This window comes from Coturnix japonica, chromosome 6, assembly GCF_054131305.1.
Source record: "Coturnix japonica strain WE chromosome 6, WE-NBRP24, whole genome shotgun sequence".
Taxonomy (NCBI): Eukaryota; Metazoa; Chordata; class Aves; order Galliformes; family Phasianidae; genus Coturnix; species Coturnix japonica.
In genome coordinates, this window is record NC_140668.1 from 15,553,746 (window position 1) to 15,778,476 (window position 224,731).

General features: G+C 42.7%; 1 protein-coding gene across 1 annotated transcript; it reads left to right on the forward strand.

The window, feature by feature from the left end:
- Positions 1–211: 211 nt before the first annotated feature.
- LOC146760357 (cytosolic carboxypeptidase 4-like) lies at positions 212–165,181 on the forward strand. Its single transcript, XM_085551580.1, has 7 exons — positions 212–346; positions 66,954–67,134; positions 100,540–100,669; positions 105,034–105,165; positions 108,308–108,484; positions 137,965–138,131; positions 164,998–165,181. Exons 2-7 carry the CDS (start codon positions 66,977–66,979, stop codon positions 164,999–165,001), a joined length of 768 nt encoding a protein of 255 aa, XP_085407706.1. The 5' UTR covers positions 212–346; positions 66,954–66,976; the 3' UTR covers positions 165,002–165,181.
- Positions 165,182–224,731: the final 59,550 nt, after the last annotated feature.

Below are 224,731 nucleotides of genomic sequence, written 5' to 3' on the forward strand. Positions count from 1 at the left end.
CCCGCGCCCGCGCCGTCCCCCCGCCTCCCGCCCGCCCGGCGCGGTGTGTGCGTGTGTGCATGTGCGCTGCCGCTGCCCGCGCCGGAGCCGGAGCCGGAGCCGGAGCCGGAGCCGGAGCCGAGCCGCCGCGCTCCATGGGGCCGTCCGTGCGGGCTGCCCTTCCCTCCGCGGCCGCCGGCAGCCGCCACCGCGGAGCCGGTCTAGGATGCGGCTGCTGAGCCATGGCACAGGGCAGAGAGGCGGCCAGCCTGCCTGCTGCGAGAGTCTGAAGCCCCGCCGGAGCCCGGCCGCGGCCGCCGCTGCAGGGGAAGCGCTCCGGACGCCGTCTTTCCCCGAGAGGCACCAGGTAATCGCGGAGCTGGCGGCCGTCGCCCGGCTCCCGCCGCATTGCAGCCGCCGTTACTTATTCATGGGGGAAGGGGCGCGGGAGGGCGCCAGCGGCGGGGTCCCGCCCGGCTCCGTGCAGGGCTCGCCCCGCATCGCACCGGGACGGGACGGGACGGGACGGGGTGTCCGCCGGCGCCTGGGACTCCCCTCCCGGGGGGGCGGCGGCCGCGGGGCCGCGCGGGGCGAGGGTGGGGTGGGCGCCACGAGCCGGGCCGGGCCGGGCCGCGCTCCCATCGCTGCCCGCGGGACGGCGCCGGCGGCCGCCCGCGGCTGGGGGTGCTGCAGGGCCGCGGATACCGCGGCGGCCGCCGCCCCCTCCGCTCCTTGGCGCGGTGCTGCCGCCGTCTGGGGAGCGCCGGCACCGCCGGGCCGGGCCGGGGCTGCGCGGTGCCGCCCGAGCCCTGCGCTGCCGGGGTCGCGGCCGTGCCCGCGGTCCTGCCGGGCGCTCGCTCGGGGGCACGGCTCGGCTCCTCCGGCTGCGGGGGGTTCCTGAGCTCCTCCGCAGGGAACGCACCGGGTGTGCGGAGATGCGGCTCCCGGCTCCCTCCTGCCGCCTGCCCTCACCGCGGGAGGCTCCCGTCAGCCGCGCCGTCCCGCTGCCCTCGCCCGGCACACGCCTCTCATTGCACCTCTGTCCTGGGAGGCTGTCGCTTGTCCCCGGGATCCCAGGATTTGTGTTAAGTGCCGTCCCTTCCCCTCCCCTCCTTTTTGTGTGTAGTGAGCGCTCCTCGTCTGCGGGAAAGCAAATGTAGGACACAATCAACCTTTTTTTTTTTTTTTTCTGATGGAAGGTTCCCGTTAGGGGAGACAGCACGGCAGTTGTTGAGGAGCCAGCCGAAACCTTGCAGCCATGTTGATGTCAGGAACAAACAAACCTCCCTGCAGGGATCGGCTGCAGCTGAGGAGGGGGCCACGGAGGGCGGCTACACGGAGGGGCAGTTCAGTGCTGCCACACCTGGGGAGCACGGGCAGAGGTGGGCGAGGAGCTGTCACAGCCCTTCGTGCTGTTGCTGCTTGCCAGGCGCTGGCTTGGCATCAGCATGGCATCTGCAGATCACGGCCACTGCCCTCTGTCATTTTCTTCTGTGATACAGGGCAGCAGTATTTCCTCTCCTGTGCTGTTGTCTTCTCTCTCTAGCCTGGTCTGTCATGTCTCCAGGGCAGGCAATTTTCATTGCATTGAGCAACTGGAACAGGAGGGTGTGTTGGCCTTAGCTGCTGGTGTGAACATCATCTGACCAGCCCCCAAACCAAGGAGGGGAAAGCTGGGAGCCTTTAGCTGGGGCTGTCCCTGCACGGTCTCTGGCTGTCTCCTACAGAGCTTGACAGCCCAGGATACCTATGCCTTTCTCGTCATGTTGCTGGTTACTGATCTTTCCCATTCACGTTTACATGTCCCCAGAGTAAGGTGGTGTCTGCTCATTCCTTCTGAGAATCCTTGTCTGAATGCTGCATGTCCAGCCCTTTTCAAGTGAAGGTCGACAGACAACAAAGCAGTGGGATGGATGGATCCTCCCTGGGTTGTTGGAGCCTTTTGGTGATAACTGTGTGTCAAAGGGTTTCTACTTCCTTGGGAGGGCTGGGCTGGTTCTGGCAGCACCCATCCTACCTGCAGCCATCGGCAGGAGCACAGTGCCCAGGGCTGTTGGGGCAGTGTGTGCCTCGTGGTGTGGTGGGGCCTCTGCCTGGTTCCATTAGCTTGGAGTCATCCCCTGGAGCCGTGGGCTGTGTGTGGGTCTCCCCTTGGTGTCAGCCCACTGCTGTGTTTTACTGCTGGAATCTGTCCTGGTGGGGTGGAGCCGCTGTGCTCCAAAACGTGGAGCAGCGATTCCTCTCTGTTGGTCTGAGAGTCAGGTTCAATTCTGCAGGAAGAACCATACCAGAAACTGAATGCTCTCAGTGCCCAAACACCTTTCTGATCTACATTTCTAAATATAAGCTGTTCTCAAGGGATTATGCATTTGTTTAAATGCATAATAAATGCATTTTAATGCATTAAGGCTGTATCAAAATGCACACCCAAGCTTGCCAGCTAGGCCTCCAGTCACAAAGCTTACTAAGAAGCTTCCCATGGTATATTAGCTTGCATTTCTTCTTTCAGAAAAAGCAGTTACCAGTTTTCTCATGGCAGTGCAGTCAGTGGAAATAAATCCTGGCTATTTGAAGAGTCTCGCATGAGTTAGAAGCTGAGCTGGTCTACCAGTTTTGTGGCTTACTAAAACCTACACAAGTCCAGGAATGGACTCCTTGCACTCATCAATCTCATCTTTGGTTTATGCTCAAGGAGGTGCAGTGTTATTCAGATGGTTTCTTGGGTGCTGTCTTTGAATTTGTTGTACAAATCTTTTGCCTGAAGAGATTTGTATTTGGCTGCATCATTATGAACATTGGTAGATGTTGACCATGAGGTAGAGGAAGAAGGTAAGGTGTTGTCCAACCTAAGAATGGGACTGATGAGGTATGTGGGGCAAAACAGGTGGGAACCCAAAAACAAATGTGTCAGAACAGCACAGAAAGAGGGAAACGGAGCTTCCCCAGGCCAATCTGTAACTGAGCTCCCCACGCAGCTGCCTTGGTGTACATTTTTTTCCAAAAATTTCAGAAGATGGGGATGGTGTTCCCGCTGGTGTGGTCTGGGCAAGCAAAGGTGCCTGCAAGCAGTGGGGAGATGGAGCGTCCGAAGGTACCTGGAGAGCTTGTCGGTCTGTTGGGGCGCATGGGGATATGTTAAATGCTGAAAGGATAATGGCTTTCCATTGTTGATCAATATTTCCTATGCTTTCAGATGTGGTAACGGGTTTAGTTTATTAGAACAATCTTTGAATATTCTCTAAGCAAGCAACCCATCCAGAAAATCATGCTAATAGCTTTGTTACTAACAGGCCTGGCAGAATTTGAGCCAAGTAGAAAAGGCTTGTCTAAGTGCTGTTGCAGTGTTTGGGGCCAGGCAAATTCCATGCATTAGGAAAGATTTGTACTCCTTTGACCAGACATCACCGACTGTTGTCTATTTATATGCATCTAAATATATCCTCTGCAGACTTCAGACTCTTAGATAGTAGTAAAATTACTTTTCGATATTATGCTATTAAAATGTGCTTGCTGACACTACTTGATGAGTTTTATGCTAAGAGATGTGTGTGTATGTTTAAAATAAAAATTGTTCTTCAAGTTGTTACCTGAAATGCTTTGGAAGTGAAAGCGTGTTATGGTGCAGATGGAGAGCAAAAAGAAATACGGTTGAATTGAAGCAGTACTGGAGACATACTCAAGCCTCTAAGGCCAAATCCAAACAACTACAGGCTTTTGTTGCTTAAAAGTGAGCCATTCCCTCCATAAATATATATAAAATAATTGTTTACTTTGTGATACAATGGGAAGATTTGCTTCTGATTAGTCAGATATACCTTCTGACTACATGGTTCCTGCATGCTGAATACTGTGAAGTTTGAGACATCATTTTGGAAACAAATCCTGGAAGAAGCACCTTCTTGTCTGTTGTAGGTGTGCATGAGGCCCAGGCAGCCAGCCAATGTTCTTCAGTGGTGCTCCTGCTGGGGCCACCCCTCATCCACAACAGCGCTAATGTGGGTACCCACCTGTGCTTGGCAGCAGGGGAGCTGACAGAGAGGAGCATGAGGTTCTCCTGACCAGGTTAACTGATCTGTCAGCTCCTGAGCTCTGGGTGAGTGGGAGCTGTGCTGTATGCTGCCCCAAAGGGACACACCAGGAAGTAATTGCAGGTGGAGGGGCTGATCTCACTGCATGCTGTGGTGCAATAGTAATTGCTGTCCAGGTAGTGTTTTGGAACTGGCAGTACAGATCCAGGGGTAAAAGATGATACTCTAGTTCCAAGCTTTCATAAATGTTCCCAGTTAACCCTGCTGCAAAAGTGGTTGCGTTGGTGATTCTGTGTCTGACTGGCCTTCAGACTATGATGGAATGGTAATAATAGTAATTTTCTGTGGCATCTCTTGCTTATGGTTCTTGAAGTAAGAAAACCTGTAGAGGAATTGAGAGCAATTGGTATCTGTAGGATGTTGAGACGGGCCACAGAGAAGTTAAATGTATGGTTCTCAGAAAAGGTCTCAAGTCTGGTATTTGGTCCCCTGATGCTCAGGGACAGGTACTGTGCCATCTTCAGCTCCTTGAATCATAGGATGGTATGGGTTGGAAAAGCTCTTAGTCATCATCTAGTTCTAATGCTTACATCTTTCTCTAGATCAGGTTACCCAAAGCCCCATCCAGCCTGGCCTTGAACAACTCCAGGGATGGGGCATCCATAGCTTCTCTGAACACCCTGTGCAGTGCCCTTACTACAATCATAGGTGGACAATCTGAGATCCAGACTGTTAGTCAGAGGAGTCCATTGCCCTGCCATGAACTGGGGTCATGGATTTCAGTGACAGCTGTCCTAGCTGCCAAATAGTCCTGTCATTTAGAAGGGTGTAGTGAAGTCTGTGATGCCTAAAGGGAGTAAGACCTAGGGGAAGGTCTGTGTCTGAGTGCACATTGACGTAGTGCCTGGTGCAGAGGAGGGTGGCAGCGCTGGCCACAGGGCTCCATTCCCCCGTGCCTGCCTTGCTGGCTGCCTGCTGCCTGTGGCTTGGGGCTGGAGCTGTTCTGCTGGCCTAAGCCAGTGTAGCAGTTCTCATGTTCTTGTGGGTTAAATCACTCTACAGATAATGTTTGTCCTGAGCAGGCTGAATAATGCAAAAGGTGATTTGTCAAATGGCTAATTCAGTGGCTAATGGGAAACCTCAGTAAAGGCCTCTTTAATTGCATAGCATGGGACTGGCAAACTGAGTGCTTGTATCTGGTTCCCAGTGCTGCAAAACCATGTCTCATGCTTTATTTTTGAGGTTGCTCTTCCTGCTGAGTTTCTCAACAAGAACTCCTATAAGATCATTTCCATGAGAACACACGATTAGCTGACTTGAAAGTTGAATGCCTGTTTTTTCCCTTGAAGTTTTTTGTTGTTGTTGTTCAAGTTTCTCTGTCAATGTCATGTTGGATTGTTGTTTTTGTTTTGGTTTGGTTTGGTTTATTACAGAGATGAATAAAGCTGTTTTCATTGCCAAAGCATTGTTACGTTGCCAGGTATCTGGTATTCCAGTTTATAATTCCTCATTGTCACAGAGTTCTCTCTAGAGCTCACTCCGGGACAGTGGGCACAACCCGGGGCAGCAGGAACAAAAGCCCCCCCCCCTTTTCTCTAGCGGCAATGCAGCGCGGCCCAGCCACGTGCGTTTAGGGAGACGGGGAAGGGAAGGGAGATTGCGATTAGGTCTAACAAAAAGTAAGGGAGAAAAAAAAGGTGATCTGAGAACGAATGGCAGTTTAATAACCCAATAATGCTAAACAGCAACAAGAGAGTTTCAACAAAGAGAATACCAAGTCCCAAATCTCACCGATGGAGCTGTGGAAGGCAGGAAGGTCTGACCACGTTGTCTCCTCGCAGGGAGCCGGTCCAGCAACGCCGTCCCCTTCCTCACTTCCCTTCCGGTGCCCCACCCCACATGCTCATTAAGGCAGTTCACAGAAAAAAAAACTTGTCCCCTTTACTCCCATTATTAGCATGGTGTTCTGATGTGGAATACCAACACCAACCAAATTGCAAAACCATAACATTCCACCCCTTATTACACATCATCACATCATGCCTAACTTTTATCAACATATAAACAGAAGAGTAGTTAACATGCATTACATATGTACATACAGATATATATATATATATATATATATACACACATGGAATCACAGGCTGCACTCCCCCAGCATCAGATTTCCCTGTGGCACACACTGAACATCCCCATCCTTCTGCATCACCCACCAGGTGCACCCAGGTCCCTGTGCAAAGACAGTTCCACGGAGGGGCCTCCCCTTTTCCAGAGGCTGGAAGGACCCAAACCGCTTTTACCAGCATATTCTTTACATGCACCACAGGAACCTTGTCTCCCTCCACGGTACGCAGGGAGTTGGACTGTGTAGGGCTGTCTCAGTTGGCTGATCCTCGGGTGTTTACCAGCCAGGTGGCTTCTGCTAGATGTTTCTCCCAGTTCTTAAATGTTCCACCACCCATCGCTTTCAGCGTGGTTTTCAGCAAACCGTTGTGGCGCTCGATCTTACCAGCGGCTGGTGCGTGATAGGGGATGTGATAGATCCACTCGATGCCATGTTCTTTGGCCCAAGTGCTCACCAGTGAATTTTTGAAATGAGTCCCATTGTCTGATTCGATCCTCTCTGGGGTGCCATGTCGCCACAAGATTTGTGTCTCTAGGCCTAATATGGTGTTTCTGGCAGTGGCATGGGGTACCGCATATGTCTCAAGCCACCCAGTGGTTACCTCCACCATGGTGAGTACATAATGCTTACCATTACGAGTCTTTGGCAGGGTGATATAATCAATCTGCCATGCCTCCCCATATTTATACTTTTCCCATCGCCCTTCCCCCCAGAGAGGTCTCATCCTCTTGGCCTGTTTGATCATGGCACAGGTGTCACAATCATGGATGATCTGCGCAATAGCATCCATAGTTATGTCCACCCCTCGGTCTCTAGCCCACTTATGTGTTCCATCTCTGCCTTGATGGCCTGAGGTCTCATGGGCCCACCGAGCTAGGAATAACTCTCCCTTATTCTGCCAATCCAGGTCTATCTCAGCCACCTCAATTCTGGCAGCTCGATCTACCTGGTGGTTATTTTGTTGCTCCTCTGTTGCTCGACTCTTGGGCACGTGGGCATCTACGTGACGCACCTTTAGGACCATGTTCTTTATTCGGGCAGCAATGTTCTTCCATAGTTCAGCGGCCCAAATAGGTTTACCTTTCCGCTGCCAGTTGTTTTGTTCCCATTGCTGCAACCACCCCCATAAGGCATTGGCCACCATCCATGAGTCAGTATAGAGGTAAAGCACTGGCCATTTCTCCCACTCAGCAATGTCTAGGGCCAGCTGGACAGCCTTTACCTCCGCAAATTGACTCGATTCTCCTCTTCCTTCCGTGGCCTCTGCAACTCGTCGTGTGGGGCTCCACACTGCAGCCTTCCATCTGCGATGTTTCCCAACAATGCGGCACGATCCATCAGTGAACAGGGCGAACTTCTTTTCATTTTCCAGAAGTTCATTGTATGGGGGAGCCTCTTTGGCACGTGACACCTCTTCTGCTGGTGGTGCTTCAAACTTTTTACCTTCGGGCCAGTCCATGATCACTTCTAGGATCCCTGGACGGCTGAGGTTCCCCATCCGGGCCCGCTGTGTGATTAGTGCAACCCACTTACTCCATGTGGCATCTGTGGCATGGTGAGTGGAGGGAACCTGCCCTTTAAACATCCAATTCAGCACTGGAAGTCGAGGTGCCAGGAGAAGCTGCGTTTCGGTGCCAATTACCTCAGAGGCAGCCCGGACCCCTTCATATGCGGCTAGGATCTCCTTCTCAGTTGGAGTATAGCCCTCTTCCGACCCCCTATATGCTCTACTCCAGAATCCTAGGGGTCGGCCTCGGGTCTCATCTGAGGTTCTCTGCCACAAGCTCCAAGTGGGACCTTTCTCCCCAGCAGCCGTGTAAAGGATGTTCTTCACATCCTGTCCCATCCGTACTGGCCCCAGGGCCACAGCACGGGCTATCTCTTGCTTGATTTGCTCAAAGGCCTGCTGCTGTTCAGGGCCCCACGCGAAGCTATTCTTCTTTCGGGTCACCTGATAGAGGGGGCTCACAATGAGGCTATAATTTGGGATGTGCATCCTCCAGAAGCCTACCACACCCAGGAAGGACTGTGTCTCTTTTTTGTCAGTGGGCGCAGACATTGCAGTAATTTTGTTGATCACGTCTATTGGGATGTGGCGACGCCCATCTTGCCATTTCACCCCAAGAAACTGGATTTCTTGGGCAGGGCCCTTCACTTTGTCTTGCTTAATAGCGAAACCAGCAGACAGGAGGATCTGGATTATCCGTTCTCCTTTTTTAAAAACCTCCGTCGCTGTATCACCCCACACAACGATATCATCTATATACTGCAGGTGCTCTGGAGCACCGCCCTGTTCCAATGTGGCTTGGATCAGCCCATGGCAGATGGTCGGGCTGTGTTTCCACCCCTGGGGCAAACGATTCCAAGTGTACTGAACACCCCTCCAAGTAAAAGCAAACTGTGGCCTACACTCTGTGGCCAAAGGGACAGAGAAGAATGCATTGGCAATATCAATGGTGGCATACCATTTTGCCTCTTTTGATTCCAGTTCATACTGGAGTTCCAACATGTCTGGCACTGCAGCACTCAATGGGGGTGTGACCTCATTAAGGCCACGATAGTCTACTGTCAGCCTCCATTCTCCACTGGCTTTGCGCACTGGCCATATGGGGCTATTGAAGGGTGAATGGGTCTTACTAATTACTCCCTGACTTTCTAGTTGTTGAATGAGCTTATGGATAGGGAGCAAGGAATCCCTATTAGTACGGTACTGTCGTCTGTGTACTGTTCTCGTGGCAATTGGTACCCGTTGTTCTTCCACCCGTAGTAACCCCACAGCAGACGGGTCCCCTGATAGGCCAGGCAAATCAGACAGCTGCTTAATATTGTCTGTTTCTATAGCAGCTATTCCAAAAGCCCATCTGTATCCTTTGGGGTCCTTGAAATGTCCCCTTCTTAGGTAATCTATTCCAAGTATGCAAGGAGCCCCCTGGCCAGTCACTATGCGATGTTTCTGCCAGTCTCTACCAGTGAGGCTTATCTCGGCCTCCAATACAGACAGTTCCTGCGAACCCCCAGTCACCCCATGTATATGTATCCATTCTGTCCCTTCGAAACCTGAGGGTATCAGAGTGCACTGTGCACCAGTATCCACCAGTGCTTTATATTTTTGTGGTTCTGATGTGCCAGGCCACCGAATCCACACAGTCCAATACACTCTATTATCCCTTTCCCCCCCCTGGCTGAGGGCAGGGCCCCTCTATTGGTTGTCTGCAGCGGTAGAGGCAACCTCAGTAGTGGCTGACCTCTTTTGTAATTTTCTTACCCGTGCTCGCAGTACAAAATTGGGTTCGTCATGCCACTTCTTCATATCCTCTCCATGGTCACGCAGGTAGTTCCACATGGCACCACGTGACATAGGCTCACTGCGGTCCTTCACTCGGACAGGTGTGCATTTGCGTCTGACAGCTGAGACTGCCACAGGTTCACTGTGGTTCCTTGCCGCAGACCAGCTCTTCTGCATGTTGTCCTGTCTTTTCTCCATTCGGTCCATTCTATCCACCATTTTACAGATGGCTGCGATGGTGGTACGGTGTGGCAGTAGTGAGTATTCGATATTTTGCAGTGAAAGGATGAGCTCAAAAATTTCAGGTCTCCTATCCAGCTCATCATACCTGTTAGAGTTCGTTAATAGTATACTGGAATACTTCACTGGTGCTGACCGTATGAGTTTCTTGCATATTTCCGGAGTACCGCTCACCTTTTCTGGGTCATGGTAATCCTCTGGGTCCCCAGGGACAAACGTGGGATCGAACAGCATTTCTGCCACAGCCATTTCTCTCAGGTACTGGATACCTTCCTCAGCTGTACTCCATTTTTCCAGTACAGGCTCCAAATCACTTTTGAGAAGACAGGTTGCCTTTACAGCTGATAGAATCCTCTCCCAGAGATTGGCGACTCCATCGAGACATCTGCTGATCCCTCTGTCAATAGATGAGTCTCGAGCAATGTTTCCTAATTGACGAGCCTCATCGCAGCTTAGAGACATGCAGGAGGCCCCATTGTCCCAACACCGGAGCAGCCAAGTGACAAGGCGTTCACCTGGGAGTCGGGCAAACTCCTTTCTCGCACTTTGGATTTCAGTAATTTTCAGAGGTTTACGAGTAGAGGAAGCAGTGACTTTTCCCTCATCATCACTATCTTCTCCGCGTCTGTTAGTCTTCTGGGTTGCCTTTCTCAGTGGTTTTGGGGAGGGTCCCTCACCAGGATCTTCCTCTACTTCCTCCATCCGTTCCAGACGTGAGGGCACACGCTCCCATCTCTGGCCTTCATCGTCACTATCTTCTCCATGTCTGTTAGTCTTCTGAGTTGCCTTCCTTGGTGGTTTTGGGGAGGGTCCCTCGCCCGGATCTTCCTCTACTTCCTCCATCCGTTCCAGACGTGAGGACACACGTCCCAACTCTGGCCTTCCACTGGGGCGACTGACACTGATGCTGGTGCTTCCTGTGGTCGGCTGGGATTAACTTGTTGCCTTCCCCTTAGTATTTGGATCTCATTCTCGAGACTCTCTATCTTTTTCATAAGCCATTCGTTCTGAGATCCCCCTGATCTCCCACACTCACTCAGGGGTTCTATTAATTTCCCAAGGTCCCTCTGGTGTTCAGGGGTGAGATTACCTGATACTGGGGGTCCTGATGCTTCTGGCCCTTTTCCTGAGTCTCTCTGCACTATTCTTTGCAAGTCTCTCTGCAATTTATAGTAAACTACTACAATTAGAGAGACTAACAACACAGTATTCCAATTGACACCCCAGTCATACTTAAGGAATTCAGAGCATTCGTGAGCCAGTTCAAGCACGGTGCCTGTGATGTTCGTTAGTCTGGAAGGGAGCCAGGCAGATATCTCTATCCCTGCCAGCCATCGGCTTAATAAATCTACCCCTACCCCCAACATCAGGAAGTCCTTAAGCCAAGACCACAGGAACCTAGGGACTATCAGTCCTACATACAGGGCTGCTGAAAAAGACCACCTAATTACTGCCCAAAACATTACCCTGAGCTGTGCCCGCATTCTCCACCAAAAATGTCACGGAGTTCTCTCTAGAGCTCACTCCGGGACAGTGGGCACAAACCCGGGGCAGCAGGAACAAAAGCCCCCCCCCTTTTCTCTAGCGGCAATGCGGGGCGGCCCGGCGCGGCCTGGCCACGTGCGTTTAGGGAGACGGGGAAGGGAAGGGAGATTGCGATTAGGTCTAACAAAAAATGAGGGAGGAAAAAGGTGATCTGAGAACGAATGGCAGTTTAATAACCTAATAATGCTAAACAACAACAAGAGAGTCTCAACAAAGAGAATACCAAGTCCCAAATCTCACCGATGGAGCTGTGGAAGGCAGGAAGGTCTGACCACGTTGTCTCCTCGCAGGGAGCCGGTCCAGCAACCCCGTCCCCTTCCTCACTTCCCTTCCGGTGCCCCACCCCACATGCTCATTAAGGCAGTTCACAGGAAAAAAACTTGTCCCCTTTACTCCCATTATTAGCATGGTGTTCTGATGTGGAATACCAACACCAACCAAATTGCAAAACCATAACAAGTGCCTTTGCAGTGCTGCCCATCCCAAGCACAGCCCGAGTGCCCCAGCAGCAGCACCACCATGCAGGAGCAGGTCAGCATCAGTGAGGTGAAGCTGAGCATCTTAGATGGGGACTTAGAGTCAGGCTGCCAGTCCCAGGCACCAGGCAGCAGCACCAGCTCTGAGCCACTCTCATCTTGACAAGAGGGGTCCCATCTTCACCCCTGACCTCTCAAGCCCTCCTGTCTTTTATTGAATAAAGTCACTCATGCTCAATTATCGCCTTGACTGCATTCTGAGTATTCATTCACAGTGATTGTGATGAATGCAACAAACAGCAAGGCAGCTCAGCTTGCAATGCTATGGCTGTGGGGTTCGTGCAGGCAGAGCTCTGGGTTCCCATTTTGCCTGGCTTTGGGATGTCTGCAGCAAGATCTCTACCATTTTGTATGGGAGCAAATAATCTCTAGCATCCAGGTTGCTGCTCATGATAATCCCAGTCTTCCTGGCTGTCACTTTGTGATACCTTTCAAAGCCTTCTGATACTCTTTGATGCCTTGGCTGCTCCCTAACACCTCTGTCCTCCTGCCATGTTGACTCACGTCTCCCACTTTTAAGCTGGCTTTGCAGATCATCTCCAGCCCTGTCATCATCACGCTGCAGCAGGAGGTGCTCACCTGGCCCAATGTCTGGCAGTGCTGCTTGTTCTGCAGATGAGCAGCTGCCTCCTCATCTCTTCAGCTACAGTAGTTTTTCTCAGGGCAGTTAGATGCAGTCGTGCTCCTCTGGATTTGGTGTGTTAAATCCATGCTGCATGGCAGCAGTCAGTGCAATACAAAGGTGTTCTGTGTGCCACAGCATTTCTCCAGGGGCTGCCAAAGGTAGAAGCACAACACAGCACCATCCTTCTGACAGTAATGTCTGTGAGTGTTAGACATGTGAGCACTGCATCATCCCCAGCGTGTCAGTGCTTTTCCACACCAACCTGACTCTCACACTCTGCACTGAATGAAACTCTGCTCTTGTGGAGACAAATGCTTTCTGTCACATCCTCCATCCCTGCAACCATTTGCCGGTAGGCAGCTCTTGCAGAAGAATCAAGCAGCAGAACCTTTTGCTCACCCTACAGCATGCAAATGCTATGAAAGCAGAAATAACCTGGCATGCTCTGGGTCTGCAAGGCTGCACAGATGGGAGAGGTAGATTGTGTTTTTGCAGTGGAAGTTTCCAGTATTTTCAGTACATAGTGTAGGCCCTAACTGAATGTATAACCCTCTTGTAAAACAGCTGTATAAGTAGTTTTTCCACCAAGAAAGTTGCTGAACAGAGTTAAGTTCAGACTGGGGGCATTCTGACATGGGGAGAATTGAGACAAGCACAAGATAAATACGCAGGGTGGGTAGAGCCCAGCACAGGACAGAATGAATGTACTGACTTTTGGAAACATTGCCCTTCTCTCTCTGCAGAAAAGTACAAGGCAGACCTAAAAACAAGAGGTTGGTAATTGACCTTATATGGAAATGAAACCTAGCAACAGTCTGGAGGAGTCTGTGAGCCTGAGATGCTCAACCAATGAGAGCCATGAGAGCATCACCTGCATTGGGTTTAGGGCACAGAACAGAATTGATTTCACTGACTGGTGTGCAGTTTCTCCCTTGCCAATAGGGGATGTGCGCGCAGTATTGCAATAATGAATAAGCACTGCTGCTATCGCTGCCATCTTTGCCTAACTAGAAATCTTTGACTTTGAGAGTTTCTCACACAAGGGGAGAGGGTAAGAAAGTAAAGAGGCACAGAAAACTAAGGGAAACTGCTCTTCTTTATCTTATCTATAAAAATTGATACGATGCTGTCGTGCATTTTTTAATTTATTTTTAATTTTTTGCCAATGTCAGTTAGATTGTTTTAAAATATCCACACACCAAAATCTGACTACCAAGCAAATGTAATGAAAATGAAATGAAGGTGAGTTAGTGGAAAGCACAAGGCCATATTATATTAGGCTCTAGCAAATTTACAGGCACTCACTGCACAAAGAGGTAGATCTGAGTTGCACATTATATGATTCCCACAAAGATTAAGGAAATCTGAAGCTTTCAATATATTTTTTTTATTCTTTTCTCATTTCATTTTTTAAACACCTGACCCAGACCCCAACCCTCACAGGAGCTGTAAAGATAACAGCAATAACCCGCAATGTAACTCTAATCCTAACCCTTACCCTGATTCTAAAATCGTCTCTAACTCCAAATGTAACAACAAAAATGATGCTAGAAGTTTGTAGCAAAAGGAACCTTAACCCTGATCATAATCCAAAAACAATCATTAAGGTAACAATAATCTTTACCTTAAGAGTAATATTAATCAGAGCCCAGATGATGCCTGCATCCAATCAGAAGCATGCTTTGTATTATTTAAGAGTTGTATTTTTTCCAATGAACTCTCTCTATTATCACTTTTATAAAGTAACAGAGTCTGTTCTTTTTCTCCTGACACTATGCCTTACTCCTGACATCCCCTGGAATTGACCCAGATAGGGCACCATCAAAGTAATGCTAATAGTAATGTCAATCCTAAGGGTATCTCTAGCCTCAGTGTTAATGGGACGCTAACAGCAATCCCAACAGCCTTAAACATTCTGGTGGTGTGACAGAGGTGCTGCCTTGCACATGCTGGGCAGTCCCATTGCCTGTTAAATGCAGGCGGCAGCGTAGAAACATGATGCCCGTGGTCAGAATGCCCTGTGGCAGATCCTGGCACCGGAGAACTGACCGGAGAACCATGAGAGAACTGACAACAAATCACTCGACATCAGAACCGACCCAGTGGTTATTTACAAGCCTTGGGAGACCCAGACAGGATCTCAGAGTGGTGAATGTAGGTACAGAAGTTGTTACTACTCTGTTTTCTTCTAAAAGCTGCTCAGCTGCTTTGCGTTTCAGACCATCCCTGGCTTCACTGTGTGCATCTGTCCAATTGATACCAGGTGTTTTTTCATCTCGGAAGTTGAGGGGGGCGGGGGAGAGTGGAAACAGAAATCAATTCAATTACTCATTTATTTATTGACAGACATTCACGTTTGCTACGTTTGGAGAAGTTTTTATTTGTGTCCTGTGGTTTGTTTTTTTCTTTTTTTCTTTTTTTTTTTCCCCCTTCCCTCCTCTTCCATCTTTGTGTTCTTCCCCTATAATCAAAAGAGAATGGATCCCCAGGGTCTGTCCCGCAGACGTTCTTTCCGTGGTCTCTGCTGCCACCTGCTGGCCAATACACGGAACTGCCACTGTTGGGCGTTCGGTGCCGGAGGAAGCACAACGCAGATCTGAGTTCTGACCGGTCTACGCAGCAAATCCGCCAATCTTTATTGCGATAAGCCCTCCACATGGCATTGCGCATGCACTCGAACACGCAACAGGCACAGATTTCTCCAAACTCCGTGAGGAGCAGGCAAGCAGAACAACTGAGCGCACCACTGCTTGTGATTGGGCCACCCCCATCATAGAGATGTGTGTTAGATCTTTTACCCACCCCTGGACTGGCCTTGTTGTTTAATGATAACCTCTGAAATCTGAGTTACTGGTTCTACCACCTGTAGTGTAGAATAGGTAGCCAATAAATGCTTTTCAACTGTGATGTATCTTTATTCTGCTCCATGCCAAACCTGTGACCAAAACCTCATAGGGGTTCACAAAGAACTCTGGCTCTGCCAGCGCCCCCATCCAGACCCTTCTTGAGTTACATTCACATCTAGTTTGGCTGAAAAGGTTGGACTATAAATACTCAGTGCTTGGGCCTGTTTAACAGATATTTATTTCCTGATTATGCTGTCCATCGATCTTTTTAAACTGAACTCCTGCTCTAATCTGGTCTTTAAACATTTGTTGTCTCAAGACCCTAATGGGTCCAGACTGGATTACCTTAGGGGCTGGACGCCTAAGTCATGGCAGCAGATGGTTCTCTGACCTTTCCACCACCATTCAGAGACTGCATCTGGCTGCAGGCACTCTTGTCTCCCCATCAATTGGGCAGCCTGTTGTATTACAGCACCTGAGGGACACTGGGGGGTTCAGTATGGATAACATAGACCCATACTGATGTAAAGGTGATGGCTGTAGGATGAGATCCATCGTTCCTGATGAAAAATTTATTGACTGGGCTCTCAAAATCATCTTCATAGATTGCCTCTTTCATGCCTAATTCTCTAATATAATTTTGTTAGTCCTCCATAGAGGACCACAGGCTGATATTTAATGGTATGTCATTCTTATTTGGCCATGTTATATGACACACAGCCATAAATCATTCACTGATCAAATGGCTATCCTCATTATGTTGGACAGAGCATACAGTCTTTGCCTGAGGGCAGGGTGAGTAGTAATGGATGTCAGTTTTGAAATTTCCAGTCCGTTCACCACAGCGCTTTCTGCCTCCATGTCCCATAACCAGAGCAGCTATGCTGGCATGCTCTCTTGGTTTCTGTCTAAACCACTGTACTATATCCATCAGTTCAGCTGCTGTATTATGGGCAGCAGGGTTTGGGGGGTTGGACAGTGGTCAGGGCACTCCCACCAGCCTATCCTGCATTTTTTTTTTTTCATTTTAGGGTTACAATCAGTCAGATCTCAAATAGATCTAGTCCAAATGGAACCTCAAAATCTGACCTTTTAGTGCCTTCATTTACAGAGTCCATTTTATACAGATTCCCTTGTACAGGTTCCCCATGGTCTTCCAGAAAGATGTTCCTGATCTTCCATAGGAGAATGATTGAATTAGGTTTTTTCCCCATCAAAACTGCCACCTGTCTTTCCAGTTTTTCAACACTGTCATTCAATAGCTGATTTGCATCAGCCTGAGCCTCTTCAGTTATGTTCAGACAGTTCAAGGCCATTAAAAGTGGCCATGCCACCATGAACGCAGCTAACTGTCATTCTCAAGTTGTACGTATGTCTTTGCTAAGACCATGGAAATACTCAGTCAGGTGGGCCAGGGACTCATGGACCCTCCCTCCGTCCCACACAGGGCCCCATTTTTCAGTGACAGAAGCAGTGCTGCATTTTGAGGATCCTAGGAATCCCAGGACATGCCCTGACAAAAGGTCATTCAAAGGGGTCGTCTTTCCTCATCCAAACCACCCCATGATATTCACAGAATCACAGAATTGTAGGGGTTGGAAGGGACCTCCAGAGACCATTGAGTCCAGCCCCCTGCCAAAGCAGGTTCCCTACACCACGTCGCACAGCTCGGCATCCAGGCAGGTCTTGAATATCTCCAGAGAAGGAGATTCCACAACCACCCTGGGCAGCCTGTTCCAGTGCTCTGTCACTCTCACCATAAAGAAGTTATTGCACACATTAGTGCAGAATTTCCTATGGTCCAGTTTCTGTCTGTTTCCCCTTGTCACTCCTCCACACACTGCTGACAAGAGTCTGGCCTCACCTCTTTGCCCCCCACACCTCAAATATTTATAGACCTGGATCAGGTCCCCTCTCAGCCTTCTTTTCTCAAGGCTAAACAGACCCAATTCCCTCAGTCTCTCCTCATTGGGGAGATGCTCCAGGCCCTTCACCATCTTTGTGGCCCTCCGCTGGACTCTTTCCAAGAGATCCCTGTCTTTTTTTACTGGGGAGCCCAGAACTGGACACAATATTCCAGATGAGGCCTCACCAGGGCAGAGTAGAGGGGGAGGATCACCTCCTTCGACCTGCTGGACACGCTCTTTTTAATGCACCCCAGGATGCCATTGGCTTTTTTGGCTACAAGGGCACACTGCTGGCTCATGGTTAATCTGTCGTCCACCAGGACGCCCAGGTCCCTCTCAGCAGAGCTCCTCTCCAGCAGCTCTTCCCCCAGCCTGTACCGGTGCATGCAATTATTTCTACCCAGGTGCAAGACTCTACACTTGCTTTTGTTAAACCTCATCCGGTTTCTTACTGCCCAGCTCTCCAGCCTGTCCAGGTCTCGCTGAATGGCAGCACAGCCTTCAGGTGTGTCAGCCAATCCTCCCAACTTCGTGTCATCAGCAAACTTGCTGAGGGTGGTCATTGATGAAGATGTTGAACAAGACCGGACCCAGTACAGACCCCTGGGAGACGCCGCTAGTTACAGCCCTGCAGCCAGACACTGCACCGCCAGCAACAACACTCTGCACTCTGCCAGTCAGCCAATTCTCGACCCACTTCACTGTCCACTCACCTATCCCATACTTCCTCAGCTTTGGTATAAGTATGTCATGGGAGACTGTATCAGTTATAGAGGTTATAGAGTTCAATTCCTGTAGTCAATTTGGCGGCCCAGGTGGGACCAGCTCTGTTCGCTGCAGGACCAGCTGAGAGGGAGACACTTTTGGCGCACCCTGAGATTTCTCTGAAGGACTCCCTTCCTCACCTGATCACTGCAGGGACAGACAAGGACCACCCATAGGTGGACCAGGTATGTGTATGGTAAGTGGAGCCCATATGTCTTGAGGAGACATCCTACACAGTTTACAGCCATACGTGCTGCTCCCAGGGAGGTGAGCTCATGGCTTTGGTTGCCAGCTGGGTAGGAAGACTCCTTGGGTGAGTTCCTATGAAAGGGAACTGTATGTCATATGAATGGAAACAAGAACAAATACTCTCTCCCAGGTAGTTGACAATAGGAGGGGCCTAGGTTGGTCTCTCCTACAGGTATGGGATATAGTGGATAGCCTGTCAAATGGTAGCCTGGGTTCTCCAAGTTGTAATCACGGGGCTTATAGGTTGTATGTTCAATATTATCATCAGCTTTAAGTGTTTGGTACCGTGTGTCAAGCCGACTCTGGGAAAAACATTAACGTTTGCAACTGGTCGACCAGAGTATGAGTGTTATTAAGATTCCAGCTAGAAAACGTTGTCAGCATTGTGTAGTATGAATTAACCATGGTTTTTGATCTAAATGTCAGAGTGAGTGTGGTGTGAGTGAGACACAGAACAGCTGCAGGGTGAGTGCCGAGTCCCGATCCATGTTTCCTTCCTCCTGTGAGGGAAATGGCCAGACACGGACAAAGTGAAAGACTGTGTTGTCTGTCCACTTATAAGTACTTTCTGCTTGTATGTAAGAAGACAGGAGTTTGTACTCTGTAGATTAGTAAGATTGTCCTGAGGAGAGGTGTACATTCCACCTGACCAATGAATGTCAACCCATTTATGTAATACTATGTACTTCTTGTGAGGAAGTGTGTGAGGGAGGTGGTTCAATCAGTGCTGGTTCTGTGGCACAGTGTTTATAACTGAAGAATACAGACTGTATTAAGGGAGTTTATGTGAACTGAAGAACTGTACTGTTTGACAAACTGTTTTGATGGTATAAGAAAGTGTAATTGTTAATGATGTTTGCCTTTTGGTACCATGGCAATCACCTAACAGACTATAACTAGTGATTGAAGGGAAAATGAAGGAAAAAGGGTTGATGGATAGGATGGCAGAAAGTCCTTAAATACACTGTCGGTCAGGTTGCACCTTCAGGAAATAAAAATGCAGAGAGGCTTTTATTGTAAAAGTGAGGCTGTAGGGATAATATAACAGAAACTATCAGTGCCTTGATTTGTTTCCTTTGTACTTGCTGTGCTGGAGTCATTTCTGAAAAAAAAAAAATGATGTCTTTTATTTTTATAGCATTCCCTTCCCTTGTAGCCTGGTGTAAAAGGTGCAGCCAACACCAAGGTCATCCCTTCCCCTTCTTGACCAGCAGGAGACAGGGTAGACTGTAACAAGATTAGTGTCTCAGCTGCTCTGTCATTTTGTAGTGTTGCAGGTCACCCCATCGGAGCTGGGGAATTTGAATTGCGGCAGAGTAGGAGTGTGTTTGGTAGAGCAGGCGTTGAAGGCCGTTCTTGAAACGCAGTCCTGTAAATCCTGGCCTCTGGCAGCCCAAGCTGTTTAGTTATGTTTTATGAATCAGGTCATATCGTGTCTGTCACAGCTTCCAGATGCCGAACTCCTTCTGTGACAGCTTTGTCAAGTGTTTTGAAAGGGCAAAAAAAAAAACAACAGCTCGAGGGTCACCGTGGAGGGTAATGCAACGTGCAGGAATTGTTTTTCACAAAGAGCGACTGGCCAGGGGCAAAAGAAGAGTGAGAAATATGAAGAAAGAGGGGGCCTCGGTGGCTGTGGTGCCCTCACTATCCATCATCTCCCGTGTTTAGCACTAACAGACTGTGAATGAGCAATCCACGTAGTGACGTGGAGTCTCTGTACTAACATAGGTGGCGGGCCTGCAAGCAATGCAGAATGTGGATAGACTTGAAACAGCATCCCTGCTCTTAAGTGGTGACTTGCTGCTTAATTTCCTTTACATCTTCCCCTTGCAATCAGAACGCTCTCTGGGCCCACCTTCAAGCTTGTCAAGTGTCTTTCCCACCAGTTGGGATATTACTTGCAATGCAGATACTGTGACCTTATTTGTTAGCTTGTCAAGATATAACTTGAAATTGGGCTCAGCTAAGATACAATAATTGCTGTTTGCACAGGGGGTGATGCTGGCGAGATGCTCCCCATGAGGCCATCTGCTAACCTGTCTCAAATGTAATTTAATAGAAGTCAAATAAAATAAATCAAATTAAAGCATGCAGCTAATGCATGCAAGCTCTGAAATGAATTTGGATTACAAGCAGGCAGTGAGACTAAATAGTTGGTTTCTTCATCCATGAAGAAGGCATGCTGGATAAGACAGTAAACAGAAATAATTGAAGGAGACTCTCAGATTTTGAGGTTGATGGGATATTAGATGACAGGGAGAGATTACTGATATAAGAAGGTTTTTGTTACTAGTATATTCTTGTAGTTAGAAATCGTGAGTTAGAAGTCTTTACAAACAATGTGTTGATGTGCGAAGCTTTGTTAGATGTAGCAGGAAGATAAATCATCTTTGCAGTGCTTGCTGTTAGCTTGTCACGACTGTGATTTACAGGGATTTTCTTTTATTTAAATAAGTGTTTCCTTTAAAAGCATTCCGATAGTTTACAGAGCGGAAGATGAAGTGGCAGCGAATGCTCTGAAATAGAACTGTTTCATTGCAAGTGCTTCATTTCAAGTAAGGATTTGTTCAGACTGTGAAGAATGGCTGAGCTGCAGTGGAAGGATTCCTTGGCAACATAAATTGGAAGAGTTCTGCTAGGAAAATGTTGGGTTGAATATACAAGGAGGCACCAGAATTGGAGAAACATATCAGGCAGTATCAGCTTCACAAACATATAGTGTAAGTCTGCATTGTTTGTAGTAGGCATCAGAAATTCAAACTGATCAGCAGCCATCATTCATGCTGTTAAATTATTTGACAAAAAAGAACCTTCTGGAGATTGTATTCAAAACAGAATATCACTTATGAAGATAGGAATTAAAGAACAAACTGATCTCTTGTGTGAAAACTCCCACTTTAATGATACATAGCGTGTTATTAAGGAAAAGCAATTGGGTGCTGGACATTGTGTTCACTTCTGTTAGTTTTCCTTCTGGAGCTGATAAGACTGTTTCACAACCTGACTCCTTTATTCAGGTATACCTTTATTCCATGCTTTGTAGCAACTTCTGGGGCAAAAAATTATATATATATATATATATATATATATTTCATTTGTCCAACCTTCCTACTAGTAGACCTAAGAGGAGACAGTTTTCCTCTGCCCAGTAGTCTTCCTGGCTTGATGTTCCACTCCCAATAGTGATTGATGTAGAAAGGTGTGATTCATCAGAAATCTCTTCACTGAATGGAAGATCTTCCTGATCTCATGGTGGCTGCACAGTGTCTTGGCATACACACACTGGTTGAAATTTCCTCATGCTATCTACTTTATTGCAATGGCGAATCTTGCTTTATCTATCTTTCTGCCAAGTATGCTGAGATTCTGATTATGCCATAGGATCTCAGTTGCCTGATCATCTTGATGATATGTAAGTATTGCTTAGTTCTGAGCTTGCCTGTGAGCTCCAAGGTTCATCCGTGTTCTCTTGGAAAACTGATGTTCTGTCCATGATCTAAACAGCTACTGAGGAGCCTTTGATTTGAGGGTTTGAACACAAGCTGTTAAAACACTGCAGTGTTTCCAAGTCGCTCTTTAGCCAGGGGAATACAGATTAGGAGCAGCCACTAACATTGAATTGACAGTTCTCCTAAACACTTTTTTTTTTTACGTGCGTGATCAAGTTCCATTAATCATGTTTTAGACACAAACACTGGCTCATTCCACTTAATTCTTTATCAAGACAACACTGTATATCTAGAAGTAAGCTTGTCCAGGCTGAAGGATACATCAGTCCTCACCATTGGAGGGTGGGCAGCAGGACTCCCTGAAAGACCTTCTACGTTATTCCCCTACTTTCAATTTCTTACTCAATTCTCTGAGTTCATCTGAGCTCTTGCTGTCAAGATAAGATTAATTGTTATGAACTGGGAGACAGTTCTTGCTTATTAGTCTCTTTATATGGGAAGAGAAAATTGCTTTTGGGATATTCTACAATATGGGGTAGGTAGACTTGGACAGCAGTGATTCCCCAATTGAGGTCCTTTATTGAGAAGCTCTTGGTGAAATGAAGTGTTAGAAGGTGTATTTTCTAGACTTTGTTTTCTTTCCTTTTTCTCTTTTCCTATGAGTTTTTTAGGTGTAACAAGACACACAAGTTCATACTCTCCCAGCTTGCTAACTGAGGAGAAATGCAGGATAATATTTTAAGAAACATTCCCTGTCAGAATATTTCTAGAGCGGTGGAGTGATAAATATCAAATCAACTGAAGACCAAGAATTTAATTTTTCCCATCTGAGCCAATCTACGATGCTTTTTATCTTGACAAAAAATTGATATTTTATCCCTTTGATAATGGGAGGCTCTGATTTCACTTCCTTTTAATATATCTCATTTCTTATGAGCCATTCCCTGAGGAAGACCTCAAGTCAGAGGCAGAGATGGATCTGTACCTCTTAAAGACACAACCCATGTTTAAGAATGAGCACTGCTTTATGCTGCTGGTGGGATTAGGTGGGTTTAAATTCTTCTCTTTACTACAGAATGTGTCTCACGTAGAGCAGAAGAGCTCGAGGGACTACACAACACAGCTTGTTTCCCTGTTAAATTTGGCTGGTAGTCCCAATGGTGAAAGAAATAGTGACAGGTGCTCTGTTTTCCACGCCCATCGTAGGGCCAACAGGTATCATTTCATGTCCCACGCTGATCTTAGCTTCATGGAGTAAAGAAACACTGGGCAAAACATTGAATCATTTGCACACCGTTCCTCACCTGCCCAGATTCCCACAAGGTGCTTTTCCAGAAAAAAATAAGGGCTTCAGGGGTAGATCCATAGGAATGAGTAAGAAAACAAATGCCTGTCGGGTTATCTCTGTCTCCAGCCTCTGTGAGGCTGTTATGTACAGAATGGCTTCTAGTGCTCAGGGCAATGTATATTTAATGTTAACTTCTACTTCTCCACGGGGGAAACTCTTCCATATAATTCACTGATATTCAACTTCTGCAAAGTTTCGTCCTGTTAACCCTGGCTTCGCCATAGTTGAGTGTTCTAAGCAACTACTTTTGGTACTGTGCCTGTTCTCTGAGTGATGGCAATGAAGGGCAGGGGAATGCTGCACTGGGGTGAAGGCTGTCTCTCATAAGGAGAAGAAATGGGTTGAGGTGTAAGTCAGCGTGAGAGACGTTTACTCCTGGAGTGTGCCCTGGGTGCATCCTATTGTTTGTGATCGCTACTGCAGACTGTCCATCTGCTACCCTTGATTTCTACAGAGAAGCTATTAATGACATCCACAGAGCTGGGGATGTGGCCCATGGGCAGCTTATGGCTCAGAATTCAAAGCTCTGCTGCTCTGCCCTGAAGATGCAAAGTCAGCTTGATCCCTTTAGGGATCTCAGATAGGCAGAGGTTTCTCTAGCTGAGAATGTCACCAGAAAGTGCAGAGGAGTTGTTGTTCTCACAATATAGAAATATGCCCTGCAAATGAGATAGATGGGCTATGAGTGAGCAGTGTATGTGTAGGATAAAATGCAAAATAAAGGGTGAAAATATTGCTGTTTTGAGGCTGAAACCTTATTAAAGTCCTGTCTGTCCGATTTGGGCAAATTCTTTCTAAAGTATCATGTGTCACAAAAATCCCATTAAACTGTCACATAAATTATCAGAGTTTCCTTTTCCCATCAGCGTGGATTACCCAGGGAGATATTTTTATGACAATGGAAACTTTCTCAGTCTGCTTCTCCTGCCTGATTTCATTTCAGATGAAATCCTTCTCTCAGAAAATAGCCAGTGGATTTCATAGCTCTGTGGATTTCTTTGCTTTGCCTTTGCAGCACTTATCCTGCAGGTCTCTGCTGCTCTCGTGTCCTGCCTATACTTCAATTTACCTATGGGACAGTTTAGGGCAATGGTTCCACTGCTTTGCTCATCCTGAATGAGCATATTGTTGCAGTCTGTTTTATGGATCTCCAGTGTCTTCTGCATCTGCTGACTGCATCTTCTACTGTTTCTACAAGGCAATCTATGTTTTTCTCACATAGACTGAAAAACATATGGACTGATGATTAGTAGTAGAAAATACATGCTAGTAGGAAATACTTGGATACCTGAAATTACCTGGTGCTGCAGGAAAAAAAATAATCTCAAGCCAATCTCAGGATCCAAGAGTTGGTTTCAGTGGTATAGAGGGCATTCTTGGACCTAATTTCTAAACCTGTAGCTAGGATGACCTATGTGATAATAGACTTAGGACTGATTCTACTCTGAGCTCTGTGGTGGAGTATCTTCATACAGAACTTTTATAGACAAAGACTAGCGGGAGGGTAGTGTAAATATGGAGGCACACATGAATGCAGTCAAGTTACTGTAGATAGGTTTAGCAGATAGACAATAACACTGTTGTTTCTTCTCTGTTCATCTTTCCTTTTCTAGCTTAAAATCCATTTTCCCTAATTTTCTTAATACATTGTTAACACCAAACATGTTATCGTTCCTTAATGGCTTTTTCACCAGTTTAAATTTTTAAACTTTGGTGGCCAGCAGTAGACACCATACTTAAGCAAGTTGTTTTTGTTCATTGGGTTGAACAAGGTGGGGAAAAAAAGACCAATAGAACAGCATTACTTGTGTTAGCTGAGACATTGATGTTAGTGTGTCCCAGAAGGAGAAATGTCATTTTTGGGAATTTATTTACATCATCAGCTCATCCAGTATAATCCCCAGTTGTTTTTGGCAGTAATCCTTGCTAGCCAGCTGTCCTCTGTCTTAATTTGATTCCGATGGAATTTGTCTCAATACTCTGTCTCTGGATATTGCCGCCAGGCTAGACTGAGAATGTGTGGCATACAATCGTGGATGGGAACGTTCTTACCCTACAGTAAATGCAAGGTTAGTTTGTGATGAGTACCTGTGAAGCTAACATTAGCAGCAATATAATAGGTATGCAGTTTAAATTTTGAAACTCAGCTGTATATGCATAGCTCAGAGGACTGGCAGAGTGAGATAAAGAATGCCAATGAATGTTGAGTTGCATATCTGGTTCAAAATGCAGTGGTTGTAATATCATGCTATACTAATGCAGATGCAACTGCTTAGATGGAGATGTTAGTTAAAAACTTAAACAGTATTCAAAGCATTGAGGACTTTAAGCACTGTGGTTTCTCAGCAATGAGGTTCCTAAGCATTGAGGTTTCTAACCAATGAGGATTCTAAGCTAAGCATTGAGGATTCTACGCATTGTGGTTTCTAAGCATTGAGGATTCTAAGTTAAGCATTGAGTATGCTGAGCATTGAGTATGCTAAGCATTGAGGATTCTAAGTATTGAGGTTTCTAAGTGTTGAGGATTCTAAGCTAAACATTGAGGAATCTAAGTACTGAGTATTCTAATCATTAAGGATTCTAAACATTGAGGATTCTAAGCTAAGCATAGAGAATGCTAAGCGTTGAGGTTTCTAAGCATTGAGGATTTGAAGCTAAGCATTGAGGATGCTAAGCATTGAGGATGCAAAGCACTGAAGATTCTAAGCTAAGCATTGAGGATTCTAAGTATTCTGTATTCTAATCATTAAGGTTTCTAACCATTGAGGATTTTAACCACATAGGTTTCTAAGCAATGAGGTTCCTAAGCATTGAGAATTCTAAGCAAAGCATTGAAGATTTTAAGCATTGAGGTTTCTAAGCAATGAGGATTCTAAGCATTGAGGTTTCTAAGAATTAAGGTTTCTAAGCAAGGAGGATGCTAAGCATTAATGTTTGTAAGCATTGAGGATGCAAATCATTGAGGATGCAAAGCATTGCGGTTTCTAAGCAGGGAAGTTTCTAAGCATTGAGGTTTTTTAGCTAAGAAAACAGGATGCTAAGCATTGAGCTTTCTAAGCATTAAGGATTCTAAGCATTGAGGATTCTAAGCTAAGCATTGAGGATGTTAAGCATTGAGGTTTCTAAACTTTGAGTATGCTAAGCATTGAGGATTCTAAGCACTGAGTAAGCAAGGAGATTTCTAAGCATGGAGGAATCTGAGCATTGTGGATTCTGAGCTAAGCAATGACGATTCTAGGCATTGAGGTTTCTAAGCATTGAGGAATCTAAGCATTCAGGTTTCTAAGCATTGAGGTTTCTAAGCTTTAAGGACTTTATGCATTGAGATTTCTAAACATTAAGGACGCTAAGCATTGAGGATTCTAATCATCAAAGGTTTCTAAGCATTGATGTTTCTAAGCATTGAGGATGCTAAGCATTGAGGATTCTAAGCATTGAGGATGATAAGCAATAAGGACTCTATGCATTGAGGATTCTAAGCGTTCAGGTTTCTAAGCATTGAGGTTTCTAAAAATAAAGGACTATAAGCATTGAGGTTTCTATGCTTTAAGGGCTCTACGCCTTGAGGATTCTATGCCCTGAGGATTCTACGCCCTGAGGATTCTATGCCTTGGGGATTCTACGCCTTGGGGATTCTACGCCTTGGGGATTCTACGCTTTGGGGATTCTACGCCTTGGGGATTCTACGCCTTGAGGATTCTACGCCTTGGGGATTTTACGCCTTGGAGATTCTACGCCTTGGGGATTCTACGCCTTGAGGATTCTACGCCTTGGGGATTCTACGCCTTGGGGATTCTACGCCCTGAGGATTCTACGCCCTGAGGATTCTACGCTAAGCATTGAGGACTCTAAGCATTGACGTTTCCAATCATTAAGGATACTAAGCATTGAGGTATCTAAGCCATGAGGATTCTAAGCATTGATGATTCTAATCTAAGCATTGAGGATGCTAAGTTTTGAGGTTTCTAAGTTTTAAGGACTCTGTGCATTGAGGTTGCTAAGCACCGAGGATTCTAAGCATTGAGTATTCTAAGCTAAGCATTGAGGATGCTAAGCATTGAGGATGCTAAGGATTGAGTTGTTTAAGTATTGAGGATTGTAAGCAAAGCATTGAGGATTCAAAGCTTTAAGGTTTCTAAGCATTGAGGATTCTACCCAAAGCATTGAGGATGCTAAACATTGAGGATGCTAAGGATTAAGGATTCTAAGCATTGAGGTTTCTAAGCATTGAGGATTCTAATCTAAGCATTGTGGATGCTAAGCATTGAGGATGCTAAGCATTGCGGATTCTAAGCATTGAGGATGCTAAGTATTGACGCTGCTGAGCTTTGAGAATGGAAAGCAATGAAGATTCTAAGCATTGAGGGTTCTAAGCATTGATGATTCTATGCTATGCATTGAGCATGCTATGCCATGAGGTTTCTAAGCATTGAGGTTTCTAAGCTGAGCATTGAGGATTCTAAGCATTGAGGTTTCTATGCATTAACGACTCTATGCATTGAGCTTTCTAATCAGTGAGGTTTCTAAGCATTGAGGATTCTAAACATTGACGTTTCTATGCTTTAAGTTTTCTATGCATTGAGGTTGCTAAGCATTAAGGACTCTATGCATTGTGGTTTCTAAGCTTTGTGGTTTCTATGCAATAAGGTTTCTCATCGTTGAGGATTCTAAGCAATGAGGTTTCTAAGCATTGAGGTTTCTAAGCTTTGAGGTTTGTAAGCATTGAGGATGGTACACATTGAGGATTCTAAGCTAAGCACTGAGGACTCTATGCATTGAAGTTTCTAAGCATTGAGTTTTCTAAGCATTGAGGATTCTAAGCATTGAGGGTTCTAAGCATTGAGGGTTCTAAGCATTGAGGACTCTATGCATTGACGTTTCTAAGCATTGAGCTTTCTAAGCATTAAGGACTCTTTTCATTGAGGATTCTAAGCATTGGGGATTCTATGCATTGAGGATACTAAGCATTCAAGATGCTAAGCATTGAGGATTCTAAGGTAAACATTGAGGGTTCTAAGCATTGACGATTCTAAGCACTGAGGATACTAGGTTAAGCATTGTGGGTTCTATGAATTGAGGTTTCTAAGCATAAATGTTTCAAGCATTAAGGACTCTGTGCATTGAGGTTTCTAATCATTAAGGATGCTAAGCATTGAGAATGCTAAGCATTACGGATTCTAAGACATAAAGATTCTATGCATTGAGGATTGCAAGGTTTGAGAATGCTAAGCACTGAGGATTCTAAGCATTGAGGTTTCTAAGCATTAAGGACGCTAATCTTTGGGGATTCTAAGCATTGAGGATTTTAGGCATTGAGGATTCTGAGCATAGCATTGTGGATTCCAAGTATTGAGGATTCTAAGCATTAACGACTCAATGCATTGAGGTTTCAAAGCATTGAGGGTGCTGAGCAATGAGGATGCTAAGCAATGAGGATTCTAAGCTTTGAGGTTTCTAAGCCTTAAGAAGTCTAAGTACTGAGCTTTCTAAGCATTGAGGATTCTAAGCATTAAGGACGCTATGCAGTGAGGTTTCTTAGCATTAAGGATGCTAAGGATTGAGGTTTCAAAGCAAGAAAGTTTCTCAGTGTTGAGGATTCTAAGGAATGCGGATTCTACGCATTGAGAATTCTATGCATTGAGGTTTATAAGCTAAGCACTGAGGATGCTGTGCATTGAGGATTCTAAGCATTGAGGATTCTAAGCTATGCACTGAGGTTTCTAAGCATTAGGGATGCTAAGCATTGTGGTTTCAAAGCAATAAGTTTTCTCAGCGTTGAGGATTCTACGCATTGAGGATTCTATGGAATGAGGTTTCAAAGCAAAGAATGGAGGATGCTAAGCAATGAGGTTTCTAATCATTGAGTATTCTAAGCTAAGCATTGAGCATACTAAGGATTGAGGATGCTAAGCATTACGGTTTCTAAGCATTGAGGATTCTAAGCTATGCAGTTACGCTGCTAAGTATTGAGGTTTCTAAGCTTTAAGGGCTCTAATCATTGGGGGGATTCTAAGCATAGAGGATTCTAGGCATTGAAGGTTCTAAGTTGAGCATTGAGGATGCTAAGCGTTGAGGATTCTAAGCATTGAGGATTCGAAGATTAAGGATTCTAAGCATTGAGGATTCTATGCATTGAGGATTCTAAGGTATGAATTGAGGATGCTATGCATTGAGGTTTCTAAGCATTAAGGACTGTACGCATTGAGGTTTGTAAGCATTAGGGATGCTAAGCATTGAGGTTTCCAAGCAATAAAATTTCTCAGCGTAGAGGATTCTAAGGTATGAGGATTCTACGCGTTGAGATTTCTAAGCAATGCATGGAGGATGCTAAGCACTGAGGATTCTAAGCATTGAGGATTCTAAGCTAAGCATAGAGCATACTAAGGATTGAGGATGCTAAGTATTGAGGTTTCTAAGCATTAAGGACTCTGTGCATTGAGGATTCTAAGCATTGAGGATTCTAAGCATTGACGATTCTAAGCTAAGCATAGAGCATACTAAGGATTGAGGATGCTAAGCATTGAGGTTTCTAAGCATTGGGTATTCTACGCATTGAGGATGCTAAGCACTGAGGATTATAAGCATTGAGGTTTCTAAGCAGTGAGGATTCTAAGCTAAGCACTGAGGATGCTAAGTATTGAGGCTTCTAAGCATTAAGGACTCTGTGCATTGAGGTTTCTAAGCATTGAGGATCCTGAGCTTTGAGGATTCTAAGCTAAGCATTGAGGATGCTAAGCATTGAGGATGCTAAGCATTGAGTATTCTAAGCATTGAGGATTGTAAGCTATGCATTGAGGATTCTAAACATTGAGGATGTTAAGCATTGAGGATTCTAAGCATTGAGTTTTCTAAGCTAAGCATTGAGGATGCTAAGCATTGAGGATGCTAAGCATTGAGGATTCTAAGCATTGAGGATTCTAAGCATTTAGGATTCTAATCTAGGCATTGAGGATTCTAAGCATTGAGGATTCTAAGCCTTGAGGATTCTAAGCATTGAGGTTTCTAAGCTGAGCATGGAGGATTCTAAGTATTGAGGATGCTAAGCATTGAGGATGCTAAGCATTGAGGATGCTAAGCATTGAGGATTCTAAGCATTGAGGATTCTAAGCATTGAGGATGCTAAGCATTGAGGATTCTAAGCATTGAGGATTCTAAGCTATGCATGGAGGATTCTAAGCATTGAGGATTCTAAGCATTGAGGATTCTAAGCCATGAGGATTCTAAGCATTGAGGATTCTAAGCTATGCATGGAGGATTCTAAGCATTGAGGATTCTAAGCATTGAGGATTCTAAGCCAAGCATTGAGTTTTCTAATCTTTGAGGTTTCTAAGCATTAAGGCCTCTATGCATTGAGGTTTGTAAGCATTTGGGATGCTAAGCAATGAGGTTTCAAACAATAAAATTTCTCAGCATTGACGTTTGTAACCATTGAGAATTCTAAGCATTGAGGATTCTAATCTAAGCATAGAGCATACTAAGGATTGAGGATGCTAAGCATTGAGGTTTCTAAGTATTGGGGATTCTACGCATTGAGGATGCTAAGCACTGAGGATTATAAGCATTGAGGTTTTTAAGCAGTGAGGATTCTAAGCTAAGCACTGAGGATGCTAAGTATTGAGGTTTCTAAGCATTAAGGACTGTGTGCATTGAGGTTTCTAAGCATTGAGGATTCTAGGCATTGAGGATTCTAGGCATTGAGGATTCTAAGCATTGAGGATTCTAAGCATTGAGGATTATAAGCATTGAGGTTTTTAAGCAGTGAGGATTCTAAGCTAAGCACTGAGGATGCTAAGTATTGAGGTTTCTAAGCATTAAGGACTCTGTGCATTGAGGTTTCTAAGCATTGAGGATTCTAAGCATTGAGGATTCTAAGCATTGAGGATTCTTAGCTAGGCATTGAGGATTCTAAGCATTGAGGATTCTAAGCCAAGCATTGACTTTTCTAATCTTTGAGGTTTCTAAACATTAAGGCCTCTATGCACTGAGGTTTGAAAGCATTAGGGATGCTAAGCATAGAGGATTCAAAGCAATAAAATTTCTAAGCAATGAGGATTCTACGCATTGAGGTTTCTAAGCAATGCATGGAGGATGCTAAGCATTGAGGTTCCTAAGCTGTGAGGATTCTGAGCTTTGAGGATTCGAAGCTAAGCAATGAGGATGCTAAGCAATGAGGATGCTAAGCATTGAGGATTCTAAGCTATGTAATGGGGATGCTAAGCATTGAGGATTCTAAGCATTGAGGATTCTAATCTAAGCATAGAGCATACTAAGGATTGTGGATGCTAAGCATTGAGGTTTCTAAGCATTGGGGATTCTACTCATTGAGGATGCTAAGCACTGAGGATTATAAGCTTTCTGGTTTGTAAGCAGTGAGGATTCTATGGTAAGCACTGAGGATGCTAAGTATTGAGGTTTCTAAGCATTAAGGACTCTGTGCATTGAGGTTTCTAAGCATTGAGGATCCTGAGATTTGAGGATTCTAAGAATTGAGGATGCTAAGCATTGAGGATTCTAAGCATTGAGGTTTCTAAGCTAAGCATTGAGGATTCTAAGCATTGAGGATGCTAAGCATTGAGGATGCTAAGCATTGAGGATGCTAAGCTTTGAGGATTCTAAGCATTGAGGATTCTAAGCATTGAGGATTCTAAGCATTGAGGATGCTAAGCATTGAGGATTCTAATCATTGAGGATTCTAAGCATTGATTATGCTAAGCATTGAGGATGCTAAGCATTGAGGATTCTAAGCATTGAGGATTCTAAGCATTGACGTTTCTAAGCTAAGCATTGAGGATGCGAAGCATTGAGGATTCTAACTATTGAGGATTCTAAGCAATGCATGGAGGATTCTAAGCATTGAGGATTCTAAGCATTGAGATTCTAAGCCAAGCATTGAGTTTTCTAATTTTTGAGGTTTCTAAGCATTAAGGCCTCTATGCATTGAGGTTTGCAAGCATTTGGGATGCTAAGCAATGAGGTTTCAAACAATAAAATTTCTCAGCATTGAGGATTGTATGCATTGAGGATTCTAAGCATTGAGGATTCTAAGCTAAGCATAGAGCATACTAAGGATTGAGGATGCTAAGCATTGAGGTTTCTAAGGATTAACGATTCTACGCATTGAGGATGCTAAGCACTGAGGATTATAAGCATTGAGGTTTCTAAGCAGTTAGGATTCTAAGCTAAGCACTGAGGATGCTAAGTATTGAGGTTTCTAAGCATTAAGGACTCTGTGCATTGAGGTTTCTAAGCATTGAGGATCCTGAGCTTTGAGGATTCTAAGATATGCATTGAGGATGCTAAGCATTGAGGCTGTTAAGCATTGAGGATGCTAAGCATTGAGTTTTGTAAGCTAAGCATTGAGGATGCTAAGCATTGAGGATTCTAAGCATTGAGGGTTCTAAGCATTGTGGATGCTAAGCATTGAGGATTCTAAGCATTGAGGATTCTAATCCAGGCATTGAGGATTCTAAGCATTGAGGTTTCTAAGCAAAGCATTGAGGATGCTAAGCATTGAGGATGCTAAGCACTGAGGATTCTAAGCATTGAGGATTCTAGGCATTGAGGATTCTAAGCATTGAGGATGCTAATCATTGAGGATGCTAAGCATTGAGGATGCTAAGCATTGAGGATTCTAAGCCAAGCATTGAGTTTTCTAATCTTTGTTGTTTCTAAACATTAAGGCCTCTATGCAATGAGGTTTGTAAGCATTACGGTTGCTAAGCATTGAGGATTCTGAGCTTTGAGGATTCTAAGCTAAGCAATGAGGATGCTAAGCAATGAGGATGCTAAGCAATGAGGATGCTAAGCATTGAGGATGCTAAGCATTGAGGTTTCTAAGCTAAGCATTGAGGATGCGAAGCATTGAGGATTCTAACTATTGAGGATTCTAAGCTATGCATGGAGGATTCTAAGCATTGAGGATTCTAAGCATTGAGGATTATAAGCCAAGCATTGAGTTTTCTAATCTTTGAGGTTTCTAAGCATTAAGGCCTCTATGCATTGAGGTTTGTAAGCATTTGGGATGCTAAGCAATGAGGTTTCAAACAATAAAATTTCTCAGCATTGATGTTTGTAATCATTTAGGATTCTAAGCATTGAGGATTCCAAGCATTGAGTTTTCTAAGCTAAGCATTGAGGATGCTAAGCATTGAGGATTCTAAGCATTGAGGATGCGAAGCATTGAGGATTCTAACTATTGAGGATTCTAAGCTATGCATGGAGGATTCTAAGCATTGAGGATTCTAAGCATTGAGGATTCTAAGCCAAGCATTGAGTTTTCTAATCTTTGAGGTTTCTAAGCATTAAGGCCTCTATGCATTGAGGTTTGTAAGCATTTGGGATGCTAAGCAATGAGGTTTCAAACAATAAAATTTCTCAGCATTGATGTTTGTAAGCATTGAGGATTCTAAGCATTGAGGATTCCAAGCATTGAGTTTTCTAAGCTAAGCATTGAGGATGCTAAGCATTGAGGATTCTAAGCATAGAGCATACTAAGGATTGAGGATGCTAAGCATTGAGGATTCTAAGCATTGAGGATTCTAATCTATGCATTGAGGATTCTAAGCATTGAGGATTCTAAGCATTGAGGATTCTAAGCATTGAGGTTTGTAAGCATTTGGGATGCTAAGCAATGAGGTTTCAAACAATAAAATTTCTCAGCATTGAGGTTTGTAAGCATTGAGGATTCTAAGCATTGAGGATTCTAAGCTAAGCATAGAGCATACTAAGGATTGAGGATGCTAAGCATTGAGGTTTCTAAGGATTGGCGATTCTACGCATTGAGGATGCTAAGCACTGAGGATTATAAGCATTGAGGTTTCTAAGCAGTTAGGATTCTAAGCTAAGCATTGAGGATGCTAAGTATTGAGGTTTCTAAGCATTAAGGATTCTGTGCATTGAGGTTTCTAAGCACTGAGGATCCTGAGCTTTGAGGATTCTAAGATATGCATTGAGGATGCTAAGCATTGAGGCTGTTAAGCATTGAGGATGCTAAGCATTGAGTTTTGTAAGCTAAGCATTGAGGATGCTAAGCATTGAGGATTCTAAGCATTGAGGATTCCAAGCATTGAGGATTCTAAGCATTGAGGATTCTAATCTAGGCATTGAGGATTCTAAGCATTGAGGATTGTAAGCTAGGCATTGAGGATTCTAAGCATTGAGGATTCTAAGCATAGAGGTTTCTAAGCAAAGCTTTAAGGATTCTAAGCATTGAGGATTCTAGGCATTCAGGATTCTAGGCATTGAGGATGCTAAGCATTGAGGATGCTAAGCATTGAGGATGCTAAGCATTGAGGATTCTAAGCCAAGCATTGAGTTTTCTAATCTTTGTTGTTTCTAAACATTAAGGCCTCTTTGCAATGAAGTTTGTAAGCATTAGGGTTGCTAAGCATTGAGGTTTCAGAGCAATAAAATTTCTAAGCAATGAGGATTCTGCGCATTGAGGTTTCTAAGCAATGCATGGAGGATGCTAAGCATTGTGGTTCCTATGCAGTGAGGATTATGAGCTTTGAGGATTCTAAGCTAAGCAATGAGGATGCTAAGCATTGAGGATGCTAAGCAATGAGGATGCTAAGCATTGAGGATGCTAAGCATTGAGGATTCTAAGCATTGAGGTTTCTAAGCTAAGCATTGAGGATGCGTGGCATTGAGGATTCTAACTATTGAGGATTCTAAGCAATGCATGGAGAATGCTAAGCATTGAGGATTCTAAGCATTGAGGATTCTAAGCTATGCATGGAAGATTCTAAGCATTGAGGATTCTAAGCATAGAGGATTCTAAGCCAAGCATTGAGTTTTCTAATCTTTGAGGTTTCTAAGCATTAAGGCCTCTATGTATTGAGGTTTGTAAGCATTTGGGTTGCTAAGCAATGAGGTTTCAAACAATAAAATTTCTCAGCATTGATGTTTGTAAGCATTGAGGATTCTAAGCATTGAGGATTCTAAGCTAAGCATAGAGCATACTAAGGATTGAGGATGCTAAGCATTGAGGATTCTAAGCATTGAGGATTCTAATCTATGCATTGAGGATTCTAAACATTGAGGATGTTAAGCATTGAGGATTCTAAGCATTGAGTTTTCTAAGCTAAGCATTGAGGATGCTAAGCATTGAGGATGCTAAGCATTGAGGATTCTAAGCATTGAGGATTCTAAGCATTGAGGATTCTAAGCATTGAGGATTCTAAGCATTTAGGATTCTAATCTAGGCATTGAGGATTCTAAGCATTGAGGATTCCAAGCCTTGAGGATTCTAAGCATTGAGGTTTCTAAGCTGAGCATGGAGGATTCTAAGTATTGAGGATGCTAAGCATTGAGGATGCTAAGCATTGAGGATTCTAAGAATTGAGGATTCTAAGCATTGAGGATTCTAAGCATTTAGGATTCTAATCTAGGCATTGAGGATTCTAAGCATTGAGGTTTCTAAGCAAAGCATTCAGGTTTCTAAGCATTGAGGATGCTAAGCAATGAGGATGCTAAGCATTGAGGATGCTAAGCAATGAGGATGCTAAGCAATGAGGATGCTAAGCATTGAGGATGCTAAGCATTGAGGATTCTAAGCATTGAGGTTTCTAAGCTAAGCATTGAGGATGCGAGGCATTGAGGATTCTAACTATTGAGGATTCTAAGCAATGCATGGAGGATGCTAAGCATTGAGGATTCTAAGCTATGCATGGAAGATTCTAAGCATTGAGGATTCTAAGCATAGAGGATTCTAAGCCAAGCATTGAGTTTTCTAATCTTTGAGGTTTCTAAGCATTAAGGCCTCTATGTATTGAGGTTTGTAAGCATTTGGGATGCAAAGCAATGACGTTTCAAACAATAAAATTTCTCAGCATTGAGGTTTGTAAGCATTGAGGATTCTAAGCATTGAGGATGCTAAGCATTGAGGATGCTAAGCATTGAGGATGGTAAGCATTGAGGATTCTAAGTATTGAGGTTTCTATGCTAAGCATTGAGGATGCGAAGCATTGAGGATTCTAACTATTGAGGATTCTAAGCAATGCAAGGAGGATTCTAAGCATTGAGGATTCTAAGCTAAGCATAGAGGATGCTAAGCATTGAGGATGCTAAGCATTGAGGATTCTAAGCATTGAGGATTCTAATCTATGCATTGAGGATTCTAAACATTGAGGATGTTAAGCATTGAGGATTCTAAGCATTGAGTTTTCTAAGCTAAGCATAGAGGATGCTAAGCATTGAGGATGCTAAGCATTGAGGATGCTAAGCATTGAGGATTCTAAGCATTGAGGATTCTAAGTATTGAGGATTCTAAGCATTTAGGATTCTAATCTAGTCATTGAGGATTCTAAGCATTGAGGTTTCTAAGCAAAGCATTCAGGTTTCTAAGCATTGAGGATGCTAAGCATTGAGGATGCTAAGCATTGAGGATGCTAAGCAATGAGGATGCTAAGCATTGAGGATGCTAAGCATTGAGGATTCTAAGCATTGAGGTTTCTAAGCTAAGCATTGAGGATGCGAGGCATTGAGGATTCTAACTATTGAGGATTCTAAGCAATGCATGGAGGATGCTAAGCATTGAGGATTCTAAGCTATGCATGGAAGATTCTAAGCATTGAGGATTCTAAGCATAGAGGATTCTAAGCCAAGCATTGAGTTTTCTAATCTTTGAGGTTTCTAAGCATTAAGGCCTCTATGTATTGAGGTTTGTAAGCATTTGGGATTCTAAGCAATGACGTTTCAAACAATAAAATTTCTCAGCATTGAGGTTTGTAAGCATTGGGGATTCTAAGCATTGAGGATTCTAAGCTAAGAATAGAGCATACTAAGGATTGAGGATGCTAAGCATTGAGGATTCTAAGCATTGAGGATGTTAAGCATTGAGGATTCTAAGCATTGAGTATTCTAAGCTAAGCATTGAGGATTCTAAGCATTGAGGATTCTAAGCATTGAGGATTCTAAGCATTAAGGATTCTAAGCATTGATGATTCTAATCTAGGCATTGAGGATTCTAAGCATTGAGGATTCTAAGCATTGAGGATTCTAAGAATTGTGGTTTCTAAGCTAAGCATGGAGGATTCTAAGCATTGAGGATGCTAAGTATTGAGGATGCTAAGCATTGAGGATTCTAAGCATTGAGGATTCTAAGCATTGAGGATTCTAAGCATTGTGGATTCTAAGCATTGAGGATGCTAAGCATTGAGGATTCTAAGCATTGAGGTTTCTAAGCTAAGCATTGAGGATGCGAGGCATTGAGGATTCTAACTATTGAGGATTCTAAGCAATGCATGGAGGATGCTAAGCATTGAGGATTCTAAGCATTGAGGATTCTAAGCATTGAGGTTTCTAAGCAAAGCATTGAGGTTTCTAAGCATTGAGGATGCTAAGCATTGAGGATGCTAAGCATTGAGGATGCTAAGCATTGAGGATTCTAAGGATTGAGGATGCTAAGCATTGAGGATGCTAAGCATTGAGGATGCTAAGCATTGAGGATTCTAAGCTATGTAATGTCAATGCTAAGCATTGAGGATTCTAAGTATTGAGGTTTCTATGCTAAGCATTGAGGATGCTAAGCATTGAGGATGCTAAGCATTGAGGATTCTAAGCAATGCATGGAGGATTCTAAGCATTGAGGATTCTAAGCATTGAGGATTCTAAGCATTGAGGATTCTAAGCATTGAGGATGCTAAGCATTGAGGATGCTAAGCATTGAGGATGCTAAGCATTGAGGATTCTAAGTATTGAGGTTTCTATGCTAAGCATTGAGGATGCGAAGCATTGAGGATTCTAACTATTGAGGATTCTAAGCAATGCAAGGAGGATTCTAAGCATTGAGGATTCTAAGCATTGAGCATTCTAAGCATTGAGGATTCTAAGCTATGCATGGAGGATTCTAAGCATTGAGGATTCTAAGCATTGAGGATTCTAAGCCAAGCATTGAGTTTTCTAATCTTTGAGGTTTCTAAGCATTAAGGCCTCTATGCATTGAGGTTTGTAAGCATTTGGGATGCAAAGCAATGAGGTTTCAAACAATAAAATTTCTCAGCATTGAGGTCTATAAGCATTGAGGATTCTAAGCATTGAGGATTCTAAGCTAAGCATAGAGCATACTAAGGATTTAGGATGCTAAGCATTGAGGATTCTAAGCATTGAGGATTCTAAGCTATGCACTGAGGATTCTAAACATTGAGGATGTTAAGCATTGAGGATTCTAAGCATTGAGTTTTCTAAGCTAAGCATTGAGGATGCTAAGCATTGAGGATTCTAAGCATTGAGGATTCTAAGCATTGAGGATTCTAAGCATTTAGGATTCTAATCTAGGCATTGAGGATTCTAAGCATTGAGGATTCTAAGCCTTGAGGATTCTAAGCATTGAGGTTTCTAAGCTGAGCATGGAGGATTCTAAGTATTGAGGATGCTAAGCATTGAGGATGCTAAGCATTGATTATGCTAAGCATTGAGGATTCTAAGCATTGAGGATTCTAAGCATTGAGGATTCTAAGTATTGAGGATTCTAAGCTAGGCATTGAGGATTCTAAGCATTGAGGTTTCTAAGCAAAGCATTCAGGTTTCTAAGCATTGAGGATGCTAAGCATTGAGGATGCTAAGCATTGAGGATGCTAAGCAATGAGGATGCTAAGCATTGAGGATGCTAAGCATTGAGGATTCTAAGCATTGAGGTTTCTAAGCTAAGCATTGAGGATGCGAGGCATTGAGGATTCTAACTATTGAGGATTCTAAGCAATGCATTGAGGATGCTAAGCATTGAGGATTCTAAGCATTGAGGATTCTAAGCTATGCATGGAAGATTCTAAGCATTGAGGATTCTAAGCATAGAGGATTCTAAGCCAAGCATTGAGTTTTCTAATCTTTGAGGTTTCTAAGCATTAAGGCCTCTATGTATTGAGGTTTGTAAGCATTTGGGTTGCTAAGCAATGAGGTTTCAAACAATAAAATTTCTCAGCATTGATGTTTGTAAGCATTGAGGATTCTAAGCATTGAGGATTCTAAGCATTTAGGATTCTAATCTAGGCATTGAGGATTCTAAGCATTGAGGATTCTAAGCATTGAGGATTCTAAGAATTGTGGTTTCTAAGCTAAGCATGGAGGATTCTAAGCATTGAGGATGCTAAGCATTGAGGATGCTAAGCATTGAGGATTCTAAGCATTGAGGATTCTAAGCATTGAGGATTCTAAGCAATGCAAGGAGGATTCTAAGCATTGTGGATTCTAAGCATTGAGGTTTCTAAGCAAAGCATTGAGGATGCTAAGCATTGAGGATGCTAAGCATTGACGATGCTAAGCATTGAGGATTCTAAGCATTGAGGATGCTAAGCATTGAGGATGCTAAGCATTGAGGATGGTAAGCATTGAGGATTCTAAGCTTTGAGGATGCTAAGCATTCAGGATGCTAAGCATTGAGGATGCTAAGCATTGAGGATGCTAAGCATTGAGGATTCTAAGCATTGAGGATTCTAAGCTATGTAATGAGGATGCTAAGCATTGAGGATTCTAAGTATTGAGGTTTCTATGCTAAGCATTGAGGATGAGAAGCATTGAGGATTCTAACTATTGAGGATTCTAAGCAATGCATGGAGGATTCTAAGCATTGAGGATTCTAAGCATTGTGGATTCTAAGCATTGAGGATTCTAAGCATTGAGGATGATAAGCATTGAGGATGCTAAGCATTGAGGATGGTAAGCATTGAGGATGCTAAGCATTGAGGATTCTAAGCATTGAGGATGCTAAGCATTGAGGATTCTAAGTATTGAGGATTCTAAGTATTGAGGTTTCTATGCTAAGCATTGAGGATGCGAAGCATTGAGGATTCTAACTATTGAGGATTCTAAGCAATGCATGGAGGATGCTAAGCATTGAGGATTCTAAGCTATGCATGGAAGATTCTAAGCATTCAGGATTCTAAGCATAGAGGATTCTAAGCCAAGCATTGAGTTTTCTAATCTTTGAGGTTTCTAAGCATTAAGGCCTCTATGTATTGAGGTTTGTAAGCATTTGGGATGCTAAGCAATGACGTTTCAAACAATAAAATTTCTCAGCATTGAGGTTTGTAAGCATTGGGGATTCTAAGCATTGAGGATTCTAAGCTAAGAATAGAGCATACTAAGGATTGAGGATGCTAAGCATTGAGGATTCTAAGCATTGAGGATGTTAAGCATTGAGGATTCTAAGCATTGAGTTTTCTAAGCTAAGCATTGAGGATTCTAAGCATTGAGGATTCTAAGCATTGAGGATTCTAAGCATTAAGGATTCTAAGCATTGATGATTCTAATCTAGGCATTGAGGATTCTAAGCATTGAGGATTCTAAGCATTGAGGATTCTAAGAATTGTGGTTTCTAAGCTAAGCATGGAGGATTCTAAGCATTGAGGATGCTAAGTATTGAGGATGCTAAGCATTGAGGATTCTAAGCATTGAGGATTCTAAGCATTGAGGATTCTAAGCATTGAGGATTCTAAGCAATGCAAGGAGGATTCTAAGCATTGTGGATTCTAAGCATTGAGGTTTCTAAGCAAAGCATTGAGGATGCTAAGCATTGAGGATGCTAAGCATTGAGGATGGTAAGCATTGAGGATGCTAAGCATTGAGGATGGTAAGCATTGAGGATTCTAAGCTTTGAGGATGCTAAGCATTCAGGATGCTAAGCATTGAGGATGCTAAGCATTGAGGATACTAAGCATTGAGGATTCTAAGTATTGAGGTTTCTATGCTAAGCATTGAGGATGCGAAGCATTGAGGATTCTAACTATTGAGGATTCTAAGCAATGCATGGAGGATTCTAAGCATTGAGGATTCTAAGCATTGTGGATTCTAAGCATTGAGGATGCTAAGCATTGAGGATGCTAAGCATTGAGGATGGTAAGCATTGAGGATGCTAAGCATTGAGGATTCTAAGCATAGAGCATACTAAGCATTGAGGATGCTAAGCATTGAGGATGCTAAGCATTGAGGATGCTAAGCATTGAGGATTCTAAGATTTGAGGATGCTAAGCATTGAGGATTCTAAGCATTGAGGATGCTAAGCATTGAGGATACTAAGCATTGAGGATTCTAAGCATTGAGGATTCTAAGCATTGAGGATGCTAAGCATTGAGGATGTTAAGCATTGAGGATGTTAAGCATTGAGGATGGTAAGCATTGAGGATGTTAAGCCTTGAGGATTCTAAGCATAGAGCATACTAAGCATTGAGGATGCTAAGCATTGAGGATGCTAAGCATTGAGGATTCTAAGAGTTGAGGATGCTAAGCATTGAGGATTCTAAGCATTGAGGATGCTAAGCATTGAGGATTCTAAGCATTGAGGATTCTAAGCATTGAGGATTCTAAGCTATGCATTGAGGTTTCTAAACATTGAGGATGTTAAGCATTGAGAATTCTAAGCATTGAGGTTTCTAAGCTAAGCATTGAGGATTCTAAGCATTGAGGATTCTAAGCATTCAGGTTTCTAAGCAGTGAGGATTCTAAGCTAAGCACTTAGGATGCTAAGTATTGAGGTTTCTAAGCATTAAGGATTCTGTGCATTGAGGTTTCTAAGCATTGAGGATTCTAAGCATTGAGGATTCTAAGCATTGAGGATTCTAAGCATTGAGGATGCTAAGCATTGAGGATTCTAAGCATTGAGGATTCTAAGCATTGAGGATTCTAAGCATTGAGGATTCTAAGCATTTAGGATTCTAATCTAGGCATTGAGGATTCTAAGCATTGAGGTTTCTAAGCTGAGCATGGAGGATTCTAAGTATTGAGGATGCTAAGCATTGAGGATGCTAAGCATTGAGGATGCTAAGCATTGAGTATGCTAAGCATTGAGGATTCTAAACATTGAGGATTCTAAGCATTGAGGATTCTAAGTATTGAGGATTCTAAGCTAGGCATTGAGGATTCTAAGCATTGAGGTTTCTAAGCAAAGCATTCAGGTTTCTAAGCATTGAGGATGCTAAGCATTGAGGATGCTAAGCATTGAGGATGCTAAGCATTGAGGATGCTAAGCAATGAGGATGCTAAGCATTGAGGATGCTAAGCATTGAGGATTCTAAGCATTGAGGTTTCTAAGCTAAGCATTGAGGATGCGAGGCATTGAGAATTCTAACTATTGAGGATTCTAAGCAATGCATGGAGGATGCTAAGCATTGAGGATTCTAAGCATTGAGGATTCTAAGCTATGCATGGAAGATTCTAAGCATTGAGGATTCTAAGCATAGAGGATTCTAAGCCAAGCATTGAGTTTTCTAATCTTTGAGGTTTCTAAGCATTAAGGCCTCTATGTATTGAGGTTTGTAAGCATTTGGGATGCTAAGCAATGAGGTTTCAAACAATAAAATTTCTCAGCATTGATGTTTGTAAGCATTGAGGATTCTAAGCATTGAGGATTCTGAGCTAAGCATAGAGCATACTAAGGATTGAGGATGCTAAGCATTGAGGATTCTAAGCATTGAGGATTCTAAGCTATGCATTGAGGATTCTAAACATTGAGGATGTTAAGCATTGAGGATTCTAAGCATTGAGTTTTCTAAGCTAAGCATTGAGGATGCTAAGCATTGAGGATTCTAAGCATTGAGGATTCTAAGCATTGAGGATTCTAAGCATTGAGGATTTTAATCTAGGCATTGAGGATTCTAAGCATTGAGGATTCTAAGCATTGAGGATTCTAAGCATTGTGGTTTCTAAGCTAAGCATGGAGGATTCTAAGCATTGAGGATGCTAAGTATTGAGGATGCTAAGCATTGAGGATGCTAAGAATTGAGGATGCTAAGCATTGAGGATGCTAAGCATTGAGGATTCTAAGCATTGAGGATTCTAAGCATTGAGGATTCTAAGCTAGGCATTCAGGATTGTAAGAATTTTGGATTCTAAGCATTGAGGTTTCTAAGCAAAGCATTGAGGATGCTAAGCATTGAGGATGCTAAGCATTGAGGATTCTAAGCATTGAGGATGCTAAGCATTGAGGATGGTAAGCATTGAGGATTCTAAGCTTTGAGGATGCTAAGCATTGAGAATTCTAAGCATTGAGGTTTCTAAGCTAAGCATTGAGGATTCTAAGCATTGAGGATTCTAAGCATTGAGTATTCTAAGCATTGAGGATTCTAAGCATTGAGGATTCTAAGCATTGATGATTCTAATCTAGGCATTGAGGATTCTAAGCATTGAGGATTCTAAGCATTGAGGATTCTAAGCATTGTGGTTTCTAAGCTAAGCATGGAGGATTCTAAGCATTGAGGATGCTAAGTATCGAGGATGCTAAGCATTAAGGATGCTAAGCATTGAGGATTCTGACCATTGAGGATGCTAAGCATTGAGGATTCTAAGCATTGAGGATTCTAAGCTATGCATTGAGGATTCTAAACATTGAGGATGTTAAGCATTGAGGATTCTAAGCATTGAGTTTTCTAAGCTAAGCATTGAGGATTCTAAGCATTGAGGATTCTAAGCATTCAGGTTTCTAAGCATTGAGGATTCTAAGCATTGAGGATGCTAAGCATTGAGGATGTTAAGCATTGAGGATGTTAAGCATTGAGGATGGTAAGCATTGAGGATGTTAAGCCTTGAGGATTCTAAGCATAGAGCATACTAAGCATTGAGGATGCTAAGCATTGAGGATGCTAAGCATTGAGGATTCTAAGATTTGAGGATGCTAAGCATTGAGGATTCTAAGCATTGAGGATGCTAAGCATTGAGGATTCTAAGCATTGAGGATTCTAAGCATTGAGGATTCTAAGCTATGCATTGAGGTTTCTAAACATTGAGGATGTTAAGCATTGAGAATTCTAAGCATTGAGGTTTCTAAGCTAAGCATTGAGGATTCTAAGCATTGAGGATTCTAAGCATTCAGGTTTCTAAGCAGTGAGGATTCTAAGCTAAGCACTTAGGATGCTAAGTATTGAGGTTTCTAAGCATTAAGGATTCTGTGCATTGAGGTTTCTAAGCATTGAGGATTCTAAGCATTGAGGATTCTAAGCATTGAGGATTCTAAGCATTGAGGATGCTAAGCATTGAGGATTCTAAGCATTGAGGATTCTAAGCATTGAGGATTCTAAGCATTGAGGATTCTAAGCATTTAGGATTCTAATCTAGGCATTGAGGATTCTAAGCATTGAGGTTTCTAAGCTGAGCATGGAGGATTCTAAGTATTGAGGATGCTAAGCATTGAGGATGCTAAGCATTGAGGATGCTAAGCATTGAGTATGCTAAGCATTGAGGATTCTAAGCATTGAGGATTCTAAGCATTGAGGATTCTAAGTATTGAGGATTCTAAGCTAGGCATTGAGGATTCTAAGCATTGAGGTTTCTAAGCAAAGCATTCAGGTTTCTAAGCATTGAGGATGCTAAGCATTGAGGATGCTAAGCATTGAGGATGCTAAGCATTGAGGATGCTAAGCAATGAGGATGCTAAGCATTGAGGATGCTAAGCATTGAGGATTCTAAGCATTGAGGTTTCTAAGCTAAGCATTGAGGATGCGAGGCATTGAGAATTCTAACTATTGAGGATTCTAAGCAATGCATGGAGGATGCTAAGCATTGAGGATTCTAAGCATTGAGGATTCTAAGCTATGCATGGAAGATTCTAAGCATTGAGGATTCTAAGCATAGAGGATTCTAAGCCAAGCATTGAGTTTTCTAATCTTTGAGGTTTCTAAGTATTAAGGCCTCTATGTATTGAGGTTTGTAAGCATTTGGGATGCTAAGCAATGAGGTTTCAAACAATAAAATTTCTCAGCATTGATGTTTGTAAGCATTGAGGATTCTAAGCATTGAGGATTCTGAGCTAAGCATAGAGCATACTAAGGATTGAGGATGCTAAGCATTGAGGATTCTAAGCATTGAGGATTCTAAGCTATGCATTGAGGATTCTAAACATTGAGGATGTTAAGCATTGAGGATTCTAAGCATTGAGTTTTCTAAGCTAAGCATTGAGGATGCTAAGCATTGAGGATTCTAAGCATTGAGGATTCTAAGCATTGAGGATTCTAAGCATTGAGGATTTTAATCTAGGCATTGAGGATTCTAAGCATTGAGGATTCTAAGCATTGAGGATTCTAAGCATTGTGGTTTCTAAGCTAAGCATGGAGGATTCTAAGCATTGAGGATGCTAAGTATTGAGGATGCTAAGCATTGAGGATGCTAAGAATTGAGGATGCTAAGCATTGAGGATGCTAAGCATTGAGGATTCTAAGCATTGAGGATTCTAAGCATTGAGGATTCTAAGCATTGAGGATTCTAAGCATTGATGATTCTAATCTAGGCATTGAGGATTCTAAGCATTGAGGATTCTAAGCATTGAGGATTCTAAGCATTGTGGTTTCTAAGCTAAGCATGGAGGATTCTAAGCATTGAGGATGCTAAGTATTGAGGATGCTAAGCATTAAGGATGCTAAGCATTGAGGATTCTGACCATTGAGGATGCTAAGCATTGAGGATTCTAAGCATTGAGGATTCTAAGCTATGCATTGAGGATTCTAAACATTGAGGATGTTAAGCATTGAGGATTCTAAGCATTGAGTTTTCTAAGCTAAGCATTGAGGATGCTAAGCATTGAGGATTCTAAGCATTGAGGATTCTAAGCATTGAGGATTCTAAGCATTGAGGATTTTAATCTAGGCATTGAGGATTCTAAGCATTGAGGATTCTAAGCATTGAGGATTCTAAGCATTGTGGTTTCTAAGCTAAGCATGGAGGATTCTAAGCATTGAGGATGCTAAGCATTGAGGATGCTAAGCATTGAGGATGGTAAGCATTGAGGATTCTAAGCTTTGAGGATGCTAAGCATTCAGGATGCTAAGCATTGAGGATGCTTAGCATTGAGGATACTAAGCATTGAGGATTCTAAGCATTGAGGATTCTAAGCTATGTAATGAGGATGCTAAGCTTTGAGGATTCTAAGTATTGAGGTTTCTATGCTAAGCATTGAGGATGCGAAGCATTGAGGATGCTAAGCATTGAGGATTCTAAGCATTGAGGATGCTAAGCATTGAGGATGGTAAGCATTGAGGATTCTAAGCTTTGAGGATGCTAAGCATTGAGAATTCTAAGCATTGAGGTTTCTAAGCTAAGCATTGAGGATTCTAAGCATTGAGGATTCTAAGCATTGAGTATTCTAAGCATTGAGGATTCTAAGCATTGAGGATTCTAAGCATTGATGATTCTAATCTAGGCATTGAGGATTCTAAGCATTGAGGATTCTAAGCATTGAGGATTCTAAGCATTGTGGTTTCTAAGCTAAGCATGGAGGATTCTAAGCATTGAGGATGCTAAGTATTGAGGATGCTAAGCATTAAGGATGCTAAGCATTGAGGATTCTGACCATTGAGGATGCTAAGCATTGAGGATTCTAAGCATTGAGGATTCTAAGCTATGCATTGAGGATTCTAAACATTGAGGATGTTAAGCATTGAGGATTCTAAGCATTGAGTTTTCTAAGCTAAGCATTGAGGATTCTAAGCATTGAGGATTCTAAGCATTCAGGTTTCTAAGCATTGAGGATTCTAAGCATTGAGGATGCTAAGCATTGAGGATGTTAAGCATTGAGGATGTTAAGCATTGAGGATGGTAAGCATTGAGGATGTTAAGCCTTGAGGATTCTAAGCATAGAGCATACTAAGCATTGAGGATGCTAAGCATTGAGGATGCTAAGCATTGAGGATTCTAAGATTTGAGGATGCTAAGCATTGAGGATTCTAAGCATTGAGGATGCTAAGCATTGAGGATTCTAAGCATTGAGGATTCTAAGCATTGAGGATTCTAAGCTATGCATTGAGGTTTCTAAACATTGAGGATGTTAAGCATTGAGAATTCTAAGCATTGAGGTTTCTAAGCTAAGCATTGAGGATTCTAAGCATTGAGGATTCTAAGCATTCAGGTTTCTAAGCAGTGAGGATTCTAAGCTAAGCACTTAGGATGCTAAGTATTGAGGTTTCTAAGCATTAAGGATTCTGTGCATTGAGGTTTCTAAGCATTGAGGATTCTAAGCATTGAGGATTCTAAGCATTGAGGATTCTAAGCATTGAGGATGCTAAGCATTGAGGATTCTAAGCATTGAGGATTCTAAGCATTGAGGATTCTAAGCATTGAGGATTCTAAGCATTTAGGATTCTAATCTAGGCATTGAGGATTCTAAGCATTGAGGTTTCTAAGCTGAGCATGGAGGATTCTAAGTATTGAGGATGCTAAGCATTGAGGATGCTAAGCATTGAGGATGCTAAGCATTGAGTATGCTAAGCATTGAGGATTCTAAGCATTGAGGATTCTAAGCATTGAGGATTCTAAGTATTGAGGATTCTAAGCTAGGCATTGAGGATTCTAAGCATTGAGGTTTCTAAGCAAAGCATTCAGGTTTCTAAGCATTGAGGATGCTAAGCATTGAGGATGCTAAGCATTGAGGATGCTAAGCATTGAGGATGCTAAGCAATGAGGATGCTAAGCATTGAGGATGCTAAGCATTGAGGATTCTAAGCATTGAGGTTTCTAAGCTAAGCATTGAGGATGCGAGGCATTGAGAATTCTAACTATTGAGGATTCTAAGCAATGCATGGAGGATGCTAAGCATTGAGGATTCTAAGCATTGAGGATTCTAAGCTATGCATGGAAGATTCTAAGCATTGAGGATTCTAAGCATAGAGGATTCTAAGCCAAGCATTGAGTTTTCTAATCTTTGAGGTTTCTAAGCATTAAGGCCTCTATGTATTGAGGTTTGTAAGCATTTGGGATGCTAAGCAATGAGGTTTCAAACAATAAAATTTCTCAGCATTGATGTTTGTAAGCATTGAGGATTCTAAGCATTGAGGATTCTAAGCATTGAGGATTCTGAGCTAAGCATAGAGCATACTAAGGATTGAGGATGCTAAGCATTGAGGATTCTAAGCATTGAGGATTCTAAGCTATGCATTGAGGATTCTAAACATTGAGGATGTTAAGCATTGAGGATTCTAAGCATTGAGTTTTCTAAGCTAAGCATTGAGGATGCTAAGCATTGAGGATTCTAAGCATTGAGGATTCTAAGCATTGAGGATTCTAAGCATTGAGGATTTTAATCTAGGCATTGAGGATTCTAAGCATTGAGGATTCTAAGCATTGAGGATTCTAAGCATTGTGGTTTCTAAGCTAAGCATGGAGGATTCTAAGCATTGAGGATGCTAAGTATTGAGGATGCTAAGCATTGAGGATGCTAAGAATTGAGGATGCTAAGCATTGAGGATGCTAAGCATTGAGGATTCTAAGCATTGAGGATTCTAAGCATTGAGGATTCTAAGCTAGGCATTCAGGATTCTAAGAATTTTGGATTCTAAAAATTGAGGTTTCTAAGCAAAGCATTGAGGATGCTAAGCATTGAGGATGCTAAGCATTGAGGATTCTAAGCATTGAGGATGCTAAGCATTGAGGATGGTAAGCATTGAGGATTCTAAGCTTTGAGGATGCTAAGCATTGAGAATTCTAAGCATTGAGGTTTCTAAGCTAAGCATTGAGGATTCTAAGCATTGAGGATTCTAAGCATTGAGTATTCTAAGCATTGAGGATTCTAAGCATTGAGGATTCTAAGCATTGATGATTCTAATCTAGGCATTGAGGATTCTAAGCATTGAGGATTCTAAGCATTGAGGATTCTAAGCATTGTGGTTTCTAAGCTAAGCATGGAGGATTCTAAGCATTGAGGATGCTAAGTATTGAGGATGCTAAGCATTAAGGATGCTAAGCATTGAGGATTCTGACCATTGAGGATGCTAAGCATTGAGGATTCTAAGCATTGAGGATTCTAAGCTATGCATTGAGGATTCTAAACATTGAGGATGTTAAGCATTGAGGATTCTAAGCATTGAGTTTTCTAAGCTAAGCATTGAGGATGCTAAGCATTGAGGATTCTAAGCATTGAGGATTCTAAGCATTGAGGATTCTAAGCATTGAGGATTTTAATCTAGGCATTGAGGATTCTAAGCATTGAGGATTCTAAGCATTGAGGATTCTAAGCATTGTGGTTTCTAAGCTAAGCATGGAGGATTCTAAGCATTGAGGATGCTAAGCATTGAGGATGCTAAGCATTGAGGATGGTAAGCATTGAGGATTCTAAGCTTTGAGGATGCTAAGCATTCAGGATGCTAAGCATTGAGGATGCTAAGCATTGAGGATACTAAGCATTGAGGATTCTAAGCATTGAGGATTCTAAGCTATGTAATGAGGATGCTAAGCTTTGAGGATTCTAAGTATTGAGGTTTCTATGCTAAGCATTGAGGATGCGAAGCATTGAGGATTCTAACTATTGAGGATTCTAAGCAATGCATGGAGGATTCTAAGCATTGAGGATTCTAAGCATTGTGGATTCTAAGCATTGAGGATGCTAAGCATTGAGGATGCTAAGCATTGAGGATGGTAAGCATTGAGGATGCTAAGCATTGAGGATTCTAAGCATAGAGCATACTAAGCATTGAGGATGCTAAGCATTGAGGATGCTAAGCATTGAGGATGCTAAGCATTGAGGATTCTAAGATTTGAGGATGCTAAGCATTGAGGATTCTAAGCATTGAGGATGCTAAGCATTGAGGATACTAAGCATTGAGGATTCTAAGCATTGAGGATTCTAAGCATTGAGGATGCTAAGCATTGAGGATGTTAAGCATTGAGGATGTTAAGCATTGAGGATGGTAAGCATTGAGGATGTTAAGCCTTGAGGATTCTAAGCATAGAGCATACAAAGCATTGAGGATGCTAAGCATTGATGATGCTAAGCATTGAGGATTCTAAGATTTGAGGATGCTAAGCATTGAGGATTCTAAGCATTGAGGATGCTAAGCATTGAGGATTCTAAGCATTGAGGATTCTAAGCATTGAGGATTCTAAGCTATGCATTGAGGTTTCTAAACATTGAGGATGTTAAGCATTGAGAATTCTAAGCATTGAGGTTTCTAAGCTAAGCATTGAGGATTCTAAGCATTGAGGATTCTAAGCTATGCATTGAGGATTCTAAACATTGAGGATGTTAAGCATTGAGGATTCTAAGCATTGAGTTTTCTAAGCTAAGCATTGAGGATGCTAAGCATTGAGGATTCTAAGCATTGAGGATTCTAAGCATTGAGGATTCTAAGCATTGAGGATTCTAATCTAGGCATTGAGGATTCTAAGCATTGAGGATTCTAAGCATTGAGGATTCTAAGCATTGAGGTTTCTAATCTAAGCATGGAGGATTCTAAGCATTGAGGATGCTAAGTATTGGGGATGCAAAGCATTGAGGATGCTAACCATTGAGGATGCTAAGCATTGAGGATTCTAAGCATTGAGGATTCTAAGCATTGAGGATTCTAGGCATTGAAGATGCTAAGCATTGAGGATGCTAAGCATTGAGGATGCCAAGCATTGAGGATGCTAAGCATTGAGGATTCTAAGCCAAGCATTGAGTTTTCTAATCTTTGTTGTTTCTAAACATTAAGGCCTCTATGCAATGAGGTTTGTAAGCATTAGTGTTGCTAAGGATTGAGGTTTCAGAGCAATAAAATTTCTAAGCAATGAGGATTCTGCGCATTGAGGTTTCTAAGCAATGCATGGAGGATGCTAAGCATTGAGGTTCCTATGCAGTGAGGATTCTGAGTATTGAGGATTCTAAGCTAAGCAATGAGGATGCTAAGCATTGAGGATGCTAAGCATTGAGGATTCTAAGTATTGAGGATTCTAAGCTAAGCATTGAGGATGTGAAGCATTGAGGATTCTAACTATTGAGGATTCTAAGCAATACATGGAGGATGCTAAGCATTGAGGATTCTAAGCATTGAGGATTCTAAGCTATGCATGGAGGATTCTAAGCATTGAGGATTCTAAGCATTGAGGATTCTAAGCCAAGCATTGAGTTTTCTTATCTTTGAGGTTTCTAAGCATTAAGGCCTCTATGCATTGAGGTTTGCAAGCATTTGGGATGCTAAGCAATGAGGTTTCAAACAATAAAATTTCTCAGCATTGTGGTTTGTATGCATTGAGGATTCGAATTATTGAGGATTCTAAGCTAAGCATAGAGCATACTAAGGATTGAGGATGCTAAGCATTGCGGATTTAAAGCATTGAGGATTCTAAGCTATGCAGTGAGGATTCTAAGCATTGAGGATTCTAAGCATTCAGGATTCTAAGCATTGAGGATTCTAATCTAGGCATTGAGGATTCTAAGCACTGAGGATTCTATGCATTGAGGATTCTAAGCATTGAGGATTCTAAGCATTGAGGTTTCTAAGCTAAGCATGGAGGATTCTAAGCATTGAGGATGCTAAGTATTGAGGATGCTAGGCATTGAGGATGCTAAGCATTGAGGATGCTAAGCATTGAGGATGCTAAGCATTGAGGGTTCTAAGCATTGAGGATTCTAAGCATTGAGGATTCTAAGCATTGAGTATTCTAAGCTAGGCATTGAGGATTCTAAGCATTGAGGATTCTAAGCATTGAGGTTTCTAAGCTAAGCGTGGAGGATGCTAAGTATTGAGGATGCTAAGCATTGAGGATGCTAAGCATTGAGGATTCTAAGCATTTAGGATTCTAATCTAGGCATTGAGGATTCTAAGCATTGAGGATTCTAAGCCTTGAGGATTCTAAGCTTTGAGGTTTCTAAGCTGAGCATGGAGGATTCTAAGTATTGAGGATGCTAAGAATTGAGGATGCTAAGCATTGAGGATGCTAAGCATTGAGGATTCTAAGCATTGAGGATTCTAAGCATTGAGGATTCTAAGCATTGAGGATTCTAAGTATTGAGGATTCTAAGCATTGAGGATTCTAAGCATTGAGGTTTCTAAGCAAAGCATTCAGGTTTCTAAGCATTGAGGATGCTAAGCATTGAGGATGCTAAGCATTGAGGATGCTAAGCAATGAGGATGCTATGCATTGAGGATGCTAAGCATTGAGGATTCGAAGCATTGAGGTTTCTAAGCTAAGCATTGAGGATGCGAGGCATTGAGGATTCTAACTATTGAGGATTCTAAGCAATGCATGGAGGATGCTAAGCATTGAGGATTCTAAGCATTGAGGATTCTAAGCATGGAGGATTCTAAGCATTGAGGATTCTAAGCATTGAGGATTCTAAGCCAAGCATTGAGTTTTCTAATCTTTGAGGTTTCTAAGCATTAAGGCCTCTATGCATTGAGGTTTGTAAGCATTGAGGATGCTAAGCAATGAGGTTTCAAACAATAAAATTTCTCAGCATTGAGGTTTGTAAGCATTGAGGATTCTAAGCATTGAGGATTCTAAGCTAAGCATAGAGCATACTAAGAATTTAGGATACTAAGCATTGAGGATTCTAAGCATTGAGGATTCTAAGCTATGCATTGAGGATTCTAAACATTGAGGTTGTTAAGCATTGAGGATTCTAAGCATTGAGTTTTGTAAGCTAAGCATTGAGGATGCTAAGCATTGAGGATTCTAAGTATTGAGGATTCTAAGCATTGAGGATTCTGAGCATTGAGGATTCTAATCTAGGCATTGAGGATTTTAAGCATTGAGGATTCTAAGCCTTGAGGATTCTAAGCATTGAGGTTTCTAAGCTTAGCATGGAGGATTCTAAGTATTGAGGATGCTAAGCATTGAGGATGCTAAGCATTGAGGATGCTAAGCATTGAGGATGCTAAGCATTGAGGATTCTAAGCATTGAGGATTCTAAGTATTGAGGATTCTAAGCTAGGCATTGAGGATTCTAAGCATTGAGGTTTCTAAGCAAAGCATTCAGGTTTCTAAGCATTGAGGATGCTAAGCATTGAGGATGCTAAGCATTGAGGATGCTAAGCAATGAGGATGCTAAGCATTGAGGATGCTAAGCATTGAGGATACTAAGCATTGAGGTTTGTAAGCTAAGCATTGAGGATGCGAAGCATTGAGGATTCTAACTATTGAGGATTCTAAGCAATGCATGGAGCATGCTAAGCATTGAGGATTCTAAGCATTAAGGATTCTAAGCTATGCATGGAAGATTCTAAGCATTGAGGATTCTAAGCATAGAGGATTCTAAGCCAAGCATTGAGTTTTCTAATCATTGAGGTTTCTAAGTATTAAGGCCTCTATGCATTGAGGTTTGCAAGCATTTGGGATGCTAAGCAATGAAGTTTCAAACAATAAAATTTCTCAGCATTGAGGTTTGTAAGCATTGAGGATTCTAAGCATTGAGGATTCTAAGCTAAGCATAGAGCATACTAAGCACTGAGGATTATAAGCATTGAGGTTTCTAAGCAGTTAGGATTCTAAGCTAAGCACTGAGAATGCTAAGTATTGAGGTTTCTAAGCATTAAGGATTCTGTGCATTGAGGTTTCTAAGCATTGAGGATCCTGAGCTTTGAGGATTCTAAGATATGCATTGAGGATGCTAAGCATTGAGGCTGTTAAGCATTGAGGATTCTAAGCATTGAGGTTTCTAAGCAAAGCATTGAGGATGCTAAGCATTGAGGATCCTAAGCATTGAGGATTCTAAGCATTGAGGATTCTAAGCATTGAGGATTCTAAGCATTGAGGATTCTAAGCATTGAGGATTCTAATCTAGGCACTGAGGATTCTAAGCATTGAGGATTCTAAGCATTGAGGTTTCTAAGCAAAGCTTTGAGGATTCTAAGCATTGAGGATTCTAAGCATTGAGGATGCTAAGCATTGAGGATGCTAAGCATTGAGGATTCTAAGCATTGAGGATTCTAAGCATTGTGGATTCTAAGCATTGAGGATTCTAAGCATTGAGGTTTCTAAGCAAAGCTTTGAGGATTCTAAGCATTGAGGATGCTAAGCATTGAGGATGCTAAGCATTGAGGATTCTAAGCATTGAGGATTCTAAGCATTGTGGATGCTAAGCATTGAGGATTCTAAGCATTGAGGATTCTAATCTAGGCATTGAGGATTCTAAGCATTGAGGTTTCTAAGCAAAGCATTGAGAATTCTAAGCATTGAGGATGCTAAGCATTGAGGATGCTAAGCATTGAGGATTCTAGGCATTGAGGATGCTAAGCATTGAGGATGCTAAGCATTGAGGATTCTAAGCCAAGCATTGAGTTTTCTAATCTTTTTTGTTTCTAAACATTAAGGCCTCTATGCAATGAGGTTTGTAAGCATTAGGGTTGCTAAGCATTGAGGTTTCAGAGCAATAAAATTTCTAAGCAATGAGGATTCTGCGCATTGAGGTTTCTAAGCAATGCATGGAGGATGCTAAGCATTGAGGTTCCTATGCAGTGAGGATTCTGAGATTTGAGGATTCTAAGCTAAGCAATGAGGATGCTAAGCAATGAGGATGCTAAGCAATGAGGATGCTAAGCATTGAGGATGCTAAGCATTGAGGTTTCTAAGCTAAGCATTGAGGATGCGAAGCATTGAGGATTCTAACTATTGAGGATTCTAAGCTATGCATGGAGGATTCTAAGCATTGAGGATTCTAAGCATTGAGGATTCGAAGCCAAGCATTGAGTTTTCTAATCTTTGAGGTTTCTAAGCATTAAGGCCTCTATGCATTGAGGTTTGTAAGCATTTGGGATGCTAAGCAATGAGGTTTCAAACAATAAAATTTCTGAGCATTGAGGTTTGTAAGCATTGAGGATTCTAAGCATTGAGGATTCTAAGCTAAGCATAGAGCATACTAAGGATTTAGGATGCTAAGCATTGAGGATTCTAAGCATTGAGGATTCTAAGCTATGCATTGAGGATTCTATACATTGAGGATGTTAAGCATTGAGGATTCTAAGCATTGAGTTTTCTAAGCTAAGCATTGAGGATGCTAAGCATTGAGGATTCTAAGCATTGAGGATTCTAAGCATTGAGGATTCTAAGCATATAGGATTCTAAGCATTTAGGATTCTAATCTAGGCATTGAGGATTCTAAGCATTGAGGATTCTAAGCCTTGAGGATTCTAAGCATTGAGGTTTCTAAGCTGAGCATGGAGGATTCTAAGTATGGAGGATGCTAAGCATTGAGGATGCTAAGCATTGAGGATGCTAAGCATTGAGGATTCTAAGCATTGAGGATTCTAAGTATTGAGGATTCTAAGCATTGAGGTTTCTAAGCAAAGCATTCAGGTTTCTAAGCATTGAGGATGCTAAGCATTGAGGATGCTAAGCATTGAGGATGCTAAGCAATGAGGATGCTAAGCATTGAAGATGCTAAGCATTGAGGATTCTAAGCATTGAGGATTCTAAGCTATGCATGGAAGATTCTAAGCATTGAGGATTCTAAGCATAGAGGATTCTAAGCCAAGCATTGAGTTTTCTTATCTTTGAAATTTCTATGCATTAAGGCCTCTATGTATTGAGGTTTGTAAGCATTTGGGATGCTAAGCAATGAGGTTTCAAACAATAAAATTTCTCAGCATTGAGGTTTGTAAGCATTGAGGATTCTAAGCATTGAGGATTCTAAGCTAAGCATAGAGCATACTAAGGATTGAGGATGCTAAGCATTGAGGATTCTAAGCATTGAGGATTCTAAGCTATGCATTGAGGATTCTAAACATTGTGGATGTTAAGCATTGTAGATTCTAAGCATAAAGTTTTCTAAGCTAAGTATTGAGGATGCTAAGCATTGAGGATTCTAAGCATTGAAGATTCAAAGCATTGAGGATTCTAAGCATTGAGGATTCTAAGCATTGAGGATTCTAAGCATTGAAGATTCTAAGCATTGAGGTTTCTAAGCTAAGCATGGAGGATTCTAAGCATTGAGGACGCTAAGTATTGAGGATGCTAAGCATTGAGGATGCTAAGCATTGAGGATGCTAAGCATTGAGGATGCTAAGCATTGAGGAAGCTAAGCATTGAGGATGCTAAGCATTGAGGATTCTAAGCATTGAGGATTCTAAGCATTGAGGATTCTAAGCATTGAGGATTCTAAGCTAGGCATTGAGGATTCTAAGCATTGTGGATTCTAAGCATTGAGGTTTCTATGCAAAGCATTGAGGATGCTAAGCATTGAGGATGCTAAGCATTGAGGATTCTAAGCATTGAGGATGCTAAGCATTGAGGATGCTAAGCCTTGAGGATGCTAAGCATTGAGGATTCTAAGCATTGAGGATTCTAAGCTATGTAATGAGGATGCTAAGCATTGAGGATTCTAAGCATTGAGGATTCTAATCTAGGCATTGAGGATTCTAAGCATTGAGGATTCTAAGCATTGAGGATTCTAAGCATTGAGGTTTCTAAGCTAAGCATGGAGGATTCTAAGCATTGAGGATGCTAAGTATTGAGGATGCTAAGCATTGAGGATGCTAAGCATTGAGGATTCTAAGCATTGAGGATTCTAAGCATTGAGGATTCTAAGCATTGAGGATGCTAAGCATTGAGGATTCTAAGCATTGAGGATTCTAGGCATTGAAGATGCTAAGCATTGAGGATGCTAAGCATTGAGGATGCTAAGCATTGAGGATTCTAAGCCAAGCATTGAGTTTTCTAATCTTTGTTGTTTCTAAACATTAAGGCCTCTGTGCAATCAGGTTTGTAAGCATTAGGGTTGCTAAGCATTGAGGTTTCAGAGCAATAAAATTTCTATGCAATGAGGATTCTGCGCATTGAGGTTTCTAAGCAATGCATGGAGGATGCTAAGCATTGAGGTTCCTAAGCAGTGAGGATTCTGAGATTTGAGGATTCTAAGCTAAGCAATGAGGATGCTAAGCAATGAGGATTCTAAGCAATGAGGATGCTAAGCATTGACGATTCTAAGCATTGAGGTTTCTAAGCTAAGCATTGAGGATGCGAAGCATTGAGGATTCTAACTATTGAGGATTCTAAGCAATGCATGGAGGATTCTAAGCTTTGAGGATTCTAAGCATTGAGGATTCTAAGCATTGATGATTCTAATCTAGGCAATGAGGATTCTAAGCACTGAGGATTCTAAGCATTGAGGATTCTAAGCATTGAGGATTCTAAGCATTGAGGATTCTAAGCATTGGGGTTTCTAAGCTAAGCATGGAGGATTCTAAGCATTGAGGATGCTAAGTATTGAGGATGCTAAGCATTGAGGATGCTAAGCATTGAGGATGCTAAGCATTGAGGATTCTAAGCATTGAGGATGCTAAGCATTGAGGATGCTAAGCCTTGAGGATGGTAAGCATTGAGTATTCTAAGCTTTGAGGATGCTAAGAATTGAGGATGCTAAGCATTGAGGATGCTAAGCATTGAGGATGCTAAGCATTGAGGATTCTAAGCATTGAGGATTCTAAGCTATGTAATGAGGATGCTAAGCATTGAGGATTCTAAGTATTGAGGTTTCTATGCTAAGCATTGAGGATGGTAAGCATTGAGGATTCTAACTATTGAGGATTCTAAGCAATGCGTGGAGGATTCTAAGCATTGAGGATTCTAAGCATTGAGGATTCTAAGCATTGAGGATGCTAAGCATTGAGGATGCTAAGCATTGAGGATTCTAAGCATTCAGGATGCTAAGCATTCAGGATGCTAAGCATTGAGGATGCTAAGCATTGAGGATGCTAAGCACTGAGGATGCTAAGCATTGAGGATTCTAAGCTATGTAATGAGGATGCTAAGCATTGAGGATTCTAAGTATTGAGGTTTCTATGCTAAGAATTGAGGATGCGAAGCAATGAGGATTCTAACTATTGAGGATTCTAAGCAATGCATGGAGGATTCTAAGCATTGAGGATTCTAAGCATTGAGGATTCTAAGCATTGAGGATGCTAAGCATTGAGGATGCTAAGCATTGAGGATGGTAAGCATTGAGGATTCTAAGTATAGAGCATACTAAACATTGAGGATGCTAAGCATTGAGGATGCTAAGCATTGAGGATGCTAAGCATTGAGGATTCTATGATTTGAGGATGCTAAGCATTGAGGATTCTAAGCATTGAGGATTCTAAGCATTGAGGATTCTAAGCATTGAGGTTTCTAAGGTAAGCATTGAGGATTCTAAGCATTGAGGATTCTAAGCATTGAGGATTCTAAGCATTGAGGTTTCTAAGCTAAGCATGGAGGTTTCTAAGCATTGAGGATACTAAGCATTGAGGATGCTAAGCATTGAGGATGCTAAGCATTGAGGATTCTAAGCTTTGAGGATTCTAGGCATTGAAGATGCTAAGCATTGAGGATGCTAAGCATTGAGGATGCTAAGCATTGAGGATTCTAAGCCAAGCATTGAGTTTTCTAATCTTTGTTGTTTCTAAAGATTAAGGCCTCTATGCAATGAGGTTTGTAAGCATTAGGGTTGCTAAGCATTGAGGTTTCAGAGCAATAAAATTTCTAAGCAATGTGGATTCTGTGCATTGAGGTTTCTAAGCAATGCATGGAGGATGCTAAGCATTGAGGTTCCTAAGCAGTGAGGATTCTCAGCTTTGAGGATTCTAAGCTAAGCAATGAGGATGCTAAGCAATGAGGATTCTAAGCAATGAGGATGCTAAGCATTGAGGATTCTAAGCTATGCATGGAGGATTCTAAGCATTGAGGATTCTAAGCATTGAGGATTCTAAGCCAAGCATTGAGTTTTCTAATCTTTGAGGTTTCTAAGCATTAAGGCCTCTATGCATTGAGGTTTGCAAGCATTTGGGATGCTAAGCAATGAGGTTTCAAACAATAAAATTTCTCAGCATTGAGGTTTGTAAGCATTGAGGATTCTAAGCACTGAGGATTCTAAGCTAAGCATAGATCATACTAAGGATTGAGGATGCTAAGCATTGCGGATTCTAAGCATTGAGAATTCTAAGCTCTGCATTGAGGATTCTAAGCATTGAGGATTCTAAGCATTGAGGATTCTAAGCATTGAGGATTCTAATCTTCGCAATGAGGATTCTAAGCACTGAGGATTCTAAGCATTGAGGATTCTAAGCATTGAGGATTCTAAGCATTGAGGATTCTAAGCATTGAGGTTTCTAAGCATTGGGGATTCTACGCGTTGAGGATGCTAAGCACTGAGGATTATAAGCGTTGAGGTTTCTAAGCAGTGAGGATTCTAAGCTAAGCACTGAGGATTCTAAGTATTGAGGTTTCTAAGCATTAAGGACTCTGTGCATTGAGGTTTCTAAGCATTGAGGATCCTGAGCTTTTAGGATTCTAAGCTAAGCATTGAGGATTCTAAGCATTGAGGATGCTAAGCATTGAGGATTCTAAGCATTGAGGATTCTAAGCATTGATGATTCTAAGCTGAGCGTTGAGGATTCTAAGCATTTAGGTTTCTAAGCCAAGCACTGAGTTTTCTAATCTTTGTGGTTTCTAAGCATTAAGGCCTCTATGCATTGAGGTTTGTAAGCATTTGGGATGCTAAGCATTGAGGTTTCAAAGCAATGAAATTTCTCAGCGTTGAGGATTCTAAGGAATGAGGATTCTAGGCATTGAGGGTTCTAAGAAATGCATGGATGATGCTAAGCATTGTGGATTCTAAGCATTGAGGATTCTAAGCTAAGCATAGAGCATATTAAGGATTGTGGATGCTAAGCATTGAGGTTTCTAAGCATTGGGGATTCTACGCGTTGAGGATGCTATGCACTGAGGATTCTAATCATTGAGGTTTCTAAGCATTGAGGATTCTAAGCTAAGCACTGAGGAAGCTAAGTATTGAGGTTTCTAAGCATTAAGGACTCTGTGCATTGAGGTTTCTAAGCATTGAGGTTTCTAAGCATTGAGGATTCTAAGCTAAGCATTGAGGATTCTAAGCATTGAGGATTCTAAGCTATGCATTGAGGATTCTAAGCATTTGGGACTTTAAGCATTGAAGTTTCTATGCGATAAGGTTTCTCAGCATTGAGGTTTCTAAGAAATGACCATTCTACACATTGAAGATTTTACGCGTTGAGGTATCTAAGCTAAGCATTGAGGATGTGAAGCATTGAGGATTCTAACTATTGAGGATTCTATTTTAAGCATTGAGGATTCTAAGCATTGAGGATTCTAAGCTATGCATTGAGGATTCTAAGCATTGAGGAGTCTTAGCATTGAGGATTCTAAGGTATGCATTGAGGATTCTTAGCATTTAGTACTTTAAGCATTGAGGTTTCTAAGCAATAAGTTTTCTCAGCATTGAGGATTCTAAGAAATGAGCATTCTACACATTGAAGATTTTACGCGTTTAGGTTTCTAAGCATTGAGGATTCTAAGGTATGCATTGAGGATGCTAAGCAATGAGGATGCTAAGCATTGTGGATTCTATGTATTGAGGATTCTATGCATTAAGGACTCTAAGCATTGAGGTTTCTAAGCTTTAAGGTCTCTATGCATTGAGGTTTCTAAGCATTGAGGATTCTAAGCCAAGCATTGAGTTTTCTAATCTTTGAGGTTTCTAAGCATTAAGGCCTCTATGCATTAGGGTTTCTAAGCATTAGGGATGCTAAGTATTGAGGTTTCCAAGCAATAAAATTTCTCAGCGTTGAGGATTCTAAGCTATGAGGATTCTAGGCATTGAGGTTTCTAAACAGTGCATGGAGGATGCTAAGCATTGAGGATTCTAAGCATTGAGGATTCTAAGCTAAGCATAGAGCATACTAAGGATTGAGGATGCTAAGCATTGAGGTTTCTAAGCATTGGGGATTCTACGCATTGAGGATGCTAAGCACTGAGGATTATAAGCGTTGAGGTTTCTAAGCAGTGAGGATTCTAAGCTAAGCTCTGAGGATGCTTAGTATTGAGGTTTCTAAGCATTAAGGACTCTGTGCATTGAGGTTTTTAAGCATTGAGGATCCTGAGCTTTGAGGATTCTAAGCTAATCATTGAGGATGCTAAGCGTTGAGGATGCTAAGCATTCAGGATTCTAAGCTATGCATTGAGGATTCTAAGCAATGAGGATTCTAAGTATTGACGATTCTAAGCTCTGATGTGAGGATGCAACACGTTGAGGTTTCTAAGCATTTAGGGCTCTTATCATTGAGGATTCTAAGCATTGAAGATTCTACGTTGAGCATTTAGGTTTCTAAGCAATGAGGTTTCTAAGCATCGAGGATTCCAAGCATTGAGGTTTCTAAGCTTGGCATTGAGTATTCTAAGTATTGAGGTTTCTCAGTGTTGAGGATTCTAAGTAATGAGGATTGTATGCATTGAGGATTTTATGCATTTAGGGTTCTAAACTAAGCACTGAGTATTCTGAGCATTGAGGGTGCAAAGCGTTGAGGTTTCTAAGCATTGAGGTTACTAAAAATTAAGGTCTCTAAGCTATAAAGTTTCTAATCATTGAGGATACTAAGCATTGAGGTTACTAAAAATTAAGGATTCTATGCATTGAGTTTTTTATGCATTGTGGATGCTAAGCATTGAGGATTCTAAGCTTTGAGTATTATAAGCATTGTGGATTCTAAGCATCGAGGAATCTAAGCTAAGCATTGAGGATGCTAAGGATTGAGGTTTCTAAGCATTGAGTGTTCTAAGGTTTGAGGATTTCAAGCTAAGCATTGCGGTTGGTAAGCATTGAGGTTTCTAGGCATTGAGGATTCTTAGCATTGAGGATGCTAAGCATTGAGGATTCCCAGCATTGAGGATTCTAAGCTAAGCATGTAGGATTCTAAGTATTGAGGTTTCTCAGTGTTGAGGATTCTAAGCAATGAGGATTCTATGCATTGAGGATTTTATGCATTGAGGGTTCTAAACTAAGCACTGAGGATGCTGAGCATTGAGAGTGCAAAGCACTGAGGTTTCTAAGCATTTAGGTTACTAAAAATTAAGGTCTCTTAGCTATGAGGTTTCTAATCATTGAGGATACTAAGCATTGAGGTTTCCAAGCATTAAGGACTCCATGCATTGAGTATTTTATGCATTGAGGATGCTAAGGATTGAGGTTTCTAAGCATTGAGTGTTCTAAGCTTTGAGGACTATAAGCTAAGCATTGCGGTTGGTAAGCATTGAGGTTTCTAGGCATTGAGGATTCTATGCTTTGAGGATTCTTAGCATTGAGGATGCTATGCATTGAGGTTTCTGAGTATTTCAGATTCTGAGCATTGAGGATTCTAAGCTAAGCATTGAGGGTGCTAAGCAATGAGGATTCTCAGCATTGAGGATGCTAAGCACTGAGGATTCACATCATTGAGGATTCTCAGCATTGAGGTTTCTAAGCATTAAGAACTTTAAGCATTGAGGATTCTAAGCATTGATCATTCTAAGCATTAAGGATTCTATGCATTGAGGTTTCTAAGCTTTAAGGGTGCTAAGCATTGAGGTTTCAAAGCAATAAGGTTTCTCAGCATTGAGGATTCTAAGCAATGAGGATTCTAAGCATTGAGGATTCTGCGCATTGAGGTTTCTAAGCTAAACATTGAGGATGCTGAGCATTGAGGATGCAAAGCATTGAGGATTCTAAGCATTGAAGTTTCTAAGCACTGAGGACTCTATGCTTTGAGGTTTCTAAGCATCGAGGTTTCTAAGCATTGAGGATTCTAAGCATTAAGGACTCTATGCATTGAGGTTTCTAAGCACTAAGGACTCTATGCTTTGAGGTTTCTAAGCATTTAGGTTTCTAAGCATTGAGGATTCTAATCATTGAGGATGCTAAGCTAAGCATTGAGGATGCTAAGCATTGAGGATTCTAGGCACTGAGGATTCTAAGCATTGGGGATACGAGGCTACGCAGTGAGGGTGATAAGCATTGAGGTTTCTAAGCATTAAGGACTCTATGCATTGAGATTTTCAAGCATTGATGATGCTAAGCATTGAGGATTTTATGCTTTGAGAATGCAAAGCAATGAGCTCTCTAAGCATTGAGGATTCTAAGCATTGACGATTCTAAGCACTGAGGATTCTAAGCATTGAAGATTCTAAACTAAGCATTGAGGTTTCTAAGCAATGAGAATTCTAAGCAATGAGAATTCTAAGCTAAGCATTGAGGTTGCTTAACATTGAGTAAGCTAAGCATTGGGGTGTCTAAGCATTAAGGACTCTATGCATAGAGTTTTCTAAGCATTGAGGATTCTAAGCTGTGCATTGAGGATGCTAAGCATTGATGTTTCTAAGCATTGAGGTTTCTAAGCATTGAGGTTTCTAAGCATTGAGGATTCTCTGTTAAGCATTGGAATTCTAAGCATTGAGGATTCTATGCATTGATTGTTCTAAGCCATTGAGGGATCTAAACATTGAGTGTTCTAAGCATTGAGGATTCTAAGTAAAGCATTGAGGCTTCTCATCATTGAGGATTCTTTGCAGACTTGTTTCCCTATCCTTCGCTATAGGTATGCTTTTGTTTCATCAGGTATTAGTTCACTTGGTTGTTTTTTAGTTGCATCATATGGAATATTAGTCAAATGTGTGTAGAATTTCCATCTGCCTTCAGAATTTGGGATTTTGGGATCTGCCCCAAAATGATTTATAGAACCTTACATTCTAATTTCTTGGAGTTAAGGGGCTGGGGGAATAACCCAGAAAAAGAATAACGAGAATATCCATCTTTAGTAGGATGTTAAACTGTACTATGTCTGGATGCTTTGTACATGTATTGGTCTCTGCAGTCATTTCTAATCATTCTGATTCATTGGTGAGTGAATTCATAAAACTCATCCACTAAGGGATGTTTCCAAGCAACTTGGAGCCTGGAATACCTTCACCCAGCTTTGATGGTAGAAAGCAGTTAACCAAGGTGATTTGTAACATTCACTTCTTTGCCATGAGGACCATTGATAACGCATATCGTGTAAGTGTATTTAAGGGAGGGTTATCTCTCTGATAATTCTGGAAAACAGCAGTGGGCCCTGTCAGACTAGGTAAGCTGCCTCTGCATTAAGATGTGTCTCTTTGAGTAGGATTTTGCCAAATGCAGGGTCAGGAAATAAGGAGGAGGTGGGGTAAATGGAGGAGCATAGTATTACATCGTGGAGTAACTGAAAATGTGACAACTTGGGGAAAGATTTTGGGTGGGGAGCGGAGGAAAGTGACCAACACAGGTTCTGCCTCAGAGCAGTCTCAAGTTTTCTGTGATCTCAGTATTTGAAGTTGTTTTTTTTTTTCCTTCTCCTTGAATATATTTGATGTACATCACACCATATCCTGTCTTTGTCAGACTTTGTTTAACTAGGCAGCCTTGGGCAGTTCAGATGTATCCAAGGCAGGATGCAGCCGTGATACACGCAGCAGAACTGCGTTTGATGCTCTTTTTTACACATCATTTGACTCTCAGAATATGCTGTAGAGGTCACACATAATGAAGTTGGGTGGGAATGTTGGCTTTCTTTGTTTATCTCTTATGTCCAGGGGGTAAACTTGAACCTTTGATCTGTGCAGCTCTCATGATAAAGTCGTGTTGTATTTAGGAATAAGGGGGAGTGGAGGGAAGGCCTATGTTTTGTGGGCTCTGGCTTGGGGCTGATAGGATGAGAGGTATGCAGAGGCACAGCCAGAATCATTCCAGTCAAGACCTGGATCTAGGTTGAATTTGTCACACGCTCTTTATGATTCCCTTTGACTCCTAATGAAATCCCAGTCTTGTGTCATTTCAAAACCTTGTTCCCTTTCAAACGCTGTGGCCCAAATAGCAGCTTGACAATGCATAGAATTTTAACCCATGTCAGGGCATCTGGAAGTGCACTTCATTTCCCTTCTGTGCCTCTTTTTATGAGGCGAGACATTGATTTGTTAACGGGGTTTCATTCTTTTATTTCAGATTGATCTTTCCCCAACTGATGTCATGATTTCTAACTTCCAAATCAGATAAAATCAAGAGGAAGATCCCTGCAATAGGCAGGAGATTAAGCAACAAGTTAGCAGTACTGTAGGAACAAAGCTCTTATTTTCATGCATATATCCACAGTTAAAATGAATAAAGAGAAGGGAAGGTGGGAGGTGGTTGATACGTTAGATTTATTACTCAAAGGGTTTTTGCTCCATGTTTTGCAAGAGGCATCAGTGCCTTTAATCTCTCATCTCTGGTTTTGTTAGTGGCACGTTATATCCTGGCCATGTCAGAATGTAGCACAGAGTAATGAGACAAGATCTGTTGGATGGGGCTTTATGTAGCACGAAAAGGTTCCTCTGCTCACTCTTTTTATTATTTACATTCCCAGTGAAGGTTACGTGTCATGTGGGCTTTGCAGAGATAAATGGGTAACCTGAGCTTTCTGGCAGCTTCCCCAGGACTTGGGGAGGATTCAGTGTAAGGACTGACTTGGGGATTTTGAAGCATCAAACTCAGTTCTGGGCCCTGAAGGAAACATAGAAGAACATGTGTCTCGGTGTCCTGAGGAGGTGCAGTGTAGCACAAGGTGGTATCAAGGGGCTCTGGACCAAAATTACACTTCAGAACAGTAGGTGTGTCCCAGAGCAGATCAGCAGCACTGGGGTGGCTTCATCAGCACTGCTGTTATGGGGCATAGTGAATCAAGAATGAAGTGTAGCAGCTCAGCTAAGTGCAGAAATCTTGACTATTGCCGGCCAGTTGGTGCCCGGAGATGTGATTTTGGCATTGCAAATATACCTGTCAGGAGGGGAGTGAAGCTTAGAAAGGGAGTTTTAAGTGGAATAGAGATGTTTCCCCACCTGGATCCTATGGATCCACTATTTCCTGGGGTTTAAAATCAGGACTCTCTAGAAGCTTTTGTCACGTTGAATGTTAGACAGAGGTTTATCAGTCTTGAGGAGAGCAGAATTCACATCTCTGCCAGTCTCACAGTATCCTCAATTAGCTGAATTGTGGCAAACCTTCCATTTCTGAGATGTGAAGACCCTTTCTTGTGGTTTCGTTTTCTCATAGAGTAACTGAAGAAAGAATCGCTCAATTAACATGCTGCATGCTTTCCCAATGTATAGAAGAGACAGGAGTTAAAGCCGTTTTCATCAGTTGCAAGGGAGCATGTTTTATTTTGCTTTGTGCTATTTACAGCTGTTGTCCATTAGGAGTCCTCAAGAGCCTCATTCTCAACTACAACAACACAGTCCCATAAGTTTAGCTCAGCAATGAGCCTGCAAAACAGCACTAAATCATGATGATGGGAGAAAGAAGAAAATGTTTGGAAATAGCAAAATGCAACTGATGCCTTTGTGAAAAGTAGTTTTTGCTTGTTGCTGTTTTAAAGCATTACTAAGGTAGACTGTAATGCACAGCATCTAGCTGGAGCTGAATAGAGGTTGTTTTCTAATATATATATGTTTTTGTAATAAAAAGTAAGCAGAACTCCTAGTATGTCTCTATTGGCTGAAGGGATCTTTTACAGTCCATTAGCGCCTTGGGCACTAATGTATACACAGCAGTGAAAATATACTAATCTCAGGGTAAGGTGCAAGAATGATAAAGGAAAAATAAAGATTAGTACACGGCTATTGAATAGCAGAGTTCTGGTTGCTTTACTGGACCACAGTATGATTGCTCTGTATGAATTCGAGTGGAGACTCTGGTCATGCCCATCAAATGCCTATGAATGGGAAGGGGTGAATGTGGGATTGTTTCCAGACCTGTCTACATCCTTGCAGAGGAGTTGGACCAAGTGACCTTTAAGGATCCTTTCCAACTCAAAAGGTTCTGTGATTCCACCTCTGTGTTTCACATTAATTGAGTAATGATTTGTAAAGCTGTTAGAAAACTGAAGGACTTTAGTACAGCTTTGGGAGCTGAGGACATAGAAGCATAACTTGCTTAATCAGCGTTTGCTTACAAGGATGCTCAGATGATACCTTTGATTGTTTTCTGTCCCTTTACTAGAGAGCCTGTGCTCTGACAGAGCTGCAAAAAACATCATGGCATCGTTGTGATTCCCTGTCAGATAGTGGCTTCCACTAAAGCAAATGTGTCAGGTTGATTTGTGACAGCAGCCTGAGATTGTGAACATTCACAGAAGGATAATTTTAAGACACATCATTGCTTTGTCCTTTTCTTTTATTCTCTATGCTTGGCAGGTGTCTACCTCTGTCTTCTTCCCTTGGCCCATCTGTGGATTTTGCTCAACACAGATGGGATTTTCAAACAATCTGCTGTCAAATTTGGTCTCTTCTGAGCATGTGTATACAGAGAGCTTTTGGAGACGTGTAACTAGGCCAAATGAGGGTGCTTTTTCATGGGAATGGCAAATAACGTATCTGATAGCAAGACAATTTTCTCTGCCAAATTGCTAGTCTGCTTTGCAACAGGGGTTCATTAGGCTCTGTCCATGAACTGTTTAGTAAGATTCTCTCTTAAAAAAAAAAGTTGGCATCGTATCTCTGCAGCTTCTGTGCATAACATCTCCATGCCTTTGCTTTGTTTTACAGACAGTCGTCCTTATGTCTTTCTGATGGCCCGTGTTCATCCTGGTGAAAGCAACGCCAGCTGGGTGATGAAGGGGACCCTGGAGTTCCTTGTGAGCAGTGATCCCATTGCTGATCTCCTGAGGAAATGTTTCATTTTCAAGATTGTCCCCATGCTCAACCCTGATGGAGTCATCAATGGCAAGTGCGTTGTAGTAACATACTTATTGTGAATTTTCACTGGGTTTACCTGCAGGCTTTACTGCTGTATACTTAGCAGGCCTAGTCTTCAGTGTTTTGGGCCAGAATTCCTGTTGCCTTTTGCCTTGTGTTTTATTCATCCTGTGATCAGTCCTGTAAGGAGAATGTAAGTCCTGGATACAGCCCAGTGTGCTGTCTCGTGTGCATCAGATATTCATGGTTCTGTACTGTGTGGGGCCGTAAGGTGTCCCAACTGACTGGGTGAAGTATTAGCGATAGCAGACAAACTGAATCTTACTTGCTGAATGGAAAGTTATCTATTCTGCCAAATCAGCAGGGCAAACTTTATCTGCAAGCTGATATATCTGGGAATAACTGGCTTTAATTAATGCTTTATATAACCTGAATGGGGGAAAGATGTAAGGATCTATTAAATGCTCGTATCTTTATGGAAATGTTTCCGTATAATGAAACTCCCTCCTTCTCCTATCTCCTTTACTCTGTTTCCTCCCACATGCTTCTGAAGAGATTCCAAGTCTTTCTGAGCTTATGAATATACCAGTTTCTTTTTGCATTCTTCAGAGCTGCCTTTACATTGCTCCTACCCACATCATCACTACAACCATTCATCTGGTTTCAGGTCAGGTTGTGCTGATCCGGTGCTGAAGAAACAGGGTAAAGACCTTAAGCAAATCTTGAGCTTATTTGGTCCTAATCTAATTCCTTTCTGTTGTGGTCTGGGCTTCAGCAGAGGGCAGCTTGGAGTGTTCTTAGCCTCTGGTCTGCGACTATGAGCATAGTTTTTTGTGTTCCTGTTCTCCCCAGGACATGAGTGTGTTGTAGTTTAGGCTGTTCAGGGGAGCTGGATGCTGCCCCCGAGTATTGGAAGCTTCTGCTGGCACCAAATGTTTCCTTGATTCTTCCAGACAGCAGAAGCAAAAATGAAAGATTGTGGCTTTCTGTTTTTCCTTTCACTCTGCTTAATTAAAGTTTCCAGCAGATGGAGGGCTGGAGGGAATGTCTGACCTTTTTTCTCCAGCTGTCAGGAGTGAGCATAGCAGAGGAAGGGTCCTCAGGAGGGACAGTGTGGCTTTTGGTGACACCTGGAATGAAGGGTACTGTCTGAGCTCATATCACACAGGAACGTGTGGAGCTTCCACTGTAGTTCAACCTGGTGATGAGTAGGAAAGTTTGGTGTGGGATAGGAGCAGAGGTCCAAGGACTTGGCTATGGCTCTGTAGCTAAGCATGAAGCCTGGGGAAGGGAGAGAACCATTCCATCATGCTCCAATTTAAATGCTGTGCTGTGGGGCCTCCCATGGCTCTGTTGCTCTTGCTTCTTCCCATGTGCTTTTTCAGTGGACTGAGGTGTTCCTGCACAGAAAGAAAAGCTTCTTTTCTTGGCCTAGAGTTTATTGGCAGCTTTTTGGAGATGACTTTTAGTCCCTTGCTGCATGTGGAAGCACATGCAGGTTTCTTTGTCCATTAATGTTCTACTTCATCTAGGTTTAAGTGCTGTATTAAACTCTGTTGTCATTCAAATCACTGCCACAAAGGGAAGCTCTTTTTCCAGGAAAAGGGTCTGTAGGCCATTGTTGACTGAGTAGCTGTAAACAGGTCCATACTACTTACTTTTAGGTCTCTGTAGCACATTTCAGGAAGCCACTTATTTGCCTTGAGATTTACAATCACGACTGAATGTGTCAAATCCACTGTTTATTTTGAATCATCACTCATTTCGAATCTTCATGCTTTGAAAGTGCATCTTCTGTACTACCCATCCATCCTTCTGTTATCTGGTATTAATCCTGCTCTAGTCTCGTTACCTCGGTATCTTTATATTTAAAAAAGGGTTGAATTCTTTTCTGTTGGCAGTTCTTTTGAAGCTCCTCACTCTCTCCCTCCTCCCCAGTCCTGTGTGCTGGGGTGTGCATAATGCTTCCCTGCCCGTCACAAAGATGAATGCCATCGCACGGTTACAAAGGATTTCTTCCAGCAGCCCAGCTGTGCCCCTTCCCCAGCTGACTCCCTGCTGCAGGCACAGCTCAGTGGAAGAGTGCTCATCCCAGCAGGATACCGTGCAATCACACTTCGAGAGCCTTGTGCAGCAACAAGACGATCAGGGCCTTGGTATTTGCTTTGGTTAATGTGATCTGAAAGTTGCATGCAGAGAATGTTCCTCTGTCACAGATATGATGGCAGTAATGTGATTATGCTCTGACTGTGTGTGGCTGAGCTAGGAAACAGCCTTCCCTTTCACTCCCTTTCACATCAGTCAGTACTATGAGGATTTATTCCTGTCTGTCAGTGATGGAGAGAGTTGAGTCCTGTTGCTGATGCTAAATGAAGGTAGTGGTGATGCAAGCATGTCTGTATGAGTAAGGCTGTCATCACATAAAAATAAAAATCACTACCCAATATCACATATAATTTGAGTTTGTTCAATCCAGAGAGTACTGATGAGCAGTTGTGTTCTGTGCGACTGTTCTCATGGAATCATTAAGGTTGGAAAAGAAGTCTGTCATCTGGTCCAACCGTCCGCCTACAACCAGTATTGCCCAGTAAACCGTGTCCTGAAGTACCACATCTCCATGTTTCTTTAAGGTCTCCAATGGATGGTGACTCCACCTCCCTGGGCAGCCTTTGCTCTGTCCTGAATAGCAGTCAGATGTAGGGTTTGTCAAATAAATTTCAGCTGATCTGGTAGTGGCTATATATTTTAATGTTAGACACTACTTTTTATTAAGTGCATCCTGTGTGTTGTCACACAGTAGTGTTTGACCACTGCTGGAAATGGGATGCTGCCTCTGATAGATGTATGGTCTGACCTGATATAGTTATTTGTGTGTTTTTTTTCTTCTTTACAAGTAAAAGTAGTCTTAATCTCCAAGAACGGTGCTATAAGATGGTCCAAAGTGACAGGCATTAAATTACTAAAGGGAAAGTGTCCTTGTAGGCTGATTATCTTGCGAAGGCTGTTCTGTGAAAACCCAAGGTATTGGTTGGTGTTCAGCTGACTGTTTTCTCTCATCCCTTTATCGTCTTTTTAAATTAAATCACGGATTAACAGGAAAGCTAGAGAAGGAATTCCATTCTACACAGCGGTGGAGAATCCATGAAGGAGCACAACACTTTGATTAGGAAACTGCTGAGTTATACTGGGTGAGTGAGAGACCCGTGCTTTGTTCCTGGCTCTGCTGTTGATGAAGTATGTGACCTTGAGCATTTCCCCCTCCTTTTTTTTTCTTTCCCCTGAGTTTTCTTCCTGGGAGGATGAAATAATGACACACCACAACCTTCACACAGCTTGAAATGAGTGAAATATGTGTACCAGGAGCATTTTCTCTTCAATCTAGTTCTTCTGATTCATCCACTAAAACCAGGGTCAGGAAAGGAACTTGTAAAAGCTTATGACAGCACAAACAGTTCTGTTACAAAGAAATACCCAGCACTGTTGGCTGTTCACACTGTTCCACATAAGCTCATTACCACACAGTGGAGCAACAAGTTGCCTGTGCACCAACACTTCTCCATGCAGTTGTGTACCATCTTGTGACCTGCTTTTAGGCTGTCTTCTCTGTGCACATGCTACATACCCTTCTGTCAACAGCTTGTGTATGCAGCCATTCCTCAGTGTCTGCTCACACCTGCATATCTTCTGCACCCACGTACCTGGTGCTCCCATGTGTATGTTAGCAGTCACAACGTGGTAGTCAGCATTTTGTGGGGATTTTTTTGGCTGGACTTCTTCAGAGTCTGCAGTTTCATATAAATATTGCTATTTATTACCCCTGAATTTAGGGTTATTAATTATATCAGTATAACCTAATTTATATCACCATAAACAGCAATAATAAATAGTGCCAAATGCTAACGCGCAGTGCTTGCCAACCGTGCCCGTGTTTAATGAGTGCTTCCCCCCCACTTCCCAGAAGTATTAAATTAAAAATGATTCGGCCTTGCGATATGATTGATCAAACAAGAGGTGGAACTCCTAGATAAGTGCTTTTGTTTTAAAGAATATTTCATCTTCAGACTGCCCATGCACTGTCTATTATGAGCATCCACAGGTCTTGAACTGCCCAATCTCTCTCTTCCAAGTTCATGTCTCTCTCCTCCATTGCCACCTTCTTCCTTTTTCTTTACTCCCTTTCATGTTTCCTCTTTCTTCCCTTCTGTCTGCCCTTTTCTCGCTTTCCTTTCCCTACTGTTGAATCAAAGAAGCTTTTCAATGAGAGGAACTTGATGTGTTTTTGTAAATGAATTGAACCAATCAGTGGAGATGGGAGCCGGTGAGTCTATTTTGGTAAAGGAAGATTAATTTTTTTGGAAGCAGTGTGACTTCTTCGAAGGCATGGGGTAACCATAGTAGCTGTTAGGAAGAGGAAATCCTGATTTGCATTTTGGATTATAGCCATGGACTATTCTTTATCTGGTTTAAAAACACCCTGTTCCCTTCTGCACCTGCCTTCCCACAACACAGGCTGAGTAAGCTTTGCTGCTGCTTATAGGTAAGGCAGGTGAGCTGGGCTTTTTGTTTGTTTCTCTTTATTGATATTCACTCTCACTTTAGTCAGGCTGTTTGTTCCATCCTGTTTTACTTACAGGGCTTTGTTTATTGCGCCCTGGAATCCAGCAGAGAAAAGCTTTAACTCTGACAATTACAGAAATGGAGAGATAGAAACGTCCTCTGAAAGCCCTTTCAGAACACATTTCTATTGCATGCTCTCAGAAGGGAAACTATTAACTATTAATGTTTCCCACTTACTTTTTGAAACAAGGGCCTTTTTTTTTTTTCTTTTCTTTTTTTTTTGAAGGATACTTGTAGGAAGAACAGAAGCAAGCTAGTTCTTCTACCCAAAAGCATTATCTGTGTATATAACTTCTATTTCCTCCTATATTATTGTGCACTCTCCTGCACTGAGACATTTTGTTCTCCACGTAGTCAGAGGCAGAGCTGGACATAGACAGCAAACAAGCTAAGGGCCGCACTTGAGGACTCACTTGATGACCCAGAACTGCATCCTTGAGGATTAAATCTTGAAGTAGAGGCACACAAAGCCATGTGGCTGTAGACATCCCTCCTACTCTCCCTTCCCTTCTCTTGTTTGCTTCTCTCTGATCAGAGGGTTAAAGAGGAGTTGAATTCTCAGAATCTAGTCTTGCATATCTAAATGGATGCCATGCACTTTGCAAGCACAATTTAAGGGGTCTCTCCAGACTAGCTGATGTGTGATGCGTGCATTTCTTTAAGGATAGTGCCAACGGTAGTTGGGTAGATGCATGTGGAAGAACATTTTTGCATAAGATTCAGTCCTTACTCATTTAGAATGGCTGTGCTCTGAGCTCTGTGTTATAAGGTGGTCTATTTGCAAGCGCTGACTCGGGACCTCAGAGCAGATGAAAATGCCATGTCTGAGGAATGCTTGTACTGCATCTGGAATGTGGCTCAGGGAAGTGCTATGAACTGTGGGTGAACTTTCTTTGAGTGCAGTAGATGGTTCTTATCTAAGTGCTGCTCTCTTGCCTCTGGTGTTGCCTCAGCTGTCCCCATAAAGAGGACAGTGATCTTGCACTGGTGGTGAGGCATAACTGGTGAAAATGTGCTTCTTGTTGGCCATCACGGTCTTCTCAGCAGGCCGTCCTGAGAATTTTGGGTGCTTGTTCTTCAGTTCTAGTGAAGAGGGTCTAAGACCACTTATACTTCTTCAAGGCAAGCAGCCTTATTGTTCCTGATAGTCTCAGCAGATTCCCTATAGCAGAAGCCCATGATTTGGAAGGTTAGATCTATAGGATGTGAGGTAATGGCCTCAATTTGCACCAGGGTAGGTTCAGGTTGGATATTAGGCAAAATTTCTTTTTAGAAGGAATGGTGGTGTGTTGGAACAGCTGCCCAGGGAGGTGGTGGAGTCACTGTCCCTTGAGGTGTGCAGGAACCGTGGAGATGTGGCGCTGAGGGATGTCACTGGGCATGGTGGGGATGGGCTGATAGCTTGGCTAAATGGTCTTTCCAACCTTAATGAGTCTATGATGCTATGAAATCTGGCTAGTACATGAACAACATAAGATAAAATATGGGTATGTGATTCTTTAAGTCTTTGCAGCTTCTCCCTTGGTGGACCCAGAACCAGAGTCTGATCCTCCACCAAACTCTTCTCAGTACATCAGTATGCTGTGGGAGATGACCCTATTTCAGACAAAGCCTTTGCCCTGTGCTAACATGGCAGTCCATCCTTGGCTCTCCTATGGTAAACCTCTGTTGGCACGCAGCTACACCCCAGGACTCCTGACAGCACTTCTAATGCAGTATTGTTTATTCCTTCCTTTATCAGCTGGAGCTGTTGGGCTCCCCTGAGTTATTAGATCTATTCGCTCATTGTCAGTGTTTCCTCCTTTGTAAATATGTCCCCATATGTCTCTGCTCCTGAGGAATATGCTTTCTTTTCTATTTACTGCTTTTCCCAGGCACCCACCTCCTCATTGCTCTATCCACCCAGTGGCCCAATAACAGCCACAGAGATAAATAAGCAACATAACTCTTCCTAGCTATTGTTGTTATTGTTGTTGTTGCCGCCCTGCATAGTAATACATATAATAACAAGGAAACAAATCTTATTACTAAAGTAATTACAATAAATAAAAAGCTGAGAAGGGAGATGAAGGAAGGGTCTGTCAGGGGAGTGATTGCAGTAGGGGTTTTTAAAATTTAATTTACTCGAGATGTTCTTTGCTGCTTTATTGATACCCTGCTGAGGGGGCTGCGACTAATTAGCAACCAGCTGTTGTTCTAACACACCCTCACCTAATTTATTGTTTCGTCAAGTCTCTAAAATAGGAGTCTGTCTGCTATCGTTGTCTGTGGGACTCGGCACCAGTCTCATGTCAGCAGTTGGTTTTATTGCTTGGTGCTTCTGTTTTCTGAAAGCTGAGTAGCTGAGACTTTGGGTGCTTTGCTGCCTTTCCTTTTATTTTCCAGCACTTTCCATGCGCTTTCAGGAGGTCGGGCAGGAGAATACGCTCAGTCTCTTGAATTATAAGAGCTTGTCCCAGAGTCCAGAGGCCTGTTATTATAACAGGCCAACACAATGCTAGATTCTGGTAAATTGCCCAGAGGGCTGTGCCACTGTTTGTATGCCTTGGTAGAGACCAAAAAAGACCTCACAGAGGAGGTCTGGCATAGATAGGGACAAGGGTTTCTTAATATGTAATGTCTATGATCTTGTTCTCTTGCTTGTCAATATCCTATGGAAGTGCTGTACTATTGTTTGCCTTTGGAGAAAACAGTATCATGTCTAAACATCCACAAAAACGAATTAGTTAATGGTCATTTTAAGAACAGGGGGGACCAAATGCATTGTCTCTTGTTTCTTTGGTCTTCCAGTCCCAAAAGCACGCACAGTGTTTGCTCTGAAACAGTAAAGGTTCCCCCCATGAGGTGCCTGCAGCTCCCTCGATGCTTTCATACCCAATCTGTTCAGATTAGTCAAGGTCACTTGGGAATTTCACTGCACTTGAAGATTACTTGATATGAGCTCAGTGATATTAATGTCTTGGACTACTAAACAATTCAGCTTTAAGCCTCAGAAATTATTCCATTTTATATGGCTACTACCTTGTATTTTCAAGGTAGCATGAATATTAGATATGAACACGATGTTCCGTGGGCTCAGAAAGGAATTATTTTTGTTCAGCATTCATGTCTAGTCTCCTGACTGACAACGGGAGTTCATAATCAGATGTCTGCGCTCCTTTGACAGTTCTAAGAGCCAGGAGGCTGATGTACAAAGCTAGCTTTTAGTAAAGTTAATGAGTTGATTGAATTATATTCTTATTTGCATTAGTTTGAGTGTGTATGATTATCTTTTGTTTGTTATTATGCTCATTTAAGTCCATTTGGTAATATATTATTCCCATAGCAATTGTGCCTGTGCTAGGCTCTGTGCAGACAGGCAAGGACCAGCTTGTCTCTTGTTAGGAGCTGATCCAATACTGGCACAGCGTGCTTTAGAATTGGCAAGAACAAAGAGGATACTGGGGTGCTGGCTAATGGATCTGTTGTGAAGGCTAATCCATTTTCTCATGATGTACTTTATGGAGGTGGAAGCTTTTGTAGTTACTGCTTTCCTTCACTGTTTCTTCTTAGGATGGGGGGGAGAATCTCACTGCCGTGACTTCTTCAGCCACCCAGGGAAGATTTGTGAGGTTCAGTATCATCAGTGAAGGGACTGGAGAACGCTGTAAGATGAGGGATTTCTTTATGCTTTCTTGAAATTGTCAGGATGCACCTGCAAACCCTGAACCCAGTTCACCCCATAGTTAAACACTACAATGAGATGTCACACAGATACTAACGAACTTGGATTTTGCATCTGATTCCTGGTTGTGGTAGGCATGGAGTACCGACATAAATGCTGAATGTACTGGGTAGAAGCTCATGTCATGAGTGCAAGGGCTAGTTTTGATCACTTATCTCAAGACCAACTCATCTTACCCAAGTTAATGCCTTTTGGAAGCTACAGATTCAGACTTGGAGTTGTTATTCATGGGATGGGAAAAAAGTCCACAAAATGAAATTGTAAAAACTTCACTTTTATAGATGCAATGAAGAATGTCCAATACTTTACTGCAATATCCACACTACCTGGAAAGCTGAAATTGCCTGGGAATGAAGATTATTGTCTCTCATAATAAACCTTCATATATTACTGTGTAATAAATCGAGCAGTATTTCTTTCACCCTGCAAACTGGACATCCCTGGAGTTCCAAGTGACATTTCAAATTTTATACGACCATTCAGTCCCTTTTAAGTATTAAAACACATCATTTTTTGTGATATATGCACAGAAGTTCTTTCTAAAAGCATATGAATAAAAAAACTTGGAGCTTAGTTATGCAAAGGTAGAGCTGCCTTACTGCGTGTTGGCTTTTAAATGTCTCTGTTTAGTTAGCTCGGTATTTTAGCTACTACTGTTCTTTAACATCTCTGTTTCTGTGTTTCTTTTCCGCTCTTCCCTGCCCTCTGTTTCATTTGAATAACAGATTCAATTGAATAACAGCTGGCAAAGTACAGTGGTAGGAGAGCAGATATGTGACTGCCTTGGGTTGGAGAAATGGGCTGGCAATTGGAAAATGGTGTTTTAAAAAATGGGACAAAGAGGCATAACAACAAAAATAAGCTTCATCTGGAAGCCTGTATTTTCAAAATTGCTTGTTCAAAAATGCACCCACAGAGGACCAGCTGAGGTTGAATAGTTCACCTGTGTACATGGTTCATATGATTGCACATGCAATTAGGGTAATTACACGGGCAAATTTTACCCCAGTAGTTTGAGCAAATTGTCACCTTAATTTCTGAAACCAGCTGCATGTCCCAGGGAAGCAGCAAGAGAATGAAAAACAGAAAATTAAGTTGATGCTGGAATGACAAAGAGTGGGAAATCAAAACCTCTCCTGTGACCTGAAAGACAGCACTGCTGGGAGTCAGGGAAAAAAAAGTCAGCCACACTTCTAATGCTGTAAAGCGTTGGAGTCTTAAAGGGATAGAAAAATGAAGAGCTTTTTGAAGTCATCTGGCCCAGAATTTGAGCTGGAGGAAACAATATGAAACAAAAAGAAGAGGGTGAGATGGGCAGCAAAGGGGGCTTCAGTAATGATGACCTTGTGTCTGTATGCACTGTAGAACTACGAAGTTGGTATTTGAACACACCCCAGCTCGGTGATGTTGTGATCCTGTTAGGAACCTTCAGATTAGCACGGTGATACTTCATTGCATGGGAATAGTGATTATTTTGGCATTAAGTTGCTGTAGAGATCTTGCTGTGTTCAGAGCTCAGCCACTCTTCCTTGTACTGTTAGAACTGGCTTGTAAATTCCACAGGTGGATGTGTCCCTGTACGAGGTGCTTAAATATTCCATTACATTCGATAGAGCCTCTTCTGCGTTGTTTGCTTGAGGAAGTAGAGCACAGTGAGGAAGTGGTAGTGGACAATACAGTCTAGATCCTAAACCACCTTTTGGGTCGCTTTGATTTGTCTCCAAAAATGATAAGTACTTAAGGTATAGTTATTATAGTTGAAGAAGTCCTATTACTCCTACTCCTGTAAAGTTATTATGCAGTGACAACGTTCTGGGTGAGTACAGGGGTTCTTTCTATGTATATCACATGGCATCTCAGATGGTAATGTTTCTTTATCTCCCATATCTCTAATTTTTCTCCCCTACATGTTCAGAAGCTCAGCTTTTGATTAAAAAAAATCTATCCTCCATTTAAGGGGCACCTGGTCCCACTGAGCACCATCTAAAGCAAAACTTGCTTCCCAGGTCTATCTCTGGTCTGTGACGTTTCTACCAGTAGATAACAATGATAACAGTAATGTAAACTTTGAGGAACATTTTGCATATTCATTGTCTGGTAGTTTAAAGGCTTTTGTATTTTTTTTTAATGTAATTTAAAATATACATTAAAATTTTAAATTATATTAAAAAAAAAAAAAAAGATTTAAAAAAAAGTGTCTATTTTTCTGTCATCCCCCAAATGGTTATGACACATAAGAGGATGTAAAGTGCAGAGCAGCTGAACAATCATAAACTATTTTAATACCACTTAAAAATGAGAAGAAGCAGGAAAAGAGGTTTGGGTATTAATGAAGTTTATTGCACTCGTCTGTCACTTCTACAGAGCATGATTGGGGTTTTAAATCCTTGCTCCAGTGACGTGGAAAAAAACGTGGTGGTCTTTCATCCAAGTCCCTTATAGATGTTATTCTGTCACAGAAATCTCTAGTACCACATTTGAGCTCACGGTGAATTCTATGCTCCAGTGGATGTAATGTTAAGCAAAGCAGTTCTGGATTATATTTGTGGTAGCAGAGCTGTAAAGCAGAGCCTGAAAGTGAAGTCAAGAGTTATAGGAGATTATGGCTGTTACATTTTATTTGAACTTTTTTAGGTGATTCAAGGTAAGCTCCTTGGATTTAGGCTGAGATATCTGGGGAGTCAAGGCTGGAAAGACAGGCCATACTCTGTGGGTTAAACCATTTGCAAGGAATACCCAAACCTCTTTCTAGTTGACCTGTTTAGTGTCTCACTATAAACATATATTAACATTCAGTGTAGAAAGCTCACTGCTGAAGGCAGCAGAGGGGTGACTGTTCCCCACCCCCTCCAAAACATGTCAGGGAAGAAAGCTTGCTTTGGAAGACCTCCATGCCTGGGTGATGCATTGCATGTTTTTGTGTGTGTGCTAGTTTTCAAGTGAAGAGCACCAAAGAACTGCACTAACTGAATTAGCTGTAATTTGTCTCTTTCTGTGATGTGCAGGTGAGGGCACCCTTGAACTGTTCTAGTTCTCTGTCTATCTTTAGACTGATTCGAGCAGCACAGGATCTCATCAAGCATGTAGTCTGTTCAGAGGCAGTGGCTTTGAGCCTCCCAACTCATAATACTAATACAACTGGGAATCTAAATAAAAAGGAGAATGTTAAGAAAAAGTCTCTGTTGCTGTAAGCAGAAATAATCAGAATCAAGTCTATCTTTCCATTATGTGGTTTCTTACAGAAACAAAAGCCCAGCTCGGGGCTGTTACTTATAATGAACTGGTTTGGCCAGTGTTCGTGCCTTTCCCTTTTTTTTGTTGCCATGTGTCAATTCTGACTGTGTGTACTGCTATGACAGCAATTTATTTCTTATATCTTTTGTCCCAAAGGGTGTCAAAGAGCCATAACAAAACTGTATGTACTTTAATGTCAGGCATTGCTTAGTGTGCTACCTTTGGGCTGCTACAGAGTAGTTCTTTATAACCTCTGAACCTGTTGCCTATGAATACAGGACGTTGCTGGATTTAAGCCATCGGGCAAAAGTCACAGCAACTGGGTGTGCAGCAGTTATTGTGAGCTACAGAGTGACTGAAAGAAATCCCTTAGATGCAATCAGACAGTGTCCGTATTCTGTTTTTGTTTTCCCCCAGCATTTTATCCATCTTTGAGAAACACCTGGCAGCTCTGAAACCACAATTGTACTTGCATGATCTCAAGTGGAATGGCTGGTCCCTAAACAGCATGTGTCTACCAAGCACTATGTCTCCACAAACTACCTGCAGGGCATGGTTTCTTGCTTAAGCCTGATGTGAGCTTAAATAAGGAGTTTGCTTTGAGGTTTGCCAAGAAGCGTTCTTTGTGTGTAAATGTGTATGCAGCCATAGAGTAATGGAGACCATTTTGACACAGGCTATCAGGATTGAAAGGCTGCAGTTTTGCTTGGAGGTTACGTATACGTTTTTATATGCAATTAGTTAAGTTGGGGTTTAGGCATTTAAATGGCCATTTGTGCTCTCACTTTTGAATATTATGCTCATCCTTTGGGAATGAGCTTGTGCAAATTAGGCATGAAAATAAGCATACGTTTTGTGTGCTGTACTGTCAGCATTTTGCTGTATTTGGTAATAAACTCGTATTCATTTATCAGGTTTTTTTTTCCCTCTCTTGATATTTCTGCTGTAATCTGAAGAATGTGAGCTGGTGGCTACAAAGCAGCAGTACAGCAGTGTTTTCCTTTTCCTAGTGACTGACTCCTTTAATTGTTCCTGTAGCATAAGCTCATATTTCCATCTAACTCTTATTTAGGATACTCTCATGGTGAGTTGGAATTCATCCCTGCTTTGCCTTGTGGTTGAGTAGTGACCAAGACTTGCCCCTAGCTGATTTATCCTTCTTTTATCTTCTTTCCCTTCATACCCACACAAAAAAAGTCTGTCTGTGTACCGAACTGTGAAATACATGGGAATACAGAATTGATATTGTTGGTTCAGAGCTCCATCCTGGAAGCTTCAGAGAAAAAACTGCTTACAGGGGGATGAAGGCCTTTGAAGGGCTTATTAGTGACTTGGCCTATGGGCTTCCTGGGGGCTTGCTAGACTCTGCTGTATCACAACTTTAATGTCTCCACATAAAGTTATCTACTGTGAATACTTAATAAGGGGGATGAAAAGATCAGATCAGTTGATGAAAAGAACAGTTCGAGCTGATGCTAAGTTGCTGCCCCAAAACCTTGAGGATACTGAAATTTGCAATGAAATTTGGAACCTTTGAGTCAGCTGACTTATGATCCATTGTAGCATAATAATATACACTGTTGTTTAATATACCTTCCATGATTCTACTGTTAGAGTAGGCATCAAGACATGAGAGCAGCATTGTGAGTGCCACAAAGGGTAAGAATTTTGTCAGTTAATGTTCATTGAGGAAGAAATTAATCTTTGGTTCTTTCACATTAATAATCCTATTAAGGGTTGGCTTAATGAAGTTTTACTGACTAATTTTCGAGCTGTAATTTGCCTGTGATTCTTTTGAAAATTTTTTAATGAAATGGAAATTTACATAGACTGCACAACAATAACCTAATGAAGTGGCAAATCATATTTTAAAATCACTTGTGATTCCAAATGGCATCTTAATTCTTGGAATTGAAGACCATTCACACTGAGAGGTTCTGAATCATTGAAAGTAAGATGGAGCTTTTTCTAACCCAGGAAATGCTAACGAGTACAAAATGAGTCTGTGAAATGGTTCATGCAAGCTTGGACCAGTTCTGTGTGTTGCTGAAAGAAAATGAAATAGAGAAGATCTGAAAGGAAGCCCTCATCTTCTTGAATGAATGCTATGGAGAGTCTGTGCTTGGGTAGCACAAACATGATACTGTCAGTGAATGCAGCCAGTACCGAGATGGGGCTGCATTCCTACAGACTAATGGCAAAAGAGCCTGGATGGATCATGGTCTGATTGTCATCTCTTAACACTTGAGAGGGAGCGCAAAGAGTGATGAATGTATGTGAGTGTTACAGAGAGCAGAGCTGAGGCCCCAGCAGTGGCTCCAGTCTCCTCTTATGTTTTCACAAATCACCTGGGAACTGACTCAGTGAAATTTTTCATTATAGAGTGATTTCTGATTACTGTAGGTAGCCCAAAACAGGGCCTACTGGGTAATCTCTAGAGGCTTTCCTGGGTGTTTTAACTCCATTCCTTGCCCTTGAAGAGCTGAGATATGCCTCCATTAAGCAGCCGAGTTCAGGAGCTTATCTGCATTGCTTTAAGCTTTCTAGTTTCGCATCAGCCCATTAGAGAACCTCTTTCCTGGGTTGGAAAGGAGAAGGAATTCTTTAGATCTGCCAGTATTTTTCTAATACCTGATGCTCATAGGCTGCTCTTTTTACACTTTAAAATGTCACATTGGATTCCTGATGGAACTGGAGATTTTTATCTTCCTCTTTTCTGCCAGACCTGACATTTTTCTGGTTTTCTTCTACACTGAAGGCTTAATTTCTCACATGTGTGAGACAGAGTGAAAATTAAACAAACAAGCTGGCAGATAGATAGAATGGTTCTTCATGTCTGGAAAGCTGCAATGAGCTGTGACTTAGGAATTACAATGCTTCATATTCAAACTTTTCTTTTTGATGCATTGGGGTGGCACAAGAGCTGACAGTGACATATGGAGAAGGCCCTGTTAGGAGGATTGAGGCTGTTATGTGATAAATGACACAGTATGTCAAAGGACTTCTATTATCCATCATGCTGGCTTCCTCTGAACACGGTCTCATTGAAAAGAGAAGTAGCTGCACGTACAACTGGGGGATGCTGTAATAGGGTCAGTGGTATGCTCCAGAGAAAATAAGAAAGCTGGCAAGTACATGTTTGCGTGGGAATTGATGACTCTGGAGCTTTGAGTTCAGAATTTTCAAGTCAAATTTAATTCAAATATCTGAGGTATCCCCACTGTACATTTGTGTCAAGGATGAGCCCTACCTTCAAAAGAAGCTTTCTCAAAGCTCGCTCACGTATTCAGAAGGCTTCAAAAACCCACCAAGTTTTCAGTGTTGAGAAGCTAAGCTTTCTTAGGAAAAAAAAAGAAAGCTATTTATTATCAAGTTCTGGACTGATGGCATGATTCTGGCTGCTAATAAATCCCCAGAGTTCTCTTATTGCGTTTTTTTAACCTCTGTTGACTGCTTTGACTCTGAAATGCAGTGGAGTAAAAGTTGTGATCTGCGCTTTCCTATATGCAGGAGACATGTAAGTACTGTTGCCCTTATAAATACAAGGGATAAAAAGTACTGCTGACGGAACAAGACTTTGTCTCTCGTGACCTGATACAGAAATATCCTCTGTAAGGCGCCTTCCACCCTTCTTGACCATACAAGTTAAGAATCAGAGCAGGCTTTCACAGCTCTGTGCCTCACACTGGTGGAGAGTCTGTCAACATTTTCCTCTCTCTCATCACCCTTAACCCAACAGTGCCTCCTTGTTTGTATAATCTATGTCAGAATGACGCACGAACTGGGGGCTGTTCAAGAGAAGCGAGGAATGTATGGCACGGCACAGGCACTCATCCTTTTCAACCTCCTTTAGACCATCTCTTTTTGCAGTACCCATAATAGCTGTTTATTTCCCTGCTTGATTAATGGACCCTCAATAGCTATGTAGTCTATAAACCCAGACAAGACAAGTAGCCTGTCTCTTTTGATCCCTGCACCCTAATAGCCTGATTTTGACTCCGCTTAAGTGGTGTTTATGTGCCCACATGAGCGGTAGTAATTGGTGCAGAATATCAAATGTCACTATTTGACATTTCATTCGTAACAGTAGTATTTAAAGTAAAGGCTTTAACTTGATGATTCATCAGTAGCCAGTGTCAAATGATCTGGGACGGTCGGTATTTTAAAAGTGTCAATCAACAGATGGATCACTCTGGAGATAATTTAATCAGAGCCCATCAGTGAACTGGCCTTAAAAAACAATCCTTCAGGATTATTGTCACAGCCGTATTGTTTAGAAGATGAGAGCGGTGCTTGCTTGGGAGCAGGCTTGGTAGCAGAGTGGCTCCTTCCATAGCTCCTCTAACAAGCCTGTTTCCTGAGAGGATGGAGTTGCAACTTCCTCAGTTGACTCTGCCCTGTAGTTAAATACAGGACTTCAGGCTCTGTTGCTGTTGAGCTGAAAGCTCTGCTTCTTCAGAACAAAATCTGCAAAACACAAACCAGCCTAAATATATAGATAACTTCACCCCCTCCAACTCCTAGCACTGCTGTGCTCTGTTTTATTTGACAGTACAGCTTTTTCTTCACCAACTCTTCATGTGATGAGACGCTTATTTCAGCTGTTGACCCCTATCAGTGACCCCTCACTGGGAGATCAGGTGTAGAGAACCGGGCTATTATCTACCTTCCACTCCTGTGTTTCTAATCAAAGCAGCCGATTTTGCTAATGCATACAGCTGAAGTCACAGTGAGGAAGACCTGGCTGAGTACAGAGAAAAGAAGTGCTTGGAACGGTAGAGCAAGGGGTAAGAAATCCTAAGAGTAAGAAAAATCAAGCTGGGAGAAAAGATGAACAAGCAAAGCAGGGAGAAATGTTAAATTCAGTTTCATATAGAATGTACAGCCATGGCAATCAGTTCGTGGAGTGAGGCAGAGCATCACCCTCCATGCACCTGTCCATCCATGTTCCTTTAGCTTTCATACTCACTGAGGTGTCAGCAGCACGCAAGCGTTGTATTAGATTTTCAGTTTATATATTTAAGATAAAGCAGGTTAAAAAAATGAAATCCAGAGCGGATCTGAGAGGGTTTAGTCCAGGTGAAACACATACTGTGCTCTTCTGACCCAGGCATTGAATTCTTTGACATCTCAGATGCACAGAGTTCTGAGCCCCAATGCATTGGGTTCACAGAAGAGGAGATGGCAGGACTGTCACTTAGCATCTTCTGTTTCAGAACTTACGGTCCGTGCTACTACTGGCAATCACTGTTTACGGTTATTACCTGTAACCAGGTAAACCTTGTTAGAAAGGGCAGTGATGCTTGATAATGTATCAGGCATTGCTGCTGTTCCCTTCCTTGCAGTATTAGCATTGGTTCAATCATTTGAAACTCAGTTCCTTTTCACCATGATGTAGAGCTGTTACTGTTGTCACGTTTGAATGTTTTAACTGCACTTCAGTAATAGGCGAGTGATCCCAGTATCTTATAACCTGGCAGAGCAGGTTGTCAAAGGTTTACAATCAGAAATGATTGGCTGGCAGCCCAGGCTGGAAACTGACACTGCCTTTATCTGCCATGGTCTTTGATTTTCATTTTTTTTTTTCTGGTTTAAAGGTCCTGTAGTCTGTAATTGCTTTTTTTGGGCTGATAAGGTTGTATTGTTAGCCATGAATTTGAGACCAGCTGTTGTCTTCAGTAGTTGGATGTTTCACTGCCTGAGTTATAATTATAGTCCATAAATTGTGTTAGAATACTTGGTAGCAAGGAGCATACTGAAAATGAGATTCTTTTCAATATTTGTGTCACTTTGCAGAAGACAGAGAAAGAAGTATTGTCAAAGGACAAGTGTGTGCTGTTTTTCTTATCTTTCTGGGGCTTTGAGGTGAACGAGAGTTTGTCTGGCATTTTCTCTTGGATTGTACTCGGATAAGCATGTGGCACTACTTGGATTTACAGCATGAACTTTAAGCCAGAACCACCATGCTGCAGAAACTTCACAGCCATAGGAGTGCAGTGTGAATATCTTTTCCACTGAAAGACCCGATTCCTTGTTTGTAACCCTGCAGTGAAGCTGATGGAAGAAGCTCTAAGCAAAGTGCTGGCTCTCTATGTGTAAACAAAACAGCACTGAGAAATCCCCCAAGGTCCAAGCTGTTGGTTTTTCTTATGATTTATACCTTCTCAGTTATGTGAATAGAAACGTAAATATTTACCCTATCTTTGATTGTTTTCTTCACTATCTCAGCATACATTTTCTTTCCTTGAGGTGCCCCCAAAGGGAGTGAAATCCCAATTTCTTTGCAGTTCAGAGTCTCTTTTATTTTTGTCTTTTATTTCTTAGCAGAAGTCTTTCTTTCTGTTTGCACTTCAGCTTCTGCCCTTTGTGTGCTGCTTTCCTGCTCTTCCTTTTTTACTCATTTTTTGTTTTGCTAATCCACTGAGATTATTGAAGCATCACATGTCGTTACTGGTAGGTACTGTCCAGAACTCTTTCCAACCCTTTACTTTGTTCTTTGCCAAATATAGCTCGATATTGGCCTATGGTCACAGTTTTATCTCTATGGAATCCATCCATGCTGTCAACTATAGAATCTCTGTCCTAGTAGTTCTTTAATATTTGGAAAATAATTCATCTTCATTCCTATTCAATGCAATGGACTGTATCGTATTTCTTGAGTAGCTTTGTTCCCCATTGGCCTATTCTGTTACAATATTTTCCCTATTACTTATGTAGGACTGTTTTATATTAAATAATAGAGAGCGTTAAGTGGTTTTGTTATTAGTGTTCAGAAATCGTTAGTGTAGCTTATGCTCTCCTCAGACCCGAGTTTAGAAGATATAATCTGTAGTTTTCATTGCTGTGGCAGTTTCCCTTCATCAGCAAGGAAAAAACAAGTGGTGCTTGTAAATTCTCTGTCTAATAATTCAGTGATTACGATATTAGTAACATGTTGTGCAAAACAGGTGGTGGTGGGAGGAAGAACTAGAAGAGAAGAGAAACTGTCAGTCTTGAAAACGGCAGTAGATTTCTTTGTTTCTCCTCCTTGAAACTCATTTGGTTAAGTGAAGTGGGATTGGGTTTGATCGCTTGTTTGAAAAATCACGTTAAATAATCCATTTATCTGCGGGATGTGTGGAAAGGCCTCTGGATTCCATGACTTACTGTAAAGAGCTGTGGGGTTTCACTCTTGGCAACTGCATTTGATGCCACTCATCCCAAATAGGTAAAACGTACCTCAGTGGGGTAGGAAAAGATCTTGATATCATTTAAAAGCCACACTGTGGGGTTTATTTAGATAAAATTAACCAGTATATGCCTTTTTTTTTTCCCCTCTTTCTTTCTATTTTTTCTTCCAGTCGTGCGATATGAATAAAACATTTGCCTGTGTGGAGCTGATTGTAACGCAGTGTTCCTATTGCTTCCAGTAGGGATTTGAGAAGGAAGTTGCTTTTCATATACAGTCCTATCTGGTGGTTAAAAAGATAAACGCCTGGTAGGGAAGATGAATTGTTTCCATATATGTTTGGGTTATATTTCTTAATGGGGCACATTTAAGAAAGAGATGATTGTGTTTATGTAGAATGATGTGTGTCCTATCTGTGGTACATCCAGGTGTTTGAAGGTCATTGATGGATCAACCCCCTAAATGTGAGGCTTCTCTTTGAGCAATACTTTTCACAGTCCATAAGCGTTTCTTCACTGTGGCTTTGAAGTGTACTGAAGATGGTTATTGTTGTTGGAAAGAAGGCATCTTTTCTTTAAAAACGTACAATGTAATGGAAGTTGAAAGGAAGGTAGAAAAGCACAGTGAGGAATTGACAGGCAGCTCTATCTATCACATGACAGTTGTACTCTAACAGGACAAAAGTTGACATTTGCTACAGTCATATTCAATAGGCGACACTGAGTGTCAATATGGAGCTCTGGGCAGTCGTTATAATGGCTATGAGTGGTAAGGGAGAATGACATTTTTGATCTGTTTACTGAGATCATCTTATATCCAGAAACTGAAGGAATAAGAATCTCTACGACTTGGCTCTAAGTAATTTATTTTCATTTGCTCCTCTTATTAATAGAAATCACTTCTTTTAACATGCACCATAATGCATTGAATGACAACAGTGATATCTTTGGCAGATTCTGAGCCTACAAATGTACTGGAAATGCGTGTTCTGCTGGAAAATCAGACAAAATAGGAAGATACTGAGTTGGTGAACTTTCTTGTTTGCGTTGTTACAGGAAATGATTAAGGAAAACCAACTGATGGCCTTTTGAGTCGCATTCTGTGAAGCATCTCTAGTGCCATCAGCATGATGGGGAAATTGGTCAATAAAGGGGCAGTGGCTTATGGTTGCATTCTGCTTCCCCTGCATTCTGCTGTAGATCTACCATTGCTCTGCTGTAGTAAGTGAAATTAGTTTGCAGGCTGGTAGCGTTACTGGTAGTGTAACCCAATTGTGGTGTGTAAATTCCCCCATTTCCTTTTTTATCTTCCTTAAGAAACTGTAAACTTTATTTGTCAACCAGTCAGAATCTCTCAGTGAAACATCTGGCTGAAACAACTGCTAGCAGATAAAACAAAAACTTCATCACTGCTAAAAACAAGTAGCAAATGTTGTGTATGTGAGGATAGTGATGATAAGGGACCATTTCCTTTGGGAACAACAGAAATGAGGGATGTACCGATGCTTTCTTGCCATTCCAACTTTTGCTAGGACCTGATGTGTACACAAGTGTGCTCTGTTAGAGGATATTAGAGGATATATATTTGCTGTTCAGGAAACCTTCTCTGATAATCTGGCTTAGCCCAAGCCTGGGGTGAGTTTCCCTGCTCCATTTTTTGTTTGTGCTGATGCTTTTTTGACTCAGGGTAAATGGCAGATGAACTGACCCTTCCACTCTATGGCACTATGGTTTTGGTTGTGCATGAGTCATCTACTGGTATTCAGTACTTGGTGGGATGTGACCAGAGTCCTTCCTTACAGTGCTAGCTGATTTTTAGCCCAGGTTAAGTATCCATTAAAATGTAGCCCATGATCTCATGCATAAATGCAAGGCACATCTTCTCCAAATGTAGTGTGGATATTTTCTGTGTGGACATTCTGAGTGTAGTTTGAAACATAGATAAGTGATCAGGTTAATGGAGCAGCAAAGGGATATTTGCAGTTGCAAGCATAGAGCTGGATAATAATAATAAATCAGTAAGAAACTAAAATTCAAACATCTCTCTTCTTTGATTGCCATTAAGGGATTGTGGCCATTCAATCAGTGGATATACTTTGCATTTGATGAAATCCTGGGATGTGCGTGTAAATAATACTTTGAAAACGTAGTTGACTAAACTACAACTTAAAAGACTCATGATTTGACTGTACTGATTTCTATTATTCCTTTGTTCAAATGGCATCTCCCATATTACTGCTGCAGCAAAGCTCTCTCTTCAGAGAGCTTGTCAGTGGTATCATTGCTTCGAGTGCCTCAAGGGTTCTTCTCCTTGCTCTTCCCTTTGCCAACTTTCAGTCACATCTATGACCTCAGCAGGAATGTTATTTGAAGCAATGGCAGTGCTTCAGTTCTTCTAACAACCCTCTGCTAAATCATTTCCCTGAACTCAAAATGGCAATGCATCTGAACCACCGATGGACTTAGTGAAGGGAAAGTATGGGAGAGTTGGGAAGGGCTCAGCCAGATGCCACAGTGAAGCAAAGCTATTGAATATGTGATCATGCAAAAGTATCTTAGCTTCTTCCACCTTTGCCAGCATCTTCAGATGGAATTATCTTAGACGTAAGCTAGATGAAGGAGGTGCATGCACCCTAAAGGGTATATTCAGAAGTATTTCTCATCAAGTATGACATAATATTGAGGAAGAAGACAGAAGTCTGTACTTTTGCATGTAACTGTCAGGCTGTTAATTTGTCCCTAGTATCTGTGAACCATCCAACACAGCTACTCTTTTAGACAGCAATCAGTACTCAATGCCACATAGACAGGAAAACCCTAACAGATAAACAAGAGAAAAAGGCACCTGCTTGTTCTGTAATCATTGGAAACTTGCTCAAAGTTGGAGTCATGAGGATTTCCTCTGAGATGTGTCTACTCTGAAATTCAGCTATTATCTTTCTGTTTGAAACCATTATGCTTAGGAGGTCACCTCATCACCTCTTCCAGTGGCGTAAAACCACGTTCTTGTGATATCTTCCAAGCAAGTCCTATTCACCTGACTGAGCTGGGAAGCGCTAGAATGAAATAATGCTCAGCAATTTTGAACCATTCCAACACCCACAAAATTTGTGTTTTCCTAACGTTTGCACACAATTGCAGTTACTGCCTTTTTTGCGAGGCAGCAGCTGGGGGCTGAGAGCAGGCAGCTGCAGCCTGCCACAGCCACCGCTGGAGTGCCTGCACATATAAAAATGATGGAACATCCAGCCCCGCAGTTCCTTAATTGCAGCTGGGATTTTGCAGCTGTGGAGTCATACCATGAGAAATACATTCAGTGCTGCCATTCAATGAGCATAATTTTGGGGCCAACAGATTTGCTGTGTGAGAAACGAGCTCTATAAGGCCTAGTTCTTCCTCTTTCTTTTTACCTTGTTGCTATCTCTGTTAGCTTTCTGTTCCTGGTATTTTGCAGCACTCAGGGCTAGAGATAAGCGTCTATCACGCTATCCACCACTAAGGAACTGCTGCTCAGACTGTGAGGAGGTTAAAAAAGTGTTACACCTTAAGAAGAATTAAAGATATTTAGCATTTCACAGCACTATATAGCACTATTAATTATATATATTTGGAATTAAGTTGTTCAAGAAAGGTGGAAGGCTGAAGTTTTTTTCTAGGTCTTCTGCTTCAGGCAATCAATGACTTTGCTTACAAATACACTATAAAGATAAGAAGCTGAGAAAGCACTAATTTACCTAAATTCAAACAGTAACAGCTGAACTACGTTGTTTATATATATAGGAGAAAGATAACTTAGATCTTAAGGTCTTTCCTTTGTTGGTGTTTATTCCGCAGTGTTTTTACAGCCACGGTCAAAATAATTTGCAACATTTATTCCAGTTGATCAGAATGGCCTACTTGAATTTGCACATTGATTTTTGTAGAGGATATTTCTATGAGCTTATCGGTATTGATTAAATGTTATGCAGCTGAGTCTTTAATCTCTCCTGGGTCTGAGAGGGGCGGGATAGCTCAAAGTACAAGGAGTCCTGGAGAAATTCAGAAAAGAAAAACACTATCAGATAACATCAGAAATATTCCAGAGCCTCGTTAGCCTTCCTGCCTCTATTTATGATTCTAAGCACATGGCGTGTTTCTGTTTCAAATCCATCTTCAAACAGAGAATTTTATTCCCCTGTACTTCCCTTCCATGTCATTCTGTGGATAGAAATGCTATGGATGCCCTCCACTGAAAAATATGGTTGGAAGTTGCGTCTAAGGTTGTTTCTTTGCAGTGATGAAATATTGGTCTTTAGAAGGCAGTTTTGAAGCTCTTTTGGTTTAAAGTTGGTGCTTAGCACAATTTCTCCTTCGTGGCATAAGTAGTATTGCCCTGTATGATGCACTTAGCAATAAATCAGTACTGTTATTCACCTGTTAGGTCTGGAAGGTCCATCAAGAATTAAAACATAGAATCATGGGCAAACCCTGCTTTACCCATGAGGTGATGAAAACTGTTTCTCGTATTAGAGAGAAGAAAACTGTAGTGCTCGGTCGTTAACTTAAGTAAAGGTAGACAGTATGGTCCTACTCCTTGTTTAGTGACTGAGCATGTAGAGCAGCCAGCAGACACATGTTGTTTAGTGGCACTGTATCAGCTTTTAAACATGGACCTTTGAAGTAGAAGAGCTATAATGATCCAGTGGTCCTATTAGTGTTCTTATCTTGTACCCTTTTCTCCATGTCTAAATGAGAGAGCTTACTGTGCTGCCCTTTGCTATGTCGTGAGTTATTTCAGCTTTTGATCAGAACCTGAGGTTTTGACTCACTGACGCAGGACAGTGCTTCTAATCTGAAAGTTTTTTAAGTGCTTTATTACCAGAATTGGATGCCGATCATTGATTTTCTTCATAAGTGTCTTCAAACCCATTGATGCCCAAATATCCTTAATTCATTACCCTTCAAGAGATTTTTCCTCTACTTCAATACATTAAAAACAAGGGAAGGGAAGGAAGAGCTATGCAGAAACTCACCAAAATACTTGGAAAAGTTCTGTGTCCTCCATTCTAGAATATTGCTGATATATTCTGATACGTAAAGCTTCCTGATTCAATTGAAGAACAGAGATAAAAACGAATAGTAAGGACCATAAATTAGTTGCCCTGATCCAATATGTTTTAGGAAGCTAGTTAAGAATTTCCTGACTTTGGAAGATGCTGAGTGCTTGCAATTCTATTGAACTTCAATAGGCAGTGATGAGTAGCTCCATATTTTGAAAAATCAGGTCATTTATTTCAGAATTCAAGTAACTTCACTTTACAAATCTGTTTCAAGAGGGATTTTTTTTTGATCGTACGAGCCCCCAATTAAAATTTGCCAATTGCTATGGAAAAAAAAAAAACAGCTTAGATTTCTGCTCACATAAGTATATAAGAACCGCTTACATTTGTTCCTATCTACTGTCCTAGTTTTTCTTTGACTTTTGTTTTTTTCCACTAGAATCTTCCAGCAAAACTGCTGCACTTAATGTGTTTGCCCTGGTTTCTAAGGCAGATCTCCCCTCAAATTCAAATCCTTTTTCTTAGGAGTCTTCATTTTTCTCTATGCGCCCTCACTTTTCTGTGCCAGCTTTACTTACCACTTGCGTGGCATCTCTTAAACACTTGGCCCAATCTCACCATTATGTGAGTTTCCCTGGAGAATTGGGTCTGTTTTGTTTTGTTTTATAGCGATTTTATCAGTTACTGCATTTTATATGGATATTTTATTTTATTTTTTTTTTTTTCCTGAATGTTTTGCAGACATTTACAAGCCCATCAGGTTTCTCCAGTGAATACTTTATTTTAATAAGTGGGTATTGAATGCTTCGTTTAACTTTACTATTGTGCAGTGCCCAGAGACACTGTGCTTGGATGAGCAGTTACGTAAGTGCAATTTGTTTTAGTGCATCTTTTCGTATCAGAATTAGCATTCAGTTGAGCTTTGAAGTCATGTAGTGCATAAGCATAGGGGGAAAGTAAATAAAACAACTTAGTGCATCTGCAGATATAACCCCAAACTGATTTACTTATCTGTGCCTGCTCACTCTGCTCAGTGACAGATCAGTCCCTCAGATGCTTTTCTAGTGATGGTAGAGCAGCGGTTGCCTGATCTCTGAGGATGCATGGAATGCGTGTCTAGTTCAATAGAAGACATGCATTTCCCTTCAGAGTCAGGTGGAATGCATAACTTGAAAATAAGTCTTCTGTTGTTTTTTCAGTGTTTTGCTCTGGCTTTTTTTCCTATTTTGACATGGAAACTGTATTGCAAACAGACCTGATCTGTAACTATTGCTTATCTCTACAGAAAGGAACACTTACTGCAAAGAAATCAAATTGTTTCATAGGAATTCGTGACTGTTCAGTGGACTAGGCAGACAGAGCTGGAAATTCTGTGTTCAGAAAGGGGAAAAGCTTGCATTCATGTATATGATTGCTGAGTAACCTGTGAGGAATTATTACTTCATTGCGGGGAGATTGTATTTGTCATGCAAGTAGCCTGTGAAGTTAGTAGGCATCGTCACACAACAGTGTATATATCCTGTTATAGCGGGCATTTCCAGTGGAGCTGTAGGCATCAGTAGCAATATGATCACAATCATATTGGTTTTAAGGCGTGACTGTAAAAAGAAAGGGAGAAAAGTAGGAAGAAAGAAGGGAAAGCTCCTCCAATGTGAGTGATTAGCAAAGTCTAGTGTTACTTTCTTTAACTGTGCCTGCCATGGAGAGGGTGGTTGACAAACTGTGTTCTTGGGTTTGTGTTATTTCATAAGCTACCGCTCAGCATATTTCTGGTAATGGTGCTTTGTCAGTACTCTAATTTACTGACGGAGGAAGTATAGTATGTCTTCATATATGTCAACCTGCAGTCAGTTCCAGCATAAATCACATCACAGTCTCATGTACTGAGATCTCTGCTCGTGCTGCTGTCAGTTTGCTGAAACAAGTCTGATACACAGATCTTTGCAGGCCCCAAACTGAAAAGGGACTCTAGGTTTCCAAAATTGGTTTGTCTTCTGAGGTAGGCGCACAATGTCCTGATCAATGACTAGCAGGAAGCGGGATGTTACAAGCTGGACAAAACCTTTTAGATGATGCTGAACATGATTAGACCAGGATGATGTTAGTGATGGTCCAGAAGGGAACTGTATCATAATATCTTGGACCACAGTCCTTGTGCAGTGTTTGTTTCATTACTCTCATTACTAAAACAAAAGTGCAACGGTTCTTCAGCACTCACTGACAATGTTTTTGGATTACTCCAATTATTCTATAACTTATTAGCAGAATATTTCTGATTCGTAGCATCTGTTCTGAGGTCTTTTCCTCCCATTCTAATTAACATCTTCAGTTCGCTCTTGCCTGTAGGAATGAGTGCTACCTACTGGACTATGGGGCTGCATAAGGATCCTAGGAAAATTGAACAGATCTGAAGGTATCTCTGCACATTCTATTTATTTTTTATTCTTGGCCTCTACGCAAGGCTCTGCTTGTAGTTCTTCTTATTGATCTATGATGCCACACTTTGCTCTTATGTGTCACTTAGTTGGGCTTAAATTTTAGAACAGTCATCTGGAAAATGTATTTCTTAGTGTTCATTAGTATATGGAGATTGCACTGATATAACTACCCGATATTTAAATCAACTCAATTAATGCAATCCATATGTGAGCAATTAGCTTAAGTCAGTTAAGAACCTTTCTTCAGGTATATGAATGTAAACCATATTTAAATTAAGAAAGTGAATAATGCAAGACTTAGAAGCAGGCTGAAGGACATTACTTCAAAAGTAAAATGTTAGTTATTCAGTCCTTTGTCTTGAAACCTCTGGTTCTGGTCTTAATTTTTCACTGATTTGCTACCTTTTTGCATGAGTGTCTTCACTTTTCAATATTTGTGCCTGCAAAATTAGGATCTGCTGAAAGAGTTTGTAGGAGGATGAGGCTGTCTTAAAGAACTGTTTTCTCCCCATGGTAAACTTAAGCTTTTCAATGAGTAATAGTCAAAATTGGAGCCAAATCTTCCCATTTAAAAACATCATTTCCATTTGGAAATGTCATTGCAGTGCCATTTGGGAGTTGCTTGGCTGTCCCGTTGTCCTGGCTTCACCTGCCTCCCCTGCTGCATCTTAATTTGTGCATCTTACTGAATTAGTGTTGTCAGCGCTTTAAGTTGTGTTGTAGGACACGTGGCCCAGACAAAGAGGCGCTTTGGCAGAGAAGAATGAGTACCTTAGAATCCTTAAGTGCACATATTCTGCCATATGCTGAGGGCATCTCTTAAACAGTTTAACATTCTGAACTGGCCAATTTGAAGTTTTGATGGAAAACTCCAAGTTTTGAAGAGAATGAGCTGAGGAAAAGCTATGATTTCCAGCAGGAAGCAGGTACTTGTTAAAAGAAAAATCTTGAGTTGAAAATTACTTTTTCCAGTCAGAACTAGTGACTAAAAATTCTGTTTTGGGCTTTCTTACCAGTGAGAAAGTATTTGAAGTTGTTGCAAAAAGGGTCTAAAGATGACTCAATGTCATGGTAGGTGTCAAGAAACTTTCAGTTTTTAGGTGCTTCCTGAATCCTTATTTACTCCTCCACAAAACAGTACAGATCATCATAACTTGCATTTTCCTCATAAATGACAGTGCAAAGTGTCACCAACTGCAGGTGAATTTGTTCTCATATTTGATAGTTACTGTTGTTGCAGCTAAAATAGTAGAAATCTGATGAGCGTCCTTTCATGTGGAACTGAGGAGGTAGTTTAGCTGTGATAAGGCTGTTAACTCACCTTTTCAGTAGGTCATGTGAACTTCTTGTCTCATTTGATTATGACATTGACAGTGTTAGCTGGGAATGATGCAGATCTCATTCTGTGTCTAACTGGTTTGTGACAAAGTGCGGCTTAATGAAATGTGTCCGCTGAGAGAAAAGGAACTCTCCTATCAGAACAAGGACAGAGACACAGTTACACGGACCAAAAGGAGAAAGCACAGACTAAATCATTTATCTTGGGAAGGAAGAATTGTCCACTGTAAAAAAAATCAGTCAGATGTAGAAGGTGAAACTCTGAAGGCTCGTTATGCTAATTAGCATCAATGCTCTGATGTGGGTAGGCAAGAAGAAGCTGATGGAGTGGTGCTTTAGAACACCATTTGCTCAAGAGGAAGTACAACACATCATGGATTCATTAATCTGTGCTGAAATGGAAAAGTCTTTGAGCAGCAGTGGTCTAAAGTGGTCAGGATCTTTCCAGTGGCCTTGTTCAGTTGGTTGGCAGCCAGATAGTACGAGTGTCATCTAAGAGATAAGCTATGATCAGTAGTGAATTGTTAGCTGCAGTAATGTGGATGGAAACTGCTTTGGTCATTGGTGCCTGTATATATGCCTTGCAGATATTCACCTATATTTCACTGTGAACAAATGAAAATCTGGTAACTTCAATCCCTGAACAAAGAAAGAACATTGCCCCCTTTGTTTCTTGAAGTAAATGGGGAAGGGATCACATTTCTTCAGTGAAACCCCGTGGCTTGCCAAGATGCCCAAGTGAGGTATCCCAGAGGGAACTTTAAGCAGCTCACTTAAATGATGGGAAAGAAGTTTCACTATGAAATTAATGATGCAGCCCAGAGCACAGTAGGAAAACACCTTGCCCTCTTTTTCCCCATCTTTGATTCCAGCTGTAGAGTCCTGTAGTGCTTATCTGTATATTTATCTGCTATAAAATGAAATGGATTATATGAAGAGCTCTACGAAGCAGTACTCAGTACTTCAACATTTCTCTAATGCAATTAAGGCAGATATTTCAGAAAATGGAAGACTGTTAGTTGCCATAAGCTGGTGTTTCATTGGATTGCACACAGTTTAAAGCCTCCAATATTGCTGTTGTTGTGGGGGCTTCCTGTTTCTAGAATGACCATAGACATCGCAGGGCAATGCTGTAATGCAACGACTAGATGGCATTGGATGAGCATCTCCATGGAATAAATGTATGGTGAATGTAGTCAGTTCCAGCGCATGGACTTCAGGCTGTAAAAAAATAATTCTATTTCTGTCACATCTTCCTTTTAATTATGAGGGAGGGCTTTACTGGTTCTGCTGCTTTCCAACATCACTGCCTTGTTCTCTGAAAAGGTTAACAATCAAGAAAATTCACGATTCCACCTGCCCTCTCCACATGTACTCACATCTCAGGTTGATCTGAGCTTTCTTAATTGCAAGACCAAAACACCTTAATGCAAATATTCCTCTTGCTTCCATCCTGGGTAAGCAGTAGTTATTTATAAGTCCAGCATGCTGTGTCTGTCTGAGGCTGCCACATGCTGTTCAACGGCATCCTGATGTTTACTTGTGCCTACTTTCCTTTATAGATATTCTTATCCTGTGCTGGTACTGCTGTCTGCTTTTAAGATGCACAGTGAATGGTGATGTTGCTCTCTACATATCAAACACAATGCATCCCTTTAGATTTCATAGTTCACTGTGCCCCAGGTGCTGTTATTATCAGTCCTGACATCATTCATTTGATATGATGGGCCCTGTCTTTCCATTTATCTGTAATGGACAGGAGATTTTGAATCATTTTATCTTCCAAGCACAGCAACATCTTTTCTTTAAAAAGTGACTTTCCTCTCTTTCCACTTCTCGCTTTCTTCCTGGTCTAATATCTTGTGCATTACATTTATCCCCCCCATGTCTTTATTTCATATTTCCTTTTCCCTTTTGTTTTAGTGTTTTTTTTTTGTTTTGGTTTGTTTTGTTTTTTGGTGTTTGTTTTCTTTTTTCCCCTCTCCTCCCCATGTGTTCCCTTCTCTCTTTTTCCCCTCTCATTTTTCTTTCCATGCAGGGCATCGAACCAGTCTTACAGCAGCCAACTGAAGGGTTCTGTTGACAATATCAGCCTTGGGTTAGGACTAGTTCATGTCTCCCAGTCCAAAGACATTTCAGAATTCAGTACAGTTGGAAGCTGAGGCGCTCAGGGATCTTTTGCTTTGCTCTTAAACCAAGCAGACCTAAGGGTGAGAGAAAAAAAGAGGATGAATCTTCATTAAAACTTGATGTCAGACTTCGAGGTACAAGATTAAAAGCAAGGTCTTAAAATTGCAAACAGACTTAAAATATCATTCTGTTTTTAACTGAATAGGTCCGTGCTTTAGCAACTTAACCTCTTTCTCATTAACTCTCTGTGAGGTGTCCCTGCCTTCAGAGCAAGGTCTAATGCTTCTCTTAGAAGTGCATTTACTGCCTGTGTATTCAGAAGAGAAAACTCAACCTCATCTTTATGACTGTGGTGTATCAATTTGAGATTTTAAGGATCTGGCTTTTTTAGAGTAGTTCTCCCATTTGCAGTTCAGAATGACTACCTGCCTTTATACATCTTTAGAGGTGCGGCTTGCAGAGGTGCAGGAGTATTACTGATGATGTGTACTGATATTTGAAACCAACAGTCATCAACAAATTCACCTGTGGTTGAGTTTTCTTTGCTCACAGCCAGTCACAGGAGAGCTGAGCGTGTTCCATCAAATCTTTGCTTCAGGGTGTGGGCTTGACTACTTTCTGTTCATTTTCCAGGGCTGCATGGCACTAGTATATCTGAAAGGCAGACAACCCAAGCGTTTCTTTCCTCAGACAGTTGTGAGTGCTGGGCGCTTTGCTGTGGATCACTGTGGCAGTGTTTTCTGGCTACGTACGTTTTTAGAACACCTTAGTTATGCTTTGAGGGTCCCATCTTCTACCAGCTCTGTGGCTTTTCCTGAGTTATTCTAGAACTACTTACAGAAACGTTACAGCCCCAGAGTCTGCTTGGAGGAGAAGGTCAAAAGTGTTTGGTCTTGATTGGTGGGAGAGATGTGTGATATTTACACAAACTACTTCAAATTGTGGAACTGATCCTTTCTACAGTAGCACTAATGGATCGTGTATCTCAAAGGTTGTGGCCGAACGTTTAATGGAGCCACTTCAGTTCTTATGTAGAACAAAGGAGCAAATAGTTTCCTTTTTTCTGTGCTCTGGTAGTCAAGCAGTACCCCAGGAGGCAGCTAACAGCTGTCCCACATGCTGACCCCCGTCAAAGAACTGTTTAAAGGTAGAAAAGGAGGTAGAGCTATAACAGAAGTTCAATCCAAAGCATCAGACTTGTGAGCAAGAGAAATACAATTTAATTACGGGTAATCTGTTTAGAGGTAGAGGTGGGGTTTCCTTTACTCTATTGGAATTCCTTGTGGCAAACATTTTCATCACTTGGTTTGAGCTGCTGGGAGTCCCATCCAGGCTGTCACGTAGTCTCACTAATGCTGCAAAGGAGAGAAGACATAAAGCACTTAAAGCAAATACAGTAGCTTGGAACTACGTTGTGAGAAATGCCTTTGGTTTGAGAAGTGAATTTCATTAAATCTTGCCAAATGTAGAAAGCCAGTCTCAGCTTTCCAGTCTCTTTATTTGCTATCAGCACTTGAGATCAGCTTAATATTTTACCTTCACCCTTGGATGCAGAGCATAACGGACAAAACCATTATCTGCGAATGTCATCGCTATTAGGAGAGGAAGAGAAGGACGAAAGGAGCAAGGGAACAGAGCTGGTGGGGATCTCCAAAAATAAACAGCCTATAACAGTATGGTCAGAGGGAGTGAGCGAGGTTGGAAAAATCAGTGTCTCATAATTTAATTAAAGTTCTGCATCTCCTTCAGAGCTATGGCTACAGGCTGCCAGGCAGAGGGCTAATATCTAAAGGTCATTCGAATGAGCGAAGATACTAATCACTGGAGGACAAAACTGAACTCTGCCTCCCAGTTCTTGCCTTCTTGGTGAGATTTTACCTTCCTTCCATTATAAATTAGCCTGTGAATGTCATGGGGCAATTGAACTGTCATGGAGTCTCCTCTAGGAAGAACCTCCTTTTGTATCAGAATGATGGAATTGGTAAATTGCAACATGGGCAGAGTAAAGACTGAAGAGTGAGGGTACTGTGACCTATGAACATGTCAGCATGCTGTGTACAAGATGTGCTTGTGAACCAGCCCTACATTCCAGACCACAGTCCATAGCAGAATCTAATGCTGCAATGAGAAACACTGCAATGCAACAGGATCGATTAGTTTTTCTTGCCTCCTTTTCTAAGAGAACATCTAATTTCTTCTTGTGTTCAGAAAGAAGAATAATTTATATATATATTTACAAACTGGCTTTTTGTTTAGTGACTTTTAGAATGGAGTTACGCCTGCTGGAAGGAAACTGTGTATGCACACAAGTTCTTGGCAGAAATACACTTGTAAATCTCAGCTGAGCATCTGTTCTCTTGCAGGTCAGGAAAGGTGAGCCTGCAGGTAACTTTGCCTGAAGGGCTATTAAGAAACATAACAGAAACGGTCATGTTTTTACATAGAATATTTGGTAGAAGCATTCAGTGACTTCTCATGCTTTTGTTACTGGCAATATTTTTCAGCTTTCAGAATGAGCAATGTAGCAGCTGTGGGTTATGAGGAAAAAAGGGAATTCAGGTAACACTGAAACTAGAGTAAAGTCAGAATGAGTCTTGTGATGTTGCCAGAAACCCCAAGATGGCATCAGAGACATTGTTTTTCTCCATTAGAAACGTATGACATTTTTAGTGGATTTTATTGTTTCTTTGTTTTCCTTTCTTAACCAGTTCTCCATTGTATCTAGTATTTTTTGAAGTATTCCAGCCTTAAGACCTTTTTTCTGCAAGCATTATTTGCAAGGCTCACTGATAACGCTGGATGCAATGCACCCCAGTTGCAATGCGAGATTCTATCTTCAGACCGCCAGATTGTGTCCCCAGGAATACATCTGTACTTATTCTGTGACTAGGAGGCTGGAACAGCAAAGCTGGATGTAACTCTGTAGCTAGAAATTTGTCCAGTACTTACAATAATTAGGCTCTGCAGTGCACACAATCACTAATGAGGGAAATTAGTCAGATTCTGCAAAATTGTACAATGATGTGCTGCTCCTTACAATCAAATATCCTGCAGATTTTTTCACTGATCACTGAGTCAGGAGCAGAATATTTTCAATCCAACTAATGAAAACACTTTCTCAGTGCAAATCTAGGATCCTTATTTAGCTTTTTATCCAGTCTTTGCAGTGAATCTAGGTAATTGTTCCACATAATGATGTAGCATGCATCAAGATCTTCTTGATGTGCTTCAGATAGCTACATTTCTCATGAGTGGAGGAGCTTAAATGAGATATCCAGCTCATCTCATTTAAGTGCATACATATTTCAGGCTGGTCGAAGAGATTCAAGCACCTGTCTTCAATTAGAATGAGTAGGAGTTGGATGTACTTATTTGCTGTGGAGGTTTTGAGAAGCCTTTGCTGTGCACGTAAGCTGGGTGAGTTTTGTAGATAGCGCAGAATTTAGAGCGTTTCCGAAGGTAATTTTGTTTGTAAGTGGTCCTGATTGTGTATGTACTTAAGTAAAGGAAAATCTGCATTTATTTTCAGGGCTGTAACTGTCTGAATTCTGGAAGGAAAGGGGATGATAAAATCTGCATGGTGGTACGCACCTCTGAAATGTAGCGACTGTTGATTCATTCCAACCCAGTGTTAAAAGTCTTTGATCTGTGTTTTAATTGGCATTCCCCATCTTTGTGCCAGGTCTTGCCAGAATCAGGAACTCTTTGGAATCAACTTTTGTTTGTGATGTGTTGCTTTGTGATTTCAGCCACCGTTGTTCCTTGAGTGGAGATGATCTGAACAGGCAGTGGCTGACTCCCAGTTCTCAGCTCCATCCAACAATTTACCACACCAAAGGTCTTCTGTATTATCTGCGCAGCATCAACCGGGCCCCTGTGGTGAGTAACTCCCTGTATCTTCTATGGGTTATTGCACGCAGATGGATTATTGCAGTTGTGTCAACAGCCCTGTTTTATGGTTAGAGATGTGGAAAGCATACTATACCGCTATACTTTCATCATTGTGGGGTGTTTTTGAAAGTCTTGGGTTATCTACTGAATCTTCTAACCAACTCCAAACTTCAGAGTCTTCGTGCACCTGCAGAGTGAATACAAATTCCTTACAGCTCCTTAGTATCCTCAAAGTACTTCAGCTAAACTAGATATTGTTAGTAAGTTATTGTTATCTTTCTGGCAATGACAGGAGAAATTCTGTGAAGACATAGTCTGAATGGATCATGCAAAAGCCCAAACTGGAGCAATCTGTGCAATCAGAGAAACACAAGTTAGCTTTCAAAATGGTTGAACTTTTCTGCTGCTTCAGTGAGAAGAAAATGACTTTTTGGGGGAACTACCGGAAGTTCATGAGGGGTGATACTACTGGCATATGTCTGGGATCTGTCCCCATCTGTTCGGTCTTGATGCCCAACAGAATGAATAGTTCTGAGACCTCAGGATAAAAAAAAAAACACTGATGGTTTCAAATGTTGATGAACAGAATGGAAGTGGATGGAACAGCAAGTTGGCTTCTTATAGCCCCAGTTAGGCAGGAAATGTCCTAAGATGCACTGTTCACTCTGGTCTTGATGAGAAAATCCTCAGACAAGGTGAAAATGTCTGTGAGTTTCTTTAAGTGAATATTTGTGGAAATATGCTATTTTTGGCCTAAATGACAGCCCTGACATCGAGCTCTGCACTCCAAGGAATCTACTGGAAGTTCAGCTTGTATCTGAGAGTTTATTCCACCTACATTTTCTTTGGGTTTTGAGCTACATCTGATCAGTTTTGTTTTATTGTGCTAATCGTATTGGGCCTTTTTAATTTAAATTTATCATAACCATCCCTGTCACATCCAGATGCATGAAGTTGAACATGCGCCCAGTGGAAGTTTTCATCTTGCTGAGTGAAGTAAGACTATTGATCGTATCATGTCTCTCACTCACAGGCAGTATGTCAGACGTGGTAAACTGATTTTTTCTTTGCCTTTGAAGAGTACATTGATTTTGGTTTATACATGCTCGCAAATGTCTTTTCCCAACTCCAGAAGAAGCTGGATTTCTTCTGCCCTGCACTCACTGCCAAGATGCCATGAAGGCAATTTCACTGATAGCCAAATGATTTCTGTGGAGTGAATTAGTTTAATTTATCTTGGGGATGCGCAAGCAGTTTCTTCAAAGGAAAGGAAAGCTTCTTGAAAGTGAAAAGGAAATAACTTTAAAGTTAGCGGCCTTTCAAACCAAACCCATTTTAATTGGTAACTTCAGCCATAGAAAACAGCCATCTAAGTGCTTTATTTGTTTATTTATTTTTGCTTCTCTTGTTGGTTTTGGAAACCCTAGTAAAAGAAGGGGCTGGATACGCTGTAGTATTGCAACTCTCCACTGAGGGTGGTTTCTTTTCAACTGAGAGCAGCGGGAGTATCAGAGAGCTAAGCTTGGGAGCAGCTAGGACTGAAGGGGAAAGAGATGTTGCTTTTTCCCCTTGAGCATTCGTGGTGAGGAAATGTGCAGTTTGTGAATTACAGTTGACAGTGCACTTGCAGGATGCAACAGGAAAAGTGTAGCTCTTACAGAGGGATCAAGCTGCAGCAAAGAGCAAGTTACTTTTGGAGGGGACAGGAAGATGCTGTTAGGGACCAGGAGACACAAAGCGGTGTTTGCTTTTTGAGATATTCTATCAAGGTTGGAAACAGAATCTGACTGCAAGTACATAGCTTTTTGTGAGCAAAGCATCCTAAACGTGTCTACCTCAGCAGTCTGAGATTGGGTCCTCTCACGAAGCTACTAAGGAAAAAAAAGAGTATTTGCATCCATTTTCTGTCTTGCTTTTCCTTTGTTTTAAAAGCTTCCTGATTCTGTGAGTCATGAGGGGGATTGTTTTTGAGTTTGAAAGCAGTCCTTACCTTTGTGGCGCTCAGTGCTGGCACATTACTTTAAATAGATAAAAATTTGCATGTGTGTCTTGAGTCATACCCCAGTGAACACCAGACTTGGAATTTGACTGTGTGTTGGTGTCACAGCTGTACAAGAAGGATAGAGAGAAAAAAGGGGTGGGTAGGTCTCAAGTTTACCTTGTGGTTGCCCAGGCTTAACCCAAGGAAAGTTCTTCATTGGGTGCTGCAACTATAAAATACAGTTTTGTCTTGGCTGAGTGGTGAGGCTTGAGCTACTCTGTAGAATAAAAATAGAGCAGAAGAATGCATTGTAAAAACAAAAACAAAACGATTTGTCATAAACACTGAGAATAACTGCAGTGCTCAGTAAAATTAATTAAAATGTAGGTATATATGATACACAAATGGAATGGAAACATTTCCAGTAGTGTTGACTTCTCTGCTGTGGAGGTGGGTGGCAGTCATGGATTCATCCCATGGCATGAAATAGTGGTGTTACAGAGCCTGGCTTTTACAATGCTTTACTAATATGGAAGGCTTGTTCCAGACTTGTCACTTAAGGATTCACTCTTGAGATGCAGAATTATGGACCTCCTGCTTATCAGGCAGCACAGCTATCTGAGCAGCTGATCATCCCTGTGTGGTTTCTGATAAGTAATCTTTTAGGTAATAATATATGCATCTTGCATGTTAGTAATTCTGTAAATTGGCAGGTAATTGATACCTGGTTGAGCTGGGATCTCTGCCTCAAAATAGAACCACAGCTATAAAACCTTCTTTGATATTCATAGGAGTAAATTCTAGTTGGTACCTGTGGTTAAACTAATCTATGACTGTATTGCTGGAAGCATAGATGGAACGCTAACTGGAAAAATGCCTGTCATTAAAAGAACCAATAAATGCAGCTGTTTAGAAGGGGGCTTTATGGGATAATTCCCTGTTTTTCAGGCTGTTGCTTGAAGTGTAGGACTGCATAAGCCCCATGTGTTGGACTGGGTGATCCTTTTACAGGTCCTGTCCAACTCAGGATGTTCTGTGGCTATAGCAGTCCTGTTAACTAGGACTTGTGGGATGAATCTGCGTGTGAGTGTCTTAGCATCTCCAATCAACGTGCAGCTTGTCAGAGCAGCTGGAGGAATTTAAATGCTCAGTTCCTTAGGTAATTACTAATAACTTCCTGACTGGCTGCAGCTAAACTGAGTTACTGTATAACTACTAAACAAGCATACTAGGGTAAAACTTGCCTTAACAGTTGGTGGAAGAAGTTGATCTATTCCATCTGTTTCTCTCCTCCTGTCTATGTTTATATAAGAATATGTATCTTTCTTCCTCATCTTTTTAATTGATCCACAGTGCTTCCCTACCTTATGACACCTGTCCCTTTGTCTCTGATAGATGCCTCAGAAAACTATTTAAATGATATCACGATGTTCCTTTCTAATCGGCAATGAATATTGCCTTAAAACAAACCAATTTCTTCTCTTTAGAAATCCTTGTCTTTTCACTGCTGGATTTCTGAATGTTTCTGATAAAGACATGGAGAATATATGTAACAGCAGTGTCTATATTGACTTCATATTCCAGAGGGCAATGAGATTGATTATTATTTAACACTTGGGTCAATATTTTCCTCTTGGGTCATTAAATCGTGATTTTCATTTTTATCAAAGTTGATATGTGCCTATGAAGGCAATCAAAACTTCCATTAAAACCTGGAATGTACCTTGTACCTAGTTTATATGATAGCTGACATGAGAGATGGATTAAATAGATACATTACGTTGTGTGGAATCAGATTATTTGTCTGACAAAGATAATGTCCCGTGCTTTATGTCCAGGAATTCATGTAAGTATCTGACCACATACAATACATTTTTACACAACTGCACAATTACATTTTCCTAAACATTGTGTAGCACAGTTTTTGTGTTTAAAGAAGCCAAGGTGATTAATTGCTGGCAAAAGGTGCAGTTTTAAAATCTCCTGAGGCTAATGCTAGAGTTGAGAAGTCAGAGGAGCCCAACAAATTGCTCCGTTGTATCATAAGTTACCATGAACTCTCAGGTTCCTCGGTTGGCATGGAATCTTGCACAGATGTCATGTTTATTTCTGCTGTGGACAGAAATGCACCGGTGTTGACACTGGATTCATGAGATCATGTCAGTTCCAATAGGTAAAACGAGGTACGGCTGACTAACAAAGTTTGACACTGATTATAGGCTTGGCCCAGAGCTCTGCTCTGAGTTTGTCTGAAGAGCACTGACAAAGGTGTAATTCCTCACATACAATCCTCTAGTATTTATAGTGTCTGTTGTGAAGAACCACAAAGCTTACTTCAGTATTACAGATTTTGCCTTTCTTTCCTCCCTAGGTGTTCTGTGACTACCATGGGCACTCCCAGAAAAAGAATGTGTTCCTCTATGGTTGCAGTATCAAAGAGACCTTGTGGCAAGCAGGTTGCGTGGTCGACACAGCAGTTATCACAGAAGATGTTGGCTACAGGGTAGGTCTGCTTTGTTCCTTTCTACAGTTGTTGGCATATATGTGCACCTACATCCCTCTTTAAGATGAGGTCAGATCACAAGTTCTGTTGGTAGGTGCAAACTTGTCTTGCAGCAGAGGAGTAGAGATCCAGAAAAGTTTAAATGATTCCTACTATCTTCATGCACCAGATATCTGCGAGAATATTGTCAATAGGTGGATCTCTAATTCATTTCATTAAGATGCTGTTTTGTTGTCACTGCCGCTGACTAATAGAAATGTTGTATTTTTGTGTTTTATAAGTTCCAAGTATACATGTGCTTCTCTCACCCTCAACTCACGAGAAGTCCCCGTGGAAACACTTGTTTCACAAGGAAAAGCAGGAAGGGTGCTTACAGTCAGAACATCGCTTGTTGTATTTGAAATCAGTGGGCTTGAAAAGGCTGAGGATAGTTCACTGTTACACAAACAGAATTCAAATGCTGCTTTCAGCATCTGGTGCCTGTCTTGAATCTGCAATGAAGAAACCAAGAGCAAGCCTCCAAGGGTGTCCAAGAATCTGCAGTGGCCTAGATGAAAGGCTTTGTGATTGCAAAATATGGGAAGTTTCTCTCCTTCCTCCCATGAGTAATTGGGGACGATCCTGCTCTCCATGTATTTACTTCCCAAAAACATGAGCAAAATACCTCAAGAAAATTGTGATTTTTGAACAGCCTTTGCTGTAGCCCTTGATTCGTGGGAGAAAGAGGCATTGTTACTTCCTAATACTTGGCCTCAGATGACATGCGTAGCATTGACATTGGAAAACCCAACTTCAGGATTTCTCCTTTTAATCACCATTCCAGGCCGCTTTGACAGTAATCTCTGAAGGGACCTCAGTAAAGAATCCTAATTCCATTCTGACCAAATGGGAACGGAGGTTTATGGACATGGGCAGCACCCCCGTTTTTGTGCATGCTAAATCCAGCTGTATGAGAGACAGGGAGCATGGTTAAAGTAATGTGTTGTCATAAAAGAATCCTTTGAAAAGATGCGTTTTCACCCTCCCAGAAATACAATTGAAAGGTAATTAATGAGAAAAGCAGAGGGGAAAGAACTATTAGTGTGAAATCCAGTGAAAGCTGGTAAAATGAAAGGAATATTAAATTCAGATTTGATAATGCTTCTAAATGAGTCCTGACTACAGAGACATTACTGTTACCTGCCAGCGTTTTTATTTAATCAAATATAGAAGACTGATTATGCATATAATTTCAATTGTTTTAAAAACTAAACTGGATTAGAGATCTGATTATGGTACTTCATAGCATATATTTACAAAAATCTGTGTGCTGTTTCAGATAAGGACAGAATGAAAACTATCTGAACCTTCACACGCAGTTTAGCTGGATCTCATGATTGTGTTCAGGATTATAATTGTTTGGGTGACTGTGCTTTATTTTTAACCCAGCTCCAGGAAAACCTGGATGTGTTGCTCGGAATCATAATATTTTGCAGCAAATTGTACTTTGAGGGCAATTCAGAAGCAGTGGATGTTTAGTTCAGAGCAAGTAATCAATTTTAAAGATTCCTCTGTTCAGTATTCTCCCAGGAAAAGGAATGCTGTAGTTCTTAATGGCACACTGTAGATCTTGACTTAAGAGTTAGGCTCATGCTGGTCTCAGGTTTGAAATGTAATCTCTCACTTTGTTCCAGTTATCTGTTCACAAGGTTTTTTTCTGCTGATGAATGGACCTTATAGATCTTTATGTCTGTACCTTACAGAACTGGTAGGGTCCATTCATAGCTATAGATTGGATATGCTGAAAATAACATTTACTTTCTTATTACAGAGGTATGTATGATTATGATGTTTGCAGTGGATATTGCAGAACAGTTTAGGCCAAAGATTTTATCTTCTGCGTCAGTCATCCTTTAAGAGAAGACCAGCTATTAAATGTTATTTTCTCAATTTTGATGAAACCAAGCAGTCCTGTACAGAACTGTGATGTAAAGCTCAACAGAGTGGAACTAGAATTGCTTAGAATCAATCAGTTTCACTGATTGTTATTGGAAAGTGAAATTAGCTGGTTGGCTTTCACTGCCCAAACTGAATGAAATTTGAGGGTCAATGCCATTAGCAATGAGCAGAAACTCCTTCTGTATGATTCCATTCCATTCAGAAGTTTAAGAAAGCTGTCATCAAAGAAATAATGAACGTTCTTATTTTACAAGCTCTTCACTGGATGGTCTTTGGGCATGTACTGGGATGCAAGCACAAAGGTTTATATGCACATATGTGCTTTTGTATGTAAATGCCCAATTTCTACACCGAGTACACCTAGTGTTAAGATATCTAGTATATACTTTTACAGTTAGCATGAAGAAGTGTTGCATCCACACTGATAGAAATATTTGATAGCGCTGTGTATTAGCAGTGTTTATAGGCTGCTGTTGAGAAAAATGATTTCTAGAATAAGAAAATCACTCAGAGCTAAGAGGTAATTTTACTGAATTTTCATATTTACTCTTTATTGCCGCTTTCTATACAGAGTGCATTCAATGTACCATTTGATCCCAGATGAGAATAGTTTGGTTTATTTCACAATGCAAGATAGTTAAATGCTAAGCTCTATTTTCCTATAATTATCTGTGACCTTCAGTGGGATTATGCATTCCCCTTCTTTGCTGTGTGCTGTGTTCAAACAAAATTCCTCCTATAGCTGAATCCCTTGTCAAATTGTGAGGAGGAGCTGGAAAGGAAAGAATGGAAACATTGTGTGCTGAGCTATGACTGCAGCCCTCTAGGCAGAACAGGAAAATGTAGTTAATGTTGAAGCAGCTTAAAAAATAAAGCTTCATAAGTGACTTCAGCAGTCCAAAACTATAGGATGTGCAAAGACATCATTTTGGATGGGATGTACCAAATGTACTTACAGCATTTTTGTCTGTGACTGGGGACAAAAAAACAAACAAACACAACAAAACATTAGAATATGAAGATTTCACTTGGGATGAAGATGAGTCCAGTTTGGCACTAACTGGAACTATCACAGTGACAGTTTCTACAGGTAGCTTTGGTGATACGCGCTTTAAACAGCATAGGCCTCTTGTAGATGTATTTGTGATATAAATGCATGTACATCTGTTTGATTCATTTTCTCATTGCTGATACTTTCTTATAGACTCTTCCTAAAATCCTGGACAAAGTGGCCCCTGCATTTGTCATGAACAGCTGCAGCTTCCTTGTAGAAAAGTCCCGCGAGTCAACAGCCCGGGTGGTGGTATGGCAAGAAATGGGTGTGCTGAGGAGCTACACCATGGAGAGCACGTACTGCGGCTGCAGCCATGGTCTCTACAAAGTAAGTACCTCTTCCAAAGAACTACATGGCACACTCCTTCTAATGTGTGTCTAATGAGCTTGGGAGAATAGAGAGTGCTGTTTTTATGCTGTTTGGTATTGCCAGCTTCCTTCTATAATATAAGTGTAGCCATTCTACTGAGTTTCTTCTCAGTTAAATCCTTCCACGATCCTTCACTTTTAATCTTCCATGCCAGGGAAGTAGGTTCCTTGCTACGAGGTTTCATTTGACAGTGAAATAAAAAGAAATTCCAGTCTAATGCCAAAAATATTGAGCTGAATGAAGGAGTGTTTTTGAGATGATACAGACTGTGTCTTTATAATGGTATTCACAGTAGATCTGAGGTAATTAACATGAATATTAGGAGTCATACACTTCCTGTTGCAGTCTATCTGGGCATTTGCTTGGCTAAACTTAAGAGCCTGCACTGAGAATTCTGCACTTGGAGTTTGTTACTGACAGCCAAAGGTAGCTCATCTATGAGCTGAAGCCACAGCTTTAACTGTGAACTAAATGGAGCTAAATTTCTTACCAAATGATGTTCCAGATACTGTGGGAAGGGCTGTACTTGTGCTGAGTGCATCAGAGACAGGAGCCTCTTGGCACTTTTTAAGTACATGGTTTGAGCTCTGGTAATTGTATTTAGCTGTACATAATTCTCCACTTGCTCAGTTGGTGAATTCTTTTTGTTCCTTTCCCAAACCTGTTGCTTTCCATGGAAGGGATTCTGTGCTCCACCTTATTTCTCCCACTAGGGAGCAATCCTTATCTATACAGCATTAATATGTGGTTAAGGATCCGAAAAGACCCTTAAGGAAAAAGCCATTGTTACAAATAACAATTAATAAGACGTTCAAATTATTCTTTGCAAGTTCTATGTTAATCCTTTTACATTCCATAGAATGTGGCCAGCAAGTACTCAGCTACTGTTTTAACAGTGCTCTACTATACTCACATCATTTCTTAGATAGAAAAGGCAGAAGAAATATCTGAAGATGGTTTAAAGAAAGAGAATATAACTGCCCTGAGCATTACACCTAGTGCTCCCTACTCTGAGAAGTGCTGATGGGGTGCAATAGGTACCACAGGTTGTGGTGGGGTTTTAAATTTCCTTCAGACAGTGGGGAGAAATTCTATCTTGACTAATGTCAGTGGCAAAACTCCTAGTGATCTCCATGGAGAATTTAACTCATTTCCTAGATAATCTGAGTAACATCTAAAAGCAGTTGGACATCAGGTTATATCAGTGTCTAATGATTTGTTCTCTACTTCCTTCAGTATTTTCAACCCAAGTTTGCATAAGTTGTGCCAGCAGATCTAAAATGTTTTATGCAACGTTCTCCCAAGTGCACCACCACTCAGTAAGCTGGTGGTCAGGCTTCTAATGGTGTTGGTAGCAGTTCTGGATCCTGATCTTTGACTTTCTTCCTTCTTGAAAATGGTGAAAATAATGGTGAATGTAGCTGCTTTGCTGACTGTAAACTGAGATACAAACTTCTTGTGCTTGAAGTTGCACATATCTGATAGGGAGTTTGCAAAGGATTTAGGAAAAAACAGAGGAAGGCTTTGTAGAGACTGTAAGAAGCTTAAATATTAAATACACAGGGCTGTCAGGTAAGCCCCCTCTCACCACAGAGCAATGTTGTAGGAGGGCTGAGGTAACCTGTCTGATAGAGAGGCCCAGAAAAGAAGTTCCTAAAGTTTTTCGATTGCACGGTGTGTGGCATATCATGTATAGAAATGTGACTTTCATTTCTAAAGCAGTTTAGTGAGTGAAAAATAAGGCATGAATTTGTTACTAGTGATATGTAAATGAGAAACAGTTGTGACCCCAGCCTCGATTAAAAGTCATTTGATTTCAAATGGGTATGGGGGGAGGGCAGAAATGAGAGCAAAAGAAAAGATGACTTGTCTCTGTTGAATCTCCCTGTCTGTGTGATCAATGGAAATGCAATAAGCCATCTACCCTTAAGGAAGAGAAACATAAAACTAAAGAAACTATTGATCTTATCTAAGGTTTTATTCAACATAAAGAAGAAGAAAAGAAGGGGAAAAAAAATCCAGACTCTCTTTGATTTTGTCTGGATTGTCCAATTGAGTCTTAGAACAGCAGTGTCTCCATTTGAAAGCTGCCTAAAACAAAGCAGTCCATTTCAACAAGGAATTCTCCTTCCTACTTCTACCAGTTTACAATCTCACAATCAAAAAGTAATCAGAAACTGCCTATCATTTCTCTCCCAGTGTGAATGCAGTCTGTATTAACTCCCTCACTGGACCTATTGCCCTCCAGGTTTGTATTACTGTCCTCCTTTTGCAGGATTTTGTTGAGCCATCTTGTCTTATTTGGTTTGCAGAATACTGAATATAAGGCTGTGCCATAGAAAGCTCTATTCAGTACAATCGGGAGCAAATATTGGCCCAAAAGAATCAAATCTGCACTGACGCATATGGATATTCTCCTAAGTTTCTTCAGTGTGATTCATTTTTAAACTGGCATAGCTCTTTGTTTTACCATATCCTATTGTACTACACTTTATTCTTCTTGATTCTTGGCTGACTAGTTAAGACGCCTGTAGTAACGTACTGCACTGGGATGTTCAGATTACTAACTGTATTCACCATCCTACGAGTTTGATGTATTTTGAGCCATGTATACATTTGCGTTCCAAAACAGATATAGTAGAAACATGGCAAATCTCAAAACTCAGCTCCGTGCTCTCTCAGTACATGTGGTGTTGGAAAGGCATTTTCCTTGACATGTTGTGCCTGGTAGAGGAGATGAAGTACTGATGTAAATAGACTTCAGCTTCTTGCTTCAAAGGGATACACGCAACAAGGAGTAACAAATGAGTTTTTAAATTATTCCAGATATTTTGACAGTACCCTTTGAAGGAGATTTTACTGGTGACGTGGATCCCTTTTTGAAGAAAGTCTTTGGGAGAGTCAAGAGAAAAAATTAATTCTGTCCAGTCTAATGCTTCTGAATGAGGGGAATTGAATGCCCCAACTTTTATTATCCGACTTGATGAGAGGGAAAAGCCATCCATTTGCAGAGATGATGGAATCAGGGAGAGCAGCACCGAGCAGAGTGGCCATACGTTCATAAGAAATTGTTGATAGTTGTTCAAAACACCTTTGAAAGGAGGATTTGGGGAATTTCAGGAACGCTCTTCCATAGAACCCATCTTCATGTTGGAAAAGTTTTTCTTCTTTTGAGTCCAACTACTCAATTCACTGAACTGGTAAAGCAAGCTAGAGGTGAGGAAAAACTGATGTTGTTTTGTTGGTTGGTTGGTTGGTTTGATTTGATTTTGCTTGCATTCTCTCCAGTCATTTACAGTAGGAGAAATTAGAGGTAAAATTGTGCCTGATGTAACGGCACCAATTGGCAGGTGGAGCCTGGCCAGAGTAACTGTCAAAAGTCATGGCCTGTCTAACAATTAGAAGCCCCCATCTCTACAAAACTCACCCCAGATAAATTGTGAGAGTGAATGTCCCTGAAGGTTCTGTGAGCCATCTTCGTGTGAGCGAGGATGTGACATTAGTCATGTAACGTGTGTTCCACAAATCATGTGCCATCTTGCTGAAGTCTGTCTCGTTCTGTTTAGAAGGTTAATAAATTGCATTTTTTTGTTTTTCCTATGCTATACTGGCATAAAACCAAGATAACTTTCTTGTTAGATAAGAGCCAATAGTTTGTATTTCGGAGATGGAAGTACTTAAATGCTGAGGGATAAAAGGACGGAGCTGCTGATAAACGGGTAGCAGAACTGGATGAAAAGCTCTGCATCCTGGCCCCTTATACAGTAACTGCAGAGATGAGAGTCTAATAAATGGGAAGAGCTGCCATTATCCATCCCCTGTAACCTGGCTAGCATTTACTGAATTATTTTATACAAGTAATGAACCAGTGAATTGCCGTGAAAGTGTGGCAGAAATAAAGCAGTATGCCAAGATGAAAGCCTTTCCTCTTGCTACTCTTTCAGAGGTGGACTGCTCTGGTTTGACCCATTTCTGTCCAAAATAACCAAATTGTTACTAATACATCATTTGTCCCTGAAATTGCAGTTCTGTTTCTTTATAGTTATCTATAGGCAATGAAAGATTTTCTTTATCTTCCTTATTATTGCGTATCACATATTATATTTCTGTGGAATTTTTATGTATGCCTTATTCATAAGCAGTTTATTACAGTCGATAGTCAGAAATTGGGTTGTTTTGAGGGAGTTTGCAGTCGCATAACGTTGTCTTACTGGCATACAGAAGCAATGATATTCTTGTATATCATTCTTGTAATTGGATGCCTAGTGCACAAACTTGCAAATAATTTTAATTTGGACTCATGCCAGTATTCAGGCACCAACAGAAATGGTTGCAGCAATGTTCTTGCCACAGAGCGTATTTGATAAGTACTTGCAGAAGGGAAATGAAAAGAGATGGAGTTTATTCTGGGCTTTCTGATGAGCATTCCAGTAAATTGTTTACATCATCTTTGAAATCTGAGGCTTTTCCTATTTCTGGTTTCCATTGTCTCCCACGTTTTACACTTTTCCTAAGTATGAGTAAGTTTCACAAGCATCCAGAAGTTTCTATCCAAAAAATCATCTCTAAAACGTGCATCTAGTGAACCCTCTGAGGCCTGGGCACGTCATTCAAAAGCAGATGCTAAGAAATATAGAAGAATGTTTTTTTGTTTTTTTTTTTCTAAATAGTTCTGCTTCCAGTTCTGGTCCAAAGTGATTCAAATTGGAAGCAGCTGTAATTGTAAGAGAAGTATAAGAGAAAAACAAATAGTTATCTTGTAGTAATCTAAGGAGTGAAGGATTAAATTAAGGTTTTCTGCTCATTGTGTTTTCTTTAGTTGTTGCCCATTGCAAACGTTTGCATCCTGTTTTCCGTATTTTCATGCTCCTTTTGTGCCCACCAATCCTTTTCAGTAAATTGTGATTCAGTTTTCAAGATATTCTAATGGTACCTTTTAGTCTTGATGATTTCACTTAATGCAACGATATAAAGGTTAATGGCATTTAGGAAATGAGCAAAGGCACATGGGAAAGAGCAAACCAACCAGGAGACGGTGAGCATTCATCTTCCTTGGATGGCCAGAGCAACATAATGATTAGTCTGCAAGCACAGCACCAGGGCTTGTGGCTTGCAGCCACAAACCTGTATTTTCTGGTCCTCTTAGGCTGGATTGAGTCAGATGAGCAAAGTCTTGGATGAGAACTCTCCACGGACTTGGCAGAAAAAATGAGTGTTATATCCTAACTCGGATTTTGTTGATATAAACAAAAGGAGAAATGTATATGGCCTTGAACTACAGAGAAATGAAAAATCAGCTGACTTCTCAGCCTTTTGGAACCAATTTCAAAGCTGATCAAATAGGATCTCGACTTCTCCAACTCCTAAATAAACAGAGTAGCACAATCTGAGCCCTTTGGAAGTAATAGCATCTTAAATCAGTTCCTTTGTCTCTGTTGTTGATAGATTATTGAGGGCTGTCTGTCAGTGTAACTGGAGAACAGGTTCCCTCCCTTGTTGTGGTTTGTAATTGCTTTGTGTTTTGTTGTTAGTGGTGTTTTTTAGGTTTTGTTTTTTTTTTTTTCTTCAGCACAACAGAAAGTAATGATGGGATGAGGTCATTGTAGATCTGACTTTGCAGAGTTGGAAGCATCTAGTTCTGTGGAGGTACACTAGACATGGATGTATTTGGAACAGCAAAGCAGAGCCATCATGTGCTCCCCTCTTTCTCTCAACTCTTTTCCACTACTGTATATAATCGATCAGTTGCTGTAGCTCTGATGTTTACCACTTCTGTTTGGGGCTTAGTCTTAAAGGGCTTGTTCCAACAAATCCCTGCGTTTCTTTCCTTTTACTTGCAAATGATGTGAGCATCTCCTAGTTAGCAGCTGGTTTATTTGTTAAACCAAGGAACACAGCAGATTCTGTGGGACCCAGGAAAGGAAAACAGATGTTACCTTGATTCTGTACATTTCTGAATGCTGATATTTCTCTTTTTTCCCCTTCCAATATACCATAAACAGCTGATACCTGTTTTGTTTGTTTGTTTTCTCCCTCAACTACTTCTAAACCTTTCTAGATGCTTGGTTGCAGCCCAGTCTTCCCATACTCTTGGGAAGAAAGGTGGTAGTAGGTACAGATTGGAAAGAGTTATCGAGCTGCTTCCCTAGAAGCTTTTTTTTTTATTTCCCTAGGAAATAAAAAGCCAGACTACATGGAATCAGAAATGCAAGTATTCAGTCATACCCATTTTCTGGGAGTTGTGGATGGGATTAGATCGAAGATTCCCAGGTGCTGACATTGCAAACCCAGACAACTTAGATGTTAGAATCAAAAAATTCATTTGCAATTAATTAATTTATGGTTGCATGGAAAAGATGCTGCACTTTGGATGAAATGTTACTCTTTCTGAAGCCCACTGAACAGTTCTGAACGGTGCAGCCTTGAATATAAGTGGGATTTAAGTCTGCTAATGAAAAGAACTCTTGGGAAGGATGTGAGACAGAAAAGCAAAATTCCTAATGAAAACTAGCTGTAGTATTCTGGCAGTGTCTCTTTAAAAGTCTAAATATCATTGCACATCATCCTTTCAAGTTTTCAGTGGAATTACAGCGGCTAGGTTTTTGATTTCTGATGTCTCTCTTGCTTGTTAATCTGGTCCCATGTGGATTTATTGTACGAATCTATTTGGCAGCTGAAAATTGCCCTTTGATGAAGCTCATAGTCTAATCATGAACTCCTCAGGCATGGCAAATAAGAATGGGAGGTTGCAAAAGCACAGGCTAGAGGAGCCACGTTTGTCTTTTACTCTGCATGGATTTTAGAAGCATCTAAATTTCAAAGTCTTTTATACACAGGATTTTCTGCGAAGATTGATTTTTACCCCTCTTAGCATCATAACATTTGCCATGCTGGATCAGACCATTGGTCCATATGATCAGGTATCCTGTCTCATACAGTGTTTGGTTCCTCGTGGCTCCTAAGAGAACAAAACCAGGCTGTAGTGCAACTGATTCAATTACACTAAGACATGGAAAAGAAGAAATAATCCTACCGGCCCACCTGACCTGCCTCCTTTCTGCTTCATATGCTGCAGCATGAGGCCTGATTATTTCGAGGGTGTGGTAATGATAATGAGCAACTTTCTCTGTTGATAATTATGGCACTTTTCTGTCCCCTTTCGTAATATTTTCCCACACGGGATTTCCTGCAGCAGTGAACTCCACTAGTTCATACTAGTGATATTAGTGGTATTGGATATGCTGTCCAATATTGAATGTAAACTATATATTGAAATTTAATCTCACTTCCTCCTCCATTCTGTCCCTCCACTGATTTCTGCACTGTACTTCTCACAGCTGCTGTAGCTCCCAGGTTCTTTAATCTGCTGTTCTCTGCCACATCCACTGTTGTCTTTATTCATGGATGATCCAATCGTAGGTCCCTTGGTCTTGTCAAAAAGAAATCAAACTAACTCTATTCATTCTTGCCAACTTTGAAATCTGTAGGTGCATCCTTTCTTCTTCTTTTTTTTTCTCATACAGTTCTTGTCTCTTTGGTCTTTCCTTTTTTATGTTCCCAATTGAGATTTATATTTTTTTTTTCATATGTGCTAAGCTCCTGTACTGATAGCATTGTCTTTCCTCTTTCCCTTCTTCCACAACACTTATTTCAGCTTATGGTCCCAGAAAGAACCATCAGCTCTTCTGGTTTTGACCTCCTATAGTACATAGGCAGCTTTGTACCAAACCCTCGTGTTTGTGTAAGATTTTTCATAGAAGAAAGAATTCAGACTGGATTTGAGAGCATCACATGATTGGAAATCCATCTGGTCCCCTGATATTTTGTTCCAGGGATCAGAAAGTGCTAAATATTATTTCCTTGTACGAATTTGAATTCGTCTGCCTGCTATTTTCAGATGTACTCTAGTTTTTTCTCTGTTGGTTTAAAGAGAGATTTAGTAACTTGCAGGTTCTTCTCTTAAAAATACTTACAATGCAACCAAGTTACCTTTCTGTTTTGATAATTAATTAAAACAGGCTGAATTCTATAATAGTTTGTATGAGAATGTGCAGGTAAGTACCTCTGAATTAGCTAAAGGAGCAAGTGGAAAGTCCTGTGCTAAACCACATTAAGCCACATGTCAACACTCTGAAGCAGAATTAAGGTGGCCTTAATTAAATTTGGCTTAACTCATTTCCAAAGTAAATTAAACCAAACTGAATTGCAAACACTTTAATTCTGAATAACGGAGGAGAAATATGTGTTTCTGAATGTGATAAACTTACAGATGAAAGAGGTTGCTTGTGCTGGGTAATCTATGAGGCAGAGAAGGCAATATGTTTAGACATGATATTTCTGGAGCTTCATGGCTTATCTTTAGGTAAGAGGCTCTGTTGTATACCACATATGGATGACAAAGAGAAACCTGCTATATTCTAATTTTTGTCCAAGGAAGAAATTTTTGATGCATGTGATGCCAGATGGTGGCTATCTGCAAGTGAAGATGCATGGTCAGAAAAGAGAAATTACAGCACACAGCCTATGGAAATGCAGACATTAGGGACAATTAAAAAGTGATTCACATACATACTATAAGTGGGGACAGATGAGAGGTGAACGAGCTGAAGACAGTAGAGATCAAAGAAGTTGTTGGCTACTCATAGTTGTGAGAGAAGGAGAATTTGGAGACATCCAAGTGCTGATGTTTTGCAGTATTTCTTTTACTCTCAGACACTCAAGACAGGCAGCTTCTGGAGTATAGAATATTAATCTTTGATGAATAGCTGCTGAAGTGAGACAAGGAATCGTTAAAATATTTTCAACCAAGTAATTATCATAAGCGAGTTCCACTTAGAAAAATGGACAAAGGAATAAACAAGTGTAAGTGTGATTTGGCGTCACACTTTCTTCTTAAAGCAAACAAATATGATACCAAGAGGAGCTTAGATGATGCATGTGGAAATGAGTGCAGTTGTGTGTCATGGGATACGTACGGTTCTTGGTGAAAAGGAAAGATGTATTATTGTTATTATCTAACAACTTTTTAGAGCTGAAATTGAGAGAAGGAAGAAAAGATGGAAAGGTAATGGTTGTGTAAATGATGGATAAACCGAACTGCTTTCCAGTGGTCATAGAGGAGAGTGGTCATAGAGACTTCTGTCTAGGTGTTATGTACCTGAGATTTTGTGTAGGCAGCAGTAAATTCTATTACAGATTCCGAACATTACAGATGATTATTTTCTAGTACAAAAGATGTTGTATCCAATATAGCTCTATTCTGGACCACACTATGATAGGAAAGGGTGAAATAATCTTCGGTGTGAGAGTTGGTGGTTACCTAGACACCAGTGATCATGACCCAATTACGTTTAATAAGGGCAGAGCGCATCATTTCTATTAACATGTGTTCATGTATGTTTTTCCCTTAATATGGGATAATAGTCCAGGACTGAGGATGTATTATAAATAAAGCAGACCACAAGAGGAAGAAACAAAAGATTACGGAGGTATTATAAATTTTAAAACCAATGTTTTTAAAATAGATTCTGTTACATATCCCAAAAAAAGCTTAATCAAGAATTGAGAACACATTTAGTTAAAACCCATCTTGGTATAATAGTAAAGAGAAGGTGATAATTAGAGCATAGAGGACAGTGAATCATAACACTGATGAAGAATCTATGTAATAGATGGATTGTCAAGAGGTGGATTTCACTTCTTTTAGTCTGTTTCCTTTTTGCCAGTACTAATTGTTTACTAGAGATTCTGACAGATACGAGTAAACAGTGGTAGAGGCCATTTACCTAATCATGATCAAGATATTCTGAGGTGAAAAATGCATAGGTTAATTCTCTGTGAACAAAAGAAAAAGGGGAAAAAGGGTATCAGCCAAAGTAATGTAGGAATTAGATGTGGGAAGCTAAGAAAGTAACTGAAAATTCATGGCAATTGCTACTAAAGACAGTAAAAAAGAATTCAATGCAATGACTGGAAAAGAAAAAGCTATTCTTCTTATGACGTCTGATCAGAAATGTAACCTAAAACCCAAGGAGTTCTTTCTGAGAAGAGCCGCCTGAAGCCTGGTGTACTTCACAATTAAGTTCTGCCTTGGATTAAATAAGTTTTTCCCAAAGTATTCCTAACCAAATCTCTTACTGCGTGCCACCTCTTCTTGGCTATTGCGAAAAGTTTCCTTTGGTGGTGCTGGAAGTAGCAGGTGAACTTACACAAGAATATTGAATCAGAGATTCACTCAGAAACAAAATGAGAAAGGCGATTTTCAATGAGTTTGAAAACGATATTGCAAATGAGTCTGTGAGAGGAGTACAGCTACATACAATGGGAATAAAAAGCCCTGAAACACTGTCCATTTTGCAGTAGCTTATTCCTGGTAGAGATGACTTCTTTTACTAAGTAGGGTTTTAAGTATGTGTATGTTTTTGCCACATGATCAGAAGGACGGTTAGCATCTCAGTGGGAAGTATTCCTTTAAAAGCTGATGGCCAGCAGGCTACAAGTGGAAAGACTTGTTCTGACTTGGAGATAAATATAAAATGCTGTTAGCTTGTGAGGGAGCTGAGAATTGAATTAAGTAGTTTATTTGATTTGAAATGCTAATTCTGTGTGAAAACAATGGAGGACCAGCACTTGTTAAGATATTTCCTCTGCCGCTTTCTTTTTCTGTTATATTATGCCTTCAATTCCATTGTATTATTGTCTGTCTTGTGTTCTTTTTCCCAGCATTGAGAAGTAATAGAGTTGGATCTGACTTGTCATCTGGGTTGGGGAGAATGGGCTGTACAGCCATGTTGTGATGGCCCAGGGCATGCATGCATGCATCGCCAATTGGCAGTGATGGGAAAAAGGGAGACAGCTCTGTAACGCAGCATAAACACGCTTGAGCAACACAATACCTTGCTCACAACCTTCAGATGTCCTGCACCTGGGTGAACAGGCACCTAAAGTCAACACCGTGGCCAATACTACTGCTTTCCACCAAAGATGAAAGCACTGGATGAGCTATGTGATGGGCTTTATGTTCCCTGCAGTCTGATGGCGCATAGGAAGTTTGCAGCAGGCAGCTGGACACCATTTTCCCAGTGACCTTTTGCGAGCAGCCCTCTTGTCTTTTCTAGTGAGGGAGAATGAAGTAAATGGAGTCTGAAAACAGCTCAGACTGGCTCTGAAATAGTGACCGAAAGGTCGCTTTTCTGATCAAGCCATTGTCTTTGGTGATTGGAAGGGCTTCCAGAGGTCAAAGTGCTGAAGTTTTTCTAAATCAGGAATGCTTTCATGAGCCCCCGTGTGCACTGAAATGGCTGGAATTTCTGCTGGTTCATCAGTTGTAGGTAAATGTATTACATAGGCTGAATATCTGCAGCAAGCTACAGCACTGGTTCTGTGGTTTCATGTATTTGATCATCCCTCGCTCACATCAAATCCTTTAATTTGTGAAGCCTGATGTATGATTATGCTGGGGAGTGATATTAAATGTCAGCTTTGAAAATGGGCCTTGTCACGACTAATACGAAATTCACTCCTGTTGTTAATTTAATGAGATAGAGTGACATGCATCATACATTTATTAAATGACCATAATTATATTTATATTAATGCCAATCTCTGCCCAGGAGAGATTCAGGCCTGGCGTAATGGGACGTGTTCATAATGCAGAAGATCTCTGAATATAGATACAGTGAGAAACTCAGGACTGTAAAACCAAGGCCATGTTGTAGGCTGAGACCGAGTAGCTCTGAGATGCTTGGACAGCATTTTGGGTGGGTGAGGCTGTGAGCTTTGATGGAGGTACATGATTAGAGCTCGTGTCAGACCAACAGCTTTTTGGTTATTCCACATGCTGCAGGATTGGTTGAAATTCATTGAGGTATTGACTTGCTCTTAAATGTAATGCATTTGTATGTTCATTCCCTTTAAAAGGTCAACGAAGCAACTTGACAATTTTTAAAGGTAGCCTGCTGTGTCTGAAGTATATTTAGTTTCATGCTGTCTTCTCTGCAGGATATGATATCGAGTTGTTCTGGTGTTATACCGAGCATGTTGTGCATCGTTATGTAGACAAGATCATTGCTCAGACCTAGGAAACAAATAAGAATTGAATTTTTTTTCCGAATCTTTTTTTTTGTACAATTATGTTGTTTTAGGAAAATGGCCCTCGGTTATTGCTCTGGTTTCTTCTATCTGGTTGCATCAATTTCCTGGGAATAAACCAGATTTCTGGGACAGCGGCAGCTCTGCTTGTTGCAGGAGGCAAGAGCAGCCACTACTGAATTCAGTAGCTCCTGTCTGTTGCTTATGCTGATAGTGTCCACTTCTCCTACGCTGCATACTGATGTGTCCCCTGTCTTCACTCTTCTTGTCTGTCACTATAAACAGAGGGGAACAAAGTTGACAGTGTTGGATTGAAGGGCTGTAAGTGGTTATTGATTCCCAGCCTTCTCGCATGCATAGAGGTAGGGTATGTGTTAGAATACAGACACGAGCACACAAGTGGCAATGGCATGTTACTGCCACTGAGTTATGGGATGTGCATAATTGTTCTTTTCAATGCAGTAGCTAGGGGAACATCTGTATGCACACTAGAGGATGTGTTTGTGTGCTGCACTTGGAAGAAGTTGTGCCCAAAGATGTTTGTATGCATGCATTTATTTCTGGTTTTAGGCAGAACACAAAAGGTGTGCAACTGACATGCATATTTATTGCTTTAAATACATGTCTGTATTTTGTGCATCTATGCATAGCACATGTGGCTACCTTAAGGTCTATATTTTCTACGTACAGCTAGAATTATGTTGTGCTGTGTGTCATTCCTCTGTCGTATGACACTGTTTCATGGCTGTCAGTGGAAAGAGAAAAAGGAAGGGATGCATAACTCACCCTTTTGGCCAAACCATTCTTGCAAAGCACTTGTGGGAGCCTGGATTATCTCGTGAAGGGGAAAGGAAGTTCATTTCTAAATGAAAACTGAAAAGAAAAGGTACACAGCAATGATGAAGTTCAGGTTTCATTAGCTTTTGATGTCTGTTCACAGGAAAAAAATCATGTTTCCTTGGTGACCTTTTAATAAATGCAAAGCTAGGTGGGAAATCTGTCCTTCAGTTCCTTTGCATTTGTAACTAATTAAAGGTGTGGAGTGTGGTGTATAGGATTGCAATGAAGCCTGATGTCAGGCAGCACACTCGCAGTGCTGGGGTCTATGGATGTGTGCCTTGCTGTCCTGTGGGCTTCCACGTGCAGAGGAGATGGATGTCTTCTAAGGCTGTTTCGCATCTCCTCTTCTAGCTGAGATTGGAGCAGAAGGGTAAGGTGGGCTCCTCACACTGCGCAGCTCAGTTCTTATATGTATTGACACAAAGGGTGCTAAGGTGGTGGAAAGCAAAACAAAGCAGGCAATTGCTGTCAGTACAGGCTGTCTAAGCTGGTGTGACCTACTGCATTGTAAAGTGAGGGGAAGTGCCTTATTCCTTGTAAAGTATTTTCACTTCTGTTCATCCAGTGTTCATCAAGGTGTTGGAAGGAACGCAGCACATGTTCCTTGACTCTTCTACAGCTTTTTAGTAATATCTTTCTCAGCGTAGGTGTTGCAGAAATTAAACCAATCTGGTTACGTTTTGTGGCATAGGAAGACAGGATAAGCAAGGTTTGCCACAGCAGTGGGTGTTAGAGAAGCTGCTGACAGAAAGCAGAAAAGATAACAGACAGAAGTCAAGTCAGCTTCCATTTAAATACCTTCAACCTCTTGATTCAGAGATACAGTGTGTAAATGGTGAATTGTTTGTCATGTTTTTGATACTCACTGCTTCTGGACAGACATTTGATCTCAGGGTATTCAGGTAACGTTTTAGTGTCTGCCCTTAGTTGGTGTAGCATGAATGATGTCTTCTGTGAATTCATTGGTAGAGAGGAGGAGGAATATTAGCAGAATTTTCTGTGTCTTTTTGGAATAATCTTTAGTGATGCTCTCTGGAAGAGAAAACCTTAGATTTCTGAGTCTGTGTGAAAACATTCAGAGATGAGGGACAGCCCAAAGAGGTGTTGGTTTCATACTGATAAGATCTGGTGTGTTACATGCTGACATGCATCATAAGAATGAGTAGCACCTGACACTTCTGGGCTCACTCCAGATATATAAATGCAGTCCACTTAAGGCCAGGTTGCCTTTGCTTGAGATTCTGACTGGTTGGAATAAATGGGAGTGAAATTTTGTTTATTTCATGTACATTTAATAACACACATTTCAATCCCCAAGGTGCTTCATCAAGTACCCTACTCTTCTCAGTCAGTTCCCCTGATTTCACATGAGGATGTACAGCTGTGATAAGCTGAACTGAATGTGAGGTCTCATAACTCTACAATTTAAACAGTAAGAAGCTTCCAGAAAGGCCAAATCAGTCACTGAAGACCTTCTTTTTAAGACAACCAGAGCAGTCCCAATACAAATCATGTTTTACCCATATTATTTTTGTGTCCGTGTTACAGAGACTTGGCACAAGCCCCAAATACATCTCATTTATATATACACGCTTGACATTAACTGGAAGGGGGAGACTGTGGAAGTGGAGAAAAGACTCATAAAACCTTTAATTCTTGCAATGGCACGTTGGCACTTTTGTGTGCCACAGCTCAGCTACTTGTTGTATAGAGAGAACTCAGCCTATAGGACTGTGTAGGATTTGCATCCTGTTTAGAGGGGAAAGCCAGCAGCAGAGTGCATGGAGAGTACATGCCTATGGTTTTTGAATTACACATTAAATGAGTGTTTGTTCCGCTGGGCTGGGTTTGTGCAGTTAGTATTCGTGGGTGCAAACTACAGACTGTGGAAGACTACAATATAAACATGAATGTGGATACACGTGGGTGTGGAAGACAGTCCAATGCATGTTCAAGTGTGCACCAGTGTGTCTGATGAACGTGTAACTTTAATTGTGTCTTTATGGATGGTTGTTGTTTGTTGTAATGCTAGAGTCTTAGAAATGTGTCCCTGTACATCTGTGATCATGTAAATGTGTGTGTATGCACAGATCTATATAAATGCCTGATGAGAAGTGCTCAGGGTTTCCAAGTAGGAGATAACACAGTGTACCAAAATCAGCGGGAAACTCCAGTGCATTCACATTCAGCCATCATTTTGTTCTAAGAAAATGGGGATTTTCCTTCATGAAAGAAGAGGCACAAGTGCAAAAGGGCTTTTGTGGCACTGACTGTGCAGCTGATTGTCAATCTGAGACGGAGGACTTTCCATACGTGCCTTTTTCTTTCACTTACCCTCACAGATGTGACCTCTGGAAAGAAAAGCTAATAAAGCCTTTTTCCCCCCACAGAGAAACACACATAAGAGCTTGGCAGAAACTGCCATTTCTTCAAAGTCATGTCTAACAATTTTTCCACCAGCACCAGCTCTTCCTTTTAGTCTCTGAAAAGAAGGCTTGCCAGTAAAAGTCCAGAAATAACTTCTCTCACTAGAACCCGTGTTTGCCAACAATAGCTAAGGAAAGGGAATCTATTTTTGTATCTGGATTGTAGTGTGAGATAGTTCTGGTGGCCTAATCTAATTGTGGTTTAGGATGTTGTAATCTCTGTATTGAGGTATATGGGAGAAAAATAGTATGTGTGCCTCTTCTGAGAAAAGAATTAGGGTCAGTGCTAGCAGTAGGAGAAATTGAGATAATACCAGATAGTCTCTGTTTGGCAGCCAAGGCCAAGTCTCACTGTCTCCAAGCAAGGTAAGCAGACCAGGCTTCTGAAGAGTACTTGGATTCAGCCACGAGTCCACATTATTAGGCAAGTCCATGGTAGTGTAGCAGATCCAAAGTGAAAACACACGTTAGTAATTCAGGGTGATGTTTGTGGGATCAAACAGCTCAGAAACCACTTGGCAGGTCCACAGTGACAAGGTGATGCTGGGAAGTCAGTTCTGTGAGTCAGAGTCTCACCATAGGGTACACCATATACACACCATAGGGTGTGCTCAGGTAAAAGCATGTAAGCGTTGCTACAGGAGCTACAGACCTGCAGTTTTACAGCAGAGCCCTAAGCTGAAGTGGGGCTCTTAGAATAGGTAGAGGGTATGGGTAAAGGCCCCAGGCGGGTCTGGCTGAGGACCTTTATGGCCTGTTAGTGCTTTCAGAGCTCTGAAAGAATGATTCATTTCACCATCAGAGTATCATGTCTGGGTTGTCTCTGTTCTGTATCAGAACTGTGGAACAGCTGCTAAAAATAAACCTTAGAAAATCTATTCCAGACTTTATACGAGACCCTGTCTGTGTTGAGCAGGAGATCTGGGGTTCATTCAGACAAGTATCTGAAAACCTCACAACCAGCTGGGTGTACTCAACATGTGTGTTAGCTGTTCTGAGTTTTGTAACTTAAGCTATTAATTTAAGGCTTCTGTTCACTCTGACTAGCTAAGATCCTGACAGGGACTTTAATTCACAGGCATAAAGCTCTGACAGTCTCTGCTTCTAACTGCCATAATGGACAAACTTGATGGGCAAATGCGTTTGTTATTTTTCTTAGGAGACAAAAACTGATTCAGGTATTCAGTTGCTGTGATAATAGCTATTCTAATAGAAGCAGACGTCTCCTAGTGTTGTTTCTATCTCTTGCCAATCTTGAGCTTCACCACTCTCCTGAATGTGTAGCTTTTTAGTCCTTCTATTTACTGAAGGTCTGTAGTTGTACACTGCCTTTCTGAGAGAGCTCAGATTCCACTTGTCTGTCCCTAGTGGGCAGGATAGAAGGTACTCCCCTCCCATATGTTCAGGGGCACAACTGCATCTGCAGAGCTTTGAGGTTCTTTGTCAGAGAGTAGTGCTTGCTAGTTACTCTAGAAGCTGCAGGTGACCCAAAACACTGAGCAAGGGACTCCACACTCTCTACGAGTGTGGGATTGGCAGCACATCTGCCTGATAGAAGGTCTTTATCTCACAAGAAAAGAGAGAAGAGGGAAGCAACTGCTGCCGTGATCTCTGCAGCTGCCTGTCATCCTGCCTGAGTGAGTTTGATGTGGTGCTGTTGCTTCTTTACAGAAAAAGACGCAAGTTATTTTAAGACACTCTTATTATTTTTCTTATTTTTTGGAAATCTTAATCTTTTAAAATATGGCAGGATCTCGAATTAGATGCTTCAAACAATTTTGCTTCCAGCAGTGAGGGGTGAAGTGTAGGAGGTAAAGAGAACTGTGGGTTACCTCCCCATCTCTGCTGATGTCCTTCACTAGGTGCCCTTCACTAGGTCACTCCTCCTCTGATTCAGCATCCCTGTTGGCAGCTTGCAGTACTGCTCTCCTATCTCCCAGAGGATATCCTGCGATTAATTGAGGGATGTATCTAAATCGCTTTAGCATGCAAGCCAAAAGTCATCGGGGACAAAGCTGTTACTAGGGCAGGAATAAAGGTCAGACCCTTGCTGACATGGTTGTCTTGATTAATTACTACACTAATCTCTATAACTCCTCTTCAGCAATATAATTTGGCCTCATCCCTTGCTTGTTTGTTGGTTGTTGTGGTTTTTTTTCCTTCCATTTTCTGCAACTTAGTGGTGAGAGAATTACTGAATAAACCCACATGGAAAATGCTACTTCTCTCTTTCCCACCTCTTGGCCAAACCTATGCCTCATTCCCCCTTAGTGTCCTGGGGGAATGTGTCTTAGTGTCCTGGGCAGCCTTAGCTGGTGGGGGCAACCAGCCCATGGCAGACAGTTGGAACTCTGTGATCTTTAAGGACCCTTCCAACCTAAGCTAAGAATCTGTAATTCCACGATTCTTAGGGATTTGAGGAGTGATAGACAATTACTTGAATTACTAGGAACATGATGCATGGAACTGGCAAAATCAGTTCATTTGATACTATTTTCCTGCAGCTTTTTTTATGTAGGAAAGTACGAGGTCGGTGCAAGAAATCCTTAGCGTCCCTGTTCTCTGGGTGAAGTGTATTGAAGGGCTGAGCAGCCAACCATGGCTGAGGGCAGGAGGTGCTGGTAGTTTGGATTCTGCGACTAATACAGCTCTGGGGCTCATTGTTTTGGGACAAACACTTTTGAACACAGAGACTGTGCAGAGTCCATTAAGGATCACCAGCAGCATCAGAAGAAGATACAGAGGGGCTTGGAGAGGAGCAGAAGGCAGACTGAGTGAACGTGTGTAGTGAAGGGTAGTGAACCGAACCTGCTTTGGATGAACAAGAGGGAAGATTCCCTCCAGGTTACTGCCCAGTGGGAAATCAAAGAAATGAAGAAAATCACTCCGTGTTTCCTATTCAGCTCCTCATTCGGATCTGTTGTATTTTCCACTCCTCTGTGATTACGTCCGTGTCTCAGTCAGGTATTGTTTTCTGCTTGAGTTGGGAATGTTCCCTAAAGCTGTTCCGAGTGCGCAATACTCTCTCATTCTCTTTCCCAGGCCAATTTTGGAGTGAATTTTGGCAGATTACACAAGTGCAGAGTGTTTACTGTCCTGTCTTACATCATCATTTTCCCGTATCGTTTATTTTTCCTTTGACAGATTTTTAACACTGCCAGTCTAATATGCATCAGAGATTGTCGAGTATTACCATAATGCAGTGTATTGTGGGTAATCCCATGCAAATTGTTCTGTGGAAAGTCATGCTAAATTATCTTCTTGGGGGGAGAAAGAAAAAGGCTTTTGCTTTCATTTATTTTAACCGTTTGTTCTTTGGATTTCAGAGCAGCTGCCAGTGGCAATGATTTAGAACAGTTTTTTGACACTCGGCACCATGTGAGGCGATGCTCCTCCTCAAAAGACATGGTGCTAAATGCATGGCGTTGTGTACTGTGCTAGGTTTATTGTATACGTGTCTCCAGTGTTCACATTTAAAACGTTGGTAGGTTGTCTAAGGAAAAATCTGAGTGTATGTTGGGTTGGCACAGTGAAGGTAGGCATTGCCAATTTTTCCAGCTCCATTGTATGAACATATTGAGGAAATACCAGTTCTTGTGAGCCTGAAGTGCATCAGATGTCTCTTGGAAGAGGCAGATCTGATCATACACGCTCTTGTTTTCTTTTTTTCTTTATTATCAAGGTCATTTGCTTGTAAACTGGCTGCTTTGTTCTTTCTGAGGTCCATATTACTTCCCCAAACCGAGACAGTAATCCTCCTTCTGGATGGAACACTTGATTGTAGTAGAAATGATTGCAGTGTCACAAACAGAGGATTATCGTTTTAAGTGGAAATCATAAAAACAGGTTGAAAAAGACTTCTAAGAAAGAGGCAGCTTGTTCTTATGCAAATTTTCTCAGGTAGTACAGCTGCAAGATAAGAAGTCTTGAAAGCCTATAATCTGGAGTCAGCATCTTCTCTGTTAATACAGGTTTGCCTGCGTCACACTGTGAACGGTCAGTAGGTCTCCAAAGACTCAGAGAAACTTAGTTTATTCTTCTGAGGCCTACATGTCTTTCTCTTTTTGCATGATGCTCTGGAGGTTGAGGCATTACTCAGCTGCTGTGCATTTGCTTCTGGCTGGTCTCCTCTGAAAAAGACAAAGTGGAAATATTCATTGCAGAACAAGAGGAAATATAAGCTGCTTTTGTGTGAGTCACATCAGTTATCCCACTTGATAGAGATAGTTGCCTCCCCCTCACCCTACTTCTGTCTCTCTGATCTTGTTTCCCTTTCTTCAGTCTGTTCCTTACAGCCTTCAAACACCTGATTTCTTTTTCTCTTTCTTTCCAAAAGCACAGTAAGTGGAGAAGTTAAAGTAAGCCTTTGCTGGTGGGATTATAAGAGCAGTAAAGGCTTATAGGTGGTTTGAAGAAGTTTGTGTCTAATTGACACTCATCCTTGGTAAACAAGTCCAAACGTCTGAGCTCATGCTGCTGGTAGGTTCCTTGTGGGCAAGCAACAGGGGCTCATATCTGCTGTAATAATGTAGAATATTCAGTTTTGATCTCTGTTGTTTTTGTTTGCTGGTTCCTTTCTTTTGATACTAATCGTATTCTCAGCCAAAAGAGTGGTTTAAAAAAACCCCATCAGCCATCAGACTACTTGTACCAGCGGACATCTGGGTTGGCAATAAAGTGAGCCTTTGCACTCCGCAGACCTATAAATCCTGGTTAGCAGCTGGTGGCAACTGTTTCACCTGGAGGAACTTATCTTGATGTCTGGCATCTGGTTGTGTGGTCTGTATTCCCAAGACCCTTCACAGGATGTCCCTCCTAACCCAACCTTCTTGTAAAAAGATCATTCTTTCTCCCTGGGCCTTTTGGTAAAATACGTCTGTTAAGGTAACTTTCTGACATATTCAAGCTGCAAGAAGCATCCTGTATCAGAATAATTATGCTAACACCCATTAGAACACAGCCAACAAGCCCCTTCTTTGTACTCCCATCCTTCACCTTCAAAGGGAGCAGTTACCAGGCTGGATTCCTCACCAAACAGTGTGTCTCTTTCCTCTCTGATCTGAACTGGGCACGTATGCCTTTTGTGCTTTCCTGTGTATCCTTGGCTTGGGAAATCAATGGTTCCTTTGTTGCTTTAGAAGTGCTAATACAATGAATTCTGGAATTGTAGTTGCTTACTGTCACTGATCACTTGGAAGTGTGTTAGGTGGGGAAACCAGCTTTGGCAGCTGGCTGAAGATAACCAAAGAGAACTTGTGAAATGAAAAAAGATAGAAAATTGACATGAGGAATCCTTCATAATATAGGGGAAAAGGCGCAGTGTAAGGGGACAGCCATACAATATATGTGAAATTTGAGAAACGAGAAAGGAAGGCTCAGAGCTGCAGATGGCTCTGTGCCCTTACCTCTCACTCATGAGTCTCTTTATGAAGACGTGTTTAAAGTAAATGTTTAAGGAGACCAACAAAGAGAAGGTCTTGGGCTGATCTGTGAATATGTGCATGGCAATTTAACTGCAGGAGCTGGCGTGTGGCGTGGCCCAGGCAAGGGGACTGCCATCGGGTAGAAGTTTTGCTCTGGTGCCAATGGAAGCAGGAGTCAGAGGAAATGAGGGATTTAGTATAGAACAGACTTAGATCTGGAAAAAAGAAGCATGCTCCAAGGCATAATCAAAAGGCTCTGGAAGGAAACAGTGGACCCTCAGGAATGGAATAATAAGGAATTGTGAAGGCTGAGATTTGGATGCATGCTGGAGCTATTTATGCTGTCCTGGGGCCACAGGCATGTTGGCAGAGCTGGTAGGCAGCCAGGACAGGCACAGAGCAGAATGCTGTGGGACCACTCTGGCTGTTTTATGCAGGAAGACAATGTCTGCACGTTATCTGTCGGTGTTATTTTATATTCAACCAAGGCTACAACACACAGAATCAGGTAAACCTCAGGTTTTATTGCTGTAAGAGTTATAAGGGAACAAAGGAACTGAAGATTCAAACTTTTAAAATCATTAATAATGGCCAGTGGGGTAGATAGCAGACATCTCAAACATGCTAAACAATGTGCTCATTCTGATTCCTTATGTTTTAAAATTTACTCCAGAGGTTGAGAACCACCAAAAAAAGAAAAAACCTACGAGAAACACAAGGGCAGGGAAGCACAGTGACTGAGTTAATTGCCTTGGTGGCATGAGTGAAGGGAGATGCAGTATACAAAGTTTGTCATTTGTTAAGACTCATATTTAAGTGAGCAGCATTGGTGGACATCCTAGTTAAGTCAGAACTAAGGAGAAGAGAGTTTCCCTCACCCAAAAGAAATCCCAAAGGGATTGGAGTTTTGGGGTGAGGCACAAAAGGGTCATTTGTATAGTGAAAATCTACTTAAAAGTCTGGAAAAATAGGTGGGATGTATTAATCATCACTGGGGTGGGAAGAAATGGATAGTAAGGTGACTCCAGCTACCACTCTGTTTTGGTCTGTATTTCTTTAATGACTGAGAAATGAGGAGAACAGTAAAATGCTAAGATTTACTGTTTGCAGCTGATATGAATTATACAGTAGGAAGGAGGACAGCAAGACTGTGGTTACGGGAATGGAAGATAAAATACAGACGGTGGCGGGGTAAAGCATGTTTGAAGGAATAGTTTAAAGCATTCAAACACATGGTTGGGTTCTGAATTAGCTCTGACTGTTCAGGAAAACATAAGTAGCGATTAGAAAGACAGCTCAATAAAGATATCTGTGCCATGTGCAGCAGCAACAATAAAGAAGAAAGTGAGTAAGATGCTTGTGTATGTGAGAAAATGTAGGCTTGGAAGATGCTATAATATCCCTATAGACGTGAATGGTAGTACCTCCTTTGGACTGCTTTGTCTGTTATGAGTTATTTTCTTTGTAAGGCAAAAGAGATAATGAAAGGGGGGGCTAGAGGAAGCACACAGTGGCCTGGAAGGCAGATTCGATATGGGAGAGTATTAGTGATACTTGAGCTATTGAGAGAGAAAGGGAAAGAGTGCAGAGAGCTCAGCAGTAACACTCAGCACTGTGCTGGGGAGAGGCTTCACAGTGATGTGGATATTTGGTGGCAGCATAGCAGGAAGCAAACTCGCCACCCCATTAAATTCCACTCCATGTAACGTTGCTATCAGGCCAACATGCAGCTTTGCCGGTCTGCTTGTGTCTGTAATGTGCTAGCATGGGAACAGAGCACCAGAGATCCTGTGGGGCAGACAGCTATCAGGCTGGAGCATGCTGTGATGTCTGGGTCATGCTGTGCTGGCTTCTTTCTAAATGCACTCTAGTGCCTAAATCATTATGTTGGTGCAAAAGTGATACCATGATCCATCATGGGGTCTTATTTTGTATGGGGAAGAAAAGCGTACTAGTGTTGCTGTGTCATTTTGGTCAATACATATTTTCATCACCTCTGGGATGGGCAGAATGGCATATGTTTTATCAGAGTAAGAGGGAAAGGCTTCAAAGCTTTCTATATTGCAGATTATAGTATAGTGAATTTCAAAATAAAATCTACTTTGTAATTTCCCAGTAACTATAAATACTTGCTCTGCTTTAAAGCCACACAGAAAAATAACAAGGTGTTGTGTAACATAGAACAATATGGAGGGCATTTCATGAAAAGATACAATTGGTTCTTTATATAACACATAATTAACCAGGAGAACCTGATAGTGAATGACATTATGGAGACAAATACTGTACTAAGAATGTTCAAAACAGGTTAGACGCTTTCTGAATAGCATCTGTATTTACGTTAGCCAGAATAAACATCATAAATCCTTTTGTTGCCAAGCATGTGGTGATCACCAGCCAGGATTAGGAAGTTATTTAACTCCCACGGTGAAATATGGCCAAATGAGTTAAACTCATAGCTGAAAATGCTTGGGTGGGCCTGGAGTCTGCTCACTTTTCTGTATGCTGAAGTTATTCATACAAGCAGAGAAGTGGAAGTAGAGAGGGAGGAAAAGTGATCCAGGGATTAAACTGCCAATTTAGGACTTGCAAAAATTCAACTTCTTGCTTTCCCAGACTGCTTTTATGAGCTAATTCATTTGACACAGACTCTCAGATGTACTTAGAGCTCCACCTCACATTTAATCTTCAGGCACCTCAGGCTATAACCTGGCTGTGACTTGTTCCAGGTTCCATAGAGTTCACACAGCAGAAGGTGTACGAGTGAGAGAAAGCCGTGGGTAGACTACAGATGAATGTTGAAGGCACAGTCAGATGGGGTAACAGCAGTTAACCTGTTGCCAGTACTGGAACCTGCATTAAAGACAGAAATGTTCTTGAACAAAGCACTTGGTTGTCACCAGTGTAAAGTAGTTTTCTTTTCTTACACTGCCCCAGAATCACTGTATGACCTTGAACAGTTTCCCCATTTCTTCTTCTTGTCTGCCAAGTAGGAGAGTTAATTATCTGGAGCACTATTTGTTTTCTTTCAAGAATTAGCACTTATTTTTTCTATTTATTTTCTGTTTTGTTGTTGTTGTTGTTTTTCCTGACAAACAAACAATGACAACAACAAAAACATACTGACAATTCCCACTACTTTTGTTCTTTGCCCTCTGGACCTTCTTTATGGCTCATCTACGTTGGTTTTGCTTTCTATTTTTGTCCATCTTTTATTCCTGATTCAGCCACTTTTCACAGTTATGCCCCACATAAATGTATGCATTGGTCCCAGTGATACCCAAGAAGTGATCTGGCAAAACTGGACCTTCTGGTACCATGTACTACCTTCCATCTCAGGAAGCAATGCGAAAGAGGTGCACCAGCATCCAGCAAGTATGGAAGCATTCCATACCCAACCACTACTGCTCTGTGTGAGTGTGCAGTCTCTGGGGGAGGGTGATGAGAATATATCCCCATCTTTATGCTTACTTTGGTTGGCTATCTATGCTATCTGAATAAGTAGAACTTGACAACCAGTTTTACCATTTGCTAAATCCTCAGTTCTCTTACAAACAGGCCTTTCAGGCCTCTTTCTGCTCTCTGATCTGCTTTCCTCCATCCCTTGAACAATCTAGCCTGTAGCATCTTTAGCCAGGGAAAGAGTCCGTTTGAATGACAAATCAATAACCCATCTTGTGACGAAACAAAGAAGTTTGCTCAGTCCCAGCTGAATCAGAGCATCAGCTAAATTCAGCAGATTTTCAGGGAGGGTTGACAGCAAGCTGGGCCTTGTTTCCTCACCTAGTAGCCAAAGTACTGAGGAAAGCGAGGATGGGCATTCATAACGAAGCACACCTCTCCAACAGTGAGGTGGGGATTGAGGTTTCCATTAGTTTTCCTCTTGTTATCATTCCTCCACATCAGCATCCACTGACCTCAACCACCCCTCCCTCTTTCTCATCCTTTTATCTCTCCAGTCCTTTTATCTTCTGTCTTTAACTCAACCCCTCTCATCTTTCTAGAAATTCAAGCTACCCAATTTTTTTTCTCCATCTTCAGCCTTTTCTGCTTGCTTAATCCCTTTGAAATCTTTTGGCCCAAATTTCTATCCCCTAAACTTTGTCTGTTTAGAATGTCATACCTACTGCTTAGGGATCTCTGGGCCATGAGAAAAACTGGCTTGTTCCCTACTGTCCTCATCTCAATAGCTGGTTCCCCATTGTGCATCAGCATGTTTTCTTTCACAGGGGTTTAAAGGACACTATCTTTTGGGGCTGGCCCAGGCTAAAATTTCATCTGCAGGCACCAAATGTTTCATTCAGCTGTGTGGTTTGTCCTGTGCAGCCTCGAAGTAGTTTCTATTAGTATTCCAATGGAGAGCTCACTGATGGAATTAGTGGGAAACCAGACTGCCAATTTATTTATACCCAGCCTTAGGGCATAACCATTGTGCATGTGTAAAGCTGTTGAGATGCAGAGTATACTCTGCATGTGTGTGTGTATGTGTTGACTGGAAGTAAGTTTGCAGGGAAAAATATTGCCTCAAGGATTGAACAGTGCCCAAAAGTGACCGTACTGTGTGCCAAAGATCCCTTTTCTCTGAACGCAAGAGAAAAATGATGGCTCTGAAATCTGTTGTCTACTTGTGTTTATTAATATCTTTCAACTCCAGTTTAACTGCAGCTCTTGTTACCGTGGTGGAGAGAGAAAATTCTAATTTAACTTCTGGAGTCCTTCCACCTTCAACAATATCTGTGTTATGAAACTATCGCTGCCTTTGGCTTGTGGGGTTGTTTAAAGCATATGAGTAATGAATAACGAAGTTTTCCCATTACATTGTCTCTTAGCCTGTGATGTGTTTTTAGGTAAATTGAGAGATGTTGGAAGCATTTAGTTGTGAATATATAGTTGATGCATCAGTGCTGAATGCGAATGAACTCTTTTTCCGGTATAATTTCATCAACTTTCATTAGGAGAATTTTTATTGCCATTATCTTGGCCAAATGATAAATCACGGAATAGCTTTCTTATTTTTCCCCCTCCTTCCGTGTTTCCTATTACTGTGACACAGTGTCATTTAGGAGATGCAGATGAACACCTCACTGCCCTGTTATGATAAAAACAGTTTGGGCAGAGAACAAATGTACTGGTTTAACTAGACCAAGAGCTAATAGGTTGTGTTCATTTAATTCATCTGATTAGCCATGTTGAGTTCCTCTGGAATGTTTCTTCCCACCAAATCATATATACAGATACATCCAGATATTAGAGCATGGTGATGTCTCTTACCATACTGTCTGCTGTGGTATGAAAAAATGAGAAGAGATTAGCAAATAATGTCTAGTTCCATTATTCTTTATAACAGCCAGGAAACTATAAACCTGTTATCCTTTAACATTATGTCTTCAAAAGACATGCATGAGGGGGCCCAGGGGACCAGTGGGCATATTTGTATTGCGCAGCAATGTGTGTATTGAGCCAATGCTGATCCAGACTGGCACTTTCATGTTATGAAGAGCAGAAACTATGCAAAGATATGAGCTGATCATCAAAGAAGAATACCTTTGTTAGCATATCCATGAGGCTAAACTAATTAAGACTGATGATCTTGTCTGCAGCTTTCTGGTACAGTTTTCTGATTCAGACTTTGTTTAGATTTTGCTGGCTTGGAAGACTGCACTGCACTCCGCTTCTCATACAGATGCCTCCAGAGGAGGATGGAGCCATGTAGGATTGTGATGGGGAAAGATAGGGTCTCTGAGAGTTCAGGACATTGCAGAGGACCTGATGGCAGGTAGAACAGCTTCCTCCTGCATGGTAGTGGCAAACGGGTTATATATTGTCACTGTGAGTAGAAACAATCCAGCTTGACTGCTGTGGAGCTTCTTAACCAAAATCAAAAGTTCACCACTTCTCTTTCTTTATCTCTTGTAGAATTTCAAGAATTTCAAGCAAGGCAGGAGGGGCTGGTTTCTACCCAGAGCACCAGCTCTTGGCACTGCTGGCAGATATCATTAATGCTGTTAGTTTGATGCATCAGTTCTGTCAGCATCTTCACTTTAATGGTAGTCACCAATGCAGCTCCAGCTCCTGCCTCTGCTGAGAGCTGAGGAAGAAGAGGGAGAGCATTGTCTGAGTTGGAAAATAAAAGACTGCCTGTGTTTGAAGTGAATTAAATGTGTTAACTTGTAATGTTCTAGCTGAGGTTTCCAGCTGTTATTCCCGAGCTGTCTGTTCTCGAAGCAATATGGGTCCATCATAAAGCAGCTAACTTCAGAGCATGAGCACTTACTGTCTGAGGCTTCTCAGGTGTATTATACTTTTATTATTATTATTTCTCTGTTCATAGTTTCCTAAGGCCTCTTCATATCCTGAATAAAACCCTGGGGAATTGTAAGCCCACAGGCTGAGTTTTAGCACTGTCACTATTCGCATCTCCTGGATTGATAGGTATTTAGTGTGCTGCCTGGATCCTGGAAACAGGACCCTAAGATACACCCCAGGGAAAGCCCCAAGATGTTCCTTGTATTTTTTACCCCTGAGAGAATAATTCCTTTGCTGTGGAAGTGACTTATTTTTGCTCAGAAATGTCACCATTTCCACCTGCCAATTGTAACTGCCACACTAAAATGTCTTCTGAAGTAAAATAATGGAAGTGAGGAATCTATGTAGAGCTGCTAGGCCCTCGTTGTTTTGTATTAATGACCATTGGTTCCTCTAAGCCTCTTCATCTATTTTCTTCCCATTATTAATAATTACTATAGTTCATTGCACCTGGCTCTTACTTAGCAAAGCTTGCAGTGATTAGGATGGGAGAAGAAATGGTGTTAGAGATTTGCTGACTGCTTTAAAGATATTTAAGAGACTTTCTGAGAGCAGAAGTCAGATCTCCAGAGTCCTTTGTCTACGCCTGGCAGGGAGGCTCTGTTTTCTCATATTGTTTGTGTGCTCTTCTAGGCACGTCCTCTGCTTATCTAGCTGTCCAACCACTCAGTATATGTACAAGCTCAAAATAATGCATTATTTGTTCATTATTCATTATTATAATTACCTATTCATATTTATTCATATAGTTTGAGAAAACAAGCAGAATTTCAATGTGGTTACTATAGGAAAATGTGTTTGTTATCAGATAGGGCTGCTTTAATGTTAGATTTTATTTGTACATGCTGGACTTGCTGGAGTTGAAGTGAAGGCATTCGCCTTGTAAGACATTTTGTGGCCTCTAACAAACATGAACCAAAAAAAAGCATTACAAGGGAGCTGTAGATGGTCACTTGGGAAGCCTCTTTTTTCCATCCACCTCCATGCTGTTGGCTCCCAATTTCTCTCAGCTGTGCAGAAGATCCTAGAGAAATTATAAGTGCAACCTTACATAGGAAACATAAACAAATTAAAGAAGGCAAAACAAAACTAACTACTAAGAAACAGGAGACTGGAGCTCAGCCCCCTGTTATCAGTTACTGGTATATTATATATATATAATATATAATATATATAATATATGGGCTCTGTTACCTGTAAGATGTGCACTAACAAACACCGAGTGAAGGGTCAAGAGCAGGCCATGCTGGTGTGGAGCACACACTGTGCTTGTGGCTGGTGCCAGGGCTGTGAGCACGGACTTATGGCAGTTGCTAAGGAAACAGTCTTGGAAATGGGATTGGAGTTCTTGTCAGAAGGTTGGCTGCAGAAATGGTTTGTGCTTCAAAAGCACACGGGGCTGATACTGACAAAGGCTGCAATTGTTCAGCAATTGATTCAACCCCTGGTGTGATAGCATTAAGGAGTAACACATGATGTGATCACTAAATGCCAAAGATGAGGGATTTTGCAGTTTCTTTGGGTTATTTTCGGTGACTCTTTTGTGGTTTTGGAGGTTTTTTTTGGTCTCTTGCCATCTCACTGCTTGTGAGAAACTACCAGTAATTACACCGGATTACTCCTATGTAGGCCCTTGATGTGTTACTTTTTTGTTGGGTCTTTATTTTTTTAAGTAGTGAAAAAGCATGCACAGACAATTCAAAGTCAGGGCTCTTCCATGTGAGGATCCACAGCTTGAAGGAGTCCTCTTGGAAAGGTGATGTTGATAATCCCAGTCCTGTTTTTGCATTTCTTTGCCTGCACGTCCCTACTAGAGACATAGGCTTTTAATACACTGAGAAATTCCTCAGAGTTATTTGTTATTTTGCAATTACTTTGTAATTGATTTTCTTAAAAAGCAATTCATAACTTGTTAAAGATGTTCCCTCCTTCCCCTCTTCACTGTTTTTTCTCTAATCTCTGCCACTGTCCAGTATTTACAGTCATAAAACCTATTTGTTTCCCATTGCTTAGGGAGATGACGCTTCTAGAGAGAGAAAAAAGATGAGACCTAATGATTTGTAAGAGTGTATTTAGTCAGATCCTCTTGGGGTATGAGTCTAATTTGTACAGTGACAACTTCAGTGTAAGTAACCAGAGCAGTTACACTACTTGCCTCTGTTGCCTCTGTAAAATAGAAGCTATTTTAGAATAGATCCTGTAGAACAAATGCTATCATTGAATTCATGATTGACTGTATGGGAACCTGAATGAGGTGATACTGTAATACTAAGAGCTGTCCTTCTGAAAAACAGTCTCCCAACACCTGCGCTTTGTACACTCAGCAATGAAACTTCCTCCTTTTTTCCACCAGGGCCTGCAGCTGGGAACTCAAGAGCTGGAGGAGATGGGAAGCAAGTTTTGCCTTGCTCTGCTCATTCTGCACCTCAAATCCTTGCCCTGCAGCAAGAAGGTGATGGCTCAGGCAGCGCTACTCCTAGATCTGGAGGAAGAGATAACAATAACAGACCGGGCACAAAGGTCAGTGACAGTTTCCTTACAAATTTCATTTTCCTCTCAAAATATTACTTGAGCATATGGATGGCACTGTCTCAGTGAATTCATCAACAGGAAACTGAAGTTTCAGGTGATACTCTGTCCACCTCAGATCTCCTCTGTGGAGTCAATCTCCTACAGGGAAGATGTTCTCTAGGTGAAGGACTTTGATGGTATGATTTAGAAACAGTATGCCTGATTCTGCAAGGATTCGCACAGTCATTCCTCTTTTCCTCACAGCATTGTATCCTACAGACATATGAAGCATAGGTTTGTGATTTTTGGTGCGTGTGATGAAGTCATTATCCAAACAACCATATGGGAGGTGTTTTTTCCTAATTGCAAAATTCATTTCTTAGCTTCCTGTGTTCAATGGGATGTATGCAAGTGAGGTTGCCTCATATGTGGGGAATTTGGCCTGGGTAAAGGTCAGAATATGGGATGCTTCAGCTGTGATGAAGCAGAAATGTATGTGCTCTTTCTAAACCATGCTATTCCTAGTTCTACATGCAAGCACTTACTCTTGCAATATTGTTTTTCCAAGACAAATGGAGGAAAAAATAACTGAGTGATGTGATATGATTTGAAGTTCCCAGTGGGTTTGTTATCAAAGAGTGCTTCCAGCTTCATCAATGAAAAGCCAATTTTTTCTGTTGCAGAAATGCCCCCATAATTTACAGCAAACTTCCAGTCTTCCCCCTGCAGGAATACTTAACTGACATTCGCACCACCTGTTCCTCATGCCTGAAACCATTCTTACAAGCTTGTTCGTGGTTTTTAATGTTTATGGGGAACAATGAAAAAAAGAGAACTAAAATATAGAGACATTCCTTTTGTATAGCTGTGCTCACTTGTACATATGAACACATAAATGAAGCAATTAACATGTATCCTAAATGGTTTCAGTACTGGGGACAGCCATCCGAGAAATCGTTGGTGTCTCATTAGAGAGAGCTACTGAAGCCTGGCCAGGTGGATGAATTTGAGATATAAATCAGATTTTCCAATTCTGAATTAGAGCTGGAGGAGTTTTTGCATGAAAGTAACTTCAGGGAAGGAAAATATTGAACTCTGACTTGTCCCAGACACTGAAAATAAGTTGGTCATACCAACTCCATGAGCACTTTCTCTCATTTGTGTGGTTTTCCATTACCTTTTTCTTTGGTTGGTTTCATGTTAGTGAGCATTCATTTCATTTTTCCTGATGTTGTGTGGGCGATGAACCTTTACCAATATAGCAGCTCTCTAATGACAAATACTTTTAAAGAAGTTAAGAATTAAAGAAAAATCCCTTACCTTGTACAGCTCCCATGCCATTCCATATCTGTTTGTGGTGGTCAAAAGCAAAGCGCTCTGTCCCTTCAAGGTTCTGTGTCATCTGGGGATGGGATGTCACTGCTGAAGGCAGTGTGATGGTTACTTGTTCATTTTCACTCCAGTGGGTGGAATTGCAGATTTATGGAGTTCTGATGGGTTAGGTGCAATTAGTTGGCATTTGTAGTACAAGTAAACATTACATTGTTTGCTCCTGTCTAAAGATTTGCCATATTACAGGAGCTTTTTGCAAAAGATCAGGAAAAGGGAGATGTGGGGACCAAGGGGCTTGGCTTGTAAGTGTATTCTATTTTATGATAAATAATTCATTGAAAAGGATTGTGCAGCTTATTGATTCTGATTCAGAAAATTAATATTTTGCTTCTGGGTTTCTTTGAGTCTCGCCAAGAGAACTGCATAATTTGATTTTAGAGGGAATAAGAGGCCTAAAGCAACCAAAGGAAGAATGCAGAATAAAGAGAGCACACTGCTATGGGCAGGAGAGCAGCTGTATCCAGGCCTCTCCCCCAGCTCAGACTTTGAAATAAAATAATGCATAGACTATGAAATAAAAAACTGATTATCCATCAGAACTGGAGGTTGCAGTGTGGGGTTCCACTCGGTCTAATCTTACTCTGTAAAGATGAAATCCAGTCTTTCTCCATTTAGGTAGCACAGGGAGCTCAGCAGAGTCTTTCTGCTTACTGGTGGTGTGTCACTACATCAATGGTAATTATAGTCTACTTTTGCCAAGACTAGAGCTGTCTTTCATGGTTTAAGGAGCAGGAAGTGTTTATAGCTTAGAACCAGTGCTGTTGTCTTCTGTAGTTACCACAAAAAACACTTGAACACTTTCTATGCTTTCCTCTTGTGAGGATGGAAATAACCCAAATTATTTTTGTACCTTTGCCAAAGCAGGTGCTGCAGGTGCTACACAGGAGCGACCTAAATGGTTAGTTACACTGTGGGATGTCTTTCTTGTGTGCTTTACACTGTGAGCAGAGGTGGTTTAAACACCTTGCAGGCAATCCCTTTTCCAGACCTCTGTACTGTGTAATGAATAGTGGGTGTTTAAGTGGGAGCCAATGGGTCTGACTGCAGCTTAAGTTTGTTTTTGGTAGAGCGTGTTGCAGAAGACTGTCTTGACTGACTTTCTCACCTAGAGAAAGATACACATATGGATGTTTCCTATCAGAGCAGGATTAACAGTGTCAGAAGAAAACGATGACTGTCACTCGACCTTGATGAAAATACGATCTTTATTTAGTTGATAAGGTTCTATTTTGCAGAAAACATGCTGAAATTGCTCTGACCACTCCAGCTGTGATCAGTGAGATTAATTGCACAGTGCTTATGTTCAATACATCTATCTAATTTTCTAAATGTGCATTTCTGAGTGCCCGTCTCTATAGTACTCCGGGTGACAGGTCAAGCCATGGAAAGAGAAGTTAATCCAGTACTGGACAGATCTGACTTCCAGGTGATATGTCTCATGGCAAAGGTACATAGATCACAAGCCAGAGGTCTTTTATGTTACGAAACTCCTACGGTTCATGTTCTGCGTTTGTGTCTTTTTTTTTGTCATGGTGTCTGGTGTGCGTGGCATTGACTTGGCATCTCAGCATCTCCCTCCAACAGCGAACATTTTCACCTGTCAACGTTTATAACTGGATGTGTCTTTTAATTTTCCTCTTAGAGCTCTCTCTGCTCAGGGCATTTTGCAGCCTTACTTTTCCGCTACTGCTGTGAGGAGGATGAAGGAGCAGGCTGGACACTGGCTACTTCTCTAGAATAAACTATTTGCTCTGTCAGAGTCAGTGAGCGGTAGATCGAAGCAAGGTAATAGCTACTGGGGAAATGACTGGTCTAATGGAGGCATCTTGTGTGAATGGGGGATTTCTCCCACCTGATTTCATAGTGTTCAGTGTACAGTCTCCAGTGAGCCGAAGAAAGGTGTGCTAAACTGTTGCCTTGTGTAAGGTAACCTAAAGAACTACGTCCATCATTGAGAATGTGCATCTGACGGCCCCATGACCAAGTTACACGCTGATCACACCAATATGGTGAGCTGTAAAATGGCGTTTAATGAACCGTGTGAGACCCTTATATAGGGCTCCAATTTCAGCCTCATACATATACATTACCGAGCACGGGGAGGCCTATCGCGTTACATCCCGTGAGTTCGTGCCGCCTAATACATCATTTCCCCCTCTCCATGCTCGATAAAGTATGCCCCGTTACATCCCGAACGCTAATCCTTAATCCTAATATAAAAATGTTAGTCTCTATAATTTAAACTTAATAAGTTATCTAAAAAGTGAGGTAGACAAGCTACAGAGGTAGGTAGTGCAATATCTAATAACATCAGTAGTTTTCTAATGATTATATCCAAGGCATCTTGGGTTTATACAGTTCCTTCTTCTCAAAGTTTATCATATACCCGTTGGTACTCCATTTTTTCGTTAAACATTCTTTCTATCATACGCTGTAAACAACCCTGGACACATTGAAACAAACAAGGTAAGCAAATCATTAAAGCTAAAAAGAATAAAATACCTATGATTAATACTTTGAGAAACTGCTTAAGCCATGGGCCCAGATTACCAAACAGTCCCTCCAACCAGCTTCCGAATGCATCATCTATTGCGATCTTCTTCGTGTGTTCTTGCATCCATTCCAACTTCCTATGTATCGAATCGCTGTGGTCGCTCAGATTGAAACAACACATCCCTTCAAAGTCCTTGCACCCGTGCCCTTGAGCAAGCAGCAGAAAGTCAATTGCAGCTCTATTTTGAAGAAAAGCGTGTCTGATGTTGTTAACGTCCATCAGGAGTTCCGACAGGACTGCTGTGGTGACATTAGCTTGCTTCACGGACCAGCATGCCAATCTCTCAATTTCTCTTAGGGCCTGGGCTGAAGCTACTCCCGGAGCTAAGACGGATGCAAAGATTCTAGCTGTGGGACCCCACAGCTGAACCTCATCACTACAATCCTGGTCCAATGTTTTTATTGACCTTTTCTGGCGTCCAGCCCCAGCTAAAGGTTCCTTTCGAGAACAACAACCAGAACATGCCAGATCGTCAGGGCCCCAGTAGCATGAGAGATTATAGGTGGACCCGTTAGGATGACATACCACATACTTCTGATTGTAAGAGAGCCACCTCCCACCCTGCTTTATGCATTGGTCTGCAAATCCATTCTTGGAGCCATCCCCGGAGCAGGGATGGGAGAATCTCTCCACCCTTTCAGCTGAGAAACCACAATATGCCCCTGACAAGCTATATGTGTCAAATTGAATGGGGTTAAGTAAAGTAAAGGGTTCCGACCCAGTTGTTCCCGAGAATGGTGCCCCATTCCCGAGTAGGCCTTCCCATACCCTGCGATTGGACAGTTGACCCGGTGTCCTAAAACCCGAAAAATACAAACATCTAACCGGGCGTTCCCACTTTTGAGAGTTCTTATTCCATGTTACGTTACCAACCGATTGGGATCCAAGAAGCTGCAACTCTGGTGGATCCCAGGGCAAGGAGGTGTTCAAGGATCTAATAAAACATGCAGACATTCTGGCCCAGTCAGTGAATTTAGACTCAAATGCTTTCATAAAGAAAACTTTGTCCACTGCATCTCTCTTGCAGTTGTTCTTATGCACATATCCGTTGAACTCCTTTGGGTCCCACCTGGGTACACCTATAAGGCATGTTCTAAACGGTGATGTGGCTGACTGCAGGCTAAGGCAGAAATCTTTCTGCCCAGTTCGATTAGACCATGTAACCCAAATATTTTCTGGTTGTGATGTTAAGTGAGTACCCTCTCCCCCGGTAATGAATGCAATTACACAAAGACACACAGCAAGTGATACAACAGATGTCCTTCTCGTTGGTACTAGCAGCAGTTCTTTATCTGTTCTTTTTCCTTTTTCTGAAGAGTCACTTTTATGAGCCTTTTGCTTCAGGTAATCCTTTATAACAGAAGTCAGCGCTTCCTTAGGCAGTTCCGATCCTTCTACTGCCCATATCAATCGATTGGCAAACTCAGAGAATGACTCTGAGGGACCCTGCATAATCTCTGACCACGGGGCTACAGGCTCTGCTTTTCTTATAAAGTGTATAAAAGCAGAGGTAGCTGCCCCCGTGGTGGCAAGCAGCTCTCCTGGGCGGAGGTCCCTAAGCTGCCTCTCTGCAGATCCAGCCAAATCCGCAGATGAACCTGAAAGCCTCATTAAATCAGTTTTTGGATCTCCCTCCTTCCCATTTGCTGGATGCTGTGGATCGCGCGCAGCCTGTGCTAAAACAGCTTTGAGTTGTATTATCCACTCCTCCTTCCACACAGTAAACTGTACTGGTTCGAGGGCTACTCTCATAAGGCTTTCAATATCATATGGGAGTAGAGGACCTGGGGCTACGAGAGCCTCAAAGGCACTCATTGTCATCGGGGATCTCAATCCCTTTTTGTCAATCGCCTCTATAAACCGAGCAACTGCTTTTGCTTCCAAAGGTACCCAAACCGGTCCCTCCTGTTTGACTACAATTGGGAACACCGCCCAGTCCCGCTCCTTGAGCCCCACCTCTCGCATTGTATCGCAAATGTCAGTCCAATCAGTGGGCTTACGCGATATCTCTCGCTCCTCCCACTTCTCCCCCCTCCTCCGGGGAACCACGACCGACTGGGTGGGGACAGGCAATTCCTTCCGTTCCTCCCCTTTCTCCTCCCCCTTCGCGGGAGACGAAACCGACGGGGTGAAGGCAGACAGTACCTTTTGTTCCTCCCCTTTCTCCTCCCCCTCCTCGGGAGGCGAAACCAAAGGGGTAGGGGCAGGCAGTACCTTTCGTTCCTCCCCTTTCGGGGAATGAGGTCCCTCCTCCGGGGACGGGTCTAGGGGTGGCTTAACGCCTCCACGGCGCGCCTCCCCCCATGACTCTCCCTCCCTCGGACAGGACCCACCCCCCTCAGGTGAACGAAAGCTCTGCAAACAGGGGTATAGGCGGGGATAATATGGCGGCGCCTCCCCAGATGAGGCAACTTCCGCCATCCCTTCCGGAGTTGTTTCGGGCGCCGCCATGGCCATTGTGAAAACGGCCGGCGTGGTCGGCACCATCTTGGGTACGGAGTCGCCGCAAGGGAGCGGTTCCTCCGCACCCTCCGGGACCCCAGACGTCCCGGAACCCACCCCAAAAACCCCATTCGCGACTGCCTGGATCTTTTTCTCCTCCTTAGCCGCTTTAAGCGCTCCCAGGACCAAAACCCAGGTTTTTAACTCCTCCGCCTTATAATCGTTTGTTGCTCTTAGGAGCAGGGCAGCGGTGAAAGATTCCCACCGCTCCGAATCGAGCAAATTACAAGGGGAGGGTGAAAGCTCCGCTTCCTGCAAAAAAGTAATAACGGCAACAATCTCCTTCTTAGAAGGAGCATTCCTACCGCAGTGGGTTTTACAAACCCGTAATAGTACCTTTGTGACGGAATCCATGTTTTTTCTGGTGCTCGACACCGTACGTCCTCGCACCCTTTGTATATATACCCGGGCCCAAAGTCCCACGGTCTTCCACGGTCTTACCGCAGGATAATCAGTAGCTGCAGTCAATATATCGCCCCTCCGGCGCTTCCACGGGATCTAACCGTAGGATTCGCGTCCGTCTCGCGGTTAGCCGTCGCACACTCACTCTCAGGACGGCCTCACACGGGGCACCAATTGTTGCCTTGTGTAAGGTAACCTAAAGAACTACGTCCATCATTGAGAATGTGCATCTGACGGCCCCATGACCAAGTTACACGCTGATCACACCAATATGGTGAGCTGTAAAATGGCGTTTAATGAACCGTGTGAGACCCTTATATAGGGCTCCAATTTCAGCCTCATACATATACATTACCGAGCACGGGGAGGCCTATCGCGTTACATCCCGTGAGTTCGTGCCGCCTAATACATCACTAAACCTTTAGTGGTCCTAACAAAATGTATTTTGGAACACAGGCAAGAATTCCTTCTTGACCTCAGTCTAGCACATACAGTATATGAAGTCATTCAGGAGCATTAACTGTGTAGTAAGTTCCCAGCAGAGGCAGGGTAACAAAGTAGCTATATCTGAAAATAAGCAAAAAGGGAGTTGAATTTTTGTCTCTGGGGCTACATTACTAATAGAACAGTAGAGTATTTCCCCCAGAACCTGGAAATCCTTGGAGAACATGAAATTCACATAACAACTCTTCATCTCTGGTTCTCTAAGGGCAGCTGTCTTAAAGACCAACAGGTAACTACTGAGATTATTGCCATGAGATGCAGTGAGATCATAGGATTCTGGATTACCTGAAAGTGCTTGACTGTGTGGAAATAGTTTAACTCTGAAATCTCTACAGTACACTGCAAGTTCCTTACTCAGATATTCTCTCTCCACAAAAACCTCCTATTTACTTCCTACTCAATGCTCTACTCAATGCTGTACCTTTCTAAAACTGGGGAAAGTCTAGTAAGGGGACTTTTGTTTTAGCTCTGTTTAAATGGTATGTAAATGATGTGCTAGCAGAGTCCTGGAACCAGTACTCCAAAGGTTGTTGGTACCTAATATATTGCTTCCCATGATTATTAGTTGAAGACAAAAACAAGTGATTCTTTAAATGTTTCCAAAAAGAATATCATCCAGAGAACATCCTGCAAACTTCAGAAGCATAGATGCATCTGGGGATGGAACAAACTCTTGATCATCCTAATACAATTCTCATAACTGCCTGTCTAGTGGTTAAATTGTTCAAGGTATCAGCCAGCTTTTAGTTAGCATCCTGTGCCCCTGGGGCATTTCTCCTTAACTCTCACACTTGTTTAGGTGCCGTCACCCTCATATTGCACAAGACCTACTAAAGAACTTAGTAGTTTGTGGGTTTTTCTTTTCAGAAACTTTTTATAGGTGTTTTTCTGCATCAAAAGGCTATTCCTCTACCAGCAGGCCAGTTTTAAGGACCATTCTGCCAAGTCAAATGTCAAATATGTGGAGGGTTAACTGCATTTTGCAGCCATCTTCTGAAAAACAAGGTAATGTATCAGTTGATTGTAGAGGCATTTTACTCTCTTATCTCACAAAGATACAGTGCTGTAGATGTTGGCCTCACAACTCTGCTTTTGCTCAAGAAGAGCCACTAATTCTTGTATTTCCAGCCATGTCTTGCAGTCAGTTCAGGCATTCGGAAGCTGTCTTCTGGGAAAACAAAATGACAGCATGTACTTCAGACATCATGTTTTTTGATAATAAGTTTCATGCCTCATTTGCTATGAAACAATTGGGTTTTAAGTCAGTGCTGCCCAGGTAACTTCACATTTTTCATGACCACAAAGAGGATGAGAAGTGACTGCTCACTAAGAGCAGGTTTCAGAAAGCATTACCTTGTTAAGGGTGTTTTCCCCTTTTTCCTCATGTTTTGAACGGATGGCACTTCTGTTCATTCTCTTTTTGCATTTGTGCCTTTGAGTGTTTTGCAAACACTGCAGCAGTTGTAGCCCTTTGTTTGGGAGGTGTTTCTTACATACTGAGGCAGACCCTTGCAAAGTCATTAAGTGTTTTCTGCTGACTCAGATATTATTCATCTCTTGTGTTTCTTTATCATTTCTTATGTTTCTTGAACAGAGATAAATTTCTCTCCTCCCCAGATGGTAAATATACCTTACTGTGATATTAATCAGAAGCAGAATGTTTAATCACTACCATGGCCCTTTGTCCAGGTGCAATCTATTCATCTTCCATACAGTGAGCAGTTAAAATGGTCAGTGAGTGGATGGCAAATCCAATAATATACAAGAAGGATTTGTAGATCATTTGGAACTGTGCTTGCTCTTCTCCTATACTTCATTGATGCACCATCACAATCCTAGATAGTATTGAACTGTTGGATTTCCCATCTCTTCTCTGTAATGCATCCTCGCCTGATTATGGCTGTGCAAGCAATTCTGCTCATCTTTTAAGCTATGTGGCCAAAATGCCATTCAGATCAAAATAGAGTGAAGCAGACCCAAAGGTGGGAAGTTCAAAGAGCAAAAGAACAAAGAAGGAACGAGGCGTGTTGGTTTCAATTCATGCATCTTTAACACATATTTAAACAGCAGAATTACGACATGATAGTTCTGTGCAGTGATGGCAAATGGCTCCCTTGCTTCCTGGTTTGTGTCTTCCTCTGCTTACAGGTGAATGTGGGTTTCATTTGTTGTTACAGTTTTTTGTTTGTTCGTTTAAATTATATGAACTGGAACTAATTTTGGCTGAAGTGTTTGAGTGCAAGACAGTGCTTCACCCTCCCAAATGCCCCATCTCCTCATGGTTCCAACAGGCTGAGTACCTGATCCACTGGGGCAGTCTGTACGGTTGGACTCTGGGGAGTCCTCTGACACATGCATGGAGATGAAAGGGCTCTTTCATCATTTTGTGAATCTAATTCCCTGGAAAACATCAGCAGGAATCATCTGGTAGTTTTGATTCAGATTTCTGTTTGATTGAACGTTCACTTTTCTTTAAGTAAAGATTTGGAACATTTTTAACCTTGATCATCTGTAGACATTAAATATCTTGGGGCAGCTTTCAGAAGGAGAGGTTATTTATTGATTCCATTTTTTAGCTTGGTCACAGGTTATGTAGCTGTTAGAGGAATTTGAAGTTTCTACTGCTTTGTGAACATCTATGAATGTGATATTCCTGTGTTTGGATGCCTGAGCAAAAAGGGCATGGTGATGGTGATAGCTTATTAGGTAAATCCAAGTTTCGTGTTTGCCATACTGTGTCATGTTAGTGGTGTAGAACATGGAGCAAAAGGAGCTGCTAATGTATTTCATATAACTCTTCAAGGGCACCGCCTAACTTTTAACAGTAAAGGAGTGTGTCAGCTATGAGAGCAGCTGCAGAGTTCTGGGGTAGACTCACATTACTGTAAGGAGTCAGAATCAGTTTATGACTACCAGGAGGTATTGCTTAAATACATATATACTCTACAGTGCTCTTTCATACAGATGCTGCAAAAGGGGAGTATCTTCTTTCTGTCCAGGGTCTGACGTAAAACCTTGATGTGCCTGCTCATGAGAGGAAACACCTCCAACTTTGGATTTAGATCTATTACTGGATTCAGATTTTACTCTCAGTACATATATATTGATAATTGTGTTTTGTAAATAAGAACATGAACTTTCTTCCATCCCTCCCTCCCTTCATCCTTCTCATCCAGCACTCTTCAGCGTCTCTCCTTTGTTAGTGTGAGAATACAAGCCCAATGAATTCTGTGGAGGTTCAGCCGAGCAATGCAGTCTATAATTAATGTATTTGGTATTCAGAAGGCTTTTATGTAGCTGTGCACAGGTGAGCCACTGTAATTCAGCAACTTTTCATTAACACTTTCTGGAGCTGTCCCTGTTTTCTTCCTATTGATATTTATTATTATTATGAAATAACCTTGGGAGCCACACAGATCTTGTTGACTGTTACCAAATACCAGTCCAAGCCTATCTCAGGCTGGGAACAATTATTCATGCTTACTTCAGAGGTAATTCATTTATCATTTAATAGCTAATAATAGCAATTTAAACAGCAGTAGGAAGGGATGAGATGAAAAGAGCAAATGGCAGAAAAAGGAATCACAGAAGGACTGCATGCTATCATATCGAAGGTTATTCAAATTACTGTACACGTACAGATCTGACTGGAGTACCGATAATGAACTTGTATATATCCAGCAGAACAAATGGGCTCTGCATTGCCCTTTCTGTGAGGCACATTGCTACTGCCTGGTATTAGACATTTTCGTATTGATTAGGAGCATCTGTATTTCTGTGGTACAGTCCTTTTCCCTTAAAATCGTACTTGAAATGTGGAAGTCATTGGGTCCCTTCACATGCTGGGATAAAAATTTACTTCTAAAGCAATCAACATTAATTTATGAAGTTATGAAATATCTCCCAAAAGACTGGATTATGAGGGATATGCACTTCCGTCTGAGGTGATCTTTATAGACCAGGATAGTGCTGACACTGGAACGGGATAGAGTCTTTCCTAGAAGTCACAAAGGATAATGAGAGGATTGATATGTTTAGACTTACAGTCATTTTGAATGCAGCCAGATGCGACAATTTTGGGTTGACCATGGATCAGGTGTTTAAGAGGCAGTGTTAGGACACTCCATATAACATTATTGCAGAGCTAGGTGGTGAAGGCTTTACCACACATCAGTCCTGCACAGCATTGATGGCGGCAGGGTTACGTGTGCTGCTACTGTTTAAAACATTAGTGTTTAAAATGGATGTCTTCTGTCGTGGGCAAAATATGATAGAAGGAGCTGCATCCTCAGTGAAACCATCAGTGGGATCCACGTTTTCCTCAGGTCAGAATTTTATATGTATTTAAGTTTCTCAGGCAATAAGAGCAAAGGAAAGCATTGTGGTTCTGATACAGTGATGCTCATCAGCACACTGTGTCCCCATCTCTCTGTTCTTTCTCTGCAGAGGGAACACATGAGATTTGTGCTTTCGAGGCAAACAGCTTATTGCAGGTTTTGGTCTGATGCCCAGCCTGCAAATGAGAGTCTGACCAGGCCACTTGTACTGTGGTGACAGTATACAGCTGCTATCTAGGAGCATATCAAAAATCTTAGCAAGACAAATGAGAGACTGAACAGTTATAGGGATAGAAAAAGACAGATAAATTCATAATTAAAGCTGTCGAGTTGCAGTAAAAGGAATATTTAACTTGGAACGAAAGTGGGTGGGCGAACAAAGTGTCGTATTTGGAGGTGAAAGTTGGCACTTGAACAGCATTTTTAAAGTACTCCAAAGCCACCTCCACTGACATCTCAGCTCTATTGTATATTCTGTCAGAGGCTCTGGCTGTGCAGTGTATTGTGGCTGTGACTCATGCGCAGCCCCTGCTGCTTGCTGCCATATGAGATATTAGAGAGACAGACATGGCAGGAGTATTGTGTGAGACTGAGGTAAATACGTGCAGGTTGGTGTTTTTAGACCCAGCACACACATGTACATGGACATATATGCATAGAGGCATAAACATGTAAGCCAGCTGCTGTAGCCTGTGGCGATTCATTATATCGTCTCAGAAACAGTGGGGGTTTATTAAGATGTATAAGCTAAATGAGATATTAGCAGGAAGAATTTGTGAGAATTTGGCTGGAGCTGGGCCTGCAAAGATGTGATGATAAGATCATGTGATGTTAATACTTCATACGGATCTTCACAGAGGGTTGGAACTTGATGATCCTTGAGGTCCCTTTCAACCTGAGTATGGTTCTGTGAATACTTAACATCTGAAGAACACACACACACAAAAATAAAGCCTAAAATCTCAAATCCAATTCCCATGAATACTGGGGGAGTTCACTCACAAGATGAAGACCTGTGCCATTTTGGCCACGGCCAGTCTGTAAATAACAGTAGTTCAGGCTGAGCAAAGACAACATGCCAAGCACTGGCCACCACCAGAGCAGGAAGGAGAAGCAGGGTCTGTACACTGTAAGAGGATAGAAGAAAAAACAGCTGTTTCCAGCTATTAGAGCGTGTTCTTTCCATGTTTCTCCCCTGATGCAGTCGGAGTCCCTTGCTGAATATGTCTCTCAATCCTGCATCCATTTCTTCTTGGTAAAACTTGTGTTTTTCGGATGGATGTGAAGCTAATTTCTGGAAGGATGAGTTTCATTTTTAAAGTAACAGAAGCAGGCTTTGTGTGGTTACGCTTTCAAGTACATCCTTAACCATTTAAAAGTGCATTACCAGCAGTGTTATTTATGGTATCTTATTACCTGTTAAACTATAATGGCTTCCTATTAAGCATTAACAATTAGTTACTACCTTAAATCCCTCTTTCAAAAAAGAGTTAGAGGAATTGGAGCTTGGAGGGAGAGTAAGCAATGGAAGAAACTAAATTCAAGAAGAGCTATCAGGGCAGTATCATTAGAAATAAGGAATAAAGGGAGGAATAGAAAGCATCTATTCCTGTCTATTCTGTCTATTCCTGTGTAATCTGTTTGTTCTGTCTGGGCTGCTCAACAAGTTTTTACATTATACTGTGTACTTCAGAATTGTTTCTGAAGATGCCATTCTACAGTATCTTCCATAAAGCATCAGCATCTCATTAAAAGATAAAAGTCCAAGGTATTCAAATAGCAAGCAAACTCCCAGTATCAAACAACAAAACAGTGTTTGATCTCCTTTGAACTGCAGGGGGCAGCCAAGAATTTGGGTATTGCTACCTGGATTTGTCTTGTCAGGCTTTCCATCGCATTAATACTTATTTTTCATTGTAACACACAACCTGTATTTTCATCTGTGAAGATGTGAATCATGAGACAGGATCCATTGTACGATGTTCAGCCAGTCAGGAGTCCTTCCTGACAGTGCCCAGCATTAGAGATTTCAGAGAGATGCAAGAAATTGCCATCGTGGACAATTACAAACTATTCCCACCATATGGGGGAATGCCTTTCTATCTTCAGACAGTTATTTATTTATACTTGGAAATGTGAGAAATTATAGCCTTTGCAAGTAATTATAATAACAATAATCCTTTCTAATGAAATGTTCCAATGTTCTTATTTTCTGTACGAGTGGTTAATGCTTTTTGAGTCTATCAGTTGAGTTTCATAGATCAGCTGTGTGTTGCTCAGAAAATGTTTCCTCTCTTCAGCTGCGCTTTCACCTTTGCAAATGCATTTTTGTCCTCTGCTGTAAGAGAGAATAATTGGGAGTGCCCAAATTGCCAGTTATTTTGTAAACAATGATTGTCTCTCTTGTGCATCTGGTCACGAAAGACACTCATATTTTTTAGCCTTCCTATTGCTCTAATGACTTTAATCACCTTCTCTGGAACCGTCCTTATTTATCTACTCAGACATACAATCTGATTTTTGGGTGGTCCAGTATGGATTCAGTAATCTCTATGGGTCCCTTCCAAATTGGGTTGTTCTGTGATTCTATGTGTTATCCTTTAACATGTAGGAAGACAGGAATTCAGGATGGCTTCGATAGAGAAAGCAGAGCATTTCTTAAAATAAGTTTTGTAATATTTTCCATCCTGTTGTCTGTAGGCCTTGCAGTTTATTGTTTTCAGGAAGGATGGAGGTTCCTGGATTAATCAGCCTTATCATCACCTGATTTGATGAATGTGTTGGAGAAACCATTTTATCTTTAAGTAATAATCTTGGAAGATTGCTGGCCACAAAGAGGGGTTGTGAAGGAAACCAGAGTCTCTCAGGTGGGAATGCATGCCCGTAAGAAATGATGTCACTTTTTATATTTAGATCTTTTAGATTTCAGCATTATGTCTGACTTGAAGACGGTTCTCACCTAATTAGTCCAGAAAGGATGAAATGGAAAAGAGAGAGTTGAGTGGATGAGGATGTCATGCTGGCAGCTTGTGGGCAGCACAGGAGCAGTGAATAAGATAGAGGGTCCCCATAAGAAGCTGGGACCTAAGATCCCTCCCTGCTTTCATGGAAGTGAAAAACTGCCTTAATTTCAAGAATTTTCTGTATATACATATATATATATATTATTTTTTCATGGAGATACAAAGAATGGATTAGGCTGAAAAATTAGTTGGGTCCTTTGACAATATGTCTGAGATGTCTTTGCCATTTTCAAGGAGCAGATTGGAGACATAAGATGCAGAAGCAAAGCTTGTGTTCACTTTTCTCTCTCTCTCTCTTTAAAATCATACCCAGGTTCTTTTTGTGCAAATGTACTACTCAGGATCAAAGCCTCTGCTCCAAGTGGAGGAAGTCCCTGGAGAGCAAGGCCTGAAAGCTAAGCCTCTAATACTGCTGCTGCTGGCCATACACCAGGTACTGCTTGGGAAATCTAGTCATGCATGACCCAGCACCTGGAGATAGAGAGAAACTGGGAGCAGTGTACTCAGCATCCCTGCATAACTTCTGATCTTTGTTCTCTTTGCTAGCTCATGTCCTTCTTTTGGTCGTGGTCCATCAGGAGTTTATTCCCAGATATTTCAGATATCTGAAAGACTCTTCTGTAATGCAGCATCCACTGATTCCTTAGGCTTCTCAGAAGTGTAGTTTCTGTCATATGGACTGGGGTTTATCAGAAAGTGGATAATGGATAGGCTCACTACAGGTCTCTGCTTATTTTGGTGTATTTTTCCTCATTTCTGGCATTTCCATCTCCTTACTGAGTGGCTCTAAGTTAACGGCTGTTGGGGAAGGATCAATAGAAAGATGCTCTCTGCAACATCTGAGATTATTTCCCCTGCAGGTATGACAGGAACAGCCTTGCAAGCAGGATACTTCTTTGCCTTGTGGTGCTTTCCTGCCTCTCTTGTGAGGTGCTGGGTTTGCATGCTAAGAAAGCCACAGTTAGCACAGCTTAAACAAGATGACTCTCAAGAAGCAGTGTCCTTGATCCCTCATTAAAAATGTCCTTGACACGTTGTGCCATCAGAAGGAAGGTTTGCGATGCTGATCACCGGCAGCGTTTCTTCTCCTATGGATGTTATACAGCCTCAGAACATTTTGTTTAATTCATGGGAGAAGGAAGCTCTTTGGGTTTTGCTTCTCTTTACTTTTCTTTTTCTTTTTTTAATGCTTCCCTGAAGGCTGCATGAGAGCTATGGGGGTAGGAACGCAATTGCGGGAAGGTAACCTTTCCCATCCCTCAGCCTCTCAAGAGATGCATGCAACAGCAAGATACATGTAAATCCATCAGAGCTGATAGTGTGGTTTAATGCTAACAGATGTAAAGCATTAAAGGAAATAAACAGCCTGGCCCTGAATGGGATCCAGAGGTATAAAGCTGCAGCCTTGTGCTCACTCCCCGTGTTATTCCAGGTAGTTATTAGTCGTTTAGCTTAACTAAGAAAATGTCAGCCTTACTGCTGCTTTCTGTCATGTCTGTACGCTGCTAACAGTAATGCAGGTTGATTTTGGTTTGTTGTTCTTTTATTAGTTTAAACAGCAGATTATGTTCGTTTTTCAGCAAAGAGGACTTCATTCTAAGACTTAGATGCTGAAAGAGTAACTGTTACCTCAGCAGACAGGTAAACAGGCCAAATTTCCTTCTATTTCCCAAGAGTGCTGGAGGCAGAGGTAGACAGAGAAGTCTGTGCATTCTCCAGTTAAGATCTTCTCTTCCACACCAGTAAAATATCTTTGGAAATATATGAGGGAGCCTTGGAACTTCAGGAATAACAAAACCCAGATCCCTGCTATGTTTCCCTCAACAGATTTTATCTTCTTGGTGTTTGGGCTTGGCTATTTATCTGATCCTTTACATCCGAATGACATTCCTATGCAGTGTGTAGCCTTGCTGTTCTTTCCTCTCTGTTAGATGTGTGGTTGATGTAACTGGGCAGAATTTTCAATTAATCGACAGCCTTTATTCCACCTTTTCTTACAGTAGTGGCATGATGTGCCTGCAGAATTTCCCTACTTCCTTCCACCTTACGTTGCTAGAAATCACTTGGCTCAGAAAATAAAAGCATGGAGCCATTTACCCTTGTTTAGTCCCCTACTGATGGGTCAGAAGTGGAGATTAATAGGGTAGGAAGTGTGTTTCTACTCTGCAGTCAGTAAAGGAAATTCACTGGAACTAAATTAATCATGAAACGGACACAAAGAGGAGAATAGATTAGCAGGGAATTAACTCATTAATTAGATTCATGCCGAAGTTCAGAAGAGGCTTTCCTTCAAGATAACAGCCGAGTTCAAAGATCAGCAAGGGCTGATCATGAGAGGCAGGCACACCGTTTTCCTTCTGAACTCTGTCAGGCTTTACCTTAGCCCAACATCTGGCTGGTTATTATAGGATATCAGACATATGGCTGGCAGGAATTCAGCAGCTGGCAAAGCCTAACCACTTAGTGCCCAGCGATGGAGGCTATTATCAGCCCTTTCAGCTCCCTGGGCTCTGGATCCTGGTGTTGGCGTGAATGCAGGAGCTCTCTCTGTTGTGCCACTTGGCTATTTTTAGAGCTCCATCACAAGTCCTTGTGTGAGCAGCAACAGCTTGTTGGAGAATGGGTTTATTTCCAGCGTTAGGGTGAGCAGAAACCAATACAAGCTTAAGATAGGTAAAGTGCTAAAGCACTTCATTGTGGTAGGGTAGAATAGGTAAATCATTGCATGTTTCTAAGGAGATGGGGTTTGGTTGCCGTCTTCTTACTGTTCTAATGGGACACTTCTCTACAGGGAAACTTATGAGAGAAGCAAAGAACTGTCTCTGCAGTTACTTCTGTGCTGCACAAAGCCCCTGCCAGCTCCCTTCAGGCTCTGTATGACCCCTTGCTGCTCACATGCCAGAAGGCCCCATTACTGAGTAGTGCATTGTAATAAATGCCACGCTGTTGCACGATGGAGCTGGTGAGAAGCATGGAGAGACTGATTTCTAACACACTCTTAATGAACTAACAAACCAGTGCTAAACACCGAGAGCAGATCCATGTGAGAAGGGCCCCCTGCCTTCTGACTTAAGCTTTCCCTCCCTTTGCTTTTGCTGCCTCACAGAATGGATGCAATCAAACCATATTCAGGAACATCTGAGCTGTGTATTTGCCACTTAGGACTTTCTGGGTAGTGAAGTTTCCACATTGTTTATTTAGAGTTAAGTGTTCTGCTGGGTCTCTTATCACTTTCAGTAAATAACAACTGTCCTCTAAATTCTTCAGGCTGATTACTGAGACTGACAATCTGTGTGTTTTGAGTTGCTGAGCTGTATTAATCTCTAATATACCCTGGTCTGTGGATGGAAAGGGTAATGTATTGAGGATGTCACAAGAGGTATAAGCCAAAGGACTTGGTCTTCTTGGGAATGTGAAGTGCTTTGGTTGTGACATGAATAAATCTCCCAGCAGTAGCAGTGCTATTTCTGTTGGGAATAAAGATGTAAGAGGAGTCTGTCTTTTAATCCAACTTGTTAGAGATTTTATAGCACCAGAGCTAATTCATTTCTAGAAAAGAGATTGCAGACGTTATTTTTACCTGCCTGTAGTTTGCCCTGATATAGTTTATTCCACTTGCTTAATGGTGGAGTTGATAAGAATCCCAACCCCAAAAGAAAAATCGTACTGCAATTATAAGTTAAATAAGGTATCATACTGGGGAGTGGAGATGAGGGTGGAAGAGAAGGCATAGTTTATGGCTGTAATCTGTTCTTTGTATTGTAGAGTCTAACCTTCCTATCAGTATGAGACCTGGAAACGTGTCTATTGAAACCCTACTGAATGACACCTACCTGCAGCCTTTGCTAAAATGCAGGTAGGAAAGTGAAAGGAGATATCAGGTCCATGGACTATATAAAATGCAATCCAGAATTTATGCTGAGATAATTCAGTCCTCTGTAATCCATACCAGACTGATGAAATATTGACTTGTACTGTGAATGTGACCCAAGGCAACTGAAGACTTTACTGTGCTTTGGATCAGAACAGTTAAGAATGCAGAGTGCACATTCAGTCAACAAAACATTCCATCTTTGTGCTTTTAATACAGCAAAATGCTTTCCTGCTTCTTTTGTTTCCTTCCTTCAGTCACAACAAAGGAGTGTTATAAGTGGCCCCAGAGAAACAAAGCCTGGAATAGAAAAGGGATTTAGAGAGAAGAGATCAGATGAAATTGGTAAGAGAAAGAATTCCCAATACGATGTTCCCAGCTCAGCCTTCTGAAGGGAAGCCCTGTGCTCCTGATCTGTTATGATTCACTTGGCAGCTCTGCCCAGATGGCCTCTCCCCTTCATCTATACCTCTATAAACTAAGACCCAGCGATAACAGCCCTGCCAAACCTGGTTGCTGCTGATAAAATGTACACAGCTTTCAGTAATCTATTTGTTCCTAACGGCTCATCAATGAAAGCTCATTCTAATTCTGTTCATTTTGATCTTCTCTGGAGTTTCTGTGAGGAGGAGTGAGGTTGCAAGGAGTGACCTGTAATCCTCCTAGGTTTAACAGTACCATAGGCAAGTTTTATTCAAGCTTTCATTTTATACTGCCTGATTCCATTGGTGCATATTGATACAGGATTATACTTTCTCATCTTTTTGTTTTCTGACCTTACAGTGATTTGGTTTTAAATACTGCTGTGTCCAATAGCGATTGATTTTCCAGTCTTGGGTATCTTACCAACACATCTCATTCCCAATCAAAGTTGTCCTGTGCTGTTCTAGCAGAAGTGTCCTCTAAATGTCCTGTTACTCCTTTGCCTTTTCTCTGCCAGTTAATGTTGGAATTATTGTTCCTACATATTAGTTGTGTTTGCATAAAATTAATGAAGCTAATGGCTGGCGGTGACCTCCACCAGCCATCTTTTTTCTTCAACTTAGCTGCATCATTTCTGATAGGTTAGTCTAAGTTTTCTGTAGAGATCTCTAATATTGGGATTACCAGACTCTGTAAGTAATCTGTTCCAGCTCATACAACTCTCATGTTTAGAACTGTCTGTCTGTCTTAAGTCCTATCTTGCCATAGGAAGTCCTTGCCATATATATTCTTTGTCTTACCTAGACTAGCCATAGGAAGAAGCTTATTTGCTTTTCAGTGATGTCCTCTGGACCTTTTTCAGTTGTGCCAAGTCTCCCTGTGAATTGCTTCCTGAGTCTGGAAACAGAATTCTAACAGAGAGATTAACAGTGCAGAGAGAACAGATTAATTTGTGTGTCCTGCCAGCGTACAGGTTTTTTTTAATACCCAGCCAGAATTGTATCTGCACTTTGGTACATGAGTGGCTGGCTCACATGCAGCTTGCAGTCTTCAGCAGTGCAGAATGTTGTCGTTTTCCAGTAGAAATGCTACCTTGTCATTGCTCCTCGTTCATGTGTCTGTAGCATTGATTATTCCTGCCTGAGTGTAGTAGCTTGTAGTTGACCCTATTGAATTGCAGTTGTTTACTTCAGGCTGCTTTTCCAGTTTGTCAAAATGATTTTGAATTCCAATGCAAACTTGTCTTACATTGGTTTCATCCACAAATCAAATTAACATACTTTCTATTTCATCTAAATCTTTAATAAAAATATTGGATTGTACCAATTCTGTGACCAGGTCCTGCAGAAGATCATTTAGAACAGCTATGCATTTTGACAGCGAGACTGAGAGCTACTTTCAGAGTACTTTTTCTAAGCAATTTTTATAAGAGCTGCTCTGAAAGTAAAGCCTCCTATTTTATTATGTTGGTTGAGGATGTCAGAGGCAGATGTTGGTGGTATGGCAGTAGAGTTTGAACCTTCCCACCAGGATCCCCTTCTGTTTTGTTGCTGTGTGATAAGTGGCAGCAGAGGCAAAATAGCGTCTGTCATGGAAGTGCACATGAAGCAAAGGAATGGAACTGAATTTCTCTGTGCAGAAAAAATGGCATCCATTGACGTTTGCTGGACATGTACAGTGACCAATCAGTGGATGTGAGTACAGTGAGGCAGTGAATGGTACATTTCAGCACTGGTGACAGTGATGTGAAAGACAAGCTGTGTTCCAGATGGCCATGCAGATTTTTTAAGTGCGACCTGCAGGCTCTTGTTCACTGCTGGTGAAAATGCATAGCTAATGCTAGCATCTGAGTTGAGAAATAGTGTTTAGTAGCTGAGAATTTACTCTATCAAGCAGTGTTATTGTGCTCTTTGTATCTACTGTGATGTCCGTGGAAATAAATAGGAGGCATTATTTTTGGAGCAACCTACAGATGTTCATCCTTCTATAGCTCATCTAAACCACGCTGCTTATCTGGCCTGAGAATTTAGTAAAGTTTTGGAAACTCTCTTGGCATCTCGTCCACTCTGTGTTGCTCTGACACCTTCTCACAGGGGTAAATTAGAATCATTAATAGTAATTTGTTCCTGACAAAGGTGTGTTGAATGATACCTATCTCTTCTAAGTTGTTCTAAACTGTTTCTTTCTTCTGAGGACCTGGAGTTAAGCTGACAGGTCTATCATTTTTCATCATCTCCCCCCCTTTTTTTTTTCCTCTCTTCAAAAGAAGTCTGTACATTGTATCAGTTATCTGGTTCATCACCAGGCTTTCCTAAGTTCTAAAAACATAATCGTTAACAGCTTTGAGATTGATTGAGTCAGTCCCTTAGAAATGCAGTAGGAATATAGCAGATTCAGCTCATTCGGAGAGATCTAAGCTATGTATCTTCTCTACCCTATTACTTTTGTATTCTAGGCCTTTTTTTTTTTTTTTACTTCTTTGTTAGTTCTTAACAACCTTAATTCATCACAGTTGACCTTTTTATGAAAACTGATGCAAAATCTCTCCTCACAACCTTATCAATAGGATTTGCTTCTCTGATGAGGAGCAAACTAGGACTTATTATGCAGCTTTTTGCTACTAATAAATTGAAAGAATTGCATCCTTTTCTGTGTGATATTTTTGCCAGACTCGTCTCACTTTGTGCCTTCATTTCTCCACCTTTATTCCTAGTTGTTCTTTCTGTACATTTGTACTCATTCATATTAATCTATTTAAATCTTTTTCTGCGTATTGATGACTGCGTTTACAGTCATCAAAGAGCTTGTGATATGATCGGGTTGGTCTCCTAACCCTTTGGATATATTTATTTGTAGTAACAGAATTAGTGTTTATATTCTTTATATATATATATTGACAGTTCTTAAGTCTCTTAGAAGAAAATTCTTAAGGATTCTTATTCATAAACCCACCCACCCCAATCTCCATTGAGTTGTGTGGAAGATTTTCATAAGGCCTTGCCCACTTGAACTTATGTTTTTGCATAAGTTTTGATGGAGCTCTTCCGTGGCATCACTTTTACTGGGGCCAAAATGGTTCTGAAATGTGTGTTGTCTTTCTCTTCCGACATTGCTTACAAGGAAAATACAAACTTGTTCTTTAATGCTAGCAAACTGCATGTCCTGTGCTGGGTTGACAGGGTCTTTAGAAGTAAGAAAAGCTGTTCGCTACCAGGGTTCACTGCTTCTAAAGGAAACAGAGTTCCTGCTAAGAGTCAGCTTTATGTGGAAATCATGCTTGTAGTCAAGCACATTACGACCACATTATTCTATCAAAATGTAGCTCAAACAAAAATTACGAATTTCATCACAGTTACGAAATGACAAGCAAAATCTTTTCTCATTTTTATCTAAAGACCTTGGCTTTATCTCTCAGCCTGCAAGTTCTGTTTCCCAAAGCATCATTTTCCTTTGAAGGTATTGACAGTAGATTTTGATCGAATGAAGGTATTAAAAGTAGATTGGAGATAAATTCCAGGTTGAAGCCTTCATTCATCCCATCCCTACTGAAGCTGCTGACCTGAGCCCACCAGACACCTCAGGCACCAGCCTGGACTCAATGTCTCTGCAGTGCAGCCCAGCCCAAGCACAGCCCGAGTGCCCCGACAGCAGCACCACCATGCAGGCTCAGGTCAGCATCACCAAGGAGAAGCTGAGCATCTCGCAGGGGGGCACAGAATCAGGACACGAGTCCCAGGCTCCGGGCAACAGCACGGTCTCTGAGCAGCTCTCATGATTACAAGAGAGGATGAGTCCCATCTTTCCTCCAGACCTCACACCCCCTCCTTTCTCCTATTGAATAAAGGCACGCTCGTGCTCAGTCAACGCCTTGACTGAATTCCGAGTTTTCATTCGCAGAGATTGGGATGAGTGCAAGAAACATCAAGGCAGCTCAGCTTACAACACTCTGGCTGTGGGGTTTGTGCGGCCGAGCTCTGGGTGTGTTCCCATTTTGCCTGACTTTGGGATGCCTGCAGCGAGAGCTCTGCTGCCGTTGTGTATGGCAGCAAATAGTCTCTAGCATCCTGGATGCTGCTCATGAAAACCCCAAGCTTCCTGGCTGTGGCTCTGTGATGCTTTTCAGGGCCTTTTGATGCTCTTTGTTGCCGTGGCTGCTCCCTAACACCTCTGTCCTCCCGCAGTGTCCATTCCTGGCTCTCACCTGTGAGCTGTCCCTGCAGATCATCTCCAGCCCTGCCATCATCGTGATGCGGCAGGAGGAGCTCGCCCTGACCAACATCAGGCAGTGCTGCCTGCCTCTCTCACTCTCTAGACCAAGTGTAACTACGCTGTCATGGAGACAAATGCTTTCTGTCACATCCTCCATCCCTGCAGACATTTACCGGTAGGCGGCTCTTGCAGAAGAAGATTCAAGCAGCAGAACCTTTTGCTCAGCTACAGCACACAAATGCTACAAAAGCAGGAACAACCCGCAAGCTCTGGGTCTGTTTGTCTTGCACAGGCATGCACTAACTGCGTTTGATGGTACCCCCCATCCTTGATTTCCTTCCCTGCTCCTTGTCTGATGGCGCTGCTGAGCCAGGAACAAGCTGCCCAGTGTGGCAGAGCATGGTGCAGAGCTGTGCTGGGACCTCCTCCCCTTCATCTGCTGCAGATCAGTGCCACACACGTGCCATTGGGATGCTCTGGCACGGGATGTGCCTCCAACCCAAAGCTCCTTCCCACCTCCCAAGGAAAAACAAAGCAACCCAAGCATCTCCAGCAAAGCTGCCCAGCAGACAGCAGGGAATGCAAACAGCTTCTGGCTGCTCCCCTACACTCCTGTCCTAAGTAATAGACCCCATGAGGACTGGCTGGGAAATCAGTGCATGACACATGTGAGTGTGCACAGGATTGTGCAAAGCAGTGGGGTTCCATGAGTTTGTGTGTGTGTGTATCTCGGCTGTTATGAAAGCATGGGAAGACTGCCTTACTGAGTCCCAGATAATTACTTATCCTCAAATGATTTTTCCTGGCCAAAGTTAGAGCCTCTTACAGGTAATCGAGACCAACAAGCTGTTGTTGCACAATCAACAGGCACAATCTAGATGAATAGCTGAGGAAAATAAAGCATCATGCCAAGGGTACTAGATAAGTGAGCAGCTTGAGATCTGCACATTTATGTGATACTCATGGTCTTAGACAATATTTGCTTAGTGAGGTCACATAGAATGAAAGTAAAATAGAAGAAGTGCAATTGGTCTCAGTTCACACAGCTGGCTGGTTCGTCTCAGGCTAATCCTGAACTGCCTCAAGCGACTGCTTTGGGGCTCTACAGAACAGCAACTTCAGAGATCTCTTTCTATTACTAAGTGTTTGAAAGAGCAATTTGCTCTGTTAATTATCCATCATTTCTGTGCAGTCTGTTTTGTCAGACTTGTCTTTAGCTTCCAAGTTGTATGTGAAGAATTGTTTCCGTTGTAATGCACAATGTACTAAAAATTGAGAGATGAAAATGTGAAGAGTTTTTCCAGCTTTGATTTCATGTCTGGAATTTTGGAACCCACTACTTGCAGTTGTTAATCTGTCCAATCTGGTCTGGTTTGGGATGCCCTCATCCTTCTTGAATCGCTCTGCTGTAAAAGGCGGAGCAATTCCTACAAGTGCCATGGCCCCACTGTTGTTCTAATTCTTGTTTCTTTGTTTTCCACATGCTGCTTTTCAAGCCTCCTTTTTCTTTACAGTCAAAGTGAGAATTGCACTGTGAGGTGTCTGAACCTTGTTGTGCCTCTACATAAAGAGAACAGCAGCAAAGCCTGACAGGTGACTGTGCTGACAGCTCTCGTAGCCAGTAACACGTAACTGTGCTAAATCCCTTGTGACTGCTTTGATTTCATTTTTGCCAGTGAAATCCTTGTAAAAGGAACTGCAGCAGTGTGATGAGCTAAGGTGAAGATGCTGGTTTTAGTAGTGCTCTAAGCTGAGTGAAAGGGCAATTGAATGAGGGTTATATGCTTTCTCTGGGACGATAAGGTTTTATTTCCTGAGGGAAAGAGCCAGCTTTTCATGGGCTATATGTGGGCTTTGGCAAGGACAGACAATCCAGTCTGTCAGGAAGCCATTTGAGGTGCTTCAGGTTTGTAAGCTTGTCTTTTTGTTTTTCAGGCGGATATTTGGAGCATGGGTGTAGTGCTGTATGCTCTGCTGTGTGGGTTTTCCCTTTGGATGATGACAATATGATGGCACTCTACAGGAGGATACCAGTGGGTATCAGTGGTGCTAGAATACACTGAGAAGGGAAATAGCTGAGCTTGACAAGAGGCCTTGCTTTTCGGATGGCAGAACATGCTGAGCTGTGGGTAGAAAGGCCACAGCACAGTCTGCTGAATATTGTCCCTGTTTTTGCTGCTTTGTCTACCAGTATTTTGTGGATTTGGTTCTACGCTTGGTTGGCCTATGTGGCACTGTAGCCTAATTCTGTACCATGATAGCATACAGAATTTAAGGAGAAGTATTTTCCTGCCAATGGGCTGGATTTTTTTGTATCTGGTTCTTCAACTGGCTGCTCCCTATACTATCTGTAGTAAAAATATAGACACATCATTTGATTTCCCTGAAATGAATGTTCCTAAATGCCAGCTCTTTTCATGTCTACAAAGATCAAAGTTCTGCATTTGCTATTAGAATTTCCTCTTCCAGAATCAGGAGGTAATGTAGGACCCCACAGATTGCCTTCAGAATCCAACAGTTAGTTCTGTTTCCTTTCGGAGTGCATAACAACCTGAGCACATGAATTGAATGACGTGGCTTGTTAGTCTGGTACAAACAATGCTGTACACTGAAACCTGGTCCATTTGTAAGCAGGACTTTGTCCATCTCTGCAGGACAGCAGAAAACCCTTTGTGCTAATCATGATGCCAAGAAGCAGAATGCGGCAAATGGCAGATGATCCAACTGCTTCAGGTGTTCATTTCCTTAAAACTGTGAATAGTTTTGGACTGAGAGTTTGTAGGCAGAACAGAGCTCTTAAAGCTGTCAGAGATTATTTCTGCACTGTTCAATTCTATCTGCCTAACATACACCGGATCTCAGAACTGCATTGCTTGAACTGGTGGAACTTGTTGAAGTGAACTGGGATGAGCAAGTTTTAGAACTTAGTCAGAATGCAGTAAAAAATGGATAATCTCATGAGTATTAAGGTACAGGCTTGCTATTTCTGCACTGAATTTGTTTTTATTTTACATGGCTGTGATCTGAAAGTTGCTTGAAACGCAGGCACCTAGGCACTGTTGTGTAACTGAATTTCACACGATAGGTCCTGAAATATCCTGGAATCAAAAACTCTGACTTGTTTTAAGTCTGCTGCTTGAGTCTAATCAGGGTCATAGTGTCTGTGTGCAGTGTTTCTTTCCCTGTAATGCTCCACATCATTTCATTTTGGGAATATTGAAGGAAATGGACTATGTGCCATAACTGTTGTTAGAACAAAGTATGTCTGGTGTGATCTTATGCATAGGTTCTGTAACTGCTCTTCACAGCTCAGGTGTCTGACCTTCCTTTTGGTGAAGTGATGAAATACTGCTGGTTTCTATTTGTGCTTCTAGGCACCTTGAAGCTCTTAGGAATAGAACAATTGTCTCCAGTTCTTTTCAATGATATCAGTAACAGCTCGAGTGTTGCTGCCCACTAGGTAGACCCAAAGAAGCAGATTACAGTGAAACAACACACGAGCTGGACCTGAATGAGGATCACTTTCAAGACAGTGGCTATGCTGCTTCAAGCCTACTTGCTTCTTCCTGCCGCCACTCTATTACCAAGTATCAACAACCTTTCATGATTCAACTTGCAAATGTTTGAAACTAACCCTTGTGTTTCTATGCCTTCCTAGGTGATTCGAGCCCTTGTCAACCCCAAAGATCCAAACCAAGCAGTGTCTTTCCATCAATGGAGAGTTCTTATTAAGCATGAATCGCTGCAATTCGGATGACAGCCTTCCACATGGTAACAGTGATGGACACAAGGGGCTCATCCACGTTCATGCTCTCATATCTCCTGGCTCTGCTGAAGCTCCTGACCTGAGCCTGCCAGACACAGCAGTCACCTGCCTGGATTGTGACCCAGCGCCTTTGCAGTGCTGCCCATCCCAAGCACAGCCCGAGTGTCCCAGCAGCAGCACCACCATGCAGGAGCAGGTCAGCATCAGTGAGGTGAAGCTGAGCATCTTAGATGGGGACTTAGAGTCAGGCTGCCAGTCCCAGGCACCAGGCAGCAGCACCAGCTCTGAGCCACTCTCATCTTGACAAGAGGAGTCCCATCTTCACCCCTGACCTCTCAAGCCCTCCTGTCTTTTATTGAATAAAGTCACTCTCATGCTCAGTCATCGCCTCGACTGCATTCTGAGTCTTCATTCACAGGGATTGGGATGAATGCAACAAACAGCAAGGCAGCTCAGCTTGCAATGCTATGGCTGTGGGGTTCGTGCAGGCAGAGCTCTGGGTTCCCATTTTGCCTGGCTTTGGGATGTCTGCAGCAAGATCTCTACCATTTTGTATGGGAGCAAATAATCTCTAGCATCCAGGTTGCTGCTCATGATATATCCCAGTCTTCCTGGCTGTCACTTTGTGATACTTTTCAAAGCCTTTTGATACTCTTTGATGCCTTGGCTGCTCCCTAACACCTCTGTCCTCCTGCCATGTTGACTCACGTCTCCCACTTTTAAGCTGGCTTTGCAGATCATCTCCAGCCCTGTCATCATCACGCTGCAGCAGGAGGTGCTCACCTGGCCCAATGTCTGGCAGTGCTGCTTGTTCTGCAGATGAGCAGCTGCCTCCTCATCTCTTCAGCTACAGTAGTTTTTCTCAGGGCAGTTAGATGCAGTCATGCTCCTCTGGATTTGGTGTGTTAAATCCATGCTGCATGGCAGCAGTCAGTGCAATACAAAGGTGTTCTGTGTGCCATAGCATTTCTCCAGGGGCTGCCAAAGGTAGAAGCACAACACAGCACCATCCTTCTGACAGTAATGTCTGTGAGTGTTAGACATGTGAGCACTGCATCATCCCCAGCGTGTCAGTGCTTTTCCACACCAACCTGACTCTCACACTCTGCACTGAATGTAACTCTGCTCTTGTGGAGACAAATGCTTTCTGTCACATCCTCCATCCCTGCAACCATTTGCCGGTAGGCAGCTCTTGCAGAAGAATCAAGCAGCAGAACCTTGTGCTCACCCTACAGCATGCAAATGCTATGAAAGCAGAAATAACCTGGCGTGCTCTGGGTCTGCAAGGCTGCACAGATGGGAGAGGTAGATTGTGTTTTTGCAGTGGAAGTTTCCAGTATTTTCAGTACATAGTGTAGGCCCTAACTGAATGTATAACCCTCTTGTAAAACAGCTGTATAAGTAGTTTTTCCACCAAGAAAGTTGCTGAACAGAATTAAGTTCAGACTGGGGGCATTCTGACATGGGGAGAATTGAGACAAGCACAAGATAAATACAGGGTGGGTAGAGCCCAGCACAGGACAGAATGAATGTACTGACTTTTGGAAACATTGCCCTTCTCTCTCCGCAGAAAAGTACAAGGCAGACCTAAAAACAAGAGGTTGGTAATTGACCTTCTATGGAAATGAATCCTAGCCACAGTCTCGAGGAGTCTGTGAGCCTGAGATGCTCAACCAATGAGAGCCATGAGAGCATCACCTGCAGTGGGTTTAGGGCACAGAACAGAATTGATTTCACTGACTGGTGTGCAGTTTCTCCCTTGCCAATAGGGGATGTGCGCGCAGTATTGCAATAATGAATAAGCACTGCTGCTATCGCTGCCATCTTTGCCTAACTAGAAATCTTTGACTTTGAGAGTTTCTCACACAAGGGGAGAGGGTAAGAAAGTAAAGAGGCACAGAAAACTAAGGGAAACTGCTCTTCTTTATCTTATCTATAAAAATTGATACGATGCTGTCGTGCATTTTTTAATTTATTTTTAATTTTTTGCCAATGTCAGTTAGATTGTTTTAAAATATCCACACACCAAAATCTGACTACCAAGCAAATGTAATGAAAATGAAATGAAGGTGAGTTAGTGGAAAGCACAAGGCCATATTATATTAGGCTCCAGCAAATTTACAGGCAGTCACTGCACGAAGAGGTAGATCTGAGTTGCACATTATATGATTCCCACAAAGATTAAGGAAATCTGAAGCTTTCAATATATTTTTTTAATTCTTTTTTTCATTTCATTTTTAAACACCTGACCCAGACCCCAACCCTCACAGGAGCTGTAAAGATAACAGCATTAACCAGCAATGTAACTCTAATCCTAACCCTTACCCTGATTCTAAAATCGTCCCTAACTCCAAATGCAACAACAAAAATGATGCTAGAAGTTTGTAGCAAAAGGAACCTTAACCCTGATCATAATCCAAAAAAAAAATCATTATGGTAACAATAATCTTTACCTTAAGAGTAATATTAATCAGAGCCCAGATGATGCCTGCATCCAATCAGAAGCATGCTTTGCATTATTTAAGAGTTGTATTTTTTCCAATGAACTCTCTCTATTATCACGTTTATAAAGTAACAGAGTCTGTTCTTTTTCTCCTGACACTGTGCCTTACTCCTGACATCCCCTGGAAATGACCCAGATAGGGCACCATCAAAGTAATGCTAATAGTAATGTCAATCCTAAGGGTATCTCTAGCCTCAGTGTTAATGGGACGCTAACAACAATCCCAACAGCCTTAAACATTCTGGTGGTGTGAAAGAGGTGCTGCCTTGCACATGCTGGGCAGTCCCATTGCCTGTTAAATGCAGGCGGCAGCGTAGAAACATGATGCCCGTGGTCAGAATGCCCTGTGGCAGATCCTGGCACCGGAGAACTGACCGGAGAACCATGAGAGAACTGACAACAAATCACGCGACATCAGAACCGACCCAGTGGTTATTTACAAGCCTTGGGAGACCCAGACAGGATCTCAGAGTGGTGAATGTAGGTACAGAAGTTGTTACTACTCTGTTTTCTTCTAAAAGAAGTGTTTTTTTTTTAAACAGAAGTTTGGGGGGGGGGGGGGGGGGGGCGGGAAAGGGATATCAATTTAATTACTCATTAATTTATTGACAGACATTCACGTTTGCTACGTTTGGAGAAGTTTTTATTTGTTTGCTGTGGTTTGATTTTTTTTTTTCTTTTTTTTTTCCCCCTTCCCTCCTCTTCCATCTTTGTGTTCTTCCCCTATAATCAAAAGAACGGATCCCCAGGGTCTGTCCCGCAGACGTTCTTTCCGTGGTCTATGCTGCCACCTGCTGGCCAATAAGCGGAACTGCCACTGTTGGGCGTTTGGTGCCGCAGGAAGCACAACGCAGATCTGAGTTCTGACCGGTCTACGCAGCAAATCCGCCAATCTTTATTGCGATAAGCCCTCCAGACAAGAGCATAAAGTCTTTGCCTGAGGGCAGGGTTAGTAGTAATGGATGTCAGTTTTGAAATTTCCAGTCCATTCACCATAGCACTTTCTGCCTCCATGTCCCATAACCAGAGCAGCTATGCTGGCATGCTCTCTTGGTTTCTGTCAAAACCACTGTACTATATCCATCAGTTCAGCTGCTGTATTATGGGCAGCAGGGTTTGGGGGGTTGGACACTGGTCAGGGCACTCCCACCAGCCTATCCTGCATTTTTTTTTTTTTTTTTTTCATTTTTGGGTTACAATCAGTCAGATCTCAAATAGATCTAGTCCAAATGGAACCTCAAAATCTGACCTTTTAGTGCCTTCATTTACAGAGTCCATTTTATACAGATTCCCTTGTACAAGGCCCCCATGGTCCTCCAGACAGTTGTTACTGATCTTCCATAGGAGAATGATTGAATTAGGTTTTTTCCCATCAAAACTGCCACCTGTCTTTCCAATTTTTCAACACTATCATTCAATAGCTGATTTGCATCAGCCTGAGCCTCTTCAGTTATGTTCAGACAGTTCAAGGCCATTAAAAGTGGCCATGCCACCATGAACACAGCTAACTGTCATTCTCAAGTTGTAAGTATGTCTTTGCTAAGACCATGGAAATACTCAGTCAGGTGGGCCAGGGACTCATGGACCCTCCCTCCGTCCCACACAGGGCCCCATTTTTCAGTGACAGAAGCAGTGCTGCATTTTGAGGATCCTAGGAATCCCAGGACATGCCCTGACAAAAGGTCATTCAAAGGGGTAGTCTTTCCCCATCCAAACAACTCCATGATATTCACAGAATCACAGAATTGTAGGGGTTGGAAGGGACCTCCAGAGACCACTGAGTCCAGCCCCCTGCCAAAACAGGTTCCCTACACCACAAAAGAGGTACGAAGAGGTAGATCTGAGTTGCACATTATATGATTCCCACAAAGATTAAGGAAATCTGAAGCTTTCAATATATTTTTTTAATTCTTTTTTCATTTCATTTTTTAAACACCTGACCCAGACCCCAACCCTCACAGGAGCTGTAAAGATAACAGCATTAACCTGCAATGTAACTCTAATCCTAACCCTTACCCTGATTCTACAGGGGACTGTCTGAAACGGACATCAATTCAATTACTCATTTATTTATTGACAGACATTCAAGTTTGCTACGTTTGGAGAAGTTTTTATTTGTTTGCTGTGGTTTGGTTTTTTCTTTTTTTCTTTTTTTTTCCCCCTTCCCTCCTCTACCATCTTTGTGTTCTTCCCCTATAATCAAAAGAGAACGGATCCCCAGGGTCTGGCCCGCAGACGTTCTTTCCGTGGTCTCTGCTGCCACCTGCTGGCCAATACACGGAACTGCCACTGTTGGGCGTTTGGTGCCACAGGAAGCACAACGCAGATCTGAGTTCTGACCGGTCTACGCAGCAAATCCGCCAATCTTTATTGTGATAAGCCCTCCACATGGCATTGCGCATGCACTCGAACACGCAACAGGCATAGATTTCTCTTAACTCCTTGAGGAGCAGGCAAGCAGAACAACTGAGCGCACCACTGCTTGTGATTGGGCCACCCCCATCATAGAGATGTGTGTTAGATCTTTTACCCACCCCTGGACTGGCCTTGTTGTTTAACGATAACCTCTGAAATCTGAGCTACTGGTTCTACCACCTGTAGTGTAGAATAGGTAGCCAATAAATGCTTTTCAACTGTGATGTATCTTTATTCTGCTCCATGCCAAACCTGTTGCCAAAACCTCATAGGGGTTCACAAAGAACTCTGGCTCTGCCAGAGCCCCCATCCAGACCCTTCTTGAGTTACATTCACATCTAGTTTGGCTGAAAAGGTTGGACTATAAATACTCAGTGCTTGGGCCTGTTTAACAGATATTTTTTCCTGATTATGCTGTCCATCGATCTTTTTAAACTGAACTCCTGCTCTAATCTGGTCTTTAAACATTTGTTGTCTCAAGACCCTAATGGGTCCAGACTGGATTACCTTAGGGGCTGGACGCCTAAGTCATGGCAGCAGATGGTTCTCTGCCTTTCTCAGACCTTTCCACCACCATTCAGAGCCTGCATCTGGCCGTAGGCACTCTTGTCTCCCCATCAATTGGGCAGCCTGTTGTATTACAGCACCTGAGGGCCACTGGGGGGTTCAGTATGGATAACATAGACCCATACTGATGTAAAGGTGATGGCTGTAGGATGAGATCCCTCGTTCCTGATGAAAAATTTATTGACTGGGCTCTCAAAATCATCTTCATAGATTGCCTCTTTCATGCCTAATTCTCTAATATAATTTTGTTAGTCCTCCATAGAGGACCACAGGCTGATATTTAATGGTATGTCATTCTTATTTGGCCATGTTATATGACACACAGCCATAAATCATTCACTGATCAAATGGCTATCCTCATTATGTTGGACAGAGCATACAGTCTTTGCCTGAGGGCAGGGTGAGTAGTAATGGATGTCAGTTTTGAAATTTCCAGTCCATTCACCACAGCGCTTTCTGCCTCCATGTCCCATAACCAGAGCAGCTATGCTGGCATGCTCTCTTGGTTTCTGTCTAAACCACTGTACTATATCCATCAGTTCAGCTGCTGTATTATGGGCAGCAGGGTTTGGGGGGTTGGATACTGGTCAGGGCACTCCCACCAGCCTATCCTGCATTTTTTTTTTTTTTTTTTTTTTCATTTTTGGGTTACAATCAGTCAGATCTCAAATAGATCTAGTCCAAATGGAACCTCAAAATCTGACCTTTTAGTGCCTTCATTTACAGAGTCCATTTTATACAGATTCCCTTGTACAGGGTCCCCATGGTCTTCCAGAGAGATGTTCCTGATCTTCCATAGGAGAATGATTGAATTAGGTTTTTTCCCCATCAAAACTGCCACCTGTCTTTCCAGTTTTTCAACACTATCATTCAATAGCTGATTTGCATCAGCCTGAGCCTCTTCAGTTATGTTCAGACAGTTCAAGGCCATTAAAAGTGGCCATGCCACCATGAACACAGCTAACTGTCATTCTCAAGTTGTAAGTATGTCTTTGCTAAGACCATGGAAATACTCAGTCAGGTGGGCCAGGGACTCATGGACCCTCCCTCCGTCCCACACACGGCCCCATTTTTCAGTGACAGAAGCAGTGCTGCATTTTGAGGATCCTAGGAATCCCAGGACATGCCCTGACAAAAGGTCATTCAAAGGGGTAGTCTTTCCCCATCCAAACAACTCCATGATATTCACAGAATCACAGAATTGTAGGGGTTGGAAGGGACCTCCAGAGACCACTGAGTCCAGCCCCCTGCCAAAGCAGGTTCCCTACACCACGTTGCACAGCTCAGCATCCAGGCAGGTCTTGAATATCTCCAGAGAAGGAGATTCCACAACCACCCTAGGCAGCCTGTTCCAGTGCTCTGTCACTCTCACCATAAAGAAGTTATTGCACACATTAGTGCAGAATTTCCTATGGTGCAGTTTCTGTCTGTTTCCCCTTGTCCCGTCTCCACACACTGCTGACAAGAGTCTGGCCTCAACACTTTGCCCCCCACACCTCAAATATTTATAGAACCTGGATCCTGTCCCCTCTCAGCCTTCTTTTCTCAAGGCTAAACAGACCCAGTTCCCTCAGTCTCTCCTCATTGGGGAGATGCTCCAGGCCCTTCACCATCTTAGTGGCCCTCTGCTGGACTCTTTCTAAGAGATCCCTGTCTTTTTTTTACTGGGGAGCCCAGAACTGGACACAATATTCCAGATGAGGCCTCACCAGGGCAGAGTAGAGGGGGAGGATCACCTCCTTCGACCTGCTGGACACGCTCTTTTTAATGCACCGCAGGATGCCATTGGCTTTTTTGGCTACAAGGGCACACTGCTGGCTCATGGTTAATCTGTCGTCCACCAGGACGCCCAGGTCCCTCTCAGCAGAGCTCCTCCCCAGCAGCTCTTCCCCCAGCCTGTACCGGTGCATGCAATTATTTCTACCCAGGTGCAAGACTCTACACTTGCTTCTGTTAAACCTCATCCGGTTTCTTACTGCCCGGCTCTCCAGCCTGTCCAGGTCTCGCTGAATGGCAGCACAGCCTTCAGGTGTGTCAGCCAATCCTCCCAACTTCGTGTCATCAGCAAACTTGCTGAGGGTGGTCATTGATGAAGATGTTGAACAAGACCGGACTGAGCACAGACCCCTGGGGGACGCCGCTAGTTACAGCCCTGCAGCCAGACACTGCACCGCCAACGACAACCCTCTGCACTCTGCCAGTCAGCCAATTCTCGACCCACTTCACTGTCCAATCACCTATCCCATACTTCCTCAGCTTTGTTATAAGGATGTCATGGGAGACTGTATCAGTTATAGAGGTTATAGAGTTCAATTCCTGTAGTCAATTTGGCAGCCCAGGTGGGACCAGCTCTGTTCGCTGCAGGACCAGCTGAGAGGGAGACACTTTTGGCGCACCCTGAGATTTCTCTGAAGGACTCCCTTCCTCACCTGATCACTGCAGGGACAGACAAGGACCACCCATAGGTGGACCAGGTATGTGTATGGTAAGTGGAGCCCATATGTCTTGAGGAGACATCCTACACAGTTTACAGCCATACGTGCTGCTCCCAGGGAGGTGAGCTCATGGCTTTGGTTGCCAGCTGGGGTAGGAAGACTCCTTGGGTGAGTTCCTATGAAAGGGAACTGTATGTCATATGAATGGAAACAAGAACAAATACTCTCTCCCAGGTGGGTGACAATAGGAGGGACCTAGGTTGGTCTCTCCTACAGGTATGGGATATAGTGGATAGCCTGTCAAATGGTAGCCTGGGTTCTCCAAGTTGTAATCACGGGGGTTATAGGTTGTATGTTCAATATTATCATCTGCTTTAAGTGTTTGGTACCGTGTGTCAAGCCGACTCTGGGAAAAACATTAACGTTTGCAACTGGTCGACCAGAGTATGAGTGTTATTAAGATTCCAGCTAGAAAACGTTGTCAGCATTGTGTAGTATGAATCAACCATGGTTTTTGATCTAAATGTCAGAGTGAGTGTGGTGTGAGTGAGACACAGAACAGCTGCAGGGTGAGTGCCGAGTCCCGATCCATGTTTCCTTCCTCCTGTGAGGGAAATGGCCAGACACGGACAAAGTGAAAGACTGTGTTGTCTGTCCACTCATATGTACTTTCTGCTTGTATGTAAGAAGACAGGAGTTTGTACTCTGTAGATTAGTAAGATTGTCCTGAGGAGAGGTGTACATTCCACCCGACCAATGAGTGTCAACCCATTTATGTAATACTATGTACTGCTTGCGAGGAAGTGTGTGAGGGAGGTGGTTCAATCAGTGCTGGTTCTGTGGCACAGTGTTTATAACTGAAGAATGCAGACTGTATTAGGGGAGTTTATGTGAACTGAAGAACTGTACGTTTTGACAAACTGTTTTGATGGTATAAGAAAGTGTAATTGTTAATGATATATGAAAGTGTAGTTGAGGGAATGTGGAAGTGTATCTGAGCATAGAAATAGAGGAAGCATTTACAGAGGAAAAAGGATTAAAGTGAGTTTACCTGCATTGACATGAGAGCAACACCCTGCCAGACCGCTGCCCTGTGAGCTGAGCAGAGCAGAGCAGAGACACAGTCCCCATGTATCAGGTAGTGTTATTCTGCTTACCAAATGAATGAGTTCACTACAGAAGAGGCAAATCTTCCCCTCTGCTCCATCTGTGGCATACTCTGGAGTTCAAGGCATTGCAAAGCTATGGCACATCTACTTTCTTTCAATGATGAAAACTTAGTGTGCTCTGGGCTCTCATTTCAATTGCATCTAAAGAAGTCTAGGGTCATGCCAGCTGACAGGAAGCTGGCAAATGTTGTCTCATTGTAAGGAAGAGCAAGAAAGATGACATGGGCAATTATGGACCTGTCAGTCCAGAGCCTGGTAAAATTATGGAGAAAATGATGGTGGGAGTTATGGAAAAACAGCTGAAGGACAATTCTGTCATTGGTCGCAGCCAACACAAGTTTGTGAGGCAAAGGTCCTGTTTAATTTAAGCTCATTTTGTGACACAGTTATCCGTTTAGTTGACCAAGGGAAGCCAGTTGATGTAATCCTTGAGGATTTCAGTGGAGATTTTGATACTGTTTCTCACAACAACCTTCTGGACAGAATGTTCTGCATATGGCTAGACAGAAACACAATGTGGTGGGTGAGCAGTTGGCCAGTAGGTCAGTCCCAAAGGATTATAGTCAGTTTTTTCCATCAGGCTGGTAGATGGTCACTGTCGGGGTCCCCAGGGTTCCATTTTGGGGCCACTTTCCTTTCATGTTTATGCAGATGACTTGAATGCAGGACTAGAAGACGTTCTGAGCAAGTTTGCTGATGAGACCAGATGAGGAGGTGCTGTTGCCTCCACTGAGGGTGGAGAGGACTTGCAGAGAGATGTGGACAAGTCAGAGAAGTGGGTACCAGTTGGTACTAAGCACCAAGTGCATAAAGTATAACAAGAACAAGTGCCTGATTGTGCACCTGGGTAGGGGCAATGCTGGACATACACACTGACTGGATATGGGACACTGGAGAGGATTCTGACTGGAAAGGGTTGGGGTGCTGGTCAGCATCACACTGAATGTGAGTCAGCAGTGTGCCAAGGCAGCCAGGAAAGACAACAGGCCCCTGGAGTGCATGAAGCAACTTATTGCCAGCTGGGTGAGGGAAAGGGTTGTCCCTCTGCTCTGCATTGCTACTGCCTCACTATGTTCTGGGCACCACAGAACATAAAGGACTTCAAACTCTGGGAGAATGTGCAAAGGAGGGCACTGAAACCGAGAGATCTGAAGTTCAGAGTTTCACAGGGATTGGCTGCTTGTTCAGACTGGGCCCTTCTCACATCCCTGCTCACATCCTGCAATGAAACATAGGTCTCATATGGGACATGAACCTCACAGCGTCCTTGCACCACATGTAGATCCTGGGATCTTCTGTCCCCATGTCTTTCATTTAACATCATACAAAATTCCAACACATTGCCCCAGGAAATGCCCAGAGCCAACATGACATACAGGACCTCTCTACCACTGGTCTTGCAATCAGGGCTTGACCTGTCTGCTTTGTAAGGCAAAGGAGAGGTTTCTTAGCATGTCAGTGCCTTTGCCTGCCTGTAGTCATGGCTTCCAGTTATCTTCTCTAACAAGTCCCTTGGGAAGCTTACTTGGTAATGTTCCTCAGCGGGCCCATTAATACTCCAAGAAACTTCACTGTTACTTCTGACTGTCTTGTTGAGCACTTTGTGCAAACTTCTCTCTGCACTAGAGGCTGATGAACTCAGCATCAAATGCACCCTGGGACCATTATAACCTAAAGAATCTCCTGTGCCTTATGCCATCTTGTTATCTTCTTCAGGTTATCAGAACTTGTTCAGCAAAAAGGAGGGATATCTGGAGAGAGCTTAAAGAATCCAGTATAAATTTATTGTCTATTTATTTATAGTTGGGTTTAAAGAAGACATTAAAGCAGCACTGTGCAACTGATACCAATCCAGGATGTCCCAATGAGTTCTGTACTGTTACTGTGTTGACAAAGGTCCTTCTCAACCTCCCCACCCAATTTCTGCTCACAATGGACCTATGGGACTTGCATCACTTTTCTTCACATCACTCTTCTCCTCTGCATTCATCCGCTCAGTGTTAAAACTGCTTTGCACCAACTCCCACTGGCTTTCCTCAGAGAACCAGCTACACATGGAAAAGGAAAGATTTCTCTTTTTTATCTGGCCAGCAAATGGAAAGAAAGGTGATGCAATTGAATGAACAGTAAAACACAGTGATCAACTGCATGCCATGTTCAAGCTGCATCTATTGAAGTTTGTCTTTCATATGGAATACTTTTAAAAGAAATGATTTATTCTGAGGTAGGATAGGATAGATTGAATCACAGTGAAGTAGTTGACAACAGAGGCCATCAGACTCTGGTAGATAGAGCAAATTGCAGTAATCTCCCTGGGATAGATCAGCCAGGTAGTTGAGAGGTATCAACTTAAAATTGATCAGGACTTGTGAGTATTTCACACATTGAGACGGGTTAACACATTCTCACTGATTCTCAGACTTTGGGGAGATGGAACAAATTCCAGTAATCCCCCTGAAAGTCAGAAATCAGACAGGTATCTTGGGAGGTATCTGACTGAACAAAGAGCAAGGGATGGAGAAATCTGGAGGGCAGTGGGAGTAGTTTGTGCCCAAATGGCCTGCTGAAAACATGCCCTTAACCATGGCCATTTATTTAGGAGAGCTGAAAAAACTTGGAGGATGAGACACATCAAATAGGCAGCAGGGAAGAGTAGTGCTGGGCACCAGGCTATAGTCACAGGGCATTGGCACTGGCACCGCTGTCTGTGTCTCTGAATCTGAAGACATTTGTGTCCTGCGAACACAGTTCTGGAAAACATTGTAGTTTCAGTAAAAGAAAAAAAAAGACATCAAATCACCTCAAAGATTCATATTTACAACTTAAAATGGAACAAGACTCATGAGAATTTTTCATGTTGAGAAGGGTTAACACAATTTCAATGATTTCCATCTTTGTCTTCAATTATTTGTTTCAGTTTTATTGACATTTATGATCAACTATTAAGCTTACAGCCTCAAAATAAATAAAAAGAGATACATTTGCATCTTGCACGTGGCCTGATGCCCCTTTCACCTTCGCAGTTCCCACAAGTCCTTCCATGCCGGAGAGTATGAGATCCAGCAGAGCACCTCTCCTCTTTGGTTCCTCCACTGCTTGGTCAAGAAGCTGCCATCTGTGCTCTCCATGGATCTGCTGGATGCCACATGCCCTGCTGTGCTGTCCCTGCTGCAGATAATGGAGTGACAAAGGCCACCAAATGGGACAAGGGACAGACAACATCAGATTCCCATCTGTCTGCAGAGGGCACCTTCCATTTACTCTCCCTGATCAGGAAGACAGGAAAAGACACTGATGGTCTCCTCTGTTTGCCATTTCCATTAGCTCTGACCTGTCTGCTCTTCCATCCCCAGGCAGAGCTCAGTGCACTCTCACAGAGGGCATTCACCCTTCTTTATCTCCTCGCCCATCCATCCTAAAGACTCGGTATCCCCCTTGTGCTACAGTGCAGTTGTGGAAGCCATTAAACTGTGTCCCCATGGTCCAAACAGGAGCTCAGGCCTGCAGCTCTATCAAGATTTCTAACTTCTTGTGTGTTGGTGTTTGCATTAGTGCAAAACCACAGAAGTAAACATCCTAATTGGAAAGCATCACTGGACATAGCCTGACTGGATAGCTAATCTATGGTATGAGTGTGCAGAAGGTGGCACACAAACATTAGACTGATCGTGGGCCTTGGAGTTGACACAGCAACATGGTCACACTATGGGCATGGCTTTCCTGAAGGCCCTGTGCTGCTCTTGCAGCTGTGAGTGAATTCACCGGACAGCCAGTGCTATCCCCTCTCTGGCCCTCGGCTGATGCCCAGGAAGGAGCTGTCTATCTCAGGGATTTCCCACATGGTTTACAAGCACTGGCACACATCAGGAGCAGCCCAGGCACCTTGGGCATCACCCAGTGTCTGTGTGTGAGCAGCTGCCTCCCAGCTGAAGGTCCGAGGACTCAGAGCAGGAGCTCACATGCAGGCAACTCCTTGTGCTCTTCTGAACTGAACCAGAGGAATCCCAGCTCCTGTGGGTGTGTAGGGAGCTGAATCCCATTTCAGCTCCAGGATTTCTGTCAAGGGATGAGACTCCTGCACTGCCTCAGCTGGATCACTGCCCTGCACAGGGAAAGTCCAAACCTTGCCTTCCTTGTCTGGTTGCCCTTATTGTTTCATCAAACGATCTCTGGGAGCACTCCCCATATGTCTCCAATCAGTCACTGACCACTGGACATGTGGTGGTTAATTGAGCGAATTTCAAAGCACAGTCATGATGCTGTTGTCTTTCAGGAGCTGTTGGCCATGAGGACCCAGGGACATGTCAGGGGAGACAAGTCGGAAAGATAAAAATGACATAATCTGCTGCTTGCCTGTCCAGGCTCCTGGGACACAGGGAGCTCATAAAAGTGTGCAGGGCTGCAGAGAGACAGCTGTGCCCAGGAGCAGCTCTTGTGCACAGCACAGCCTGCAGGTGACAGAAGGAGAGGAGAGAAACTGAAGAGAGCTTGCAGGATGTGTGTGGTGTGAGCGGGCTGTGAGCTCACTGCAGGAGCATTGCTCACAGACCATGACAGGGTAAGTCTCACTGCAGACCATGAGCTGCTTTTCATAGAGGGTCAACTTAATTTGGGACATCCCATAGGAGATCTGGATGCAGGCACTGCATGTTTCTTTACTGTGGAAAAAGCCTTCTGCTCCAGCTGAGGGCTTCCATACTGCAGTATGAAATCACAGCCCTGAGGGCTGCATGTCCCAGCACGGCTGCAGGCTGTGCAGCCGGGGCTGCAGGCGGGTGCCCAGGGCTGTCCTGCAGAGCAGGGTCCCTGCTGTGCCCCAGGGGCTGTGTGCCGGGTATGGGACTCTGCCGCCTGCCAGGCTCAGCACTCAGCCTGCCCGGGGAGCTGCCCAGGGTGCTGCAGGGAGACGGGTGGGGGGAAGGAGCCCCCCGGCAGGGCTTGTGCTGCCACAGCTGCTGCCTGGGGCAGGGGATCACAACTCCACTGCACAACGGAATGTTTCTGAGGGCACTTTGCAAGAGGAGAGCCAAGGCAGGGGGTTTCCATTTCCTGTTCTGAGGCAAAGAGGTTTGGAGTCAGAAATCTAAAAGGGGCAATAAGAGTTCTGAGAATTTTTCATCAATCAATTGCTTGTTTTGTGAACACTCACACATGATGTGCTTTCAGTCTCCCCTTTCTCGAAGGATGGAATTATCTTCATTTTCTGTAGGCATGAATAATTCACTTATCCTACAAACAGGCAGCATTTTCTAACTGAAACTGAATGCCACAGAAGCTCGGGTAGGGGGCTCTAAGAGCACTTGGGGTAAAGATATGAGACATGAAACAGATGAAAATATCCAGGGAGAAGGCATAAGAAAATAAAAGGAAGGTTAGAGCTCCATATGCTGCTTCTGCTTAAGGAATGCTGAAATACATGAAATTAAATGCAAGTAATGGTGCTAAATGTACACTGTTGTAAGAGAATAAAAACATTTCATATTATAGCAGGAGGAGTGTGTCTGAGAATGGTCTGGACTTGTCATTATCTTCTGCACTCTGAGCAGGACTCCAAGCCCAACAACAGCAGATGTCCAACAGCAGCTCCATCAGCGAGTTCCTCCTGCTGCCATTGGCAGACACGCGGCAGCTGCAGCTCCTGCACTTCTGGCTCTTCCTGGGCATCTACCTGGCTGCCCTCCTGGGCAACGGCCTCATCAGCACAGCCGTAGCCTGCGACCGCCGCCTGCACACCCCCATGTACTTCTTCCTCCTCAACCTGGCCCTCCTCGACCTGGGCTGCATCTCCACCACTCTCCCCAAAGCCATGGCCAACGCCCTCTGGGACACCAGGGCCATCTCCTACACAAGATGTGCTGCACAGCTCTTTTTCTTTACCTTCTTCATGTCAGCAGAGTATTCCCTTCTCACCATCATGTCCTATGACCGCTACGTTGCCATCTGCAAGCCCCTGCACTACAGGACCTTGATGGACAGCAGAGCTTGTGCCACCATGGCAGCAGCTGCCTGGGGCACTGGGGTTCTTCATTCCCTGCTGCACACTGCCAGTACGTTTTCACTGCCTCTCTGCCAAGGCAATGTTGTCAACCAGTTTTTCTGTGAAATCCCACAGATCCTCAAGCTCTCCTGCTCTGGCTCCTACCTCATGGAATTTGTATTTCTCTTTTTTGGTGTCAGTTTAGGCTTTGGTTGCTTTGTTTTCATAGTTGTGTCCTATGTGCACATCTTCATGGCTGTGCTGAGGATGCCCTCTGAGCAGGGACGGCGCAAAGCCTTCTCCATGTGCCTCCCTCACCTGGCTGTGGTCTCCCTGTTTCTCAGCACTGGTGCTTTTGCCTACCTGAAGCCCCCGTCCATTTCCTCCCCACTCCTGGATCTGACAGTGGCACTTCTGTATGCAGTGGTTCCTCCAACACTAAACCCTATTATCTACAGCATGAGGAACAGGGAGATCAAGCACGCTTTCAGGAAGGTGTTGCAATAAGCACTATTCCAGCTACAATAAAATGCACAACTTCCTCAATAGGATTCCCAGTGGTGGTTCTTTATGTTTTATGCATCTTTGTCTGTTTGATTATGTGAGATATAGGAATGTGCAAAAAAAAAATGTTATTGAACTTATAAATAAAAATGTATTTAAATTCTTTCCTACCTAATTTCCATTTTCTCACTCCAAGAACTCATGTAAACATGGAACCAGATTCCCTGAATATGTTATAAGATACCTAAAAAGCTTTCAAAATAGACTTACTTAGATTTTCTTTCTTCCTACTTTGCCTGGATTTGGGGAGGTACAGCCACAGACAGCAGCTCAACGTGCTCTTTTCATTCATGTGCTCTTACCAGTGCTGCAGTGCTCTTGAGTCCTCTCATTTGTGCAGTCCTGAAGGTCTTGTGTGTCTCACAACAGTCCTGTTGCCTCTACAGCAGCAATCCAGGGCTGCAGTCAGTAGCCGGCAATATGAACAGGTCTGTCAGAGCTGGTCTCCTTGCTGGCACTGCCATAACAAGAGGGCCCCTTTAGAGCAGGACCAGAGAACTGGAGGGAGGCCTCTTCCAAAGCTGGTGTAAGGAATATACCTCAGGAGCTGCTCCCTGAGAAAACCTTGAGATCTTCAGGTGCTCTTCACTGTGTGACCAGATCAGATTGAATAGTCCCAAGGAGATCCGTAAGCATCTCAAGGCAGTGCTGTGGTTTAAGGTTTATGGGTTGAGACAAAGAGAAAAAGAAAAGGATAATAATTATGACAAATGTATTTATACATATATAATATATTTAGTGTATTTTCACACATATACAACATATGCAGTTGCAAACATATATGAACTAATCCCTATGCGCATCTGTCTGCAAGTCCAGGATTAGTTGCAGGGGTTTTAACAGCCACAGGGTTCACTGTAGGAGCTGAAGTGGCTGTTGGGCTGTTGCAGGAGTTGAAGTGACCTCAGAGTTCATTGCCAGAGCTGGAACCACCACAGGACCTGTGACTATGTTGGAGCAGCCACTGGGCTCATTGGAGGGGTTGGAGCCACCGCAGGGCTGTACTTCCTCCCTTGGGAGGAATTTGTACCATTTTCTTATTACCATACTTGGAACAGCTACAGGACCCGTAGCAGGAGTAACTGCAGAGCTCATTATGAGGGGTGGAGTGACAGAGGGATCTGCCCAGAGCTTGGAGCAACTGCAGGACGTGTAGCAAAACCTTGGAGCTGCTGCATGGTCTGTGCCAGGAGTTGCAGAGGCTGCAGCACTGTCAGCAGATCCAGCTCTCTGGATCTGGCACACTGCAGTCATTTGTGCCTCTTGGGGGTTACCAGTGCCACAGCAGACCTGCCCCCAATATTCTACCAGTTTATCAGGATCCTGCAGTTGCTCGGAGATGAAGTTCCAAAGCCCTGGGGGTGCCCACCACTCCAGGCAGCTGCCCAGACCGTCCCACACCCTCTGCCATGCAGAGCCTTCTCACCTTGGGGCAGATCTCTCACTGATATTCCTGAATAATTGTTTAACCTCAATCATAGATTCATAGAATCACCAAGGTTGGAAAAGGCCTAAAAGATCATCCAGTCCAACCGTTCACCTATTACCTATAGCTCCCACTAAACCATGTCCCTCAACACAATATCCAGTACACCCCCGGACTCACAGAGGCGACAATGTAAATTGTGTAATTCCTAATCATATGGACAATATTACTTCCAAAACCCAAAGATGACCGCAGAGCTGAATGTGCACAAAACTTCACTTTGTCAGCTGCCAATTTTATCGTGGTACAAACTGAGGTCAAACAGCATAGCAAAATAAATACCCTAATGCAGCATCCAAGCACCAAGTAAGGAGCTGTGCAGTGAAGCTTCATGAGAAGACTCAACAAGCTCCACACATAGGGAGCACATCCACACATATCAGCACCATGGCCTGCACTTCTCCAGCTCCCACAAAGCCCTGTCCGCTCTGGACAGATGTGCTGCTATCTCAACCCTTGGAGCCTCACATCAGGCACCAAAATGACTGTGGTTGTTGAACCCAACATGTGGCTCAGCAGCACACAGTGCTTTGTGCACTGCCCAATTCCCAGTGGGATGGGGATGAGAACTGGGAAAAAGAGTACAACTTCTGGGATGTAACAAAGCAGTTTACTAAGAGAGATAAAAGAAGTGGAGTAATAGTTATCACTATATATCCGTTGATATGGAATTGTATGGAACAACTGATGCACAAGCACTTGCTCAGCACCACCAGACTGATGCTCAGCTGGACCCTGGGCAGTGAAGAGACTGAGATGAACTCCCACCCCTTTCAATACAATTTCTGCTTGCTGTCAGCTGATAGAGAACGTCCCTTTGGCCACTATCAGTCAGCTGTCCTCACTCTGTTCCCTCCCAGCTCCATGTGCCCTCCACTGACCATGGCCTTGGCTCTGTACAACACTGCTTAGCAGCAGCTGTAAACATCAGAGTGTTATCAATGGTTTTCTCCTAGAACCAAAACACTGCACCACAGCAGACAGTCTGAAGAAAACAATTCCATCCCAGCTGTAACTCAGATTCCTGCCTGTCCCCTCTTCTTGTTCTTCCTGATCAGGAAGCAAGGAACAGAATCTGCCGCTCTCCTCTCTGAGCCCTTTCCATCAGTTCTCAGCTGGCTCCTCTGCCATCCCCAGGCAGAGCTCAGTGCCCTCTCATGGATGGCAGCAGCCTTTTCTCTTCTTCCTTGCCCATCCGTCATGCAGAATCTGTACCCCATTTGCTACAGTACAGAGCTGAGAATCAACCCACCATGTCTCTGTGAACCAAACAAGACCCTAGGCCTGCAAAGGCACAGAGATTTGGAGTTCGCTGAGTGAATGTTTGTGGTCCTCTCATTAGTGTAACGACTCTTCAGAAAGGATCCCCTTCCAGAAGCATGTTTTGATTTTGCCTGGCTGGGCCTTGCATCTACACCGTGCTACTGGTGTTCAGAAGATGGCACACAGGTACGAGACCCATTGTGGGGCTCACAGTTGTCCAGTGAACATTGTCACTACCCAGGGCATGTCTTTCCTAAAGGTCCTCAGTGGCATTTGCCAGCTGGCTGGGGGTGTGCTGGAGACCCCAGGGAACTGCCATTCTGTTGTAATACAAGAAGAATTTTACAGAGCAGCAGCCATGGATCAAGATAAGCACTTTACAGAGCAGCAGCTGCAGAGCAGGATAAACAGCATGAGAACCAAGGACACCTCTAGCAAAAGAGTGAAAGGCTCGTGGCTTTGAAGCGGGGTTTTAGGGTTCTTATTGCAGAAGCTTTCTTCCAATTAGTACGTGTGATTTTTGAACACCCTTGTTTGTTTGCTATAAAAGTACGGCTCTTCAGGCAATAGATGGACACAGCTATATTTAACTATATTGGTGTGTGGTTGTTTGTCCTAGAACGCTGACTTTTGCCTTCAGGTTCGCCAACACATGGGGGCCCGCAATGTCATGGGATTTAACTCTTGAACACCTGTGGGATCCCGAGAAACTAAGCCAGTATTTGAGTCAGGGATGGCGCAGCCTAGATAGATCTAAGGGGGTATGACTTATTTGGGGCTTGGCTTGTGCTTACCGTGCTCTATATAACACTGTTCCGAAAAGAGAGAATTTCCGAGCTGAGGTTCTAGCCAAAAAGGGAAATCCCCAAGTCAATTTTGATCAGTCACAGGAGGCACCAGTAACAATATCAGTTGCCCTTGTGGAAGGAAAGAAATGGAAATGGGTGTCCTCACGTCTAGAACGGAAAAAAGAAGTGGAGGAGGAGGCAACAGAAGATCCAGGTGACAGGTCTGGATAAGTACCGAGAAAGGAAAAAGGAAAAGTGTCATGAAGAAGAGAGTGATGAGGAGGAAATCTCTGTTACTGTTTGTCGATCCCTGAAGATGACTGAAATCGAAGGCGTAAGAAAGGAGTTCACACGGCACCAGAATGAATCTCTTGTTACCTGGTTGCTTCGCTGTTGGGACAGCTGGGACGGTAGCTTGTTGTGATGTGACAGGCCCTTCCCCATATTCTGGAAGAATCTTAGTGTAATACAGTGGGTGTAGACAAAAAGGCGTAGGTTATATAAGGATGTGTCTGTTTCAATAAATCGCCATTTTGCCACTTCATCTCCTTGGTGTCACTTGGTAATTGGCCTAGCTGCTGCTTCAGTTGAAGGCGAGAGATCGTAAAGAAATTAACGACCATAAAGCCTTCATGTGTATCATTAAAATTCTCAGCTATTAGACACAAGCGCTTTCCAGATTGAGCAAGGAACAACAGTAAATTGCACTGTGTGTTTCCTTGTGGTGTTACCTACGTGACCACAGAGAAGACACGAGGAAGTGGCATGACCAGCCTACTCCTGTACTATGAGCACAGGTGAGGGAACTACAAAACAGTCCAACCACCAGTACGGCTGCTCCAGTTATCACAGGTAACCAATAGAGGGGCCCTGCCCTCATTCAAGGGAGTGGAAGGGATAATAGAGTTTATTGGACTGTGTGGATTTGATGGCCTAGCACATCAGAACCACAGAAATATAAGGCACTGGTGGATACTGGTGCACAGTGCACCCTAATGCCCTCCAGTCATGAAGGGACAGAATCAATCCATATTTCTGGATATCTCTCAAGAATTGACTGTGTTGGAGGCTGAAATAAGCCTCACTGGTAAAGACTGGAAAAAACATCCTATGTGAGTGGTCCAGGGTTTCCGTTCATACTTGGTATTGAGGATACCTCAGAAGAGGGCATTTCAAGGATACTAAGGGGTATCACTGGGCCTTTGGAATCGCTGCTGTAGATATGGACAACATTAAGCAGCTGTCTGTTTTGCCTGGCCTGTCAGAGGACCCGTCTGTTGTGAGGCTGCTACGAGTAAAAATAAAAGAGCAGCAGGTACCGATTGCTACAAAGACAGTGCACAGACGGCAGTATCGCACCAACAGGGATTCCTTGCTCCCCATTCATGATTTGATTCGCCAGTTGGAGAATCAGGGAGTGATCAGTAAAACTCACTCACCTTTTAACAGCTCCATATGGCCAGTGCGTAAAGCCAGTGGAGAATGGAGGCTGACAGTAGACTACCGTGGCCTGAATGAGGTCACACCCCCACTGAGTGCTGCTGTGCTGGAGAGCAAATAATTCAAATTCTTCTATGAGCCAGTTTTGCTATTAAGTGAAGCAAAGTAAAAGGGCCTGCCCAGGAAATTCAGTTCTTAGGTATAAAGTGGCAGGATGGATGTCATCACATCCCAACAGTGATTGACAAAATCACTGCCATGTCTCCACCAACTAGCAAGAAAGAGACACAATCTTTCCTGGGTGCAGTGGGCTTTTGGAGGATGCACATTCCAAACTACAGCCTCATTGTAAGCCCCCTTTATCAGGTGATGCAGAAGAAGAATGATTTTGCATAGGGCCCAGAGCAGCAGCAGGCTTTTGAACAGATTAAACAGGAGATAGCCTGTGCCATGGACCTGGGGCCAGTACGGACTGGACAGGATGTAAAGAACATCCTCTATACTGCTGCTGGAGAGAAAGGTCCCACTTGGAGTTTGTGGCAAAGAGCCTCAGGAGGGACCCAAGGCCGACCCCTGGGATTCTGGAGCTGAGCGTACAAGGGGTCTGAAGAGTGCTACACTCCAACTGAGAAGGAGATCTTAGCCGCGTATGAGGGGGCTCGGGCTGCTTCCGAAGTAGCTGGTACTGAAATGCAGCTCTTTCTGGCACCTCGACTGTCAATGATGAACCGGATGTTGAAAGGGGAGGTTCTCTCCACCCATCATGCTACCGATGCCACCTGGAGCAAGTGGATTGCACTGATTAGACAACAAGCGCGGATGGGGAACCTCAATCGTCCAGGAATTTTAGAAGTGATCATGAACTGGACTGAAGATAAAAAGTTTGGAACATCACCAGGAGAAGAGGTGTCATGTGCTAAAGCGGCCCCACCATACATCGAACTACCAGAAAATGAAAAGAAATATGCTCTTTTCACTGATGGATCATTTCATATTGTAGGGAAGCATCGGAGATGGAAAGCTGCTGTTTGGAGCCCCACACGACAGGTCGCAGAGGCCACTGAAGGTAAAGGAGAATCAAGTCAGTTTGCAGAGGTAAAAGCTGTCCAGCTGACCTTAGATGTGGCTGAACGGGAGAGGTGGCCAATGCTTTATCTTTATACTGACTCATGGATGGTGGCAAATGCCTTATGGGGGTTGTTACAGCAGTGGGAACAAAATAACTGGCAACGGAGGTGTAAACCTATTTGGGCTGCTGAACTGTAGAAAAACATAACTGCTCAAAAAAAAGATATGATTGTAAAGGTGTGTCACGTGGATGCACACTTGCCCAAGAGTCGGGCTATTGCAGAACAACAAAACAACCATCAGGTAGGTCGAGCTGCCAGAATTGAGGTGGCTCAAATAGACTTGGACTGGCAGAACAAGAGTGAATTATTTCAAGCTTGATGGTTCCATGAGACCTCAGGCCATCAAGGAATGGACATAACATATAATTGGGCTAGAGACTGAGGGGTGGACTTAACTATGGATGCTATTGCACTGGTTATTCATGACTGTGAATCATGTGCCATAATTAAACAAGCCAAGAATATGAAGCCTCTCTGGGGGAAGGCCAAGGCAAAAGTATAAATATGGGGAGGAGTGACAGGTGAATGATGTCACCTTGCCAGGATCTCATAATGATAAGCGTTTTGTGCTTACCATGGTGGAAGCAACCACTGGGTGGCTTGAAACATACGCAGTACCCCATGCTACTGCCAGAAACACAATATTGGGTTGTTAGAAACAAGTCCTATAGAGACATGACACCTCAGAAAGAACTGAGTCTCATAATGGGACACATTTCAAAAATTCCCTTAATAAATACTTGGGCCAAAGTTCATGGCATTGAGTGGATTTATCATATCCCCTACCATGCACCAGCTTCTGGTAAAATTAAAAGATACAATGGGGTGTTGAAAACTATGTTGAAAGCAATGGGTGGTGGAACACTGAAGCACTGGGAAAAGCATTTGCATGTGGTGCAAGGATGCTGTTAAAGTTCATATCCCACATGTGCCCTGTGTCTCATCACAGGATGTGGGGTGTGAGAAGGGCCCAGTCTGAACAAGCAGTCAATCCCAGTGAAACTCTGAACTTCAGATCTCTCAGTTCCAGTGCCCTCCTGTGCACACTCTCCCATAGTTTGATGTTCTTTATGTTCTGCATTGCCCAGAAGTGCACCCAGTGCTCCAGGTGAGGCAGTAGCAATGCAGAGCAAAGAGGGACAAACCTTTCTCCCACCCAGCTGGCAATAAATTGCTTGATGCACTTTAGGGGACTGTTGGCCTTCTTGGCTGGCTGGGCACACTGCTGACTCACTTAAAATTTTATGTTGAGCAGGACCCCCAATCCTTTTCAGTCAGACGTCTCTCATGTGTCCAATATACAGACAGTGTTTATGTCCAGGGTTGCCCATACCCAGGTGCACAATCAGGCACTTGTTCTTGTTATACTTTATGCACTTGGTGCTTAGTACCAACTGGTACCCACTTCTCTGACTTGTCCACATCTCTCTGCAAGTCCTCTCCACCCTCAGTGGAGGCAACAACACCTCCTCATCTGGTCTCATCAGCAAACTTGCTCAGAACATCTTCTAGTCCTGCATGCAAGTCATCTGCATAAACATGAAAGGAAAGTGGCCCTAAAATGGAACCCTGGGGAGCTCTGACAGTGACCATCTACCAGCCCAATGGAACCCACGGACTATAATCCTTTGGGACAGAACTACTGGCCAACTGCTCACCCACCACTGCTGGTGAACCTGAAAGGCAAAATGTCAGCGTGCTGGGTCAAACAGAGAAACACCAATATAGTTACATATAGCTGCATCAATTTATTGCCCGAAAGCCAGACTTTTATAGGAGACAGACAAGGGTGTCCAAAAATCACACACGCTAATTGGAGGAAAGCTACTGCAATAACAACCCTATAACCCCCCTTCAAAGCCACGAGCCATTCATTCTTTTCCTAGAGATGTCCTTTGTTCTCATGCTGTTTATCCTGCTCCGCAGCTGCTGCTCTGTGAACTCCTTATCTCAATCCATGGCTGCTGCTCTGTAAAATTCTTCTTGTATTACAACACACCACGTTCTGTTTCTGTCTAGCTGTATGCAGGAATTTCTGTCCAGAAGGGTGCTGGAGAAATAGTATCAAAAGCTCTACTGAAATCCTCAAGGATTACATCAACTGCCTTCCCTTGTTCAGCTCAATGGATAAAGGTGTCATAAAAAGACCTGAAATTAAATAGGACCTTCCCCTCTGTATCTTGTGTTGTCTGTGACCTGTCCTTCAGTTGTTTTTCCGTAACTCCCACCATCATTTTCTCCATAATTTTACCAAGCACTGTAGTGAGACTGACAGGTCCATAGTTGCCCGTGTCATCTTTCTTGCTCTTCCTTACAATGAGACAACATTTGCCAGCTTCCTGTCAACAGGTATGACCCTAGATTTATTAGATGCCATTGAAATGCGAGCCCAGAGCATGCTAAAGTGTCATCAGTGCAAGAACGTAGATGTGCCATAGCTTTGCAATGCCTTGAAATCCAGACTATGCCACAGATGGAGCAGAGAGGAAGATCTGCCTCTTCTGTTCTGAGCTCATCCTTTTGATAAGCTGAATATCACTACATACTCCATGGGGTCAGGTGCAAAAGACACAATGGGTGCCCTAAGCACGTGGCTGAGGTGGTATTTAGGATGGCCAAGAATACCTCCCTTCTGGCCCTCAGCTGATGCTCCAGAAGGAGGTGTCTATCTCATAGATTTTCCGTCACAGTTTACAAGCACTAGCACAAAACTAGGATCACCCAAGGCATCTTGGGCATCACTGAGAGACTGTGTATGAGTAGTGCAGTCCCTGTGGAATAAAAACCAAGGATTCAGATGAGGGACTCACACACAGACACCTCACTGTGCACATCTGAACTCAGCTAGGTGAACTTGTAGCTCCTGTGGTTCTTTGAAAAACTGATCCCAATTCAGCCCCAGGGTTTCCATCTGAGGATGAGATGCCTAACGCTAGAATAAGGATGGGATGGTCTGTTGATAACAGGACAAATGGAAACGGATTTAAATTAAAAAGGGGAGACATAGGTTAGATGTGAGGAACCTATATTTTTACACAGCAACACTGGAAAAAGTTGCCCTCAGAGGCTGTGCATGCCCAATGGATGGGATCCTGGGTTTACTCTGGGTTTACCCTCACGTCAGTCCATGTTTCTACTCATACTTTTGTCTAGGTGAACTCTCACTTTACTCAAGGTTTTACGTACAGTTTACCATCAGGGAGTGTGATCGGGAGATGGGCTGGTGGAGTGACTTGCTGGCATCCCCGAGGGAAGGCTGCCAGGCAGATACCCCCAGAAAAGTGGTTGACTCCCTGCCCTGTCACAGTCAGACAGACCTGACTGATGAGAAGGGTTGGAAGAGAGTCCCAACTCAACATCACAGGAGCCCCCCCATGCCTGCCTAGCCCTCGACCCCTGATCCATCTAAGCAACAGGTTTGACACTCTGAAATCTGAAGGAGATAAGAATGGGGAGGCAATGGAGGATCTGCCTAGGAGGAAACCTAATGCAAGGCAGTCACTACCAAGCCTTGTGACTTCCTCTGCCATGAAAGAAAGAAGGGTGGCCGTGGTGGGTGACTCCCTTCTCAGAGGAATAGAGGGCCCCATTTGCAGACTGGACCTCAGTTGTCAGTAAGTCTGCTGCCTTCTTGGTTTCAGGTCAGGGACATAATGAGGAAACTCCCAATGCTGGTTAGGTCCACTGATTATTTTCCACTACTCATAGTTTAGGTGGGCAGTGATGAAATTTCTTAGATAAGACTACAAACTATAAAAAGAGATTTCAGGAATTTAGGCCATTTAGTTCACAAAGTGGGAGATCAAGTGATTTTTTGTTCTATACCTTCAGTGGCAGTGAGGGACACAGAGCAGGCTTGGAAAGCAAAGCAATGAACAATTGTCTCAGAGGTTGGTACTGAGCCAGAAACTTTGAGTTCTTTGATCACAGGACAGTTTACTTGGCCCATGGTCTGTTATCCATGAATGGAACCCAACTGTCTCAAAGGGGGAAGTGAATCCTAGCATAGACGGTAGCGGGGCTTATCGAAAGAGCTTTAAACTAGCTACGATGGGGGAGTGGACAAAACAGGGCTTACCAGAGATAAGCCTAGGGAAATGCTGTTTGAGCTGGGAGAGAGGCAGATGCCTCAGCTGAAGTGCGTCTACACCAACGCACGCAGCTTGGTCAACAAGCAAGAGGAGCTGGAAGCAACTGTGCATCTGACAAACCATGACCTAGTTGCTATTACCGACCCATGGTGGGACCACTGCCATGACTGGAGTGCTGTGATGGATGGTTACAAGCTCTTCAGAAGGGATAGAGGAGGAAGGAAGGGTGGTGGTGTGGCCCTTTATATTAAAGAGAGTTTTGATGTTGAAGAGCTTGGGCTTCAGAATGAAGTGCATGTTTGTAAGGATCGGGGGAAAGGCCTGTAAGTGTGACATCTTGCTAAAGGTTTCTTATAGACCGCCTAATTGATGGGTGAGGCATTCTATGAGCAGCTTACTGAAGTTGCAAGATTGCCAGCACTCATTTTCTTGGGAGACTACAACTTCTCTGATATATGCTGGGAATATAATAAATAGCAGAGGAATCAGTCCAAGAGGTTTATAGATTGCATGCAAGACAGCTTCCTTACACAGCTGGTATGAAGTCCTACCAGGGGTGGTTCCTTGCTAGACCTGCTCTTCACTAACAGTGAAGGACTGGTAGGAGTTGAGAAGGTTGGGGACTGTCTTGGGCAGAGTGGCCATGAAATGGTAGAATTCTCTATTCTTGGAGATGTCAGAAGGGTGACTAGCAAAACTACTATCCTGAACTTCTAGAGGGCGGACTTTGACCTGTTCAGGACACTTGTAGCACAGGTCCCTTGGGAGTCGCTCCTTATGGGTAAAGGGGTCCAGGAAGCCTGGACACTCCTCAAGATGGAAATCTTAAAGGCACGAGATCAGGCTGTCCCTGAATGCCATAAGGTGAGCCATAGGGGAAGAAGACCAGTGCAGATGAACTGGGAAAAACTATTGAGACTCAGGAAGAAAAAGAGAATCTCCGTCCTCTGGAATAAGGGGCTGGGTACTTGGGGAGATTACAAGGAAGTTGCTAAGGCATGCAGGGAGGAAGTTAGGAAGGCACATTAATTCCCTGTCCCTTAATCCATGCCCAGAGCTTCTCAGCCATGTCACTGCCAACTGTAAGCTCCATGCAGAGTTCAAGTGGGACACAGAGGGCACAGCCTTCTGCTGGGTGGATGCAAGTGTTGGTGGAACCAGATGGGACAAAGCCCTCCCACCATGCCCTCCTGGGAAAATGGCCACCCCAAGAATGGCAGTCTGCCTCCTCCATGACCCCATCTGAAATGCTCCTGCACTGATTGATTATAGGGCTTTAAACCAGGTCCAAATGGGGAAGGGTGGGGAATTGGATGTGACAGAGAAGGGCTGAGGGATATTGTTGCTGTTGGAGATTGAATGGAAAGCCTCTGAGTTGTTCTATAGGATTGTGTGAGGATTCCTCAGAGAAAGTCTTGTTGCCAATACCCCGTCCTAAATCTTACTGTGTACCCTCTGGGGGTAACCCCAACCTACTGCTGCCCTAAAGTGCCTGTAGACCAGTGCGGGTAGCATGGGAAATAAACGGGACAAATCAAGAGAAAACCACAGAGCTTTTCCTTTCATGCAGGCTGCTGATTCTGAGCAAGGCCCTGAACATCAGTACCACAGTGTAGATGCAAGACCCAGACAGGCTAAATCAAAGCATGCTTCTGGAAGGGGATGCTTTCTGAAGAATCCTTACACTAATGAGAGGACCACAAACATTCACTCAGCGAACTCCAAATCTCTGTGCCTTTGCAGGCCTAGGGTCTTGTTTGGTTCACAGAGACACGGTGGGTTGATTCTCAGCTCTGTACTGTAGCAAATGGGGTACAGATTCTGCATGACGGATGGGCAAGGAAGAAGAGAAAAGGCTGCTGCCATCCATGAGAGGGCACTGAGCTCTGCCTGGGGATGGCAGAGGAGCCAGCTGAGAACTGATGGAAAGGGCTCAGAGAGGAGAGCGGCAGATTCTGTTCCTTGCTTCCTGATCAGGAAGAACAAGAAGAGGGGACAGGCAGGAATCTGAGTTACAGCTGGGATGGAATTGTTTTCTTCAGACTGTCTGCTGTGGTGCAGTGTTTTGGTTCTAGGAGAAAACCATTGATAACACTCTGATGTTTACAGCTGCTGCTAAGCAGTGTTGTACAGAGCCAAGGCCATGGTCAGTGGAGGGCACATGGAGCTGGGAGGGAACAGAGTGAGGACAGCTGACTGATAGTGGCCAAAGGGACGTTCTCTATCAGCTGACAGCAAGCAGAAATTGTATTGAAAGGGGTGGGAGTTCATCTCAGTCTCTTCACTGCTCAGGGCCCAGCTGAGCATCAGTCTGGTGGTGCTGAGCAAGTGCTTGTGCATCAGTTGTTACATACGATTCTATATCAACGGATATATAGTGATTACTATTACTCCTCTCCTTTTATCTCTCTTAGTAAACTGCTTTGTTACAACCCAGAAGTTGTACTCTTTTTCCCAGTTCTCATCCCCATCCCACTGGGAATGGGGCAGTGCACAAAGCACTGTGAGCTGCTGAGCCACATGTTGGGTTCAACAACCACAGTCATTTTGGTGCCTGATGTGAGGCTCCAAGGGTTGTGGTAACAGCACATCTGTCCAGAGTGGACAGGGCTTTGTGGGAGTTGGAGATGTGCAAGCCATGGTGCTGATAGTTTCCCTATTTGTGAAGCTTGCTGAGTCTTCTCATGAAGCTGCATTTCACAGCTCCTTGCTTGCTGCTTGTTTTCCCTGCTGCATCATTTGTCAACTCTGGATGCTGGATTAGGGTATTTATTTTGCTATGCTGTTTGACCTTGGTTTGTACCACGATAAAATTGGCAAAGTGAAGTTTTGTGCACATTCAGCTCTTTGGACATCTTTGGGTTTTGGAAGTAATATTGTTGGTATGATTAGGAATTACACATTTTACACTGTCGTCTCTGGGAGACCAGGGGTATTCAAGGAGAGACTGGATATTGTGTTGAGGGACATGGTTAAGTGGGAGCTATTGGTAATAGGTGAACGGTTGGATTGGATGATCTTTCAGGCCTTTTCCAGCCTTGGTGATTCTATGATTCTAGGATTGAGGTTAAACAATTATTCAGGAATATCAGTGAGAGATCTGCCCCAAGGTGAGAAGGCTCTGCATGGCAGGGGGTGTGGGACAGTCTGGGCAGCTGCCTGGAGTGGTGGGCACCCCCAGGGCTTTGGAACTTCATCTCCGAGCAACTGCAGGATCCTGAGAAACTGGTAGAATATTGGAGACAGGTCTGCTGTGGCACTGGTAATCCTAAAAAGGCCCAAATGACTGCAGTGTGTCAGGGCCTGGCTTACACCTACTGAGCTGTGTTCAACACTATTCAGCATCTTCAAGGAGAAGAGAGCTGGATCTGCTGACATTGCTGCAGCCTCTGCAACTCCTGGCACAGTCCCTGCAATAGCTCCAAGTTTTTGCTACACATCCTGCAGTTGCTCCAAGCTCTGGACAGATCCCACTGTCACTCCACCCCTCATAAGGAGCTCTGCGGTCACTTATGCTACAGGTCCTGTAGCTGTTCCAAGTATTGAGATAAGAAAATTAAGCAAACCACTGAGTGCTGCTGTAGAGACGACGGGACTGCTGTGAGACACACAAGACCTTCAGGCCTGTAGAAATGAGAGGACTCGAATCCTCTGTGCACTGTATCAAGTGTAAAGAGAGGAGGAATGAAAAGAACTAGTTGTGCTTCTATCTGTGGCTGTACCTTCCCCAAATCCAGACAAAGTTGGATAAGAGAAGAGCTAAGGAAAAGCGTATTTTGAATGCTATTTATTTATCTCTTAACCTATTCGGGGAATCTGGTTCCATGTTTACATGAGCTCTTGGAGTGAGAAAATGGATAGTAGGTGTGAAAGAAGTGAAACAAATTTTTATTTATAAGTTCAATAACATTTTTTTGCACGTTGCTATATCTCACATAATCAATCAATCAAAGATGCATAAAAGATGAAGAACCATCACTGGGAATCATGCGATGAAGATGTGCACTTTGTTGAAGCGGGAATAGTGAGTATTGCAACACCTTCCTGAGAGCGTGCTTGATCTCCCTGTTCCTCATGCTGTAGATAATAGGGTTCAGTGTTGGAGGAACCACTGAGTACAGAAGTGCCACTGTCAGATCCAGGAGTGGGGAGGGAATGGAGGGGGGCTTCAGGTAGGCAAAAGCACCAGTGCTGAGAAACAGGGAGACCACGGCCAGGTGAGGGAGGCACGTGGAGAAGGCTTTGCGCCGTCCCTGCTCAGAGGGCATCCTCAGCACAGCCACGAAGATCTGCACATAGGACACAACTATGAAAACATAGCAGCCTACGTCTAAACTGATAGTAAAAATGAGAAACACAACTTCCCTGAGATTTGATTCTGAGCAGGAGAGCTTGAGGATCTGGGGAATTTCACAGAAAAACTGGTTGACAACATTGCCTTGGCAGAGAGGCAGTGAAAACGTACTGGCAGTGTGCAGCAGGGAATTGAGAACCCCAGTGCCCCAGGCAGCTGCTGCCATGGTGGCACAAGCTCTGCTGTCCATCAAGGTCCCGTAGTGCAGGGGCTTGCAGATGGCAACATAGCGGTCATAGGACATGATGGTGAGAAGGGAATACTCTGCTGACATGAAGAAGGTAAAGAAAAAGAGCTGTGCAGCACATCCTGTGTAGGAGATGGCCCTGTTGTCCCAGAGGGTGTTGGCCATGGCTTTGGGGAGAGTGGTGGAGATGCAGCCCAGGTCGAGGAGGGCCAGGTTGAGGAGGAAGAAGTACATGGGGGTGTGCAGGCGGCGGTCGCAGGCTACGGCTGTGCTGATGAGGCCGTTGCCCAGGAGGGCAGCCAGGTAGATGCCCAGGAAGAGCCAGAAGTGCAGGAGCTGCAGCTGCCGCGTGTCTGCCAACGGCAGCAGGAGGAACTCACTGATGGAGCTGCTGTTGGGCATCTGCTGTTGTTGGGCTTGGAGTCCTGCTCAGAGTGCAGAAGATAATGACAAGTCCAGACCATTCTCAGAGGCACTACTCCTGCTATACTATGAAATGTTTTAATTCTCCTACAACAGTGTACATTTAGCACCATTACTTGCATTTAATTTCATGTATTTCAGCATTCCTTAAGCAGAAGCAGCATATGGAGCTCTAACCTTCCTCTTATTTTCTTATCCCTTCTCCCTGGATATTTTCATCTGTTTCATGTCTCATATCTTTACCCCAAGTGCTCTTAGAGCCCCCTACCCGAGCTTCTGTGGCATTCAGTTTCAGTTAGAAAATGCTGCCTGTTTGTAGGATAAGTGAATTATTCATGCCTACAGAAAATGAAGATAATTCCATCCTTCGAGAAAGGGGAGACTGAAAGCACATCATGTGTGAGTGTTCACAAAACAAGCAATTGATTGATGAAAAATTCTCAGAACTCTTATTGCCCCTTTTAGATTTCTGACTCCAAACCTCTTTGCCTTAGAACAGGAAATGGAAACCCCCTGCCTTGGCTCTCCTCTTGCAAAGTGCCCTCAGAAACATTCAGTTGTGCAGTGGAGCTGTGATCCCCTGCCCCAGGCAGCAGCTGTGGCAGCACAAACCCTGCCGGGGGCTCCTTACCCCACACGTCTCCCTGCAGCACCCTGGGCAGCTCCCCGGGCAGGCTGAGTGCTGAGACTGGCAGGCGGCAGAGTCCCATACCCGGCACACAGCCCCTGGGGCACAGCAGGGACCCTGCTCTGCAGGACAGCCCTGGGCACCCGTCTCAGCTGGAGCAGAAAGCTTTTTCCACAGTAAAGAAACATGCAGTGCCTGCAGTCAGATCTCCTATGGGATGTCCCAGTTATAGTTACCCCTTAATTAAAAGCAGCTCATGGTCAGCTGTGAGACTTACCTTGTCATGGTCTGTGAGCAATGCTCCTGCAGTGAGTTCACAGCCCGCTCACACCACACACATCCTGCAAGCTCTCTCCAATTTCTCTCCTCTCCTTCTGTCACCTGCAGGCTGTGCTGTGCACGAGATCTGCTCCTGGGCACAGCTGTCTCTCTGCAGCTCTGCCCACTTTTATGAGCTCCCTGTGTCCCAGGAACCTGGACAAGCAAGCAGCAGATTATGTCATTTTTATCCTTCCCACTCATTTCCCCTGACATGTCCCTGGGTCCTCATGGCCAACAGCTCCTGAAAAACAACAGCATCATGACTGTGCTTTGAAATCCACTCAATTAACCACCACATGTCCAGTGGTCAGTGACTGATTGGAGACATATGGGGAGTGCTCCCAGAGATCGTTTGATGAAACAATAAGGGCAACCAGACAAGGAAGGCGAGGTTTGGACTTTCCCTGTGCAGGGCAGTGATCCAGCTGAGGCAGCGCAGGAGTCTCATCCCTTGACAGAAATCCTGGAGCTGAAATGGGATTCGGCTCCCCACAGAACCACAGGAGCTGGGATTTCTCTGGTTCAGTTCAGAAGAGCACAAGGAGTTGCCTGCATGTGAGCTCCTGCTCTGAGTCCTCGGTCCTTCAGCTGGGAGGCAGCAGCTCACACACAGACACTGGGTGATGCCCAAGGTGCCTGGGCTGCTCCTGATGTTTGCAAGTGCTTGTAAACCGTGTGGGAAATCCCTGAGATAGACACCTCCTTCCTGGGCATCAGCTGAGGGCCAGAGAGGGGATAGCACCGGCTGTCCGGTGAATTCACTCACAGCTACAAGAGCAGCACAGGGCCTTCAGGAAAGCCATGCCCATGGTGTGTCCGTGCTGCTACGTCACCTCCAAGACCCACGATCGGTCTAATGTTTGTGTGCCACCTTCTGCACACTGATACCACAGATGAGCTATCCAGTCAGGCAATGTCCAGTGATGCTTTTCAATTAGGATGTTTACTTCTGTGCTTTTGCACTAATGCAAACACCAACACTCAAGAAGCTAGAAATCTTGGTAGAGCTGCAGGCCTGAGCTCCTGTTTGGACCATGGGGACACAGTTTAATGGTTTCCACAACTGCACTGTAGCACAAGGGGGATACCGAGTCTTTAGGATGGATGGGCGAGGAGACAAAGAAGGGCGACTGCCCTCTGTGAGAGTGCACTGAGCTCTGCCTGGGGATGGAAGAGCAGACAGGTCAGAGCTAATGGAAATGGCAAACAGAGGAGACCATCAGTGTCTTTTCCTGTCTTCCTGATCAGGGAGAGTAAATGGAAGGTGCCCTCTGCAGACAGATGGGAATTTGATGTTGTCTGTCCCTTGTCCCATTTGGTGGCCTTTGTCACTCCATTATCTGTGGCAGGGACAGCACAGCAGGGCATGTGGCATCCAGCAGATCCATGGAGAGCACAGATGGCAGCTTCTTGACCAAGCAGTGGAGGAACCAAAGAGGAGAGGTGCTCTGCTGGATCTCATACTCTCCGGCATGGAAGGACTTGTGGGAACTGTGAAGGTGAAAGGGGCATCAGGCCATGTGCAAGATGCAAATGTATCTCTTTTAATTTATTTATTTATTTTGAGGCTGTAAGCTTAATAGTTGATCATAAATGTCAATAAAACTGAAACAAATAATTGAAGACAAAGATGGAAATCATTGAAATTGTGTTAACCCTTCTCAACATGAAAAATTCTCATGAGTCTTGTTCCATTTTAAGTTGTAAATATGAATCTTTGAGGTGATTTGATGTCTTTTTTTTTCTTTTACTGAAACTACAATGTTTTCCAGAACTGTGTTCGCTGGACACAAATGCCTTCAGGTTCAGAGACACAGACAGCGGTGCCAGTGCCAATGCCCTGTGACTATAGCCCGGTGCCCAGCACTACTCTTCCCTGCTGCCTATTTGATGTGCCTCATCCTCCAAGTTTTTTCAGCTCTCCTAAAGAAATGGCCATGGTTAAGGGCATGTTTTCAGCAGGCCATTTGGGCACAAACTACTCCCACTGCCCTCCAGATTTCTCCATCCCTTGCTCTTTGTTCAGTCAGATACCTCCCAATTATCTGTCTGATTTCTGACTTTCAGGGGGATTACTGGAATTTGTTCCATCTCCCCAAAGTCTGATGGAATGTGTTGTCAACTCCTTCACTGTGATTTGATCTATCCCTTCCTATCTATTCTTTTTCTTTTTCTTCTTATACTTTTTCTTTTTCTCAATCACTGTCTCTTTTTTATTAAGGCACGAAGTCTGAAAGATGTTCATTAATGTCAGTAAAATTGAAAAACAGAGTTGGAGACAAAGATATAAATCAATGAGAATGTGTTAACCCGTCTCAATGTGTGAAATACTCACAAGTCCTGATCAGTTTTAAGTTGATACCTCTCAACTACCTGGCTGATCTATCCCAGGAAGATTACTGGAATTTGCTCCATCTCTCAGAGTCTGATGGCCTCTGTTGTCAACTACTTCACTGTGATTCAATCTATCCTATCCTACCTCAGAATAAATCATTTCTTTTAAAAATATTCCATATGAAAGACAAACTTCAATAGATGCCGCTTGAACATGGCATGCAGTTGATCACTGTGTTTTACTGTTCATTCAATTGCATCACCTTTCTTTCCATTTGCTGGCCAGATAAAAAAGAGAAATCTTTCCTTTTCCATGTGTAGCTGGTTCTCTGAGGAAAGCCAGTGGGAGTTGGTGCAAAGCAGTTTTAACACTGAGCGGATGAATGCAGAGGAGAAGAGTGATGTGAAGAAAAGTGATGCAAGTCCCATAGGTCCATTGTGAGCAGAAATTGGGTGGGGAGGTTGAGAAGGACCTTTGTCAACACAGTAACAGTACAGAACTCATTGGGACATCCTGGATTGGTATCAGTTGCACAGTGCTGCTTTAATGTCTTCTTTAAACCCAACTATAAATAAATAGACAATAAATTTATACTGGATTCTTTAAGCTCTCTCCAGATATCCCTCCTTTTTGCTGAACAAGTTCTGATAACCTGAAGAAGATAACAAGATGGCATAAGGCACAGGAGATTCTTTAGGTTATAATGGGCCCCAGGGTGCATTTGATGCTGAGTTCATCAGCCTCTAGTGCAGAGAGAAGTTTGCACAAAGTGCTCAACAAGACAAAGTCGGAAGTAACAGTGAAGTTTCTTGGAGTATTAATGGGCCCACTGAGGGCCATTACCAAGTAAGCTTCCCAAGGGACTTGTTAGAGAAGATAACTGGAAGCCATGACTACAGGCAGGCAAAGGCACTGGCATGCTAAGAAACCTCTCCTTTGCCTTACGAAGCAGACAGGTCAAGCCCTGATTGCAAGACCAGTGGTAGAGAGATCCTGTCTCTCATGTTGGCTCCTGGCATTTCCTGGGGCAATGGGTTGGAGGTCCGTATGATGTTAAATGAAAGACATGGGGACAGAAGATCCCAGGCTCTACATGTGGTGCAAGGACGCTGTGAGGTTCATGTCCCATATGAGACCTATGTTTCATTGCAGGATGTGAGAAGGGATGTGAGAAGGGCCCAGTCTGAACAAGCAGTCAATCCCTGTGAAACTCTGAACTTCAGATCTCTCAGTTCCAGTGCCCTCGTTTGCACATTCTCCCAGAGTTTGAAGTCCTTTATGTTCTGTGGTGCACAATCAGGCACTTGTTCTTGTTATACGTTATGCACTTGGTGCTTAGTACCAACTGGTACCCACTTCTCTGACTTGTCCACATCTCTCTGCAAGTCCTCTCCACCCTCAGTCGAGGCAGCAGCACCTCCTCATCTGGTCTCATCAGCAAACTTGCTCAGAACGTCTTCTAGTCCTGCATTCAAGTCATCTGCATAAACATGAAAGGAAAGTGGCCCCAAAATGGAACCCTGGGGACCCCGACAGTGACCATCTACCAGCCTGATGGAAAAAACTGACTATAATCCTTTGGGACTGACCTACTGGCCAACTGCTCACCCACCACATTGTGTTTCTGTCTAGCCATATGCAGAACATTCTGTCCAGAAGGTTGTTGTGAGAAACAGTATCAAAATCTCCACTGAAATCCTCAAGGATTACATCAACTGGCTTCCCTTGGTCAACTAAACGGATAACTGTGTCACAGAATGAGCTTAAATTAAACAGGACCTTCGCCTCACAAACTTGTGTTGGCTGCAACCAATGACAGAATTGTCCTTCAGCTGTTTTTCCATAACTCCCACCATCATTTTCTCCATAATTTTACCAGGCTCTGGACTGACAGGTCCATAATTGCCCATGTCATCTTTCTTGCTCTTCCTTACAATGAGACAACATTTGCCAGCTTCCTGTCAGCTGGCATGACCCTAGACTTCTTTAGATGCAATTGAAATGAGAGCCCAGAGCACACTAAGTTTTCATCATTGAAAGAAAGTAGATGTGCCATAGCTTTGCAATGCCTTGAACTCCAGAGTATGCCACAGATGGAGCAGAGGGGAAGATTTGCCTCTTCTGTAGTGAACTCATTCTTTTGGTAAGCAGAATAACACTACCTGATACATGGGGACTGTGTCTCTGCTCTGCTCTGCTCAGCTCACAGGGCAGCGGTCTGGCAGGGTGTTGCTCTCATGTCAATGCAGGTAAACTCACTTTAATCCTTTTTCCTCTGTAAATGCTTCCTCTATTTCTATGCTCAGATACACTTCCACATTCCCTCAACTACACTTTCATATATCATTAACAATTACACTTTCTTATACCATCAAAACAGTTTGTCAAAACGTACAGTTCTTCAGTTCACATAAACTCCCTTAATACAGTCTGTATTCTTCAGTTATAAACACTGTGCCACAGAACCAGCACTGATTGAACCACCTCCCTCACACACTTCCTCGCAAGCAGTACATAGTATTACATAAATGGGTTGACACTCATTGGTCGGGTGGAATGTACACCTCTCCTCAGGACAATCTTACTAATCTACAGAGTACAAACTCCTGTCTTCTTACATACAAGCAGAAAGTACTTATGAGTGGACACACAACACAGTCTTTCACTTTGTCCGTGTCTGGCCATTTCCCTCACAGGAGGAAGGAAACATGGATCGGGACTCGGCACTCACCCTGCAGCTGTTCTGTGTCTCACTCACACCACACTCACTCTGACATTTAGATCAAAAACCATGGTTTATTCATACTACACAATGCTGACAATGTTTTCTAGCTGGAATCTTAATAACACTCATACTCTGGTCGACCAGTTGCAAACGTTAATGTTTTTCCCAGAGTCGGCTTGACACACGGTACCAAACACTTAAAGCAGATGATAATATTGAACATACAACCTATAAGCCCCGTGATTACAACTTGGAGAACCCAGGCTACCATTTGACAGGCTATCCACTATATCCCATACCCGTAGGAGAGACCAACCTAGGTCCCTCCTATTGTCAACTACCTGGGAGAGAGTATTTGTTCTTGTTTCCATTCATATGACATACAGTTCCCTTTCATAGGAACTCACCCAAGGAGTCTTCCTACCCCAGCTGGCAACCAAAGCCATGAGCTCACCTCCCTGGGAGCAGCACGTATGGCTGTAAACTGTGTAGGATGTCTCCTCAAGACATATGGGCTCCACTTACCATACACATACCTGGTCCACCTATGGGTGGTCCTTGTCTGTCCCTGCAGTGATCAGGTGAGGAAGGGAGTCCTTCAGAGAAATCTCAGGGTGCGCCAAAAGTGTCTCCCTCTCAGCTGGTCCTGCAGCGAACAGAGCTGGTCCCACCTGGGCCGCCAAATTGACTACAGGAATTGAACTCTATAACCTCTATAACTGATACAGTCTCCCATGACATACTTATACCAAAGCTGAGGAAGTATGGGATAGGTGATTGGACAGTGAAGTGGGTCGAGAATTGGCTGACTGGCAGAGTGCAGAGGGTTGTCGTTGGCAGTGCAGTGTCTGGCTGCAGGGCTGTAACTAGCGGCGTCCCCCAGGGGTCTGTGCTGGTTCCGGTCTTGTTCAACATCTTCATCAACGACCTTGATGAGGGGATAGTGACCACCCTCAGCAAGTTTGCTGATGACACGAAGTTGGGAGGATTGGCTGACACACCTGAAGGCTGTGCTGCCATTCAGCGAGACCTGGACAGGCTGGAGAGCTGGGCAGTAAGACACCGGATGAGGTTTAACAAAAGCAAGTGTAGAGTCTTGCACCTGGGTAGAAATAATTGCATGCACCAGTACAGGCTGGGGGAAGAGCTGCTGGAGAGGAGCTCTGCTGAGAGGGATCTGGGCGTCCTGGTGGACGACAGATTGACCATGAGCCAGCAGTGTGCCCTTGTAGCCAAAAAAGCCAATGGCATCCTGGGGTGCATTAAAAAGAGCGTGTCCAGCAGGTCGAAGGAGGTGATCCTCCCCCTCTACTCTGCCCTGGTGAGGCCTCATCTGGAATATTGTGTCCAGTTCTGGGCTCCCCAGTACAAAAAAGACAGGGATCTCTTGGAAAGAGTCCAGCGGAGGACCACAAAGATGGTGAAGGGCCTGGAGCATCTCCCCTATGAGAAGAGACTTAGGGAACTGGGTCTGTTTAGCCTTGAGAAAAGAAGGCTGAGAGGGGACCTGATCCAGGTCTATAAATATTTGAGGTGTGGGGGGCAAAGAGGTGAGGCCAGACTCTTTTCAGCAGTGTGTGGAGGAGGGACAAGGGGAAACAGACAGAAACTGCACCATAGGAAATTCTGCACTAATGTGTGCAATAACTTCTTTATGGTGAGAGTGACAGAGCACTGGAACAGGCTGCCCAGGGTGGTTGTGGAATCTCCTTCTCTGGAGATATTCAAGACCTGCCTGGATGCTGAGCTGTGCAACGTGGTGTAGGGAACCTGCTTTGGCAGGGGGCTGGACTCAGTGGTCTCTGGAGGTCCCTTCCAACCCCTACAATTCTGTGATTCTGTGAATATCATGGAGTTGTTTGGATGGGGAAAGACTACCCCTTTGAATGACCTTTTGTCAGGGCATGTCCTGGGATTCCTAGGATCCTCAAAATGCAGCACTGCTTCTGTCACTGAAAAATGGGGCCCTGTGTGGGACGGAGGGAGGGTCCATGAGTCCCTGGCCCACCTGACTGAGTATTTCCACGGTCTTAGCAAAGACATACTTACAACTTGAGAATGACAGTTAGCTGTGTTCATGGTGGCATGGCCACTTTTAATGGCCTTGAACTGTCTGAACATAACTGAAGAGGCTCAGGCTGATGCAAATCAGCTATTGAATGACAGTGTTGAAAAACTGGAAAGACAGGTGGCAGTTTTGATGGGGAAAAAACCTAATTCAATCATTCTCCTATGGAAGATCAGGAACATCTTTCTGGAAGACCATGGGGAACCTGTACAAGGGAATCTGTATAAAATGGACTCTGTAAATGAAGGCACTAAAAGGTCAGATTTTGAGGTTCCATTTGGACTAGATCTATTTGAGATCTGACTGATTGTAACCCAAAAATGAAAAAAAAAAAAAAAAAAATGCAGGATAGGCTGGTGGGAGTGCCCTGACCAGTGTCCAACCCCCCAAACCCTGCTGCCCATAATACAGCAGCTGAACTGATGGATATAGTACAGTGGTTTAGACAGAAACCAAGAGAGCATGCCAGCATAGCTGCTCTGGTTATGGGACATGGAGGCAGAAAGTGCTATGGTGAATGGACTGGAAATTTCAAAACTGACATCCATTACTACTAACCCTGCCCTCAGGCAAAGACTTTATGCTCTTGTCTGGAGGGCTTATCGCAATAAAGATTGGCGGATTTGCTGCGTAGACCGGTCAGAACTCAGATCTGCGTTGTGCTTCCTGCGGCACCAAACGCCCAACAGTGGCAGTTCCGCTTATTGGCCAGCAGGTGGCAGCATAGACCACGGAAAGAACGTCTGCGGGACAGACCCTGGGGATCCGTTCTTTTGATTATAGGGGAAGAACACAAAGATGGAAGAGGAGGGAAGGGGGAAAAAAAAAAGAAAAAAAAAAATCAAACCACAGCAAACAAATAAAAACTTCTCCAAACGTAGCAAACGTGAATGTCTGTCAATAAATTAATGAGTAATTAAATTGATATCCCTTTCCCGCCCCCCCCCCCCCCCCCCCCCCCCCCCCCAACTTCTGAGATGAAAAAAAAACACTTCTTTTAGAAGAAAACAGAGTAGTAACAACTTCTGTACCTACATTCACCACTCTGAGATCCTGTCTGGGTCTCCCAAGGCTTGTAAATAACCACTGGGTCGGTTCTGATGTCGCGTGATTTGTTGTCAGTTCTCTCATGGTTCTCCGGTCAGTTCTCCGGTGCCAGGATCTGCCACAGGGCATTCTGACCACGGGCATCATGTTTCTACGCTGCCGCCTGCATTTAACAGGCAATGGGACTGCCCAGCATGTGCAAGGCAGCACCTCTTTCACACCACCAGAATGTTTAAGGCTGTTGGGATTGTTGTTAGCGTCCCATTAACTCTGAGGCTAGAGATACCCTTAGGATTGACATTACTATTAGCATTACTTTGATGGTGCCCTATCTGGGTCATTTCCAGGGGATGTCAGGAGTAAGGCACAGTGTCAGGAGAAAAAGAACAGACTCTGTTACTTTATAAACGTGATAATAGAGAGAGTTCATTGGAAAAAATACAACTCTTAAATAATGCAAAGCATGCTTCTGATTGGATGCAGGCATCATCTGGGCTCTGATTAATATTACTCTTAAGGTAAAGATTATTGTTACCTTAATGATTTTTTTTTTGGATTATGATCAGGGTTAAGGTTCCTTTTGCTACAAACTTCTAGCATCATTTTTGTTGTTGCATTTGGAGTTAGGGACGATTTTAGAATCAGGGTAAGGGTTAGGATTAGAGTTACATTGCTGGTTAATGCTGTTATCTTTACAGCTCCTGTGAGGGTTGGGGTCTGGGTCAGGTGTTTAAAAATGAAATGAAAAAAGAATTAAAAAAATATATTGAAAGCTTCAGATTTCCTTAATCTTTGTGGGAATCATATAATGTGCAACTCAGATCTACCTCTATGTGCAGTGACTGCCTGTAAATTTGCTGGAGCCTAATATAATATGGCCTTGTGCTTTCCACTAACTCACCTTCATTTCATTTTCATTACATTTGCTTGGTAGTCAGATTTTGGTGTGTGGATATTTTAAAACAATCTAACTGACATTAGCAAAAAATTAAAAATAAAATTAAAAAAAATGCACAACAGCATCGTATCAATTTTTATAGATAAGATAAAGAAGAGCAGTTTCCCTTAGTTTTCTGTGCCTCTTTACTTTCTTACCCTCTCCCCTTGTGTGAGAAACTCTCAAAGTCAAAGATTTCTAGTTAGGCAAAGATGGCAGCGATAGCAGCAGTGCTTATTCATTATTGCAATACTGCGCGCACATCCCCTATTGGCAAGGGAGAAACTGCACACCAGTCAGTGAAATCAATTCTGTTCTATGCCCTAAACCCAATGCAGGTGATGCTCTCATGGCTCTCATTGGTTGAGCATCTCAGGCTCACAGACTCCTCGAGACTGTGGCTAGGATTCATTTCCATAGAAGGTCAATTACCAACCTCTTGTTTTTAGGTCTGCCTTGTACTTTTCTGCGGACAGAGAAGGGCAATGTTTCCAAAAGTCAGTACATTCATTCTGTCCTGTGCTGGGCTCTACCCACCCTGTATTTATCTTGTGCTTGTCTCAATTCTCCCCATGTCAGAATGCCCCCAGTCTGAACTTAATTCTGTTCAGCAACTTTCTTGGTGGAAAAACTACTTATACAGCTGTTTTACAAGAGGGTTATACATTCAGTTAGGGCCTACACTATGTACTGAAAATACTGGAAACTTCCACTGCAAAAACACAATCTACCTCTCCCATCTGTGCAGCCTTGCAGACCCAGAGCATGCCAGGTTATTTCTGCTTTCATAGCATTTGCATGCTGTAGGGTGAGCAAAAGGTTCTGCTGCTTGATTCTTCTGCAAGAGCTGCCTACCGGCAAATGGTTGCAGGGATGGAGGATGTGACAGAAAGCATTTGTCTCCACAAGAGCAGAGTTACATTCAGTGCAGAGTGTGAGAGTCAGGTTGGTGTGGAAAAGCACTGACACGCTGGGGATGATGCAGTGCTCACATGTCTAACACTCACAGACATTACTGTCAGAAGGATGGTGCTGTGTTGTGCTTCTACCTTTGGCAGCCCCTGGAGAAATGCTGCGGCACACAGAACACCTTTGTATTGCACTGACTGCTGCCATGCAGCATGGATTTAACACACCAAATCCAGAGGAGCATGACTGCATCTAACTGCCCTGAGAAAAACTACTGTAGCTGAAGAGATGAGGAGGCAGCTGCTCATCTGCAGAACAAGCAGTACTGCCAGACATTGGGCCAGGTGAGCACCTCCTGCTGCAGCGTGATGATGACAGGGCTGGAGATGATCTGCAAAGCCAGCTTAAAAGTGGGAGACGTGAGTCAACATGGCAGGAGGACAGAGGTGTTAGGGAGCAGCCAAGGCATCAAAGAGTATCAAAAGGCTTTGAAAAGTATCACAAAGTGACAGCCAGGAAGACTGGGATATATCATGAGCAGCAACCTGGATGCTAGAGATTATTTGCTCCCATACAAAATGGTAGAGATCTTGCTGCAGACATCCCAAAGCCAGGCAAAATGGGAACCCAGAGCTCTGCCTGCACGAACCCCACAGCCATAGCATTGCAAGCTGAGCTGCCTTGCTGTTTGTTGCATTCATCCCAATCCCTGTGATTGAAGACTCAGAATGCAGTCGAGGCGATGACTGAGCATGAGAGTGACTTTATTCAATAAAAGACAGGAGGGCTTGAGAGGTCAAGGGTGAAGATGGGACTCCTCTTGTCAAGATGAGAGTGGCTCAGAGCTTGTGCTGCTGCCTGGTGCCTGGGACTGGCAGCCTGACTCTAAGTCCCCATCTAAGATGCTCAGCTTCACCTCACTGATGCTGCCCTGCTCCTGCATGGTGGTGCTGCTGCTGGGACACTCGGGCTGTGCTTGGGATGGGCAGCACTGCAAAGGCGCTGGGTCACAATCCAGGCAGGTGACTGCTGTGTCTGGCAGGCTCAGGTCAGGAGCTTCAGCAGAGCCAGGAGATATGAGAGCATGAACGATGATGAGCCCCTTGTGTCCATCACTGTTACCATGTGGAAGGCTGTCATCCGAATTGCAGCGATTCATGCTTAATAAGAACTCTCCATTGATGGAAAGACACTGCTTGGTTTGGATCTTTGGGGTTGACAAGGGCTCGAATAACCTAGGAAGGCATAGAAACACAAGGGTTAGTTTCAAACATTTGCAAGTTGAATCATGAAAGGTTGTTGATACTTGGTAATAGAGTGGCGGCAGGAAGAAGCAAGTAGGCTTGAAGCAGCATAGCCACTGTCTTGAAAGTGATCCTCATTCAGGTCCAGCTCGTGTGTTGTTTCACTGTAATCTGCTTCTTTGGGTCTACCTAGTGGGCAGCAACACTCGAGCTGTTACTGATATCATTGAAAAGAACTGGAGACAATTGTTCTATTCCTAAGAGCTTCAAGGTGCCTAGAAGCACAAATAGAAACCAGCAGTATTTCATCACTTCACCAAAAGGAAGGTCAAACACCTGAGCTGTGAAGAGCAGTTACAGAACCTATGCATAAGATCACACCAGACATACTTTGTTCTAACAACAGTTATGGCACATAGTCCATTTCCTTCAATATTCCCAAAATGAAATGATGTGGAGCATTACAGGGAAAGAAACACTGCACACAGACACTATGACCCTGATTAGACTCAAGCAGCAGACTTAAAACAAGTCAGAGTTTTTGATTCCAGGATATTTCAGGACCTATCGTGTGAAATTCAGTTACACAACAGTGCCTAGGTGCCTGCGTTTCAAGCAACTTTCAGATCACAGCCATGTAAAATAAAAACAAATTCAGTGCAGAAATAGCAAGCCTGTACCTTAATACTCATGAGATTATCCATTTTTTACTGCATTCTGACTAAGTTCTAAAACTTGCTCATCCCAGTTCACTTCAACAAGTTCCACCAATTCAAGCAACGCAGTTCTGAGATCCTGTGTATGTTGTGCAGATAGAATTGAACAGTGCAGAAATAGTCTCTGACAGCTTTAAGAGCTCTGTTCTGCTTACAAACTCTCAGTCCAAAACTATTCAGTTTTAAGGAAATGAACACCTGAAGCAGTTGGATCATCTGCCATTTGCCGCATTCTGCTTCTTGGCATCATGATTAGCACAAAGGGTTTTCTGCTGTCCTGCAGAGATGGAAAAAGTCCTGCTTACAAATGGACCAAGTTTCAGTGTACAGCAGAGTTTGTACCAGACTAATAAGCCACGTCATTCAATTCATTTGCTCAGGTTGTTATGCACTCCGAAAGGAAACAGAACTAACTGCTGGATTCTGAAGGCAATCTGTGGGGTCCTACATTACCTCCTGATTCTGGAAGAGGAAATTCTAATAGCAAATGCAGAACTTTGACCTTTGTAGACATGAGAAGAGCTGGCATTTAGGAACATTCATTTCAGGGAAATCAAATGATGTGTCTATATTTTTACTACAGGTAGTATAGGGAGCAGCCAGTTGAAGAACCAGATACAAAAAAATCCAGCCCATTGGCAGGAAAATACTTCTCCTTAAATTCTGTATGCTATCATGGTACAGAATTAGGCTACAGTGCCACATAGGCCAACCAAGTGTAGAACCAAATCCACAAAATACTGGTAGACAAAGCAGCAAAAACAGGGACAATATTCAGCAGACAGGCCTTTCTACCCACAGCTCAGCATGTTCTGCCATCCGAAAAGCAAGGCCTCTTGTCAAGCTCAGCTATTTCCCTTCTCAGTGTATTCTAGCACAACTGATACCCACTGGTATCCTCCTGTAGAGTGCCATCATATTGTCATCATCCAAAGGGAAAACCCACACAGCAGAGCATACAGCAGTACACCCATGCTCCAAATATCCACCTGAGAAACAAAAAGACAAGCTTACAAACCTGAAGCACCTCAAATGGCTTCCTGACAGACTGGATTGTCTGTCCTTGCCAAAGCCCACATATAGCCCATGAAAAGCTGGCTCTTTCCCTCAGGAAAAAAAAACCTTATCGTCCCAGAGAAAGCATATAACCCTCATTCAATTGCCCTTCCACTCAGCTTAGAGCACTACTAAAACCAGCACCTTCACCTTAGCTCATCACACTGCTGCAGTTCCTTTTACAAGGATTTCACTGGCAAAAATGAAATCAAAGCCGTCACAAGGGATTTAGCACAGTTACGTGTTACTGGCTACGAGAGCTGTCAGCACAGTCACCTGTCAGGCTTTGCTGCTGTTCTATTTATGTACAGGCACAACAAGGTTCAGACACCTCACAGTGCAATTCTCACTTTGACTGTAAAGAAAAAGGAGGCTTGAAAAGCAGTGTGTGGAAAACAAAGAAACAAGAATTAGAACAACAGTGGGGCCATGGCACTTGTAGGAATTGCTCCGCCTTTAACAGCGATTCAAGAAGTACGAGGGCATCCCAAACCAGACCAGTTTGGACAGATTAACAACTGCAAGTAGTGGGTTCCAAAATTCCAGACATGAAATCAAAGCTGGAAAAACTCTTCACATTTTCATCTCTCAATTTTTAGTACATTGTGCATTACAACGGAAACAATTCTTCACATACAACTTGGAAGCTAAAGACAAGTCTGACAAAACAGACTGCACAGAAATGATGGATAATTAACAGAGCAAATTGCTCTTTCAAACACTTAGTAATAGAAAGAGATCTGTGAAGTTGCTGTTCTGTAGAGCCCCAAAGCAGTCGCTTGAGGCAGTTCAGGATTAGCCTGAGACAAACCAGCCAGCTGTGTGAACTGAGACCAATTGCACTTCTTCTATTTTACTTTCATTCTATGTGACCTCACTAAGCAAATATTGTCTAAGACCATGAGTATCACATAAATATGCAGATCTCAAGCTGCTCACTTATCTAGTACCCTTGGCATGATGCTTTATTTTCCTCAGCTATTCATCTAGATTGTGCCTGTTGATTGTGCAACAACAGCCTGTTGGTCTCGATTACCTGTAAGAGGCTTTAAATTTGGCCAGGAAAAATCATTTGAGGATAAGTAATTATCTGGGACTCAGTAAGGCAGTCTTCCCATGCTTTCATAACAGCCGAGATACACACACACACAAACTCATGGAACCCCACTGCTTTGCACAATCCTGTGCACACTCACATGTGTCATGCACTGATTTCCCAGCCAGTCCTCATGGGGTCTATTACTTAGGACAGGAGTGCAGGGGAGCAGCCAGAAGCTGTTTGCATTCCCTGCTGTCTGCTGGGCAGCTTTGCTGGAGATGCTTGGGTTGCTTTGTTTTTCCTTGGGAGGTGGGAAGGAGCTTTGGGTTGGAGGCACATCCCGTGCCAGAGCATCCCAATGGCACGTGTGTGGCACTGATCTGCAGCAGATGAAGGGGAGGAGGTCCCAGCACAGCTCTGCACCATGCTCTGCCACACTGGGCAGCTTGTTCCTGGCTCAGCAGCGCCATCAGACAAGGAGCAGGGAAGGAAATCAAGGATGGGGGGTACCATCAAACGCAGTTAGTGCATGCCTGTGCAAGACAAACAGACCCAGAGCTTGCGGGTTGTTCCTGCTTTTGTAGCATTTGTGTGCTGTAGCTGAGCAAAAGGTTCTGCTGCTTGAATCTTCTTCTGCAAGAGCCGCCTACCGGTAAATGTCTGCGGGGATGGAGGATGTGACAGAAAGCATTTGTCTCCATGACAGCGTAGTTACACTTGGTCTAGAGAGTGAGAGAGGCAGGCAGCACTGCCTGATGTTGGTCAGGGCGAGCTCCTCCTGCCGCATCACGATGATGGCAGGGCTGGAGATGATCTGCAGGGACAGCTCACAGGTGAGAGCCAGGAATGGACACGGCGGGAGGACAGAGGTGTTAGGGAGCAGCCACGGCATCAAAGAGCATCAAAAGGCCCTGAAAAGCATCACAGCCACAGCCAGGAAGCTTGGGGTTTTCATGAGCAGCATCCAGGATGCTAGAGACTATTTGCTGCCATACACAACGGCAGCAGAGCTCTCGCTGCAGGCATCCCAAAGTCAGGCAAAATGGGAACACACCCAGAGCTCGGCCGCACAAACCCCACAGCCAGAGTGTTGTAAGCTGAGCTGCCTTGCAGTTTCTTGCACTCATCCCAATCTCTGCGAATGAAAACTCGGAATTCAGTCAAGGCGTTGATTGAGCACGAGCGTGCCTTTATTCAATAGGAGAAAGGAGGGGGTGTGAGGTCTGGAGGAAAGATGGGACTCATCCTCTCTTGTAATCATGAGAGCTGCTCAGAGCCTGTGCTGTTGCCCGGAGCCTGGGACTCGTGTCCTGATTCTGTGCCCCCCTGCGAGATGCTCAGCTTCTCCTCGGTGATGCTGACCTGAGCCTGCATGGTGGTGCTGCTGTCGGGGCACTCGGGCTGTGCTTGGGCTGGGCTGCACTGCAGAGACATTGAGTCCAGGCTGGTGCCTGAGGTGTCTGGTGGGCTCAGGTCAGCAGCTTCAGTATTATTGGGATGGGATGAATGAAGGCTTCAACCTGGAATTTATCTCCAATCTACTTTTAATACCTTCATTCGATCAAAATCTGTTGGAAGTAACCGCGGGAGACAAGTCTCATGCTATCATGGTCAACAAGCCTCGTTTATTAGGTGTTACAGCATCTCATTTATACAATCAGTAATAAGTTCATGCATATTGCAAAAGTAAAGCTCAGGATTGGTGAATTAGACATTACTTCATCTGACCTTTGTGGTTAGTCTTATAGATACTTTTTCTTTGCAGCTTTGTCTACACCTTGCTACACATCTTGCTTTTCCCTCAGGCCGTCCTTGCTTCTAGATACATATTTCGTCTTTAGCTACATACCCTGTCTTTTCACATACTGATTTCTTCTCAGCTGCCTAGCCCGTGATCGGCCCTAGGATAGACCGTCTTTGTCTTTAATCACGTTCATTCTTTTACAATTTAACTAGTGGAATCTCTTCATGTCCTTTCTCATGAAGCCATTCTGCATAAACACTCTCCACAAAAATCTACTGTCAATACCTTCAAAGGAAAATGATGCTTTGGGAAACAGAACTTGCAGGCTGAGAGATAAAGCCAAGGTCTTTAGATAAAAATGAGAAAAGATTTTGCTTGTCATTTCGTAACTGTGATGAAATTCGTAATTTTTGTTTGAGCTACATTTTGATAGAATAATGTGGTCGTAATGTGCTTGACTACAAGCATGATTTCCACATAAAGCTGACTCTTAGCAGGAACTCTGTTTCCTTTAGAAGCAGTGAACCCTGGTAGCGAACAGCTTTTCTTACTTCTAAAGACCCTGTCAACCCAGCACAGGACATGCAGTTTGCTAGCATTAAAGAACAAGTTTGTATTTTCCTTGTAAGCAATGTCGGAAGAGAAAGACAACACACATTTCAGAACCATTTTGGCCCCAGTAAAAGTGATGCCACGGAAGAGCTCCATCAAAACTTATGCAAAAACATAAGTTCAAGTGGGCAAGGCCTTATGAAAATCTTCCACACAACTCAATGGAGATTGGGGTGGGTGGGTTTATGAATAAGAATCCTTAAGAATTTTCTTCTAAGAGACTTAAGAACTGTCAATATATATATATAAAGAATATAAACACTAATTCTGTTACTACAAATAAATATATCCAAAGGGTTAGGAGACCAACCCGATCATATCACAAGCTCTTTGATGACTGTAAACGCAGTCATCAATACGCAGAAAAAGATTTAAATAGATTAATATGAATGAGTACAAATGTACAGAAAGAACAACTAGGAATAAAGGTGGAGAAATGAAGGCACAAAGTGAGACGAGTCTGGCAAAAATATCACACAGAAAAGGATGCAATTCTTTCAATTTATTAGTAGCAAAAAGCTGCATAATAAGTCCTAGTTTGCTCCTCATCAGAGAAGCAAATCCTATTGATAAGGTTGTGAGGAGAGATTTTGCATCAGTTTTCATAAAAAGGTCAACTGTGATGAATTAAGGTTGTTAAGAACTAACAAAGAAGTAAAAAAAAAAAAAAAAGGCCTAGAATACAAAAGTAATAGGGTAGAGAAGATACATAGCTTAGATCTCTCCGAATGAGCTGAATCTGCTATATTCCTACTGCATTTCTAAGGGACTGACTCAATCAATCTCAAAGCTGTTAACGATTATGTTTTTAGAACTTAGGAAAGCCTGGTGATGAACCAGATAACTGATACAATGTACAGACTTCTTTTGAAGAGAGGAAAAAAAAAAGGGGGGGAGATGATGAAAAATGATAGACCTGTCAGCTTAACTCCAGGTCCTCAGAAGAAAGAAACAGTTTAGAACAACTTAGAAGAGATAGGTATCATTCAACACACCTTTGTCAGGAACAAATTACTATTAATGATTCTAATTTACCCCTGTGAGAAGGTGTCAGAGCAACACAGAGTGGACGAGATGCCAAGAGAGTTTCCAAAACTTTACTAAATTCTCAGGCCAGATAAGCAGCATGGTTTAGATGAGCTATAGAAGGATGAACATCTGTAGGTTGCTCCAAAAATAATGCCTCCTATTTATTTCCACGGACATCACAGTAGATACAAAGAGCACAATAACACTGCTTGATAGAGTAAATTCTCAGCTACTAAACACTATTTCTCAACTCAGATGCTAGCATTAGCTATGCATTTTCACCAGCAGTGAACAAGAGCCTGCAGGTCGCACTTAAAAAATCTGCATGGCCATCTGGAACACAGCTTGTCTTTCACATCACTGTCACCAGTGCTGAAATGTACCATTCACTGCCTCACTGTACTCACATCCACTGATTGGTCACTGTACATGTCCAGCAAACGTCAATGGATGCCATTTTTTCTGCACAGAGAAATTCAGTTCCATTCCTTTGCTTCATGTGCACTTCCATGACAGACGCTATTTTGCCTCTGCTGCCACTTATCACACAGCAACAAAACAGAAGGGGATCCTGGTGGGAAGGTTCAAACTCTACTGCCATACCACCAACATCTGCCTCTGACATCCTCAACCAACATAATAAAATAGGAGGCTTTACTTTCAGAGCAGCTCTTATAAAAATTGCTTAGAAAAAGTACTCTGAAAGTAGCTCTCAGTCTCGCTGTCAAAATGCATAGCTGTTCTAAATGATCTTCTGCAGGACCTGGTCACAGAATTGGTACAATCCAATATTTTTATTAAAGATTTAGATGAAATAGAAAGTATGTTAATTTGATTTGTGGATGAAACCAATGTAAGACAAGTTTGCATTGGAATTCAAAATCATTTTGACAAACTGGAAAAGCAGCCTGAAGTAAACAACTGCAATTCAATAGGGTCAACTACAAGCTACTACAGTCAGGCAGGAATAATCAATGCTACAGACACATGAACGAGGAGCAATGACAAGGTAGCATTTCTACTGGAAAACGACAACATTCTGCACTGCTGAAGACTGCAAGCTGCATGTGAGCCAGCCACTCATGTACCAAAGCGCAGATACAATTCTGGCTGGGTATTAAAAAAAACCTGTACGCTGGCAGGACACACAAATTAATCTGTTCTCTCTGCACTGTTAATCTCTCTGTTAGAATTCTGTTTCCAGACTCAGGAAGCAATTCACAGGGAGACTTGGCACAACTGAAAAAGGTCCAGAGGACATCACTGAAAAGCAAATAAGCTTCTTCCTATGGCTAGTCTAGGTAAGACAAAGAATATATATGGCAAGGACTTCCTATGGCAAGATAGGACTTAAGACAGACAGACAGTTCTAAACATGAGAGTTGTATGAGCTGGAACAGATTACTTACAGAGTCTGGTAATCCCAATATTAGAGATCTCTACAGAAAACTTAGACTAACCTATCAGAAATGATGCAGCTAAGTTGAAGAAAAAAGATGGCTGGTGGAGGTCACCGCCAGCCATTAGCTTCATTAATTTTATGCAACCACAACTAATATGTAGGAACAATAATTCCAACATTAACTGGCAGAGAAAAGGCAAAGGAGTAACAGGACATTTAGAGGACACTTCTGCTAGAACAGCACAGGACAACTTTGATTGGGAATGAGATGTGTTGGTAAGATACCCAAGACTGGAAAATCAATCGCTATTGGACACAGCAGTATTTAAAACCAAATCACTGTAAGGTCAGAAAACAAAAAGATGAGAAAGTATAATCCTGTATCAATATGCACCAATGGAATCAGGCAGTATAAAATGAAAGCTTGAATAAAACTTGCCTATGGTACTGTTAAACCTAGGAGGATTACAGGTCACTCCTTGCAACCTCACTCCTCCTCACAGAAACTCCAGAGAAGATCAAAATGAACAGAATTAGAATGAGCTTTCATTGATGAGCCGTTAGGAACAAATAGATTACTGAAAGCTGTGTACATTTTATCAGCAGCAACCAGGTTTGGCAGGGCTGTTATCGCTGGGTCTTAGTTTATAGAGGTATAGATGAAGGGGAGAGGCCATCTGGGCAGAGCTGCCAAGTGAATCATAACAGATCAGGAGCACAGGGCTTCCCTTCAGAAGGCTGAGCTGGGAACATCGTATTGGGAATTCTTTCTCTTACCAATTTCATCTGATCTCTTCTCTCTAAATCCCTTTTCTATTCCAGGCTTTGTTTCTCTGGGGCCACTTATAACACTCCTTTGTTGTGACTGAAGGAAGGAAACAAAAGAAGCAGGAAAGCATTTTGCTGTATTAAAAGCACAAAGATGGAATGTTTTGTTGACTGAATGTGCACTCTGCATTCTTAACTGTTCTTAACTGATCCAAAGCACAGTAAAGTCTTCAGTTGCCTTGGGTCACATTCACAGTACAAGTCAATATTTCATCAGTCTGGTATGGATTACAGAGGACTGAATTATCTCAGCATAAATTCTGGATTGCATTTTATATAGTCCATGGACCTGATATCTCCTTTCACTTTCCTACCTGCATTTTAGCAAAGGCTGCAGGTAGGTGTCATTCAGTAGGGTTTCAATAGACACGTTTCCAGGTCTCATACTGATAGGAAGGTTAGACTCTACAATACAAAGAACAGATTACAGCCATAAACTATGCCTTCTCTTCCACCCTCATCTCCACTCCCCAGTATGATACCTTATTTAACTTATAATTGCAGTACGATTTTTCTTTTGGGGTTGGGATTCTTATCAACTCCACCATTAAGCAAGTGGAATAAACTATATCAGGGCAAACTACAGGCAGGTAAAAATAACGTCTGCAATCTCTTTTCTAGAAATGAATTAGCTCTGGTGCTATAAAATCTCTAACAAGTTGGATTAAAAGACAGACTCCTCTTACATCTTTATTCCCAACAGAAATAGCACTGCTACTGCTGGGAGATTTATTCATGTCACAACCAAAGCACTTCACATTCCCAAGAAGACCAAGTCCTTTGGCTTATACCTCTTGTGACATCCTCAATACATTACCCTTTCCATCCACAGACCAGGGTATATTAGAGATTAATACAGCTCAGCAACTCAAAACACACAGATTGTCAGTCTCAGTAATCAGCCTGAAGAATTTAGAGGACAGTTGTTATTTACTGAAAGTGATAAGAGACCCAGCAGAACACTTAACTCTAAATAAACAATGTGGAAACTTCACTACCCAGAAAGTCCTAAGTGGCAAATACACAGCTCAGATGTTCCTGAATATGGTTTGATTGCATCCATGCTGTGAGGCAGCAAAAGCAAAGGGAGGGAAAGCTTAAGTCAGAAGGCAGGGGGCCCTTCTCACATGGATCTGCTCTCGGTGTTTAGCACTGGTTTGTTAGTTCATTAAGAGTGTGTTAGAAATCAGTCTCTCCACGCTTCTCACCAGCTCCATCGTGCAACAGCGTGGCATTTATTACAATGCACTACTCAGTAATGGGGCCTTCTGGCATGTGAGCAGCAAGGGGTCATACAGAGCCTGAAGGGAGCTGGCAGGGGCTTTGTGCAGCACAGAAGTAACTGCAGAGACAGTTCTTTGCTTCTCTCATAAGTTTCCCTGTAGAGAAGTGTCCCATTAGAACAGTAAGAAGACGGCAACCAAACCCCATCTCCTTAGAAACATGCAATGATTTACCTATTCTACCCTACCACAATGAAGTGCTTTAGCACTTTACCTATCTTAAGCTTGTATTGGTTTCTGCTCACCCTAACGCTGGAAATAAACCCATTCTCCAACAAGCTGTTGCTGCTCACACAAGGACTTGTGATGGAGCTCTAAAAATAGCCAAGTGGCACAACAGAGAGAGCTCCTGCATTCACGCCAACACCAGGATCCAGAGCCCAGGGAGCTGAAAGGGCTGATAATAGCCTCCATCGCTGGGCACTAAGTGGTTAGGCTTTGCCAGCTGCTGAATTCCTGCCAGCCATATGTCTGATATCCTATAATAACCAGCCAGATGTTGGGCTAAGGTAAAGCCTGACAGAGTTCAGAAGGAAAACGGTGTGCCTGCCTCTCATGATCAGCCCTTGCTGATCTTGGAACTCGGCTGTTATCTTGAAGGAAAGCCTCTTCTGAACTTCGGCATGAATCTAATTAATGAGTTAATTCCCTGCTAATCTATTCTCCTCTTTGTGTCCGTTTCATGATTAATTTAGTTCCAGTGAATTTCCTTTACTGACTGCAGAGTAGAAACACACTTCCTACCCTATTAATCTCCACTTCTGACCCATCAGTAGGGGACTAAACAAGGGTAAATGGCTCCATGCTTTTATTTTCTGAGCCAAGTGATTTCTAGCAACGTAAGGTGGAAGGAAGTAGGGAAATTCTGCAGGCACATCATGCCACTACTGTAAGAAAAGGTGGAATAAAGGCTGTCGATTAATTGAAAATTCTGCCCAGTTACATCAACCACACATCTAACAGAGAGGAAAGAACAGCAAGGCTACACACTGCATAGGAATGTCATTCGGATGTAAAGGATCAGATAAATAGCCAAGCCCAAACACCAAGAAGATAAAATCTGTTGAGGGAAACATAGCAGGGATCTGGGTTTTGTTATTCCTGAAGTTCCAAGGCTCCCTCATATATTTCCAAAGATATTTTACTGGTGTGGAAGAGAAGATCTTAACTGGAGAATGCACAGACTTCTCTGTCTACCTCTGCCTCCAGCACTCTTGGGAAATAGAAGGAAATTTGGCCTGTTTACCTGTCTGCTGAGGTAACAGTTACTCTTTCAGCATCTAAGTCTTAGAATGAAGTCCTCTTTGCTGAAAAACGAACATAATCTGCTGTTTAAACTAATAAAAGAACAACAAACCAAAATCAACCTGCATTACTGTTAGCAGCGTACAGACATGACAGAAAGCAGCAGTAAGGCTGACATTTTCTTAGTTAAGCTAAACGACTAATAACTACCTGGAATAACACGGGGAGTGAGCACAAGGCTACAGCTTTATACCTCTGGATCCCATTCAGGGCCAGGCTGTTTATTTCCTTTAATGCTTTACATCTGTTAGCATTAAACCACACTATCAGCTCTGATGGATTTACATGTATCTTGCTGTTGCATGCATCTCTTGAGAGGCTGAGGGATGGGAAAGGTTACCTTCCCGCAATTGCGTTCCTACCCCCATAGCTCTCATGCAGCCTTCAGGGAAGCATTAAAAAAAGAAAAAGAAAAGTAAAGAGAAGCAAAACCCAAAGAGCTTCCTTCTCCCATGAATTAAACAAAATGTTCTGAGGCTGTATAACATCCATAGGAGAAGAAACGCTGCCGGTGATCAGCATCGCAAACCTTCCTTCTGATGGCACAACGTGTCAAGGACATTTTTAATGAGGGATCAAGGACACTGCTTCTTGAGAGTCATCTTGTTTAAGCTGTGCTAACTGTGGCTTTCTTAGCATGCAAACCCAGCACCTCACAAGAGAGGCAGGAAAGCACCACAAGGCAAAGAAGTATCCTGCTTGCAAGGCTGTTCCTGTCATACCTGCAGGGGAAATAATCTCAGATGTTGCAGAGAGCATCTTTCTATTGATCCTTCCCCAACAGCCGTTAACTTAGAGCCACTCAGTAAGGAGATGGAAATGCCAGAAATGAGGAAAAATACACCAAAATAAGCAGAGACCTGTAGTGAGCCTATCCATTATCCACTTTCTGATAAACCCCAGTCCATATGACAGAAACTACACTTCTGAGAAGCCTAAGGAATCAGTGGATGCTGCATTACAGAAGAGTCTTTCAGATATCTGACACTGCTGGGAATAAACTCCTGATGGACCACGACCAAAAGAAGGACATGAGCTAGCAAAGAGAACAAAGATCAGAAGTTATGCAGGGATGCTGAGTACACTGCTCCCAGTTTCTCTCTATCTCCAGGTGCTGGGTCATGCATGACTAGATTTCCCAAGCAGTACCTGGTGTATGGCCAGCAGCAGCAGTATTAGAGGCTTAGCTTTCAGGCCTTGCTCTCCAGGCACTTCCTCCACTTGGAGCAGAGGCTTTGATCCTGAGTAGTACATTTGCACAAAAAGAACCTGGGTATGATTTTAAAGAGAGAGAGAGAGAAAAGTGAACACAAGCTTTGCTTCTGCATCTTATGTCTCCAATCTGCTCCTTGAAAATGGCAAAGACATCTCAGACATATTGTCAAAGGACCCAACTAATTTTTCAGCCTAATCCATTCTTTGTATCTCCATGAAAAAATAATATATATATATATGTATATACAGAAAATTCTTGAAATTAAGGCAGTTTTTCACTTCCATGAAAGCAGGGAGGGATCTTAGGTCCCAGCTTCTTATGGGGACCCTCTATCTTATTCACTGCTCCTGTGCTGCCCACAAGCTGCCAGCATGACATCCTCATCCACTCAACTCTCTCTTTTCCATTTCATCCTTTCTGGACTAATTAGGTGAGAACCGTCTTCAAGTCAGACATAATGCTGAAATCTAAAAGATCTAAATATAAAAAGTGACATCATTTCTTACGGGCATGCATTCCCACCTGAGAGACTCTGGTTTCCTTCACAACCCCTCTTTGTGGCCAGCAATCTTCCAAGATTATTACTTAAAGATAAAATGGTTTCTCCAACACATTCATCAAATCAGGTGATGATAAGGCTGATTAATCCAGGAACCTCCATCCTTCCTGAAAACAATAAACTGCAAGGCCTACAGACAACAGGATGGAAAATATTACAAAACTTATTTTAAGAAATGCTCTGCTTTCTCTATCGAAGCCATCCTGAATTCCTGTCTTCCTACATGTTAAAGGATAACACATAGAATCACAGAACAACCCAATTTGGAAGGGACCCATAGAGATTACTGAGTCCATACTGGACCACCCAAAAATCAGATTGTATGTCTGAGTAGATAAATAAGGACGGTTCCAGAGAAGGTGATTAAAGTCATTAGAGCAATAGGAAGGCTAAAAAATATGAGTGTCTTTCGTGACCAGATGCACAAGAGAGACAATCATTGTTTACAAAATAACTGGCAATTTGGGCACTCCCAATTATTCTCTCTTACAGCAGAGGACAAAAATGCATTTGCAAAGGTGAAAGCGCAGCTGAAGAGAGGAAACATTTTCTGAGCAACACACAGCTGATCTATGAAACTCAACTGATAGACTCAAAAAGCATTAACCACTCGTACAGAAAATAAGAACATTGGAACATTTCATTAGAAAGGATTATTGTTATTATAATTACTTGGAAAGGCTATAATTTCTCACATTTCCAAGTATAAATAAATAACTGTCTGAAGATAGAAAGGCATTCCCCCATATGGTGGGAATAGTTTGTAATTGTCCACGATGGCAATTTCTTGCATCTCTCTGAAATCTCTAATGCTGGGCACTGTCAGGAAGGACTCCTGACTGGCTGAACATCGTACAATGGATCCTGTCTCATGATTCACATCTTCACAGATGAAAATACAGGTTGTGTGTTACAATGAAAAATAAGTATTAATGCGATGGAAAGCCTGACAAGACAAATCCAGGTAGCAATACCCAAATTCTTGGCTGCCCCCTGCAGTTCAAAGGAGATCAAACACTGTTTTGTTGTTTGATACTGGGAGTTTGCTTGCTATTTGAATACCTTGGACTTTTATCTTTTAATGAGATGCTGATGCTTTATGGAAGATACTGTAGAATGGCATCTTCAGAAACAATTCTGAAGTACACAGTGTAATGTAAAAACTTGTTGAGCAGCCCAGACAGAACAAACAGATTACACAGGAATAGACAGAATAGACAGGAATAGATGCTTTCTATTCCTCCCTTTATTCCTTATTTCTAATGATACTGCCCTGATAGCTCTTCTTGAATTTAGTTTCTTCCATTGCTTACTCTCCCTCCAAGCTCCAATTCCTCTAACTCTTTTTTGAAAGAGGGATTTAAGGTAGTAACTAATTGTTAATGCTTAATAGGAAGCCATTATAGTTTAACAGGTAATAAGATACCATAAATAACACTGCTGGTAATGCACTTTTAAATGGTTAAGGATGTACTTGAAAGCGTAACCACACAAAGCCTGCTTCTGTTACTTTAAAAATGAAACTCATCCTTCCAGAAATTAGCTTCACATCCATCCGAAAAACACAAGTTTTACCAAGAAGAAATGGATGCAGGATTGAGAGACATATTCAGCAAGGGACTCCGACTGCATCAGGGGAGAAACATGGAAAGAACACGCTCTAATAGCTGGAAACAGCTGTTTTTTCTTCTATCCTCTTACAGTGTACAGACCCTGCTTCTCCTTCCTGCTCTGGTGGTGGCCAGTGCTTGGCATGTTGTCTTTGCTCAGCCTGAACTACTGTTATCTACAGACTGGCCGTGGCCAAAACGGCACAGGTCTTCATCTTGTGAGTGAACTCCCCCAGTATTCATGGGAATTGGATTTGAGATTTTAGGCTTTATTTTTGTGTGTGTGTGTTCTTCAGATGTTAAGTATTCACAGAACCATACTCAGGTTGAAAGGGACCTCAAGGATCATCAAGTTCCAACCCTCTGTGAAGATCCGTATGAAGTATTAACATCACATGATCTTATCATCACATCTTTGCAGGCCCAGCTCCAGCCAAATTCTCACAAATTCTTCCTGCTAATATCTCATTTAGCTTATACATCTTAATAAACCCCCACTGTTTCTGAGACGATATAATGAATCGCCAAAGGCTACAGCAGCTGGCTTACATGTTTATGCCTCTATGCATATATGTCCATGTACATGTGTGTGCTGGGTCTAAAAACACCAACCTGCACGTATTTACCTCAGTCTCACACAATACTCCTGCCATGTCTGTCTCTCTAATATCTCATATGGCAGCAAGCAGCAGGGGCTGCGCATGAGTCACAGCCACAATACACTGCACAGCCAGAGCCTCTGACAGAATATACAATAGAGCTGAGATGTCAGTGGAGGTGGCTTTGGAGTACTTTAAAAATGCTGTTCAAGTGCCAACTTTCACCTCCAAATACGACACTTTGTTCGCCCACCCACTTTCGTTCCAAGTTAAATGTTCCTTTTACTGCAACTCGACAGCTTTAATTATGAATTTATCTGTCTTTTTCTATCCCTATAACTGTTCAGTCTCTCATTTGTCTTGCTAAGATTTTTGATATGCTCCTAGATAGCAGCTGTATACTGTCACCACAGTACAAGTGGCCTGGTCAGACTCTCATTTGCAGGCTGGGCATCAGACCAAAACCTGCAATAAGCTGTTTGCCTCGAAAGCACAAATCTCATGTGTTCCCTCTGCAGAGAAAGAACAGAGAGATGGGGACACAGTGTGCTGATGAGCATCACTGTATCAGAACCACAATGCTTTCCTTTGCTCTTATTGCCTGAGAAACTTAAATACATATAAAATTCTGACCTGAGGAAAACGTGGATCCCACTGATGGTTTCACTGAGGATGCAGCTCCTTCTATCATATTTTGCCCACGACAGAAGGCATCCATTTTAAACACTAATGTTTTAAACAGTAGCAGCACACGTAACCCTGCCGCCATCAATGCTGTGCAGGACTGATGTGTGGTAAAGCCTTCACCACCTAGCTCTGCAATAATGTTATATGGAGTGTCCTAACACTGCCTCTTAAACACCTGATCCATGGTCAACCCAAAATTGTCGCATCTGGCTGCATTCAAAATGACTGTAAGTCTAAACATATCAATCCTCTCATTATCCTTTGTGACTTCTAGGAAAGACTCTATCCCGTTCCAGTGTCAGCACTATCCTGGTCTATAAAGATCACCTCAGACGGAAGTGCATATCCCTCATAATCCAGTCTTTTGGGAGATATTTCATAACTTCATAAATTAATGTTGATTGCTTTAGAAGTAAATTTTTATCCCAGCATGTGAAGGGACCCAATGACTTCCACATTTCAAGTACGATTTTAAGGGAAAAGGACTGTACCACAGAAATACAGATGCTCCTAATCAATACGAAAATGTCTAATACCAGGCAGTAGCAATGTGCCTCACAGAAAGGGCAATGCAGAGCCCATTTGTTCTGCTGGATATATACAAGTTCATTATCGGTACTCCAGTCAGATCTGTACGTGTACAGTAATTTGAATAACCTTCGATATGATAGCATGCAGTCCTTCTGTGATTCCTTTTTCTGCCATTTGCTCTTTTCATCTCATCCCTTCCTACTGCTGTTTAAATTGCTATTATTAGCTATTAAATGATAAATGAATTACCTCTGAAGTAAGCATGAATAATTGTTCCCAGCCTGAGATAGGCTTGGACTGGTATTTGGTAACAGTCAACAAGATCTGTGTGGCTCCCAAGGTTATTTCATAATAATAATAAAAATCAATAGGAAGAAAACAGGGACAGCTCCAGAAAGTGTTAA

What these genes read in the sequence shown, in the direction of transcription:
- LOC146760357 (XM_085551580.1), top strand. Translation starts at nt 66,977, where the DNA reads ATGGCCCGTGTTCATCCTGGTGAAAGCAACGCCAGCTGGGTGATGAAG. An exon ending in GATGGAGTCATCAATGGCAA is followed by an intron (nt 67,135 to 100,539) that starts GTGCGTTGTAGT and finishes TTGTGATTTCAG; the next exon opens with CCACCGTTGTTCCTTGAGTG. An exon ending in CAGAAGATGTTGGCTACAGG is followed by an intron (nt 105,166 to 108,307) that starts GTAGGTCTGCTT and finishes ACTTTCTTATAG; the next exon opens with ACTCTTCCTAAAATCCTGGA.